Raw genomic sequence first — 288,358 nt, 5'->3', positions numbered from 1 at the left:
AAGGAAATGCTATTCGGAAAGTGTCACTATTTCAACTTTACTAAAGATTTTTGTTTGTCACATGATAGAGTACTATTAGCCCAGTTTACATTAAAATTCATACTATAAAGACTCCAAAAGTATATAAAGGTTTGGTTAAAGCATAATACAGATACAGAAAGAAATACAAATGATACATTTCAACAAATTTTTACAAAGCAAGCACAGCTGAGTAACTGCCAGACAGGTCAAGGAATAGAACTTGACATCTCCCATGTCCCCCTCCTAGTCACTGCCTTCCCAAAGTAATTTCTACTACAACTCTTTTCACCATCAATATTTCATGTGTTTTTGAAATTTTTTAACATAAATTATGCAGTATTTCTTGCCAATGTGTTTCAGCCCTCAGCAAGTTCACTCTTGATTAAGTGAGACCAAAAAATAACAGTGGAACGTTCTTGGGGTGAAAGGGTTTATACCCAGCTTTATTCCCATGGTGGCAGGTCAGTCACTAGTTACTAGAATCCCAACCACTCAGAGCGAGTCTGCATGCAGCAAGCTGGTCGCTGCCTCTGGGCCCCTCTGTCTGCACAGTGGTCTCAGTCTCTGTCCTGGGTGCTGCCACCACTTCAGCCTCTGCTCTCCTGCAGCCATGCAGCCCAGAGCACTGGGCAGAGTTCTTTTATGTGGAGTCAGTAACAGTGTGCAGTAAGCAAGTCAACCATGGTCAGGTGGGAATCCTGGCCACAGGAACTTTCATTTTCTTCTACATGCATTACTAATCTTTACTATTTTGTAACTGTTTTCTCTCAATATTATTTTTGCCTGAATCATCCAATCCATACTGCTACAGGCAGCAGTATTTATTCATTTTCATTGCCTTACAGTACTGTATTGTGTATGTGTGTGCCCCTGTATGTCTATACACATACCATAATTTATTGATTGATCAATTCTGCTGTTAATGAACTTTTGCTCCAGTTTGGAACTATCACATGTAGTGCTACTATGAACACTATTGAATGTGTGTTGTAGTGCACATATGTATAAATTTATATTTAATACTAGGGGAATTTTTTATTCATAGGGAATGCCAAATAATTTGCCGTATATTTGTCAAAATTCAAAATTCTCATTTCAATTCATATTCCCACCAGTAGTCTATGAGAATTCCCTTGCTCCAGTCTCTCCAAACCCTCATAAATAAAACTTTATTGGAACACAGGCACACAAACATTAGTTTGCTATTATCTATGGCTGGTTTCATGCTACAAACACAGAGTTGAATAGTTATGACAGCACCCATAAGGCCCATGTTATGGCTGTCATGAAAAACTACAACTGAATGGCTTAAATGAGCAAATCCATTCTCTCATAGTTCTGGAAGCCAGAAATTTGAAATCAAAATGTTGACACAGCAGAATTCCATCTGAAGGCTGGAGGGGAGAATCTTTCCTTGCCCATTCTAGCTTTAGTGGTCGGTACTCGTTAACTGCCTTGGCTACAACACTCAAACTCTGCCTCAGCCTTGCACGGCCTTCTCCTGGTGTGTCTGTTCTCTTCCGTGTGTTTCTTATAAGGACACTTACTCTATTTAGACTCACCTGGATAATCCAGAGTGATCGCATCTTAAAATTCTTAATTGTATCTGAAAAGACCATTTTTCTACATAAGGTAATATTCATAGATTCCAGAAATTTGACATGGACATCTTTTGATGGGGAACTAAGGGCAGATATTTTTCAACCTAACACAGCCCACAGTACTCACCACCTGGCCGTTTACAGCAGAAAAGTGTCAATCTCTGTGTTAAAGCATCTATTATTATGTTTACTGGCCATTTGGATGGTCTCTACTGCGAATAATCTGTTCAAGCTTTTGCACGTTTTTCTAAACACACACACACGCACAAATTCAGCAAAATTTTGCCTCTCATTTTGTGGCCCAAGGCTTGCCTTTTTAATTCTAATTTGTGTATTTTGGTAAGCAGAACTCCTTCATTTTAATGAAGTCTAATTTGTCATATGTTTTATGATTCGTATTTTTTATGTCTTAAGTTTAAGAAATATTTGCCTACATTGAGGTCATTGTTATTAGGATTAGGATTAGGATTAGGATTAGAGTTAGGGTTACTTTAGGATGTTTCTCTAGAAGCTTTATTGGCTTACCTTTCACATTTAATTATAACATCAAGAATTAATTTTATGTGTGTGATATGATTTAAAAATCATGATTCAATTTTTCACACAGATTTCTAATTAAGCTAGTATCATTTATTTAAAAGAACATCCTTTCCTCATATCACTGGAATTTTTTTATCAAAATCAAGTGACCATGTGGTAAAGATCTATGGGATACTATTCTCTGTCTCATTTGCATATTTGTCTTTGTGCAGTAGCAGACTTTGTAAATTACCATAGCTATATAATATATATATATATATATATAAATTGATGGAAATTAAGAAGAATGATAAACAGGGATGATGTGGGTGCCAATGAAATGGGCCCTCTCACAAACTTTATGGAAAGAAGTACAACATATTTGGAATTGATATAAACAAACAAGCAAACAGAAAAAAAGGAAACCCACTAGCATATATAAACATATGTACTAGAATTACTGCTTGTAATGGGAAAAATAAAAAAACCCCAATTATATATCAATAAGGAAAGAGTTGAGTATATTATGGTTTAACTATATTTATTAACATGACTCCATTTTTGAAAAATGTATGTATACTTACATATTTTTTAAATAAAATTAAGAAAATAATTTAAAGGTAGGCACTAAAATATTAACTGTAGTTACCTCTGGGGATTAGGATTTTTGAAACAAGAGTGAGCAGATGAGGCTATTCTCTTGTGTAACTCTGGGGGGGAAAATCCCAGGGCAAAATACCTTTGAAACCAAAATCAGTCAGAGGAAGAAATAAAGTGGGAGAAACTCATTTATTTCTTACAAGCAGTCCACTTCTGCTCTTCAGTGTCTTGCTACCGGGCTGCAGAAGAAGAGGTCCCACCCAACCTCTCTGGTCCAGATAAGCCCTCACTCACCCTTGTAATTGATGGACTACCTACCACTCTCCACCCCTTGGAACCACCCATTGATATGGAGATACACTAAGGCCAGGCAAGAGATTCTGGAAATATTGCAATTTTACCCATACTTATTACTTTAATTAGTTTTAAGTCTTAGGGTTATGGATATTTTTTAAATAAAATTTTTAAAAAAGAAAATACTTTAGGACAATCAGATATTCCTGTAGTCCACATTGTTATCTTTATAAATCAGTTATTTGGTCAAAAATTTCTAAATAATCACACTGATTAATACTGCCTTTTATAAATGGTAGGGAAAGAAAATCTGATGGTTAATCAATAAATTATGATATGGAAATCTAGAGGCTAGCTGATACTCAGAAGCACCTAAAACTAAAATTTGTAATAATATGGAAAAATAAACCACTAGTCTATTCATTTTATTATAGTATTTCCCACATTAACCACATTTCAAAGGCCCATCCTGGTTTTATTTTAATTTCTCATTTCCCACAGTAATGATTTTTTAGTTGAATTTTAGGGATATGTCAATGTGATGATTCAGTGCCAGGTTACTATGGAGCAAATAGAGCCTGGTGGTCTAACTCGAAAAAGCAGAGAATGTTGACATAATCTTGCTTCTGTGAATTACGTCTATGCAAAATTGAGCTCCAAAACTAAAAGTTGTATATAAAAGTACTTTTTAAAAATGGTTTATTTACTTAATAGTCACATTAAAATTTCTGTCCCTTTAATTTTTCAAATACCAAGTACCTTTTTAAATACCAAAATATCTGACCCACTTAATTTTTCAAACTCCATTATTTGTTTTATAGATAAGTATTTATAAAGTATTGTATTATTAAAGAATTAAAGTATTTAATGTTCATTTGTATATACTACAAACCTAGGAGAGAGAATAAATTTATGGAGCATAGCACATCTGACGTTTGTCAGCTTCCCCTTACTTTGTTTTCCTACCTCTTAAAATATCAAACTGAGTTTTGAGATTTGAAATGTTTTTAATTAAAGAAAAATAATGCATACTCTAAGTTCTCTAAGTTCAATAGCTACTCTTTATTATTAGAGTCAGAGAAATTCCGAAAATTTTCTATAAGTGTGTGAGGATGTACAGATTCCATAACTAGAAAAATAAATCAATAGATATTTTGAAGAAAAAATAATGGAAAGATATGATTTTTCTTTTTTTCATGAAATGTCAGGAGGCTGTGTTTCTGTTAATGAGAAACGTTATCTTACCAAAGAATCCTGGTATCCTCATTTCCATTTATATAGGAAATTGATTAATACTTAACTAATTGGCACATGCAAATGGGGATTAACTGAATTCACTGTTCTTCATAACTCAATGACTGTAATTTAGATCCTTACTTAGATTTAAATCTTTTATTATTTTTGAAGGTAATCATCTTCCTGTTGTTACACATAAAATATCAAAGCACCATGCTAATTATAGCTTATTTGTGTCTCATAAATTAGCTAATTAACATTACTGAAAAGTAAATGTATAGTGAGCAAAGTTTCAACTCCTGGAGTCAAATCTTTCACACAATTTAGTGATGAGATATATGCTGTTGAATGCCACTGGGTCAGATATACTTTGGAGCTAATAACTATACAGTTAGACACACAGTTTTACTTCAAAAGAATAGCTTATTCTGATGTTTCAGTGCAATTACATCTGTGAACTTTTTGCAATTAGCTCTCCTAGACAGATAAGTGACATGAGGAAGTGGGAAAACAGAAAGATATGCATAGCTAGGAAAGCAATCTTTTAAGTAAAATCTCCAAAGGTTTATGACAGGCATTATTTGTTTAGGGAAACTATATAAAATCAGTATATTCATGATTTGGGATTAGCTGAGAAGTAATTTCGAAACCTAAGTTACCCCAGCTTTGCACGAGGCAGCCCTATTACCACATCAGAACTCTTAGATTCCCTAAAGTAGCTCTCTCACAGGCCTAACGTCTTGGTGAATCAGACATGACTCACTCTAGTTACAGAAACCTCAGACAATGTCTCCCTCTAGTCAGAGAACTCCACAGACATGTTATATGAGCAGTTTGTTTTGGGGGTCGTCTCTCGCCTTCCTTATTTTCTCATTTTCAGTCTTCTTCCACTTTATAAGACATCCATTCAGCTGTTTCTAATAAACAGTGTCTTGCTCTTTTCCATTATCCAACTGGATCATACTCCAAACTCCTGATTTGACCTTTCCCATTCCCTACAAAATGTATTCATCTACTGTCCATCTCTTCATAGCCTTTCTACATAATCAAATAAACTAATCTGTGTTGAAGCTAATAATGACTTAAATCAGACAGTTAGTAGCAGCACTCTGGAGAAATCCAATCTAATCTACCCAAGGTATTCAGGACTAATGCTGGAAACAGCAACATCTTGTAGCAGAAAGCAAGCCCTCTACACCCTCAGAATTAGACCAACTAGAGCATTGCCTCCCCCTATTTTACAGTGAACATCAGGACTTGGAAGTTGGCATCCCAAATTATAGAATGCTTGTTCGAAGAAAGAAGGTTTGCCTCAAATAAAGAGAAAGGTTTGAAATCATCATGTGAGTACAGAGAGAAAAAAATTACTGGAAGGGGACCAAAACCTTTTGTCTTTGACCCAATGTCCCACAGAGTGGAAACATTTACTTTGAGATTCCATACACAGGTCAATGTACCACAGAAGCCAAGAGTGGTTTTAAAAAACAATTAACACTAACCATAAGCCACCCAAAAATCAGAGACACTTTTATATAGACAGTTTCTTCCTTCACATGCTCATTTGCAAGGCCACATGGGTTGAGGAAAAATTGTGCATCCTGCTAAAGTGGTTTTCGGTATGTATATGAACATGTTTTAGTCCTGACATATTTTCCTATCAGCAAAGGTAAAAAAAAAAAAAAAAAAAGAATGTCAAGATTTTAAGGAAAAGTTTTAACGAACTTACTGCAAATCTAAATGTATAAAGAAAAGTTTCCACCAGCTTCTAACTTTAGATAGAATGCTACAAGAGCAAGCTTCATTTTGCCTATTTGTACTTTTAATACCATTTCCTAACTGAAAGCTATATTGTTCAAAAAGGACATAAAATTTCCTTGCCAAAAAACATCTCAATATAAAAGATTAAGGATGTACCCACCTTTAATACCTGCCTGCTTCTTAGCCAATGAATAGTGTTCGTTTCTCTCAAACTTTGACTCGGAGAAGACTTCCCTGACCACCACAGGGCATGTGCTCTTGTTGACTGCACCAGTACTGCAGGCTTCTTGCCTAGTTGTTGATTCATTATATCTCTCCCCAAGTCAACTTCTCATCCAAAACCTTACATGTTATAGATTGTAATAGAGTAACATGTAAAAAGCTAATGAATGAATGAATACAGGAGTAAAAGAATGAATAAATAAATGAACCAAGTCCATTTACTTCTATAAATTCAGATAAACAGTTGGTTAAATATTGTCCTTTAAGAACCACCTGATATGAAAATAAAAATAAAAAAACATCATGAGAAAAATGAGTGACAAAGTCAGTTTTTAGTGGGATCATTTGTCAGATAACTCTCTCCTCTAGGTGCACATTAGATCATTTGCAAAGTTTGTTCAGACCAGTAAGGCACCCTTTGGTACACTGAACTAGTAGTTTGTTAATAATACCCTGCATATGTGAAAAAGGCATGTAATATTTGACTCTTATAATCAGATGGCAGTTACAGCTCTGGAGAGAAAAAACTGCCTTTCAGAACTATAGCAATAATCAGCAAGCTACTGCTTTTCTAATTTTTCACATTCATAAGAGTAAAGGATTATCTTTTATAAAAATATTAGTAATGCCAAATAAACCCATGATTGGTGCATTCAGTGAAACTTCCTTATTCATTCTCATTTTAATAAAATGCTATTTTTGAAGGAGATAGTATCAATAACATCCTAATTTAAGTGATATAAACTGTACTTTTATTATTGTTATCCTCTTAATAATTAGACTCTTATTAGTATTATCCTCTTCAAAAATACTATATCATTTAATTGCTACAATAAACCTCATATGAAGGTATTATACTTATCCCCAATTACACATGGGGAGACTGAAGCATAGGAAGGAAAGGTAACTCACCCAAGCTAATTGAAATTAGAGCTAAAACTGACCCCAGTTCTGTTCAGCGTCCAAGCTGAAGCTTTTAATCTTTATAACATGTTCTCCATCATGTATAACCACAAGAATGGAAACTTCATGAGGGCAGGTTACATATACTAATTAGTATACGGGTTAGTATACTGATACCTCACAAATGTTTAGTTCAATGTCTATCTCACACAGTAGGCACTATATAAATATTTGTTGAATGAAAGAATGACAAATAACATTATTTTACATCATCACTATGTCAATCCTCTCAAATCAGTTCTTGACTCAGTAAAGTTAGAAGTAAGATATTAGCATGAATCAAAAGAGTAGTTAAGACACATGGAATTAAAGTAGAATTTCTCACGTAGTCACATGTTTTGATAGATGCCTCATCACCTGTATAAAGTGAAGCCTTTTAGAACATTGAGATTAGGGTTGTATACTTTATGACCTCTTGCCAGTATTTGTGATGAAAGAAAGACTAAGGTTCTTTTTGCTCCTGTTAAACACATAATACTAATTCTTAGGGTAGGCTTCCTAATTTTATATATTTATATTTATATATTTATATAATTAAGTCATCTATTAAACACAAAACTGAATGCAATATCCAAATAACTGGTAAGCAAAGAAGAAATTTAATATACTGAACCATAAAACTCATGTACACATTCAAGCTCTTCAAGCCAAAATAATCTCCTTGCTCACATTTCTCACAGTAGTTTTGGTGAAATGTACTGTGCTATGCATATTTTCTCTGCTATATTTTGATTATTTCATAAAACCAAAGCATATAAGCAAAGGGAGCACCCGTACAATAAAAGGGCAATCAGGTCCCAAGTAGCAAGGAAGCTGGCTTTCAATCATGCAGGTTATATTCAATCAGTCTGCTGTTGTTCATGCAAAGCACCTTGTTCTTTCTTGTCTCCAGAACTTTTCTGATTCTATTTTCCTGCTTAGAATACACTATCTTTTCTTCAGGTATCCAGCTGAACTTTAAGGTTCAGCTAGTTCAAACCTCATTTCTATGAAGACTTTCCCAAGGAAAACTATTGAATTTAAAGCTTGAGAGCAATCTCAGATGGGAAATAACTCATCTCATCAACCTGAATTTATGCATAAATGTCCCCTTTTCTACCAATTGGTATTGAAGCTTAGATATGTATATCTGAAGAGACAAAAAGTGCTAGAATTCTAATCCAGGCAGTTAAACTCCAAAATCTAGGCATTTACCCTCATAGAGAGATGATGGATGGATGGATGGGTAGACAGATAAAGTACCAGAGGTACACAAAAAGCCTTCTAGTTTATCTATGAAAACTTCATTCTGCAGGTCTATTTCAGCAAGGCCTGGAAGAATATGTTAGATCTGAATGGGCAGAAAACAGGAAAAGGCTTTTTAAGATGGGAAGAAAATCATATGAAAAGTTTCAGAAGCGGAAAGTAGATAAAATTGGATAGTATGTCTAGTAAGATAGATTACTGACAGCAGGAGAAAAAAACAATTAGATCCTAAAGTGCCATTGATGCAGGTACTCCAATGCCAAATAGGTGAGTCAGTGCTTTTGGAGATCAGCTTTCAGACACATTAGGTTCTTAATTATGGGAAGAGCAAAATGAAAGTGATCACCATTTGTCAACACTTCACCTCTCATCTTTCCTCTCCATTTAAATTATACCTTTTTTCAATGCATAAACAAGACGACTTGGAGGATATTTGCAGGAATCATTTTGAGGACAAAAATTTCCAAGAAACCAACACTAGTCAATAAAAATCTGAATTTAATTATATGAGGAAAAATCAAAATGTGTGTAAAACAAAAATAAATGTTACAACTGGCACACAGTAATATAGAAAAACACACTAATGAAAAAGCACATTTTTTTTCAGGCAATAAAACTTAACCAATACTTATGTGGTAGTAGAAAATCTCAGCCTACATTTTGCCAGGATTATTAGGTAGTTTTAATTATCAAGACTCCAGAGGCTTCCCTTATGCAAGGAAAACATTAGCGATACAGGATATCAACTCTCACCTTATATATTATCATATATAGATGTTATTTTTGTGGGCTTTCACCATGGGAGAGAATCCTTCCAAACAAATTACTTTCCAGTTGTGGGTATTTTTCTGCACATCGGGGGCCAACTCAATAATTCTGAATGCTTGAGAAGTGAAGCACAGGAAATTCTTTCATCTTTGAGTTGGCATACTTCCTCTTCTGCTCCATAATATTGCACTTCGTATTGGCTGGGTAATAATATTGCACTTCGTATTGGCTGGGTAAGTCCAAAGCTGGCTGTCCCTCTGCTCTCCACAAACCACAACCATGACCATATTTATCTTATTCAGGAGGCCAAGTTCAAGTAAAAGTTTCTCAGATCAGGGTCAAAAGCATTAGCAGGTTGGCAAAATTGATTGTGGTAACACAGAAATGTCCTTTGTGAAATAACATGGAAGCAAAAAATGTCCATTTACTTTGTGTTTTGGTTTAAAAATAATTTCCTATGGTATAACAGTTCCTTACTAAATACCGATAGCACATTGCAACTAAATTCATCAAGTCAAACATTATTTGAATCCCTTGATTGTTTTTCATATTCTATTTCTTTACCACATCAATAACCACTGATTTATTGGGTAGTCTCAGATTTTAAAAAACATTTAATTAAAATGTTTTTATGGACCTGACAATGATTTTTGTCAGCAACTAATATTGAAATGGAATTATTCCTAGACAGAATCTTTTTGTTCTACTAATTAGTGAAACATTACAATCTGTTTAGGGTTGCAAGAGAGTCCACACTAGCTTGTATAAATGGAAAGCTTAGTAATTAAAGTACTAGAATGGCATTATTAAAATATAGTTTTATATTGCATCATAGGGAACTGCACCTTACCTCACAGAATATAATTATTACACAATCATAAGGCTAGCCTGTGAGCAATAAATTCTTATTTATATATGTATTGTTTGATAATGTGCTAAGAGAAAACATAGTAAGGAATTATCAAAGTCAGATTGATATTATTTTCAGGAAGAAATATAAGTATGCATATGAATAGAAATAGGTAAGTCATTGACCATGTTAAATGGACAGATTATAGGTTCAGGACATAGAAACAAAAACATAGATAACTAAACAACTTTGGCCTAGAAGCACTTGAACATTTTGGCTTTTTTTTCTGACCCTAATGGGAATTTATAGTTAATAATCAAAAAAAACTGTGGAATGTATTCTAAAAGCAGACTTTCTGGCCCAAAAATAATGATCTAGAAATAGTCAGAAGTCCTCCTCACTTTACCCTGACAAAAGGATTACACACATTCCTAGCTACCTTTTACATTGAAAGACAAACAAGTCTCACTAATATCCCTTGGGAGAATCTTTAAATAAACAGCTCTCCAGGGCAGCTGCTAAGCCACCTTGGCTGCATCAGAGTCACCCCGAGGAGAAGCAATTAATTTTCAAGTCAATACCTGCAATTCAGGGCATCTATCCTTCAGATTTTCCATGTAAGGTTTTGTTTGCCTTCCATGTCCTATGTCTCAGCACAGGCTTCCACTACGGCCAGTCCTTTAGGGATTTTGTGGTGCATAGACTAGAAGTACCTTACAAACTTCATAGATACATGCACATGAATCTTCTATTACATGCCTTTGAAGAAATCCTGGAAAAATCCTAGTGAAAACCACTACTTCAGCATCTTCAATAAAAACCATTTGAACCAACAGCATGTGGAAATACATGAAAGGATATTATTTTTACAAAAAGATTTCTAAATTGAGCAATATGGGCAAAGGAAATAGAAACATAACTTGTAGTTGTTAAAAACTACCTAATACATTTAAAAATAAGTAGGAAGACAAGGTTTTCAAGAGGATGGGGATTTATAAAATTTTCAACCAACAGGAAAGGTTGAGTTGGACGAAAAGAGTGAAGGAGAAGAATTATATTTGCCAACTGGGACAGCATTAACAACTTAAAAGAGAAACACTAAAGATTTTTAAAAGGTAAAAATCATTAGATCCTTCCTCCTGTATCTACCAGCTACTAGTGAATTTGCCTACTAAGGAAGCATTAGAAATTTGCAATATAGTATAAGTAAAAAATGTTTGGTTAAGGAATCAATAGACTTTCCCCTTGAATTCCTCCTGGGTATTCCTTCACATACCCAGTTATTGAAGCCAGATACCCAGAATTCATCCTAGGCTCTTTAATCTCTCTCTCTCATGGCCTACATTTAATAAATCATCAAATTCTTTTAAACCTCTTGGTCCGATCTCTCATACCCCACACCCCAAAAGAATTCTCTCTGACACTGCCTGTATCATTAGTATTTCTCACTACCCCTCCTTTTCCTCACAGCACCTCCTTGTTTCTCTAGAGTTCAATTTTTTTTTTTTATTTCAAGTACGATCCTGTCCTCTGATGTGTAACATTCCTCAGAAGTCCATATCCTATAGCATTAAGTCGAACCTCTTCACATTGCCCTACAGAGTCGGCCTCCTCACTTAAGTCAGTCTCATCCTCCAGAACCCTTCAAAACACACTGAGTTTAGGACAGTTTCCTAAAGATACTTCTGTGTCTTTGAAAAATGTTTCTGTCTTTGTTTAGTTACTGCCTAGCAAAGCCCTACTAATAACTTTGCAGCTCAGCTGTCATCGCCTCTTTGAAGACTCCTGACCCCACCGCAGGCCAGACATCTCATTCTTTCCTCTATCATAACCCATATCATTTTGTAATGGCCTGTCACGTGTTCCTCCTTCACTGGGGATCTGAGTTCCTCCAGAGCTCATAATTTCCTCAAGAGGAATCATTTCTTAGTTTTGTATGTGAATGCACAATGTCTGCAATAAATAGCCATTAAATAAGGGCACTAGCTTTGAAGGAGTGAAAGCAATGTTGTCTTAGGCCCAGCTGCCTTGAAGCAGAGCCTGGGATTGGTTTCCACAGAAAGGACTCACTGGGAACATGCTCTTGGAAACCTGTAGGACAGTGAGGAAACAGGCCAAGGAAGAAGCTCAGCAAAGGTGAGGGCTCAGTGGACTCCAGGCCTCAGCCTCATCCCACTGAGAGCTCCAGAGAATCACTGGCGTTCCAGATTGTGCCCTTGGAGCCAAGGGGCCAGGCTTTTGGACTTCTGTGTTGGTCATTGCTTCCTCTCTGCCAAGAGCTGGAGGGCAGTGATGGTGGGAATTATAACCTCCCTTTCCAACTCCAGAGCAGCAGCTAATGTCAGGTAAGGGAGTCAAAGGAAATAACTGTGAGCCTTTGCCAGCCATCACTTACTGGGGCTGAACCATGGATGCTGGTACCTGGGAGGAATCTGGGTAAAACACCACCAGCTTCTACTACAAACATCACCACAACCACACATATCAGCACAATCAGCTCTTCAGGAACAGGACATCTAGACACATTTTTCTATTTCATATCTGACTACTCTCCTATTCCAGTAAGTTCACAGCTCCACACTCTAAGACTGGCCTCTTAGCCTGGCATAGTTGGTTGCCTTCCATTACCTGAAATACATGTAACTATTAACTGTGCAAAGACCCCCACAGATAGTTACACAGTGGCAGTGGCGCAAAAATTCTTCCAAAGGAAACCTCTGAGCGATCAAACAGGAGAAAACTGTTTCAATATCTAGTGTTAACTACACGTTAATTTAATTAGAAGGGACACTGAGTCCCCTGCAAATATTAAGAATTTTTCTTTAGAACACTTACTCTACACTATCCCTAAATTACTTTCTCTTTTATTGGGGTGGGGGATCATATGGGGTGTCATATGGGATTTGCTTCTCATGAACTTCACCATACATTAGAATAAATAAACGCTTAGTCACAGAACATACCAATGGCCTAAGAGGATTAAGTCTGTGTGAAGCTTTATAATCTTTCCTGGACACTTGGAACTAAATAAATAGTAGAGCATCATTTTCTAGGTATTTTTCTTAGGATAGAAGCATTTTCAAGGTTTGCAACCCATGAAACATTATTGTGAATAGACATTTATTAATATTCATGCAACATTTATACAGACCAGCCCACACAGATAGACAAACAAAACAACCATATTTTAGTATCTTCTCAGAATTAGTGCATTACAGGAAACAACTTTTCCAAATATTTTCTAAAATGAATAGTATGGGTGTCAGAGGACACTGGAGATAAAATTAAGTCCCTAAAGGAAATTTTTCTTCTAGATTACAAATAAACAGAGGAATTAAGAATGAGACAGAAAATTTCTGCTAATACACATGCCAATTTTAATCACTATGAATGCAGAGATGTGTGTAGTAATAAGAAGCTCCTGACCTTTTAAAATTTGATGCACATTTTCTGTTTATTGTACTGGATTCTAACCATATTCCTATTAAGATCATCACATACTGATGAAAGAGAATTCTACTTGCTTAAAGGTAATTTGGAGAAGTGTTTGTAAAAGTACGACATCATGAGGCACATTAGCAATGAGTATGGAAAGTTATACAACAAATGTCAATGGCAGTAATGTGTAACTGAGGGCAGAGAAGAGTGTTCATTAATTCAGGAAAATCTGGCCCCACTCCAAGGCTTTTTAAAATCCCTAGACTATTTTTAAGGAGTTCTCAAAATTGAATCACACATTTAAAATGGAAGAAACAACTAGCTGCATCTAATTCAGGTATGAAACTAAAGATAAGGAAATTCAGGCAGCCTTTGGCAGTGTGGTTTGAGCAGATAAAAATGGAAAATGTCCAAACCCTCTGAAAAGTCTCAACATTTGCATTTTGTTTCATTTTATTCTTCAGGCAGTGTATTGATGCACAGGGGAATTACTATTATACTTTTCATTAACAGTGAATGCTCCAGATTCCAGCTGAACACATAATGTATTATTGAATCCTTGATTTCTAATTTTTAACGGCTGAGAAAGCAAGTGATTATGTCCTTCTCTAAAACAATTTTTGAATGACCGTCTATTAAACCAGTTATACAGAAAGGAGTAATTTAGAAATAAGAACAAAAATCAGGCTGTTCGTACCCAATGAAATGAGCAGATGGGTAAAATGTAACAATAAAATTAGCTGGATAATTCAGAGAAATAAATTTTTAATTATTGATACTGAGACAAATGCAGTAGTACAGTGGATGGAGCTTAGAAAAGGTTTATTTGGATAAATTAATTTTTAGAAGAATGAAGATTTGCTACCTCAAGTTCTAGAACTTTCATGTAATCAGTTTATGAAAGCATTTCTAAACTATGTTATGCTATTCCTTATTATTGTATTTAAAGAAACCAAGCATACTGATCTTTCCTTAATGAGTCAGGTTTATTTTATAGACGTAAAATATTTTCATGTATCTAGAGAATTTTTAAATTTGGCCCTCGACTGATCAAATACTGCTACAGCATTTAAACGTGGTGAAGAAATCATGCTCAGAATTACTGAAGTATAATTTTTCTCTTTTGCTACCTATCTCCAGAGCTCAGTATTCTTCTGCTCAGTGTTTCTTTCTTCTTCCACACACGGGCAGCTTTTCATCCTTTGATATTTTTCACAGTAGTTATCACTGCTTCTAATTTCAGTTTCCATTTCTTTTTGTCTGCCACTTTCTTCCCTCTGCTACCCACATTTTCTTCTTACTTGCTTAAAAGTTTCTTAAACTTTGTTTCTTAAAAGTTGTCACATCTTCACTTTCATCCAATAAAAACTGACCTTGAAAAATTATACCGCTTATGTGAATGCTGGTTGTTTTTTTTCTTCTGTAATTTTTGCATTGGTGAGTTTTTTGGCAATGTTTCTTGATGTTCATGCTCAGTAGCCTTATTTTCAACTTATGTCTGGTTTTCGATTATTTAAGACAGTTGAGAATGCCAAACACCTGAGGGGCTCTGTCGACAGTGACTAATTTCTTACCTTTTATAATACTGTGAGTGCATACTTTCCTCCAAGGGCTTTCAAGTATTTCCCAACTTTTTCCCTAGATAATTGTTTCCTTTTTTGTTTTGGCCTTTTTTTTTTTTTTGTATATGTTTCCATGATACTGATGTTTCATATCAAAATATAAAAATACGGAAAAATTCCTTTCTTTTCATAATATTGCTTGTATCAGAAGAAAGTTATTCCTAAAGGATTTTTTTTTGCCAAAAATCAGAAATATTCTTTAAATTAACAGAAATTTATTCCATACCAGTCACATCCTCAGAACTTAACTAGATGTCATTTCAAAGCAGGGAAATGATCCAGAGCTGTGTTAGAGATTTTAAGAAATGCCAAGATAAGATCATTTCCTTAGAGGTAGTTTTTGCTTTTAAAAAGTTATGTTCTATTGATTGATATTGGCTGATTAATTTATTGGCTGAATTTTCAAAATGTTGTTAAAGATAGTCATTTGCTATTTAATGAAAACATAGCCCTACATTCATATTACTGAAACTAAAATAGCATGCTTATTTATGAACTGTTACAAGATAAACCAAGGCATATGAAAAATTTTTAAGAGTTTATTTGAGCAAAAATCTATTGGAATTTGGCAGTGCCACACCAGAAGCAGCTATGAGCGCACTGCCAGCAGGAGCCAGGGAAAAGGCTGACAGACAGTATGGAAGAATCACTGGGTTGGCTGTAGCTAAGACCTAGCTGACTATAAGTGCTTTTCCTTAGCGTTTTGACTTCACAGCCTTGAGGCCTCTATAGCCTTAGATTTTGGTTAGTTTATGTAGACCACCAAGGCATGAGAGCCACCTCAGTCTAATGGCCTTCTGTGTAATTAATTTAACAACACCTAAGAATGTTGACAGGTTGTTTCACTTCAGTGGCTCTTTCCATAGAATCCAATCCTATTAGCTAATTTAAAAGGCCCTTTGAAGCTGGTCAACCTGTCCAGGCTGACCTCTACCTGTGCCCCAACCTCATCAAATTACTTTCAGTTATACCACCCTGACATACTTTTTATTGCTTGATTTTTCTCTACAATCTATTCCCTCTCCTTGTCATTATCCTGCCTCCCACATTCTGGCTAACTTTGGTCCTTCAGGTCAGTTCAGAAGTTATTTCTCCAAAAAACTCCCAGCTGCCCCTGACCCAGCCTCAAGTCCAGGCCAGCGTACCTAGCATAACCTGCATTAGGACTGGGCTACTTTCTTGACTTTCTGTGCAGTTTCTTCATGTCACAGCCAGCACAACCAATCAAAACTAAGAACTTTCCTGAAATGCACACTTATGACAATTTACTTAGGATTAGGTTTGGTTTCCTTAAAGAAAAAGTCAGTTACATAAACTTTTATTTATTTTATTGTAAAATTTAATGAAAAAAGTAAAAGATACAATTTTGAGCACAGGGCAGAAGTTAACATCTATCAGAGAGGATTTTGCAAGAATAGATATCAGAAAAAAAGAGCACAGGGATATTAGATGGAGAGGGATGAGAGAGATACAGGGGGAATATTACTAACGAGGTGGCTTGTACCACATCCTGACTAAATGGAGAGGGAATACATTCCATTTTCAACTGAATCATTTATATGTTAATAAGGTATCTAGAGCAGTGATGTGGCTACCAATGGAATTAATCACATGCTTTCTATTTAATCCAAAGACACGATGGGATATGCAAATATTCAAATGTAATATTAGCTGAGGCAAAATAGTATGACTTTGAAAAAGTGGCTAGCCAGAAATGAATGTTTATATATTCTAAAACTCCATTGTTCGGAAATAATACAGCAATGAGAGGAAAGGCAGAGACTTGATTCTACCATACATTTATGGATTAAAATCTGAGATTCTCTGAAAATTACCATAGTGTCAAAAATAAATCAGAAGTTATAGTTTATAAAAGAAGAGTGAATATGGACTATGATTTCTTACTAATGATGTATGGACTATCTAAGTGAGGTTAACATGCAGAATGCATTCCACAGAAATAAATAACGTGACTAAGGAAAGAAAATCTTCAGGGAAAAGGAGTTGCTCATGTCTGTGTGGACAGCAATATAAAAAATGAAGGACAGTTAATAGATATTTTTCTATATAAATATCCCCATCTATTTTTAAACTCTGTATTAGGATCAGTAAAGCTATTTAATGAGGTGTATATATATGTGGGTATATTGGCCTCTGTAATGTATGTGGATAGATGATAGTTAATAGATATAGAAGCATGCATAGATATTTTTATGTATGTATCTATGCATACACACATGCATGTATCTTACACTCTCACAGATAATTTCTCTTAGATACAGTGTAAACCTCTCAAGGGTCAATGAGATAGCAAAATCTACTCATGAAATCACTATTCAGATAAATTTATGGCTGTACCGTGAACTCCTACTCCCAGAGTCATCTGTCTCCTTTGACTTCCACAACTCAGTAGGCGACACTAGTGAGTGTAGCTTCAACTCCTTGGTCTCTATTTCTCATCAATGCACTAAACTAACAGGAGGCACTATTACCCAAAGCTCATATATCCACAGTAGTCCCCTAATAGTCTCCTAAGAGCTGTTTATAACCCCAATCTCTCTTCTAAACTGTTTATCACACCTGCCCTATGAGCCCTTTGAAGGTAGGAATAATGTCTCAGAGTTTATTGTATACCTGCCAATCTAAGGACAGTTTTGAACTCATAACAAGTGACTTATAAATACTTACTGACAGATGAAGATTGAAATTCCTCTTTAAGAATCAAGTCCAAAGATAATCAAAATGATAAATTTAAGCTATGACTTCTAATTTAACAATAAAACTAGTAATCCACAGAATAATATGTTTAGAACTTTATGTAAAACATGAAGCAAATAAAATCTGAGCAGCACGGCAGGAATACCGGGGGTTTAAGAGAAAGGAAGCCATGGCAATGTTTGGCAGTAGGGATGAGGAAAGTGCATAATAATGCATTTTTTTGAGTCTAAATTGAACTGTATCTTTGTGACAGTTATTTAGGAAATTCCAAGTTTTTCATGGTTTCCCTAAGTATGGGATCTGGCAATAAAAAAATAATCTGGCATTTATCTTGTGGAATTCAGGCAGCCACAGAAGCCCAAATAAAGCTAATTTCCATGATTCCCGTGATTTTAATAGCCATTTGCAGCATGGAAACTGTGTGTTTGCTATTAAATTAAAACTATAAATATCATATAATCCATACACTATAAATATGTAATAATTCTGGAATGACCATGTGACTTTAATTGTTTCACATATAATCAAGGCTATGAATTCTTACTGTATTGAGGAATCAATAATTTCAGAGGCCTGAGGTCAAATGAGGGAAAGGTAGTGATTATCATACACCATCCTCCCAGAGCTAATCCACACACTTTTTAAAGTAACATAGAAAAATATAAGAATGTGACAAAATGACACTTTCATTAAAAACTTTGGTACATTCCGATCTACATCTAATTTTTTTAAATTAGTGGACAGAGAAGTGTTCCTCAAGTGGAAACATGGCAAAACTCCTAAGATTCCTCCTCATATAAAACTACAGAACTTCCTTGTGATTCAATATCATTTAAGACTTGCCCAGCAAATTCCTTACATATAATGCAAACACTGAATTCCTCTGTCAGCAAATCTCATGCCCAGAGAAGACTCAGTACTTTTTATAGAGATTCTTGTAACATCCCTGAAGGAAAAAGATGTGATGCAGATAGGATGAGAACTCCCCCCCGTTCACAAATGTTGGGAGTCACACAGAGTTCTGTGCTGATAGGAACTCACCTACAGAAACATGGCATCGATGTTCAGCGTCATGATGTGTAGTATCAAAGGAACTTCAACTCTCCTTATAAGAGGCATTACATCACTTACTTTATTACTTTGTGTTCCCATTCTAGCACAGAAATTTTGACACTAATGATTTTTTTTAGGCATTAATATTTTTAAATCTTCATATTGAATTTTAATAGTTTAGTCTAGAAGCTATTTGGACATTGACTAGTCTGGATCAGCAGATTGGGAGCACATAGTAGGCCTCCTTCAGGGACACTGACTCCCAGTTCCTTTCTCTTCCCAGAACATATGCCAGTTCAATGTGATAAGACTGAGAGGAAGAGAAATGGTATCAAAGAAAAACCCTCATTCTTTCGCTGATAGAAATTCAGGAGTATTAACAAAGGGCTTTACTGAGAGGCCACAAAGTCAAATCTGGGTTAGGAAGGTTAAAACAAAACAAAACAAGCAAAAAAAGTAACTGTTTTTCTATACTCACAAAAATTTCTGCTATGGTCTGAATGTCCATGTCCCCCCAAAACCCATTTATTAAATCTTAACACCCAGTGTAATGGTATCAGGAAGTGGGGCTTTTGGGGGGTGATTAGGTGGTAAGGGAAGAGCCCTCCTGAATGGAATTAGTGCCTTTAGAAAAGAGGCTCCAGAGCCTCTACCTCCCTCCCACCATGTGAGGAAGCAGCAAGTGGTCAGCAGCATGCAGCCTGGAAAAGGGCCTTTAGAGCCACCACACCAATTCTGTCAGTGCCATGACTTCAGCTGTAAGATGTGTGAGAAATAAATTTTTGTTCTTTATAAGCTACCCAGCCTGTGACATTTTGTTACAGCAGTGTGGACAGACTAGACACTTCTAAAACCAAATGTGTGGGTTTTTGACACCAAGCACTTCTTTTGTTCTTTTTGGACACCAACTTGGTGTCCTACAGTTTAACTCAGTTCTGATACTACCTGCAGCTAGCATCAACCTCACAGGGGTAAAGGGTTCAGTTCCACACAACTGCCCCAATTCAGATGCCAGCAACAAGTCCCCAGTTGTGACCTGTACTTCTGGCCAACCTGCTGTAAACTGGGGCTTCCTACAAACCTTCCTCTGTTCAGGTATTTGCTAGAATGGCTCACAGAACTCAAGAGAAGTGCTTTATTAACTATTGCTGGTTTATTATAAAGAATATAACCTAGGAACAGCCAAATGGAAGAAATACATAGAACATGGGGAAAGAGCACAGAGCTTCCATGCCCTCTCTGGGGGTACCACTGCCCCCCCAGCACTTCAATGTGTTCACCCACCTGGAAGCCCTCTGAACCCCATCATTTGAGTTGTTATGGAGGTTTCAGTACATAAACATGATTGACTAAATGATTAGCCATTGGTGACTGAACACAATCTCCAGTCCCCTAAGGTTAGAACTTTCAGCCCCTCCCCTCTAAGCACATGATTGGTTACCCTAGCAACCAGCCCCCATCATCAGGGGCTTTCCAAAAGTCACTCATTAACATAAACTCAGATGTGATTGAAAGGGGCTTGTGATGAATAACAAAAGGCATTCCTTTTGCCTTTACCTAGAGCTGTTTCAGGAGCTGGAGACAAAAACCAAACATTTTAACAAAAGATGCTCCTATCACTCTTATCATTTAAAAAATTACAAGGGTTTTGGAAGCTCTGGCCAGAAGCCAGGGAGGCAGACCAAATACGCATTTATTATTGTCACAACTCACCAAGGGATAAAGCAAGGAGGGCCTGGCATCCACCTTTACACGTTTTTAAGACTAACACCTGTGGTTAAAATTGAAATATTTCCACAATCTCTAGCCTGGCCTTCCGTTGGCATATTAATAGGTGTTTCTTCCCCCAGCCTCTGGGGACCAGGCGTGGTGAGAAGCTGTTCTCTCCTCCCCTCTGTTATGTAATTGGTCTGGCGTCTGTCAGTCTCCGGGCTCCACCTGTGGAGATTCTCCCGGAAGGGGCAAGGAGAGAGGTGAGTGCAGGCCCGGACAGGGAGAAACGGGGGAGCGAGAGTGGCTGCCAGAGAGGGATGAATGGAGCCAGGCCTCTGAGGAGCAAATAAAAGGTTTCTCCCAATCTAGTTTTTCCCTTGACTGATTTCCACTTCACTGGTTTCACTCATTTATTCACCCAGGGGTGGTAACATGCTTCCCCACAGCTGTATCTGATGTAGTCGGCAGGATCTGAAACCCAGTATCTGTCTTCATGGGTGCAGTGCTTGCGTGGGCTGCCCAAGATGGTGGGGACACACCCGGAAAGCACCCTGTGAATGGTGGGGTCCCCTGTGAGTGGGGACTCCCCTATATGCGGTGGAGCTTCACCTGGGAACCCCCGATCTGTGGGGCTTCCACTTGCGGGTAAAGCACCTCCTAGATAAGTGGTCCCCTCCCCAGGATTGGGAGAGGGTGGAGACACTGGAATTAGCCCTCCATGAGATAGGGAACTGCTTAGGAGGCCTGAGCAGCCACATGGCAAGAATTATAAAGTGGCTGTTTCTCAAGGTATTGGAAAGGGCTACAAAGGAGAAAGATGCACTTCGGCATCTCTTGGATGAGCTGGGTGATGAGCTATGAGATGTCCTTAAAAAGAGAGGCAGTTATTGAGAATTGAGGTCACGTTGCTGAAAGACACAATAGTGGCGAAGGAGGAGGTGGCAGGAAAATCCGAACTGTAGGAGGCTGTGGAGAAGGAAGAGGAAGGAGCTGTGCCTTCAGCCCAAGAGGTGGTAGAAGAGATATCAGGGAAGACTGGGGGTGTGTGGTGAAGGGCAAAACTGTTGCTGAGGCCACCACCCAAGTCACAAGTCCCTCCCATATTAAAGGCCACCTGATTGTAACTAAGAAAATAAAAATGCATCAACTGCAGTTTCCTCAGGGGAAGGAGCACCGCCCTCCCCAGGTTATGGAGCACTCCGTGCTCTGTCCCTATACCCAGGATGAGCTGGTAGATGTGAGCATCCAGTTTTGACAGAAGCTGTTGAACCTCCACCTACATGGCTTTTGTATCTTTGAGATTTGGGGGTAGAGACCATTGTTCTGTCTGGGTCCAAAATGGGTAAACTGGCTTCTCTGATGATTCACCCCATCCCCTGACGTCACTGGCAAAATGCCCATCACACCCCAGAGAATCATGCTTTTCTGTATTGGCTGACACCAGCCATCAAGGCAGTTTGACCTAATCAGGATAATTTACTATACTTCCCCACCAGCTAGAAAATGTATGCAGAGCTCTAGCAGGTTTTTACGGGAGCTGAGCATGAAAAATGTCATATATAATATGGACCCCAGGGCCCCGATAAGTTGTTCACCATGGAAGTGAGAAATCTAGTGCTCCATACAGCTCCCCCAATCCCTCTTTGGATCCCTAGTGATTATTCTTGTCCCCCACATAGGGCAACCCATAAGTGAGGCTACTCGTACTTTAGCAGATCTGGGGGAGGTTGAAACAATAAGAGCATGGGAAGTAGTATGGTCTATGCCTGAAAGGAGAGATTCAAAAGGTTCCATGAAGGTCTTGAGGACCCAGATGTGGATTGATTTGTTAAGGCAGGGGCAGTGAAAGAAAAGCTTGATGGGCAGCCCAATAGAATCTTGCTAGATTTTTGGCACCAATTAAAGCCAGAGCAGCGGTTCTAGCCACTCAGGTCCAGGACACAGAAACTGGAGGCAAAGCCCCATATCCAGCCTGTGTCCCTGCAAAACTTCCTGGGGACAGTACTCAGGCTCCACCTGGGCCCTCACTCCTACAAGAGAATGATTGGGCATCGCAGTTTGACTGAAGGGGGTCAAGGCCCCCACCTTAGGGGATGTGGTCGGGACCAGAGACCGCACATAGAATTAGTAATTCATTGGTCCCCCATGAATGTACATGTCCTGGTATTGGTGGACACAGGAGCTGAATGTTCTGATTTATGGCAACCCTGAGCATTTTCCTGGGATCCCTGCTGTGACAAATGGCTATGGGGGTAAGGCAATTAGAGGGAAGAAAACCCAAATCCCACTCGGGGTAGGGTGTTTACCCACAAAGGAGTATACTGTATACATTTCTCCCACCCCTGAATATATTTTGGGGGTAGATATCCTGCAGGGCCTGTGGTTACAGACCACTGCAGGTGAGTTGAGACTGTTTATGTGTGGTAAAGGCAGTTCTGAGGGGACATGCTAAGCACCCACCTATAGCTCTGCCTATACCTCCCTGGCAACAAATACTAAGCAGTATAAATTTCCTGGGGGACACAAGGAAATTGGAGAAACTGTACAAGAGTTAGAGAAGGTGGGCATCATAAAGCTCACTCATAGTCCTTTTAATTTCCATTGTGGCCAATGAAAATGCCAGACAACTCCTGGCGTATGACTGTGGATTACAGGGAATTGAATAAAGTTACACACCCTTATCATGCTGCTGTCCCCTCTATAATAGCCCTTATGGACACCCTCAGTCATGAACTAGGGATGTATCATTATGTTGTGGACCTTGCTAATGCTTTCTTCTCTATTGACATAGCGCAGGAAGGTCAGGAACAGTTTGCCTTCATGTGGGAAGGCCAGCAGTGGACATTCACTGTCCTTCCACAGGGATACCTCCACAGTCCCACCATTTGTCCTGGACTTGTAGCCCAGGATTTGGCCACATGGAAGAAACCACAAACAGTTCAGCTGTATCACTACATTGATGATATTATGCTCATGGTTGATTGTCTTGTAGATTTAGAAGAGGCAGTTCCTAGACTGCTACAGCATCTACAGGAGAAAGGATGGGTTGTGAACAGCACCAAGGTTCAGGAAACTGATTTGTCAATAAAATTCTTGGGGGTTGTCTGGTCAGGCAAGACCAGAGTTATCCCAGAAGCAGTCACAGACAAGGTCCAGGCTTTCCCTACCCCTACCACTGTGGCAGTATTATAAGAAATTTTGGTCTTTTGGGCTACTGGCTAGAAGGAAAGCCTACCTCTGATGTACCCCAATGGTTATATCAGCTGTTGCACATGGGGCAAAAGACAATGCGGGCTGTAGCCCATCATGGGGACTTGCCTTTGACCTTTGAAAAAGTTAGCAGAGCCTGGCAGGAGTGCATTGTATGCTCTAAAAGGGACTCACACCAAGTTCCATGGCAACATGGGACAATAGCTATGGGCCAATATCCCGTGTCAGGTGGCAGACAGACTATATTGGGCCTCTGCCCATGTCAGAAGGGTACTAATATGCCATGACTTGTGTGGGCACAGCTACTGGACTTCTGGTTGCTTTTCCTACCCATTGTGCAGACCAACAAATGACCAAAAGAGGCCTGGGGCATCTCTTTGCAGCCTATGGCCCACAACAGGTAATTGAGAGTGATCAGGGCACCCATTTTACTGGACATACACTGCAAGAATGAGGGCGACAGCTGTGAATCAAATGGAAGTTTCATGTGCCATACAATCCTACCACAGCAGGCATGATAGAGAGGCACAATGGTTTGTTAAAATCTGTGCTGAAGTCAGACACCAATAGTCTGAGGAGATGGTCAGTCCACTTATGGATAGTGCTATGGCATTTGAATGAGAAGCCCTGAAAGGGAACCCTGAGCCCCGTAGACATATTGTTGCCTCCCCCTGTACAACTGCAAGTACAAACCAAGGAGGAATCATTGAAGATGAGGTTCAGCCACCAGAATATCATCTTGCTGCCAGCACCAACTACACTAAACCCTGGAGACTCTGTTGAGTGGACGTGGCCCTGGACATTTCAACAAATGGATCCACAATGGCTGGCCCTTCTGGGACCTTGGGGAAAAGGCCTGCAATCTGGCCTCTTGTGTATTCCTGGAGTAACAGCAGAGTGGCCCCAAAGATCATGGTAGTATACCGAAAATGTCTGGGAGGTAAGAGCATCTTACTGGGGAAGTTTTGTTTTACCTTTATGTCCAGTGCATGTACCTCCCATAGCCCAATATACTGACCCATCTGTAACTCTCACAGCGAGGGTGTGAAAGTCTGGTGTACTAGACCAGGACAAGATCCCATTCCTGCCACTGTCATATCACAGGACCAGTCTCTTGCATGCACCCTACCTGATGGACAAGATTTGCCTATGCTGGTGTCATTAAAACATGTTTCTTAACACCCTTAAGATTATTTTCTTCTACAGTCTCTGTGGCCTGGGCCTGCCCCCTGGCTGCCTCTGCCACAGTGAGATGATTGCTCTGAACTCTTTACCCATTAAGCTACTGACTGCCTGTGGAATGGACAAGCTATGGACTTAATCTGCATAAGACTTTGAACCTAGCTGAATCCTCCGCCTTGAGGATTATCATGATTTTATTACTACCTGTATTCCTGCTGGTTACAGTGCTCCAGTTTTCTCACACAAAGGCCACTGCAGAAGATTGGGAACAGGTAGATTGTATGGCAAGAATTCTGGAGGGCTGGGCTGTGGGTAAAACTGCAATATTTCCAGAATCTCTTTCCTTGCCTTAGTCTGTTTGCATATTAATAGGTGTTTCTTTATGCAGCCTCTGGGGACTAGGGGTGGAAAGAAGCTGTTCTCTCCTCCCCTGTCTTGTGTAATTGGTCTGGCACCTGTCAGTTGCCAGGGTTCTGCCTGTGGAGTTTCTCCCAGAAGGGGTGGGGGGAGAGGTGACTATGGGCCAGGACAGAGAGAAATGGGGGGGAGGGGAAGAGAGTGACTGCCAGAGAAGAACAAACAGAGCCAGACCTCTTGTCAGCAAATAAAAGCTTTCTCCCAATCTAGGTTTTCCCTTGACTGATTTCGGCTTCACCAGTTTCACTGGTTTATTAGCCCTGGGCTGGGAACATGGTTTCCCTCACCTACAATAACATGAAGGGCAAAATAATTATAATTTAATGTATATCGTTTTAATGTAGAATAACCCATAGATAGTAAAATGTGATTTAATATACTCCTATAAAACAACTGTACTGGAGGGGAAGGGGCAATAGGTGGCATATTAGTAGGAAAACACATTAATGAGTGTAGCTCCAGGCTGGAGTGGGTCCCTGGATCCAGGCAAGTTCACTCTGGACTTGGTGAGACTGAATAAAAACAATGAAATGTTGCAGGCTAAAAGCGTTTATACCAAGCTTTATTCTCATGGTGGCAGGTCAAATGCTAGAATCACATCTGCATCCAGCAAGTCTCTCTGTCTCCACCTCCACTCCAGCCTCTGCTTCCACTCCAGGCTTGGCCTCTGCCTCCAGTTTCTGCTATACCTCAAGCACTGGATGGAGCTCTTTATATAGCAACACAAGCAATAGTGGCTTATTGCCAATGGCTGTGGAAGCAGTAGCCTAGCAGTAGGCCAATTATATCATCAAGTAGATTAGGGTCAGGTAAGGATCCTGGCCATAGGAACTTCCATTTTCCATTTGGTTGTCACAGAAAACCAAAGCTGACATCTGAGAAAGGACTAACCCTCACTGGGAAAAAGGTGTGTGTTCAGCATTAGCTAAACTGTGTGGTGCAGGGCATAGTCCTCCAGTCTGCCAAGTCTTCTCAAGATTTCTGGCCCCAATTGTAAGGAGTTAGAGGTTCAACTACAAAGTTGGAGGGAAGAGTCCACATAACACCACCATTATTCTGACACCAACCAAGTGTTCAGAGGTTTCTCAAGACCACCATCATTTTTTATAATTCACTAGAAAGACTCACAGGAATCCCTGAATCCACCATATTCACAATTTTCTTTTATTACAAGGAAAGGATATGAATTAAAAATAGCCAAAGGAAAAGTTTGGGAGGGTTCCAGTTATGAAGTTTCCTTGGCCTCAGGGACATGTGACCTTCTCGTCATTGATACTTAGCAATACACTCAAGTATTGCCAATCCTGGTAGCTTACTTGATCTTCAATACCCAGAATTTTATTGAGGCTTCACTACGTAAGTATAATTGATTGACTGCCTACAGGTTGAACTCACCCTAAGACCATTGGGTATACAACTGGTACCATCCTAAATCACCTCACCAGCATCAACTATCAGGTGTGGTCCACGGGGTCATCCAAGAATAACAAAGACACACTTACCACTCAGGAAACTCCAAGGAGTTACAAGTTGCCTCCAAGGAGTTGAAACAAAAGATAGACCTCTCTTTGGACAAAGGCCAAATTCTTTGCCACACTGTGTATCTGTCACTAGGCTTTACAAATGGATTGCACACCCAAGTTCCAAAACTAGAAACAGGGACTTAGAAAAGATTTTCACAAGAAATGGGGATTTCTTAAGCCAATAACACCCTCATTTCCTTGGAACTGTAGCAAAGACAAACAGTAGGGCAAGAATGGCTCCTGGAAGCACTTGCCTAAACTCAGATGTTATGAACTTCAAAAAAGTTTAGCATTCTAAAAGAAGCCAGACACCTAATAAAGGGAACTGATTTTATCCAGTGTCTGCTTAGGTCCAAATTAAGAAATTAGAGTGACAGTGGAAATTCTAGGGACTAGAACCAAGTATCAGGAAGGGTAACATATTATCAGTACTGAACAGCCTGGAAGTGCGCCTTATCTAAAGAGGTCAGGAGATGGCACTTACATTAGAAAGGGAGAGAGCAGAGGAAATAGTCTGGCTTTAGCCTGATCATCCCACACTGATGATCCATAACTGTCTAAAGAAGGAACAACACAACATTTAGCAGGAGAACAGACCCTGTGGGCAACACAAGCCATGCCCACGGTCATCTGAATACTACCCTGGTCCTTTCCGCAAGTGATTGTGGCAAAAACCCAAAAATGAAAAGCATTTCAGTTTCAGAAAAGCAGGAAATGGAGATCTTGGGGGATTACAACCTATATCATCTCCAGCTTTGAGTCAATATGGAATCTTTTAAGAAGATGGAGAAGGAAACTGAAGTCCTTTCTCCAGAATAAACAAGCCAAAGTTCTGAAAAGCAGGCACAGGACAAAATGGTTGAAGGCCTGTGAGACATTTTGACAACAAATGCCCATTTCCTGCAATTTTCTAGGTTTCCTAGCAAAAAAGAAGTCAATAGTGCCCCTCTTCATTCTGCTCAGGAATTTTATTAATAACAACCACTTCTACCATCTCTTAATTTCATTATTCTCAAATTCTTCTAACTCCAGAGACTTTAACGTGGATCTTTATACTACAAGTTACATTATGAAATTGAGTTACTAACTGTTCTTTGTCAGCCATCTTCAGAATCACAATAGCACTTAGTTTTTTTATCAGACTGCAAGCCTTCAGAGGAGAAGAAAAGTAGATCCTACCCATAGGAAGAGCAGGGACCTCTGAGAAAATCTAGCTCTCAAAATAAGAAATACAAAAAGGGAGTTAGTATCTTGCCCAAGGTCACAGTGCCAGTTAGTAACATTACAAGATCTAGAAACCAGTCTTTCTGAAGTGAGAGCATCTCTTCCTGAACAAACCATCTAAAATTACTGTGTCTATAGTTCAATGATCAATTTCCCAGTTGAAATCCTACAGAAATATACATATGTATAAGAAGCTAATCCAATACTTTTCTTACCTTGCCCATTTGCTCATAAAGCTACAAAAGACAAGGTCTGAATTTTCTTAACCATAGGCTAAAGCAGAGTAATTTGCTGCCTGCTAATATTTATCTCCCATCTCATAACTTATATAAGGAGATTTAAAACTATTATTCATCCAGGTTTCTAGACTTCTTAAAAATTACTTTCTATAGAACATTCCATACACCTTCATTTAATCCACTATCAACTTAACTTGACAGACATAACATTGAAAGTAACTTGCCTGTCTTCTTCATTCACATGTAGCCAAACCTGGAAATCCAGAATGTGAAAGACATGATTTAGAAGCATGCTCCTGGAATCTGCTGTGTTTAGTCAAATGAATGTGGAATCCAATATGTACAGATAAACCATGTTCCTACCTAAGTACATTTCTCTGAGTCCCTACCCATATTTTAAGGTCTAGTTCAAATGAAAACTATTTCATAAAATCTTTTCCAGCAAACCCAACCACAGTGATTTTTTCCTACTAAGACATTCTAGAGTGTTCAGTTTCAGAACTACATGTTCAGCATTTAGCATACCCTATCTTTAGTTCAGGAACACCTCAAGGGTGCTTTTAGCTCCACCACTTCTTCCCCCCACTGGTGTGGGGAGACCACTGGGACCCTCACTCTGACCCTTTTGTTCATATGTGAGTGGGGAGTACAGGAAGAAATTTTTTATCCCACAGCTCAGTTGAGATAAACTGGAATCTTTTAAAGGGGCTCTCCTAAGATCCTAAAGGAAAAGGAGTATTGAAAACAAAAAAACAAAAACAACATAGTAACAAAATCCTAGAAACAGTCCTATTTACAAGTTTTTTAACCATCCCATGAATTTGGTCTAACCATAGACTGGTGTGGCTGGTTTAATTCCTGGCCAGACAGGCCCTGGCTTCCTGTCCTCCCCAGCTCTGTCCATTCCAGATGCTGTCTGCCTCATTTGAACAGTATTCACACTGCAGCCTTCATGCGGGTCAGCCCTCTGGGTACTGGGCCACCTTGACAAGCCCTCTGATTTCAGACGACCTGCCGTCTGTACAGCTACCCTGGAGTAAAACGCAAGTTCTGATTTTCTGTGTCTTGAGAAAAGCCCTTTTTCCCTTTGGCAAGGCATGTGCCTCTGGCGACTCCCCACCAATCTTTCTCCCAAATTTTGAACATATTCTAAGGGAAACCAAACACACAAAGAATTTGCAAGCTCTCCCCAGGCACTCACAGAGCCCTGAAGCATACGCGCAGAGCCAGTGTTTTAGTCTAGTGACCTTGTAGCCTGAGACAGGGAGCACCACTTCCCAGCAATCTCTTTCCTCATGTGAGTCCCCGCCTGCTTCTCTGCACTCCTTGGTTCTTCACCCAACAACAGATTTCTCAAGCCCCCCACCTTCATCTGGTCCTCTCATTGAGCTCCTCTCTGGAAAGAATACTCTTAATTTTCTGTTCATTTATAAAACTAAGAAGACTGACATCTTCTAGCCCTTCTGAGAAGAGGTTGGCATTTCTTCCCCTTTCCTCAGATCCTCCAAGTGGCCTCCTCCAGAGGCCTTGCAGAAATCTACACATACAATCAGGCACTGCACTTATTAAAATATGTGCTTATTTAAAAATTCACATCAAGAAAGAAAAGGTCATTCTCTTAGGCTTTCTATTATTTTTTAGTCATTAATCAAATCACGTTGTTTGAGATATTAACCTTTTTTTCTCCATATATCTCCCCTTTTCCCTCCATTTAAAGAAAGCGGCAGCCTCTGTGGCTCATTCCTTCAGGAGAGGCAGACTGAGAAGTAGCTTGAAAGTCTGTCTTCTTTTGGAATTTCAAAAGCCAAAGCCCAATGGAGAACTTAGGGAGTTCACAAACATAAACAGAGTAGCTTTGAAAAAGCATGGAGGCAAAATGATTCTCCCCAGACTAAGGAAATTCCCAGGCAAGGGAGGCGAAGCAACATCTATAATTTTTCTAAGCACACTGGTCCCTGGAGACCCCTGGCAACAGCTCACAACCCCAGGGCATGTTGCCTGTGTGGCAGGTGTTGCGCACGGGCACAGGCAGCCTTGAAGGTCCCGTGACAATAAAGCAGCACACTGGCACATGATCTAACAAGGCCATGCACAGCGGGACCCTCAAGTTCTCCACATTAACGTATATGAACCGAGTACTGCGTGCCAGAGTCCACCCCAGCTTGGCATGCACAAGCCCCCAGAACTGCATAGGGCACAATGTTGGAGAAGGAAAGGAAACATCCTCCTCCACTCCCACCTCCCGAAGATCAAATTTTTCATACTAAATTAACTCACTTAGCAAACAGAAATTTGCCTAATTTTTTTATACAGTTGGCATTTGTGAAATGGGATTTGTACTTTTTCATTTACTCCTATACCTTGTTTTTCCAACTACTTTTTTGGTACTTGAAAACAAAACTCCTGTATCATGAGAATTTGTCAGAGAGCTTTGAATTTAATTAACACTCAGTGTTAATAAATTCTATTTGATTAACATCATAAAATCCTTGAACTGGAAGTATTAGAAAATCTATTCCAATTTCTTTATTTCACACATAAGGAAACTAAAACCTAGGCTATTAAATTTTATAGGTCATACATAAAACTTCATGTTTGTTTTCTTTCCAGAATAAACTTTTATCGCCTACAGGTTGAGGGTTATTTGTCAGGCATCTTCTTGGGTCTCATTAACTGACACCCCAGTGAAGCTACTTCAGCAGATAACGCACATTTAAATTATCCTCTCAAATCCCTCCATACTGTTCAAACTCCTTTTAGCAATACCAAGGACACTGGGCCAGAGTATCTTCTACACTTCCTACTCCTGGAAGGATGCTCGCTCCCTCTGGACCACTATTTGATGAGCCCAGTGTGTGTGACTGCATCTCTAAGCCTTCCCCTCTATCTTCAGAAAAATGTTAAAAGCATCATTTTGTCAGTGTTTTCCACTCAGGGATGTCCTTAGGGAACAGTAAAACTGGAAGATGAGAAAGGTCCCTGGCCTGAGGGCAGAAGGTGTGGCTTTGCCAGATGGTGCTAAATAAAAGTGTGAATTGTTATACAGCCCCTTGGATAGAGATCAAGTGCACAGACTCACCCATTTTTAAACAGCATCACTTTGTCCTCAAAATGCTTGCTGCTTGCTTGCAACTTTTTTACATTTTTTTCCTTAAGGCTGTTCCTAGCTTCATTTTAAGTTGATTTAACCTAAAAGACTAAATTGGGATCTCTATTGTATCACCTTTTCCTTTCTCCCATCTCCTCTTGGGCTTATCCCTAATCTCATCTACACAAGTTTCCCAAATCTCATCTTCAAGAGTTTTCCTTCCCTTTAGTATCTACAAAATAACAAGAGACCTGGCAGAGAGAAGGAGACATGCGTAGCTTCTGCACAGAAGATTCTCAGATCAGTGAAAATACCCTGGTGAAGTTATAATGATGGATACCTGCCATTATACTTTTGTCCAAACCCACAGGATGTACACCAAGAGCGAACCCCAAGGTAAATTATGGACTTCAGATATATCACCATAGTTCATCCCCGGTAACAAATGCATCACGCTGGTGAGCGATGCTGGTAGTGGGGGTGTGCGTAGGAGCTACATGGGAAACCTCCGTCCCTTCTTTTCAATTTTGTTACAAGCCTAAAACTGTTATTTTTGTAAGTGTTTGAAATAATAATAAATAAAAATTTAAAACCCTAAGCCTGCAAGGGCACACTGCAGTGGGAAATACAGCATCTCTACAATATTCCTTAGACTACTGACCCCAGCTCCAAATTTTTAGGCCATGTTTAGGTCTCAATATCCCACCCCACTGTTTGGCATGCTACAGCTGCTGTCCTGGGTACATAGCCCAAACCAAGATAAAACTTCTCCTCCTGCATTTCCAAGAGCAATATTAACTCAAGGCTACTGTATCTATTTTTACTAAAGGTATGGGAATAATTGAGGGAGATCATGGCACAGGACCAAATAAGAAATAATTGTAAAGTGAGTATTTAGACATCATTTTTCTTCCAAAGTTATCTCCACCACAGGGAATTTATCCGTGGCTGGTCACTTGTCTTTTTGGCCCTAGTCTAGTAAAATTTTCTGGTCCCACTATCGGACTCATCTCTGCCACCCTCTGCTAGACCCATTCAACCTATCACCCTGTCCAGACACCATAATAAAGTCCCGATTAGCCCCTTACTTAATCATGCAGCAACTTCATCTGATATTTATTTTTCACTCCAGACTAAGTACTTAGCCTATTTTTACACAACCAGAAGTTCTTTTAATGAAATTTCTTAAACAAAAAAGCCACATACCTCCAAAATTAAATATCACATTCCTATGCAATGTAGGAGCAACAGCATTCATTTCTTTAATAGTTAGCTATTTTTTCAAAAGGTGAAAACTTTGAGCCTTTGTATGTCTGAGAGAAGCAGAGTCATTCCAGGGGGACTTGCCAGTGGAAGCACCTTATTTGAGCCTTGTATTCTAGCTCATGAAAGATCAAGGACCATTGATCCTTCAGGACCATCCTGATGAACCTCCACTGTGGGCTAGTTACAGCTATTCCTTCTAAATCAGGTCCCACTTGGTGGACCATAGTTCAAAACACACGTCTTAGATAATTTTAAAAGCCATAGTTTTAATTTAAAACTTTCCTCCGTTTTAGAAGTTTTGAGGTGGTTTATCAAAAGTCAATAATATAACCTTTAAAATAAGGTGGCATCTCCTCAAACCAAAGCCTATGGTGGCAGGATAGTGGATAGCTACTGCTATGAGCCAGGCAACGCTAGCTGCCCGTAGGACACAAGGTCCTGACAATAAGGGACCTTGCTGAATGGGTGGAGGCAATCTCTATCAAGAAACTGACCCTCAAAATGGTTTTGTGTGACCAAAGGTGAAGGTATCATCATACCCAAGGGTAGCTCCAGGACAGTTACTTGCAGCAATAATCTAAGGAAATCTTTGCATCATTGATAAGCAGTCCGCTCCCAGACAACTCTGATGCTCTTCTGAGCAAGCACAGCCCTGTGCACTCTGAGTGTGTTTCAGCTCCAGAATTTCTCGTTGCAAAGGAAATTAAAGCCAAATAAGGAAATATTTTGAATGGCATTGTCAAATGAGTTCATTTGATGATGTCTAACAGTGATGTTTCATTGTACATATGCAGTGATATTTGTGTTTCCTTCCCTCATCGTCCCTCAGGTTGTACATGAAAGGTTGTCTTCTCACTGCCTGGCACAAGGCCTGGCACAGAATAAGACTGTGTCTTCATCAACAGAATGACCTACTGGATTGGATTTTCTTATCACAGAATGATCACTGGATGGTAGTTGTAGTTGGCCTAGTTTACAGATTGAGTACATGCTGTTCAGTTCTATAAATCATCTACTTTTCTTCATAGATAAGTTAACTCATAGTTTAATTTTCCAAAAGGCACATTCACCATGAAAGAAAATTTCATTCAAAAGACTAAGTCTGTTATTACCAACTTTCATCTCTGTAACTTCACCCTCTATCTCAGTCAGTCATGAATATCACCAAAATATAGAGTCAGTGTTTTGAAAGAAGCTGGTTTTCTAAATTAAAACTTCCTAGATATCTTTGGTGGAAAAAAAAAAAGATAAAAAAAACTTACTTTTTCTTTCCATTTTAAAAAATTCTATTTTTCCTAAAAGGTGATAGTGACAAAACCAGAAATCAATACCAGGATCTTTGCCATGTTCTGTTGGACACCTTTCATCCATCTGTTTGTTTATCCACACCTTTGGTATTTATTGAGGTACTGCTACAAACAGGATGATTTTACAAAGTGATAAAGACAATTGGGTAGAACAATTTACTTCTGCAGTGATGGTCTTAAGACTGTTTTCTCCAGACTTCAAAGGAACAATTCTCTTGCCCAAATGTGAGTTTGAATGCATGTAATAAGGGTTAGTTATCCAATCATAATGAGGAAAAACTGTTGATTGCACTAACCTTATGGATACAAAGTCAATAATGAAACTTCTATGCATGAAGAAATTTCCTAATATTTTCACCTCATCTCCCACATTGAGACCAGAGAAGCCAACTTTTGGCTGTTGTTTATTTTTGCCTAGGCAAGTGAAAACAAACACGGTGGCAAACTTACAAAGCAACGTATTTGTGCACTGTGGCTCAAGGAATCCAGTGTTGAAGAAACATTACTCTAGAGGGGACACAGGGACCAGGGACAGAAAGGACCCAAAATTAAAGTGATAAAAGTTAATGTTTTCACATGAGAGTTTTTCATTGCTTCAGCTTGAGAAATAGTCACAATTTTTAAACATATCATGCATACCTGATACAAACGAGTAAAATTACACACTATGAAAGCCCACATCACTATAAACTAGAACGCATTGTTCATCCTCTTGTGAGAAAGCATGATCTGGTGCTAGTGCTGCTGAATGGCCTTACCCTCATCTGGAATTCCAGTTAGAGATGGGTATGTGGCGCAGGCAGCACGGTTAAGTCAAGTTCTGCTTGAATTAATACTCAGTACCTCAAGCCTGGATTGTCTTCCAGCCTCTCCACTACAGTGTATCCTCAGGACACTGCCAGACTCATCTACCTAAAACAACGCTTACTCTAAAACAGGCCCATTGACTGGCTCCGCACTGTCTAATAAATAAAGTAAAAAAGTCTTCAGCGTGGCATGGGAGGCTCTCCACAGCAGGGCACCTGTCTGGTATGTCGGCCCTCTCCTCCGGCTGTCCCTGGATAAACCATGTCAATTCCCTTCTGTGTCACCTTGTTTATGCTGTTTCTCCAGAGGCAACCATATTAGAAATTCATGGAAAAACACAGCTCCTTGATGAAACTTTCCTGCTCTTTCCTTCCCACAGTGATTTTTCCTCTAAATTTCTAGAGCAGTTTCTCAACCTCAACACTTGATATTTTAGCACGGTAATTTTTGTGTGGGAAGCTGTCCTGTGCACTGAAGGATATTGGGCACCATTCCTGGCCTCCACTCTTTTGTGACTCTGCCAAAAGGGATCACCACCCCTCCTCACCCTACAAGGAGTGACAAGCAAAAAAGTGTCTCCAGACTTTGTCAAATGTCCCTGGTGAGACAAAATCTTCCTCAGTTGTTCCATATCGTTATTGTCTGCCTCACTCATACTGGCACTTAATAATATTTCATATGTATGTTTCTTGTGTCATAAGCTAGATTGTTTTGGCACAAGTATTGTGCATTATCTTTTGAATCCCTAACAAAGTACTATAGTGAATACTCTATAAATATTTGAAATTAAAATTCTTAGTATCTAAAAGTTAGAAGGAATGTGAAAGATCATTTGGGCTAACCTCATTTTTTTTAAATGTGGAAACTGTAAACCAGAAAGTGAAGCTAGGCATTGCCCAAAATGAATGGATGTTAGTAGAACAGTTCTCTTCACCATCAGGTAGTATTAACACTAGAGTATGTCTCTCTTTATTGAATCTTTAATGAGACTTAGCTCATCTCTCATCAGCATGAGCAAACAATAGTCTATAGTCCTATTGAGAGTTCTTCAAATGACTCTGCTTTAATAATGTGTGTATGATTTATTAATACCCTTATATTTTTATATTTAATGAGAAGAAATTCTGAAGTGTTATGGTACAGGAAAAAGACCCTGGAATTGTGGTTGAAGGATGAGGGTTTAGCATGTGTAGTGATCTTCAGTGAGTCACTTGACTTTGCTGTGTCTCTACAACTCACACTTAAAATTCTTATTCCACTAAAAATAAAATAAAATAAACTCCTTGACAGAGAGGACATTCATTTTTTTATTTTTTTGTACCATATTCGCAGTAACTGCACAAAGTGTGGCATTCACCAGGTATTTGCTGAATGACTGACTGTTCAACTAGAGATATAGTAAGGGCTTGTGTTAACATACTCTGAGAATAAAACAAGGAAAAATATATATTTTTTTAATCCTGGAAGGAATAAAGTGTGAAACAAATCCAAACTGTTACTGTGCTTTAAAATGCATAAAGAATTTAAATGTTTAAAAATAGTGAAGTGAAGGGAATCAAATTAAAATGTGTGAGACATCACTAAGCAGTACTTTGGGGGAAGTCTTCAGCATTAAATGCCCGGATTAGAAAAGAGTGGTCTTGAGTCAGTGGGCTGGGCTTCCACCTTAACCTAGAAAAAGAACAACAAATAAATTCCTGACTAAAAGGAAATAATAAGATCTGAGCAGAAATTAATTTTTAACAAAATCAAGAGAGAAAATGAGTGAAATAAAAAAACTGGTTCTCAAAAGAGGTGTTCCACATAATACGTCATCAAGGAAATGCAAATTAAGCCAACAGTGAGATACCCACCTATTAGAATGGCCAAAATTCAGAACACTGTCAACACCAAATACCACTGAGAACATGAAACAGCAGATTTCTCGTACATTGTTGGAGGGACTGACAAATGGAACAGCCACTTGGACAGAGAGTTTGGTGGTTTCTTATAAAAACTAAGCATATTCTTACCATATGATACAGCAATTGTCATCTTGGTACTTAAGCAAAGTAGGTGGAGATGGATGCCCACACAAAACCTGCACATAGATGTTTACAGCAGCTTTATTCGTAACTGCCAAAACTTGGAAGCAATCAAAATGTCCTTCAGTAGTGAATGGATAAATAAACCATGGTACACCCAGACAATGGAATATTATTCAGTGCTAAAAAGAAATGAGTTATCAAGTCAGACGTGGAGGAAACTTAAATGCATACTACTAAGTGAAAGAAGGCAATCTCAAAGTCTATAATGTGTAATTACAACCATATGACATTCTGGAAAAGGCAAAACGACAGAGACAATAAAAAGAACCATGTTTGCCAGGGGTGGGGTGGGAGAGAGAAATAAGCAGAGCACAGAGTATTTCTTGGGTAGTGAAAATAATCTACATGGTGTTATACTGATGGATATTTGTCATTATACCTTTGTCTAGCCCCATAGAATGCATACCACCAGGAGTGAGCCCTAAGGTAAACTATGGACTTTGGGTGATTATGATGTGTCAATGTAGGTTCATCCATGGTAAAAAAAAATGTACAGGTCTGGTGAGTGATGTTGATAATGAGGGAAGCTATGCATGTATAGGGACAAAGGTACTGGCAATACATGGACAGGCAATCTCTGTACTTCTCTCTCAATTTTATTGTAAAACTAAAACTGCCCTTGGAAGATGTATTTTTTAAAAAGCTGATTCTTTGAGATAATGAATAAAATCAATAAATTTCTAGCTAGACTGGGGGAATGAAGAGAGAATACATGAATTATGAACATCAAAATGAAACAGATGGTATCACTGCAGTTTTTATAGATACTAAAAAGATAATAGAATACTATATTATAAATATATATGAATATATTTATGCCTATATTCAACAACTTAAATGAATAATTTCTTTGATAGGAGAAAACTACAAAAGCTTGCTCAAGAAGAAACAGATACTGGGATAATCCTTCATCTATTAAAGATTACAGTTTAAAAACTTCCTACAAAGAAAACTTCAGGCCCCAGTAGCTTTACTGGTGATAGCTACCAAACACTTAAGAATAAATAATACCAATTCCACACAAATTTTTCCAGAAAACAGAAAAGACAGGAATGCTTCCTAACCCATGCTATAAAGGTCAGTATTACTCTGATATCAAATCAAGACAAACACATTACAAGAAAAGAAAGCTACAGATCCACATCCTTCATGAACATACATGTAAACTTCCTAAATAAAATTTTAGCTAATAGATTGCAAAACTATATAAAAAAGATAATAAATTATACCCAAGTGGGGTTTATCCCCCAAATGCAATGCAGTATTAAAATTTGAAAATCAATTTGCCATACCAGCAAACTAAAACAGAGAAAACAAATGATCAACTTGGTTGCCATAGAAATAACATTGACTAAGTCCAACGTTCATTCAAAATTTTTTAGACTCTTGTAAAACTCATAGTTAAAGGGAATTTCCTCAATCTGACCAAGTACATCTGTGGATAGTCGGCAGCTAACACCACACATAATGGTGAAAGATTGAATGTTTTCCCCTTCAGATCAGGAACAAGACAAGAATGTCCACCCTCCACCTCTATTCAGTGTTGGGGACATTCTCACCAATGTAATAAGGAAAAAAAAAAAAAAGAAATTGTGGGGAAAAAAATAAGTAAACCTGTTTTTATTCACGAACAATATAAACTTTTATACAGAATATTCAGTGGAATCTACAAAAAAGTTATAAGGATCAATAAGTGAATTTAGCAATGTTGCAGGACACACCAAAATTGAAAATCAATTATATTTCTATATACTAGAAATGAACAATAAAGAAATTGAATTTTTTTAAAATACCACTTATAATAATGTAAGTAAATATGATATACTTAGGGATAGATCTGACCCCAAAAAAAAGTGTAAAACCTTTATGCTACAAACTTTGAAACATTACTGAAACTTAAAAAGACCTAAATAAATGGAGATTACACCATGTTCAAGGGTCAGATGACTTAATACCCTTAGAATGTCAATTCTTCCCAACATGATCTCTAGATACAAGGCACTACGGATACAAACAAACATTGGGGTGTGTGGAATATGTTTAGTATTTTAATAGCAATAATAGTTTCATATATTCATATGTCAAAACTAATAAAATTGTTCACTTTATATGCAGCTTGTACATCAATTACACTTCAAGTTTTTAAAAGTAATTTTTTTTTATTTTAAATGTCAGTATGAATCAGCAGTTTTAAATATATTCATGCATTTACCCAAGACTTTATACTTTGGAGATCTATTCCAGTAAAACATGGTTGATTGAGGACACATTTACCTTACTCCCTAACCACACTTTACTGAAAGGACTGTTATGAAATTTTTAGAGCATGGCAGAGGGCAATGATCCCAAGGAAATGAGAAGTGGACAATAGGCAACCAGCAAAACTTTGAAATCTGGAAGTAGGTGAGTTGTGACTGACTTTGCAGACCAGAGAAACCAAGATGCCAGCTGACGGACAACCCCAGGAAGTTCCAGGAACTGGAGGCGCCAGGTAGCTCACAGAGAAGGGAAGGGTGCACTGCGTCCATCAGACTTCCCTGGACCCTGGACCCACTGCATGCAGTGAGCTGACTGCCATTCCTCCATCTCCTTCCACCGTAAAAGTCATGAAGTATTCTATAGAGAAGCTGAAGCAGGCACTCTGGGACTCTGAGCACAGCTGAGAGGGTGCTGTGGCCTGTATGTCTGCATCCCCTCCAAATTCTTATACTGAAGCCCAATCCCTATTGTGATAGCATTTGGGGGTGGGGCCTTTGGGAGGTATCAGATTATGAGGGTGGATTAGTGCCCTTCTAAGAAGAGACTGAGAGAGATGATCTCTTCTTTTCTCTCTCTTTCCCTCTGTTCTCTCTCTCTCTCTCTCTCTCTCTCTCTGTGCTCCATGTGAATACACTGAGAAGGCAGCTATCTACAAGCCAGAAAGTGAATCTACCAGGGCCTTCATCTTGGACTTCCCAGCCTTCAGAACTGTGAAAAATAAACGTTAGCTGTTTAAGACACCAAGTTTATGTTGTTTTGGTTATAGCTGCCTGAACTAAAAAAGGGTGGAATATCAGACTGAAAACAAGATCATTAAGTGAAAGTCTATACATGAAGGGGTGAGCCGCAAACCCCAATCTCGCACTCACACTGAGAACAGTGAAAACCAGGCTTTAGCATCTCACGTATTATACTAGAGGACTCCCATCTGAGGAAACTGATTATCTCAAGAGAAAAACAAAAAGCAAAACTCCTTCTGAAAATGAAATAGTTCAGTGAAGCTGTCCAAGCTCTGCCCACTATACTGAAGCTCACTATTCAATACTCTAAATATACTATCCTGTGGCACACACACACACATTCTCTCTCTCTCTTTCTCTTTCTCTCTCTCTCTCTCTCTCTCTCTCTCTCTCACACACACACACACACACACACACACAGTCACGGCTTCCATCACCTTTTCTCTGCCTTTCTCTCAAACATGAACAGACAGCTAAAGATCACCTGACATTTGAGAAAAGCCTCTAACAAATAAAAGAAAAAATTGGAGATGAGGCAGAGAGTAGAGAGAACTTAAATAAACTACACTGAATATCCCTCAAGAGATAGAAGATTTTTGATAAAAGAAAAAAATTGTTTCAGAGAAAAAAATTAAATACAATTCTTATTTAAAAAATAGGCTGTGAAAAATGAAACATTCAAAAACACACATATCTTTAAGAAATTTCTCAGGAAATGCAAGGAGGAAATGATAGAAATCAGGAAGAAGAGGTATAAATAATAAAATGCCAATACAAGGAATTCAACAAATTGTTAAGAGCTCCAGAAAGAAAAAACAAAAAGCTGGAGAAAATGAGATTCCAAAAAATGATTTAAAAAACTTCCCAGAACTGGGGGGTTGAGTTTGAATTGAAAGGGCCCACTGAGTCAGAAAACCAATGGTGATATAAAAAGCCAAGACCCCATCCTACAAGTGAGGACTGGCAGAATACAAGAACACAGAAATGGAAAGATTAAATTCAATGAATTTGACAAAGAGCTTATAATCCTCAGGCATTACACTAGGTACCATCAGACACAAAAAACAAGCTGAAGGCCATCCCTATCTCTAGAAGTTAAAAAAAAAAACAGTTAAACAGTGAGAGGAGGTGAAAATCTCATTATCATAACTATAATCATAGGACATCAACCACTACATTTTTCTCTTGTCTTGTTTCCTATCTTCAGATTTTTTTTTTTTTTTTTAAACAAGAGCCACCTTGGAGTGTCTCAGTCTAAGTCCCCAGCACTTGTCCTGGGTGAGGAAGGCCAGCCCTTTTTTCTTGTGACCCTCCTTCACTGGTACACATACTCACACTCAGCACATACTCATACACACTTTTACACATACACATGTGCACAAAAACTTACACACACCCACATACGAACGGCCTGGGGCCTTGTGAAAAATCCCATTCTGTTACTCAGGGGAGAGGCTGTTTCTCAGCCTTCCACAGTCGAAGAGGCTCAGTCCACCTGAGATTAGAAATAAGGTCTGTAATTTATACTCTTATTCCCTATCTCTTCCTATATTTTGCTAGACTTTCAATAGTTTACTCGATATTCAGATAAGCCAGTAGTGTCTGTCCTCTAAGGGTTTTGTACCCTGCCTCTTGAAGAATGTGCAAATTTTCCCAGTATGTCCACTGCTAGCTTTTCAGCAGCAAACAAATTCAATTCTTCCCTGCTCTGGGCATTGTCTCCTGTCCCACCAGGCCTCGCACAGCCATCCCACTCACCACTGTTAGAGAGATTCAAAGCCCTTAGGTGTCAGTGCATGTGGCCGGTGCCGCTCCCAGTCCCTCTGGAGGAGGACTTCACAGCTTTTCCACAGAGGAAGCCAATGGGGGAACTAAGATCTCAGCTGACTCTGGTTTCCTTTTCCAGGGGCTGTTTGAAGGATAGGTGCCAACCAGACTTAGGGAAAGTGAGCTAGAACCAACAGAATGTTTGAGAAGCCAGGAGTGCCAGCCGGACACGTAGAATGCTTTACACCTAGAGCCAACATAATTTATATTCGTGTCAAATTGTGTGTCTTTCTTTGCAATCCCACTTTTTGTTATATAAAAGAGAGGGGAAAGAGGTGTTATCTTTATTTTTATTCTTCTTTTTATTATTCTTATTACTATTACTATTCAACCATTATGAAGGAGACAACGCTCAAGATCCTGGGCAGTGGACTATCTTTATTTTTTCAACACCAATTACTCAGTCATTTACCAAGACAGCACACGAAGTGAACTTGACCTTTTTGTACAGCCTTCAATCCATTTCCACAGAGACGCTCCCTCCACTGTAGATAATGTCACACAACCTCTCCAGCCTATGGCAATGCTTTTGGTGTCTTCCACATTTGTTATGACTTTAGATTAAGCTTTTACCCGTAGGTCCTTGTTAAAATGCACATCTGTTAGTCAGGAGGTTAACAGAAGAGGCCATCTGTTTGTCCAGAACGCAGGCCTGGGGATGCCTATCACAGTGTTTATTGAAAAGGCAGCTGAGTGTTGTGAACAGAGGCCCTGACCTGGTTGTGAACAGATCTTGGATGCAGGCCTGTATTTGCTACTCACTTGCTAATTATAAGCCTCAGTTTCCCCAGGTGTGTTTCCCTATCAACAAGAAATTGCACTCACAGAATTGTACTCAATGGAATTGTACTCACTGACCTCTAAGAGTCCATCCCATCTTAAAATTTAGTGATTCTATATTCTGAATATAATATCTACCCTGATACCTCAGCCACCAAGAACAAGGCTGAATTTTTTCTAATGAATAAATATTGCATTTAAAATATCTATACAACATATATACTTTCCAAAACATGCAAACAATTCCAGCTGCTTACCTTTAGGATGTTTCTATTAAAACCAATTCAACAATACTCCCTGGCACTATTCCCAAAACATTTTCATTTGATTGGGAATTGTTTAAATTTTAATCCTTTTTAAGCTCTTCCCTCTCCCAACTGCACTCTTCTTAGAATGTGGCATTTGAAATACTGACTGCAATGCCCTGAACTCCCTTACTGATCATGTATCTCAGCAGTGTTCCTGCTGCCCATTTGGATGATTCTTGGGCCACTGTATAGGATGTGTGGTGGAGTAGAGAGAATGCATTTATAAGATTATGGGTGTATTTCTGTGGATTTCCTTTTCCTCCCAAGAGTGTCTGCCAAGGACCCACTTTTCTCCCTGAACAGCATCAATACTGCATGCGACTGTGCTCTTCGCTTCTCTTTCACTTTTCCTTTTAAAACATTTAAGATCATAGCAAAACCATCCTCCTAAATACTTCTGCTAGCACAAACTCTAGAACAACAACAACAAAAAAAAAAACAAATCCAACTGTGCAGATTCCAAGTAAAACAAGCTCATTTTCTATAAATTCACAGTTGCACTGCTCTCCTAATGACTGCTTCACTGCTATTCCCAAACTCAGACTGGATCCCAGTCTTCACTGGCCATGGGAATGAAAAGGGTAGCAGCAGGGGCTGGGAGAGGGGCTTCCAGCAGGACCCTGCAGAGGGTCGATCCCCAGCTTGAGGACAGAGCCCTCCAGGGCTTCCTCAGGCTTTGACCACACCACACAACAACCCATCCATGCCTTCTCTTTACAACTCTTTCCTCCAACTCCTTCGCTGACCCAAACACTGATGGAGACTGAGATTTATTACATTAGGAGCTACCTTATTTTCAGCAACAACTATGTACCAAGAACTGAGGTACCCATTTCATGTAAGTTGTATTACTGAATCCTTACACAATCTAACAAGTCAGGTATTACCTTGTTTGTTTTAAACCAGGAAATTGAGGCTCAGGGAGGTTAAATAACTTGCTTAAGGTCCACAGACAATAAGAACTTGATCCTAGATGTGTATGCAGGTCTATATCACTGTCTGAATACAGAGTTGCTTAAAAGGAGTAATAACCAGAAGGTAGTACTGGATGAGCACAAAAGTGGTAAAGCCTATACAGGTCCCCCACTCCCCCTCCATCAAAAGATCACATCATGCTACTTCACTTGTACAGAAGACCTGAATCAGTACCTGTTTGCACTAACTGAAAGAAATTAGAAAATGCAAAAAGCAAAAATAATGTACAGTGTTTGTTTTGCCGTGAGCTCTTACAGAGGCAGGGCACACCCCAGCAAGGAGAACGGCACCACCCAGCCCCTACCCCTGGAAATACACACACTCAGCATCTCACAATCAAGCTGCCATAGCTTCAAACTGTGTCTGTGAGGATCTGTGCTTTAATTCGATTTATTTTGTGCATCCATTAGCAAGAGGTGGCCTAACAAAAGCTTAAGAGGAGTTATTTTTGGGGTATGGGAAGGCTCACAAATTTTTCCATATAAATTTATGGTAATTGCTTCTTTGCTTTACTCCATTTCCACTTATGTTAAGTTTTCATAGGAACATTCTCCTTTCAGATAGTGAGGAGAACCTATACTGTGGTTTAATCAAAACTGTCACAACTATATGTGTGTAGGAAAGACTCAACCAACAACTTCCACGGTCGTCTTATTCAGTGATTAGAAATGGCATCTGGTAGCAATAGGGAAAGCTTCCAGGCATAAAGAACAGTCAGCCCAACTTGTATTGGCCTAAATATATCTTTCTCACACACACACAAAAGTCTAGGGCAGTGTTGTCTAAGAGAATATAATGTGAGAAATAAATTCAGGTCACATATGTAATAGCAAAATTTATAGTATCACATTAAAAAAGTAACAGGAAACAGGTAAAGTTAATTTTAATAACTTATTTTATTTAACCCAATATATCCAACAGGCAATCGATATTAAAAATATAAATGGCATACTTTTTTTAAGACTAAGTCTTTAAAATCTGGTGTGCAATCAGAGAAGACAAGTAGTGGCTCTGTGGCATCTTACTACACTGATGGACCGTGACTGCAATGGGGTAGGGGGGGACTCGATAATATGGGTAACCATATGGGGAACGTAGTAACCACATTGTTTTTCATGTGAAACCTTCATAAGAGTGTATATCAATAATACCTTAATTTAAAAAATTGTATAAAATAAAATATAAATAAATAAGAATAAAATAAAATCTAGTGTGCATTTTATACTAACAGTACATCTCAATTCAGACTAGCTATATTTTAAGTGCTCATTAGCTAGATGTGGCTATTGACCACCACACAGGTAAGGAAAGAAACTGCTGGGGTTAGATTCCTAGTTTGCAGGGCTTTTCTCTCACATGTAACACCTCAGTTGCATAAAATGGTTGCGAGAGTACCAGACATTATATTAGTATCAAAAACAAGAACAGGGAAGAGGCACCAGCAGTAAAATCTTTTCCAGAATACTTCTGCATACATCTGAGCAGTGTCCCAAAGTGACTGTTCATCACAAGAGGGACTGGGTAAGTGAGAAATTATATTTTTCTGATTTCCAGTGGAAGTATAAGAGGGTTGGAAATAGAAACATATTTGCTAACCAACTAGGCCAGCCATAGGCATTGACTTAAAAGAATAAAAAGAGTATATTTTAAAACAATAAAAATTCTAGGAATCACAAAAACATGCTCTGCTTCATTTTTTAATATTTATATAACACTCAACTAAATAATAAATAAGTTTTTCTTTCAGAATACTACCTATCTAGCTCACTTATGCCATTTGCCAGCTAACACATTTGAAAGGAGAAGAGCAATGGAGCATCTGTAGGAGGGTATCTACCTCCCTTTACCCACAGACCTTTCCTTGGTGAGTCCTCTGTGACTATATGAGTGCACAAACTGAACACCAAATACAGCACTACTTATTCAAATTCCTATTGAGCAATGTCAATGCTCTTTTTACTACATCACAATGTAAATACGCTTCTCTTAACAGTTTCTTCTAATTCTTCAACAATTCTTCTAGTCTCTTTCCAAAACTCAATTATAGCAATAAACAAATCTAAGGTAATACAATCTCATTTTTAACAAAATTCCATAGTTACCTTAATAAAAAGGAGAAAGATCTTTAGACTCAGAAAAATGAGTGATATGTAGTATTGACATAGTCAACTTTGAAATTTGATTAATAAGAAATGGATGTAAATGATCTAATAATTTATACTGTAGAGATTTTTAATCTCTGTACAATTGTACAGATACTAAATGTTATGGTAAACTTAAGGGTTGTATTTTAAAGCAGTTCTGTGTATTTCCTCTTCTCATAAAAAATCCAAAAAATGTTTTCAATTATTTTACAATGATATGACAGGCATATTTAATCTAATGGTAGAAACCTAAATTATATTTAATGAAGTTACTCCATGTAATGTTAACTAAAGCTGGAAGTTTGTTTATTCAGTTTTAAATTAGTAAGCATACAGGTGTATGCAGGCATTCATATAACTAATGCTCTAATTATTCAAACGGCCCACTAGGTCATCTAATGGAATTGTGTAAAGCAAAGTTGCCATGAACTAGAATATAGGGCACTTTGCATGAGCTTACAACTACAAGCATAAAATTCCTCAGATGAAAACATGAATGAATTCAAACCATCAGAGAAATTAGGTCAATAACATAGTCTTTAACTGTAATCTCCTGAGATTTGCATTTTGAAAAGGAATTGAAATACTTGGATTCTGCATGGGCAAGAGTAATCCCATTATAACTTCACTGCACTGTAGCAATGGAGATGAACTCTGTAGCACATTGTATGAAGGACACAGGTTGACCTCACCACCACTAAGCCCCAGTTTCAAAAGATTTTATGATTGCTGCTTAATACATTAAAAACCAAATAAAAGAACAGTGTGTGCAACCTAGTATTACCACTAATACCATTAATCTCACTTAAAACCCTATTTTCTTTTTAAATGTTTAATGGCATGCAAATGGTTGCATAGCTCTATACACATATGGAGGCCTAACTTCTATAATCTATGACACAGGATAATAATAGTGCACACTATAAATCAGTGACTCAGTGACATAAACTCAGTGCAAGAATTGCCAATGGATTGTGCTTTCCTGTCATCATGGTACTGAGTAAATACGAGCTCAGGGCTGTTAACATCACTCTGGGCTTTGACACGCCACCAAGCAGGGCGCTGACCACCAGCTACATGAACACTGTGTATAGATCTACTGTACTGCTGTTACCAATCATTCCTTGGAGACTTTAAAATTATGCTTGTGTGACCTGAAAATGACATAAAATCACACTGTTCTATTTGGGAATACAAATTGGTGATTATTTTAAATTTAAGAGATAAAAACTGTGAATACTTTAATTCTAATTAAAAAGAATGAGGGAACTCATTTAAATTCAAATAACTATAACTTTACCTCCAGCATCAACCCATGATTTATATACACAAGCAAAAGACCTTTGGTGCTGCAGACTTAGATGAAAGCTTGGAGCAAGGGAGAAATTATACTGTGAAGCACTGAAAATGTGAAATTCAATGTTACATCCTTATTCCTAATGCCCTTCACATACCCTATCATGTGGCTCAGCCCTCCTACTGTCCACCCTCTTCTCTTTCCCTCTCTGCTCTCCTTTGCCCACTTTCTCTGAAGAAATCAAAATTATCCTACCTTCTTACAGAGAAAGTCAGTTATCATCAGCCCCTGTAACCAAACTCAGCAAAGCAATACATTTTTCATATCCAAAGTTATATTAATGAGCTATGCTCACTCTCCACTTCCTATGAATATTTGCTGAAATAAAGGAAAAGTATAGTGATTTTGGATCCTCACTGATAAGACTTAGAACACAATTCCTTAGAAAGCAGGTATCGGCAGGTTTTTTTAAAACATATTTTTCTATTATAAATAGATCAAATGTTTTAAATGACCTAAAACCTAAATGTTTGTAGTTTAGAGTTGTGTTCATGTAAAGCATGCATTGGTCTAAAATGTAAGTCAAAACCTGATGCACTTAAAAACAAATCTAACCAAGTATGAAAAATAAGTAATTTACAATGTCTATAATCTGAGACGTTTTAAAAATCAAAATTAGAATAAAGCAACTGATTTTTACATATCAATCTATAGATAACAATTTACTCAGTCATTTTCCTATATGTGAGATGTCAAACTGAAATAATAATTGGTAACATAACGATGGAGATCTACAGAAACTTCAAAATCTAAACTTATGTGTGACATTTTTTCACTGTCTTCACTGAGTTTATTATATAGAAGTATTTTATAACTATCCCTAAAGCCCAAACCCTGATAGAACTTAAAAATCACTACCCAGATGAATGTTTCAACATTTATTCCTATTCGTTTCTAGCTCTGTCTGTAAATGCCTCGTGCTTTTTGATCTAAGACATGTCTACAGTTTTCATATTGTTTTATGAGAGAAATAAAAATAAATCACCTAATAGAATTTCACTTCCTCTGATTCCTAAGATACTGAAAACTAGATTAATTATTTGGGAAATAAGTCATCTTGGGGTGGGTAGTCCTTAAGGCATCCAATTGTGAATTAGCCACTTTTCTATAAAGGCACAGAGGTATAAATAATACTATTTTATTTAAAATAGTCATATATGTGGCAAACAGAAGAACATTTTGGAATTGAAAGTGGATGCAAACATATATAATAAGTTTGATGATCCACAAGAGATAAAATCAATTTAAATAAAAAATTACTATTTTAAGAGTAGCTAAGTCTTATTTTTTAAAATTATTAATAAGGATTGCATGCATCTTAATTGCATGCATGATAAATTATCTTGAGATTCAGGAAATTATCAGGTCATTATCCACTAATACTTCAACCAGTGTTTAAAGAGCTATAAGAATGAGATTATTCCAGTAATCTAATAATAACACTGACATCTTTTCAAAGTCTTTTAGAAATGTTAAACTATTTGGTTGCATCAAACACTAATGGGCACTACATCTTTTAAAGACCTAAGCAGCAATTCATAAATACACTTATGCATATACTACAGGGAATTTAATAATCATACGAATCAAATCTTTTACACTTCCTTACTCTACAGTGTCTACATGTGAAAGATGTAAGAATTTTACATTTAATTTTATGACTGAAAGGTAAGCTAAAATGTATATACCAACCGATAAAATTAAAACGCATGCATTAAAAAAAAGCTATTAAGTATAATTTCATAATGAAGTAAATACGTGCCCTTTATTAATCACTTATTTTAACTAATTTAGCACTTACCCTGTTATAAGCAAATACATATAATTTTAATTTTTAAAACAGTCCCATACATTAATTACCTAATCTCCATGAGGTTCTTAAGGCTGAGAAAGTTTAAGCAACTTTCCCATATTTATGTAGCCAGCCACAGTAGGAAGTCAGGAGGCTGATTCCAACATTAATGTACTTAGTCACCCTTTCAGAATCCCACATAATAAGATAGGAGAAATTGAAGCTTAAAATAGCTGTTTGAAAGGTAACACTTTCTAAGTATGTCTGTGTAACAAGCAGCAGTTCCACTTCCCAGTAACGCTGTATCACCAAAAGAAATGAATAGTATAACTTACGGATTGATAAACTAAATGTATCAGAGACCCTTAATTCTACAACATATGTTTTTATGTTCCAGCATTTTATGAATTTTGTCTTGTGATCAAAGTCAAAGAATCTTCCCATTTCCAGGCAGTGTATTTCCTGTGCTTTTGAGACATTATCCCACATAAGAGGCATCTATTCATTTGATTATTGTCTTGATAGTATAACATGTGGTTGCACTTTAACTAAAATTTGCATTATTAGTTATAAGATAAAATATCCCAAGAATATTTCATTTTTATTAAAAGGCAGCATTAAAATAAAAATCATCTCAGTATCCTCACCTGCAAAAAAGGTTACAGGGAAGTTTTCATCAGATTGTTGTAAAGAGTAAGCATGTAACAGGCAAAGTGTTTGCTGTTTCATGACAATGCTAATTAAGAGGAGGAGTTGGAGGGTGCAAAAGAGCATGAAAAATAGCTGCAGGATATAAACTTATGAAAGAGAACAAAAGCACAGTTCAACAGAGGAATAACCTATTTAATTTCTTGGATGGCAACAGACCGAGTGCTTCAGAGGACCTAGAAATGGGTGATATGCCATTGGAAATAAAGCTGTTCCATATTATCATTGAAACCTATCTAAAAATGTCACTTCAAACCCATGTAGTTTAAAGTACAACTCAAATTTTCTTCCCCCGAGATCTCCCACTTACCCCCTTTTCTCAAAGAGCTTGGTACCTACATCATTCCCTGCACTGTTACGTTATAGTGGACTGAAGAGTGCTCCAAAAAAATTCATGTCTTAAGAGTGTGGCCTTATTTGAAAGAGGGTCTTTGCAGATATAATCAACGAAGACAAGGCCTTCTGGACTAGCATGGGCCCTTAATCCAGAGACTGGTGTCCTTACAAGAGGGAGGCACACAGAGGCTCAGGGGAGAGGCTGCCCGAAGACAGAGGCAGAGACTGGAGAGACACAGCTCCAAGCCAGGAACATCAGGGAATGGGAGGAGCCGCTAGAGGCTCGGAGGAGGCAAGGAAGGATTCTTCCCCAAAGGCATCAGAGGGAGCTTGGCCCTGCCCACATCTTCATTTCAGACTTCTGACCCCCTCAACTGTGAAAGAATAAATTTCTGTTGTTTTAAGCCACCAAGTTTGTGGAACTTTGTTAGGGCAGCCCTAGAAAGCTAATACAAACTCTTATTCACTCCTTCTGGACCCTGTCTAAATGGTTTTTTCTATCCCAACACACTTATCCAACACCTTAAGGCAGACCCCATTGACTCCTCCTGATCTCATTAATATTCTCTCTTCTCAACAGCCAAAGCCTATGAATCCATCCCGCATAATTTGGCAACAAGTTGTCAGCTCTTTAAGGGTAGAACCCTATCTTCTATTTGGTTAGCCCCACCATGTCCAGCATTTACAAGATGCTCAACACAGTGCCTAAGTGAGTAAGTCCAGAGCAAAGCTAGTCCAGACAACTAGGTTTCAGTTCTTGGCTTTGCCAATTACAAGTCTGTAATGTTGAACAACCAACCCCTTGTGTTCCCGCTCTGTCTCACTTGCCTTATGAGTAAAATGAAGGTAACAATAGTTCTTCTGTTGCAAGATTATTCTAAGACAATGAAGGAGTTAACACCTATACATCACTCAGAACAGTACCTAGCACACAGTAAGTACTTGCAGTTATTTTTATTACTATATCCAGAGAAAATGCGTATTAAAATACATCTATTTGAGACTGGGTGTGGACAGGTGGCTAGAAATGAGCCATAAATGAACAAAGCAAACATAAAGAATTAGTCAAATGTTTTGCTCTCCAAACTCCCCCATCCCCATTATTTTCTGTAATAATCAGAAGAGACATTATTTTTAGAGGAATCAACTAAACATTTTTTCTAGGATGTGATAATTAATGTGTCAATTTGACTAGGCGCTGGTAAAACATTGTTTCTGAGTGTATGTGTGAGGTTTTCTGGAAACGATTAGCATTTAAGTTGGTAAACTGAGTAAAGATTGCCCTCACTCATTCAGCTGAGCTTCATCCAATCCACTGACAGCCTGAACAGAACAAAAAGGCAAAGGAAAGCCAAATTTGCTCCCTCTGCTTGAATGCGATGCCCATCTTCTTCTGCCCCTGTGTATCATCCCTTCTGGGTCCTGGGCCCTCAGACTATGGCCAGAATTCACACCATTGGCCCCTGGTTCTCAGGCCTTTCAGCTTGGACTGAATCATAGCACTAGTTTCCCTGGTTCTTGTCTGCTTGCAGACAGCATACTGTGGCACTCTGACCTCCTAAGTGCAGGAACCATTCCTGTAATAAACGTCCTCATAGACAGATAGATAGATCAGTACTATTAGTTCTGTTTCTCTGGAGAACTCTGATTAGCACAAGGAATATATATGCCCTTCTCAGAAGACATTAGCCAAAATTCCAGAGATCCTCGTATGGTTTGTTAATCTCAAGGCCCCTTGTCTCCTCCACTCAGTCACTTCCCTTCTTTATATCTTCCCTCTTTTCCCCCCACAAATCCTACTCCATTTAAGCACAAACTCCCACCTACAGCATGATTACTTTCCCAATTACTCAAACCCACCCTAATCCTTTCTTCCTGTGAACCTCTAATACACCATGACACAAAATTCAGCACACAGATACTGACAATCTATAATTTTCCATGTACATATATTATCTTCCCACTAGGCTGGAAGTTTAAGAGAAGAATAAGCAAGTTAGCAACAGACTGACTCCAAAATACATTCTCTTAATTATACTTTTGTGTTTAAATCTATATTTCTTACATAACCGCAAATTCTTTAATACAGTTGTAACATCCTATATATTATAATATCCTTCCTAGGGCACTTAAGTTTATTTTTTTTAAATGAGTAAGGGGTAATTCATCTGCTGTATTTGGCCCAAATAAAACATTTGTTTTATAATATTTACCGAGTAACATTTTGCTATTTCATAGTTACATTTTTAGAAAAGTAACAAGATGTGAGAAAAGCCCAAAAGGAAAGTTTCAAAGAAATGGAATCATTTAGAGTAAAGAAACAAGGCAGATGATGAAATAAATGAGGTTCGTGTTATATCTGATGAAAACTTGAGCTTAAATTTCTGCAGAAAAGAGTAAGATATGAGAAAAATTTTTGAAGGTATAAATTTATAAAACATAAAATTGGTAGAGCAAAGATACTCCTCTTTTAAAACTTTTGAGGAGAGTAACTATCTAGTTGAACAAGATAGCTTCCTGTTCTGCGTAAAACCCTGGGGGTGGTCAAGATCCATCTATTCCATAAATCCTTAAATCAGCTTGAAAGAAACATATTAAATGTGTTTGGTTTAAAGAAAAAAAAAAAGCTATGATCCGTAATTTTATTCCTGCTGCTTTTCCTCAGTGAGTGATGATTACAATCAATTCTTTAACCTTTTTAATTACAGGAAAATGGGCAGCTTAATTACACATCACGGGGTGAAGTACAGTGGGGAAACAGCTGCAGCCACTGGAATTCAGGTACACAAGCAATAAAGACATTGTAAAGGGAAACAATACTCATCAAGCCAAATAAATAAGCTTTAAGAAAAGGCAATCTGACAAGTAGAAAGGGAAAATACCCATCTATATTTGTTTAATTTTATACTTAACAAACTCAGGGAAGGGCTCAAAATATCTCAAAACCCTGTCAACAAAATTTTGTACAGAATACTGCTTTACCTCCCTAGCAGACAAACTTCTTGACGAGAGATATTCTCTGTTACCTGTTCTACCTTCACCCCCAGCGCGGCCCTGGGAACTTCTGTTGCAACCAAGGAGAAAACGGGGTTGCGACAACCACCTCCATCCAGCCCGATTCCGGAGAGGAAGCCCGACAGCCTCAGCGTGGCGACAGAGAGGTCACGCAAACGCTCTCAGAACCCAGTCTCTGACTCACCCGACAGCCCTTGAATCCACGTCATTCATTCAGAAGTATTAACTGCAAACCCGTCATGCAGCCAGCACGACCCTAAGCTCAGCAACGCAGGCCGAGGGGAGGGCTGGCGGCACGGAGTGGCCCCGAGCATTCATCCACAGCAACCGGGAGGGCAGCGGTCCCTGGCAGGTCGCAGGCCGGCTGGTGCACTGGTGGTGCAGGGAGGAGGAGGGCCCTTCAGCCTGCCTCTGTTTTCTCTGGGAGGTAGGAGACAGACTCATCAGCTGAGAGGACAAGAAAGAAGTATGAAGATTTGAAGAGAAAGTGTGAAACAGCGTCCAGAGAGTGGGAGAGTCAATAACAAGGAAATGCACTCCACCTGCAGGCAGGGCCGAGGCCCACAGTCATGAACCAATGAAACATCATTCGGCACAGACGAGCACTTTCCTCTGGCTACATTCAGTTGTTCGGGGCCAGAGTGTTGGATTTAATCAGAACTTTGGTTTTACCAGACAAGTACCACAGCTGGAGAGAGGAGTAAACAGCGCATGTGTAACACAAGTGTCCCTTAAATGGCAAGGGCTAGCTCAAACATTGTGTGTAAATCTTAAACATTAAAATCAGGTTATTTCTATTTTTATTTATGTGTATTTATTGGCTTGAATTAATGTAACTTTATATATAGGTGTTCCCTGACACCTTCTAGTATATGAGGGAACTTTGTACAAAAAACAAAAAAAATGTAATAAGCCATTTAAAGCCATTTGAGGAGGAAGGCACGTACAAGAAGAAATAAAGTACTCAGCTTAAAAATCAAATAGGAATTTGGGGACAAAGGAAACAGCAAGGCTGAACTGCTTGGCAGGAGGTTGGAGAAACTTGTGTTTTGTGGAGAAATAAAGAGAAATGATGAAGTCCTGTGTGACCTCTCATCAAAGTTAGCATGGGCAGGAAGTCGAGGCCAGAGGAGAATCTGCAGATTTACAAAAACTTTGGGCACACCAATGTGTTTCTACAAACTGTGAAATGGCAGTTTTGGTTTCTCTTATGCAGGTTACACCCACGATGACATCTTTTTCCCCTGGAGTTAGATGTTTAACATTTACAAAACTGTTTTTTTACCCATCAAATGAAGGTTTTGAAAGTAGATATCTAGGTCCACTTTCAGCTCTACCAGTCTGTGAAACTATGGTTTTCTAGGAAAACGCACAGTAAATTAACCCTTGCCCTCTTCCTTTAACCTAAAAGCCACAATCTGAATATAACCCAACTTGAGTTTATTGCTACACCCTGAGTGGCTCCCTGCCTCCCCTGAGATATACGTCCTAATGGAGAAAGGGCAGCCATCCAGTTGTCCCCGTAAGCTTGTTTAAAATGATTCTCACTGAGTGCGAGGCAATCACATGGATGGCAGCTCTCCAAAAGACAGAGCACCCTGAATAAAGTCACATGGCCATGCGGACAGTACGCCCTGCTGGCCTTAACCAGGTATGTCCAACTTGTAAGTATAATTCTCTTGCCTGGAGTAATTAAATGAATATGAATCCTGTGTTCTAAAAGGTTAATTGTATGGTACAGGAGTAAATGTTATACCACTAGCTCTTTGTTTATCTTGGAATTTTAACACCACTTCTTGAAAATGTAAAGTTGCATATTTTCCATTACTAATTAACAAAGAAATTGATTAAAGTTATGCACTTCATTTACTAGATGCGGCATCTGGGTGAAGGATTTAAGAATTAAGATAGTTTCCAGGTGAAATGAAACAGATTCTTTAAGGGAAGGAATCATATGCAGCTACAATATTTACAACACTTTTATCAAGACATTAAAACAGAAGCAGATGCCTCGCTGTAATTCTAAAATATTAGTTACATATGGTATAATGCATTGCAGAAAGCATAACAATAATGGATGATCATGGTAGGACAGAACAGCTTTCTCCCGGAGCTGGATACAGAACAGATCCCAAATATTTTTGAAGTTAAACTTAATACAGATGGGACAATCCTAAATGTGTTGCAAAGTAAATATCACACTAGAAAGAAAAGAAAAAGCCTCTTTTTTTGTTTTTTTTGTTTGTTTTTACAAATATCAATGTTGGAGGGATAGTACAAACATATGCTCATTTTTAATAAGTATGAATTATTTAAAGTATCAATCAATCAATCATGTAACTATAATTAAAATATTATTGGTGCTGTGCTTATACTACTTACACTTCAAAGCCTAGTCTACATCTACTTTGTGGGTTTTACTATAAGAATAGCCTTGTAACTATGACTAGACTAGGTAAGGGTGGAGTCCATTTCTTAAGCGCTTGACCCCAGTGCTTATTATCCATGCAACAAAAAATTTTTAAGTGTTCTGTTGGAGGCACTGTGTTAAGTCTGAGGACTACAAATACAATCACCTCTTGCTCTGTGCCCTGTGGAATTTGGGAGAGAACATGTGAGAGGGCAAGGTGAGCTCTCACCAAATCAGTATGGGCAAGAAGTCCGGGCCAGAAGTGAATCTGAGAATTCACAGAACCTTTGGGCATCAACAGTCCTTCCATGGAGAATGACATGGCAGTCTGTGGGATCGTCTAGAGGAGAAAACAGCCCTACAAGGAATCAGCACACAATAATGTCATCAGGCATTTATACAAAGCACCATGGGGGCAGCAACAAAGCAGTGAAGAGCTCCTGGAGCTGGATACCGTTTTGCCAAGAAGCAAGTGACATCGAAGTGCATTTGAAAGGATGAGGAAGGAGGACATCCTAGAAAAAGGCGATGGCACCATAAGTAAAAGCACAGCTTGAAAGAAAAAGATATTGTGCACTTCATAAAATCTTCCAAAAGTGTCATGTACGCATCTAAAGTAAGAGCAACCAGAGAAAAGGACAAAAGGCTTGATGCACATATAACATGTCATACACATCAAATACTATGCAGAACTTACAAAGAATGCATAAGGCGATTTCATGATACTGCTTCATTCTTGAACACAATCTGCAAAACTCAACCTCTGCATGATGGAGTTTTGCCCTAGAAGCAAACAAAATTCCTTTTTTTTTCCAAAACATAAATCTTTGTTTTCTGATTCAAAGAGCAAAGGAAAAAAGTGTATTGTAAAAATATTCATAAGACACAGGAAAATATGAAAAAGAACTTTAAATCCAATCTCCCAGAAACAAACGGGCCTATGGGCATACACGGTTTTAATAGTTATGTGTGTATATGAAAGTGTGTGCATGTTGGAGTAGAGCCTCAAAATGTACAAAGAAGTACTCTTTGGAGTAGTCTGTATGTTGGAAATGGCAGTCTCCTGAGTGCAGTCCTTGACCCCCAGCCTAGGATGGCTAAGAATGGACAGGGGGCCCAGAGCATTTCCTTACCAAGTGATGAAGAGCCCTCACAACCTGTGCTGGCTGTGAGGGGATAGCTTACCCTATTGTAAGCTTAATGTCCGCTCCTTTGTCCTGCTTAAGTGTTGCATCATATTGCACATGGTGAACCACACTGCTGTATCTGTCCTCCGCAGGCAGGAGACAGGTCCCTCCACAGGGGCTCAGAAAGAGTGTGGGTAGGTAAATTGCTCTGCATTGACGTCTTGGAGAGACCTGTGAGCCTTGGGGCACTGACACCCACCACTGAAGCCAATCTTGCTCTCTCTCTTCTCTATGTTGGTAAAGTGTTAGTCCATTGGAGCCTGACTGCATCATGTTTTCCTTAGTGACTCCAATACCAAGATGCAATGGGCAGAAGTGTTTGAACTTTCAGCCCTGGTGGTTCGCGTAGTGATGATCTCTGCTATCTTCCATGTATGATAACCAGTGCACAGTGTTCTGCATGATGCTATATGTCACATGTAAGGTAATGTTAGCAAAGGCCTCCTTGCTGCAAATCTCAAATCCATACCCCGTGGATGAACCTTGTGCAGAGCCCTCCCCAGAGTTTCCGGTTGTTCCGAGCACCTCTGCCTCCAGGCTGCAGCCTTTATACATTCTTTTTTCCATGTCTGATATTAAACTCAGACCATCCTTTGATTTCCATAAAAATGCCCCACTTTACACAAGCATCTGGGAATATAGTAGCCTTTAATGAAGATTTAGCAGGAAGATAAAAAAACAAGTTTTTTATAGCAACACCATTTAAATCGAACGTAAGACACCCAAGTTCCCAAGTGGACCTTTGGGGTAAAACCACTACAGGGGAATTGCACTGACCCTGAATTGGAAGCAGACCCTTTCTCAAAACATCTCACTGGCCCTTCCCGCTCTCACACCCCTCACTCCCCCCTGCACCCATTATGTGGGCATGCTGAGCAGTTCAGACAGCCCTTCTGAACCTTCAGTTCTCTCCATTCATGCCACCAGTTCTCACTTTCTACCCTAAGTGCTCTCCAAAGACAAGTTCCCTCTCAAACAGGAAAACTGGTGGAGATTATTACTACATGCTAATTTTATATGTAGGCTGTATTAATATCATGTCATAATTAGAGATCAATAACATCATTTTTAATGACTGAAAAAAATAGTATTCCACACTTATTTAGCTACTTTTTATAGGTATATAACTTTTTTCAATTCATCCCTCTTTCAAGTAACATATTTGCATGAATATTACAAGAATTTTCTTAGGTTATTTGGAAAGCAGATTAAAATTCTCACTTGATAAATCCCTATCTGAAAATGGAGTAGGCAAAGGCTTATTCCTCCAAATGAAATTATCCAACCAGTCACCTCTGCACAGTGATTTTTAAAAGATACACCTCCCTCCTTGTTCTCTCCAATTTAAGTCTGTTTACTGACCCCCACAACCAGGCCCACCACCTATGAAGTGATGATCAAACATTAGGATTCTGTACTATTGATAGTTCCGCTGAAACACTGGTGGTACATATTTATACTTCTCATTTTTTTCTTTGAAAAGGTAAAAGTTTAATAATAGCACAAATATTTATATATTAACCATTGAATCTGTTCAAATGAAATGGAACCACTTCCATTTGGATTGGAAATCGATCTTCTTAAATGTCAATCATTACCAGTCATAATTTAATCTAGGATTGGTTTACCAAGATCCAAGGCTGCAAATTTTCTTTTTTTCCCAAAACACAGAACTTTCAGAACCAACTTTTGCATTTCTATTATATGACCTATATATTAGTCAGGGTTTTCCAGAGACACAGAACCACTAGGAGATTAGATAGATAGATAGATAGATAGATAGATAGATAGATAGATAGATAGATAGATAGATATAGATATAGATATAATCCTATTATATAGATGACCCTGACTTCCTCAGAAGTTGTCTTAGATCCTACCTCCACTTCTCCATACTCAATTTTATTTAAGTGTTCATGTTTCACATTCTTCTTTAAGCAGAATGTGCAAATTTAAAATAGTCAAAACTCATCACACTTAATACTGATTGTATGTTTCTTTAATTCCAGTACAGAAACTTCAGAAAAAATTAAGGTTTGATAGATTTAATAAATTTGTTTTCTTCTTCTTTTGCATTTTAGATGTCAGTTGAGTTTGACATCAATATTATCCCAGCCAGTCTCCCAATCATTTTCTAATTTTGAAACATGTTTATTTCATAATGACGCCTTACAGGAAAATACTGAATCTGTTTTAAATCTGAAAATTTTGTAGACTAAATGTCTCAAATAAGTTTGCTTAAAATTGTTTATATAAATATGATTTTCCTAGTTACCACACCCCAAAAGTCAAAAGAAGCATCTCCTTGCCAATTATTCATAATTAGTTCCAGGATCCACAATCTCAAATCCAACATGGCTGAAATTGAATCACTCTCTCCCCTCCTCATCCTATGTTCCCATGTCAACGAAATGCACAACCACTTACATTTGATCAAGACAGAAAACTGGAAATTACCCTGGATTCTGCCTACCCCTTGCCATTTTATTCAATTATTCACCAAAACATGCTGATTATACCAATCCAAGAATCTAAATCTTGCTTATAATCATCAGGGAAATGCAAATCAAAACCACAATGAGATGTCACCTCACACAAGCTGGAATGGCCCTATCCAAAGACAAGAAATAAAAAGTGTTGGCAAAGAAGTGGAGAGAAAAGGGAACCCTCCCACACAGTGGGTAGGAATGTAAATTCGTACAACCACAGTGGAAAGCAGTATGGAGGTTCTTCAAAAACTAAAAATAGAAATACCATATGACCTGGAAATTCTAATTCCAGGAACTTACCTGAAGAAAACAAAATCCCTGATTCAAAGAAATATATATGTACCCCTATGTTTATCACTGCACTAGTTGCAATAGCCAAGATATGGAAGCAACCAAAGTGTCCATCAGTAGATGAACGGATAAAGATGTGGTGCTTCTACACGATGGAATACTATCTAAAAAAGAAAGAAACCCTTCCATTTACAACATGGATGGACCTAGAGGGTATTATGCTCAGTGAAATAAACCAGGCAGGAAAGGCAAATACCACATGATTTCACTTAAATGTAGAATCTAAAAACAAAGCAAACAAAAAAACAGCAGCAGACTCAGAGACACTGAGTAGTGACTTTTGGTTACCATGCAGGAGGGGTGGGGATGGGTGGGTGAAGAGAAAAACGTGAAGGGGGTGAAGAGGCACAAAATCTCAATCATAATATACATCAGTCACAGAGATGAAAGTGCAGCATTGTTCTGTACTATCTTTCTATATTGACAGTTAACTGCACTAGCTGGGTGGGCATTTAATAATGTATATAACTGTTGAATCACTATGTTGTATACTTGAAATCAATATAATATGTATATCAACTATACTTCAATAAAAAAAGAAAAAACGCTGTTCTCTTTCGCTAATCCCACTGCTGCTATTTTAGTTAGTCTGCTTTCTCTTTTGCCTGTAAATTAACACTAGTCACCTGGCCTCCTTGCCTCTAAAACATGTGCACTTTTTCTACCCCGTCCCCTATCCCTTCCCCACCCAGTAGTGAAGGCAATTTTTCAAAAACTCAACAACAAAAAGAGCAAACAAACAATGCAGACAGATCATGCAATTCTATTCAAAATTCTTGAATTGCTCTCCACTTCCCTCAGAATCAAGTCCAAGCTCCTCACCTTCAAGCTAGTCTCAACATTCATTTTAGCCATTTCTATTCTTGATTCACTATTCCAGAGAAATCTGTAGCCAAAGACCAGGAATGACTTCTTAATCCTTTCATATTTAATCAACTGACCCCATTTATACGCAGAAATTTTAAATGTATTTATTAGTGAAATTTTTGCCAACGAAGCCCCTTTTATTTTACATGCAAGATATCCTTAGGTAATCGTCAGGTTTTGTTACAGCTTTCTCAGACTATTTATTTAGTAATGTTTCTTAAATTATTTCAAAAGTCAAAAGCAATATAATCACCTCTTCTTGCATCATCTTAAAACAGGTGGACTAAACAACGTTCTCTCACAACTGCAGGAGTTTCCCAGGTAAAAGGTAAACCTGGACCCTGTACTCAGAGGGCAGGGAGAAACCCAAGAGTCAGGTCACTCTACATTGGTAGGTGGCAGTTCTAAAAAGCAAGGGAACTTACACCTGAGGCTTGCCTGGAACAACGGCTGGATGAGTAGATCTCCAGAATCGTTCAAATTTGTAGTGAGGCCTTAACTGGGTTCAGCCCTGCGAACCTTTCCAGGTGCATCCTGGAAATGGCCCCCACTGCAGGACTGGTGGGCGGGAAGCGCCTTCCGAGGACAGAGAGCGGGAGGAGCCTCTGACTGCCCAGATCCCGGTCAGGCGGGGCACAGCCTCTTGATGACCTCCTGCAACAAAGAGATCATCTTCGCCTAAGTATTGCCCCTAAAAAGCTCTTAAGTGAATTTTCTCCATGTAATGTTCCGATTCCTCTGAGCAGTACTTAGCCAGGACTAAGGCGTAAAAAAGGATTTTCTTTGAGGTTCTCTCAAGGTAGTATTACCACATGGAATTATTTCATCTTGTTAATGAAAACAGTTAATTTATATCAATTTATATTAACATATTAATTTCAATAAAAAATTTAATTTGAGAATTATATATATATATATATGTGTATATATGTACATACACATGTATATGTATATATACATTTGACATTGAGAAACTTTTATAGCAAGTTGACATCGCATTTTATGTGTTGAATATAATTTTTCCAATGGAGGGTTGTATTTAAATTTTCTAGTAATTAATTTGTACCTTATTTTATAAAAGTATCAGACCAAGAAAGAATGTAAATATGGACACTAAAAAAAAAGCAAAATCTGATCTTCACCAAAGACAGTTTGAGAAACTCTCATCTAGCATACTTTTTAACACACCAAACACCTAAAGTTTGCCTTTGTGTCTGTCCAACTGGCATCAGCATTTGTTTCAGTCTATTGATAAACCTCCAGGATGATCTCTTCCGCAGGTGAGTGCAATCCCATATGCCCAGTGTGTACCACAGGTACTGTCCAAGTGTCTTACTAGGTGTTATGAGTTATTAGAACCCAATCCTGGTCTCAACATACAGCCCATTCTAGAAGGGGTGTCAGTGTTGTGTAGGCTGTCCCTGCAGCTGCAGAAAAGCTTACCAAGCATGGGGTAGGTTGGGTCAGTTCCCACCAAGACGAATGGTATTACGTTCCATGTCCTACATATACCAGCAGGGACAATTTAGTGAAATGAATCTGTAAGTCTAGTCCTGTAAGCAGCAGTTCTCATCACAAAAAAAATAGGAGTGGGGGCCTCTTCTTGAGAAGAAATAGTTAAAGTTCTTTTTAATTCTAAATGACTGTTGAGTGCTTTTTAATTCTCCCTCTGGCTCACTCCAACAATAAAACCAAGCCACCAGCTTCATCCTAGAAGGAAGGAGCTTCTCCACACATCTAGTGCCCCCAAACATTTACAGCTGCTCCTGGAGGGATGGACCCCCACATCACCTAGCTCTGATAGCCACCCGGGCTAGCATTCACAAGTCCCCCGGACCACAGCAAATAAGGAAGTTGTTATATGGACATATGAGCACTCCCCCAGCTTTCTCCCTTGGACTGGGCACAGATGAAACAGGTAAAAACACCCATCTCCCAGGTTTTCCTGGAGGGAGTTTGACTACATGCTCTCCAGGCTGCTGCCTGAGGCTGGTGGGCATTTCCCCTGCTTTCACCATCTGCTGACCCCAACAATAAAACCAGTCTCCACCTTCCCGCCACAAGGAGCTTATCCCATCTCATCTATACACCTAGTACTTTAAGGAACAGCTGCCACCTGAGGCAGGGGCCCTCAAATGACCTAGTTTTGTTATCCAATGGGGCTCAGAATTTGTGAGTTCCACAGAACAATATTTAACAAAAGAAGCAGTTTCCAAATGTGCACACAAGCACTTTCTACTGGTACCTCCCTGGGTTCAGGAGAGAGGAAGCATGCAAAAATGCTCAATTTCCAGTTTTTTCTGGAAGGAATTTGACTGTGTACATTTCCAGCTGCTGCCTGCAGTTCTGGCTTCTCATCAGCCTGAGTGTGGAAGCTGACCAGGATCCTCCACAATAGAGCTAATGGGCCCATCACTGTCTGTCTCCTACTTGCTAGCCTCCAAGAGAAAAATGAAGTCTCAGGCTTCTCCCTGGAAAGAGATTGTCCGTTTAGCACCCCAACTGTTACAGATGCCACCCAAGGAAATGGCTCCAAAATCACTAGCTCTGGGAGCTAATAGGGCTCAACATTCGCAAATCTCCTGGGAGCACGCCAGCAAAGAGGCAGCTCTGCCTGGGTGCACAGGCACTCACAGCCGCAGCTCCCTCTGGCTCAGCACAGAGACAGTGAGCAAAACAGGCAGTTCCCAAGTTCTCCCTTACTGGGACTAGACTGTAGATGCAATGTTCTGAGTTTCCCATCTGCTGCCTGAAGATTAGGCTTCCAATTAGCCTGCATTACAGAGCTGCAGGGACAGGGAGTTAGTCATCATCTGGGAGCAAAATCAATATACAAATATCAGTTGCATTTCTATGCTAACAACTAATTATCAGAAAGTGAAATTAAGAAAAAAATCCTATTTACAATTACAATTGTATCAAAAAACAATAAAATGCTTAGAGATACATTGAACCAAGGAGGTGAAAGATCTGTACACCAAAAACAATAAAACATTGACAGAAAAAATTGAAAATGATACAGATAAATGGAAAGATACCCTGTGCCCGTGGATTAGAAGAATTAGTATTGTTAAAATATCCATACTACCCAAAGTGATCTATAGATTCAGTGCAACCCCTATATAAATTTACAATGACATTTTTCACAGAAATAGAAAAAAATGCTAAAATAGTATGGAACCACAAAAAACAATAAATAATGTAGGGAATTTGTAAGGAAAGGGGAATCCTTGTGTATTGTTGATGGGAATGTAAACTAGTATTACCACTATGGAAAACCATATGGACATTCCTCAAAAAATTAAAATAGAACTATTATATGACCCTATTATATGACCCAGTAGTCCCACTTCTGAGAATAAATCCAAAGGAAACAAAATCACTATCTTGAAGAAATATCTGCAGTCCCATGTTCACTGCAGCATTATTCACAACAGATACAGTATGAAAACAACCTGTGTCTGCTGACAAATGAATGGAATAACAAAATGTATACATTTGTATACAATGTATAAAATGGAATACTATTTAGCTTTGAAAAGGAAACAAATCCTGCAATTTATTTATTTTCAGGATTGAAATAATGGAAGAACTGGGAGGGCATTATGCTTAGTGAAGTAAGAAAAACAAATACCAGATAGTATCACTTATATGTGGAAACCCCCCCAAAAAATAAGCCAAACTCATAGAGTACAAGGGTGGTTGCCAGGGGCTAGAGGGTGGGGGAAACTGGGAAAGATTGATAAAAGGATACAAACTTTCAGTTATAACATGAATAAGGTCTGAAGATCTAATGTATAACCGAGGTGACTACAGTTGATAATACTGTATTATATAATTAAAATTTGCTTGAGGAATAATGGACTCACCCATCCTTCTTAACAGTTTATTTTTAATTGTGTGTGTGTGTGTGTCTGTAAAAAGAAAGTATGACCAAGGAAATAAATAAAATATTCATAAAGGTTTGGGGAAAACCTAGAGGAATTGATATTTTAAAAATTGAAACAATAGAACATTTATAGATGGAAAAAATTGTTACAAAATACATAATCCCCATGCATCCTCCCCATACAACATAACAAAATCAATGTAGTTATGAAAAATCCACTGCTTTTGACTGAAAAGTTAAACAGGCTTTTTAAATGAATAGTAACATCTTGAAGAAGCTCTACATGATCTGTTGCCTGCATTAATTTTAATTAAAAAAACAAATAGCATAATCAAAGAATCAACATTAATCTTTAAATCAAAAGGATTTACAATGAGATTATAATTAATTACATGCCAAAAAATATCTTACTGAATAGGGTGGTGACCTCAGTTACTTTGTTTAATCACTAAAACAATTCAATCTCCAAATAAGAATTTGGATGAATTCCAAATGTATCCAATTAAGATTATCAATTCACTAAGAACAGCGATGATAACCTCAAAAAATAACTCTTTAAAAACTTTTATTTTTGATTAATGTGTCTGCAACAATTTTTATTAGTACTTGGGTCCTTGAGGAAAACAATCTTGGCAGTAGGACCCTGCTATCCCCAGAATGCCTGGGGGCAAACATTTCCATAAATAATGGTGTTGATTTTCTGTTCTATTATTGAGCACATCAGCTGTCACCTATTAGACCCATTTGCAGCAGACCAAAGTCAAAGAATGCTACTGTTATCTTGGATACATTTTGGAAAGTAGCAGATGAACAGATTTTTCTCCTAAGGCTTTGGAAAAAGTCTTTAAAATTTTGACATATTCCTACATCCATGATTATATTTTTCTACATCAAACAACTCTTGTCTCAAGCTCTACAACAATATGAAAAGGGTGTTCTAGACAATACTTTTGTGGCCAAAAGATTATAATCCATTTTCTCTGGATATCTACAAGACATGACTCAAAAGATGTCATAAAGATAGAGATGACTCAAACTGAAAATAAGAATGAATCATTTCTGGCATTTTATAAATGATAATGTATTTTACTAATGCAAAGTAACTTTCCACTTACCATTGAAACTAGAGAAGGCCTTTTATTTTTTTAAATGTCTGGGGTGTTTTTCTTACAAAATAACAAATGTTTTCTTAGTATTCTAATTGCTAAAAAATGCCGAGTTGACTACTGTCTTGTCAATGGATTTCAGCTCCAGGCAAGTTCACTCTTGATTCAATGAGACTGAAAAATGACAGTGGAACATTCTTGGGGTGAACAACTTCATCCCCAAGGTAGCAAGTCAAGCACTAGAATCCTGTGCACCTCAGAGCAAGTCTGCATGCAGCAATCCAGTCTCTGACTCTGGGCCTCTCTACCCCCACAACCATCTTAGTCTCTGTCCTTAGCACTGCCACCACTCTAGTCTCATCTCTGCTCTCCTGCAGCCTTGCAGCCATGCCACCATGTCATCCAGAGCACTGGGCGGAGCTCTTTATAGAGAGTCAATAAAAACGTATTGCCTACACAAGCCAACCAGGGTCAGGTGAGAATCATGGCCATAGGAACTTTCATTTTCTCTGCAATTATGAAAGTTTCCAAACAGCCCCTTCAATGAACTGCAGAAGAAAACTAAAGCAAGCTTTTTCTAAACAAGACCCATTAAGGAAGTCAGCCCACTTAAATTTTCTGCTTGCTAACACAGGTTATATGTCTATCCCACTGCATAATTAATCATTATTAATATCCTCAACTAGTCATAAAGTGAAAATTTCTTGAGTTGCCCACTATGTATAGAATTCAAGTGTTGCACTGACATTCAACTTTTACCCAAAATTCTGCCAAAAGCTTCTCTTTGACTTTTGCATCAGCCTTGGCATTTGGACCATCACCAAACTGAAGAACTATTAGCATTCCTGAAATTGTGCATAATCAATGACAGGTGTTTGATAAGTTACCAACATATCAGTATACCAATGTCAGTAATATAAATAAGATGTGCCATTCAGATTTATCATCATGATCTGAAAGTTTACATCCAAATATAGATAAAAGCATTCTAGATGGAATCTGAAAAAAATCTTATCTACTTCTCTTGCCAATCAATGGGTTTCAGCCCTGGACAAGTTCACTATGGATTCAGTGAGACTGAGGAATGACAATGGAATGTTCTTGGGGTAAAAGAGTTTATTATCAAGCTTTGTTCTCCCTGGGATAGGTCGAGTACTACAACTGTGTCTGCACCCAACAGTCTGTAGGTCTGTAATCCTCCTTCATCTCTGCCTCCACCCAGAGCACTGGGCAGAGCTCTTTACATAGTGACTCTGTCAATAATAGCTTATTGTCTAGGGTATGAAAGCATCAGCCTAGTAACAGGCATTACATCATCAAGTAGTTTAGGTTCAGGTGAGGATCCTGGAGGCCATAGGGACTTCCATTTTCCCCACAATACTTTAGTATGTTGAAATTCTGTTCGTCACCTGAATAACAATTCATTCTTATTGTCAAAATTAATTGCAGATATAAAAATCAATTATAATAGCTGACAAATTCATTAAACAAGGCTAAGAAATTCCCAGTGGTTGAATAGAAAATAGACTGACAGCTAAATTAACATTAGGAGAGAGTATGCTAATTAGAGAAATTTAGGAAAAAAAAATTCTTTTGGAGACAAGAAATGGCTATAAGAATAAAAATAATAATACAAAGTTTATTAGTAGAGCTTAGAAAAAACTGTATCAGTCTGAGTTTGATTATAAAAAGAAAGTCACTATGAAATTATGAAAAAAAGGAATGTGATATAGGAATCATGGCTTATGTGATTGAAATAGGAGTTGGGAAGTAAAGGTCTGCAAGAATGAGGCCAAAAGGTCAGACTCAGTTACTACTGCCGTTCATGTGGATCACAGGTGTATGGAGAAGTGGCAGCTTGCAGGGAGGTGTGAGAACCGCTGCCGCCGTCACCACAGACAGAGAGTTCATAAAGCGGTCTACAAAGCTGCCATGTCTTTATGCCATGACTTCTCAAAAACATGGCTTCCACTTCACTTCCACCTTTACATCTGACACAAATTACTCTCAGCAGGAAACTCTAACCAGACGCTACAGCAAAGGTATCTAAAAAGCTTGGTTATCAGAGTTAGGTGGGAAGGTCTTGGTACCAGACAACCCATCACTACCACACTCTAATCATAGCAGAACTGCTTACTGCATGAGCAGTTTAAACATGAAAGAAAACAACATTTAAGACATATCTACTTGTCAGTTATCTAATTCCATAGAAGCCTTAAAATTTTCCAAAAAAAGACTGTACTGAAGAATGTTCATAGTTTATGATAAGTTAAAACCAGCATGTCAGTTTTGCCATATCAACATTTCAAAAGGAGGAAAGTATTGCAAAATTCTATATAACAACTTGCATGAAAAGTTATATTTGAGCTAAACATAATAAAGAACATAAGTTTAAACAAAAGAAGTGTTAAGGAAAAATAGATTTCCCAAACTACATTTTGTTCTCACTAATAAGACTTCAAAATAATAATTTTGTAAGAATGCTTTAAGATTTGAGTCTCTGGGGTTAAAAATTAAACAAAACTAATTTATTGTTATACACTTATTGAAGACAAAGGCTATTTTAAAATTTGTCTTAAGTTCATTTTATAAAATGTATCTAAAAAACCATTTTCCTGAATTATATTCTGCTGGATACAAAAAGATTAATGATATTATTAAATATGCCAGTTGAAAGCAAGTATGCATTTAGTTAGTGCCTTTGTGAATTTACCAGACGAAAAAAATCACTAATTCAAAAAGATATGTGCACCCATATGTTTATAGCAGCCTCATTTACAAAGCCAGAATATGGTGGCAAGCTAAGTGTCCATCAGTAGATGAATGGATAAAAAAGACGTACATATATCCAATGGAATATTACTTAGCCATAAAAAAGAATGAAATCTTGCCATTTGTAACAACATGGGTGGCCCCTGAGGGCATTATGCTAAGTGGAAAATAAATTAGGCAGAGAAAAATAAATACTGTATGGTTTCACTTAAATGTAGAATCAAAAAACAAAACAAAACAGAAAAAGACTCACATACAGAGAACAATCTAGTGGTTGCTAGAAGGGAGGGGATTGGGGGAAAGGCAAAATAGGGGAAGGGGATTAAAAGGTACAAACTTCCAGATGTAAAATAAATAAGACACAGGGACACAATGTATAGATAGGGAATATACTAATATGTTACCAAAAAAGCTTAATAATAATCAGAATATTAAATAATTTTTAAATAATATCTCAGATCTATTTTTCTACTTCACAAGTTTAGTTTATTATGGTGAAATTGCATCTGGCCTTGCCTTTGGGAAATTATTGACCTTACCACTCCATCACTGAGCAATTAGCAAAACATTGCATTTTAGGGTACATCTCTAAAATCATATAAACACAGTTCAACTGTATTTTTTGGAGCTTTATATGGATATGAATGTCTGACTCTCTTTTTAAAACAGAATTATTTCTTCAAGCCATCATCTTCATGACACTTTTCCTCAGGTCATGTGGTTAGAGCCTCCTACTTTCATAATTCTCTCTTTTGTTATGATTATTTATGTTTATCTTCTTACCTTGCCTACTAATCTGATGGTGATTTAACAGCAAGAACATCTGTTTTTGTCTTTTATCCATCCCCAACAGGAGTCATGAATCAGCAACCTGCATGGCAAATTCAGTCTGCATATACATTTGGTTTGATTTGCATAATGTGCTTGTGTGTGTAGATGTGTTTCCCACGCAGTTGTTTTTTAAACATATTCAAGTCATTGTGTAACCATCATCATAATCTAATTTCAGAACAATTTCACCATGCCAGAAGGAAACCTGCACCCATCAACAGATAATCCCCACTCATCCTCCAGCCCTAGGAAACACTACTCTATTTTTGATCTCTACAGGTTTGACTGCTCTAGCTTTTTCATACAATGGAATGCTACCATATGGATTCATATGTTACTGGCTTCTTTCACTGAGCATAATGTTTTCAAGGTCCTCCCATGTTGTGTCATATTTCAGTACTTTATTACTTTATATTGCAAAATAATATTCTGTTTATTGATAAACCACATTTACTTATCCATTCTCAGTTAATGGGCATTTGGGTTGTTTCCACTTTTTGGCTATTATCAATAATGCTGCTATGAACATCTGTGTACAAATTCTTGTGTGGAGATATATTTTCATTTCTCTCAGGCATATACCTTGTAGTGGAACAGCCAGGTCATATGGTAACTCCATGTTCAACCTTTTGAGAAACTTCCAGACTGTTTTACAAAGTGACAGCACCATTTTACATTCCCAACAGCAGTATATGAGGGCTCCAATTTCTCTAAGTCTTTATCAGCTCTTATTATTATCTGACATTTTTTATTCTAGCTATCCTAGTGGGTGTGAAGGAGTATCTCACTGTGATTTTGATTTTTCATTTCTCTAATAATAATGTTAAGCATCTTTTCTTATGCTTATTGACCATTTAAATATATCTTCTTTGGAAAAATGTCTATTCAGGTTCTTTGACCAATTTTTAATTGAATTGTCTTTCTTTCAATATTGAGTTGTAACAACTCTATATGTATTTTAGATACAAATCCCTTACCAGCTATAAGATTTGCAAGCATTTTCTCCCATTCTGTGGGTCATCCTTGATGTAACACAAATTTTTTAAAAGTTTGTTGAGGTTCCAATGTATCTAAATTTTTTTTTCTTTTATCACTTAGTGTTTTGGGGTCCTACCTAGATAAATATTGCCTAACCCAAAGCCACAAATATTTACTCCTATATTTCCTCCTGAGAGTTTTAACTCTTTCACTTCGGTCTATGATCCATTTAGTTAATTTTTGTGTAGAGTATGAAATAGGAGTCTTACATCATTCCTTTGCATGTCAGTATCTTGTTAGTTGTTCCAATACCATTTGTTGAAAGATTATTCTTTCCCCCATTGAACCGTCTAGGTACTTTTAGGCAATTAATAATCAGTTGACCAAAATGAGAGTGTATGTCCTTCCTTATGCCAGTACCACACTGTCTTGAGTACTGTAGCTCTGAAGTAAGTTTTGAAATCAGAAATGTGAGTCCTCAAATTCTGTCATTCTTTTCCTGTTTGGACTATTCTGTTTGGGCTAATTCTGAGTATCTCACATTTCCAAAGAAATTTTAGCATTACCTCATCAAGTTTGCAAAGAAGCAAGCTGGAATTTTGTAAATTAATGTAGGAAGAATACCATCTTAAGATAATTAAGTCTTCTAGTATGTAAACATGTGATATCTTTCTGTTATTTAGGACTTCCTTAGTTTCTTTCAGCAATGTTTTTTAGTTTTCATGTACAAGTCTTGAGCTTTTTTTGTTGTTAAATTTATTTCAACATATTTTATTCTTTTTGATGGTATTGTAAATAGAATCATTCTATTTTCATTTTCATATTGTCATAAATTACATAAATATAATTGACTTTTGAATATGGATCTGGCACTTTGTAACTTTGCTGGAGACTCATGTATTAGTCCTAACAGGTTGGGTTTTTTTGGTGGATTCCTTAAGATTTTCTATATAAAAGACTGTATTATTTGCAAACAGAAATAGCTTTGCTTCTTTTTTTCCAATCTGGCTGACTTTTCTTTCTCTTCCTGGCCTAATTACTCTGGCTAGACACCAGTGTAATGTTGAATGAAGTAACATACTGCTTTAAAGTCAAGACATTTTATACTCAAAAATTATCTGAAGTTCTATATTCTTTTGAAAAACCAGAAGGTCTGGAAAACTATTGGATTTAACAGGAGCTGAGTAGTGGCTACCTACCTAGGTGGGAAATGTGCTTTCCACTTGATCAAGTTGATGGTCTAACACTTGGCCAATTGTGACCAACTTCACTAACCTGTTCGCTGCTTGATCCTGCAGCCATTTGAGTTTATAAACTCTGCCTTATAAGGATTACACAATTATAACAAATAAAATAAAGATGAACATGGTACATCATTCATATCAGATATTTAGTATGTATTTATTAACTGATGTGCAGAAAGACTGTCATGAATAGATGAATGAATGAACAAGTGGATTTTTTCATCCAAGCATAAGAAGTCCTACTTCCTCTAAATGCAGCATCCCAAGCAAGAAGATCCAATTGTAATTCCCCACTTGTTTTTCTACCATATGTTTTTTATTAGATTCATGGATTATCATCAGTCCATTATGACAGGTTTCATTAGTATCTTCTCTCTGTTTGTATTATTAGCTAACTTAACTGAGACAGCATCTTTTTAAATATAAATGTCCTGGAGCCAACATGGCGGCGTGAGTAGGACAGTGGGAATCTCCTCCCAAAAACACATATACTTTTGAAAATACAACAAACACAACTAGCCCTAAAAGAGAGACCAGAAGACGCAGGACAGTGGCCAGACTGCAGCTACACCAGCGAGAACCCAGCGACTGGTGAAAGGGGTAAGATACAAGCCCCGGCCCTGCGGGACGCGAGCGCCCCTCCCCCCAGCTCCCGGCGGGAGAACAATAGGCAGAGCGGGAGGGAGACGGAGCCCAGGACTGCCGAACACCCAGCCCCAGCCATCCGGGCCAGAGCGCAGACACAGTATATGCCCAGGGGGCCCTGGATACTGGGAGAACAGGGGGTAGACCTCAGAGCGGGTGCTGAAGCTGATGCCCCTGTGACAAAGAAAAGCGGGGGCTTTTTTGAAAGTCTTAAAGGGACAGGGACTTAACAGCTTGACGGAAACAACCCAGGTCACAGTACAGCAGCTGGAAAGTACAGGGAAAACCGGGTGCACTAACCCCCTGGGCAACAGCTCTGAGACCCCTCACGGAGGCAAACAGTCAAGCAGCCCCCCCATCCATCACCCCACCGGGCGCTGCGAAAGCAGAGAAGCAGCCTGAGACAAATTCCGCCCACAGAAAGGGAAATTTCTCCCTTCCGGCCAGGCAAGACACAAAGACCCACTCTACACGCAATTACCCAACACAAGCCACTAGGGGTCGCAGTTGCCCCAGTAAAGAAAGGCCAGTAGTAAGTGAAAATTTTGGCCCTCCCAGCTGACAGTCAATAGCACCTGTCAACATGAAAAGGCAAAAAAATATGATTCAGACAAGACTAACCCAGACAGCTTCGGCATCTGCTACATCTTCCCCTGAGAAGGAATCTGGGGAGATAGATTTAGCCAGTCTACCTGAAAAAGAATTCAAAACAAAAGTCATAACCATGCTGATGGACTTGCAGAGAAATATGCAAGAACTAAGGAAGGAGAATTCAGAAATAAAACAAGCTCTGGAAGGACTTCAAAACAGAATGGACGAGATGCAAGAGACCATTAATGGACTAGAAAACAGAGAACAGGAACGCAGAGAAGCTGATGCAGAGAGAGATAAAAGGATCTCCAGGAATGAAAGAATTTTAAGAGAGCTGAGTGATCAATATAAAAGAAATAATTTAAGAATCATAGGCATTCCAGAAGAAGTAGAGAGAGAAAAGGGGATAGAAAATGTCTTTGAAGAAATAATTGCTGAAAATTTCCCCAAACTAGGGGAAGAAATGGCCTCTCAGACCACAGAGGTACACAGAACTCCCATGACAAGGGATCCAAGGAGGGCAACACCAAGACACATAATAATTAAAATGGCAAAGATCAAAGACAAGGACAAAGTATTACAAGCAGCCAGAGAGAAAAAAAAGGTTACCTACAAAGGAAAACCCATCAGGCTATCATCAGACTTCTCAACAGAAACCCTACAGGCCAGAAGAGAATGGCATGATATACTTAATGCAATGAAACAGAAGGGCCTCGAACCAAGACTACTGTATCCAGCACGAATATCATTTAAATATGAAGGAGGGATTAAACAATTCCCAGACAAGCAAAAGTTGAGGGAATTTGCCTCCCACAAACCACCTCTACAGGGCATCCTACAGGGACTGCTCTAGATGGGAGCACTCCTAAAAAGAGCACACAACAAAACACCCAACATATGAAGAAGGGAGGAGGAGGAATAAGAAGGGAGAGAAATAAAGAATCATCAGATTGTGTTTATAATAGCTCAACAAGCGAGTTAAGTTAGACAGTAAGACAGTAAAGAAGCTAACCCTAAACCTTTGGTAACCACAAACTTAAAGCCTGCAATGGCAATAAATTCATACCTTTCAATAATCACCCTAAATGTAAATGGACTGAATGCACCAATCAAAAGACACAGAGTAATAGAATGGATAAAAAAGCAAGATCCATCCATATGCTGCTTACAAGAGACTCACCTCAAACCCAAAGACGCGCACAGACTTAAAGTCAAGGGATGGAAAAAGATATTTCAAGCAAACAACAGAGAGAAGAAAGCAGGTGTTGCAATTCTGGTATCAGACAAAACAGACTTCAAAATAAAGAAAGTAAAAAAAGACAAAGAAGGACATTACATAATGATAAAGGGCTCAGTCCATCAAGAGGATATAACCATTATAAATATATATGCACCCAATACAGGAGCACCAACATACCTGAAACAAATATTAACAGAACTAAAGGAGGAAATAGAATGCAATGCATTCATTCTAGGAGACTTCAACACACCACTCACTCCAAAGGACAGATCCACCAGACAGAAAATAAGTAAGGACACAGAGGCACTGAACAACACACTAGAACAGATGGACCTAATAGACATCTACAGAACTCTACATCCAAAAGCAACAGGATACACGTTCTTCTCAAGTGCACATGGAACATTCTCCAGAATAGACCACATACTAGGACACAAAAAGAGCCTCAGTAAATTCCAAAAGATTGAAATCCTACCAACCAACTTTTCAGACCACAAAGGCATTAAACTAGAAATAAACTGTTCAAAGAAAGCAAAAAGGCTCACAAACACATGGAGGCTAAACAACACGCTCCTAAATAATCAATGGATCAATGACCAAATCAAAATGGAGATCCAGCAATATATGGAAACAAATGACAACAACAACACTAAGCCCCAACTTCTGTGGGACGCAGCAAAAGCAGTCTTAAGAGGAAAGTATATAGCACTCCAAGCATATTTAAAAAAGGAAGAGCAATCCCAAATGAACGGTCTAATGTCACAACTATCAAAATTGGAAAAAGAAGAAATAATGAGGCCTAAGGTCAGCAGAAGGAGGGACATAATAAAGATCAGAGAAGAAATAAATAAAATTGAGAAGAATAAAACAATAGCAAAAATCAATGAAACCAAGAGCTGGTTCTTTGAGAAAATAAACAAAATAGATAAGCCTCTAGCCAGACTTATTAAGAGGAAAAGAGAGTCAACACAAATCAACAGTATCAGAAATGAGAAAGGAAAAATCACAACAGATCCCGCAGAAATACAAAGAATTATTAGAGACTACTATGAAAACCTATATGCTAACAAGCTGGGAAACCTAGGAGAAATGGACAACTTCCTAGAAAAATACAACCTTCCAAGACTGACCCAAAAAGAAACAGAAAATCTAAACAGACCAATTACCAGCAACGAAATTGAAGCGGTAATCAAAAAACTACCAAAGAACAAAACCCCCGGGCCAGATGGATTTACCTCGGAATTTTATCAGACATACAGGGAAGACATAATACCCATTCTCCTTAAAGTTTTCCAAGAAATAGAAGAGGAGGGGATACTCCCAAACTCATTCTATGAAGCTAACATCACCCTAATACCAAAACCAGGCAAAGACACCACCAAAAAAGAAAACTATAGACCAATATCCCTGATGAACGTAGACGCAAAAATACTCAACAAAATTTTAGCAAACCGAATTCAAAAATACATCAAAACCATCGTACACCATGACCAAGTGGGATTCATCCCAGGGATGCAAGGATGGCACAACATTCGAAAGTCCATCAATATCATCCACCACATCAACAAAAAGAAAGACAAAAACCACATGATCATCTCCATAGATGCTGAAAAAGCATTTGACAAAGTTCAACATCCATTCATGATAAAAACTCTCAGCAAAATGGGAATAGAGGGCAAGTACCTCAACATAATAAAGGCCATCTATGAAAAACCCACAGCCAACATTATATTGAATAGCGAGAAGCTGAAAGCATTTCCGCTGAGATCGGGAACTAGACAGGGATGCCCACTCTCCCCACTGTTATTTAACATTGTACTAGAGGTCCTAGCCACGGCAATCAGACAAAACAAAAAAATACAAGGAATCCAGATTGGCAAAGAAGAAGTCAAACTGTCACTATTTGCAGATGACATGATACTGTACATAAAAAACCCTAAAGACTCCACCCCAGAACTACTAGAACTGATATCGGAATACAGCAAAGTTGCAGGATACAAAATCAACACACAGAAATCTGTGGCTTTCCTATATACCAACAATGAACCAACAGAAAGAGAAATCAGGAAAACAACTCCATTCACAATTGCATCAAAAAAAATAAAATACCTAGGAATAAACCTAACCAAAGAAGTGAAAGACTTATATTCTGAAAACTACAAGTCACTCTTAAAAGAAATTAAAGGGGACACTAACAGATGGAAACGCATCCCATGCTCATGGCTAGGAAGAATTAATATCGTCAAAATGGCCATCCTGCCCAAAGCAATATACAGATTTGATGCAATCCCTATGAAACTACCAGCAACATTCTTCAATGAACTGGATCAAATAATTCAAAAATTCATATGGAACCACCAAAGACCCCGAATAGCCAAAGCAATCCTGAGAAAGAAGAATAAAGTAGGGGGGATCTCACTCCCCAACTTCAAGCTCTATTATAAAGCCATAGTAATCAAGACAATTTGGTACTGGCACAAGAACAGAGCCACAGACCAATGGAACAGACTAGAGAATCCAGACATTAACTCAGACATATATGGTCAATTAATATTTGATAAAGGAGCCATGGACATACAATGGCGAAATGACAGTCTCTTCAACAGATGGTGCTGGCAAAACTGGACAGCTACATGTAGGAGAATGAAACTGGACCATCGTCTAACCCCATATACAAAAGTAAACTCAAAATGGATCAAAGACCTGAATGTAAGTCATGAAACCATTAAACTCTTGGAAGAAAACATAGGCACAAACCTCTTAGACATAAACATGAGTGACCTCTTCTTGAACATATCTCCCCGGGCAAGGAAAACAACAGCAAAAATGAACAAGTGGGACTATATTAAGCTGAAAAGCTTCTGTACAGCAAAAGACACCATCAATAGAACAAAAAGAAACCCTACAGTATGGGAGAATATCTTTGAAAATGACACATCCGATAAAGGCTTGACGTCCAGAATATATAAAGAGCTCACACGCCTCAACAAACAAAAAACAAATAACCCAATTAAAAAATGGGCAAAGGAACTGAACAGACGGTTCTCCAAAAAAGAAATACAGATGGCCAACAGACACATGAAAAGATGCTCCACGTCGCTAATTATCAGAGAAATGCAAATTAAAACTACAATGAGGTATCACCTCACACCAGTAAGGATGGCTGCCATCCAAAAGACAAACAACAACAAATGTTGGCGAGGCTGTGGAGAAAGGGGAACCCTCCTACACTGCTGGTGGGAATGTAAACTTGTTCAACCATTGTGGAAAGCAGTATGGAGGTACATCAAAATGCTCAAAACAGACTTACCATTTGACCCAGGAATTGCACTCCTAGGAATTTACCCTAAGAATGCAGCAATCAAGTATGAGAAAGATCAGTGCACCCCTATGTTTATCGCAGCACTATTTACAATAGCCAAGAATTGGAAGCAACCTAAATGTCCATCGATAGATGAATGGATAAAGAAGATGTGGTACATATACACAATGGAATACTACTCAGCCATAAGAAAAGGGCAAATCCAACCATTTGCAGCAACATGGATGGAGCTGGAGGGTATTTTGCTCAGTGAAACAAGCCAAGCAGAGAAAGAGAAATACCAAATGATTTCACTCATCTGTGGAATATAAGAACAAAGGAAAAACTGAAGGAACAAAACAGCAGCAGAATCACAGAACTCAAGAATGGACTAACAGGTACCAAAGGGAAAGGGACTGGGGAGGATGGGTGGGTAGGGAGGGATAAGGGGGGGAGAAGTAGGGGGGTATTAAGATTAGCATCCATAGCGGGGTGGGAGAAAGGGGAGGGCTGTACAACACAGAGAAGACAAGTAGTGATTCTACAACAGGTTGCTACGCTGATGGACAGTGACTGTAAAGGAGTATATAGGGGGGACCTGGTATAGGGGAGAGCCTAGTAAACAAAGTATTCGTAAGTATTCGTCATGTAAGTGTAGATTAATGATTAAAAAAAAAAAAATGCAGTTCCTATGTGGTGACCTCTAATGAGTTCTACACAATAATATAAAGGACATATAAAAGTGTAGGCAAAGGGTCAGTTTGTGTTTATACAGAGGATCAAAGCCTAATTTGGCTACCCCGAAAATGAACTAAGAAACGATATGAAAGAGAACTTCCAACATCAGCACTCTCGGGAAGACTCATGCCAGAAGATGATCATCAAAAAACCCCAACAAAGATCCACGCACTGCTACAGCTGTAGATGCACTCATCCCACCAGCTCCTGGACTTGCCATGGGAATGAAGGAGATATCTAAGCTGGCCTGTGCATACAGTAAAACAACAAATTTGACTGGATCTATACTGTTGGAACTCAACCAAGAATTAGGAGAAGTGCAAATTGTAGCGCTCCAAAATCTTACAACTACAGACTATTTACTGTTAAAAGAACATATGGGATGTGAACAGTGCCCAGGAATGGGTTGTTTTAATTTGTCTGATTTTTCTCAAACTATTCAAATTCAGTTAGATAATAACCATCATATCATTGATAAGTTTTCACAAATGCCTAGGGTGCCTAACTGGTTTTCTTGGTTTCACTGGAGATGGCTGGTAATTACAGGTATGCTTTGGTTATGTAACTATACTCCTATTATGTTAATGTGTGTGCGCAATTTAAGTAGTAGCTTAAAATATATACATGCTGAAGTTACTCTACAAGAAGATATGTCAAAGAAATAATCAATCTTCCCATGTTTTCTCCCGCCTGCTACTTCTATAGCTTTTCTTCTTCCTTCCTAATTACAACGAATTCTTAAATAGAATTCGTGCCTCATATCAAATTTACCGAGTATCATAACTCCTCCAAGTGGTAAAGATACCTCAAGACAAATACTGGGCATAGAAGCCACAGGGCATAAATATGCAAAGAAATAAAAAGCTAACCATTTCAAACAATAAGGCTTCTCTCTCACTTACCAACTTAACATTTCCCTGTGTGGCCCCGGAAGATGACTGGTTAGCCAGAGACGGGTAAGATTCCTCAAGGGAGGAACAACCTAAGACAGGCACAGTCGCTGGGGGGTCATCAGGTGAGAAATTGGGGATCAACAGAGGTGAGGCTTAGAACCTCACCCCCCCTGTTCTGAGAGAAATCTTCTGCATATGTGGATGTTTTATTGCCCTTGTCTAGCTTGGATTAACACATAGTCTACAGGCACACACCTGATCATATACATTTGCTCTCTTACAACACTAAACTATGTTTTCTACCTTTATGTTGTATCTACCTACCACTTCAGCATCTTATTAAAAATAATAAAGAGAGAAATGTGGTATCCACATATAAATCAAGTATAAAAATCAAATGTGTATTCATATTTGAACTGACTGTTTATAGTTGATAATGCATGAGCAAAACCAAAAGTTTCTGTGATGACTGCCCTTGTACTGTTCACCATGTAACTTATTCACTATGTAAGAATTTGTTCTCCATGTAAGAACTTGTTCGTTATGCTTCAGAAGATTGGAGACTGACGAAAATTAGGCTTGGGGTGGATTAATGATTGTGCATTGAGCATTGACTCCCCTATACAGAATTTTATTGTTGTTAACAACCATTTGATCAATAAAAATGAGAGATGCCCTAACAACAACAACCAAGAAAAAGTACACACTTCCAATTGTAAAATAAATAAGCAACCGGGATGTAATGTATAGCATAAGGAATATAGTCAAAATATTGTAACAACTTGGTATGGTGATAGCTGGTACTTAGAATTATCATGTATATAAATGTTGAATCACTGTGTTGTACACCTGAAACTAATGTAATGTAATACTGTGTGTCAACTACCCTTCAATAAAAAATAATTATCTAAAAAAAAAAAAAAAAAAAAAAAATATAAATGTCCTTTTATTTTGAAATTGAAACAGTGGAATGAAGTGGTTTGTGGCTGAAACAAACTTCATGGGAAAGACAAATAGAGAGCTTATCCAGCAACAGAACAAACTCCAAAAGTCTGAGCCACTTGCCCCATCTTCTTAGGACACAGCAAAGAACAGAGTAAAAGACAGAAGGGAAAATCCAATCTAATCAAGGTGCTAATGACTGGCAGATTTCTAGTAAAGTACAATTTTCGAAGTTGCCACCATTACAGAAGAGTACAGCACTTATTTTTAAAAACAATCACAGGTGGGAGTGCCCCCTCCAGAGACCTCACCCTGATTTCCATTCATAAAAATAGATTTTGCAGTATCCTGAGTAAGTGATGAAGCAGGGCTGGGTGCTAACTCACTTTGCTTCAGCGGATGGGGGTCTTTTAACTTATTGTGGTTCCTGGGATCAGGATCACGATTCTGGAGAATGAGGGCCGTTCAAATGGTTGTATAGGATGTTAATTCACTATGCTAATTCATTACCTACTGAAATTCATTTTGAACATCTTTACATAACAGTGGGTTACATAAAATTTGCACAGAAACATTACAAGGGGTCCCTCAATCCCCTAAGGGGGAAACAGTGAGGCAGTGTTGAAGCATCCCCAACATGCACAAAGCCTGCTTCTTGGTGTGGGTGACCGAAGTCGCCTGGCTGGGAGGTGAAGGGTGTGAAGCACAGCTAGGACCCACGGGAAGGAAAGGGGCGGAGGGAAAGGCCAGCCAGGGGCGGACTCCGGAAGCAGTACCTGTCAGAAGAGGACCTTATCTTAAATAAGTGAAGAAAATTGCCGGTGAGTGAAACCTATTTGCAAGGGGAAAAAAGAAAAATTTGAGAAATGAGAAGAATCCAGCAGTCACTAAAAAATTATCTCCTTTTTTTAAAGGTAACCTCAAATTTTTAAGGTGATATATATTTTTTCCTTTGGAGAAAGAAACCATTCCCCATCCCCCGGCCCTCCAACCTAGGCAAGTACAGTTGGCACTACCCAACTTAGCTCTGCTGTCTTGCTGAGAGTCGATAAAATAAAAGTGAAAGGGGGCGTCTATGAGGAGGTCCCTTAGAGGCTGGGAGGGGCTGGGATCACCCAGGAGAATCCTGACTACAAAGGTATAAAGATGGCCTGAACGAGTCCAGAGCCTGGGCCCTTACACTCCGGGTAAAGGGTCCTGCTCCACCTGCTCCTCCAGAGCCACCATCCTGGAGGCAGAGAAGAGTGAAGGGGGAGCATCTCAGCATTAGCTCTGGCGCCCCAGACTTCCTGCTGTGGTTGAGTCCTCAGTTCCAGGCCTACCCTGGATGTCACCTGCAGCCCCCTGGGGAAGGGAAGAGGAAATCCCCGTCCTCACCCTCCACTCCAACAAAGCCCTAGGAGGTGAGAGAGGGGCAAGCTGGAGGGCAAGGGGTGAAGCATGGAGCCCCAGAGCAGGGAGGGCACCAAGGAAGCATGGGGGACCTCCCAACCCGACCAGTGCAGGGTCTGCCTGTTCCTCAAAAACAATCTTAGTGGCACAAGCCTCAGTCACTTCTCCTGGCTGGAATTCATGCCCCCATGAGTGAGTTCCTGCCCTTGGTTCTAATCTGATTTTAAGGACTCAGGTGGTTAATCCACTTACATTAGTCCCATCCATTACCTGCGGTTACTCAAAAACACATGCTGTCAAGAAGCTTCCAGCTAGGACATGAAAGGAAAAAATAATTCTTTCTGTTCACTTGTGTTTGTCAGTCCCGATTCAACAGGATTAAACTAGCAGTGATGACGCCATCAGACTGTGGCCCCAGGAGCACCGAGGGCCGGGGTCCTCACCCTCCAAACCCACCTTCAGTCATCAGACCTCCTCCCTCTCCTGTACTCCACTGAAGAAGTCTTAGGTATCCAAAAAAAAAAAAAAAAAAGATATTAAAGTTTTCAGCTGATGTTATTCTAAGTCTAAATACAAGAGAAATATTCTGCATCTAAATCATCAAGATATTTGGAAATAGCTTTTATGTCCCCTGGCATTGACGCACTTTTTTTTTTGGCTTCCTGTTACGACTGTGTCAGGCTGTGCTGTTTTCCTGCTACCAGTTTTCAACAAACCTGCAGAGAGTTGCAGGGTTTCAATGTCAAAGCCACTATGGTCTCCCCATAAACACTTCAGGGGAAAGAAAGGAGCTCCCCTACCCCTGGATGAGAGGTGGGGGGGAAAGGGCTGACTCCAGGCCCCAGGTCCTCTTGTGAATCATGCGGCTCAGGCCGTCCTTCCCGGGCTCTGTGAAGTGGTGAGGTTGTGCCTACTGCCTCCCAGATCGGCAGGGGGTAGTTCCGGGGTGGGAGGAGGAGAAGGCACCCTTGGGAACTAACTGATGCCTTTCATCATGGACAGTATCGTTTTTTACTATCTGAGCAGAATCTTGCTGGTGAGGTTCCAAATGAATACAGTTTTCTTCAACAAGCTACTATGACGATCCTCATATCACCTTTACTGTCCAGTTACCTAAACATGTGTTTGAAATTATTGTTTCACTCCTTGGGGATAGGACAAATTGTTCACTGTAGATAAGATACTTAAAACACATTTGTTTTACCTGAGTCACATCTTTATGGAAACTTTCCCAGGACTGAATTTGCAAGAATCCATGACTGGCATTTATCACAGTTATTAAGCATAATGAAATCCAAACCAATACGGGTTCATCGACTATATCAGCCTCAAGGGCTCCATTTCATATTCCGAAAGTCCAGGCTGGGAATACTGCTTGTAGCTGCAACCCAGTTACTGTCAGAGATTCCAGTCAAGGGAAGTCAATTTAGTTTATTTCAAAGCCATTTTTAAGTTCAACTGGTCAGTTTCTGCTTCATTTAAAATAAAATCTCTTCAAGTTAACTTTAAATCTTTAAAGATCCCACTCTCGACAAAAAATGGGCAGTGCTATATTTAATAAAATTACTGTCATTCTAAAACATACTATTAAAGAACTCTATTTTAGGAAGGGGAATTGGATGAAAGTGGTCAAAGAGGACAAGCTTCCAGTTATGAGACACGATGTACAACGATGATTATAGTTAACACTGCCATATGGTATATTTGAAAGTTAAGAGAACTATCCTCACAAGGAACGAAAATTAAACATTTTTTTCTTTTTCTTTTTTTTTGTATGTATAGATGATGGATATTAATGAGACTTACTGTGCTAATCACTTCACGATATGTACAAGCCAAATCGTTATGCTGTACACCTTAAACTTGTGCCCCCATGGGGTCAGATTACCCACAATGGAGAACCCTGTCTAGAGAAAAAATAATGCCAAGATTAACTCAGGGTCAAAGCTAGACTGTATGCACGAACAGTATCTCACTTAAAAGGCTTATCCTGTAGTCAGTCCTGCAGCACACCTCAGCAGGGATGGTCACTTATCTAATCTGAATGGCTCCTCCAAACCCAACTTCATCTTTCACTATGTATTCATTATGTGACCTTAAACTGCATACTACACTATGAATCTTATCACTCACCCCATAGATAGTTATTCACAGGGTTTTTTTTAATGTGTTCTGCACTGTACAATGTGCTAACAACAACAAAATAACAGAACAAGTGCCCAATACTGTCACACCTTCAAGAAGCTGATAAGCAGCTGATGAACTGTTCTAATCTGGTTTCCTTTCAGCACCACTGTAGCTAACCTCCACCCTCTACTGCCGTTCTGTGATAGATCCTGGCCTCATGCAGAGGAACAGACATAGTCCTGTGACAGTTGTCCATGTATTCTGAAAGACAGAGTTCATTTTTCCAACATCGCATCCTGCTGGAATTGACCCCACAGCTCCCTTAATCTCACTGAGCCATCCTGATCATACATTTATTTCAACTCTTCTTACCCCAAAAGAGTGATTTTCTCACTTTGTGCCAATCTTTTGGGTTCATGTTCTGGCATAATAGTCAGCATAGAGAACGTTCCAAAAAGTGTAAAAAAAAAGGAAATGCTCATAATAGTCAGAATCCAACTTTAGATTGTAAGTTCCTGTGTTGAACAGTTAAATGTTAGCAGCTACCTGGAGTACTGTGCTGAAAAGGATTCTCTGACTGAATGAAGTATGGGTTATGTTTCTGGTATGTGCAGAATGCTATGGGAACTTAGAAGAGTGAGTTCTTATCTCTGCAGGAGATGTGAGGGATGGTCTTCTGAAAACATGACATTTCAAAAAGTTCCAGTTCCCTCTTGTGACTAAAGAACATTCCAGGCAGAGGAAATGCATTTGCACAAAATTCCCGCAACTTTAAGCAGTAATTCAAGGCATGTGGGTTGGGTTAAGGTGCAGGCTAAGAATATTGTGGAAAATGAGGCTAAAAAGTAAGAAATTAAAAAGTAGAAAATTCAGACTTTTTTTTCAGAGTTTTTATTAACTAACTAGTGAAATTCTGACCTAGATGCATTAGCTCTTTAAATTACCCCATTAAAGCTTTTTAATACAGTATATGTATTTTTCTTTAAGTAACAGATCATTTTATTTAAGCAAGGGTGATTTAATGAAACTTATTTTTCTTTTTTGAGAGGGCATCTCTCATATTTATTGATCAAATGGTTGTTAACAACAATAAAATTCTGTATAGGGGACTCAATGCACAATCATTAATCCACCCCAAGCCTAATTCTCAACAGTCTCCAATCTTCTGAAGCATAATGAACAAGTTCTTACATGGAGAACAAATTCTTACATAGTGAATAAGTTACATAGTGAACAGTACAAGGGCAGTCATCACAGAAACTTTCGGTTTTGCTCATGCATTATGAACTATAAACAATCAGTTCAAATATGAATATTCATTTGATTTTTATACTTGATTTATATGTGGATACCACATTTCTCTCTTTATTATTATTATTTTTAATAAAATGCTGAAGTGGTAGGTAGATACAAGATAAAGGTAGAAAACATAGTTCAGTGTTGTAAGAGAGCAAATGCAGATGATCAGGTGTGTGCCTGTAGACTATGTGTTAATCCAAGCTAGACAAGGGCAATAAAACATCCACGGATGCAGAAGATTTCTCTCAGAACAGGGGGGTTGAGGTTCTAAGCCTCACCTCTGTTGATCCCCAATTTCTCACCTGATGGGCCCCCTGCGACTGTTAGGTTGTTCCTCCCTTGAGGAATCTTACCTGTCTCTGGCTAACCAGTCATCTTCCGGGGCCATACAGGGAAAGTAAAGTTGGTAAGTGAGAGAGAAGCAATATTCTTTGAAAAGGTTAGCTTTTTACTTCTTTGCACATTTATGTCCTGTGGCTTTTATGCTCAGCATTTGTCTTGAGGTATCTTTACCACTTGGAAGAATTATGATACTCGGTAATTTCGTTATGAGGCACGAATTCTACTTAAGGGTTATAATTAGGAAGGAAGAAGAAAAGCTATAGAAGTAGCAGACGGAAGAAAACATGGGAAGATTGATTATTTCTTTGACATATCTTCTTGTAGAGTAACATAAGCATGTATAGGTTTTAAACTACTAATTAAATTGCACACACACAATAACATAATAGGAATACAGCTACATAACCAGAGCAGACCTACAATTACCAGCCACCTCCAGTGAAACCAAGAAAACCAGTTAGGCACCCTAGGCATTTGTGAAAACTTATCAATGATATGATGGATATTGTCTAACTGAATTTTAATAGTTTGAGAAAAATCAGACAAATTAAAACAACACATTCCTGGGAACTGTTCACATCCCATATGTTCTTTTAACAGTAGGTAGTCTATAGTCACACGATTTTGGAGCACTGCAACTTGCACTTCTCCTAATTCTTGGTTGAGTTCCTACAATATAGATCCAGTCAAATTTGTTGTTTTATGGTATGCACAGGCAAGCTTAGATATCTCCTTCTTCATTCCAATGGCAAGTCCAGGAACTGGTGGGATGACTGCAGCTACAACTGCAGCAGTGCCAGGATCTTTGTTGAAGTTTTTTGATGATCATCTTCTGGAATGACTCTTCCAGAGGATGTTGATGTTGGAAGTTCTTCTTCATATTGTATCTTAATTCATTTCTGGGTAGCCAAATTAGGCTTTGATTCTCTGTATAAACACAAACAAACCCTTTGCCCAAACTTTGATATGACCTTTATACCATTGTGAAGAACCTATTGGAGACCACCCCACAGGAACTGCTTTTAAGAGAAAGAAATATTATCAGGAAAATGTACTTCCATAGCTGATCATCCAACAGTCTTTAAAAGATCAAGAAAATTCAGACTTTTATTTGTCACTGTGGCAGCAGTGTGGAGGATGAGCTGAAGAGAGAAAAAAAATTTTTCTGTAATGACCATGTTATTCACCTAAAGACAGTCCACCTGGAAGGATACTGCAATGCACTCAGAAACTGAACATCAGAATTTCAACAGCATCTAAACTGATAGAATTTCTCAATGACGTATGAACTCAATAACTTCATAAAACCTGCTCTAACGCCAAGAGCTAAGTGTAAAGATAGTGCTACTTATGGACATGATGAAGATCACAGAGAACATTTATTTGAACTCTTACTATATGCCATCACAGAACCTGAGCACTGATTTACAGCACTACTAAGTCATCTCATCCTCATGTGGCAAATGGCAAAAAGACCACAAATTCCACCCATCCTTAATGTATGTTCCCTTGGGATATGAAATTCCACTCCGCCTATCAAGTGGTGGAGTCTGTCTCTCCACCCTTCCAATCCAGGCTTGACCACGTCATTTGCCTTAGTCAAAAGGCATTACAAACATGATGTAAGCAGAGCCTTGAAAATGGACTTGCTCTCCTTTGTTGCCCTGGCAGCACCATGTGAAGAAGCAGGAGTTTGCCAACTGGGTGGTGAGAGACATATTGCCCCCCTGGCAGACAATATCTACCCATCTGGTAGATACGAGGTTCTCTTCCTAGACCAACTAGACTGCCAACCTCCAAAATGTAAATAAAACCATCCTAAACCACTGATCTCCCGCCAACCCTCTCCAGACCAGAAGAACCTCCTGGCCAATCCATAGACTTATAGAAATAACAAGTGTTTCTTGTATTGACCACTAAGTTTGCATAGTTTGGTATAGAGCAGAAGCTTACTGATAAACCCCACCGCAATTCTAGGAGATGGGTCCTGATGTTATTGCCCTTTCAGGGAAAAGTTGAAACTAAAATGACTAAGTAATTTGCCTATGCTTATCAAGTAACAAATAATAAAGACAAGAATTTGATTCTGTACAATCAGGCTGTAGATTAATACATGATTTTTGGTTTTTTATCTTCTTAGCTAGAAGATTCTGCATAGTGTTTTCTCAGTTAAACTAAGATTTTGCTATTACTTTAAAAGAAAATGAGGGTGGGAAGACATATAAGAATAAGAATTCCTGGGGGAAAAACTCACCAAGTTTGTTACTCAGGAATACGTAAGTTAAAGAGAAGAATGACAACTGTATTGCAGTGACTGTCGAAAACCGTAACTCACAGCCTATCAGTCAACTACAAGATGCAATAGTCTACAGGGGCTTCTAGATGGTCCACCTGCCAGTCCATGGACCTATTAAATGTATGATATTACAGTCTGACATGGATGTATTTATTATTTACCTCCTTGGAATGTTATCAAAATGCCTCAAAGTGTTTAATGTTCACTCTTTCTTTCTTACTTGGGGGCGGCAAGTGAGAGGGATTTATTACAATGCCACAGTCCCAAGACCCGAAATGCCTGAGACGTGCTGCAACCAAACACAGAGTGTGAGTTCTCCCACAGCTCCTGACCTGCTGGAACAGGAACTAGAAGTTCCACGATAGTTAAAAAGATAGGAGTAGGAATGTTGTTGTGGATAGGTAGCACATAGATTGCAGTTATACTGTAAAGGTAAAAAGGAGAAGGTTTTGATTTATTGAGCTGTAATTCCACTGAGGGTTTCTGGTGACTCCAGCTTCACACTTGCGGTTGTAGTATTCCCAGAACCCCTCAGTGAAGTGATTGCCTGAAATGCACAGCTGCCTCTTATTTATTTTATTAACTTTACATAAAAACCATGGGAGCACAGCTTTTACGGTATTTGACTATGATTGGCCTTGTCTTTTCAAGTTTGGGATGGAAAGGAAAAAACATAAAATGCAATGGGAGCACCATTTAAAAACCCAAACTTTCAAAGGAGTGATAAGTAGGAAGATTTTTTGCTTGGGGTTATAATTTAGCAATAAAATTTTCTCAGACTAGTACATAATAATTGATTATATTTCAAAACAGATCAAAATCCAGATTTTATACCACAAAAGACAGTTGTGCAATGTGCAAACATGAGTCTAGACAGGAAAATTGCTGAACAACTTGGTTATAACCTTCCTATTAATAAGGAGTAAGGCAATGTAATTCATTATAGAATCTATTATGATCCATTCTTAATTTTTTTCAAGTGTCTAGATTACAACTAAAAAATTCCTTTGAAGAAATCATTATTCAAAATGTCACTGCAAAGACTATTATCTTTAAAATATAAGCTGGGATCAGATTTTAGAGCTAAAACAGGACACTAGAATGGAAAAATTTAAGTTAAAAATATATAACTGTCCACTAGATGAAACTTCTAAAAATAATTTTGGGATAGAGTTGCATCTTTTAATTATTCCTAAAAAGCTCTTTTGGGTGCATTCTTTAACCATTCAGTACAATTATAAAATATTAAGTGCAAATAAACCACAGTATACTGTTAGTGCCAAAGCATTTTCTTACTTAACTGAACAAGGGTATAATCAGAAATTCTTCAGAAAGTTCCACATATGGAGCTTATAGTTCTTCAATTATGTCAACATTTATTAGTTAAATAGAAATCACAAATCTTCTTTAAGGAAGTGAGCCCAGATGCCTGCAATTAATATTTCTCAGCCCCACTGAAGATACTGTAACTTAATTCCCAATGTCTCTACTTTCAAGAACAAAAATACTCACAAATTAAGTCATTAGAAACAGCAATGGCTAACCAGAGGTTTGTTGTAATGTGTTTTCGTTAGCTGAAGCTAATTGGAGCCAAATGAGTAGAGCAATGTTGCAAGGGCACGTAGAGAAATCTGGGTCTTTAGGAATTGAAATAAATGAGGGTAATCAGCAGTGTATGCAGAATACACTGTGTTCAATTAATATAAATAGGATGGCAGTCAGCTGGGAAGTGCCACAGATCATGACGGGTTCTGGTGGGCAGCAGATGTCTTATTATACTGTATAAACACAAACAACATGCCAAACTGAACCAGATCAAATAGGGGGGGGGGGGGATCACAGAACCAGGAGCTCCAATGTAAGTCTTTACAAATTTCTCTGGTGCAATTTTACAGAACATGGTCTCATCTAGATCTCCAATACCTATGTGTTGGATGGAAGAAGGTAGGGTCTCTTTGCAAAGACAAAAAATGCAGCTCAAGCAAGATTAACCTACTACTCTACTTCAACCCTACTAACAATTATTTTCACCCACACACCAATATAATAAACATAATAATTATTTTAAACATATATTTGATTTTTACAGTACACTTTGATCTGAAATATAGCAATTATGGAGAATTTCTTGATATATTGACATTTCATTCTTTTTTTTACTGGGTCAAATGGTACTTTTATTTTTAGTTTTTTGAGGAACCTCCATATTGCTTTCCATAATGGTTGAAACAATTTACATTCCCTCCAACAGTGTAGAAGGGTTCCCCTTTCTCCACATCCTCACTAGCACTTGTTTCTTGTCTTACTGATGTTGGCCATCCTAACTATGTGAAGTGATATCTCATTGTGGTTTTAATTTGCATTTCCCTGATGATTAGCAATATGGAGCATCTTTTCATGAGCCTGTTGGCCATCCAAATTTCTTCTTTGGAGAAGTGTCTGTTCAGATCCTCTGCCCATCCCTTAATAGAGTTATTTGTTTTTTGGGTATTGAAGCATGTGAGTTCTTTATATATTTTGGATGTTAATCTCTTATCAGGTAAGTCACTTAAAAATATATTATCCCACACTTAGGATGCCTTTTTGCTCCACTGTCCTTTGCTGTACAGAAGCTTTTTAGTTTGATGTAGTCTCACTTGCTCATTTTTTATTTAGTATCCCTTACCCAAGGAGATGTGTTCAGGAAAAAGTTGTTCATGTTTATATTCAAGAGATTTTTCTTCTATGAGTTTTATGGTTTCATGGCTTACAAATGTAGGTCTTTTATCCATTTCAAGTTTACTTTTGTATATGGAGTTAGACAATAATCCAATTTCATTCTCTTACATGTAACTGCCCAGTTTTACCAACACCAGTTGTTGAAGAGGCTGTCTTTTCCCCATTGTATATTCATGGCTCCTTTATCATCTATTAATTGGCTGTATATGTGTGGGTTTATATCTCGGCTGTCTATTTTGTTCCATTGATCTATGAATCTGTTCTTGTGCCAGTACCAAATTGTTTTGATTCCTGTAGCTTTGTAATAGAGCTTGAAGTTAAGGAGCTTAATTCCCCCCAGCTTTGTTCTTTCTTCTCAGAATTGCTTTGGCTATTTGGAGTCTTTTGTGGTTTCATATGAATTTTAGAACTATTCACTCTAGTTTGTTGAAGAGTACTGTTGGTATCTTGATAGGGATTACATTGAATTTGTAGATGGCTTTAGGGAGGATGGCCATTTTGACAATATTCTTCTTATTCTTGAGCATGGGATAGATTTCCATTTATTGGTGCCTTCTTTCTCTCATGAGTGTCTTGTAGTTTTCAGGGTATAGGTCTTTCACCTCCTTGTTTAGGTTTATTTCTCAATATTTCATTCTTTTTGATGCAATTGTAAATGGAGCTGTTTTCCTGATTTCTCTTTCTGCTAGTTCATTATTAGTATATAGGAATGCAACCAATTTCTGTGTATTAATTTTATATCCTGCAACTTTGTTGAATTCAGTTATTAGTTCTAATAGTATTTTGGTGGAGGCTTTAGGATTTTCTATGTATAATATCATGTCTTCTGCAAACAGTGACAGTTTAACTTCTTCCTTACTGATCTGTATGCCTTTTATTTCTTTGTGTTGTCTGATTGCCATAGCTAGGGCCTCCAGTACAATGTTGAATAAAAGTGGGGAGAGTGGGTATGCTTGTCTTGTTCCTGATCTTAGAGGGAAAGCTTTCAGCTTTTCACTGTTAAGTATGATGTTGGCTGTGGGTTTGTCATATATGGCCTTTATTATGTTGAGGTACTTGCCCTCTATACCTATTTTGTTGAGAGTTTTAATCACAAATGGATGTTGAATTTTGTCAAATGCTTTTTCAGCATCGATTGAGATGATCATGTGTTTTTTATCCTTCTTTTTGTTGATGTGATTGATGTTGATTGATTTTTGAATATTATACCATCCTTGCATCCCTGGAATAATCCCACTTGTTATGATGGATGATCTTTTTGATGTGTTTTTGAATTTGGTTTGCTAATATTTTGTTGAGGATCTATGTTCATCAGGGATATTGGTCTGTAATTTTCTCTTTTTGTGGTGTCTTTGTCTGGTTTTGGTATTACAGTGATGCTGGCCTCATATAATTAGTTTGGAAGTATTCCCTCATCTTTTACTTTTTCGAATACTTTAATAAGGATGGGTATTAGCTCTTCTTTAAATGCTTCATAGAATTCAGCTGTGAAGCCATCTGGACCAAGATTTTTGTTCTTAGGTAGTTTTTGGATTACCAGTTCTATTTCATTGCTGGTAACTCGTCTGTTCAGAGTTTCTGTTTCTTCCTGGGTCAGGCTTGGAAGGTTGTATTTTTCTGGAAAGTTTTACATTTCTTCTAGGTTCTTCAATTTGTTGGCATATAGTTCTTCATAGTATTCTCTCATAATTCTTTATATTTCTGTGGTGTCCATTGTGATTTTTCCTTTCTCATTTCTGATTCTGTTTATGTGTGTACAGTCTCTCTTTTTCTTGATAAGTCTGGTTAGGGGGTTTTCTATTCTGTTTATTTTAAAGCCTCTCCCATGGCTGGCCCAGTCCCTGACATTTTGTTCTTAAGGAGTAAAGACTATAGCTTGAGTTTTGTTAGCATAGTATCTTCAGGAAGATTCTCTTTTAAAATGGATATTTTTGATGAGTTTCAAATAAAATTTTCAAATGAAGAAATATTAAACTCATAATTTGAAGCTACTTTGAGCACAGTATATTTAAATTTGTCACACTTCCACTGGAATTACGACTCTTTCTTCCAGTTTAAGTATTCTGATTTAGAGAAGGCAGCCCTGTTCTTATTATTAGGCATGCATGTACCAGGCATGAATGTTTTCCAACAGTCACTGAAGTAAAACAATGGAATTTCAAACAAGTTCATATTGTCATCATAAAAGCCACTGTACAGTGAGAACAAAATTGTCTTGCCAATGGGTATCAGCCCCGGGCAAGTTCACTATGGATTCAGTGTGACCAAAGAAATGACAGTAGAATGTTCTTGGGGTGAAAGGGTTATACCCAACTTCATTTCCATGGTGGCAGGTCAATCACTAAAATCCCATTCACTCAGAGCGAGTCTGCACGCAGCAAGCTGGTCTCTGCCTCTGGGAACTCTCGGCCTGCACAGTCATCCTCTGGGCCTTTCTACCTGTACAGCCATCCTCTGAGCGTCTGGCCGTAGCACTGCCACCACTCCAGCCTCTGCTCTGCTCTCCTGCAGCCTTGCAGCTGTGCCACTGTGTTGCTCAGAGCACTGGGTGAAGCTCTTTATGTAGAGTCAATAGCAATGTATTGCCCACACGTGTGTAGTGAGCTAGCCAACCAGGGCCAGGTGAGAATTCAGGCCAGAGGAACTTTCATTTTATCCACAAGGATTCACCACCAACTCTGTGACTTCTTATGTTGCCTTGATTGATTATCAGCCCCTCTCAGTTTCAGTTTACTCTCCTTAAGGTGAGAGACTGGTTTGGATAACCTCTAAGGTTTTTTAGCTCTCAGAGTCTGTGAAAACTGAGAACCAGTCAGACTGTATGAAACTACTAATAATTCAGGCAGAATGACCTTTTTTATTGTAATCTTTATAGCTAAAAATATTTCTGAGTCCTCTGAAGTTCTATTCATGAATCATTATAGGAAGTCATGTAGGAGTCACAGAGCAAGCCAAATTACATACAATTATTCTAGGAACATTACAAAAAACAGGCAAGAAGAAAGAAGAAAATATAAACCAGCAGCAATCTTAATTACAATATAGTAACATTCTTCAGATTTTAGCGGGTAGAAAAGAGGAGGAGGGTTAAAGAGTGGTGGAGGAGATGGGGGTGGGAGGGACAGATGGTGAGGGTGATAAAGCTAATAAATGATGGAGTTGGGATAGATGTAGATACAGATACAGCACATGTAGACACAAACGACTGAGATTTAGCATACAATTCTCATTTTGTGACCTGATTTGACACTTAAAAATAATTGTTTTCTTAGGTTATTAAACATCTTTCTAAAGCAACATGATTAAGGACTGGTAAACATGTGCTCTATATATGCCATCTATATGTGTGAGTATATATATGTGTGTGTGTGTGTGTGTGTGTGTGTGTGTGTGTGTGTGTGTGTATATACATATACAAAGATTTTTGTAATTTTTTAATATATATACATTAAATGTATATACATTAAAAATGTATATATAAGCTTAGTTTTTATATACATCCATAATTTTTAGTTTAAATTCCTAGACATAAAAAATAGTATGAGTATGCTATTCAAATTTTTAAGACTTGACAATAATTCATAAGTCAAACATTACTTAGTATTTTATTAAGAACCTGAGGCACAATTAGAAAAAAGTGATATTGTCCCTAGTACAAAGAAAAGTGGGAAGTAAGGAGGTAGGAGAAAAAACTAGACTTCCTCTTATTGCTCACCATCAGTGTATCTTGTCTTATCTTGACCTTAATGATTTTAAGATTAGAGGTCTGTCTACTGAAGAGAAATTCAGTATTGGCCATGCTGAGGTGTGAGAAGTCAAGACTGCTTGTGAAGTGTCCTGATATAGAGCAAGAGCAGTTGCCTCATTTAATTCATCACCATTGTTATATATGGAAATGAGGCAGGACAAGAAGAACAAGGCCACAGAGACCAGTCTTCAGTATTATTTCACAAGTTTTTCATTTCCCTCCAAAGAAGACTGCAACAAAGATAACAGAAACAAGGACTCTGCAAGAATGCAGACAAGCTTTCAATAAATTCACAAAAGGAAGCTATACTCTCGATTTTAAATTTTCAGGCTTCTTGTCCCATTGTAAAATGAGTAGCTTCTCAAACTCAGCTCTTGAATTATGTGTTTCATCTCTGGAGGCTTTTATGACTTTGAAAGAGATAGATTCACTGACATTTATTTTTCTGATTTTAAAAAATCAAGTATCATGACATTTTCTGATCAGAAAGTCATCAGTTGTGACAATTTTGCACAGCAGAACTGAGAATGAGAATGTAGAGGATACCATTCACCTGAAGGTGGCTTGTTTAGGGTTCCTCATTTCTGGGGTTCACAATGCCATGCTGAGGGACTCCTTCTTACACCCCACTGAATATCCAGGGTCCTACTTTCATTTTCTTGATTAATAGGTGTCCTTGAGCATTCCATGTTAGAGGCATTGCTGGTGAGCACTAAGAGGAAGTCTAATTTTTTCTCTTACTCTTGACCTACCTCTCAAAACCTACTTAAGCCCTAAATCCTATTTATTTTGTGACAAACACCAAACAGTTAATTTTCCACATCAAGATTTTGAGGCTTCCTTTCCTATGAGTGATGTACTTTAGTAGTAGCCAGACTACCTAGATAGCTCCCTAAGAAAGCATGTATGTCATTACTTACTAGAAGATGTGTGCAAGTTGGAAGTATATTTGTGCAGGCCACCAGGTCTGCCTGGGAAGGGATTATCGGACACTGGATCTCCCAGAGCCCAAAACAGAAACTACTTTAAAGGAGTTGGGAGTGGGCCACTTTGTGAAGAAAAAAAGAACTAACTCATGGAGTAGATCTAGGCAATGAGACAGCAGAGCGATAATCAGATACATTATCCTGTGCTTGGCGGGGAGGTTGGGAAGTGGACTGGTGGGGGTGGGACGAGTGAATTATTTTAAAGCCTTTGTTTTATTCACAGAAAGAGTTATAATCACTCATTCCAACTGCGTGGGGCTCGTGATACCTAGAGTGCTGGACATGTTTCTGGAGGAAGCCTCAAAGATGTCAGTAGGCAAAGGAAACTCCAATAACCATACATTGAAAATAAAGAGGACAAGTGATCATATAAGGACAGGATGGTGAGCAGAACACACTTGCAAAATCCATGTGGCCAATTCTTCTCTGCAGCCCACCCCACTCTGGAAAGATTCCTTTTTAATCAAGGATGAAATTTATTAAGTACAGTTGACCCTTGAACAACACAGGGGCTAGGGTCAATGACCCCTGCATGCAGTTGAAAATCCACCTATAACTTTGGACTCCCCCCATATTTAACTACTAATAGCCTACTGTTGACTGGAAGCCTTACAATAACATAAACAGTTGATTAATATAGACAATACTTGTTATGAGACCCAGGCAATATAAGGCAGTGGACTTTAGAGTGCTGTATTTTTTTAATTTTCTGGTATGTGTATATATTAATTCTAAATACAGACCTACACTGAAGCATTATACCCAGCTAGCTGCATGCCTGTAGAGAAGATGGAAATCTGCTGAAGTGTCTGCTTCCCAAGAGACTATTTCTAAGGAAGGACTGACACGTAAGAGATGTTTAGCCTCCAGAAAGATAACATGAAGAACCTTTGTGTCAACTGTTTTTGGCCAAAAAATTAATAGAAATGCAACATAATCAGAAAGAAAACTAAAAAAAAATTTTCAAGTGCCTATATAAGTATATGGCATGGGGACTTGAATATGTGTAGCAGTGAAAGGAAACCAAGGGTGTTAGAGGTTAGGAGGGTGAATTTGTTAAGCAAGATGGGTAATACAGCCTGATGACTCAAAAGAATAACAGTCAATGTCATCACCTAGGATTTCTATGACAATGTACTGCTTTAAAAAATAAAAACCCTTTAGAATCATGATGAATTTAAACAGTTATTACAGATCTTTGTGTACAGTTATGTGCTGCAAGTTATTGAAATCTCAACCAAAAGTAGCTTAAATATGAGAGTATTTTTTTATCCCAGCTTACTTAAGAAGTCTGCAGGTAGGACCATATCAGGTTGATTAACTCAATAGCACGATTATATCATCAAAAAATCTAGGTTCTTTCCATTTGTCTTTCCCAATGGCCAAAAATGACTGCTGAAGTTACAGGTGTTGCATGTATTAACATTCAGAGGGGGAAAATAAAAGCAGCATAAACTCATTCTTTCTTCCTATGAGTGAAGAGACAGTATCCCAGACACCCGCTGTAGCAGTCTGGACCTAATCAGCAGATAGAAATCGCACAGAAGATTAAACACGGCAAGTTTAATAAAATAATTATTAGCTACAATAAAACAGTAAATTCAAGATGTAAGGAACTTCTATACAGGACACTAGGGCTAATAGTGCGCAAGGAAAGAAATCTGGAAGAATTTTGGGCCTGTTGGGATAGGTACGCTTCAGCCGGGGCAGCTGGGAAGCTGGCTAGTTTAACAGTGGGGCTCCTGGGCTGCTGCTAGGCTGACCGACCGCAGGGAGCCCCGCTCAGCTCAGAGCAGGCCGCCCAGCAGGACGTCAGCTGCCCATGGCGCCCGCGGTCAAAGCTCCTTTGGTGGCAGGGGTGTGGGGCTGGCAAAGGCCTTCAAGAGCAGGGAGGCTGGCCAGAGGGCGCTCTCTCTGTGCAGATCCCCACCCCGCCATCCCAAGGCTCCAGGGTCACAGGTAGCGCCGCACGCGCGCGGCCCAGCCAGGTTACCGCCAGGCCACCGCCAGTCCCAGGTTACAAGGTCACAGAGATCGTGTTCGGGGCCTGTGGCTCAAGCAGGTTTCAACTAGTGCCCCATGTGCAAACTGCGGGAACCTGGTCCTCCTGCAGTGTCTCTCTAGCGCCCTCTACTGAGAAAGCTTCGCATCATACTCACTCTAAAGGGAAACGGTTAAAAGGACTTCTGATACTTTGGTGCATATACCGAAGGGTGCTTTCAGAGCTGAGAGGCAATGAATTAAGAACTGACACAACCCCGGATGACTTTCCCTCAGATTTCCTTGACCAGAAGTGCATGCGATGCACACGCCTAATTCAAAAGCTGGATAGAGTCAGTCACCATACTTGGCTTAAACTAATCAAGATTTACCCCTAGGACTGAAAAGGAGCTGGTCAGAAACCTGAGAATGGACATGGGCTGACAACCAACAGTATGTGCTCTCCCATGCCTTCTGTCTCAATGCTTGGGGATACCCCAAAGACGGAAATGAATGGCAGAAAGCTCGAGGCTATTTTCTCCTAAAAAAAAAAAAGAAGAAAATGGCTTCTGAAATAAAGTAACTATAGCGAAAGCATCTGCAAACATATAATACCAGAGAAAATATTACATACTCAAGTCTGAGTTAGAAGACCTGTAGGTTTTTCATGTATGTAACTTATCATTGTCTAGAAACTAAAGTATTTTCTTATAAAAAATGAAAATATTCATCTTTGATAGATATGAAAAGAGAGGGGGAGAAAACCTTAAGTACCCATCAATAAACATTTATCTAACCCTCACTTACAGAAGTCTCCAGAAACTATTTCCTTTCCTAACCACCATAACCCTGGGAGAGAACATGGCTTTTCCCTTCAATCATGCGCATCTCCCCTGCTCTGAGGCACACTCACCTACATGCCTATTTTGCGTGGCCTCATCTTTTTCTTCATTGCTCTGCTTCCTCCATATGATAAATTCATGTTAACCACTCCCCATATTTATATCATATCTTCTGTCCCCTCTCAAAGGGAATTACACCAAAAGTATGCTTGATGGCAAGGGTGTGTTTATCACAAATGCTATTATTCAAGAAATTATATCTGCTTAAACTGAAATATTTTTTGAATATGTTATTTGTTGAATAGAGTTTTCTTACCTGTGAAAATACATAAATGTATGGAAGAAAAGACATTGTATTCTATATATAATTTTATTTTTAAAAAGATATTTGTATTTCATATATTATCACTTTCAATAGTATAAAGTCAACCTTACATAAAAAATTTCAAGTTCCTTTTCCTGCTAAAGAATTGTCTCTTGTCAACTCAATCAGTAGTCATGGCGAACTCATACCACTTCTCCTGTTGGGAATAATCCATTTAGAGGGAAGTACAAGATCTCACCACCAAGAGTCGTATCTCTGGGTAACATGTAACAAAGCTTTGGTAGCAGTCCAATGTCATTTCCTTGAAGGCTGACGTGGGATATTGTTGTGGAGGAATATTTGGAAGCTGCCAAGACCTTTCTGAAGAATAGTATAGCACCTAAATGTCAGTGATTATGCCTACCTGAGGAGCAGGGGTGAATACTGAGTGTACGCAACACTGCAAAGTTTAACAACTAATTTCTATTTGGATGACTGATGTAACATTCAGACTTCATATAGCAAAGTTCAAATGTGTAGGAAGATCTAAGTAAAACTGGCCTCAGATATTTTATATTGGAGCAGCTATGAAATCTTAAATGCATCTTAGAACTGACTCAGGGTCAGCACATCAATCCTCCAGGAAACAGGAGGAGGTGAGTCAGACCTAGGCTGAGATAGGAAAGGGGAAGCTTCCTTGGATCATCCCTCTGAGCAACCACCTCCTTTCCCTTACTCTCTCACTGTCAAAGCCAGTGTGAGAAGAGCTCCCAGTTCTGGAATTTTCCCTCACTTGCCCCCCATCTTCATGGTCAAGCACTCTATTCAATATATACTTTCTTAAACAGATGTTGAGAGGAAAGGACCCAAATGTGTCTGTTGTGGGGCAGGGAGCATGGAGGACTGTCCCAGCTTTGACACAAGCAGGCAGCCTTTGTCAAAGAGTTGAGCAGTTAAAAAAACAAGCTCTGGAATCTGACTGCCTCGTTTTGAATCCCTGTTTGGTCAGGTGTTACTTGTACAACCTTGACAATATTAATTCCTTTGTCCTTCAGTTTGCTCTGTAAAATGCAGGTAAAAATCATACCTACCTGGTGAGGTTGTTCTTAGGTTAAATGGTTTGATACACATGAAGCACTTAGAATAAAGACTGGGAGTAAGTGTATATCAAGCTAATGCAGAACTTCTTTCAAAATTTAGGAATAAAAAATGGTGCTTGACATATACACAAAGTTTAAATAATTTAAGTGTAAATAATTTATAAATATGAAAGTTTTTACTAATTGTGACTAGCAGGGCAAATCAAATGATTGAAATGAATTATAAACTAAGAAATTTTTTATTTGCACATAATTATATGTCCAATTTTAAGCATGTGCTTTTAAATTTGAAATACATTGTTGTGAATTGTACTATTCAATTAAATGATTATTTATTGAAGAAAGACAATGTGTAAGGTTGTTCCAGTTATCTATTATTGTGGATAAGAACCTCCCCAACATTTAGTGACAAAAAACAGTAACTACTTTATTAAGTTCATCATATTGTGGATCAGAAATTCAGACAGCGTGCAGTGGTAACTGTCTCTGCTCCACAGTAAGTGAGGTCTTAGCTGGGTTGAAATGGTAGAGAGAGCTCAATGAGGACATTTGTCTGTAGCCTCTTTTCTAGCTGTCAGCTAGGTTTCTCGATTCTTCTGCACATCACATCTGCTGAGGCTGCAATGTTCAGCATGGCTTTTTCACTCAAGGCCTGTTGCCTGCCCTGGATGGCTCGAAAAGACAAGGCCATCCAGGTATACTTCCCTTCATGTAGTTTTCCCATGTGATGAGCTTGGGCTTCCTTAAAGTATAGCCTACTCAGTTCTCAGACTTTTCACATGATGTTTCATGGCTCCAAGAGCAAGTATCCCATTAGAAGCTGCAAGGCTTTTAATGACATCCTCAGAAGAGCCAGAACATTTTTGCCACATTCTACTGGTCTCTAAGTTAATAAAGTCAGCCCAAAACCAAGGGGAGGAAAATTAGAAACCAATTCTCAACGGGAAAAGTGGCAAATAATTTGTGTCCTTTAATCTCCCTCTTAAGTCAGTAAGTCATTAACTTTATATCCCTTTCTAGCTACTGCCCTTGACAGTCAACTTTCTCAAATGAATTGTATCTTTTGAGGCTGTGTTCACTCTTTAACTGTCTATTAGCTCCCATTATTCCACTGAAATTCTTCTCACAAAAGCCATAAATGATTTCCATGTTAGCAAATATAATGGAAAATTGTCAGTATCCTTTTATTGACATGGCTGAACACTTCTTTAAACACTCTGTCTCCTAGGTTTTTTGACATCATACTGTTCCATTTTCCTTCTCTCTGGCTGTTTCTTCTCGGTCTTCTTTGCTTCCTCTCATTTTCCTACCTGTGTCCCTCTTCCTCATCACCACCCCCACCCCCACACACCCATATCACTTATCTCTGTTTCAACTAGTACAGGATACCTTGGGATATTTCAGGTTCTCTTCCAGAGCACTGTAACGAAGTGAGTATCACAAGCAAGTGAGTCAAATGAATTTTTAGGTTTCCCAGTTTATATAAAAGTTATGTTTACACACCTCTGTAGTTTATTAAGTGCACAGTAGCATTAGGTCTCAAAAAACACAATGTAGATGCCTTAATTAAAAGTTATTAACCATCATCTGAGCTTTCAGTGAATTGTAATTACTTGTAGCAGATCACCATGACAAGCATAATAATAATATAAAAGTTTGAAATATTGTGAAGTACCAAGATGTGACATAGAGACATGAAGAGAGCAAATGCTGTTGGTATAGTGGCACCGACAGACTTTCTCAGTGCAGGGTTGCCACAAACCTTCAATGTGTAAAAAATGCCATATCTGCAAAGGGCAATAAAGCACAGCACAATAAAATGAGGTGTGCCTATACTCGGTTGCATTCATTTATCTTTATTTCTACTGCTACAAATCTAGTACTAAAAAGCCACAACTCTCTTGTACCTGATCTCCTGCAGTACCATCGTAATTGGCCTCTCCCCAGTGCCATCTTTCTCCTCATAATCCCCTCTTCAAATTACCCCTCTGCAAACAATGATTTAAAGATTGAAAACCTTTGGATTCTTTTCGGTGAACTTAAAACAAGATCTTAGAGTCCTGCCTCACTCCATTTCAGGCTCTTCTCCCCTTTGCTCACTTTTATTCAGTTCCTCAACCTACCATGCTTTTTCCACCTTAAGATCTTTCTCCATGCTCATTTCTCCAGATGGAAAAATGCCATTCCTCCCTCCCTCCGATTTGTGTCCTGGCTAACTTCTACTCACCCTACTTAAAGTCTTAGCTTAAACGTATTGCCTCAAAGAAAGCCTCTATCACCTCTCTACCCTAAATTAGGTCTTCCCATAATTCTTTATCATTTTTCTTCATAAAATGTATTATTAATTCTAATTATATATTTGCTTATTTATTTCTCTAATGTTGTCTCTAAGTAGGATGTAGGTTTGAGAGTGGAGACACTAATACTGTTGTTAGCATGATAGTGATAACTTTTTCCTCTGCAGTCAGACTACCTAATGTATATTCTGGGTCTAGAACTAGCTGTGACTTTGGACAAGTTATTTAACCTGTTATGCCTCAGTCCCTTACCACAAAAGTATAGATAATTATAGTACCTATTTAATAAAGGCCTTGGTAAGGACTTTATGTAATAATACATGCTAAGAGCTTAGCAAATGGTCTGGCACATAGCAGCTCTTCAATAAATATTTTCCATTGGTATTTCTACATTGTCATTATTATTATCATTACCTCCTGCAGTGCCTGGAAGATAGCTGGTGCTCAGTAAGTATTTAATGATCAGATGAATGAATGATGAAAATTAAATGTTGCTTTAGAGAAAGATAATATATTTCTGTGGAATGTTCTATATTTTATATGCATTTTATGTATTTTAAATGATATATTTTGAAACGATATATTAAAGAACTAAGGAAAAAATATTCATTTTATATCAGGTTAAATCATTTTCTTCACCTTACTGCCTGCTCCATAAAAAAATAAAATATCTTAACTATCTCTTTACAGGCAATACAAAAGATAATTCCAATTAGTCGAAGTTGAATATTTAAACATTTTGAATTAATTATTGTGGATAAAGTGAAGATCCCTACTGGCAGAATCCTCACCTGAACCTAAACTACTTGATGATGTGACTGGCCTGCTGCTAGGCTGCTGCTGCCACACCCATAGGCAATGAGCTATTATTGACTGAGTCACTGTACAAAGAGCTCTGTGCAGTGCTCTGAACGGAGGCGGAGACGAAGGAGGATTACAGACCTGCAGACTGTTGGATGCAGATGTAATTCTAGTGCTCAACCTATCTCTGGGACAATGAGCCAGATAATAAACCCTTACACCCCAAGAACCTTCCATTGTCATCCCTCCGTCTCACTGAATCCATAGTGAACTTGCCCAGGGCGAAAACCCATTGGCAAGACAATGACATTGTCATTGATGAGGTTTTTTTTTTTTGTAGTTATGGTTTATTCTAAACTGGAAGTAAATTATACATGCTGATAAATGAATGAAACTTATGAATAGAAAAAACTTGATCTGTGAAATTAAAAGAAAAAATGTAATCTTTTCAGGAATGAAAAGGGAAAAAAGGAAAAGGGTTCTGTTCCTCTATGGCATAATTAATGTTACTAACTTATAACATGCTTTGTCTTTAATATCCTAGGAAAAGATTCACAGATAATAATCAGACTGGATTGGTAGGAATCAGTATAAGAACAATGTTAAATTGTTTTTAAAGAGTACTAAAACTTATACAAATATTCTTAAAAATAATAAATTGAAGCTCATTAAAATGAGTTTATTTTATATTACCATCACATGTGATACACATTATAATAAGGCCCTTCCAATAATTCACAATTTTACAACTCTCATAACTTTCTAATAACTTGTCCTTTTCTCTTACTACCAAATTTCCTATGAGAAAATGAAATTTGGAATTAATTCAATTTCAGCACAGTATCTTAAATTTTTCAAATCAATTGTTCATCCATTACTAAGCAGAAAAAAATAAGATTTCTATCTACAGTTAAATCCAGAAACAGTTACTCATTTTTTTTAAGTAAGTCATATTTTCACAGATGAAACATCCATTAATATTCCCAAAGGACATACTCATGGGATCAAATCACTACATATGTGCATCCGAATGTTTTATATGAAATTTTGTTAAATTATAATGGTTTATATAATTAACCACAATCTGCCCAAATATTTTTGCAAAACAATCTTCTTCCCATGAGAGTTTAACAGCATTCATAAAAACACAATATGTATGTGTATGGAAGGGGTGGTTTATATATATACATGTTGCTAAGGAAATCTTAGAAAAGACCCACTAATTTTATTAGGAAATATTTTCTTAAGAAAACATTCTTTCTCTGTTAAGAAAATTCACTGCTTCTCTTTACCTGTAAAAAATTATGGCGATCCACAATTTCATTCTAATGCTTCTCTTTGAAAATGTCTAACAATAGTAAATTATTTTATCTTACCACAGTCTTTCGGTCGACAACTGGCCCCCAACTTATTGTTTGACTTAAAATTTTTTCAAATTTATGATGATGTGAAAGCAATATGCATTCATTAAAAACTATACTTCAAACTTTGAATTTTGATCTCTCCTGGGTTGGTGACATGCTGTATTGCCAATGGGTTTCAGCCCATTGGGGAAGTTCACTATGGATTCAGTGAGACCGAGGAATGACAATGGAAGGTTCTTCAGGTGAAAGGGTTTATTACCTGGCTTGTTCTCCCGGCGATAGGTCGAGCATTACAATTGTGTCTGCATCCAACAGTCTGCAGGTCTGTAATCCTCCTTCACCTCTGCCTCTTCCCAGAGCACTGGGCAGAGTTCTTCATATAGTGACTCAGTTAATAATAGCTTATTGCCTACAGGTTTAGAAGCCTTAGCCTAGCAGCAGGCCAATTACATCATCAAATAGTCTATCTTTAGGTGAGGACCCTGGCCATAGGAACTTTAATTTTCCCCACACATGGGATGTGATCCTCTCTCGTGATGCTGGACAGCAGCAGAGAGCCACAGCTCCCAGTCAGCCATGCAATCAGGAGAGTAAACAGCCAATACACTTAGAATCATCCTATACCCATACAACCATTCTGTTTTTCTTTCAGTACAGTATTCAATAAATTGCATGATATTCAACACTTTATTATAAAATAGGCTTTATGTTAGATGATTTTGCTCAACTCAAGGCCAATGAAAGTGTTTTAAGCACATTTAAGATAGGCTAGCCTAAGCTATGATGTTTGATAGGTTATGTGTATTAAGTGAATTTTCAATTTATGTTATTTTAAATTTACAATGGGCTTATTGGGGCATAACCCATCATATGTAGAGGAAGATTTGTATATAATTATTGGCATCATGAGAACAGTTGCATGAAATGCTGGTGACTTCATTGTCTTTAAATTTACCAAAAATATCTCCATTTTGTTAAATATCATCCCATGTTAAATTCACTCTAATTCTTTGAAAATTATTAATTCCTGCATTATTAATTCATTAGTCAGGGCACTGTAGTCTTGGAAATAGAGTTTACTTTGCCTTTCTCCAGCAATTTTTTCATTTAAATCAATTTAAAATGAGACAGAAGTGTACCTGCAGACCCAATAGGAGAAACAATTCCACTCTGTCTTCTTACAGAACTGCATTGTGACCAATAACCTCACTGTCCCATTGCTGATATCACACAGGTGTGGCAGTCAAGATTTCTAAAATCTTCCCTTCGTTGTGTCTTGCCAATGAGTTTCAGCCCGTTGGCAAGTTCACTATGGATTCAATGTGACCAAAGAAATGACAGTAAAACATTCTTGTGTTGAAAAGGTTATACCCAACTCTATTTCCAGGTGGCAGGTCAATCACTAAAATCCTGTTCACTCAGAGCAAGTCTGCATGCAGCAAGCAGGTCTCTGCCTCTGGGCCTGTGGGCCCGCACAACCGTCCTCTGGGACTCTGCTTGCACAGCTGTCCCCTGGTTCTATCCTTGGCACTGCCACCATTCCAGCCTCTGCTCTGCTCTCCTGTAGCCTTGCAGCGGTGCCACCATGTCACCCAGAGCACTGTGTGGAGCTCTTTACATAGAGCCAATAGCAACATATTACCCACCGGAACTTTCATTTTATCCACACCCTGACTCCCCACAAACATGTCTCCCCCAACCTCCAAAGCCTGTGAATATGATGATATCATTTCTGTGATTATGTTATGCCCTGTGGCACACTTGTCTTTAAAATGGGGAGATTATCCAGGTGGGCCTGATCTGATCACAGAAGCCTTTAAAAGCAGAAATGGCAGAACAGGAAGTCAGAAAGATCTGAAGCACGAGAAGCACTTGCCACTAAGAGGATGGATGGAGTCACTTAAGAAGGGATACAGACAGCTTTCAGGAGATAAGAGCAGCCACCCATTGCTGGTCACCAAGGAAACAGGGACCTCTCTACTACAACTGCAAGGAACTAAATTCTGCCAGTAATCAGAATTACTGGGAGATGCTGAGCTCCAGATGAGAAAAGACCCAGCCAAAACCCTGCGTTCAGACGTGTGAGACTGAACAGACAACCCAGACCCACCATTCTGGACTTCTGACTTACAGAATTGTGAGTAGTAAATGGGTTTGTTTCAAGCTGCCAAGTTTGAAGAAATGTGTTATACAGCAATTGAAAACTAATTCAACAGGAGAAAAAAATCCTGGCATCCATAGAGTGACTCACTGAACTTACATTATGATTCAGATCTCAAAGAAGGTACTTAAATTTGTCATATGCTGGTATCCAAAACACTGAGTCAGCATGCATACTAATATGACTAAAGATTGCATTAGCCTCTTAAGCTTCCTTTTCAGTAACACTAAAAATTTTACCATTTTGAAAAAAATCTTTGAATAAAATCTCCAGCATTATATTCCAATAACTAAACAATTTACTAACACTATGTCTGAAGGTTGAAGAAACATTGATTGAAGCTACTTTCCTAAAAGAGATATTCCTCTTTTAATCTATCCAACCAGAACTCAAGAGATTTCTACCCTCAGATAGACCCATATTTGGCATATTTTTTTGTAGTTTGGTAATACTGCTTGTCAGCAGTTGTTCCAAAATGCACTCTAACATCTAAAATATTATTCATGATTACCCACATGTGCCTGCCACACATCTGTTTTTAGCTTTCCTACCCCTACTCCTGGATTCCACTCTAGTTTTTCAATGCATTGATTTCTTAAAATTTCATCAACCACAAATTAACCACCCTGCCACTCCCTCTTCCCATTTCCAAATGATTATCCACACCTGAAGCCTTTGCAATTTCACAGTATTTCTCTGCTTGCCTGGCATTTCTTTTAAGACTATTTTCAATAATCCCAACATCTTAAAACAATTTAAAAAGTAGAATTGGATTGAATGACCCATTAACAGTAGAGTTGAAAGAAATTAACAATTTATTTAATATGGGAGATGAAATAGAGGGAGAAATAAATAACAACAAAGTTCAAGATTAGATGACCTAAAGTCAGATGACGCCAGTAACAACAAAGAAGGAAAAACAGAAAAAGCAGTTAATCTGGAAGGAAATGATGAGCTGATTTTGTATATATTGGGATGTTTATTCAAATACTAAATTTTGTACAGGATTTAAAATGGAACCTTATTTTACAACTTTATTCTAAATTCTAATCTCTTCCCCAAAATTTTGGATTCTTTAACCCTTCGTTATTAAATAAACTGTATTTTTCTTTACACCCTGACAGTTAATTTCATTTGTACATAATGAACTATTCCTAAACTATTCTAAGTGTAAGTATAAGCCTATATTCCCATTTAAGAAGTCATCTTCTATTATATTTCTCTTTGTAATTCAGGGAGTAACAACATTCTTTAGGGAATATTCTCCCAAACTTTATAGCTAGTTTGCTATTATGACCAAGCAAGGAAATTTCACTTCCAAGTGTAACCACAAACCCAGCTACTTTCCTCTGTAAACTATTGTTCCAACATATTTTAGCCTGAAATTTTCCAGCTGTGCTCAAGGGCTTCTCACAACCACATGGAAACTATTTCTTGGGGCTTATTTTTAATTACAGCCTTTACTCTCCTTTGGTTCTTCAGATATTTCTGCTCCCAAGGTTACATGATGCTCCAGAGACATAACATTTGTGACACCACGACTGTATGACATTCTATAAAAATGAATATCACAGGACAGATGGAAGCATTAGCACAGAATTTGGATTTGTTTTTGTAGTTTATTCAGAAAGATGTTCATACTACCACTAATATGTGTGCTTTGAACACATCAGATGTTATTCATCCACTTAGATGCCTATAAATATACCACACAACTAGGATCCCACAAAATGTCATGCTAAGCAAGATCCATACCCTTAATGACAGAAGTGGTAACATACATTACACATCCTTCCAGTAGGAAAATGTAGTAAAGAACATCGCGTAACATGTCTATCTTAAGAAACAACTTCCTAATGACTGATGTGTCTTGCAAAAGCTTTCAAGCAAACTCTCAAGTGAAGTCGTGTTCTTTTCTTATAAACCACACTGTCCAATAAGGTAGATACAGATGTTTTCAGTTCAGTTTGAAATATTCATGGTAGATATATTCATAATTCTGCCCCAAATTATTAGTATCTCAAAATTCTGGTCAATTCTAAAGTAAACCCAGAATATGTGTAAGGGGTTAAAGAGATATGAGATGTAATCTATCCAGCCACAACTCAGCGCCCACTGTACTTCTTTGGGACTATTCCAGAATTGATCAAGATTTAAAAGATCAGTATGTTCCAGTACCTGGATAAAAGGTCCTCCAGTGACTTTTGCCTTAATTGTTTAGGGCCATTTTAGTCAAGAAGGTTCAGTATACTATTGCCAGTATACTTTTTTTCAATGAAGTGTGTAAGAGGAAAAAGGTGGAATAAAAGCAGTGATATTATTGAATATTAATCATATTACTTATGCAAGACTTTGCTGGACATTATGGAGGAAATTATACCCTCCCACCCCCAGTATTCATATACTGAAGCCCTACCTCTGACTGTATGTGGCATTAAGGAGGTAATTACGGTGAAATGAGGTCATAAGAATAAGGTCCTAATCCAACAAAACTGGTGTCTTTATGTATAAGAAGAGACACCAGAGAGTGAAATAATGCTCAGCTCGTGCACAGAGGAAAGGCCACATGAGGACACAGTGAGAAAGTGCCATCTTCAAGCCAGGAAAAAGCTTCACCAGAAACTAACCCTGCCAGCACCTTGATCTTGGGATTCTGGACCTGAAAACTGTTGAGAAAAAAAATCTCTGTTGTTTAGACCAGCCAGTGTGTGGTATTCTGTTATGGCAACCCAAGCATTGTAAAACACTGGGTGTCTGTAAAGTCCCCAGAAGACTATCCTTTATATTTGGGATGAACTAGTCTTAGAGAAGGGCTGTATTTACTCACCCCAAAATGGCTTCAAAGCAAGTGTTGAATGGACCACACTTACCTGTAAGTAATGTAAATGCCTTCCAGAACAAAATATAGAACTTATTAAAGGAATGCAAAACTATCCAGACTTAGCAATGAGAAATTTACAATGACCATCACCCAATCAAAAATTACTAAATGTGCCAAGAAGCAGGAAAATATAAACCTTTATGTGGGAAAAAAAAATCAGTCAAGATAAACTGACCAAAGAATGAGAGAGATAATGGAACCCATGGACGAAGACTTTAAAATAGCTACAATAAATGCTGTAAACACATTCAGGTTTTAAAGAAAACATGTATAATCGGGTTTTAAAGAAAACATGTATAAATGGAAGATATAAAAAATATATTCAAATGAGACATTCAGAAATGAAAAATACATTATCTGTCATGAAAATTTCACTGGATGAGGCTGCCAGCAGATTAAATACTTCAGTGGGGGGAAAAGAAGTAAACTGGAAGACACAGAAATAGAAACTGTCTAAAATAAACCACAGAGAAAATAGAATGAAAAAAAATCAAAAGAGCCTCACTGTCCTGCAGGACGGTATCAAGCACCCTGACCCATGTGTTAGTGCATTCTGCAAGGGTAAAGCAGAGGAAAGAGCAGAACTTTTTCCCAAATTTGATCAAAACTATAGATCCATAGACTCAAAGAGCTCAATAAATCCCAAGCAAGATAAAAAGAAAGAAAACTACACTGAGAACATCATAATTAAATTGTTAAAAACAAGTGGTAAAGAGACAATCTTAAAAAGAGCCAAAGCGGGACAGGGGGAGATACATTTATGAATAGAAGGCAAAGCTAAGAATGACTTCAGACTTACTGTCAGAAATAAAAGAATAAAGCCACATCTTTAAAATGCAGAAAGAAAACAAAAAGTCAACTTGGAATTATGAATTCGATGTCTTTTAAAACTGAAACTGGAAGTGAAATGATGAACTTTCAAGAAAAAGCTGAGAAAATTCATTGTTTGCAGACCTAAAGGAGAAAAATGAATGACTCTTCTACAGACAGAAGAAAACTGATACCAGATGAAAACTTGAATCTACACTAGGGAAGGAAGAGCATCAAAAATGGTTTGCAGGCAAATATAAAAGACCTTCATATCCAATTTAATTACTTTACAATGTCATTTTTAAAAACATCAATCAGATTAATCCCTCCAAACCTGTGTGTTTTTGGAACAAGTTTCCCATACACCTATTCCTGTAAATATTTCTACCCTAAGGGTGGGCTGCAAATGGAGTCAGTTTAAGAAAATTCCATATCTTAATTTCATCCCTATAATTAATATCCACTCTTCACTCTGTTCATTTTCCCTTTGTGTTTCAATTTTGCATCTGGTGAGTGTGGATGATATTTAACTTAATTTAAAAACTTCTGATATACCTTCAGTCACATAACAATCACTCCCCAAGACACTAAATATAGGTGCAAGAATTCTCAGAGCAGAAGAATGGTAAATAGTTTGCACAGAATGACAGAGCAAGTTAATTTAATATGGAAGAATCTGGGTTTCCTTACTGCTTGCCAAAAGATGCTCAGCTCCACTTAAAGGATCTACATGCCTTCAAATTATATACTGAACACAATCTTTGAGGGTTTTTTCTTTTTTCCATCTGAATATAAATTTAATGGACATTGCTAAAATACAGTTTAGTAGTTTAATTATCAAAAATTTTTCAAATAAAGGTAAACTTTCAACTATCAAATTACACAAACTTAAAGCTGACTGTAGAATTATGTTGTAATATAAAAGTAGAACATTATCAGCAGAATCAAACCTATTTTCAAAGGGATTTTTTTTTACCCAAAAAGTTCTGGCTTACCCCAAAAATTTTAACTTCAAAAGCATCCCCTGTCCGAAGTATTTTCTGGGAAGGGAAATACAAAAAAGGAAAGCTAGGAAAAAATTCTTAAAGTTCTTAATTTTTAGAGTTAGAATTTACATAGTATAGCAGGATGTAAGAAACAAATCTTCCTGCTCTGTTTCTTACACATCCTCCGATGGCTTCCCACAGAACTTGGAAAAAAATCTACAATCCTTGTCATTTCACTTACAGGCCTGAATGTTCTGGCCCCTGCTGACATGTCGGTCATTTCCTGCCACTCTCATCCCACTGCCTCAAAAGGCTCAAGCCTTGTTAACCTAGTAACATAGTTTCAGTTTGTTGACTTTGCCAAACTCCTTCCGCCCTCAGGACCTACTGAAAGGCTTTCTCTTCCCAGGAACACTTTCCAACAGGCTAATTTACCACCTCCCTCCTTCCTCTCTTCCCATGTAACTCAGCTTATTTCATTACATTTACTTCACACAGTAACTTTGTATGTATATCTTTTTAATGTCACTATATTCCACTAGGTAGGTATCAAGTCCATTTTATCTCTGCCTATCCAGAAGGGTACCTGGCACTGAGCAGACACTTCTGTGTGGAATGAATTGCGCATGAATTCATGAACACTTTTTACGGTGAATGCCATTTCATTCTCAGATGATTGGTATTTGGTATTATTTTAAATGCTCTAGTGGGTCTTTCAAGAGCACTCTATATTGAAATTGGTTCATTTAGCATTACCTGGATTCCTAGTTTCAGAATGGAGATCAGTTAAAAGTGTCATATTACATGCGAACATTTAAGAGTAACAGATGTACAGAAATTCCAATGTTCCCTCAAAAAAAAAAAGTGCCACACACTTTTATGAACTTATGTTAGAAAAGGGAAACACTAGTTTATGATAAGATGGAAAGGAAAATCCATGCAGGCTGTGGATTTTCATGTTCTACTATGAGAATTCATTCCCCTGGCATGACAAGAGGAATCTGTGTCACAACATCTCCACACTGTGGCCAGATACAGAATCGTTTACTACTCTGTGAGAACACTACTCAGGTCTTAAAGAGAAATGAATCCAAGCATTTATTCAATACTAAATGAAACTAATTTCAATATTTTACTGAAAATTAATCTTAGTCCTACTCTCTCTTCCTCTATTTTAGCAGTAAGTTCCTTTATCAACCATTATGCTTATCCCTAAAACTTATTTTATATATAACAACCCGAGATGCTAACTTGTGTTAAGCTTAAATTTTCTATTTTTTTTTCAAAATTTTGTGCCATTAGATTAAATATCTAAGATCTACTGTTTTCATATCTACTCACTTCAAAGGGTCTTTGTGCACAACCCTCTTTTTCTAGCATTGGGTGGGGAGTAAAGAGATTTCCTAAGAGAAGGCAAAAAGGGAGAAAAATCTAGCTAAATTCCCCAATCCTTCTTGGTCAAATCTTTTTGATAACAAAGTTTTTTGGTTGAAGTCAACTCCCAAATCATCTGGCACTTAATACTGGGTTTGGCTACTTGGTTTAAAAAACAGTCTATAAAGTCCCTTGATTGGCTTGTCTGTTAGTAATGTTACCATGTAATAGAGGGAAGTCATTTGTTAACTAGAATCATTCATTGTTCTTCCTTTATCCAACACTGATTACTTTCTATATTAAATTCTATAGATGTCACAGCAAAGATTCTCCCCCAGTTTGTATCTCCTAGAGAGAAGGGACAATGCTATCACTTCCTTATGTTTGCTCATCAGCTCCTAAGATATTGTTATATTCAATTTATGTCCATAATATTTATAATGACTGAAATAGGTAATTTTTTAATCATTTTATTATGTGCTGGTCCTTGTAACTGTATAGCTCTGAATCATGTATGATGGATTAACATGCCATGTGACTTACCTAGTCTAATTTTTCTGGGATTTTCATCACTCATGTCAAACACTACAGGCTAATTTGCTCTAAAGCCTCATCTCGATTTAAGATTCTATGATGATTCTACATGTGAAAACAATAATTGAACAAATATAAATTCTCAAAACGAATGTCAAATATTTAGGATTTACTATGACACTTTTAAATAAATATTTTAAGGAGAAAGCAACTGTAGGTCTATTACGATATGAATTAGATCATACAAATGTCCTAGATAAAAGACTTGAGTGAATGAAATACCAATATTACATTGTTATATCTGAGGGACTAGGAATGTCATGTACTGATAGTTTGATTACTCTAGTTAAAAAGAACAAAATAAATTAATTCTATGAATCCAATGGATGTAACTAAAATAGGTGAACATAATAGGCACTATCACTAAAATCTGTGGAGCAAAGTCATTTTTTAAATTTTAGGGTTTGGGAAGATGCTTCTGTCAGTGGAAAATTTGAAGCTAGAATGTTTCACTACACCTCATTTGTCCTGTAACTATTTCTGGAAGGTATTGCTTGGTAAATACCCTGAAGATGAGCAGATCCCTAGAAGAGTGATAAATAGGGAGGGAAGTAAGAAACAAAGAATGGGAATCAAATATCACAATTCATTACAATAGCATTAGAGATTTAATGTGCTTAAAACTAAGTTATAATCAGAACTTCACTAGAGTTCTAAAACAATGCAGTACATTTTTGGCCATTCTCTTAAAACTGCTCTTTCAGTATGTATCAGTGACCTACACATCATTTGGTTCAGTCCTAGTTCCCTCACCTCTTCAGCAGGATGCTGTGACCAGCTACTGAGTGAGTCCCTTAGCACTGGTTATGCAACTCTTCCTGGTTTTCTTCTAAAAATAGTCCTTCCAAGGAGACTCTGTTCCCACCAATATTTTCTTTGCTTGTTTCATTGGCACAGGAGTCATAACTACATGTCCTGCAATATCACCACTAAACAGATACATGGTTCTTAGCTGTCTTACCAATACCTCAATAGAGATTACATGATATTCAGTGTGGTTAAAATTGAACTTTCTTTTCAAAACCAGTGCATTCTCTTGATAGTTGTGCTTCTATTCATGCCATGACAATCCGACCATCAGCCTCAACAGCTTGGGCGTTATCTGTGAATCTCACATTTCCCCCCACCCCGTGCTCAACCAGATTTGGAATCTTTTCATTCTTATCTCTATATTCTCTCTCAAGACCATCTTTTCTTTCCCTCTTACAGTGCCACCCTCCTAGCTTCAGGCACCTCTTTTCATCTCTTGCCTGGAATGTTGCAGTGGCTTAAGTATGCTTCATACATTAGATACATCATTTTATATCCCAAGTCTGATGTATTCTAAAGCACGCTCCAAATCTTATAATTCCTTGCTAAAAGAGCCCTAAATACCTTCCTATTGTATATGAACAAAATAGAAAACCCTAATGGTCAAAGCTTTCCTGAAGCATCCTAAATCACGTTTCCTTTTGTTCTGTCTCCGTGTTTGAGTAGAACTGGGCCATCCCCAGTTCTCTGAGTTTACTTCTTATTTCAGGGCAGAAGTTCATGGTGTTACCTTCCTTTGTAGAGTCCTCTTTACTTCCATCTCTGCCTTTCATCCCTTTGACTCTTTAGCCTGCTTGTTACCTTCTTGATTCCCTCCAGTCAAAGTTGATCTCCCCACCCTCCCCCAACTCTTATAGTCCTTCAAAAACTCCTTATTACAGTCCTTCAAATATATATAGGAAGGTATAGAGAGGAATATAACAAATAAACGTTTAAAAAAAAAGGTTGCAGATCTCAGTCTACCCTTTCCCAAAGGAATTCTCCCTCCCACAGAGGTAACCATGACCATAATTTTGGCATTTTTCATTCATGTGTATTCTTTATAAGTTTGCTATATATGTATGTAATCCTAAATAATTATACATTATTTATATACATATATACATAGTTCTTCATTTTTCAAAATGTATTGAAATGATGTCATGCTGAGTATCTTATCCATGACTTATGGGGATTTGGGGAGGAGATACTCAATATTTAGCCTTGCTGATACATGTAATCTTAACTCATTTATTTTTATTAATACAGAATATCCCATCATCATAATATACAGCATTTTATCCCTTCTCTGTGTTAATAGACATTCTAATTTCTTCTACTTTTTACTATTCTGAGCAATGGTGTTAAAACCATTTCCTTGTACATACATTCCAGAGTTTTCTTCTGAGTTTATACAACTGGAAGTTAAATTATGGAGTTGTAGGATTTCTTCCAATATCCAATTACCAGCATTGTTCCCATTACTCCACATTCTCACCAAAATTTGGTATTTTCAGAGCTTTTTAATTTTTGTTAATCTGACAGATATGACTTGTTTCTTATTGTGGTTTTAATTTGCATTCTCCAGATTATATATGAACTTGAACAAGTTTATTAGTCACTTCTTTCTTCTCCTAAAAATTGGCTATTTATTTCTTTTACCAACTTTTCAATTGAATTGTCTTTTCTTTACATATATTTTAAGATTTTAAAAAATTCTGGATGCTAGCCTTTATCACTTTTATACTTTCAAATATCTTTGCTCAACCTTGGCTTATATTTATAGTTTTTAAGGTTTTTATTAGATAAACAGAATTTTAAAAATAATACTGTTATAGCTTATAGATTGTCTGAAAATGACTCAAATCAAATAATTTTAGGTATATGTACTCAATTTAACCATCTTCCCCCTTGGGTTTGTGCTATTTTATCTTGCCTAAAAAACACTTGATACTGATCATATGTGTTCTCCTTTATTTTCTTCTAAGAGACTAAAAAGTTTGCTTTTCTTGTTTGGTTTATTAAACCATACGGAAATGACTTCCATATGGTTGGAGTCATCCAAGGATTTGGAGTGCTCATATGGATCATTAATGGTACTAACATCTAAGAAAAATTTTATTAAGTCTGACCATATTTTTCTTTGAACTAGCAATTTAATCCATTTACATTTAGTATGGTTATTGATATATTTGTACTTACCACTAACATTTTATTCTGTGCTTTCTAATTGTCCTGCTTTTTTCATGAATTTAAACCTCATTTCCTGTTAATTTCATGTTTCCCCTTCTTTCTATAACTTGTAAATTCAATTTATTTTAGTGGTTGCCTAAATACATGCATGATTACATAAATTTAAAGTTAATCAGTACCTCTGCCCTTCTCCTAAAACACTGAAGGATTTTAAATGTCTTGTTGGTCATATTTCCAGAAAGAAACTCTAAATAGTACTTACTACTTCCTTTATAGCCTGTGCCTTAAAACTCCTAATAATATGGTTATTTGATTACACAGAATCCAATAGATTGTAAATTCCTTTAGAATACACATACATCCTCCTCATTACCCACCCCCGCTCTAAGACAGTACCTTTAATGAATACTTGCATAAAGAAAATGTCCATAACATATTGCTATTGAAGACTTATGGCTGGCTGGCTTAATTTCTCCTAGAGGACACCAAACCTATAATGTGCCAAGCTTTGAGTGATCTAAAAATAAAACAGATTAGGTTGCTGTCATTCCGATATTACTATAATTATGTACAGTAAAAGAAGTAGGAGAGGAGGATATGGTGGATTTCAAGGGAATAAAAAGTTTTGAGGAAATTTGCCAACTCTATTAAGTCAGCAAAAGAATATCTAATAAGAGGAAAAAAATCTCTAAATTCTTTATTAATTTGCAGCTAAAATGGTTACTAATGAGCTGTTGAGAGGAATTTGCAGTAGAATAGTTTAAGCAGAAGACAAACTGCAGTAGGTTGAGAAGTAAATGGGAATTAAGGAAGAAAAGAGACAAATACAGAGTAGTTTCCAGAGGCTTAGGTTTGACAAAAGGAGACAAGGAGGTAGAATTGAGAATATCTAATAGCTTTATTTTCAGATGGTAAGCACATGGTATTTAGTAGCCAGCATCTTTTGTGGAACTCTCTGAACATGGAAAATAATTTGAAGTTATTATATACATACTGTATCTTGCTTACTTGCTGGTACTGTGAAAGCAAGATTAGTGTCTTTTCATCTTTATGTACTCCATATACCTAAAATAGTATCTTATATGTACATAGTATTCAATACATATTGTATGAGAGAAACAGTCTCCTCAAGATGTTCTTATCCTGAAAGATCCCTAAGCTCTTCATTTTATATGCTTTGCCAAATAAGAGTAAACTCACTTCCTTCAGTTTCCTGATCCGAGGCTTCTGTGAGGGAAAACTTCCTTCAACCCTTTGAATAATATGTGAAAATGGCGCATAGCATTTCTAAATTATATTTTCACCTGTATCTTTAAGGCTGAGGAAATGAGTTTCTATGATTAAAAGTGTAAGCAAATATAACAGGCACTGAAATGACTGCTGGGTCTATACAGGTACCAACTTTGTCAATCTAGGAAGATTTATCATCTCACCAATTATTTATCTATCCCAGCTAAATTCAGTATCAGAATAATTGAATTTCTGTACACCAATGAAAGTATTTTAAACTCTTGTTTGCATGGTACAAGTCCCATGTTCACATATGGAACTCATACCTCATCAAAAGCTCCATCCAGATGGGCAGGTTATGTAATGTTCCTGTGTATCTATATTTAGAAATGTAAATGTGAACATGGTATAGATTTGCTGCCCATTTCTTATTTAAATACCTCAAACCCTAACATATCTACTCCTCATGGCACTCAGTAATATGTCTCAGGTACTGGGGCCATAGTATCGGCTCCAATAGAGCTAACATGGGCCAGTGGCTCTCAAAGTGAGCTACCACAGAACTCAGAGATGCAAGTTTTGCGGTGGTTGTGGTAGGGCAGCAATCTGTGTTACTATAAACTCTTCAGGTAATCTAAATGCACACTAAAGTTTGAGAATCACTGCTCTTGTGGATGAAATAGGTTTAATTTACAGAGTGGCAGATTTTCACTCAACATAAGATTGTTTTTATGAAATATATACATTTTAATTTGGTGACTTACAGTAATATTTGTTAAATCATTTCATCAGGAAAATTTCCAAATTGAAAAGTAAAAGCATAATGCTCCTCATTTGCCCTTCACCCACCCAAAACAACAATAATTTTTTCAATAGATATTTGCTCTATTTTCCTTTTAAAATTTTTTCTAGATATAACAATGGTATAATTGTTTTGTTAGCTAATCCCTTCTCTGTTAAAAAATACAAATATATTTTGTAAGTACTTAACGGTGAAATAACATACCTGGGATTTGCTTTAAAAGAAGAAAAAAAATTTTTTAACAATTATAGTTGCCCCCACATTAAATGAATTATCTAGGGAAATGGTGACCTCCCTCTTACCAAATATGTTCTTAGAAATTTGAGTGACTATCTGTAAGACATGCTAAAGAAGGAATTTCTGCATTACTTTTTAAAGTAGAATAGATAATCTCTAAGAGCTCTTCAAACTCTAAACCATATAATTATATGATGAAATGTATTATTCATATTAAATGGGATTTTAATTAAAGATATTTAAATTACCAAGATAAACTTCTCATGAAATCACAGTAGTAAAAAAATATAAATAAATATCTATTATGTAAATGCTGAACAGAAATAATGTCATTAACAAGTTTATTTTATTATTATATTAGAAATACATGTCTCAAATTATTAAATCAAATCTTATATATAATCATTATAATCACCATAGAAGATTTACTGCAGGAATAATCCTTTCTCAATATCAGAGGCACTAAATATATCACATTACAAATTGTTGAAGGATATATTCCATATTCATTGAACACAATATAATTCATAATCAGAATATAAAATAGATGTTATTGAATAAACTGACCATATTTGCAAAAACCAACTTTGTGGTTCAGGGATATGGCTCCCATTGTCCCTTTGAAAAACTGAACAAGGAAGCTGCATTTCCCATGAAGCACAGAAGCTAGACCTGAGATGGTAGTTGGATTGTACCTTTTTTCTAACATCAATTGATTAGGAAAGGTGCCTGGAAAAATGTGCTCAAGAAAGCGTAACCTCCTTTGAGCTTGGTGGGAAAGACTGAGAAGACTGATTATTAGTGTCTGCTATGGTTTAGTGGTGGAGCAGGGAGGAGGAGTCTGGAATCAAGTATTTTCCAACCCTATTTAGACCACTGAACATTACAGTCTGTAGACTTGTTTCACCCTTACCTCCACCACCTTGACTAACTATAAAATCTTTACTCATTCATATTTAAATCACTAGCCATTCTTCCAGAACACATTCTCTTCCAGAATACTCCCTCCTACAGAATACAAATTAGTGGTTATTTTAGTGGGCAAAATCACTTTTTTTTTTTTCAGATCTGCATAAGACAGAATGGCATGCCAGTACTGCATTTCAGCATATGGGCATCATCCATCAGCAGCACAGTATTAATGAAGAAGGAATGTGAAATCAACCCAGAAAACACCAATTTGAGAAAGAGAAATCAGAATGACATGAATAGCAACAGTGCAAAAAGAAGAAAAGAAAAGAAAAAGAAGAAATGCTGATAAAGCTGATGCAGTGTCCTCACCCCTGTCTCGGCGGGAGAGATTACAGCTCTCCCTGCGGCAGCCATCAGCACAGCTGACCCTCACTGCCAGCATCCGCCACAGCACCGCCTGTGGTTCCTGCACAGTCAGCCCCTGCTGCCACAGATGATTCCCTCATCACAGTCAGAGCTGTTCCCTGTGGTGCTCCTGTCAGTCAAAAGAGAACATTGGAAATCTGGCTCCAAAATACAAATGGCACTTCATGGAAAGACTTACCACCTTGCTTTAATAGATTTCCCTACTGCACTTAACATCTTATTTTATTTACTAAAAGTCTAGTTATATGCAACTCATATTGATAAAAGAGAAATCAGAAAATAAGGCAATTCTTAAATAACTGTCAAGTTTAGTGATGACTTCCAGTTGACTGATACCTCAAGGCCACTAAAGCTTTTTGTACTTAGGTAAATAAAGAATCTTTTTTTGTAAATGTCCCATTGAGCCTGTGCTATGAATGTTCTTTCTTAACCTTCTTGTTCAGAGTCTAACTTGAGGATTTTGCTTTCTCTGGAGCCTCCTCAAGTGGAAGTTATTTTCTCTCCCACATTCCTCTTATCAGTCAGCATAAAGGTGACCATTCTTACTCACTCCTTCCTGGTCTCATGCCATCAAACTCTACCAAAAGACCCCTCCTTGTTGCAATTAACTGTACATCCTAGGTTGCTCACTTTCTTTAAGGATTTTAAATCCCAGTTCATTGTTGTTTTATCCAACATTGTTCCTGTGATTTCATAGATGATTACTCCAGTAACCAATAACCATGCAGTTCCTCGCCTTCTCCTCCAATGATCTGGACCCCACCCTCCCTCCCCATCTGCTATGGACTGAATTGTGTCCCCCCCAAAATTCATATGCTCAAGCCCTATCCCTTGGAGCCCTCATGATGGGACTAGTGCCCTTAAAAGAAGACACCAGAAAGCTTGTTTTCTCTACCTACATGCAAGGAAAACCATGTGAGGATACAGGAAGATTTAGCTATCTGCATTGACCCTGCTGGCTCTTTGATCTTCGACTTCCAGTTTCTAGAACTATGAGAAATAAATTCCTGTTGTTTAAGCCACCTAGTACTGTGTTAATGGTAGTCCGGGCTAACTTAAGACATCATCCATTCTCATCAGCACACCTATATTTTATTACCTATGACTACACTCCATTCTTAATATCAATTTTAGGTATCCTACTTTCCAACTACTATGTATTTCACTCCCTTTAATGCTGTGATTCCAAAAATTTTTAGACCTATAGTAGTTCCTGTATCTGGGGTTGATCTATCTCTATGAGATCATTCCCACAAGGGACAAATTTTCTCTCAACTTTAAAAACCCTTCCATAACCCCACATCTCTCTCAAACTACTACTTTCTTCCATTCTCTCTTGAATTCATACAATTCAGGCTTCTACCCTCTGTCATTACACCCAAGTGGTCCTTGTCAAGGTCCCCAATGATTTATCATTTAAAGCAGTTGCTCACTCCTTCCTCTTTGAAACACTTTCTTCAAGGGGCTTCCAGGATAGCATCTTCCTTTGCTTTTCTTTGTATGTAACTGGCCACTCTTTATCTCCCTTACTGACTGTTCATTTCCCTGACCTCTTAACATTGAAGGGACCCAAAAGTCACCCCTCAGACTTTTTTAGTACCTAATTCATATCCTTATGGTCTCAGCCACTCTCAATGTCACTAAAAAAACATCTTTATGCTAATGATTTCCAAATTTATACCATTGGTTGGAGTACTTCAAACACATGCTTTAGGCTTTCTTGACAGTTTTCAGACACTATTTGAGAAATTTAAGAGGTATCATTATTTCATTTCAACTGCAAATTCACTGTCTCCACTTAGTTACCAACAAACATCTCAAATTAGTGCATTCAAAAACAAGCTCATGGCCTTTCCACATCACTCCTACCCCATACTGTTCCTCCTAGTTGCTTCCATCTGTAGTTCATCGCAATTCCACCCTTCCAGGTGCTCAGACCAGAAACTTTGGTGTCTGATGTTTCTTCCTTTCGTCTTGACATCAGAAAATTCTGTCAGCTCTCCCTTCAAAGAATATCTTGAGTCTGACTAGTTCAACAACTAGGTCAGCAACAACCTCCACTGCTACCAGCTTGGTCTCAGCTACCATCATCTCTCACCCGCTTTACAGCCAACAGCTTCCTAACTGGTTCTTCCACCCACCCTTGCCCTTACTCTTTCTCATCACAAGGATCCTCTTAAAAACTCAGATTTAAAAACACACCACTTCTCTCTTCGGGATCCTTCAATGGCTTCACATAGAGAATTCAAAGCTCTCATGACCAGTAAGACCCTGGCTTTGTGTCCCCTTGCTACTTCTCATTTTCTACTCCTCTACCTCCTGCCCGCCGACTGATTCTGGTCACACCCGTCCTCCTCCTTGCTCCTGCTAACTGCACCCCTGCTCAAGACTTTTATACTTGCTGTTCTCTCTATGTGTCCATCCACATGATTCGCTCCTGTACCACTTTCTACTCTGTTTAAATGTTGCCATAGTGAAGTTTTTCCCTCATCAGTCTCTATGAAAAATAACATTTCAAAATTATTTTCTCCCTGTACCACTTATCTTTCTTGCCTGCTATTTTTGCCCAATAGCACTTATCACCATCTAACCTATGATGTAAAAACCTCTATTTCACATGTTTATCTCTCCTTTCCCTACTAAAACATAAGCTCCATGAGGGTTGAATTTTTTTGTCTCTTTTTTCACTGTTCTCTCATTCATCACCAAGAACAGTGCTTAGAACACAGTAGACACAAAATAAATTTTTAGTGAATAAAGGATTTAATAGGTGAGTAAGTTAACAACATTGCATTCAAGAGGGTATTCTGTGTTTGGTTGGTTAATCTCACATTTGGAGTAGTGTCTTACTGTTTAAGGCTCTGTGTAACAGATTTGGGTCTAATTATGTTTACTAACCCTGGGATAAAATTCATATTAAAAAGTCTTTAAATTTATATTGCTATTAATTATTAACCATATTATTAGTTTATGTTTTTTAACCTGTACCTTTCATTCCTAAATTACCACTGCACTCCAGATACATACTGACTCATGTTTAAGCATTGCTATAACCTTTTTAACTTGCTTCTCTACCCCAGTTGTTAATACTGCATTCTAATCTATTTTACACACTGCCACCAAATTAATCTTTCTAAAAGGCACAATCATTCCCTGGCTCAGCAAATTACTGTAGCATCTCAATGCCTAGTGTAAAGTTTCTCAAGCTGGTGCTAACTAACCTCTACCAACTTTTCTTCTACTACTTGTACTTCAACACACTGCTCTCATTACTGAGCCTTTGTGGGTGTCATCAATCTTGCCTGTAAAGTCGCACCTCTAAACGGCAAAGTTTTTGTGTGAAGATCAGGTAACAAATTTATTTTAGGCTTTGAAAATATAGAGGGAGGAAAACTTCTCCCTTCTTTCCTTGAGGTTCTTTGTTTGGTCTATTAATGAAATTGACATAAGAGAGATTAACAAAAGAAAAACAAGTATAATTGGAGACCCGTAAGAGTATGAGACCTAGAGGCAGTAGGCAATTGATGATTATATGCCATCTTGACAAGGGTGGGTATAGGGCAGGTTGAGACTTGAAAAGGGAAGAAGACAATTTACAGCAGGGTGAGAAGAGCAAACGTTCTGTAAACAAATGTTTGCCATGCCATGCAGAGACAAGGGGACACAGAGAGGAATTTGACCTCCAAGCCTTACAGAGCTTTCCCTCAGTTTACTGCATCTAGTTCATAGCCTTTGTAGTTATCTCTGGTGATACTTGTCTCGCTGAGCCAGGCCCTCTATCTAAATTTTTTAGGCAAGTAAGGGAGAGGTAAAAAGGTCTTCCTGAGTTTTTTGGGCCTTGACTGACCTCAGCTCAGAGTATTCCATATGCCAAAGTGGCACATTTTGGGTAGGCTTGTCCTGAACCCTTCACAAGCCATATACATATATATGAACTCTGTCACAACTGCTCAACTCTACCCTATTAGAGCAAAACCAGCTCAACAGTAACTGAATGATATAGATGTGCTCCAATAATATATGAATATCACATAATTTTCATGTGTTATCAAATGTTATTCTTAATTTTTTTCAACCATTTAAAAACATTGAAACTATACTTGGCTCAAGGTATTATACTACAACAACTGTTGGGGGGACTTTGGCTCTTGGGCCATAGTTTTCCACCCTCTGTTCTATATGGATCTAAGTTCTGTTCTTTGTTTACAGTTCAATTTATCCTATGAATATTCCCAAATTGTTAGTAACGACTGTGCTGTCTTCTCCTTATTAAATTTTATTTATATTAAAAAACTGACTAGATTCTATACCTATGTAGTGCCAAGTTCAATGTTCAATGTCATGCCCATAATAGAGATTCAGCATTTGTTGTTTTCTGTCACTAATGATAACATTGATGAACGTTAGTCAACATCACATTAAACCTTGCCACATTAAAAAATAAAAATAAAAACCTGTTATTCCAAAACTTGTTGTGTATATGTTGTTAGTTTTTTTAATCTTAAGACATTTCCTCATACCCCCAATACACTTAATTTAACATTTCTGACACTGAATTTTTTTCATTCTCTATATTCATTGAATGTGATGCTAATTTTTAGCACCAAAAAGTAACTGAATCAATGATGTAGCTTGCAATCAATGGAATCTTGCTGTGACACAAATACAAGGTATAATTCTAATCAGAAAACGAAAAAAATTTCTCCTGAAAATTTTTCTTTTGTCTGTTTTGATTTCTAGCCTATGCTTCCTTGATCTAGGAATATGGTTCTGATTTATTCTACAGAGTACTCAGAGTTTGTCCTAATTTTAGTTGTAGGAAGAGTTACTACATATCTAAATCACAAGTGAAAATGGTTTTCATTCCAAACATCTATCTGAGTCAATGAATGGAAGGCCAAGTTAAATAATATTAAGTCCTGCTCTTAAAACTTGTTAGCTTACATATCCCCTAAAAGAACAATTACAAATTTTATCCCTTCACAAATTTGGAGTCAACATCTGAAATATTTCATTACATTAATAAACAGTTGGAAAAAAGTAAATTTCCATTTTTTGAAATAAAAGGGATGTAAATAACTCTTAAATGTATCCAACTTCATTGAATTCTATACTGATGTGTATCTATTCAAACATTTACAAAGAAGTTCTTTACAATTCTTTACGGTGCTCCTTAATTTGTACTTTTATTCCAATTGCCTCAATGCGATATATTTTGTGCTTAAAAGACTTATTGATCACTGTACAACACTTCTCTGCAACAAAAATATAATTTTAAAAAATTCTCCCTACAATGTTTTAAGGGCTAAACATTTCTTCTGGGTTGAATTATTATAATTTTTAGTATTATATAATTGATCAAAACAACTTAACTAGTTCACACATTTTACTGGGAATCCATAATTTAATGAGATGGTTTTATTGCTCATATAAGTTAGAGTATGTCATCAATTCTGTTTTTCTTTTTTGATATAAGCATAAGAAGTCATACTTACATTAATAAGCAGAGAGGAAATAAATTGTCACCCCAGTTTTTGAACATATTCCTGAATAAGATTAATACATTTTCATGTATATAAATTCTACATCAAAAGGAAAAAATCAGAGCGATTTATTGCCAATATTTATTTTTAGTGAATGATTTATCAACTAAAATTTTTTCTTTAATTTTATTGAAACCAAATAATTTTGTTAGCAGCCACCTGACTTGCAAAACTTTTACTGAACAATCATTGTGATTCCTTTTCTTTACACCAACACCAATAATTCAAAATTCTCTATTTACCACCCAAAGGTTTTGATACCACAGAGCAATGCACTATAGTGAAGTACAGGAGGGGTGAGAAGTAGGTTTTTCTTTTGCCAAGTGGGAGAATGTAACTATAAAAGGAGGTTGGGGAAAAAAAGAAAGGAAATTGTATATAGTGCCTAGACATGGTTAAGTTAGTGTAGAGAGTGGAAACAAAATTGAGGATAGAAGACTGATTGCCTTAAAATTCTATATATGAGCTTAAAATTTCGGAGTCTTCAGGTACTCTCAGAAGTACTTGTTTTCTAGTTGAAAGCCCACTAGCACAAAGCCAATTCCTTGACAAGAGACAGGACGCTCAAAGAAAAGCCTTGGCCACAAGATGTCACTAAAATTCCACATTCTACTCTAAGGTGTTACCGCAAGCTTCTTTCCTTCAAAATAATCAGCAGAGCATTTGGATTCTAAACAAAAGGAGAATTAAAGTCTCCTTGATTCCTTCTTAATTTTGAATGAAAAATATGTGATGGGGGAAAGAACGATGATGAAGAAAGGCAAGGTAGTTTTGTGACATTACCTTACGCGGAGGCCTTTACTGATTTGTTTTTAGCAAAATGTAATGCAATACATTAAAATTTAATAGCTTAAAATAGGTACTCTAAAATGGAACTTATAAAATAAACATTTTACTAGAATCCCCAGAAAATTAATATTTTGTGAATAAAAATAAACCTATCTTTTAAAGCAAATTTACCTTAGAAAATTTAATGTACGAATTCATGCATCTCCGTAGTTCTATGCAGCCCCTAAAACTTTTTATAATTCAAGTTCACTTATTTTTGAAAAAAATTAGCCAATGCTTATTCAAGAATGATGTATACTTACAGCACTCTGTAATTTTAATGTCTTCAGAACAACATTTATTACAGTTAAAAAGTAAACTCATCACTCTGTAAAGTCTAGCAAATGGGAGTAGAAGTATTTTAAAGGCACTTGTCTACAACTCTTGAGACTTCCCCCAATGTGCAAATCCAAGGGCATCACAACTGCCACCTTACAAAGACTAACCTAAAAAATGAAGACATCAGAGCATGCCATCTGAATATAGGAACAAAAATATGATGTATTTACCCACTTACTAATTATGACAATGTAAAAAAGCTTTATTTTGGCTAGGAAAGAACAACAAATACAAAAATAATTTCATGAAAATCCCCCCTCCCTCCAATATATAGTATAAAAACATGTCCTTGCTCTTGTGCTTCTGGAAAGACTTCCTACTGATAAATGATGTCATTCTGAAAATACTAGTACTTGCTATTCATAGAACATGAACACAAGAAAATCATTGCTTTTAAAGTTTTTTCACTCCAGTACTGAAAATGTTCCAAACTTTGGGTGGAAAGTAAAAGATAGCGAAATGATCTCTGACAAATGCCAGAATTCTGGAGTTATGAAAACAGAAAGTGCATTGAATGGTTGCTGAAAAATGCAGGTGATGATTTCAGTTTGTGTGAAAAGGTGATTACTGCTCTTTTTTTCTGTAAGTAAGAACAGTAATATAGAGTCTGGCTAGCATAAGGTTTTAGTATACAACTTGATGAGCCTCTAAAGGAATAAGCAGTTTTCTTTTTTCCCATAATTGTGTTCTGTTACCATCTTCATACAGAAAGAGAAAACTTGTGATTGCTCTGATATTCTAAGAATAGGCATGTGATTTACAAAACTTGTTTTTCTGATTGATCCACCTATACAATTCTTCTTCAGTTATATACTTTCTTTCACAATAATCTTCAACCTAGAGTCACCAAAAGAAAAACCTACATGCAGATGGTGTTAAATGGGTTCCCAATCTGTCCTTTGTTTTCAGCTCAAAGAAGTATTTTTCATGTTTTATTGCAGTATTCGGACATGATTTTAATTAAATACCCTCAATGTATTATGTTTCTGCAGTATACCAAGAAAATGAGATGGGGGATGGGAGTGGGGGTAGGGATGAAGCTCTGTAGAACTGAGCCATCTCTAACAAGAGCTGTGTAATCTTAAAATAATCTGATTAATTTGCCATTACAATTCACGTAACAGACCTGGAGGGATGTAGCTTCAAGATAGTACATAGACTGGTTGATATGCCACTCAAACAAGGCACCTAAATCAAAGAGAAGCCTTTTACTGACATTAACAGTGTTTCAAAAAAATGTTTTTAATCTATGATCTTATCTCAAAACCATGTATGAACACCTTTCTTCTTAATAGACAATATCAGAGAGAAAGTCTTCTAACTTCCTGCCCAGTTTTTCATAATTATAAAAATGGTGTCGACTTTAACTGATAAAATTTAACTGTATTTTCTATTGCCTTAAACACTTGAGTCAGCATCTTAATGGTTTATTATTGATACTTAACTGCTGTCTTTTAAGAAGGGGATGAGTTGATTGACTTTTGTATAACCCTTTTATTTACCTAACAACCACCTTCACTGCTGCCCAAAAAGCTGGTGTTCCATCATTACAGATCACAACACATCCTTTTTAGTCATCACCAAAACTTATTTCCCAGTGTAATCTTCTTTTCTATATTCATGCGTTTTGGGGGATGAACAGAACAAGACATTGTTAAGGACTCTTCACGCATGTATTAATACATATATGCCGAATAATGATTCAGACACTTCACATCAGTGGTTCTGTCTGCTAAACAAAATACCCTCTACACATGTGATAGGAATTGCTCTTCCATGATGCAACTGAATCATGCAATTCTCTTTTTGACAGATCTTTTCTAATAGCTAGTTTTGTAATCCCTCTGATTTTATATTATTAATGCTGTGATTTTAGAAGCTTCTCAGCAACAGTATCTTTTTAAATTATTACTGTTACAGACTTACTGATATTTGAACCAAGTTACAAGTTCAGACTGACATGTAAGGATGCTTCTTGGTTCTGAGGCTAATGTGCATTATTTCTGAAGATTACACCTGAAGATGCAACGCAGACAGAAAATGGACATTATCATTAAGACGAGATGCTCAGTATGCCTAAGTCCAAGTGATGGATCTAAGGCAAGGACCCTTCTGAGGTAGGGTGACTGAACTAAAGTGAGATGGCTTCCTGCCACTATGTGCTTGGTGGGCTGTGTGCCAGGTGTATGGGATAGTAACTGGCAACAGTGTCTTATACTTGGTTTTATTTTAAGGAATGCAACTCTGTATAATGCTTCTGTAATTCTGAACTCTTTCCCACCTTGCATGACATATTCTAAGCTGGGACGTATTGGTTTACAATTATTCAGGAAAAATGAAATTATCTAAATTAATTTACCGGAGAAATCAATGTGCTTTAAAAATAACGGGAAAACTTAGATGGCAACGTGCAAATATTTGACAGGCCACATGTAACTGCCCTGTGGTGAATGAACTGCAGGTATTCATCATTCCCCTTTCTTATGTAGTTCAGCTAACATCACACTCACAAAATCTTTCATAACAGATTCTAATTCTGTATTCACACTGAAGTTTTATTATTCACATTATGGTATTATTATGAATGGCATTATTTGTTACTATTTTCATCCTGTTTCAATGAGTCATATTTGTGAATTGAACCTCATATGTAAGTCAACCATAAAATACAAGCAAAAGTTAAAATTAATTGGAAAGCACACAGTGATGAGAACCATCCTGTTGACTTCATGTTGACTGAGGTAAATTGACCAATACAGTCCTTGTTACATATGCACCTCATGATAGAACATAATACTGTTAAAAACTTAATGAAGTTTTCCTTACACTTAAAACTGGCAAAACATGTGTTCTGTGCATAAAATCTGCAAAACATATATGATGTGGAAAAAAATGTTCCAGTGTATTTTTTCCCTCTGAAACTCCCAAACTATTTACCTAAGATCACCATTCTTTTAGCAGCATTGCTCTCATCCAAAAGTTAGGATTTTATCTAGAATTCAGATTAAGCACCAAAAGATGATACTAGTTACAGCAGTAATAAGGGGATCAATGAGAGATCACAGAGAAACACTTTCTAATAAAATAAACTTTATTAAATAGTAAATATTACTTTATACAAATAAAATGAGAAAAGCTTAAGAAACCAGAAGATATTTTATGTATCATCTTCTGTTAAAATATCTACTACATAGGAAGTGCTCAATAACTCTATCAAGTTGAAAGAAGAGCATTTAAGAGAAAATACTGATATATTATTAAGTTTCTCAGTCCAAAATTCTTGTGCCATCTTAATGTTATCAGAATTTATAGCTTATTTATTCTGCAATTTCACTTAAATTCCTAGAGAGTCTATTGATGTTTAATGATTTTATAATTGTTCTATTACTGGTTCGACAGCATTAAATCCCCTGACATGCTTACTTTCTCTATTGCAATCATTTCTGTACCCTAAGCTCATTCTACCATAAAGCTGTACTTCCAATCAGTGCAGTCAGTACAGGAAACTTTCTTGTCTTTACTAAATAAATGTTTTCCGTTTCAAACTTCCTAAGGTAACTTTCAATGACTTTATGAGCAGTAACCATACAGGGCCATACTTCCTACAGAAAAATCCTGTCCCAAACCTGCCATTTGTCTCCAATGTCACTCTTAAATATTTGCCAATTCCCATTACTCAGTCTTCTTGAAGGAATCAACTATATTTGATTATTCTTTATCATCTTTATTTTTACTGGAGATTACTGCATTTTATAATTTGGCCTTCTGTCAACAACTTTTGACTAAAATGTGCTGCTTAAAATTTAGTTGGGAAGAGTCACAAATTAGTAAACTAACAATAACATGCTAAGCCTAAAAAAAGTGCTCTAACAAATATTAAGAGGAAGGTCCACTTGGTCACAGAGGAGAAAACAAATCATTGAAGCCAAATCATCAGAGATGAAAATGAAGCAGCCACAAAAGAAGCTGGGGAAAGATTTTTATAGACAGATGATATACACAAAACTCCTACTAAAGAGAAAAAAAATGCTTAACCTAGTTGAAGAAATTTCCAGTTTTTAAACTCAATTTCAACCAGTCCTTTTCTACCATATATTAACAAACCATCTGCAACATCAAAAAAATTAAAAGTCTACAATTTTTATAGATTTTCCTTGATTTACAGTGGGATCATGTCACCACAAACCCATTGTATGTTGAAAACATCCTAAATTGAAAACTCATTTAATACAACCTATTGAACATTCTAGCTTAGTGTATCCTACCTTAAAAATGCTCAGAACACTTACACTGGCCTACAGTGGGGCAAAACCATCTAACATAAAGCCAATTTGTAAGTGTTGAATATCTCATGTAATTTACTGAATACTGTACCGAAAGTGAGAAGCAGAATGGTTTTAAGTGTATAGGTTGTTTTCTATCCCGATCATGTGGCTGAATGCGAGCTGCAGATGACTGCCTCTGCTCAGCATCATGGGGGAGTACTGTGCCCCTTATTCCTCGACTGCGAAAAGATCAAAATTCAAAGTATGGTTTTCACTGAATGTGTTGTTTCACTTTTGCATCATTTGTAAAGTTGAAAATCAAACCATCAAATATTGGGAATGTGTGTACTTGCCAAGACAGCAGAGAACTAAGCAAGCACAGGATAAATACAAAGACTACTTAGTAGATGTTGATGGGACCAAACAATAAATGAAAATGAGTGGAATCAAACTTAGATGGTGATGAAAACCAGGGTATGAAGTCTGGACTTTATTTTGGAGGTAATACAACACAAGTGAAAGTTCTGAGCATGGACGATATGATGAAAGCTGTACATTTTAAGGAAATTTTAATCTGTTACAAATAGATAAAAAATAGTAAAGCAAAGAAATAAATTACTAAAATAAGTCAAGGTTTAGGTAAAGAGTCCAATTACAGCAGCAACTGAAACAGAAAACAATACTGATATGCTACATGTGGGTGTGTGGTAAGATATTCAATGTGTGAAACAAAGACTATTATGAGATTGAAGGCACATGGTGTCATAAACAGAAAGAGAAGAGGATTAGAGATCGTGGTAGGAGAGTGAGTTCAAGAAATTTGAGGTTAAGTTTTAAATAATATTTCCTGATTATCTTTATTATTTTTCACAAGTAATACCATAATTGAACATTCTGCATGTTTTCTCCAAGTGGTTTTAAATTACTACATGAATAACTTAAGAGGTGTAATTTTTTTAAGAGTATACAGTGTACATTACATATACATACTGAAGATAATCAGTCAAAAGGATCCATCAAAAACCTACTATATTTAGGAAGCAATACGGTGTGGTTACAAGGTTCTCAGTTTCAATCTAGGCTCTTCCATTAAGTCTGAAAGCTTGGGAAGTTACTCAACCCTTTCTCTTGTAAAAGAGGGATGTTATCAATCTCATTTAGAGGTCCACAGGACTGAATGAGTTAATACATGCACCATACACACAAAAGCAACTGGCATATAATAAGCACTCAAAATTTAGCTATTATTTATCTTGTGCGGGGCATAAGGGGGAAGAAGATTGAAAAAAAATAGAATCACCAGTTCCAGGAATTTATCAATTTAGGGAGGTAAAAGTGACTTACATGTAACAATCTGAGAACTATGATATTAGTAAAGTAAAATATGAAAGATTAATGCAAACTTTCTGGTGTTACTAAAATTTCTTACTGGGACTAGGTATTCAGCCTTCCTTTAGTATAAAAATGTTACTTTGTGAAAACCCAGGAGTATTTTCTTGACTGAGTTTGCCATTTATAAGTTGACTAAACAGAAATGGTATTTTTTTCTGTTACTTGGTATCTTAGTTAATAAAACACATTAAATATTTTTGGCATTCTAGATACTAACAAAATATCCCAATGTAACCATTACTTCAAGATTTTTTATTTTAACAAAAAAGGATACTTGATGTGTACCATTACTAGGCTATGGCAAATCAGCCTAGAGCAAATAAAGCCCAGGTAGCCACCTGGTTTCACTAACCAATTAAAGTTGACCCTAGAACGACACAGGTTTGAACCATGCGGGTCCACTTACATGTGGATTTTTTTCACGACTTCTTGAAAATCTGTGACAATGTGAACATTTTTTCTCTAGCTTGCTTTTTTGTGAGGATACAGTGTATGACACACATGCAAAATGTTAACTGAATGTTTATGTTTATCAGTAAGGCTTCTGGTCAACAGTAGTCTATTAGTAGTTAAGTTTTTGGGGTGTCAAAAATTATATGTGGATTTTCAACAGAGGTCAGTGCCCCTAACTTCTGCATTGTTTAAAGGTATTTGAATTATGTGTAGAGTGTTGTATTCTTTACTACTTGACTCCACATACTTTCCAAATACCAGCTAAATGTAATGAAGCAAAAGAAACATAAAGCTGGGATGTTTGACATTCCTCACATAAACAGAGCAACTGGTGTAGTAAAAATAGAGTTCAATCTGCACTGTGTTTCTGGATCTTCTCAAAGGCCTGACCAACCTTTAAGCTTCCTGAGCAAATTTCACTTCCTTCAGATCTTCTTTCTCTGAAGCAGTAAGTATATACACTTCCCCTATAATGGTTTCTAGTTAGTAATGGGGCCTTCTAGTATATCACACTATGACCTTGGGCTTTTTAAATTAACTAAATTTCAAAGGCAAGTTACAATTTCCCCCAAATGCTCAATTAGTTTGGGGCCTGAAAGTTTGTGGGTGTTCACATGTGAATTCAGACATTTTTTGATAGGATCAAAAAACCACTGATAGAACCAAAGATATAATCTAGATACACAAAATTCTTGTATACAGTATGTAACCTGCTTCTGCTCATTCTTCGACCCATTCAAGATAAATATGAGGTCCTACTGTGTGCCCAAGCTATGGGGATTCACAAGAAATAAAACACAGCTCTAATCTTCAAAAGAGATTAAGTCTATCAGGAAGACTTCAAATTTTTAAAGGTGAGTAAAAGAACATGAGAGCATTTGAGCATTACACAAATTCAAACATCCAGTATTGAAGGTAACCATTGGCAATTTCTACCCATCCTGAGCATCTGTATTAGTATTTCTGCAGTACGTGACACCAACAGCACAAAAAACCAGATGTGAATAGTTTTTAATTTTACCCTTTACTTAGGATATTAATCAAGTACCTGTCATAAGGATACTTGAAACTTAAGAAAAAGATATACTGGCTTTAAGTCTAAACAATACACTATTGTTAAGACAGATAAAAGGGATTTCCCTCCTTTATTAAGTTCTTATTTTAGGACATCAATTTGTACTCCTCATAAGAGGCATGACATTGAAAGAATAAAAAAGATGAATTTTTTTCCTCTTGCTTCCAAACTTCCTATCAGTCACAGTGGACGATCACAAGCAGTGTTAAAGGTAAAAACATAACAGATACAGTGCCTCATCAAAACATTTCCCAACTGAGTTTGTTCCAAACTGCATTTTTATAAATTAAAATTACCACCTAGATCCAGGATCAGCAAGTAGCTGCTGGATGATAAGGAATTTAAACTTTAAGGCAAGTATGTATTATCTGGCAACTTAACTTGGTGTTAATTCAAACCTTGTAAAACAAATTAGAGGTGAAAAATCCTAATAATTTTATGACGTAGGAGTCTGTCTATAAACATGTATATATATGTATGCCCATATTATAATTTGTGGTTATTTTGGTCACCTCTTCCAAGATCAATCAAGAGGAAAAACGGATTCATTTAAGAGCTGGAAACTGGGCACACCTTTTTAAAAATGTCAACAGTATGCTTCCTTTATCTGTTGTTACAATAATTGCTCTATAGAACTGTTAGCTGAACACTTAGGTAAGAATAAGGTCGGAAAACAGCACTTATTGCTCAAAGTAGTCCAGAAAACATTGCAGATTATATAATATTTAGATTGGCCTACAGTAAGTGACTGAAAAAATGCTCCTCAAACTTCAAAAGGCAAAGTAAATTTTTCTCCACCTGCTAAATTACTGGACTTTTTGCATAAGAATGTCATTCAAGTTTCTAAAATAAGAACTTTGAGTTTTCATTAAACACCTCTAAAATATGTTTTTAAACAATATTGTCACGAGACACCTTCGTAAAATTATCCTGATTTAGATAAAAGTAAATGAGAAACTTAAAAGGGGAAAGCCTTGAACACTATTCTTTCCCACATAAAAAGTACAGATATTAGCACACCTTGACTAAGTAAAATGAAAATATTACCTGGTTTCTAAGGCACACTGTTAGTTAGACCACCTAAAGTGGTATTTATTTGATGAACTGTATTAAGCTCTCAGATCATTTGCTGCAACTCAGGTAGAAAGAGGCAAGTATTCATGTAATATGCTAGTCTGTAGTCAGGAAAGATGTTTCAACTAAAATATATCAATCCTTGCATCTGAAATCACTTAGACATTTCTGATGTAGTATTCAGAAGAGTTTCTGTATAGGTTTTTAGACAGACATACAGTGCTCAATGCTTTAGAGGATTAGGTAAAGTCAGTTCTCTCTTGTTCAGCAATGCCTCACTTCCACTACACAAAGTTTGGTCTCCAGTTCCACTATCCAATGCCTGCCTTACACTAAGTTGTACTTCATTGGTACCACATAAGGTGGTAACATTATAAAAGGCCTCTAAATCACTTGGTTCAAATGTAATAGTTGGTTTCATTAATGTTCCAGGAGCAAGGGAACTCTCTCCAATAATTCTCAGGTTGATAAATTTAATTTTCCAAGTATTCTCCACAAAAGGACAGCGGATGAGTCCAAAGATTTGTTCAAAAATGCCAAGACAAGTGTTCCCTCGGTGGACAGTCCCAGCAACTCCAACCATAACTAGACCATGGGGAGAAGCAGCACATTTCAGTCCATGGGAATCTAGATTGGGACTGAGAAAAAGATATTCTTCTTTCACCAGTGACAGCAGACGAAGGCTCACAATTTCTGCTCCATGGTAGTCTATCACATTTTGTTCAGATGTACTGTAATAAAACCTAAGCTTGACATCATGCCAGAAGTGCTGTGGCCCCCATTCATCTTGAGGTGATCCCAGAAAAGGATTCTGGGAATTAAGAAGTTCAAAGAACCAGTGACAAAATTCTTCTCCCAATCGACGAAAATCAACTTTTTCAGCTTTTTTATCTTCTTTCTCATGCTGCTTAAGATAAGTATAAAACCAAGGTTAGTTCTCATATACATGTTTCTATGTAGCCTGTTCCAAAGCTAAGTTTTAATGTACTGATTACAGCAGAAAGTAACTACATATGAACTCACTGAACCCATCACGCACAGCAAAATTTTTTAGAAAGGGGAAAAATCATTTTCGAATTTCCCAGCTTACACACCTGAAAATTCAGCTAAGAAATTAAGATTTAATAAAGCCTCTTAGAATATGAGCATGAACAACCAATAATGATCTACATAAGCATTTTCTCTTGATTGTGGCAGTGGTTTCAAACTGTCAAAACCATCAAGCTGTGTGCTTTAAATGGATGTCCTTTTCTGCATATGAATTATATCACAATAAAGCCAATAATAAATAAGCATTTTCCCTATCTTTAGAGAGAGATTTATAATATGACTGAAATAATTTCCTACATTTGGAATATTATTTTTTTCCAAAGGAAGTATTACTACAAAAACATATCTGATAAGCTAGATTTTATCCATCTATGTATTCCAGAGCATAGTTCCTCATTTAGATGGTAAGAAATCTTGTACTTAGTATCGCTGTTGCTGAATATATTAAGCACTGTGCTCAGCACTTTACTGCTATTTCCTCCTATCTTCACAAGCCTTATGACATAGATCTTATCATTATGCCCACTTTATAGATGAAGTACACAGGGTTGAAAAGGTCAAGTTATACTTCCTCAAGTTCATGAGTTTGATGTCAATGTCTTTTTCATTACATTAAGAAAGCTCTTGGAAGATCCTTTCCTTATTTGAAGGTAAATATCTCTCACCATAAAACATCATTAATTCAAACTATGTGGTACATGGTTAAAAAATCTGCAAATAGCCTACAGGTTTATTCAACCAATATATACTGACACGACACGGTATCTAAAATGTACAGTGAAAATACAAAGTTATAAAACAGCCAAAGTCAACCAGAGGAAATCACTACAACAGGGTATTTCCAGCTAAAAAAAAAGAAGTCAAATACAAAAATTACTTCTTTCATGCAATTTTTGCAAAGAAATCTTCAAAATGAGAAAGGGCTTACAACAGTATTCTTTAAAGTGGAAAAAAATCACAGAAAATTAGAGATTAAATTAAAATTAAATTGATCCTACAATTTATCATTCTCTTTGAAAACCCAATAGTGCTCATCTGATAAGGTGATAAAAACATTTTTCCCCCACACAAATCAATATAACATTTTATAAACATAATTAAATATTAGAAATATATTTTCTTAGGTGCTTTACTGGTCTTCCTTTAGGATGCAAACAATATATAAGTAAAGCTAAAATTGTAAAAAAAAGTATTATTAATCATGTTACCGCTGATTTAGGATCAAAGAGTTTCAGACAGAATTATGCTTCAGGATATAAGATCTACCTTACCTGCTGAAAGACCCTAAGGTCCTGTGTCTTAACTGGCTCTGGTGCTTCCTTCAATTTCAACTGCTTTGTCCAGTATTCCTTTGCATGCTGAATAAGATTGTGTTTTTCAGTATTTGGAGGTATAATAACTCCCTGCGATGCCAAGTACTTAAATATGACTTCTCGGTGGACTTTTTTGCGTCTCAAAAGTTCTTCTACACTTTGGCTGTACACTAATATCGCATGAATGGCATCTAAAAGGAAATTGCAAAGATTAACAGAAAATCATGAGTCACATGCAAATTTGTGCAGGGTCAGCAGAAATTCTAAGAAGTAATATTTATAAATTCTTGTCAAGGCATTATTGCTTTTGCCTAAGATAGCTGTCATCTTTAAATACCAGGAAGAGGGTTGTCAGGTTTTATGTTTTAAAAGTTTCTTTATGCTTTACACTTTCTTACCTAAATTTCTTTTTCCTTTCACTTCTCATAAAAGATGGTGACATTTTAGCATTTTCTTTTAAGAACGGTGTTTTAAGAAAAAATTTGAACCTGAGAAAAAAATCTTTTTTATAATTTATATGGACATCCATATATATTATATGTCCATAATAATGGACATCCAATTGACCTAAAGTCATTTACAACACTTGTAAATTCTTCTTCTAATTTAAGAAATTAAACAGACCAAAGATTATTTTTAACATGCGTGAGGTATACAGAACAGTAAAATGAACTCCCATATACACATCATTAGCTTAAGACATAGGAAATTACTAGTATTTTTGAGGCCCTCATTTTATAGCTCCCTACTCAACACTATTCTCTCTTCCTTCTCACCCATTGCAAAGGGAGCCATTACCTAAATGCTAACCTTTGTAATAACCTTGATTTTTTTATAGCAGTACAGCATAACTATGTATCCCTAAATAATATAGTTTGATATTTTTTGAACATCCTATAAATTTAATCCATGAATATGTAGTTTTCTGTAGCCAGCTTTTCATTTAATGTTTCTGTGATTAGATTAAGCTATGTTATATATGTTGTTCTAAGTCATTTTCAGTGTTGTACCATAGTTAATTGACATCACTGTTAATGATGTTAACAAGGTACCTTTCCGTTTATAGACTTTCATTGTGTGTGTCCAATTATAAACACTATATCTGTCGACACTCTCAAAAATGTCTCCCAGAGCAGAGGGGCAAGCAGCGTGGCATGAACATCAACTGGGAGCTTGTTAGAAATGTGGAATTTCTGGGCTCACCCCCAGCTACTCAATCAAAATCTGTACTTCAACAAGATTCCAGAAGGATTGACTTATAGGCACATTCAAGTTTGAGAAGCTCAGGTCTAGAATATGAGCCTAGGCATATGTAAATCTTCCATTTTAAGAAATAATGCCAAATGTTTTCCCAAGTTCGAATTTACAGTCTTCCAGCAATTATTGTAAGAGTTGCTTAACATGATCACCAACAGTTTACATGTTTAGTTTTTGCCAATCTGGTAGGCAGAAAAAAGTGTTTTTGGTTTCCATTTCACTGCTTTCTACAGAGGTTATTTTTTCATATGCTTACTGATTTTTTTCCCTGTCTGAGAAATGTCTCAACATTTTGTACCGGAAAGTTTGCTTTTCTTACTTGTTTTTAGATCCACCATCAATAAATCCAGCACTTCTATTAAAAATGTTACATTCACATTTATTCAGTTAGAAGGTGATTATCATGTAAAATATATATAAATGCTGAAGAACTACATTAGATCTAATACTATTTTCAGGAGAAATTGTTAGGAATTCCTTTTAATGTTCATGGTTCGAAGTTTCAAAGAAATGATTTTCTTAAATGGGAAAAATGTGAAATCGACTTTTAGTAGGCAAATAGTTTTCAAAAGCTGAATCTTTTGTAGATACTTAAGTCACATACTAATAAAGGAGTATGAAATTTTCACATTTTAAAGTAAAATTCAGCAAATCTAAAATAAAACTACCTAGGTGATACATAAAACGAAATAAAAGCGTAAACTACGCATTACATTTGCACATCGCTAGCTGCAATCAAGTTCACTATTAATAATCCTTTAAATCTACTTTACCGAAACGTTTTTGGTTCTAAAAATAATGTATTTCTACTACATCTCAGAAAAAATTTGTATCCAAAAAGACACATGGATTCAAACTATCTACTCTCATATTACAGCGATTGTTACACCTACGTGACTGAAGTGTTTATGACATAGTCCCTCAAGCGGGAAGAAAAATACCTGAGCTGCAGCTGAGGCTCCTCAGATAGAAACTGAAAACAGAAAGCTCCCCAGAAATGTTTTTAAAGGACTCTTCAGGTACCCTGATCCCTTCGAAACAAGCATTTGCCTATTAACACTCAAAGGCTAAAACCTGGAAGCCGCGCCGCTTCAGGGCCACCACCTCCCCTTGGGGGCCTGGCCCGCAGGGCCGCTCGAGGCTGCGTGGTGGTTCAAAGGCCTCGGAGCGGCGGCGGTGGCCGAGAACGCCGAGGGTTCCGCCTAAACGCGGCGCGATGCCTGCGCCCGGGAAAACCTCAGACCTCGTCTTCTCCTACGCTCCCGCAACCTGGGATCTGCGTGAGGCTCGGGGCGGCCGCCCTGCGGGAGAAGGGTCAACCCTTACCTTGGCGGTCCTCAGGATGCACCAGGCGGTTGGTGACGGTGTCGCATAGGGCCAAGATCTCGTCGTTGTCCAGTAGGTCGAGCACGTTACGACAGCCCTCCATCTCTTGGCAGCTGAGCCCCGACATTTCGACCCCCAGGAGGGGGGAGAGGAGGACGCCAACACCGTCTCCCCTTCAGGCCCACCGAGCCAGCGCTTTAGCAACAAACACCGGAAGTACCTTTCCTGTTCGCCGCCAAAGGGCCTCGGGTATTCCGTACCCTTGGGCGGAAGTGATCGCCGTCGAGGTCAGTCAGAAAATGCGAAGCTCGATTTGTTCCGGGCTGGCCCACAGATCTCAGTTTAGAGAAGCACCACGCGCACACTGAGAACATCGACCTTCCACGAGGGAGCTGGCTGGGGAGGGTGAAGCGCTGAACTCAGGAATCCCTCCTCCAGGAGACGCCCGGGAAAGCAGTGCAGGTGCGTGGAAAACGGATGGTATAGTCCCCGCGCTCGGCGAGCTCCCGTGATGCCGCGGGGCCGGCCAATGGAGGCGCCTTCTGCCCGCTCGCCGGCCCAGCCCCCGGGAGCTCTTGAACGTCCTCTGCGGCCGCTTCTGAGTTGGGTGCACCTGTAGTTTGTTTGATTCTTAAGTTTCATGGTATTGTGTAAAAGTACTTTCGTTAAACATTGTATTCTTAAGAGCTACGGAAAAAATCACCTATCTTACGCCATGCCTGCCTGCTTTTCTCTCAAACAAGCTGGGATTGGCTGCTTCTTCCATTCTGTCCTCTCTGATTTGGTCTTAGTCGAGGAGGTTATCGCGAGCAGCTTAAGGTTGGGAACTCTGGAGGCTAGATTTCCCGGGTTTTACCCCGCCATTTACTACCTTATCTGTGGCGTGGACAAGCTCTATACCTTATCTGTCCCTAAGGGAAACTTAGGTCTGGATATGGGAAGTCGGGGGTTACGAGGAGGGGTGAAGAACAGGTCCTTGGAGCCTAGAAAGAGTTCAATATATGGTTAATATAACAGCAAATCACATTCATGAGAGAGAAACGGGCTTTGCTGGACCGAGCCTGGATAAGGAATCAGACTTTTAAGCACATTGTCACTTGCCTCTTTTTCCATTTTTGAGCATGATTTTAGATTTGTTAACATTTAATTAGAGTATTGTCATTTAGTAGCTGAAATGTACATATCTGCAGACCCATGTGAGCAAATTAACTTTTAAAAAATGTCGCAGCTAAATATCAGTCATAAAATACTGTAATACTGTAAATATAGACTTTAAAACAAGGCATTCAATATATGGCTAATTTGCCAGTGGATTTTTATTTGGGCTACTATTTAATTGTTCATTTTTCATTAAACATTAATGAGTGCCTACTGTGCAGAGAAATGAAAGAGACCCTGCTTCAAGGAGCTTTTGGCAGAGTTGCAAGAGATAAGTGTTCATAATGCTGGTGCAGGACCATCTGGAAGGCATGCCCAACTTTTTCATTCATTCATCCTTTCTTTTAACACGGGTTTATTGAGCATCTGACTACTTTACAGTTATATACTCTGTGTTGGGAACAAATGCAAGTTCTTTGGGGTTTGCATTCTAATGGAAAGAAACATGCTATGCCAGGAAATGCTATGGAGAAAAATTGAAAGTAGGGTGATGGAGAAGATGTTGCTATCTTATACAGGCTGTCAGAAAAGCTTCTCTAAATGACACTGAAGGAAAGACCTGAAAACTGAGAGGGTGAGTCAGAGAAAGAGTGTTCTGGGAAGAGGCAACAATAGAGGTTCTACAGAAGAAACAATGCTTGGCGTGTAGGGAGGAGGCCAGAAGGCTGGAGTAGCTTGTGCAGAGAAGCAGCACTGAGGTTAGAGTTGCAGTCAGGATTGATCTACAGCAGGGTTTCTCAGTCATGCACTATTGACATCTGGGGCAGGGTAGTTTGTCGTGGGGGTGGTCCTCTACATTGTACGATGCTTAAGGGTGTCTCTGGCCTCTACTCATTAGATTCCTCCTTCTCAGCTGTTGCTACCAAAAATACCTCGAATTTGTCAAATGTTCTCTGGGAGGCAAAATCACCCCCATTTAAGAACCACAATATGGAACCACCTGTCCAAAAGTGCTTTCTGAGATAATGAAAATGTTCTATATCTGTGCTGTCCAATACAGTAACTGTAAGCCAGCCACATGTGGCTACTGAGCTATTTTAATACGGCTAGTACAGCTGACGAATTGAATTTTCTATTTAATAACATTTATTTTATTGGCTAGTGGTTATTGTATTGGATAGTACAGATCTAGAATCTTACAGGCCCTTAAAGACTTTGGCTTTTCTTTTACCTCTCTGTCTTTATTTTCTGTTATTCTTTCAGTCTCTCAATTTAGACTCGTCACAGTGGTTCCCTTGCTGTTTGTTCCTTAAACTTGCCATCCAAGTCCCTGCCTCAGTCTTTGCTCTTGCTATTCTGCCTGGCACATCCTTCCCTCAGATACCTGAATGGCTTTCTTTCCCTTAATTAATTCAGGTCCCTAATCAAAATCTGATCAAAGAGGCTTCCCTCATTGTCCTGTTTAAAATCATTACCAGCAATGCCATGCTTACCTTTCTCTACCCACTTAGTTTTTCTCCATAGCATTTATAGTATGTGTTTGTTGTCCTCCAGTAGAATGTGAGTTCTGTGAATCAGGGTTTATCTTTTTTGTTTTTTTCTTGGCTTATTTCAGAGCCTGGCACATAGTAGGCATGCAGTAAATATTCCGTTGAATAAATGAGTAATTTGTGACACCATTGAAGGCTTTTAAACTGAGGAATGGCATGATCTGACTTGTTTTAAACAGTATCATTTTGAATGCTGGTGTGAGGAACAGACAAGGGCATGGTGGAAGCAAGGAACCCAATTAGGAGACTGCTACAGTAGTGCAGGTGAAAGAAGATGGTGGCTTGAGATAGAGTGAAGAATTAATGAGGCAGGAATGATGGCAAGGTTTTGGAGGAGGTAACTGGGGTTGTGTTTACTGAGTGGAGGAAGACTAGGAAAAGTAGGTTTCAGTAGAGAAATCAGGAATTATTAAGAGATCAAGGTTTCTGGAGAAATTGGTGATACCCAAGGATTAAGCAAAGGGGGAAGGATATGGCAGAAAGAGGATGAAGATTTGAGGTAAAAGGGAGCAGCACGGATTAAAACAGCATGGCTCTGTTTGGCTGGAGCCAAAAACAGTACAGGAGCCACAACGTGATGAGAAATAGTAAAATCATTACGGTCAGTGCTTTACAGATCTTTGAGGGTCTTTCTTACAACTTTCCAAGAACCATTCTCTCCCTTTAACACAGTGCCCTTAATACCTTAAGACTCCACAACCATAAAACTGTCATACTCGAATTTGAATACAACTGATCCTCAAACCTCTTTGAGCTGTTCCCGTTAAATTAGGTTCTGGTAGTTTTACTTCCTTCTTGGAAAAAATAAAAAGTTCTCTAGTTAAGAGTGGGGTTTAGTATATTAGATCTTACTATTAAAATATCCATTCACACAACAGTAGTTACCGAAGTACCTATTAATAGAGGACTTCTTTAAATGTCCCGAAAACTGAGGGTTTCTAAGGTGGCTCTAAATTTAAGGGGAAATAGTTAACCTCCTAGGGAAATATGAATAAGCTTGTTGCTTTAGATCTGTCGTTTTCAAACCTTAGCATGTATCAGAATCAGCCAGAAGACTTGGTAAAAGACAGATTGGTCGGTCCCCTATCTGACTTAGCATTTCTAACAAGTTCTCAGGTGATGCTGATTCTGAAACTCCAGGGACCATATTTGTGTAAGAATCACTGCTAATGGAAGAGAATGAAAATGAAACATCAACCAGCTTACTACATCTGCACCACACTTCACCTGTCTCTGGTCATAGATCCTCAAACAAGTCTGGGTCTTTTTGGATATATTAGATGCACTCATGTTCTACACTGATAGGGAAAATTGCATGAAAGAATGGAAACTGAATGGCATTATGGTTTTAGGAGGACACATCTGATTTTTCAATCCCACCCTCCATTTATTAGCTGAGTGACTTTAGTCATGTTATTTAACCTGAGTCTTGCTTTCTAAAAAGCAGTGTTCCTGTCTACCTTTCAGTTGTTTAACATTTATGGGTAACATGAAGTATAACTTAGAAGTCATTTCTTCTCTGGTGTGCAGCACCCATAAGTAAGGAAGGGACCTCCCTCCCATGTTTTAGTTTTTATTTCATGTAATACTGGATTGCCTCCATTTCAAATCTTGATATATAACCAAAACGTCTATCCCTCTTATCAGCTAATTCTTGAATTCACTGTGGATCTTACGCTATGAAAAGCAACGTAGTTTATCTTGGATGTATATTTGGTAATAATTTGCTTGATTCCCAGAATTCATTTCAGAAAAGAAAAATGTAAAGACTAGATAACCCTACTAACTTTATCTAAATACCTCAGTGTGTTTATTTAATAGTCTAGGATCAAAGGACTGTAAATCACAGACTAAGGATTCTAAATCTCAGCCGTAGAACACTCCAGTAATTTGAGTAGTTTTCAAAACAGGCTTGTAGTATGTGCAAATAACTATAACACTGTGTCTATTCTTCCATTTGCAGAGCTATCTCCTGGCATCAAAGACATTGTTTTTCTACTTCAGCCCCCATTTTTTCCAGTTGTCAGTTATAGCAAATAATGTAGATTTTCCTGTTAGTGAACCAAAAAACAAAAAGCAGCTTTTAGACACAGATTAATTGGCTTACACATTTTCCCACTGAAATGCTTCTGTAGGAAGTAATTTTCATCATTTACATCATATTTTTAAGTGACTTCAGTCTTGTTTTTTTAAGTTCCACCAGAGGCTCTTTATTTTTGAAGAGTTACGAACATCGATAAGTCCATCCACTGTCTTGCTTTTGGAGAGCTGTGAAGTTGTATCTTCCACCCACCAAGTTTGCAGGTACAGGAATGACGGTAGTAACCAGCATTTTGTCAACCTCTAATTCCTCCATATGGGCATAAGTTAAAATTATGTCTAAAAATATCTTACTTTATGTAAGCTTTTATATCTATGTTTCTAAAAGTCATTCAATAATCCGAATATGGCAAAACTAACAAATACCTCATTCTCTTATGAAATGTAATAGAAATTTCTTACTTTATATATCTGAAGCCTAATTCCTTTAGAAGGAATGTGCTACATAAAACTGAACACTTCATTACCAACAAGGACAATGTTTTATTGAACAAATCTATGTACAGTACAAAAAAACTTCTTGAAATGAGACACTATTATTGATTTATTGCAGTTCAATGGCTCAGTTTTAATTTGTACTCTTATAAAATGCAAAGTAAAATAATGTTCAACAAGGAAGCACAATTTTCCTTTCTTGCTGAATCTCTAGTATCTTTCACATATTAACAATTCCAAAATGCATATGCAGCATTTAATCATTCTGAAAAGGTGTTTTACAGTACCAAATAAATTAAAAAATAAACACTACCATCCCTTTTACGTTTTTCATCCATGAAAGTTTAAACCAAACATGAAAGGAGTACAGCTGAACCTTCAAGTGTGATTTGCAAAGAATCACAAATTCAGTGTTATAAATTATCTACTCATTATGAAATTGATGGTTTTAAAAGAAAAAGAATATGGCTAAAGCCCAAAGTACCAGTGTCCTTTTCCACGGAGATTCCCCTGTTTTGCCTCCTCTGTATCTGAGCAGCAAAAATTCAGATTTGCTATTTTTTTGACCTTACTGAAACAGCAGAAAGTTAATAGTTAATGTTTTGCAAGAAATTTTTATTTAAAAACAAAGGACTGAAACTTGGTCCATGTAAGATAAACACCCTCAAAATAGAAGGAATAGAAAAGAAAGAAGAATCTGAGGAATAAGAAAGCTTCATTTTCTTCTAAATCCCAAATTAGAACTGTTGGAAGTTTATGCACCCACCCAATAAAGGCAAAATGATTGTTTATTTTTTATAAGACATACATAATAAAATGTACACATTCTTTCAATAGCAATTATATGAGACGTATATAAAGAGGTTAGAACAGTGTGGTCAAATAGAATTTTATAAAACATTCCTTGATCTAGTTATGTATAAATGAATTTGATCTCAGCATTTCAGAAAGTTTTCCCTCAGCAACACAAATGTAGAAATAAAACATCAAAATTAAAAAAAATGAATATGTTTAAAACATCTTGGTATGAACTACAAAAATGAATAAAAATAATCTGCAGATGTGGACTTATGTCAATAGTTACAACTTACAAAAAATAAAAAGTTAAAAATATGATAAAATGTAAAGTTGTAATTTTTAAACTTCTGGAGAAAGTACAGAGCAGAAATTATAATTTAAAAAAATTCATTTTCCAAATGACTAATTTCCAAACAGACTTTTTATTGCATGATGTATTTTAGACTGAACTGAAATAGAACTAAAGTGTTAACAAGTATGTGAAAAAAAACTTTATAAAGTCGACCTTAAAGGATTTTAAGATTGAATTGTGTTTATTTACGTTATTTAAATGTAAATTCCACAGCCTAATGTAGGCTATATAATAACAGAACAAAAACAAACCTAAATTTGATTGGAATGGACTATCAATTGCATAGTAGTGAATGCCCATGATAAATAAATAAAATTGGGAACAATTTTTTTTGGGGGGGAGGTATTATGACCTAGAAATCCTAATTTAACAAAGTCCAGATGCTACCCCAGAAAAAATGTCCCACTTCATTAGTAACTTCATTCAAGCTTTAATATCCAAAAATCTATCATAATATGGTCTGATAAGATTATCTGCTTTGAACAAAAATGTATCAGTTGGGAGTAACTGGAATATCTGGTTGATGTTAGTACATTGGTAGCTCCAGTTCTGAAAAATTTACCTTTGCATTTTTGTTCATATTAGTCCTGGTATAGATTAACACACGATTAGGTAAAAGATGGTATATAAGCTTCCTCTTTTAGAGAATGTACAAGTGGAACAAATCTGAGGTTATTTTTAATAACATTTTTGTTTTAGCAATTTATTGACTACTAGGTTAAAATCCTTCTCAGGGAAATTTCTGGTCATCAAAGAAAATAAATCAGTGTAACTTACTGTGTCTTGTTCTTCTCGTGCAAATTTGTGTAAATATTTTTTATATATAAAAATTACCATTCAGACCAAATTCTTCACCAATAAATAAGAAAGCATGAGTAGTATGGCTTATTTTAGACTCAACTCTCCAAACTGAATAAAATCAATGATTTCTTGACCTGATTCTTAACTGACATTTCTTTTACAGCCAGTTATTTTTATAGGACTATTCTTCGATAACTCACATTAAAGTCTAAAGGACCTTACTATGAATCATCAAGCAATGTCCTAACACTACTCTATGTACAAATAGAAATATCCCAGTGTGCTTATACCATTATTCACATTGAGGAATTGGCAATTCAGTGTTTTCCTTTAACTAGATAGCCTTTAATGGTCTTAGATTCCTCCAATCGTTCTCCAGTTACTGATGGTACTTTTTCTATTTAATTGACACCGTTGCATTTTAAATATAACTCAATTACAAAAAATGGAAAACGGAAGGTTTTTATCAAGAGCTTATTAGCAAATACTGTTTTAAGCATGCTATTCTTTAAACTTTGATCGGTCTAACCAGTCATCTCTAGGAACAAGTTATAATCTTTTATGGATAACATAGTGGTAAATCAAGTTTTATTTTCATGTATCAGTTTCCAAATTATAATAAACCCAGTAGCAATGGTTCCTTAAACCATATTTGAGCAGAAGGGAGGATATAATCTGATTATGCATGACAAGAAAACAAATCCCATTTGTAGAATACTTTGTTTATTGTAAAACAACACCCCCCACCACCCTTTTTTTAAATAATGGGTTAACTTTTCCCTTTCTGTAAGGCCATAGCTGGTTTTTCTATTTGACTAGTTGCCTGAACATGTTTCTCACATAAGAAACTGAGCATGCTGCTATTCATCATCAATTTTTATACAAATATGGTTTTCTGGATAACTGGTACTTTGGGAGTTTTGTAATAATCCTTTTGGAGTCTAAACTAGCACATCTCCTCTGTGAGCTCATTTAGAAAATGTGCTTTGTCTTTATCTTTAGTAATCCAAGACCGCTCTAAAATTAAGGCCATCAGGGAAATAGCAAACTGGTGATGCATTTCTTGTAGTGCTTTTTTCACACTACTGCTTGATCGACAGATCTTTCTGAAACATTTTTTATCAGGCACCTGTAAAACAGAACATGTCTGTTAATTCAAATTTTATAAATATTCAAATGGAATTCTAAGTCAGATTTGTTTAATTATGCCCTTACTCTTCCAAAAAATATTGTTATTTGTAGAAAGGCAACCTCTTTGCTCATTTCTGTGGTTCAGTTATTTTCTAGTTTTTACCTATGTTTTTGTAGTAGAGACTCAACTTACTTGGTTTACATTCTGGCATGCAGATGAAAAACATTTTCATCATCATAACTTTGCTTCCAGAACTTCTGTTACATGAAACTTTGAATGAAGAAAAGCCTCAGATACAGTGAAAGAGTATGGTCAAAGACTGTGTACAAGTTCTGACTCCCACAAGTTCATAAGCCTGTGCCTATGCAAATTACTTAACTTGTGAATTTCAGTTGACCTATAAAAACGGAATAGCACTATCACTTCATAGTGGTCATACAGATTAAAGGAAATAATGTATGGGATAGTGCTTTATATGCTACACAATGTTAACGTTGGTTAACATTAAAAATGTTAATTTTTATAACCTCATAAAGATCTATGGCATTTTCTATTTCTCCAGATATACCTATTGAGAAGATGGAAGACTTACTTTCATCATCTGAATCAAATCCAAAGAGTGCCTGACATTTCTTTTGTGCAAGGTGAGCCTCAAGTGCTTCTGCATTACAGTAGATGGTCAGGCATTTGCCACATCTTAATCTTTTCACTGATTTTTTACAAATGTTTTCTTGATCAGAACAGTCATCTACTCTATCAGTCAGAAATTTTCTGCGTTTTGGCATACTAAGGTACTGTTCATCAAGGTAACTGGGAGGCAATGGTCTGACATAGGGCCTTGTTAAAATTAAGCCATATGAAGTATGTTCACTTGTCAGATTTGGTTTGGAAGGTGCCTGAGATACTGGCAGGGTATTGTGTTCTTGTGGTATAACACTGGGTAAAATAGAACCGTTTTCTGTCCTGATTCTGTTTGTATCAATTTTCAAAGCAGGATCTGATGAAAATACAGGTGTCTGCTCTATTCTGTTGTGTCCATTGACTAAATCACTAATATTACAGTTATTTTCAGAATTTGGCTCTGTGTCAGGCATCTTTTGGTCTATCAAACTTGTATCAGAAACAGTGTCATCAGAATGATCATTACCATTCTGAACTAAATTGTCTGTTTTCTTTTCCATACTTTCTGTACACGTCTTTGGTTCTGTAGAATCTTTCCTTGATTTGCTAGTAGAAACTGGTGGACTAATAGTTTGTTTCTCATTACTAGATGAGTCTTTCTCCTGATGGTTAGGATTTGAGTCTGTAAGAACATCCCAAAGAATTGCTTCATTTGGTTGTGCAGATGATTCTGGTGTTTTACTTAAATAGTGCTGAGCTTCATGTTCATATAGCAGAGGAAGATCTTCGAAAAGTTCATGACATTCTGGAAAACTACACTGAGCTTGAAATATCCTGTGACTTTTTGTGTGCTGAGCAAGCTGGAATGGCAGCTTAAATGACTCGTTGCAATTAAAATGCAAACAAAAATACACATTTGGATAGCTGTGTCTATTAAGATGATCTATAAAATGTTGAGAATCTTCAAATTGCCTTTGACAAAATTTACATTTTCCTTTGCTCCACTTCATTACTGTTTGCCGCACATTTAGGTCAGTTGGATGAACAGTCCTTGCATGTTTATTCAGAAATCCAATTTTTTTAAATATCCTGACACAGCCAAGAGCAGGGCACTTAAAGTTTCCTTCTTGATCTGTAGCATATATGTCTTTTGGATGGCACACAGTTCCATTGATTTTATGAAGTACTGAAGTTTCCTGATTCAGGTCATAATCATCTTCTTCATAATCACCTTCTTCATCCTCTTCCTCCTCATAGTCACCACATACAGGTAAAGGCTCCACTACATTTGAGATATTATTTAAAGAAGTATCAGGACTGCCATTTTCAATGATGTTTTCAATAACATCTTCTGATATGGTTATGGGAATTTTAATGATTTCAGCCACATGTGAAGGGCTGGAAGCAGTAACAGTCTCTACTTCCAAATCTTTATTATCAGAATTCCCATTTTCAAATGAAATTAAAGTATCAGAACAATTTATTTCTTCCAAAGCAGGGATTTCCTGATTCTCCTGTTGAGCTGCAGCAATCTGCTGTCTCTGTATTTTCTTAACATGATTCTTTAAATGCTTCTGCATAAGTCCTCTGTTTCTAAATTTTCTACCACATATTACACATGAAAAACTGCCCTTTTTCTGATGAGCCTGGGCATGCCTTACAATGTGACCCCCTAGGAATTCCTTGTTACATAACATACACCGATGCCTTGGGACACTGTGATCTACTTTGGAAGTATTAAGAGCTGTAAGGTTTTTCTTTGTATTAATATGACCTTTAGGTTGCACTCCAGATATATCATCTGGATCAAGCTCTCCAGTGCTCTGATCTGTAAGAGAATCAAGCCCTTCATCTATACCTTGGTGTTCTACTGCTTTTTTTAGATTACCTGCAGAATTTTCCAGTGTACTTTCATTTAGAAATCTAATTGCTGATTTATCACTCAGTAATGCTACACAGTTTTTCTTAATCATTACGAAGTTCCAGAATTCAGGATCAAAAAACAATCCCTTTTTCAAAATTGGAAGTAATTCAAAACGAACACGATTTTGAACACTACTTGTGCCTTCATTATATTCTTCATCTGGACATTTGTAAAGCTTTTCAACAGTATGATAAGCTTCCAAGGAGCGCTCGAGAAAAAATATTGACAGTGCGCAAATCCTGAGGATCTCTAAATCATTTGGCAAAAAGTGTGCAATTGTTTTATAAATTAAACATTTAGTCTTGGGATCATCATGAAGGTCTAGTTGTAGAGCACAACCACAAATTTCAACACAAATTTGTAAGCCTTCTTCTTCAACCTGTAAAAAGAAAAATGTTACTACTAAATACCTTTAAAATAATTACTACACCAACTACTTTTTAAAATACAACTCAAAAGCTGAATAAACATGTATTCTACATGTACAGTTTTCCTTAATGGGTAGCCTTGTTTAACTTTTAAAAATATATATAAATAAATATTTTTTAACTTGAGAGTAATAATTTGTAAAAGATAGCATTTTAGCTCCCAGTTTAATTTTCAAGTTTGACAAGTCCTACTAACCATTATATAAAATGCTTCATAACCTAATGGTGGATAAATACAAAATTCTTCATAAACTTATGGTGATAAACGGTTCTTACAAATCTGGGCCCCCATTTATTATTTTGGGTACCTATCTCATATTCTGTGGCATAAGGATTAAATTATATGTATTTAGAACATCAACTTTTGATGTTGAAAAATAACTCGATTAAAAAACTGCTTATAGAAACTTTCATAAAGCTGCAGTAAGTAATATTACTTATTTTACTTACTAAAAGTAATTTTATCCAAATAAGGAGAAAACTGTGACCCCCATGAAGGGGGCAGTTTCAGTCTTTACAAATCTAACAAGGTATGAGAATAATATGCCTAACAGAAAATACCTGAAAATTACTCAAGCTTTAAAACTTCTGATGATGACTGAGAAATAACTATCAGCTTTTACTTGGGAATTTGTTGTCCACACACCTTAATTCAAGTTATAAATAATACTTCTAGTGATTTGGAATGATCTAAATGCTAGTTTGAAGAGAAAATGATACAATAATAATTCTTTAAAACTGTGTGCATGTGTGTGTGTATATACATCAGACTGCCTACAGATGACATATTATAGCTGACAGAGAGAAACACTACCTTGCCAGCCTCATCTTCTCCTAGTCCCCTACCTGTTATATAACCCTACTAAACTATTAACTTGCAGAACTCAAGTAGACCTTAACTTTGTACATCATAATCCTACTTTGTCTAGCTGGTAAAGTTCTACCCATCTCCTATTCATTCTTTGAGCATCAGTTCTACTCTAAAGGTTTTTCTCCCCATTCATCTTTTCATTTTGACCTCTGTTCTGTATTAGAGTTAAGCACTATTCTTTCCCCTTGAGAATAATTATACTTATTTCCAAAAAGCATGTACATACTGTTTTATAATTATCTGTGTATGACTATGCCTCTACCCTGTGACTTTGAATTCCTGTATCACAGGGATATTATCTCATTTTTTTGTATCCTGTGGTTTAGCACAGAAGCTGGCATATAGCAATTGTTTGAATAAATGTTTGCAGAATGAATGAGATCAGATCTATTCCACTGACTTTAGTTTTTTCCTATAAATCTCTCACTTCCAGCTTGGTATCCTTTCTTCTTTCTAGTTTGTCTGTTATAACTGGATATTCCCATCTAGATTTTCTAGGCATGGCAACTTCAAAATGCACTGCTTCAAAACAATTCCTTCTGTTTCTCCAAAGTTCTGTCTAATTCCTCTATCTTGAAAGGATGAAATTATAATGTAGTCAGTTGCTCAAGTTAAAAAATTTCCGGACCATCACAAAAGAGAACAGACTACTTCCTTATCTGACATCCTTAATGATTCCAGTATATTTATGGACTGAAGTTCCAACTTTTAGTGTAGCATTTAAGTCCTTTTAGGATCTTGAGCAAACCTTCCTCACCTCAACTTCCTGCAGTCTCTCCCATTACTTTCGTCTCCCACACACTTCCTCACCTTCCTCTGCCCTATTAATGCCACTAGACAGTTGTTGAGAAACAAGGCAAAAAAGTGCTGTGTTAAGTACAAAATCCTCCACAAATGTTAGTATTAATGCAAAGTCCAGCTTAAAGCATCTTCCTCTGTGAAGCCTTTTCAGATATGTCATTGGTAATGTCTTATTTTGAACTCACACAGCATTCTCTGTGCCTCTTTTCCCAGCACTGAGGCACATGAATAATCTATTCAATCAAATGAAAACGTTTTTAGTGTGAGTATAAACAATTAAAAGCACATGTTCCACATTTATTTCATCTTTGAATTTTTCCTCTTATAATGTATTCTTTGATCAGAATCAGAATTGTGAAAAGAAAAAGGCTCTATGATTAACTGGCTGAACTTCATCTATATTGTAAACTTCCCGTAACAGCCTCTCAATTTTTGGTGCAAATGAGAATCATGTGTAAAAAAAAACATATATGGCACCTCTTTATTTTTTAAAAATGGTTTACAGGGGATTCTGATACATTTCAACTATTGAAAAGTATTCTATAACATAGTTTGTTTTCTTTCCCTTTTTTGGTGGGGGCAGAGGTTAATTCTGACAATGCTGGAATGACATTTCATTATTTAAAAATGAAGTATTAATGCAGTCAGCAAAATATGTAGGAAGTTAAAAGAAAAACCATCTGATACAGTGCTACCAACTTTGTATCATGGGAATATGATCACTACATCTAATGAGTGACATGATAATGTGACAAATGCATAAATAAATAAGAAAAATTAAAATATATTATTTAATGGATGCCTCTTTGTATATTTAAAAGTAACCCATATAAAGATTCAGTTAAATGGAGCTACCTAAAATATAGATTGCTTTACCTTTCCTGTCTTTTTGTTCAAAGTTCTGTTAATATTTGAAAGGAAGAGTTAAAAGGATCGGCAGGATCCACTTTCGTGTCTCTAACAGTCATATGTAGAATTGTACTCACTTGCAAGTGGCCCATGAAAAACTTGCTTTAGAACTATTTTTAAAAACAGGTAATGGAGTTTTCTTTTTTACTTCAAATGAACACTTGAAAAATTTGTCCTTAAGTTCCAAAAATGGCTCAGAATTCGTTGTTCCTTTTCACCTAAATACCACTTAAAACTATGAACTATATTGCTCTATGACAATGAACAGCTATTACCTTAGACATGCAAAAATTCACTTTCAAATTAGTTAAGATTCTAAAAACAGGACTTAGGATAGTGTTAAAAGTTTGTCAACTCTCCTTATAAAAATAAGAGCTAACAGCTCCCTATGGAAGGTATTATTCCCATATTAAATCTTAAGTAACACTACACTGGCATTTTTTTCTCATTTTTGAGTTATTTCATATATGTATATATGCTCTTTGTACCACGTTGGAATTTGAAGATGGGGAAAGGGGAGGAAGTAAGATATGGAGAATGTGGCCTTAAAATCCTCCTTCTCTTCCATTTTATAATCAAATAAATTTTATCATAAGAGATTCAAGTTTCAGTGAACTTCATTTAAATTTCATTTAAAATGAAGGGATAAATATATCCTAATTACCTCATCTTTAATGATTTTCATGAAAGGAAATATGACTCTCACATTAGTTGCTGTTCTTAAAAGCTGGTAGCATTGATCTACAAAAACTTGTTTTGAAGGATTAGACTTAAGCTGAAGTTTACTCCATATGAAAATCAACTCCCTGTAAATGAGAAAAAAAAAATCAAAGATACAGTTTATTCAAACACACACACACACACACACACACACACACACACATATATATCTTTTGCTAATTCTATCTATGCTATGGCTAGGATGTATACAAAGTGAGTGTAAATGGATTATTATGTTAACTCTCAAGTTACTTCTGCTACCTATATATGACTAATAGAAGCTGGGGGAAGCACATCAGGGATTTTCATTTTTGCAGTGGTATGGAATGAATTCCAATCCTGCTGACAAACCTAAGGCATCTCTAGTACTTGATGAAAACAAATTCTAACCCAGTATACCATTATTAATGATATTACTTTAAAGAAATAAACTTTGGCTTTTAATTAATGCCCTACTTATAAATTTAGAAATAAATATAAACTTTCTGCAAAGATGAAATGGTTCATATTTTCAATTTTCAATCTATTAAAATAACCAAAAGTACTACAGATTAACAACGTAAGACTATTCTGAAATTTTATATTTTAGATTTTCTCTTCCATTAAAAAAGTGTAGTACTTTTAAACAAAAGTATACTTTTATATACTTAAATACTATAGGAAACTATAGTATTTCACAGGTAGGTTCTTTTCTAAAATGTGGACAGGGTTACTAGATGAACAAGGGAAGAGCACTGGGTTTTGAGGCAAAGAAAATCACTAGATATAATTGATATATTTGGATACCACATTCTAGCAAATTAGAATTCTTTAAATTGTATCATAAAAGCTACATAAAATATCATTTTAAAAGTATTGATGGAAAAAAAATTTTTTTAAGTGATTTGCTGAATATGTACTTTGAGCCCAGCACATACACCTAGTTAAATCTAAGGACAGCTTGACTACTATGGTGAGAGTAAGCTTATTTAGTCCACTTAGGCACAATACGGAAAATGCAAACAAAATGACATCAAGCAACATCCAAGTAAACCCAAAATTCCACCTCCATTTTGTACTTGCTTTGTGGGTGTTCGGAAGTTTCAGTCCATCACCTGCTGTTTTTGCACACATACTCCTTTACAAAGCTCACCAGGTTCACATATTCCCAATTTCCATGCCTGGTATTTTGATTCAGATTGTTTTCTGTCACCCTAACCCACTTAAAACAAAGGATATTCCTGCAAAATTGACCATCTTTTCCAATCAGTTAATGACACTAAAGATTTCTCTACCTATTTGGTTCTGACCTATTTATTTTCCCCAGCCTTATATTTTGATTGTATTTTTGCCCACATCCATACCATTCTTTCTCAATGCTACCACTGTACGCCCTTTAATCTTACATATGTACTTCTGCCAGGGTGGCTAAACTTAGATCTGTTTCCAGCCTATGGGATCATTTCATTCAATGCTTACTGTACATGCTACATAACAATATTAACAGAAACATGGGTTTTAGAGTCAGAAGGATCAGGATTTGAATCCTAAAGTGATAACTACTTCAGAATAGATCTTACTCTTTTTAATGATTGAATGCCTTCCATATACTTCCTTGTTAATATTTTATAGGTTCTGTTTCCCCAACTATTAATACATAGTAAATCTCAATGACACATTTTATAGTGGAGAGAGTGCCAAGAACGTAAGAATGGGAATAAGATAGACCTAAATTTCAATGGGGCATTATACACTAACTGGTATGGTACTACCCAGTTCACAGGCAGCCATTTTAATGGGAATAGTCCTAAACACAGGGTCAGAATCCCAATGGCCATGTCTCCTAAGTGACCCTCCTCACCCTTTAGATTTTAATTCAGGAGTAGAAAACTGACCCCTTTCAGGCTAATCAGAGTCCCTGGAATGTTCTCAACTCTAAACTATGAAGCTGAGGAATAGTTGGCATTCCTTCTGATCTGCAACAGGAAGACTGAAACTAACTGGAAGAAACAAACTTAAAAAAACCTTAGCAATCTCAGTGTCCCTGGCAGCAGTTATCTTTGAAAACCTACTATATATTCCTGCCCTTTAGTTATTACCTTAGTTTATAGTATTCATGAAGGCTTTCACAAGAAGAGGCACTTGATACGGACTTTGAAAGATAAATTAAACTTATTTTATATATGAAAAAGTACTTTCCAAGTAGAATTATCAGCATAAAGAAAAGACAAACTAAATGGAGTAGAGTAACCGGTGATGAGGAGACAAACCTAGAAGAGTACCCAGATTCAAATCCTGATCCTTCTGACTCTGAAACGCATGTTTCTGTTGTTACTAATAGTACATGGCATATTGAATAAGCACTGAATGAAATGATCTGGGGGACTGGGGAACATGAATTTAGCCACCCTGGTAGAAGTACGTATGTAAAATTACATAGCTTAAAGTGGAAGCACTGATAGATAAATAAGAATGCCCAAGTGAAATGTCTATCACATACTGATATTTAATAAATTCCTAGTTTCGTATATTCTGTCCTTACCAGTCTTCACAGTACCAAGCAGTTAGACTTTTTCAATAAATATTTATTAATAATCTGGTAAAAAATTATACTCCTAAATGTTTTCACCTTTTAGAGGAAACCTCTTCAGGAAATACATTAAGGGAAATTGTAAACATGGAATGAGGTAAAAGATGATGGTGGACTTTCTAAATAAGGGGTATGTTATGAACCAAGAGCTATGGAAGAACTCAAACAGTTCATGGTGTATCTCTCCAACAGATTTTTACTCAGTATTACAGTTGAATTCAATGGTACTGTAATTCCATTCAATATTACAGAAATGAATGTCTAACATATTAGAAATGTATATATTTATTCTCTGTTCCCAAAACAACTTGAGACTTCTTACAGACATTCTTCAGTATAATATTATCTTTTTACTTCCTTAAAGAGAGATCTTTTCTATCTTTATTAACTCAGGAGGAAACCTGTCAAACAGTATATAATCCCAAGATCCTAATTATGTGCCAGGAGAAAGCTACCAATATGGATTTTAGCTTTCTAAAAGGCAACACATAAGTCTCAGGATATGGTTATGAAACTCCATTTTTATTGAATCCATATAGGGGTCTCAAGTTTTACTTGTACACTGGACTTTGAAGGAAAACAAAACAAAAACAAAAAACAAAACACCCTGAAAACCACTGATAGTTGACTTTGTGAAGACCCAAAGGAAAGTTTAGTGAAACTTACATTTTCTTTTCAAACAGGGTCCTTTAGAAAACACAGCACCAATCTGGTGCACACACATCTGCCAGGTAGCTAACTACTAATGCAATCAAGTTATCTAATTGAAGAGAATAGTCTATGACAGGGTCTACAGCCACCCTTACAACACAGATTTTCTTTTTCATACTTGATGCATTTATAGTAAGTAATGTTTAATAGTAGAGGCTGTGAATCAGGCTGCCTGGATTTGAATCCTGACTTCATTATTGACTAGCTGAATGGCTTGGCTGTAATACCTGCTCCATAAGATTGTTAGAATAAATGAAAAAATCCATATATAAAGCACACATTATAGGAAGCACTCAGCAAGTATTAGCAGCTGTAATTATTATTACTTTTATTAGTGATGGTCAGAGAAATGGGGTTGTTAGTAGCTTGCTACACTGGCTTGAGATAGAGTAAAACTGCACTGTAAATGAGGTTCTATTCACAGATTGAGAGATGAAGGGTAAGCTGGTTCGTAGGGAAGGCCATGATGAAAAGACAACACAGACCTTGTTGGCTGGAAAGAATCCTGCTTTTCAAGTTGCAATGAAAATCAACTTATTCAGAAATAGGGAAGAGGGGCAGAAAAAGTAAGAGGGCAAGCAATCAGAATTCAGCCTACTAGAAAGAAAGACAAAGAAGCAGGCTAAAGATTCCTTTCCAATAAGGCAGTTGGAAGTTGTATACCCAATTTCTATTCTTGGCAGGTGACAGTGCCAGAAGCAGAAAAGATAGGCATTATTCTATTTTCTATTTGTAGGGTACCTCCATAAAAAGTAGAAATTGGTTAACCAAGAGAAGAAAATATGTTTTTCTAGTCTTCTTGTTTTGTTTATATGTGACTGCAATTTATTTGTGAGTATATTAAAATGAAAAAACTAAAGATATCCTGTTTAAATAGTTTAATACAGCCAAGGACAGAGAACATTCCTATCTCCATAGGAAAAGATCTACTATAACAGTGATGTCTATATTCCATTTCAAAATAACTAAGTATCAGGAAATGACTAATACTTTGTGAAGTATTTAAAAGTGTATGTCTTACCACTGCCTCCTAATCCCCTCACCTCTATTTTAAATTCCAATTTACATAGTAAATATTTGAATAAAAATTGACATAATCTAACTAGAAGTATACTCCCTCAGAAGATAAGTTCACTAATTTTTAGACTCATCTCCATTTGATTAATACTCATTAGCTGTTTGACTCTTTGAGTCTGAAGATTTTAATCTATAAAACAAGACTATTAAATGAGTTTATCTTTAAATCCCCTTTCCAGCTATTGTTTTAAATATTTAAGAATTTAAAATTCAAAAGCATTGATTTAAAAATGTTTATGGTCCATGTCATTGCAGATCATTACGTTAAGCAAATAAAACTTAGTTTTCCCTTAAGAATTAATGAAATGTAAAAGTGGTAGGGTTGTCTATATATGTACTGTATATTCATGTGTATGTGTATTCATAATTTCACCTAATAGCATTTGGAGGGTATGATGTACTAAAAACACTCTCATATCACATCGTAAATTGCATGATTCATGATTGCTAGGTAGACTTGATGTTTCATATATCTGACCAATAACTTTTAAGTAGCTTTTTAAATATTATCAAAAGCTAATACTACACAATATCATTTATATTAGTGCCCCAAAAATGAAATAATTAGGTATAAATATAGCAAAATATGTATGTACAAGTTCTACATGAGGAAAACTAAATAACTCTGATGAATGAAATCAAAGAACTAAATAAATGGCAAGATAATGTGTGTTCCTAAATAGAATCACTATGGTCAAAATGTCTGTTCTTCCAAACTTGAATCTGTAGATTCAGTGAAATCTCAGCTGATTATTTTATGGATATTGACAAACTGATTCTAGAGTTTATAAGGAGAGGCAAAAGACCCAGAATGGCCAATACAGTGTTGAAGAAGAATAAAGTTGGAGGACTTATGCTACCCAACTTCAAGACTTACTATAAAGCTAAAGTAATCAGAACAGTGTTGTACTGGGGGAAGAATAAATAGAGCCATGGAACAGAATAGAGAGCCCAGAAATAGGGCCATATAAATACAGTCAACTGATCTTTGATGAAGGAGCAAAGGCAACACAATATAGCAAAAATAGTGTGTTTCAACAAATGGTGCTGAAACAACTGGAAATCCACATGAGAAACATGAATCTAGACACAGACTTTATACCCTTCACAAAAATTAATTCAAAATGAATCACATATCTAAGCATAAAATGCAAAACTACAAAACTCTTATAAACTAACTTAAGAGAACACCTAGGTGACCTTAGGTATGATGATTCATTTTTAGATACAACACCAAAGATAATCCGTGAAAGAAATAATTGATCAGCTGAGCTTCATTCAAGTTTAAACCTCTGCTCTGTGAAAAAGTATCAAAAGAATTAAAACATAAGCCACTACTAGGAGAAAATATTTGTATAAGACGTATCTGATAAAGGATTATCCACAATATACAACAAACTTTAAACTCAATGAGAAAAAAAAAAAAAAACAATAAAAAATGGGCCAAAAACCTTGACAGACACCTCACCAAAGAAGATCCACAGATAGCAACTAAGCACATGAAAAGATGCTTTACATTGTATCTCATCAGGAAAATGCAAATTAAAACAACAAAGAGATACCACTACACACCTAGTAGAATGACCAGTCTGGAAAACTGACAATAAATGCTGGTGAGGATGAGGAACAGGAATTCTCATGCATTGCTGCTGAAATACAGAATGGTCCAGCTACTTTGGAAGACAGTTTGACAGTTTCTTACAAAACTAATCATACTCTTAGCATACAGTCCAGCAATCACGTTCCTTGGTATTTACCCAAAGGAATTGAAAACGTATGTCTACACAAAAACCTGCACACACATATTTATAGCACCTTTATTCATGTGACTGTCAAAACTTGGAAACAACCAGATGTCTTTCAGTAGGTGAATGGATAAATAAACTGTAGTAAACCCAGATAATGAGATATTATTCAGTGCTAAAAATGAGCTATCAAGCCATGAAAAGACATGGAGAAACTTTTAAGTGAAAATTAGTAAGTGAAAGAAGCCAAACTGAAAAGGCTACGCTGTATAATTCCAACTTTATGATATTCTGGAAAAGGCAAAACTGTGAAGATATTAAAAAGATCAGTGGTTTCCAGAGGTGGAGATAGTGGGGAGAGATAAACAGGCAAAGCACAGAGGATTTTGGGGGCTTTGAAAATGTTCTTGATATTATACTGATGTATTCCATTATCCATTTGTCCATGTTCGTAGTATGACACCAAGAGTGAACCCTAAGGTAAACTGTACACTTTCGGTGATTACAATATGTAGGTTCATCCTTGGTAAAAAGTGAATGATTCTGGTAAGAGATGTTTATAACGTGGAGCCTGGGTAAACAGAAAATGTCTGTATATACCTCTCAATTTGATTGTAAACCTCAAACTACTCTAAAAAATAAAGTCTTAAAAAATTAACACTTCAAGTTTAATTTAAAACACAACTTTCATTGTAACACATACCTTAAACATTTACACTGTCAATTACTGGTACATGATTACTGTCCTTTTTAATATTTAGGTCTTACAACCTACTATTATTTCTTGCATGATAAATTAAAGTGGCTTAACATTTTCACATAACTTTAAAAAAGAGATACAGATGAAGTCCAAACTCCACTAACCAATTTTCCTTCTGTTTCCCATCTTACCATTTTAATTTCTGTATTAGGAACACTTACCAGATATAGTACATAGCACCACTCTGGAGCTGTGAAATAAGAAAGGATTCACAGAGTTGCAAGGCTAACATAGTCTTGCCTTCTTTTTCAGTGTTACAGATGATATCAATTCCATTCTTACAGTCAGTTTTCAATAATTGCTGTAAGAGGAAAAATCAGTTTTATATCATTAAAAATATCTGAAAAGGGGCAATAATTGTTCAAACATTCAGAAGCAGATTCTAGTTTTCTTCTACATACATAATGAATCATACAGAAGTACTTTCATGGTTTCATAGTTTCTACTTTTTATCTCTTTAAGGTCCTCAACTTGTAGGTAACTAGAGTCCACCTTAGGAAAATATTTTCTTTTAATTTCTTCGTATTTTAGGTAAAAGGCAAAACTGTTAATACTTCCCGGTTTTTATTTGATCTCCTCTGTCACACCAGAAGCTCAACATGGAAATGCTTATTAATGAACTCTGTTAATTTCATCATTTGTTAACATCAGATTCTGTCTAAGTCAACATGAGCTTAAAGAATGGCACCAAAGAGAACACATCTAAATAATGTATTCTTGAAGCCTTTGGTATTAATATAAAAGCAATTTAACAAGAACAGGCTACTTTTTTTCTTTAATTGTAAGGTTAAAATGGTAAAAGGCAAACGTCATCTCAGACAGTACCTCCTGGAATAGCTGATCTTCTACAGGTGACATAAACAGACAGGTGAAGAGTGCTTGATGGAAGTACAAGTCTTTACTGATTTTTGGGTGATTTATACAAGATTTAATGAGAGCCATTGCTTCAGGTATGCGTTCACAAGCAATTAGGTATCTGGCACGCAGTTCAAAGAACAGTGGATTTTCAGAACTTAAGTATTTGTTCACTACATTAAAAGGAAAACAGACTCATTATATTCAAAAGATTCAAACTTTGTTGGTGGAAACATTACCACTAATGTTATATAATTAGATTAGCTAGTTATTTAATTAAACATTTTCTTCAAGTTTGTAAAAAGAATACTCAATTATATGACTGGAAAATGGAAATAAGAGTAACACCAAAACAGTGCTCAAGAAACATCTGTTGATTTCTTCTGTCTGAAAAGTAAAAAAATAATATTTTTTAAGGAAAAAACATGAAATAGTCTTATTTTAGTCCACTAGTATATAAAAATATGTTTCAAATAACATGATGTCTGGAATTGCTTTCTAGTCTAAGTATGTACTTTATCTTCTTACTGCCCAATATTTTCCTTATTTTAAGATTAGAAGGCTGAATTACTAAAATCATATTCAGATTAATTATAGAGAAATATAATCTGAATTAATGAAAAGGCTATATCATATAAGAAATATATCTTACTGGTTTTCAACAAAAAAACTAAGCCAAAAGTAGTCCCAAATAGGACTTCTTATTAACATATGGTCATGTCACTAAGGATAATTACTAGTTAATACTTGCTTTTATATAATTTAAAAAAATATTAAACACTTTTATCTATATAAGTTTATTTAGACCTAACAACAACCTTATGACCAGTATCATAATACTTGTTTTACAGATCACAAAAACTGAGTCTCAGAGAGGTCAAATGACTTGCCCAAGGACACAGAATCACTAAGTGGCAGAGCAGGAACGAGAATTCCTATTTCATTACTTCTAATCGAAAAGTGTTTTAATTAGTTGTATATGTTTAATCAGTAGCTTCAAAATGCCTATAAGTAGTGTTTGATTTGGGCTTCAATATTTGCCTTGCAATTGTTTACAAAATATAATAAGCAGACACTGATTTGTGTAGTTAATACAAAGATAAACTTCAGACTGGCCTATACCCTAATAATCACCAACTAAAGGAAAGTCATCCATATTACTGATCAGGTCTCTAGAGCAGCTTTTCCCAAAGTGAGGTATGCTAGTGTAAGTATGAAAGGACTCTCTCCCTCTCTATCTATATAAATAAGCCATTAGCTATTTATCTATCTATCTAAATAAGCCATCCGCCCTGCACCAAACCAACAACAGGTTTTTCTAGCTCCCACTCAGAAGCATAAAAACTCCCCTAAAAGCCCAAACTTTCTTCTTCCCTGTTCTCACTCTTTGAAGCTATGGCTTTGTCTAGCTCCTATCCCCTCTGGCCACAACACCCAGTCTCCTTGGAGTTTCCTTCAATCTGTTACCCTTACCTTCCCTGTATTTGACTCTTCATACTTTTCCTCAATAACCAACTTTTATTCCTCAGTTCCAACTGCTTCCCTCTTCAGTTTTTTTTTTCCTTTCTGAGACCCTCACATCAAGTGCCAGTCTCCTCTGTACCCTGGGGTATATACCACTATACACTATCACATATACCTTAGCTCATTCTCCCTCGTCTTATCCTATTCCCCGTCTCATTCCGTCACTTTGCACACTTTCCTGGTCTTATCTCTTTCTTCACCTCTCAAAACTCTGTTACAGTCCTCCACACTTGTATCTGGGATTGGGCTTGCTCTTAAGCCTGATTAGCATAGCCCCTTACCTGTACTCACAACTCACCCCTACTCCTTAAACTGGGACAAATCAAAAGATCCTAACCTCAGTAAAATCTGTTTGAAGTGTCTTTCTCACTACACCAAGGTCTGAATGGTACCAGAGTTGGGAGGTCTTCTCTTCCCTTTGGCCATCTTAGGCTCTCTCCGTGCTTTCAAATGTTTTCCAAACTTGGACACTTACTCTCTACCACTGAGCTTAAATTCTAAGTTTTGGTGATCCAAAATCTTCTAGGGCTCAGGAATAATAAGGCAATTTTTTTTTCTTTTTTCAAAAAGAATTAACTAGTAGTTGACAGGGCCTCCTGCCTCAAAAGGGAATTCTGGCCTACAGGAACCATTGTGGATCTAGGTTTGGGAGAAGGTAATGTCAAAGAAGTTTGCAGGTGGTTAAGGGGATGAGATAAATCTTATACTAATGGATGATGTTTCGGAAATACTGCTCTACAATATTTGGAATTGATACTTCTATAGTCATTCAATTAGTCACTCATTCACTTAAGCATTCATCATGTGGTCATTCATTCAATCAGCAAAATTCATATTGAGCACCTTAACTCTGTGTCAGGTATTGGGCCAGGTGTAGGATATGTAGTAGTGGTGACAAAAACTGAAAGAATTCCAGGCCTCACAGAGTTTCCTATATAGAGAAATTCCATGTGCTTAAGAAGGATGTTTATTTTTTTTTTTTTAAAGATGTTCCTACTTAGATTTTTAAAATGTAACTGAAGTGACAAAAGCAAACTCTGTAAGAAAGTAACATCTATATAGTAACTGTGTTAATACTCTTAATTCCCACTGGAATAAATGTACCTAATCTAGTGTCAAAAATTGTTCTTGGGCCAGATTAGTATAATAAATAACTTAAACACACTTTTATATGAAAATACATTACTCTTATTCAATATTAAAAAATAAAGAAAAATTACTATTACTGCTCTAGTTAAAAATGAAACTGTATTTGCTTCTCACAAATGTTTTGATTTGAGTCTCCTGAAGTACCTATCTCCTGAGATGCTGGCTGGGCTTTAAGAACAGCTTGCAACACTGGATCTTCCCATGGGCCACCATCTCTAATGATTCGAGTCACCAGTTCCAGATTCACATTTCCATATCTGCGGAGGTGATTCTGGCATTCCTAGGAGAGAAAAATCATTTTGGCTTTGTGAATTTAAAGGGGTTAAAAACTAAACTTGATCATCATTGTCAATAAAATGACTGATGGTCAATGAGGCAGTTACCAAATTATAAAAGAGAAAGAGTTGCATAGTAGCCTAACTAGGGTGTCAAAATCCCAATAGTAGACAAATAGGCTCTAAGGCCAAAGGTTACACAATTTGTACATAACTGGACTTAGAAAATCCCATTATAAATAGGGATGAAGTGTAACCTAAGGGAAAAACTTAGGGATGCATCATTTCTAGGAAAAGAACCAGGTTGCAAAAATATAAAAATTAAAACATTCAGTTAAATTTATGTGAGGGCTCATAGTAATTATTAACAATGGCAGATAAGAGCCTGATAATATAGGGGTTAATGGGCCCTGTCCAGCATAGACTCTGGCTGACACATAGACACAGATCCCCTGCCCTGCTCCCAAGTGTATATATAATCTTAGTTGTGATAGAAGGCTAGAAGATGGAAATTCTATTCCACTTTGTTCTATAAGTAGATTTATAGTTTGAGGATGAAGAAATGACAAGCTAAAGGAATGAATCCAGCCTATATTGTGAAGATTTTGCATTAAGTTTAAGATAAAGATGTATTCATAAGTTGGGCGTTAACTGATAATTTGCATTTTCTGATATATTTTTTTAAAGATACTTGTAATGTTTTTAGAGAATGTACTATCTTAGATTTGTGATTATAATATTAATTATATAACAAGCTAAGTTTGTAAACAATGTTTAATTTAGGACAACTCGGTTTACTAAATTTATAAATTTGATTTATTAGATATAAATTTACAAGATTTAATTGTTTATACTTTTTTGAAGTGTTACATTCTTCGGTGTTGGTTTTAAAAAGTTTCAGGGTATTTAATTTGATAATTTATAAAAATTACCTGAAGGCCTAGTGGAGATATGAATACATTTATTTTTTTAAGTGCAAATTGAGCTTAAAGGCTTAAGGAAAAAAAAAAGATATTGAAATTGGAAATGTTAAAAATTTGAATAAAATGCACATCAATTAAAACATAATTGCCCAGAATTTCTTTCTGAGCTCAAATCCCTCAGATATTAAAAACTACTAACAGTTATAAAGCAAAGCTTCAGGATAAAATAGTATATTCACAAATTTTACTTATCAGATAAATAATCAGACTATATATTCCATGTTGCAATAAACACTTTACTTTTATTAAATTGTCATGGACTTTCATCATTTGAACATTCCAAAGTGATATCTATATGCCAATTTTCATTCCTTGTTAAAACACACTAGAGATTTTGTTTTATAAGAGAACAAAGCAGTAGAAGAAATCAAGTTTCAAGATCAAGAAATCAGTCAAAGAAGTCCAAAGGATCATTAATTCAAAACATGAAACTAAGTATCTTCTAAATGTTATTTAGGACATTCCCAAATTAAAACCTGCAACCAAGCAAACAAAAATCCTACAAACAATGGGCAAGTTACTTCACCTCTCTGTGCTCCTTCAGTTAACTCATCTATAAAATGGATACTAAAAACAGCTTCATAGGATTGTTGTGAGGATTAAATAATACACAATGTTGAAAAGAGTTCTTGGTATAGGACCTAGCACATAGTAAACACTTAATATTAGCTATTGTTTCTTCAAGTATTTTTTTTTACATTTAACATGAATATTTATTTTAGGACACTGAAGCCTTTACATAGAATTTCTGTTTCCGTGTGTCAGCATGAAAATAGCGTTCATAAAAATAAGGTATAAAGTTTTTCATCAGCCATGACTTTTTATTAACACATGGAACACAGCAACAATCTGTGGCAATAGCTTCATGGTTAAAAACAATCATCAATATCAAACCTCAGGGTAAACAAACTCCTAAATTACTCTAAATACACATATTGCTGTACTTAAAATTCCACTACAATAAGCTGGCTTTTGATCCAGTCAAAGCACAAGAAATAAGGTGAGCTGGATGCAAGCCCCTGAATCACTGGCAAGCTTTAGCTCCCCTGATGAGTTCTTGGACAACCCCATCTTTCCAGCTGCCTTAGGGTAAGTGAGGCACCACAGCGATTAGCACTGTGGCATCTAGAAATGGATTGAGGCCTAAATCAAGACAGGGTGAAACAAGTCTACTGCTAATTTCCTAAACTTGGCTGGAAATAAACACTTGGAGGTCTTGTTAAAAAACAGATTCCCAGGCCCCTATTTAAACTTACTAAATCAAAATTCCTAAAGGACAGCCCTAATAATTCATTTAACATTTCCCACCCTACTGCACCTTTGGCATACTTTTTGATACACCTTCTCCAGTTAGTGTGCACTTTCTTAAATGTTAATGCTATCAATTATACACTTGCACTCCTATCAAAAATTAGTAAATTAGCTTAAGCTCAGGTATCTAAGATAAACATTATAAATGAAAGCTTTGTTTTTTGTGAGTGTGCACTTTCAGAGTCAAGTACCCCATATTTTGGAGACCACTTCAATAGGAAATAGCTCAGGATAGAAAAGAGAGATGAATAAATATTTCATTTTCGTCTCTTTGAAAAAACACAGGATGAAAAAAGAACAAAAAAGTCTGTAACTGTCTTTTGGCTCCTCCTTCCTTAAATAATATGGTGGCTTTGGGGGATGGTATTTAATTATTACGAAGTGAAAAGGGAAGCCTTTAATCACTGTAGAATTCACATTTTTTCTATAGTATAAACATACTGTATTTTTTAAGAATGTTTACTGAATTAAAAACTTGGACCTGTATTTTACCCAATACTTTACTGAGTCATCTGTGTACTATTGATATCCACTGGACTGTGCTAAATATAATTCCCTCAGAAACTTCCATTCAACCTTGTGTTGTTGCCAAAGATAGAAAAAACGCAACTCCTTTCCCTCACTCTTTTTTTCAGAATCCATTGTAGGGTGGGCTTCATGTTTTGTTCCAGAAGAATTTTCTTCCCTGAACCCATCACCACTTTAGAGTTGGCTATTACATGTCTGTGACGCTGTTAAATCAGTGTTCTGGCCATTGTACATACTTGCATCTGAATCCTTCAGCAGCTTACCAAAAAATGAAAGCCATAATGCCCCAACTTCGTATTTAAGGACCTCTGGCTTTACCTACCTATTACACATCATCATATCATGAGTCCTTTTATCCAGCCTCATCTCCTCGTGTCTCTCCAACTCATCTTCTACTTTTTGCCTATGTTTTTTCTCTTATCACTGTCTCTCTCCTACAACTTCGTATAAACCTCTAAGCCTTCCTATAAAGTTACCTAAATCTTTTCTTAACTATCTTTCCAAAGTTCTACCTTTCCCTGAGGAGCGTCCACAGGCTACCTCAATCCATAAAAAACTTAATTCCTCTCCTGGTACTGAAAATCTATACCAGTCCACTCTTCTAGTATTTATTATATAAGAGAAGGATGTTGCATTATTAAGTGTTGGTATCTTATTTCCTACATAGTTAAAAGCTTCTTCAAATAGATCAGGAAAGGAAAGGTAGGTGTACCTTCTCTGGTACACAGAGAAGATAGCTCAATAACAAATTTTTTAAATCAAAATACAGTTTTATGGACATCTGTGCAAGTAGAGACACCATGCAGTATGTTGTATTTTGAATGAAATGCAGATTCAAGAGTAAAATTTTATTATACCACATATCAAATTTATCCATTAGCAAGCTATCATAGCAAAATCGAATATATAAAAAGTCTTCAATGTGGTTAATTTTAAAATACTTTGACATGAGATAAGAATGATCACAGTATCTTTTATTATTACAATTTCATTGGTTATCTTATGGCAAACAAAAAAATAGTTTAAACATTATATAATTTTCTTTTACAAAAAGACAGTTATCACAAATTTTCTGTTCATTTCTTTGGTACGTTCCTAAGGAATATTTACCAGACGTTTTTGAGAAAATGAACTTTCTGAGTTTGCCCACATAAAGAGGATATTATAACAGTGAAAACTCACTGCTTTTTAAAAGAAATTTCTTAATGGAGAAAATCATTTAAAATGAATGTTTGAAAGCGTTTACATCATTAAATGATTGTTGCCAAAATTGATATGTCACCTATAATGCTTATATGAATACCATTAAAAACCTTAAGAGTTTTCTGTTGAAAAACCTTTCAAATGGAGCATTTTGACAAATTTTCAATTAATTTGTTAAAAACAGTATTTAAGAAAACACTGATTTCAGGAATACCAGAAATTTAGGAGTCAAATTTCAATGAAAGTCTGTAAACTTGGTGGAAGGAATTTAAAACTGAGTATCATATTTTAGAAAAGAAAAATTTTCCATTTGGATGAAAAGTATCTTTTTCACCTATGACAGCTATTAAAAACACTTATTACAGTAAACTGAACTTACTTACGAAGTAAACTTTACATTACTATGTGACTTAAAATGTTTCAAAAATAAAGCATATTCAAAATCACACTGGTGTCATTGTTTTTGTTTTTTATTTTTTTATTTTTTTTATTTTTTATTGAAGGGTAGTTGACACACAGTATTATATTAGTTCCAGGTGGACAACACAGTGATTCAACATTTATATACATGATAATTCTAGCTACCAGCTATCACCATACAAAGTTGTTACAATATTTTGAGTATATTCCTTATGCTATACATTACATCCCAGTTACTAATTTATTTTACAATTGGAAGTCTGTACTTTTTTTTTTTTTTTTGAGAGAGCATTTCTCATATTTATTGATCAAATGGTTGTTAACAACAATAAAATTCTGTATAGGGGAGTCAATGCTCAATGCACAATCATTAATCCAACTCAAGCCTAATTTTCGTCAGTCTCCAATCTTCTGAAGCATAACGAAAAAGTTCTTACATGGAGAACAAATTCTTACATAGTGAATAAGTCACATGGTGAACAGTACAAGGGCAGTGATCACAGAACGTATGGTTTAGATCATGCATTATGAACTATAAACAATCAGTTCAAATATGAATATTCGTTTGATTTTTATACTTGATTTATATGTAGATACCACATTTCTCTCTTTATTATTATTATTTTTAATAAAATGCTGAAGTGGTAGGTAGATGCAAGATAAAGGTAGAAAACATAGTTTAGTGTTGTAAGAGAGCAAATGTAGATGATCAGGTGTGTGCCTGTAGACTATGTGTTAATCCAAGCTAGACAAGGGCAATAAAACATCCACGGATGCAGAAGATTTCTCTCAGAACAGGGGGGGTGAGGTTCTAAGCCTCACCTCTGTTGATCCCCAATTTCTCACCTGATGACCCCCCTGCGACTGTGCCTGTCTTAGGTTGTTCCTCCCTTGAGGAATCTTACCCGTCTCTGGCTAACCAGTCATCTTCCGGGGCCATACAGGGAAATGTAAAGTTGGTAAGTGAGAGAGAAGCCTTATGGTTTGAAAAGGTTAGCTTTTTACTTCTTTGCATATTTATGCCCTGTGGCTTCAATGCCCAGCATTTGTCTTGAGGTATCTTTACCACTTGGAGGAATTATGATACTCGGTAAATTCGATATGAGGCACGAATTCTATTTAAGGGTTGTAATTAGGAAGGAAGAAGAAGAAGAAAAGCTATAGAAGTAGCAGGCGGAAGAAAACATGGGAAGATTGATTATTTCTTTGACATATCTTCTTGTAGAGTAACTTCAGCATGTATAGGTTTTAAACTACTAATTAAATTGCACACACACATTAACATAATAGGAGTACAGTTACATAACCAAAGCAGACCTATAATTACCAGCCATCTCCAGTGAAACCAAGAAAACCAGTTAGGCACCTTAGGCATTTGTGAAAACTTATCTATGATATGGTGGATATTGTCCAACTGAATTTGGACAGTCTGAGAGAAATCAGACAAATTAAAACAACCCATTCCTGGGGACTGTTCACATCCCATATGTTCTTTTAACAGTAGATAGTCTGTAGTTGTAAGATTTTGGAGCTCTTCAACTTGCACTTCTCCTAATTCTTGGTTGAGTTCCAACAGTATAGATCCAGTCAAATTTGTTGTTTTACTGTATGCACAGGCCAGATTAGATATCTCCTTCATTCCCATGGCAAGTCCAGGAACCGGTGGGATGAGTGCATCTACAGCTGTTAGCAGCGCATGGATCTTTGTTGGGGTTTTTTGATGATCATCTTCTGGTATGAGTCTTCCAGAGAGTGCTGATGTTGGAAGTTCTTTTTCATATCGTATCTTAGTTCATTTTCAGGGTAGCCAAATTGGGCTTTGATCCTCTGTATAAACACAAACAGACCCTTTGCCTACACTTTTATATGCCCTTTATACCATTGTGTAGAACTCACTGGAGGTCACCACACAGGAACTGCTTTTTTTTTGTTAACATTAATCTACACTTACATGACGAATATTATGTTTACTAGGCTCTCCCCTATACCAGATCCCCCCTATAAATCCCTTTACAGTCACTGTCCATCAGCATAGCAAAATGTTGTAGAATCACTACTTGTCTTCTCTATGTTGTACAGCCCTCCCCTTTCTCCCACCCCCCAATGCATGCTAATCTTAATACCCCCCTTCTTCTTCCCCACCCCTTATCCCTCCCTACCCACCCATCCTCCCCAGTCCCTTTCCCTTTGGTACCTGTTAGTCCATTCTTGAGTTCTGTGATTCTGCTTCTGTTTTGTTCCTTCAGCTTTTCCTTTGTTCTTATACTCCACAGATGAGTGAAATCATTTGGTATTTCTCTTTCTCCACTTGGCTTATTTCACTGAGCATAATACCCTACAGCTCAATCCATGTTGCTGCAAATGGTAGGATTTGCCCTTTTCTTATGGCTGAGTAGTATTCCATTGTGTATATGTACCACATCTTCTTTATCCATTCATCTATCGATGGACATTTAGGTTGCTTCCAATTCTTGGCTATTGTAAATAGTGCTGCGATAAACATAGGGGTGCATCTGTCTTTCTCAAACTTGATTGCTGCGTTCTTAGGGTAAATTCCTACGAGTGGAATTCCTGCGTCAAATGGTAAGTCTGTTTTGAGCATTCTGATGTACCTCCATACTGCTTTCCACAATGGTTGAACTAATTTACATTCCCACCAGCAGTGTAGGAGAGTTCCCCTTTCTCCACAGCTTCGACAACATTTGTTGTTTGTCTTTTGGATGGCAGCCAACCTTAGTGCTGTAAGGTGATAATACCTCATTGTAGTTTTAATTTGCATTTCTCTGATAATTAGCAATGTGGAACATCTTTTCATGTGTCTGTTGGCCATCTGTATTTCTTTTTTGGAGAACTGTTCAGTTCCTCTGCCCATTTTTTAATTGGGTTATTTGTTTTTTGTTTGTTGAGGCGTGTGAGCTCTTTATATATTCTGGACGTGAAGCCTTTATCGGATGTGTCATTTTCAAATATATTCTTCCATACTGTAGGGTTCCTTTTTGTTCTATTGATGGTGTCTTTTGCTGTACAGAAGCTTTTCAGCTTAATATAATCCCACTTGTTCATTTTTGCTGTTGTTTTCCTTGCCCGGGGAGATATGTTCAAGAAGAGGTCGCTCATGTTTATGTCTAAGAGGTTTTTGCCTATGTTTTTTCCAAGAGTTTAATGGTTTCATGACTTACATTCAGGTCTTTGATCCATTTTGAGTTTTACTTTTGTATATGGGGTTAGACAATGGTCCAGTTTCATTCTCCTACATGTAGCTGTCCAGTTTTGCCAGCACAATCTGTTGAAGAGACTGTCATTTCCCCATTGTATGTCCATGGCTCCTTTATCAAATATTAATTGACCATATATGTCTGGGTTAATGTCTGGATTCTCTAGTCTGTTCCATTGGTCTGTGGCTCTGTTCTTGTGCCAGTACCAAATTGTCTTGATTACTATGGCTTTATAAATAGAGCTTGAAGTTGGGGAGTGAGATCCCCCCTACTTTATTCTTCTTTCTCAGGATTGCTTTGGCTATTCGGGGTCTTTGGTGTTTCCATATGAGTTTTTGAATTATTTGTTCCAGTTCATTGAAGAATGTTGCTGGTAGTTTCATAGGGATTGCATCAAATCTGTATATTGCTTTGGGCAGGATGGCCATTTTGACGATATTAATTCTTCCTAGCCACGAGCATGGGATGAGTTTCCATTTGTTAGTGTCCCCTTTAATTTCTCTTAAGAGTGACTTGTAGTTTTCAGAGTATAAGTCTTTCACTTCTTTGGTTAGGTTTATTCCTAGGTATTTTTTTTTTTATGCAATTGTGAATAGAGTTGTTTTCCTGATCTTTCTGTTGGTTCATTGTTAGTGTATAGGAAAGCCACAGATTTCTGTGTGTTAATTTTATATCCTGCAACTTTACTGTATTCCGATATCAGTTCTAGTAGTTTGGGGTGGAGTCTTTAGGGTTTTTTATGTACAGTATCATGTCATCTGCAAATAGTGACAGTTTAACTTCTTTTTTACCAATCTGGATTCCTTGTATTTTTTTGTTTTGTCCGATTGCCGTGGCTAGGACCTCCAGTAATATGTTAAATAACAGTGGGGAGAGTGGGCATCCCTGTCTAGTTCCCGATCTCAGAGGAAAAGCTTTCAACTTCTCACTGTTCAATACAATGTTAGCTGTGGGCTTATCATACATGGCCTTTATTATGTTGAGGTACTTGCCCTCTATTCCCATTTTGCTGAGAGTTTTTATCATGAATGGATGTTGAACTTTGTCAAATGCTTTTTCAGCATCTATGGAGATGATCATATGGTTTTTGTCTTTCTTTTTGTTGATGTGGTGGATGATGTTGATGGACTTTCGAATGTTGTACCATCCTTGCATCCCTGGGATGAATCCCACTTGGTCATGGTGTAAGATCCTTTTGATGTATTTTTGAATTCGGTTTGCTAATATTTTGTTGAGTATTTTTGCATCTACGTTCATCAGGGATATTGGTCTGTAGTTTTTTTTTTTGGTGGGATCTTTGCCTGGTTTTGGTATTAGGGTGATGTTAGCTTCATAGAATGAGTTTGGGAGTATCCCCTCCTCTTCTATTTCTTGGAAAACTTTAAGGAGAATGGGTATTATGTCTTCCCTGTATGTCTGATAAAATTCCGAGGTGAATCCATCTGGCCCAGGGGTTTTGTTCTTGGGTAGTTTTTGATTACCGCTTCAATTTTGTTGCTGGTAATGGGTCTGTTTAGATTTTCTGTTTCTTCCTTGGTCAGTCTTGGAAGGTTGTATTTTTCTAGGAAGTTGTCCATTTCTCCTAGGTTTCCCAGCTTGTTAGCATATAGGTTTTCATAGTAGTCTCTAATAATTCTTTATATTTCTGTGGGGTCCGTCGTGATCTTTCCTTTCTCGTTTCTGATACTGTTGATTTGTGTTGACTCTCTTTTCTTCTTAATAAGTCTGGCTAGAGGCTTATCTATTTTGTTTATTTTCTCGAAGAACCAGCTCTTGGTTTCATTGATTTTTGCTATTGTTTTATTCTTCTCAATTTTATTTATTTCTTCTCTGATCTTTATTATGTCCCTCCTTCTGCTGACCTTAGGCCTCCTTTGTTCTTCTTTTTCCAATTTCGATAATTGTGACATTAGACCATTCATTTGGGATTGTTCATCCTTTTTTAAATATGCCTGGATTGCTATATACTTTCCTCTTAAGACTGCTTTTGCTGTGTCCCACAGAAGTTGGGGCTTAGTGTTGTTGTTGTCATTTGTTTCCATATATTGCTGGATCTCCATTTTGATGTGGTCATTGATCCATTGATTATTTAGGAGCGTGTTGTTAAGCTTCCATGTGTTTGTGAGCCTTTTTGCTTTCTTTGTACAGTTTATTTCTAGTTTTATGCCTTTGTGGTCTGAAAAGTAGGTTGGTAGGATTTCAGTCTTTTTGAATTTACTGAGGCTCTTTTTGTGGCCTAGTATGTGGTCTATTCTGGAGAATGTTCCATGTGCACTGGAGAAGAATGTGTATCCTGTTGCTTTTGGATGTAAAGTTCTGTAGATGTCTATTAGGTCCATCTGTTCTAATGTGTTGTTCAGTGCCTCTGTGTCCTTACTTATTTTCTGTCTGTTGGATCTGTCCATTAGAGTGAGTGGTGTGTTGATGTCTCCTAGAATGAATGCATTGCATTCTATTTCCTCCTTTAGTTCTGTTAGTATTTGTTTCAGGTATGTTGGTGCTCCTGTATTGGGTGCATATATATTTATAATGGTTATATCCTCTTGTTGGACTGAGCTCTTTATCATTATGTAATGTCCTTCTTTGTCTTTTGTTACTTTCTTTATTTTGAAGTCTGTTTTGTCTGATACCAGAATTGCAACACCTGCTTTCTTCTCTCTGTTGTTTGCGTGAAGTATCTTTTTCCATCCCTTGACTTTAAGTCTGTGCATGTCTTTGGGTTTGAGGTGAGTCTCTTGTAAGCAGCATATGGATGGATCTTGCTTTTTTATCCATTCTATTAGTCTGTGTCTTTTGATTGGTGCATTCAGTCCATTTACATTTACGGTGATTATTGAAAGGTATGTACTTATTGCCATTGCAGGCTTTAAGTCTGTGGTTACCAAAGGTTCAGGGTTAGCTTCTTTACTATCTTACTGTCTAACTGAACTCGCTTGGTGAGCTATTATAAACGCGGTCTGATGATTCTTTATTTCTCTCCCTTCTTATTCCTCCTCCTCCCTTCTTCATATGTTGGGTGTTTTGTTGTGTGCTCTTTTTAGGAGTGCTCCCATCTAGAGCAGTCCCTGTAGGATGCCCTGTAGAGGTGGTTTGTGGGAGGCAAATTCCCTCAACTTTTGCTTGTCTGGGAATTGTTTAATCCCTCCTTCATATTTAAATGATATTCATGCTGGATACAGTAGTCTTGGTTCGAGGCCCTTCTGTTTCATTGCATTTAGTATATCATGCCATTCTCTTCTGGCCTGTAGGGTTTCTGTTGAGAAGTCTGATGATAGCCTAATGGGTTTTCCTTTGTAGGTAACCGTTTTTTTCTCTCTGGCTGCCTTTAATAGTTTGTCCTTGTCTTTGATCTTTGCCATTTTAATTATTATGTGTCTTGGTGTTGCCCTCCTTGGATCACTTGTCATGGGAGTTCTGTGTACCTCTGTGGTCTGAGAGGCCATTTCTTCCCCTAGTTTGGGGAAGTTCTCGGCAATTATTTCTTCAAAGACACTTTCTATCCCTTTTTCTCTCTCTTCTTCTTTTGGTACCCCTATAATGCGGATATTGTTCCATTTCGATTGGTCACTCAGCTCTCTTAGAATTCTTTCATTCCTGGAGATCCTTTTATCTCTCTCTGCATCAGCTTCTCTGCGTTCCTGCTCTCTGTTTTCTAGTCCATTAATCGTCTCTTGCATCTCGTCCATTCTGTTTTGAAGTCCTTCCAGAACTTGTTTTATTTCTGTATTCTCCTTCCTTAGTTCTTGCATATTTCTCTGCAAGTCCACCAGCATGGTTATGCCTTTTGTTTTGAATTCTTTTTCAGGAAGACTGGTTAAATCTGTCTCCCCAGGTTCCTTCTCAGGGGAAGATGTAGCATATACGGAAGCTGTCTGGGTTAGTCTTGTCTGGATCATATTTTTTTGCCTTTTCATGTTGCCAGGTGCTATTGACTGTCATCTGGGAGGGCCAAACTTTTCACTTGCTACTGGCCTTTCGTTACTGGGACAGCTGCGACCCCTAGTGGCTTGTCTTGGGTAATTGCGTGTAGACTGGGTCTTTGTGTCTTGCCCGGCCGGTATGGAGCAATCTCCCTTTCTGAGGGCCTGGTCTGCCTTAGGCTGCTTCTCTGCTTTCGCAGCGCCTGGAGGGGTAATGGATGGGGGCGCTGTTTGGCTGTTTACCTCCGTGAGGGGTCTCAGAGCTGTTGCCCAGGGGGTTAGTGTGCCCGGTTTTCCCTGTAATTTCCAGCCACTGGGCTGTGAGTGACCTGTGTTGTTTTCATCCAGCTGTTACGTCCCTGTCCCTTTAAGACTTTCAAAAAGCACTCGCTTTTCTTTGTCACAGGGGCATCAGCTTCGGAACCCGCTCAGAGGTTTTGCTGCCCTGTTTCCCTAGTTTCCAGCCCTCCACGCATGCACTGTGTCTGCGCTCTGGTGCGGGTGGCTGGGGCTGGGTGTTTAGCCGTCCTGGGCTCCCTCTCCCTCCCGCCGGGAGCTGGGGGGAGGTGTGCTCAGGTCCCGCCAGGCCAGGGGTTGTATCTTACCCCTTTCACCAGGCGCTGGGCTCTCGCACGTGTGGATGTAGTCTGGCTGTTGTCCTGTGTCTTCTGGTCTCTCTTTTAGGATTAGTTGTATTTGTTGTATTTTCAAAAATATATATGTTTTTGGGAGGAGATTCCCACTGTCCTACTCACACCACCATGTTGGCTCCCCCGCTGGTGTCATTGTTTTATACTGTTAAAACGTTTTAACTTTTATCCATTTCAAATGTATTTTCATGTTTCATAATGTAGTATTAATAAATGTAGATAAATAACAAATATACATATATTATGGACATGAGCTCGAACTTTTGTTTTAGAAACCTGGATGGGTGTGATACCCAGCCGAGACTCCTGGTTTTAGGTATTATTTGTTCTTAACTTGTGTTTGGAATCAAATATAAAGCTTGTCTTCAACTGATCCTAATGTCATGTCAGTTTTCTTTAACATCTCCTGATCTGCTTATTTCTTACCATTTCTACAGTTTACATTCTAGTGTAGGACTTCATCTTCTAGCACTCAAGAAAACCACATTAAAGTTTCTTCTTCTTCCCTGTCCCCAACAAGGCAGTCAAGTCTTTAGAAGATTTTAAAATGTTAAACCATGAGGTCTAAGATAGTAGTATAAATAAAACATTTCTTTGAGCCTCTTATTTTGACATGCATTACTGCAAACACATGGTTACATATTTCATGTAACAGATTGTGGAATAATGGTTGAAAGTAAGACTTAGGCCCTGGTTCTGCCTTTCTAAACCTTAACTCCATTGGAGCTTAATTTCCTGACCTGTAAAATAAGGGCTTTTTGAATTAAACAATTTCTAAGGTGAGTCCAAGTCTCAAAATTATACAAATACATGAATGCCTATAAATTACACACATATTTAATTTTTAAAAATAACTAGAAACTTAGTCAACTAAGCTGTCCCTTTTGGGGCTTTTGAAAAAAAATAAAAATGAGTAATTGTATCTTGTTTAATAAAAATAAAAAAATTACGTTTTTAAACATTTAAAAATTTTTCAGTAATAAATGTAAATGTTAATTAAGTTTATTTCAAGAGGAAGCCAGTGATAGAATAAAACCATTGTAAACAGAACATAATCAAATTTTAAAATTAATCGGTAGTTGCTATGCTAATGAAGGTACAATCCTATCATTAACATTTTTAAATAACTAATGAAATAATATGACCAACAGAAGTGCTACTGTTACAGTTCTAACCTGTAAGACAGACCCCCAAGCAAAATTAAGGTGCATGCAAGATTTGAGCACAGGTTCCCAAATGAACTTTATGTTCATGATTCAGCAGAAATGATTCATGATTCATGCAGAAAGAGCCCTGGAGTCAGTCAAGAGAACATGATTCAGCAGAAAGAGCCCTGGAGTCAGTCAAGAGAACAGGTCACAGTATTGGCTATGCTACAAACTGGGCAAGTTATTTAATCTCCAATAAATATTGCTGAGTGGATGATTGAATGAATTTTTTTAGTCTGAGTTCAGTTTCATCATTTATTAAAAAGTCAGATTGGACTTAATGCCCTCCACAGGTTGTTACAACTGAATTTTCTATGATCTAGTATTTTATGTGGGGAAATAGAAACTACTTCAAGCACTAATATGCTGATAATTCTAGTTATTATTTACTAGGATACTCTCAGAATCACCTTTATGTAAACAATGCCTCATGATCCTGACATGCCTTCAGAACTAGTTTCCAGGTGTTGATCCTATCAATTTTGAGAGCACTTACATGCCTGCTCCTAACAACACAAGATGGCGAGATGCTCAGAATATAAAATCTTTCTCTACCGTTGGATACTATAATGCAATTATCAATGCATAATTTTTAGTACCCTCTTTTGAGATGACTATTGTTCCCTGTATCAGCATACTGGCCCTTCTTGAGATATACAACTTACTGATATTGACAGCTCTATCTTTGGAGGCTTGCTCTTGGTCACTTGAGCTGACCTATCTCAAGTTTATTATATATTTTATGCTTGAAGTAACTCTGGCTCTTTTATCTCTTCAAAATGATAATAACTACAATAATTGAACAAAAGTAAGTAGTTCCTCTCACAACAGATTATTTTTAAAAATATACAGAAAATGAAAATATTTCTCAAGTGGTGATATAAGGAATAACAATTTCAAAAACATAAATGCCAGTGGAAAAATATCAAAGCTTTACCCATTTCAATTCAAGATTTATCTAAGGAATATATCTTTACACAATGATTTCAGAATCTGAAACTTTAATTTTAACATCAGCTTTTTTCACTCTAGTCCTAAATATGTGGCACACTTGTCAAGTACGTTTCAAAGACAGTGAAAAACTTCTCCCTTTTCTCACAATTAAGCATTCTTCAATTTCTTTTTTTCTACACATTGTCAAAGTAGAACCCACAAGTAAATATTTGATGGTTTCATCCCATGAATACATTTATTTATCTCACCCCTCCATTTTATAGTGGTAATCAATGGATCATGAATTTCAGACAATATGCCTCATTGTTTCATTTTTTAGAGTTCAGCAAGTATGATGCATCTCTAAAAGGAATTTTTTTTAAAGAAAGAAATGGCTAGACATCAGATAAGAATGTCTGTGAACTTGTTTATCCTTCATTTGTGTTGGCAAACGTATCAGTACTAAGGGACTGAGACTACTAAGTGTTGGAGACAGGGATGAAAGCAAGCCTCTGCCCACCAGATCTAACAGCAAAGTTGAAGAAACTGTCAAACCACAGATAGGCTATAGAGGTATTAGTGTTTTAGTAGCAGTGGAAAAACTTAGGGTGGAAAAGTGATATACAGCCAAAATGGAGTTGAGCAGAAAGAGAACTTCTATGAGTAGAAAATTTGGGAACACAATTTGGAAACTGCTCCTCTCAAAATGTCTTGCTATTAAGCTGATATGGTTGTAGTCTTCAAAAGCCTTTTAACCAGCACTACAAAGATGGTTTTGAATGCCATAATTAGGACTTTGCCCATTTAAGTCTTTGAGCAACTTAATTCTAAGTAGTCTAGGGAGTGGACATTGTCCAGAAGGTTTTAGTGGAAAGGAAATAGTTCTAAATGTCTTCACATTCGCTAAAAATAATAAAATCTGGGAGGTGTGCTGGTTTATTATGTGGATGAATATACACTGTGACATCTTAGGGGAGACCAACATTTGCCTCAGTGAGACAGGGTGGGCATAACAATTTATTTGAACTCCTCTCTGTCTGGTTCTTTTACTTCTGGTTATTTTTTGCTCTTCTCTTACGATGTTATTGCAGTTAAGATAGCTGTTGGCACCCTCCTGTTTGACAGGTTATTGTCCCAACCTCCTCTTACCTCTTTCCCTGCTTCACCCAAAGAAGGACAAGGAGGTTAAAAAATAGAGTGGAGTCCCAAGATAGAAAGCTTAACTAAGGCCTACTTCTGTTCTGAACAAAAAAGATCTTTGTCACTTATACACTAATCCCAAGGGGTAGGTATAGACTTTTCTATGAGGTCAGGGCAGGCTCACTGAAACATCTGCAGAACCCTGGCAGTAAAACTTCTAGATTACAGGCTGGCATTTTTCTGACTACCAAAGTCTCTTTTATTTCTTTCTAAATTGAAAAACAAAAAAAACCTTTATAACATCTGTTTCTCTCTTGATTTATAAAGTAATACATGTTCTAGGTTAAAAAAAAATAGGGAGATACAAATATAGACTCATGAATCCAACCATCATTGGTCTTTAGTACTTGAATCTTCCAAAGATATTTAAAACTATCACCTAGAATGGAACTTACCTTCTTTCTATATACTGCTTTTCCCTCTATAATCACCATCCACTTAGTGAATGGCACTATTCTATGTGGTTACTTCAGCTTAGATGCCCAAGAGTGTACTTGATTCTTCCATTTTCCTCACTCCCGCCTAATTAGTACCATAATCTGAGATTTTTAGTTCCAGATTAGTATGTGTGCTTTTATTTACAACTCATATTTTCTTTTTCTGGAATCACTTTTGACATTAATAGAATTTCCATAATAGCCAAATTAACAATAGCCTACTAACTTGTTTCCTCAGGTCAGTCCTGTTTTTCTGTAACAACTGCATTTGTAAATTCTTTGTTTTAATCATTTCTAAATCAGCTGGCATATTTCTTCACTTATTTTCCTGATCAAAGACATGTAATTGGATTGTTTTCCAAGTATTTGAACTGTTTATTTCTGTTGCCTTTCTCAGAAACTATAGGGCTTGGCATCTATTTTAATTTATTAATTTATATTTTTATTATTAAATTAATATATTTTATTAATAATAAAAATATTAAGTATTTTTTCCCCTTGAAAAACTCCATAGACATTTATTCTGACATTTGTTATAATGGAGAATATCATTGCCAGCCTGATTTTATTTTTTCCTTTGTGGGAATCCTGTTCTACATGAGTCCTGAATTTGCAGGAACTTCTCTTTATCCTGAAAATTGAAGACTATAGTGGGATATGGCTACAGGTAACTATGAATTAAAAATTAACTTTTAGACATTTCCTTCCCTGATTTGGTTTTTCCGGGAGCTAATCTTCTGCTGACTACCTTCACTACACTTTTAATTTAGTAGCTTCATCGCCATATAATATTTTACCTACATACATTCTTTGGGGTTATTCCTTCTTTACAATTTCACTTCCAGTTTCATGGAAGATACCCTGATGTCAACCACAGCAAGAACATTAACTGTTTTTTTTTTTAACTTAACCTGACCATGTAATTGATGGTAATTGGTGTTACTATATTCATCTTTACCTAGGATATCTAGAACAGTGAGCTGTTTACTAATGGGTAAGTAGGTCTCTGCCAAATCCTTCAACCCCAGACCAAGAGAGAAGGGAGAATTTATAAGTTTAATATGTTAGATCAATGACCCATGAAGCAATAAAGAGACAACCATACCTCTTTACAAAACTTTCTTACTTCTAGGTATTGGGGTAGGCTGCATTTAGTTCAGGTCATACTCTCATTCTCTTAATAGAAGGAGCATTCATATACAGAAGCATACATCCCATTTTTAATGTAGGTAAAAGTCACATCAGGATTCCTGCTCTATGGTCTCTGATGCACACGTGGTGCACTTTCAAGAAGCCCCAAGAAGAATGAGATTGGCCAAATACCTAATGCCCCACTGTCTGCTAGTTCCCTAACTCCTGTTGTTATAAGCTAGAGGGAAGGGAGGAGTCATTATTGGATAGCACTGGAAGGTCTCTCTTCTTTGTCTCCATACCCTTATCTTGCACTTCTCTATTTAATTACCTTCACTTAATCAAGTATTGTTGGGCCCATCCCTCAATCTGGCCTCATCCCTGAGTACTTGGTCTTAATCCAAGTTCCAGCATTCATTTAGAATTTCTTTCTCATTTTATATTATTTTTGTCATTTTATTGGGAATTTAGAAAATCAAATTAATGGGTTTTAGAGACCCAGTGCATGAATTCAATCACGAGCCTACGGAAAGCTCAACAATGAACAGATAAAAAATAATCATCAAATAGGTGCATCATATAAGAAATGTGTCATCTTTTTGTGTTGAGGTAAAGAACATTATTGGAAGCCAAGGGCTAAGAAAGCAAACTTATAGAAACCAGTAAATGGAACATCTAGTTCTAGAAATGAAGTTTCCTCTTATTCCACTTTCAATGGATAAGAAGACTTAAAAATTTGAACAGCTCAGGTTTTAGGAAATCAAAAATTCATGAAAGAATAGAATAAACTTAAGGGCTAGATCTTGGTCTTATTGTGAAAACAGAAATCCAGGTAGTATGATTAAGAGCCCTTTATACATAGACTATAAGCTTACCTTAAGCCAGATCATTGTGCCAAGAATGATGCCAAGCTGATGCCCCTATGCAACAGTACAATCACTGCCCCTGTCTAACAAATGAGGAAGCTTATGCAGAAATTATGTGACTTGTCCAAAGTGACAGAGAGTGAGTGGCATAGCTGGGATACTCACACTTGGAAAACTGGAGATGGAGGGGTGGGGGGTATGTGGAACACAGAAGGAATAATTAACTCAAATCCAGCAAAGAAAGTGTGGTCCAGGGACCAGCACCATAGACATCACCTCAGAGCAGTTAGAAATGCAGACTATCAGGCCCTACCCCAGAACTACTGAATCATAATCTGCATTTTAGTAAGATCCCCAGGTACATTAAAGTATGAACAGTACTGTTTGTCCTACTTATGGTGGAGAAAGAGCATGATCTTAAGTTGATAGGAATCTGTATGAAAGATGGATCAAACTGAACCACTTGGGGAAACAGGTTTATACTAGTAGAAAATGGGTGACAATAGGATTGTCATTGGATTATCAAAGGTCAGTCAAAAACCTGGAGAATTCACAAAACTTAGCAATGCAAGGCTTAGGGGAGTGTATATGATGGACTACATACTGGCCTTTCCTGGGTCCCTGAGGACACAGGCCTGCTTAGAACCAACAACAGCAGCTCGGTTCAGGCAACAAAGGATGATTCTTCAGGAAAAGCTAAACTAGGAGCAAAAGGTGAAATCTCTCCTAGGTGGCAGGAGTTAGAGGATCAAAAATTCAAAGTAAAAAAAAAAAAAAAAAAAAAAGCCACAGCAATAAAAATGGCAGAAAGATTTCAAAACAAAGCAAAAGGAGAAGGGGTGGGCTTTAGAATTTGAGCAGGAGAAAGAAAAGGGCATAAAACCATGAATTCTTTCTTGTGAAATTGGTTGTTTTGATAATGGAACAGAAACCCTGCTCATAATAAAAGGTAAATAAAGGATATATCCCTTCAGAAATGTGATGTCACATATTTAAAACAAAAGTCAGACAATGTCTTTCATCTACTCTTTAAATATATCAGTAGCTCCAATTGTCAATGTTCAGCTGACATCTCCATGAGGCATTTTCTGACCCATCCCATTTAAAACTGAAATTTCCTTCCCCAATACCACCATGCCAGCATTCAGGAGCTCCCTCACCTGCTTCATTTTTCTCTAAGTCATTTGTTGCTCTCTAAAATACTCTTAATTTACAAAGACTTAATTATTGTCTTTTTCTCTACACTAGAATGAAACTTCACAATAGCAGGGTTTTTACTGTTTTTGCTTACTACTGTTTTTCCCAGAGCTTAGTATCTAGCACATAGCAGGGACTTAATAAATATTTGCTGAGTAAAAGTTCAAGAATGGATTGCCAAGAAGAATACATGTGCCAAAGGAAAAATGGATTGGAAAATTGTTTTAAATACATGAATATAGACTAATTAGAATGTAAGTACCATGAGAACAGGTATTTTTTTTACTTCTTTTGCTGATTCTAAGAATGGTTAAAGTAAAATGTTCAATATAGTGTACCTAATTTCACTGATTATAAGATGTACTTTTTTTTCATATTTTTACAACTCTGAAATCAGAATATGTTTTATATTCAGTGCTATCGTAGAATCCATGTCAGCCTGGTAATGGTCATAACACAGTTGTCATTCAGCATGCACAGACATGTAAAAGGATGTATATTGGTGGTTCAGAATGAAATCCAAGAGACTAGCAGAACACTTTTTTAAATCTTGGGAACCAAATGGTGAGGGTAGAGTACAAGGTGATTAATCTAACAACACCCCTCAAGCAGGAGTCAAAGTTGGCTGGTTAAAAAGAACCGTAAAGCCAGATTAAGCTTTAATACCAATGGCTTTTTCTTTCATTAATTATTTTAGGAAATACTACATCACCAACACTTTTGATATACCACTAAGACAAAATGGTGCAGGAAAACTGATACTGACACTGATGACTCAAGTGGAAAAGCAAATCTAGAGTCAGATTGTGAATGTGGAGAAGTTTTAGATATACCTCAGCCAATTAAGTTTGCTTATAATCTTCCTAGTTTGCTTATAATTTTCCTAGTTATGTAGTCCATAAAAAGATTTTATAAAAATCTATTTTAATTCAGTCTAAAAGCTCTCTTTCAATAAATATGAAATAATTTTTTGAGAGAAAGCACTACATGGTTTTTCTGCTGATCTCCTTCCTTAAGGTGGATAGCAGTACTCCTGGTTGACATTTAACAATATTTGTTAACACTATAGGAATGAATATAAATTATGTGGTCAGAACACTCTACCCCTAGGGGGAGCTCAAAGTACATCTTCCTTTATTTCACCCAAGAGCCTTGCTATGAAATAATGCCAAGGACACTTAATAGCCACAGTACTAGGTATTGATTCCCAAACAGTAAGGTCAAATATTCTTGCACCTATAGGATGGATCTTGGATCTTGTGTCACTATTGAAATAGATGAGATAATCAGGGTACAGCCAAGAGAAAAAGTGGCATTGGACACCTAGTCTAGGCAACAAGAGTACTTTTCCCTAGGGCTGAGTTCTACATGGGGCCTTGAAACCAAAGCCTTAGCAATAAAAAGTTATTTAGTTATGTCCAGGATGTGCTTAAGAATCTACAAAGGGTGGTAGCAGCAGGTTCTGGTCTAGGAAATGTGGAATTGGAATTCTATCTATGAACTGTTTAGAAATACAACCAAAAGTTAATTTTAAGAATTTTCTTTATCTCCCAGTGTAACAGGATCCTAAACATTGCAATCTTAGTAAATACAAAAACTTACTAGTCATAAATAACCAATATTTTTTCTTAGGGGAGAATAAAGGCATGTTTTAAATGTAGAAAGAATGAAATAATAAACTGTTTTACCTGGAATGATCCAAGAATATCCTTTAAGGGCTCTTCATAAAACTCATCTCTTCCAAAGAACAGCAGCAACTCAAAGAAACTCCTAGAAGAATAAGTGAATGATGACTTTCATTGCTTTTCGACTTTTTTTTGGCCCCAATTTTAAAGATTCTCAAGAGATAACAGCTATGTAGTATCAGGCATTTAGTTTTAAAGTAGTTGGTTTTGAAAAATTTTATTGATCATTTAGGATTCATGTTATTTTTTCAGTAAAATTTTAATGGAAATGTCTTCAAGGAAAATACAAAGAAATACACTGAAGTTCTAGGATCATACAATGAACAATTACGTTACTCATGCCTGTCAGTGTTCACTGTGCAAAAAAATGCAGTGGAATGCCAGGTGGCAAAAATGTGGCTATGTATGTCAAGATGATCTAAAAGAATAGAAACATACTAAATATTTACCACTGAGAAAAGGGTGAATTAATTACAATATACACATATAACAAAATATAATGCAAGTATTAATGAGAATATTAGAGTATATACATCTATGTGGATAAGGAAAAAGATTCCAAGATCTATTGTTAAGCCAAGATATAGAAATACATTCATTACATTATTATTTGTGTACATAAACACCAATGCATATTGTCAGGGATATATAACAAATTGGTAAAAGCAGTTGGCTCTAATACATAGGGGAAACAGAAACTAGGGGTCAGGGAAGAAAAAGAGGATTAACCCTCTTGCAATTATTTTTTTATCAGTTAAGTATGAAAATAGTCCCATCAGTATACCTCTGGAATCTTCTCTGTCTCTATTAACAAAGCATGACTTATCTTCTGAAGAGACCCACCTCTAATCTCCCTATTCTGCACTTACAAAAATTCCATGTTCAACACAGCTGCCACTGTTATCTTCATAAAACACAATAATCTGACTACTTACAAATTTTACAAACTGCTGTTTAGACTGTACCATCTAAAGCAGAGACTTTCAGCTAACACACTTGTGTATCAACAAAGTATAGTTTTAAAATATTTTCATTCCTACAATAGTCAATACTTATAAACTTGTGATATTTCAAATTAAATCTAAGTTTCTCTGAGCTTTTGAAAAACAGGAACCTCTGTAACACAGGGCTTACATCTCTCCATGGCAAAATAAGCTGAGCAGCTACTGCCATTAGCCAGAGCATGAACCTCCTCTCCAATTTGCCACTCTCCATCTACTGCTCTTATTTCTCCGACATACTGCCTGCTTGACTTACTTATTACTTACATTCTCTTTTTATTCTATTTAAGTATTTGAGATCACTGATCTAAAGTAGTAAATTCAAATTCTTTATCTTAAGAACCTTTATGTCTGATCCAAGACTACTCTTACACACAGCTTTTATTACAAATTACATATTCTCCAATCAAAGCAAACTTCTCCCCATTCCCTAAAAGTCCTATATGCTTACAGTCTTTGGACCTGTTGCTTCCTTAAACCCTATTTTCACAATTTCACCTAGAAACTTTGTTTAAATCTCCCTTCTTTATCTCCAAATCTATAGCTGATTCTTCTGGACTATAATAGTACTATACTTGCATCTATCTCTATTATAATATACTGAAACATGGAGGTATTAGAGTGAAATTGCATCCTTACATTGAGTAAATAATATTGATTGGTAGGGCAATTAGCTGTACTGAAGGAGGGAGAGGTAACAAAGGTTATAAATAAATAGAAATAAATGTGTTATGGTAGTAAATTTAGAGATGAGTATGCAGAGCAACATGACCTTGTATAAAATCCAACAAAGTATGCAGAATTACATAATGTCTGCATTATGTGAACATGAAGGGGAGCCAACATTATGAAAGAAAGATCTGTGCATGCTCCATGATTAACTAACTCAGCAAGGTCCAACTCCATGATAATGATATTAAAATGAGGAAAAAAACATGCAAAATAAAAAGTAATAAAGACAAAAAGAACACAGTCTAGTTAGCTCTGCCTTAGTGTAAGATTCAGAGAAGTTGACAAATTATTTATGTAGTAGTGAAATCACTAGGGGAAAAAACCTAGATTATATGTAGAAGTAGGAATTCCATGTTTCAAGCTGGCTGTATTTCCTATTGACTAGTAAAGGATTAATTAAATATTTAGCGATCAAGTTGTCTAGCTCTCATGGAAGAAAACTCTACAAGATGCAAGGTAAGTCCAAAATAGAACACAATATGGCCCCAAAATATACACAGCAGTCTAAAACAGGGCTAGCAAACTACTGCCCATGAGCCAAATCTGGCCCAAGGATGGCCTTTTTTTGTATAATGCACTCAATAAGACTAGTTAGCCATATTTAAATTATTAAAAAGAGAATAATATTTCCTGACAAAAATTACATGAAACTGAAATATCTGTCAATAAATAAGGTATTGGAAAACAACCACACATACTTACATATTAACTACAGCTGCTTGCACACTACAATGACAGAACTGAGAATTGGCAACAGAGACCTTACAGCCTAGGCCTAGAATACCTACTCTCAGGCCCTTTACTCATCCATTGTCTAAAGCACAGTGGGTTTGAATCAGCTTTACCACTTGATACACAACTCTAGGCAAATCACTTAATATCTCTATGCCTAAAATCCTTTATTTTTAAGAAGAAACAGTAATAGCAGCTACCTCTTATTAAGCACTTAGAACAATCCCCGTAGTGCTATAGGTGTTTGCTAGTACATAGATAGTATTACTATTCTTATAAACATTGTAACATTGTCACCTTTAATAATCTAAGAGGACACATGAGATATTCACAAATTTGTTCTCAGCTGTGTAATGTGTCAATTTTGTTGAACTATAAAACATAAATTTTATTTCAAATTATGAAGATTTTTAATATACCTGACTAAATTAGTTCATTAAATAGTAATTATTCAAAATAGAATTACCTACATATACACAATGGAATACTATTCAGCCATAAGAAAGAAACAAATCCTACCATTTGCAGCAACATGGATGGAGCTGGAGGATATTATGCTCAGTGAAATAAGCCAGGCAGAGAAAGACAAGTGCCAAATAATTTCCCTCATTTGTGGAGTATAAAAACGAAGCAAAACCGAAGGAACAAAATAGCAACAGACTCAGAGACTCCAAGAAGGGACTAGTGATTACCAAAGGGGAGGTGGGTGAGGAGGGAGGGAGAAGGGGATTGAGGGGTATTATGTTTAGTACACATGATGTGGGAGATAACAAGGAAAACAGTGTAGCACAGAGAAGGCAAATAGCGAATCTGTGGCATCTTATTACACTGATAAACAGTGACTGCATTGGGGTATGCGTGGGGATGACCACATTGTTTTTTCATGTGAAACATTCATAAGAGTGTATATCAACAATACCTTAATTAAAAATTTTTAAAAAATAGAATTACCTAGACCAAGTTATTTATACAAATATATAAATTATTTGTAGTGGGACAAGTACATTATAGATGATGTCTTTTGAATTCAAAAAATTGTACCATATATAATCATATTTATTTGACATTCATCTATCAGTATATCCACTCCTATTAGCTACAGAAGCTTAACTAGAGTACTGCTACAATCTATCTATGAAGCAAACTATATTGTCACTGGGCTATTTGGAAGTCAGACCATATTTCCCCATATATTATAAATGGTAATAAGGTAGCAGTCTTCCTTAAAATACACACAGATACACATATGTAGGTTGTTTGGTAGTTATAACCAGAATTACGACCCTTTTTCGGGTCTCTGTAGCATATAAGTAATTTTCACTAAAATACAAGAATGTGGATTTGTGCATTTATCTGCCATAGGAAATTTCAAATTATGATTTTTACCCAAATACAAGAAACCTACTTATTAATATAGAGTGCAATATAGAGATACAAAGAAATGGAAAAATACAAGCAAGAGCAAGAGACAAGGGGAATGTAGTGTACATGTCTAACAAGTTTGATTATACTTTCACAAAAAAAAAAAAGAGAGAGAGAGAATGAGGCAAACACAAAAACTGGCTTAAGAATTTTTCATAACTGATGAAAAAATACCAATCTTCAGGTCTAAAAAGCCCAGGACATCCCCATAAGGATTAATAAAACTAAATTCATACCTAGCTAAATCACAGTAAACCATAAAATATAAAATATGAAGAGCAATGTATAAATGCCAGAGTATAGACTGTTTACAAAGAAATGGTAAATTAAATTAACAAGAATTGCAAATCAGTAAATATACAGGCTATAAAATTTTATAGTGTGAATCAATAATAATAATCCCATCTGGGCTTCAAAAAATACAGCAATAATATATAACATCAATAGCATTTAAGTTAAGAAGGATAAGTTTCAGCATTAGGAGGACTGTAAAGAGCATAGAAAATATATACTTTAGTAAGTTAAGCATTAAATTCTCCTTAACTAATAAAAAAATTCACATACAGTAAAAGGACCTTCAAGTTTTTCTGAAGGTTGACAAGTTGATTACAAAGTTGCATGCCTTTGAAAGCTGTGAAACAGCAAGAGCAATAGAAAGGAACTTGCCAATATTAAAACATTTTGTAAAGCCTCTATAGTTGAAGCAGCACTGTACAGCCATATGGACAAACAGTCTAATGAAATGAAATAGAAAATCCAAAACTAGGCCAATCGCATGAGAAAAGTGAGTATGACAAAAGCAGCATCTCAAATCAGCAGGGAAAAAGTGGGCTTCTTCATACTTGGTAGCCAAATATTAAAAGGTAAATTGACGCATTCCAGCTTCCAAACAAAGGAAAAAAACTAAAATGGATCAAAAACTTAAATATAAAAAAAACTGAACAATACAAATATCAGGGAAAAAATCCCCTGTAAACTGATCAGAAAGAAATATTTCTTATGATTCAAAACTCAGAAACAATAGAGGAATACTAAGTTCTAACTATATTTTAAGTCAAAAAACACCATAAGCAAAGCAAAAGATAAGTGAAAAAATATACACTTGCAACTTGCATTGCAGGAAGAGGTTAATATCCCTAATACCTAAAAAGCTTATAAAAATTGAAAAGAAAAAGTCTAATTTATAGAAAATGGGCTTGAGATATAAAGGTAGCTCATGGAAAATGAAATAAAAATGGTCTTTAAGGACATGCAAAAAGATGTTCAACCTCACAGTAAGAAAAATACAAATTAAACATACAATGAGATACCATTTTCTATTAAATTAGCAAAACATCAAAAGTTGGACAACACAAAACTATGGGAGGTCTGAAGTAAACAAGGCCTCATTTTGTGCATGAGAATGCAAAATGGTACGATCTGTGTACAGGGAACTTAGGGATTACTTAGCAAAATTATGTAACTATTCATACTTTGACACAGATTTTAGGAACCTACCCCAGAAATCTACTGGCAGAAATACAAAAATAGGTTTGCAGAAGGAAATTAATCATAGTCTAAGAGGCTCTAACAAAGCCTAACTCACTCCATTTTGAAATGTTCCAAGGCAAAAAAGTTCCCTCCATGCTGCCCTCTAACTGGACTTTTCTGAGTTTCAGGAGTTTTGCCCAGAGTAACCGCCTGGAGACCACAGATAAGGACCTTCTATTCTTAAGGCAGTTTCAGAGAACACAGCTTCCTTGGTACCAGCAAGTGTGCCTGAGAGCAAATGATTAACTGATGATTCTGCACATAGTCCCCTCCAGTCTCCTTGAAGTTCCCCTTTAAAACACTCTCAATCTGAACAGCACTTTGGAAGTTGTCCCGGGACACTAGGCCACAATCTTCCCAGGTTGCTGGCTTCCTAAATGAAACCTCTCCTTTTCACCAACACTTGTCTCTCAAGTTTTGGCCTTTCTGGCAAGAAGTAGCCAAAGTTGGGTTGGGAACTGGGCTAAGGCCCAGTAACAATAGCACTATTATAATTAGGAAAAGAATGGAAACAATCTAAATACTATCATTATAAGACATAATGAATATATACTATGGTACATCTACACAACAGAATACTGTAAATTGAAAAAAAAAAGCTGGACTATGTCTGTATCACTATGCAGTGATCTCCAAGATACAATATTAAGTAAAAACACAGTAGAGAAAAGTACCTGTTTAGCTTAAAAAGGGCTTAAGTATTAAAGGATATATGTTAGTTGGATCTTGTTTTTCTATCCAACCAAATAATTTTTGTCTTTTTAAGTAGGTTTAGACCATTTACGTGTAATGTAATTTTTGGATGCTTGGATTAAAACCTGTATTTACAGTTGCTTCCTATTTGTTCTATCTGTTCATTGTTGCACATAACCTCTTCTTCCACCTTCTCTTGGATTGAATAATTTTGATTTCATGTTATCTCCACTCTGGTTTATATATCCAGCTCTGTATTCAATTTTTAGTGATTAGACTAGGATTTTCAATATACATTTCTAGTAAGCCTAACCTTACCTTCAAATAATATGCTGCTTTAAGTTTAATGTTTATGCTATTTTTGTCATCACTTTTATTTTAATTACAATATAAACCAACAATACTTCACTATAATTTTTTTTCCTTAATCACAGCATTTAGAAAATATGACCCACAGTCTGGTTACCACTTTTTATAAAAGTTTTAATGGAACATAGATATAGGCATGCATTTATGTACTGTCTATGGCTGCTTTGGTGATATTAAGGGCAGAGTTGTGTTCTTACAACAGACACTCTATGGTCTACAAGGCTAAAATATCAGACATCACCTGTTCTAGAAATTATGTTTCACAGAACAAATAAGAAAAATTCAATTTTACATTTACCTTTACCTTTTACCATTTCCATCTCTCATTTCTTTGGGTAAAATTACTGTCTGGCATCATATTTATGCTACATCTTTTTCATAGTTCAAGTCTTCTAGGAATAATTTTTTTCAGTTTTTGCTTTCCTGAAAACATACTTAATTCTTCTTGAATTTAGAGTTAAAAGATTTATTTTTATTTTTTTTTTATTGCAGCATTTTTAAGGTGTCATTTCATTGTGTTTTGGTGGTGTAGTTTGAGATACCTGCTGTATTTCTTACCTTTAGTCTTCTAAATTAGGTAATGCTGTTTTACTCTGGTAGCCTTCAAGATTTCCTCTGCAAATTTCAGAACCTGAATGTGATACATGTAGGTGATCCAGGTAGTAGGCCAGCATTTGGGGTATGTATTTGAAATTATCCTGCTTGTTGTTGGTTCTCTTGAGTTTCTTGGATTTGTGGTTTTATGTCTTTCATTATAACTGGAAAATTCATGGCCACTATTTTGTCAATAGTTTTTCCACCTCAGTTTTCTTCTCCTGGGATTCTAGCAGATATATGTTAAACAGTTTCATATTTTCCCAAAGCTCCTAGGTGTCCTATTCTGTTTTCTCCTTTTTTCTCTTTGTCTTTTAGTTTGGGTAATTCCCATTCACCTATTTTCAAGTTCATTCATTCTTTCTTCAAGTTTGCACACTCCACTGATGAACCCATCAAAGGCATTCTTCATCTGTTACTGTTTTTTATTTCCAGCATTTCCATTTGAATTTTTCTTAAAAGTGTCCCATCTCTTTGCTAAAAATCCCCAAAATGTTCAACCATATTATCACCTTTACCACCAGAGCTTTCATGTCTGAATTCGGTTCCACTAATTGCTTTCTCTCCTGACAGTGCATTTTTTTTCTTGCTTTTTTTTTATGTGTCTATAACCTTTTGGTTGAAAGCTGGACTTCATGATGTATAAATGTAGACTGAGGTCAGTACTTATGCCTGGAGATAGACATGCCTTATTTTTCTGATAAGCTAATAATGAGTCATTTAAATCTAGTCATGAATTAAGTGGGTTTGTGTTATGTTGTTGCTATGATGACCTTTAGTGTATTACTGGCTTCAAATTCCTGTGTTATATTGTGTTTAAAGTCGGGGCTGGGTTGCCAGATAATATTTTAGGCTATTTGGGCCACATACAGTCTCTGTCACACATAAATATATATATATGTGTATATATATATATATATATATTTTTTTTTTTTAATACCACTGTTTAAAAATATGATTACTATTCTTAGCTTGGAAGCCATATTTACAACAAAAGAACATGCCATAAGCAGCATCTGAATCATGGGGCATAGTCTGCCAACTCCTGAGGTAAAGAATTACCATATTATTAAACAGAAATAAAAGGTATAAAAGTACCAAATAGAAATTTTTTAAATAATATAATATCTGAGATGAAAATACATTGTATGGTATTAGCATCAAATTAGACACTGCAGAAGATATTATCAGTGAACACAAGACACGGCATTATTAAAATAAAACATGCCAGAAAGACTGATGCAAATGAACAGCAAGCTGTGGGTTAATTGTGTATTCTCTTCAAGTAGCATCCCTAAAGAAAAGATGGTAGTTTCTAAAACACACAAACAAAACTATTATGAAGAAGTTTCCCGAATTTGGTGAAATTATAAAACCAAAGACCCAAGAAGCTTTATGACCAAGAAACATGAGGGAGACTACACAAGATAAATTACAATCAGATTTCTTAAAACCAGCAATAACCTTCAAAAGACACCAATAAAAAAATTTAAAGACAAGCCACAGAGTGGGAGAGAGCATATATGAACCTCATATCTGATAAAGAATGTGTAACTAGAAGGTATAGAAAACTTTTACAACTCAGTAAGAAGGCAAACAGTAGAATTTAAAACTGGGCAAGATTTGAATAGACATTTTACCAAAAGATATGCTATAGCAAATAAGTTACATGAAATGATTTTTGCCACCAACAGCACTGAGGAAATGCAAATTAAAATTAAAATGAAATACCACTACATAACTATCAGAATGGCTATTATGAAAAAGGTAAGAAGTATTAGTGAAGATATGGAGAAATTGAAATCCCCATAGATAGCTATTAGAATTTAAAATAGTGTAGTCATTTTGGACACCATTTGGCAGTTCAATGTTAAATAAATGTTAAACATAAATTCATCATAACATGCAGCAGTTCCATTCTTGGATGTGGAGAGGTACTTCTCTCTTCAAGAGAAATAAAAACATTTGTCCATACAAGATTTGTACACACATATTTATAGCCAGAGACTGAGAAGAGTCCAAATATCTGTCAATTGCTGAATGCATAACAAAATATACTATATCCATACAATGGAATATTATTCAACAAAAAAAGTAATGAGCAATGGGTAAGTGAAACATGGATGAACTTTAAAAAACATTATAAATGAATATAGTCATATGTAAAAATCATATGTGTCATACTGTTTATATGAAACATTTAGAAATAGCAACTCTATTGAGATAGAAAACAGATCAGTGGTTACCTTGGGCTGGTGAGGGACTGGGCATTGCCTGCAAATGAGCACGAAGGAGCTTTCTGGTATGAGGAAAATGCAAAACTAGATGTGGTAATAGCTGCACAACTCTATAAATTTACTAAAAGTCATTGGATTATACACTTACAATTTGTGAATTTAATGATATGGAAATTATACCTCAAATTTAGAAATAAATAAAAAAGCAATCAGTAAGTAGTGGGGAGGTATAGATGAAACAAGATTGGTAATATACTGATAATTGTTGAAACTGATGATGGGTAAGACAGTTCATTTTATCATCCCTTCTACTTTGAACAGGTTTGAAACTGGCACAATTAAAAATTCTTTAAAAACAATGTTGACAAAGGTGTGAGATAACAGCTACTCTCTTACACTGCAGTATTATAAATTGATTCAACATCTACAGAGGAAACAGCATTACCTATTAAACCTGACAAATCTCATACTCTTTAATCTAGCAATTCTATTTCTATTCTGAATATAGCTACAATATACAAATATCCTTACACATTCTAAGGACCACTCATAATAAGGTAATGCATTAAAGGATTGTTTATAATAGCAACAGATTGGAACAAAAACAAATACCCATTAGTAGGGTACTAGTTAAGTTTTTATATATCCATGAGAGTGAAATGCTCTGCAGCCATTTTAATGACTGGTGAAGCTTTTCCTATATTGATGGGGAAAGATATCCTAGTGAAAAAAGTATGAAACAGTGTTTACTATACTAGCATTTTTTTTTTAATGGGGGAAAAAGTAAGATTTTTTTTCTTATTATGCATAAAATATCTTAGGAAGGAAACCCAAGCATAGTTACATTGGAAGAAAATAATTACATTGGTTGCCTACAGAAATGGAAACTAGGAGGCAGGGAAACATAAATTGCAGGATATCTCATTGTATATTCACCATACCTTTTGAACTTCGAACCATGAGTTTCAATTATTCAAAACTTAAAAGAAAAGGTGATAAAGAGAAAATCTGAAAAGCAGCCTCCCAAAAGTGTATATTGTATAGTGAAACAAAAATAACAATGACAGCAGAGTATTTGTCTGAAAACAGAAATGCAAGCCAAACACTGTGGATAGATAACTCTGAAGTATTAGGGGGAAAACTGTCAACTTAGAATTCAATAATCAGTGGAAGTATCTTTCAAAAACAAAGGTCTCTGTCAGTTATACAGAAGCTAACTGGCTTCTGGTTAGGTTTGGCCAGAGGGAGGCAACTGTGGAAAATTAAAGTCAAGAGGAAGGGAGGAATAAGGTCTTTTCCCCAGCCGTTCTTCCTCTTAATGTTCTTTAATTATACCTATTCTGAGGTCTCCTCTAAATCAGCTCAGAGCTTCTTCCTCTCATTAGCCATCTCCAGTCACAACTCTAGCAATATTTCCTCCTCCTCCCTCCTTTGTCCTTTCATTTCTAGAGCTAACAGCAACTTAACCTTAGTTGTTAACTCTGGGTTCACCAACCTTTCAATGTCTCTTAGATCTTCTAGCAACACTGAAAGTGATTCTATGAATTGAATTCCCTCTACTGAATTATCTAGCATGACTTATATTTCCCTACCTAGATCTTGATTGAAATAATCACAATATCTTAATAAAAAAGGAAATAAAAAAGCAAACAAAAATAAATTTATTGATTATCCTCTACAAGAGCAGCAAATTATTTTCTACCCAACCCCCACAGTTCTAAAATTAGAATGGAAAACTTTCAAAATAGTGTGGCTTAAGAAAATGTGGCTATAACCAATGGCTACAGCAAACATAAGTCACATATTTATTTTTATTAAATACTAAAAAAATGTCCTGGCGCCTTGATCCTGGTGCAATTTTTTTTCTATTGAGATAATGACACATACAACATTAGATGCATTTCATATGCAAAACATGATTCAATATTTGCATATATTGCAAAATGATCAACAGGTTAAAATCCATCACCATACTTAGATACGCATTTTTCTTTCCTATAACAATTTTTATAATCTATTCTTCATAATTCTCAAATACGCAATACAATATTATTAACTATAGTCACATACTGTACTCTACACCTCCATGACCTATTTATTTCATAACCTGAAGTTTGTTCCTTTTGACCACCTTAACCAATTTGGCTCAACCCCCAACCCCCATCTAATGACAACCATGAACGGGTTCTCTGTATTATGAGTTTAGGGGGCTTTCTGTTTTGGATTCCACATGTGAGATCATATGATATTTTTCTTTTGCTGACTTATTTAACTTAGCATAATGCCCTTAAGGTCCATCCATGTTGACACACATATATGTCATAAAATACCTATTTTTAAAGTATATAAAAATATACATATACATTATATATATATTCCCCACATTTTCTTTATCCATTCATCTATTAATAAACCCTTGGTCACATCCATTATCCATGTCTTGGCTGTTATAAATAATGCTGCAATGAACATAGGGGTGCGGATATCTTTTCATGTGAGTGTTTTCATTTCCTTCAGATAAATACCTCAAGTGGAATTGCTGGATCACATGCTAGTTCTATTTTTAATTCTTTGAGGAACTGTCACACGGTTTTTCATAGTGGTGTACCAAATTAGACTTCCATCAAGAGTGCACAAGGGTACCCTTTTCTCATATCCTTGCCAACACTTGTTATTTCTGTGTTTGATATTTCTGTTATTTGATAACAGCTATCCTAACGGGTGTAAGGTGGTAGCTCGTGGGTTTCATTTGCATTTCTCTGATTATTACAGATGTTGAGGACCTATTCATGAACCTGTTGGACAACTGTATGTCTTCTTTGAGAAAATGTCTACTCAGATCCTCTGGCCGTATTTATTTGGATTTTGTTTTTCTACTACTGAGTTGTATGAATTCTTTATGTATTTTGGATTTTAACCTTTAATCAGAAACATAATTTGTAATATCTTCTCCCATTCAGTGGGTTCCTTTTCACTTTGTTGATAGTTTCCTTTGCTGTGCAGGAGTTTTTTAGTTTGGTGTAGGCCTATAAGTTTTTTTCTTTTGTTGCCTTTGCTTTTGGTGTCAAATCCAAAAAATCATTGCCAAGACCAATATAAAGGAGCTTACTGCCTATGTTTTCCTCTAGGAGTTTTATGGTTTCAGGTCTTATATTCAAGTCTTTAATCCACTTTCAGTTGATTTTGTGTAAAATTTTAAGATATTGGTCCATTTTCATTCTTCTGCATGTAGCTGTATAATTTGCCCAACATTAATTGAAAAGACTGTCCATTCCCCACTGTATATTCCTGGCTCCTTTGATATAAATTAATTGAGCATGTATGTGTGTGGGTTTTCTATTTCTGTTCCATTTATTTATGTGTCTGTTTTTATGCCCATACCACACTGTTTTCATTACTATACTTTTGTGGTGTAGTTTGAGGTCAGGAGCATGATGCTTTGTTCTTCCTTATCAGTATTGCTTTGGCTATTTGGGGTCTTTTGTGTTTACTACACATTTTACCAATTGTTTGTTCTGTGAAAAATGCCACTGGATTTTTGAGAGAGATTGCACTGAATCTGTATATTTCTTTGGGTAGTCTGAACATTTAAACAGTATTAATTCTTCCAATCCATGAACATGGAATATCTTTTGATTTATCTGTATCTTCTTCTATTTCTTTCGTCAGTGTCTACAGTTTTCAGTGTACAGGTCTTTCAACTCCTTGGTGGAATTTATTCATAGATATTTTATTCTTTTTGATGTGATTGTAAATAGGAATGTTTTCTTAATGTCTATTATTAGCTTATACAAACAACAGATTTTTGTACATTGGTTTGGAATCCTAAAATTTTACTGAACCATTTACTAGTTCTAACAGTTCTTTTGGTGGAGTCATAATCATTTTCTATACATAACATCATGTCATCTGCAAAAAAAAAGACAATTTTGGTTCTTTTCTGATCTGGGTAGCTTTTACTTCTTTTTTCTTGCCTAACTGCTCTGGCTAGTACTCTGTTATATAAAGGTTGGCAAGAGTAGGCATCCTTTTCTCGTTCTTGATCTTGGAATACTTTTAGCTTTTCACCATTGAGTATGATATTAGACGTGGGTTTGTTATATATGATGCTGAAGTATGTTCCCACACTTGTTGAGAGTTTTTGTCATAAAAGGATGCTGAATTTTGTTAAATGCTTTTTCTGTGTCCATTAAGATGATAATTTGATTTTTATTCTTCATTTTATTAGTGTAGTATATCAAGTTGATTGATTTTTTTGGGCTATTGAATCATCTTGCATCCCTGGAATTAATCCCACTTTATTAATGTATTATTGCATTTAATTTGAAATATTTTCTTGGGGATTTTTGCATCTGTGTTCATCAGGGATACTGACCTGTCGTTTTTTTCCTTCTTGTGTCCTTGTCTGGTTTGGGTAGGGTGATGGTGGCCTTGTAAAATGAGTTTGGAAGCATCCTGTCTTCAACTTTTATGGAATCTGAGAAGGATTCATATTCATTCTTCTTTGAGAGTTTGGTAGAATTCACCAGTGAAAGTTTCTGGTACTGGAATTTTTTTTCTTGGGAAGTTTTTGATTAAGTCTCCTTACTATTGATTACTCTATTCTGATTTTCTATTTTTTCACAGTTCAGTCTTAGTAGGTTGTATGTTTCTAGGAATTTATCCATTTCTTCTAGGATATCAAATTTGTTGGTGTATACTGTTCACAGTCATCTCTTATCATCCTTGGTATTTCTGTTTATCAGCTGTAACATCTCTTTCATTTCTGATTTTGAGTCCTCTCTTTTTGCCTTGGTGAATCTAGCTATATGTTTGTTGATTCTGTTTACCTTTTCAAAGAACCAGCTCTTAGTTTCTATTGTCTTTTAGTTCAACTTCATTTATTTCCACTCTGATCTTTGTTATTACCCTCCTTCTAATATTAACTTTGGGGTTAATTTTTTCTTCTTCTTCTACGTCCTTGAGGTGTAAAGTTAGGTTGTTTGAGATCTTTCTTGTTTCTTGATGAGGCATTTATCACTATGAACTTTCATCTAACAATTGCTTTTGCTGCATCCCATAAATTTCTGTGTGTCCCATCCACTTTCATTTGTCTCAAGATATTTTTTTATTTATTTTTCATTTCTTCTCCAACCCATTTGTTGTTCAGTAGCATGTTGTTTAATCCGCAAGTAGCTGTAGTTTCCAGTTTCTTCTTGTAATTGATTTCTATTTTCATATCATCATGGGTCAGAAAAGATGCTTAATGATTTCAGTCTTAAACTTATTAAGACTGTTTTGTGACTTACTGAACATATCTATGCACTTGGGAAGAATGTGTATTCTACTGCTTTTGGATGGAACATTCTGTATATGTCTGTTAAGTCCATCTGGTGTAATGTGTTGAAGGTCAGTGTTTCCTTCCTGATTTTGTTTGTATGATCTAACCACTGATGAAAGTGGGCTTTAGTCCCCTACTGTTATTAAATTATTGACTCCCTTCAGATCTCTTAAAATTTGCTTTATGTAAAATTTAGATGCACCTGGGGGAATTTCTTATGAGATTTCTATATAAGGAACAATGAGCAAAATTTTGTTACCTTTGCAGCAATTACAGAGGTATTACGTATTTGTTCTTTGGGTTCTTCTCTCTCTCTCTTTTTTTTTTAAACTTCATTCCACAGTGAAAGCTGATAGTATGATGTTTTGGTCTAGTTCTACTAAACAAAGCTATTAGGGGTGAGGAAGTAGAAGTTAACAGGTTCAGCTCTGTAGTTTTTGAGGAATCTAACTTAGTACAAAATTTAAAAAATTCAAATATGAGTGAAATTCAAACATATATTTACACCTTCCATAGTGACTATATACTTCTTCTTCTAAAGTATAACTGATCTTCCTAACAGTGGAAATTGTAATAGCTTTTAGTCTACTGCTCTTTCACTTTAGGTTTTGTATATCCACAATGACCAAGAGAATGATTAAGCTTTCCTTCCTTTCATTATATTGTAAAAACAATAAATACCATTTTCTAAAAACACACATGTACATCCCTTTAGATTCTGATATATACTAATATAGGTGGGAATAGAGAATTTCATCACCTGATCACTTTTCATCTCTGCCAATACATATATAACAGTTAATAATCCCTCTCTCTCTTTGCTTATAAAATGACTACAGTCTAACCTGCTTCACTGCAAATTAGAAAAATGATCAATGAAAACCAAAATTACAAGAAAAAAAATTCTACTCACAACTAGCTCTAAATGAAATACTGTTTCTAAACACGGTCAATATAAACAAATACAGGTTTATTTATCTCTAATGCTGACTTCAGCTACTACATATCCTGAAAACAATATATTCTAATGTAACAATAAAGAAAAACAAAACAATGTTGAGAAATGGAATTGAATTAAGACCATCAGTTGCCTCAAAAAGGAATATATGTCTTCCTCCAAGAGAGAAAACAAAGAAACAGAAAGCTAGACAGCCTACACTGCTCTATAAAATAAATAAGGTCAACTGCCACAAATGATTAGTAAAGAGAATGGATACAAACTTGGATAATGTGATGAGTAAGTGTTGGTCAAAATAATTAAAGAATCAAAAAGCAGTAAGAGTGCTACATATAAAGGACATATGGATTGGGGCCCTAAGACAAACACCTTTCTGGGGACTGGAGCCCCCAAAAAACAAATGGCCTTTTATAATTAGCCTTTCTTCCTTTGATTTCAAGGCTGTTTCCAAAATTAGTTGAAGCCTAGGCCCAAGTTATAAACAATAGAGACTGAAGTTAAGACACAAATTCTGTTTGAAATACAGTACAATTGAGCAACATAATCAGAAAGGATCACTGATCTATCATTACATATGTAGCCTAGCACGTGAATATCTAGCCACTCTAAATAAGAGGCTGATTATACCCACTTTGTTCCATGAAAGAGAAGGCTCTTTGGTCTTCTGTCTGAGGCAACTTGGCATATTAGAGTATATATTTTTACATTTGCCACTGCACATACAAAATACTATTACCTGAGTTCCTTCCTCCGGTACACCATGTAGATCATTGTGAATCTAGAAGCTTCCAGGTTAATTATCTACATCCATCACTGAACCCTGCCTGGAAGGCTGAAATCTATGAACATCTATTTCCCATTGGGCTACTTCCACTGGGAAGGTAACATTAAAGTTTGCTTTTATTTTATGTAAAAACTGGTAAAGTCTATATTCTCAGACAAAAAAATTCTCTGTCATTTTTTAACATGACAATAGTAAAAAGACTAGCAAGCAATGAAACACAAGTCAATAAATTAGTTAAAAATTTTCAAACTTTCCCTTGAAAGCCTTAAAAGCATTTTCACATTGTAAATGTGTAAATTCTCTTTACTAATCATTTGTGGCACTTAGTTTCAGGGTGTTTGACTTCATTCTACCTGTAAAACATGGGAGTCACTGTTTAATATGACTTGTGAATTATAATGAAATCCAGTAATATCCTGGCATCTAGTCCAGGCACCTGGATGCACTTCAACATTTTGTTTCCCATTCCAGGGAAGCTCTTCTGCAACTTCCAATTTATCACTATTATTTTTTCAGAGCTCAGCTCAAGTGTTAGCTCACCCAGCAAATTTTCCTTGACCTCCCAGACCAAATCGAGTACCCTCTTATACTCTCATTATACCCTATAACTCTTTCATAATTATAATTACATAATAGTGTGACTGCTTATTTAATATCTTTTAGCTCTGTAAGGTCTTTGAGAAAACAAGGACTTGTCTATCTTCCCTATAACCAAGAACAGAGATTTACAGAATGAGTGAACAAATACTATGTAGCAATTGTTAGAAGAATTTTCTGGCTTATGTATTTACTTAAATAACATAGAATACTATTACAAAATTACTACTATTAATAGTACCACCATGTTGTTATTTCCCTATTTTTCTTCTGGTATTAAAAATATAGTTAATTTTTCTATTAAAATAAATTCACATAAGGAAGGAAGTTTTCCTTACAAGAAGCAATACTATTGACAAACCACTAAGATAATTTACTTGGTTTTGCCTAGACTATCTATCTTGGATAATATTTGCTTCTGCCTAACACATTATTCTTTTCATGACAATAGTAAAAAGGCTAGCAAGCAATGAAACACAAGTCAATAAATTAGTTAAAAATTTTCAAACTTTCCCTTGAAAGCCTTAAAAGCATTTTCACATTGTAATGCTAAAGTTAAAGATTATATGGGTGAAAGCAGAAAAAATCCAAATAGGTACTGAAAGAAGAATATGTCTTCTTTATAATCATGTATTTCTTTTGGAAATCAGAGAGAGAATTACTGAAACTCTTGGTAGTCTTCAAAAGAATGTAAAAAATTACTCCTTGTAGTAGACCTATCTTATGTTTGTCAACCTAGCCAGCTCTCTTTCACACTACCTCATTCACTTCTTGAGGGAACTGCTTATTCCTCCAACATTTTCATGGTTTGGGTGGGGCTGCCAATGTAGCACCTTCATTTTCCCTAGCCGTGGGTTGGGGGCCTGTCATCGGACTGACCCCAAAAATCTTACCAGTGACTCCTCAACACAGTGACTAGTCCAAGTAGTGGGCACTAACCTCAGCTGGTCCTGAGTTCCCAAAATACTTTGGGGATTAGAAATGGGGAGAAGGGAGTCTTCTCCCTGAGTCAATAAACTAAGCTTAATCCCATAACTATTAGCAGCCCTGCGACAATGAAACAGAGAAAGGAAAGATGGAAAGGGAGAGAATAGTTCTAGATGATACTTTATTCTCTGAATATAGAAAATCCTGGAACTTGTTCTAGTCCTTGCTTTTCCATGGTTTTAGTCATCTAGTAAATCCATTCCCCTCTTCTTTTTTGGCTTAAAATAGCCTGAGTAAGATTTGTCAATTACAATAAGTCCTAATACGTTTCCCTTATTCACTTAGGAATAATAAAATACAAACAAAACAATATTTTTTTAAATAATGTTTTTTAACGTACTCTTACAAATCTGATATTGTAAACTCTTCTTCCCTCCTATAATTATTTTCAGTGTAATTAACAGAAATTGTATTCAGTGCACATGTAAGCAGTTTGCAACGATTCTGTGCCCTTTCCTGTTCAGATTATTTTTAATTTTCCTGGAGTATTTAATTCCCTTTTTATGTTCTTTGCCTTGTCTACTTTAATCACTACTTAAAATGGTCCCAAATTCTCAAGGTTAGTTTCAAATCTCCATTTTTACTGGAAATTTCCTTCTGGGTGATGACATATCTATAATATCTACTACTCAGCAATGATTCTGGGACTTTCCTTCAGCTTAAGTAAAAGCCAGTTTTAGATCCTTCATCATCTCATCTTTTTACACCCTCATTTTCCTGCCGCATATTCTCTAGTAACTTCCCCAGAAAGGGTGTGTGGACAAGTCAGTCTTCTTGATCCTCACATGCTTGAAAATGTTCTTCCTACTCTCACACTTCACTAACCATTTGGATGAGTATAAAATTCTACAGTAAAAATAATTTCCCATCAAACCTATAGGACACTAATTCATTATACTTCACTACCCACTGTTAGTTATACAAAGACTGATAGTTATTCCTTTGTAGGTAGGTATACTAGTTTTTACTCTCTAGAAGGTATTCAAATCTATGTTTTCATTCTTGGTATTTTCAAATTGCAAAATGATGCATTTAGCTGAGTATCTTTTATATTCACTGTGCTAATCACTTCTTGAGGCCTTTCAGTCTTCAAGTTCACGACTTTTAGTTCTGTTAAATTCTTTTATTATATCTTTGAAATTCCTCCAATGTATTTGTCTCTAAGTTCTTTTTCTGGAACTCCAGCTAGCCAAATAACAAATCTACATTGAGCCACCATTTCATTTGTTTTCTGACACACTGCTTTGGGTTTTGTTTTACATTCTGGATTATCTCTTCAACTTTACCTTCCAAACTTCCTAAAGAACTTCAAATTTCAACCATCACATTTTCTTAATTACCATGAATTCATTTTTGGTATTAATTACTCCTTTCACACATGCTATGTCAATATTGTAATGTTGTACGTATCTTCTCAACTCTCTCTGAAATACTTAAAGGTTTTATAATTTTGTTAAATTTTTTTTTCTGTATTAACACTATTTGTTCCAGATTTTTTTCCAGTTTGTTTTCACTGTATTTTTTCCTGTTGAAGGCATTCCTCAAGTGTCTGATGATTCTTAAACACATATTAATATTTAAGAATAAAGCCATAATTGGGACTCCTATAAGCATATGTCTAGAATTTGATAACTGATGAGTTTTTCTTTAGGTAATTAAGTGATTAACAAAGCATCTCAAAGAGGAACCCTAAATGCCCAGGTCATTGATCCAAACTCATTTAATTTCTTTAGAGAAATAAAAAGCAATACTGTTTCCCTACTCTAACCCTAAGGCCTGATGATTGGCCTAAACAGAAAAATGCAATTAACCCCTTTATCTACATTCTCTCAAAGTATCTCATTTCCTACTCTCTATTTCATACCTTGCCTGTTCAAATTTTACACCTCTCCAGGATTCTAGGGGAAGAGAGGCAAGAGAGACTGTCTTCCTCATATCTTATAAGACAGAGGATAATTGTGTTTTAACTGCTACCCAAAGTTTCAAAAAATGTTTTATAAACTTTATAAATATTCAAATATACACATATATAAAAATACATGAAAGTTTCACAAAATAATACTTATCCCTTGAGATGTACTGTGATATTTTTCTATTGTATTTTGTGATGTTGAGAAATGATTTCACACACCATTTATTGTGATATGAGTGCAGTTTGAGTATACCCCTCCTGACACACAAATGTTGTGACTTGTTCTGCCATGTTTCAATGGCCACACCTGTTTTCTATCCCCCAGAAAACTACTGAAATCTTTCATTCAGTGATGTCTCTTTTCTGTTTTCCTTTCATTGTATTTCTCCCTTTTATTTCTTTACTATAATTTTAATAGGATCTAGGAGAGCAAAAAGGATAAACACAAATGCTCAGTTTGTGATCTTTACCTTGAAGTCCTCTTTAAGTATTTTTAAAAACCAGAAGTGTCCTTACCTCTTTTTGGCCTGATTTAAGATCCCTCTGCTAACTATGATGGCCTCAATTGCTGTATTCTGGGACTTACCATTAGAGTCAAGGTAATCTAGGGAATTAAAAAGTAAAGTGCTCATAGTGACCTTAAGAATCTATACAATAATTCCACTTAACTCTAAACCAAAAGTAAAACTATGGTTAAATGTTCAAAACTATACCTAAATATTTAAATGAAAAAAATGAAAGTTTCTTTTTGAGAAAACACTTTAGGAAAGAGTCCTTTCACAGAGAAAATAATCAAAATCCAGCCCTCGAGTACATCAAGAAAAACAATACTTTTATAACAATTAAAGAATACTTACAAAGCAAGACTACTCAAAACATATTGTACGTGCTCACATTCATCTGGGAATGACACACTGGCTGATGTAAAACAGCAGAGTGCAGTCTGAAGAACCTGAAGCTGTGGCAAAGGGACTTGCCATCTTCCAGCATAATCCTCAACCACCTAGTAGGGAAGCAATTCAAGAAGTACATTATTATAGAAGATGTTCTCAACATCTTAGAGTTTAAAAATCTGGGTAAAACTTACTAGATAAATTAAAACATTAATGAACACAAATGATTTGGGGGGAGATGGTCTTTATTGTTTATTTCTATAGCATACACCTGAAAATAAAATTAACTAGTATCTTTGAAAGTGTGGGAAAAAATATAGCATATGAATGACTTTACTGTCTGAGTGCCAAATCTTTACCAAACTTTACAACAAATGCCCTTCACTTACCATATCTAGCTTCTGTCAAAATACCATTTATCAAATATTAAAATAGCAAGAGAGGTGAATGTAGTCATAAAGAAAAACAGAAATAATCATGTATCATTATCATTATTATGTATAAGACTGAACTCTAAGCATTCTCGCAACAAGTTAGTATTAAAGACACTAATGCTCCATATTATGGAGGAAAGAATCCAGAATATAATCAGTGTTGGCATTGTCACTGAACTAGTTTGATGAATTTGGGTAGGTCATCTCCCTTCTCTAATGTATTAATTTCCTCACCATAAAATAGTAATACTAATGCCTATCTTTCAAGTTTACTCTGAAGCTAAATTGGGATAATAACTTATGAGCAAACACTTTAGAACTATCAATTGCTATAAAATGTTAATTATATTTCTCATATGCAAGACTGCTATATTAAAACAACGTATTTTAAAAATTCATCATATAAAAAAAAACCTTTTGGTGAACTATGGCCTACAGGCCAAATTTGCCATACTGCCTATTTTTGTATGATCCAAACTAAAGAATGGATGTTAGGTTTATAAAAGGTTGAAAAATCTATTTTCCTGTGTGAAAATCATATGAAATTCAAATTTCAATGCCAGAAAGTTTTATTGGAATATAGCTAAATTCATCCATTTACATATTATCTATGGCTGCCTTCCTGCTACAAATGCCAAGTTGAGTAGTCATGACAGGATCACATGGCTCACAAAACATAAAATAGAATTTAACATTTACCCCTTTACAGAAAAAGTTTGCCAACTCCTGATTTAAAAGCTGGGAAAACCAGAGTACAAAAGCTAAGAACACTCAGGGCTCAAGAACTTTTCATATTAAAGCACTTAGAATTAGGAGATAATTTTCCATGAGTCTCTTGTATTTCTACAGTTTCCAAAAAGAGGCTTGACTGTCATCTTTTCAAAGTTACTTCTAGGAAAGAGCCTTGAGAAATAGAGATAACTGTCTCCCTCCAGAGCAGTGAGCCTGTTTACCATCCAGTATATCATGATGTTATATCCCTCTGGAGCAAAGGTCAGGCAGATAGCTTGTAGACTATTATAAAATATTAAGGTACCCTAAGTTTGGGGTTCCTCAGCTGTGATAAAAAACCTACTGTGAGTGCAGATCCACCTGGGCCACTCATATCACCTTAATGAGAATTGTGGGGCTAGGAGAACCATCCTGAACATGAAACTCAAGCAGCTTGCTGTCCCATGAATAATTAAGTCCTTTATCTCTGACCCATGAGTTTCATGTCTTCTGCCAGCATTCGTGAGACTGTGGTTAAATCTCAGACCCTTCACACTTCTCTGACAATTCCAAATTCCAACAGAAGGTAACTAGCAAATGTCTCCAATGTTTCTAAGAACATGTGCAGATAAAAAAACTCAAAGTTTTTATCTCTGTGAACTTGTATCCCTTCCAAATCTTGTAGTAATTACCATCTGGGAAGTAAAACCAGTAACAATGATGACCCCAAGTTAAGACAGACTTTCCTAAACACTGCAAGCCAAATAATAATAATAATAATAATAATAATGTTAGATAAAACAGTGGTTCTCTGGCTTTAAATTTTCTCTTCGCCAGAGTGTTTGACAAGCTTTACTGCCCCTTTTTGGCCATGACACCACCATTTTGGTGCCACATAAAAAAAATAGGTACCTGACAATCTCACATTTGTCCTGTCCTCAGTCCCAATAGTTTTCCCTAATCCATATCTATTTACAGCCTTATTCACTTCCTATTTATGGGCTGGGTTTATCTCTGTAGAAGAGAAGCTTTCTACTTTCTCAGCTTCTATTCTCATTATAGCTTCCCTTATTCACCAAGATGCAACTGCTAATACCCTGCCAGATCTTACTGTGACTAAACCCAACACAAAAGATGTCCTTGTGGGAAAACACCTCCAACAGGTTTGGTGCAATACCCTTGAAGGGACATAAACAAAAATGGCTGAAATTTACCTATCTTCATATACTATTATGTCATGCCAGACATAACTAATTCCCAGTAACATTAACATAACATATACTGTAACACTATTTCTCTTTTAATCATTTTCCTTAAAATATGTAAAACTATAACCATTAACCTTGAAATTTTTCTCCTGTGCTACAACTGCTATCACAAACACTCAGCTAATGAGAGCTGATACCATGACATCGTAATCTGAAGGTGCTCTACCAGGACACAGTGCAGAATGCAACACTTCTTCCATTTTTCTTTTTCTTTCCAAATAAGTAACAGTCTAACAGTGGCCAGAAAAATGCTGAAGTTGCTGCAAACAGAGGAATAGAATTTATCTGGATCTTTATTATCAACTATTACTACAGTTCTAAATTCTTTAAGAAAATGGTCTAAGAAACAGAATAAAAATCAACAGTGCATTGGTGATTACAAGAAATCTTTTTCTTCATTTCCAAGGGTGGAACAACATTACTTCAATGCAATTTACTAGAATTTACAAAAACTATATGAAAACTGCTGCAAGAAGTTATAGTCAAGGCTAAAATAAGGCCATGCTATATGCTACATGCTATATGGAGAGTTGACTAGAAGGCAGAGGACAATGTTAGAATATAGTCCAATGATCCTACAGCACTTTCTCAGTACTCTCCATTTACAAGAGCATATTCCCTGCTCTAAAAGCAACAGTGTATACTAGATATTGTCATATCTCAATTTACCATGGCAAATTATCTTGAGAATGAGTACAGTTTTATCCTCTGTCAAAACAAAGACCTAATTTAAACCTATTAAGTTAAAATATAGGAACACAAAAAATACATCATCCAAATTACTATGGACTAAAGTAAATTCCTCTTAAAATTCATGTGTTAAAGTCTTAACCCCCCAATGGGACTGTATTTGGAGATGGGGCTTTTAGGAGTTAATTAGGGTTAACTGACATCAAAAGGAAGGGGTCCTAAATGGATAGGATTGGTGGCCTTTTAAAAAGAAGAGAGAGATCTCTCTCCACACTTATGCACTGAGGAAAGGCCATAGTGTGACCACAAAGAGAAGGCAGCTGTCCGTAAACCAGGAAGAGTCTGCACCAGAATTTGACCATGCTAGATAGAACCCTATCTCAGACTTGCAGCCTCCAGAACTGTGAGAAAATAAATACCTGTTGCTTAAGCCATCAAGTGTGGTATTCTGTTATGGCAGCTGGAACTAATACACAAACGTATAAAAATAATACACGTTAACTTATATAACAAAAAATAAGCAAAATGATCAACTAAAATATGATTATCTATTTCTTAACTGAGCTCTCCTGTTTTCCTAACAACAATAAAGACAAACACTGAGTAAACAATCCTCTTGATTTCTAAATCTAGGTAATAACAGACTAGATCATAATACATTATCAATCGTGACTTTTTTTCTACTTCTGGCCATTCACAGTCCTGTCCTCTTCCTCCATGAAATCTCCCACTGTCATTAACTTTCATTACTTCAAACACCTCACAGTTCATATGTGTCAAATTGTTCACTGTTAACTTCATCGCTTTTTTAGTTAATCCCTCCACTTTTTAAATGCAATTAACAAACTAGAAGACACATTACAATTACCTTCCATTCTAAGATCTTCAAAAAATAGCCATAATACATGCCTGTATTAATACAATCTATGCATTGAATAAATTTACTAGTTTTATAAATACCTAAAATAAACATTTTAATAAACATTAAGTTAATCTTTAACCTCCCCGTTCAGTATGATTATTATTCATTTGTAATGTAGTTACTATTTATGTAAAAATTTCCACCAAGAGGGCCTAGGAGCAATGACATCTTAGTAACAATATAAACATTTGGGCCCAAATCTTGCTTTCTAACCACTATTCTCTAGTAAAAGGAACTTGGGCTCCTCAAGCCCTCCTCCAGCAGGGCTGTAGTAGTGAAAATACAAGATGCCACAGAACATTTTGTGTTGCCAGAAAGTAATGAAATGCTGAAAAAATGATGGGATATAAGAATACAGGAACCAACCTATAGGAGCACCTAACAACTAAAGCTGGAATAATTTGAGAACAAAATGAACAATGATAAATACTTTTGGACTTTAATCCATGGGACCAGATAAATATTCATGATTTCATACTAATACAAATAATACAAATAAATAAATGTTAGAGATGAGACAGTTCTTCCTCACAGTTTGAATCTCAATTAAATAAACATAAGGAAAGAGAACCGCCATTAGGCAAATACACAATAATGAATGTTGCAGATAAGAGCCATGAATCAATGTTATTAGTGAGCAAAAGTCTGAGGAGATGCAAGATTTGCAGTCTCAAAGTATCTCCCTGAAACATTTATCAACTGCAAATCAAAAGGTAGTAACTTTCATGTGTAGAAACTCCACAGGCACAAACAACCAAGCCACCAAAGTAAATACCACCAGTCAGTTAGTAACACATATCATTATCATAAATCTCCTGATATGCACAAAGAAAAACATAGTGGCATTTTTGTGTTGCTTTGGCCAAAAATATTAAACTCATTCCAATCATGAGAAATCATAAGACAAACCTGAACTAAGGGATATTCAACAAAAAAACTGATCAGTACTCTTCAAATGTGTCAAGGTCATGAAAAGCAAGGAAAAATTGAAGAACTGTTACAGATTGGAAGAGATTAAGGTAAAATAAAAACTAAATGTGAGATCAGAAATAACATCCTGAAACAGAAAATGCATTGGTGGCAAAACTGGTAAATTTCTAATGAAGTCTGTGATTTAGTGAATATTACACCAATGTTACTTTCCTGTTCTTGATAATTGTGCTGTTTTCTATAACTATAAAATTAGTTCGATTTTTTAAAGTTTAAAAGCAAAACTACTTGTTCCAACCTTTCCCCTCAAATGTCAGTGATCTAACTTATTTTCTAAAGATTACTTAATATAAGCACTGATCTAACAGTTAACTTCCCTATTTTGTTACCTAACTACATATAAAGATTTACCCTTGCCTAAAGGTACTTTTTTAGTATTAGATGGAAAAATAAAGCAGGTAGATTGGCAGCAATGGGAAGGAAAGGATTTTGGAATCGGGAAGACCTGGCTTTATCATTTATTAGCTATGTAACCTTAGCGAAGTTATTATACTCCTCAAAGTTTCCTGTCAAATGAATTTAATATCACCTTAATCACACTGCTATTGAAGAACTAAATAACACAATGTATTAAAATCTAGGATAATTCCTGACAGATTACAAACAAGAGCTATTATTACGAGTACACTTTGTTTTAAGAAAATGACATGGTTAAGCTTATATTAGTGACTATTTCATTGCATCTGTGTAAACTGGTTGTTTCCAAATGTGATTAATTACAAGTTTTACTCACTTTTAGCAAGCAGATAGGCCATTTCCAAATAAAATCTATCCAAAAGCTACTGCTGAGTTTCAACTATTTAGTTCAATACTCAGACAAACAAAGCATATCCTAGATAAGCAATACAAATAAATGCTTCATGCCTGAACAGACAACTGAGGATTTTTTTTTTTACAATTTTCCACTGAGAATGAAGGTAAAGAAAAGCTTTGCTCAAAAAAAGAAGAGTTGCTTGTCATTTGACTTTTTCTATCAGGTAATTATGTAAAGAAAACCTAAAATTAAAATCATATTTAAAATCAAAATGGTTTAGAAAGATTCTAGTAAAAATTTTTTTGGAATCTGCAAAGGACAATCTTTAGTAGAAAGCAACATGAACTCCAGTTCTCTCATGGGCTTAATAAAGCATATTGTTTCTTCAGCTCACTACTCCATAAGGCATTGTAACTCTGGAGGGAAAACCCAAGGGCAAAATACCTTTGAAACCGAAATCAGTCAAAGGAGAAACAGAGTGCGAGAAACGGGTTGATTGCTTACAAGTAGTCTACTTCTTCTCCCCTGTGTCTCTCTGAACTGGCTGCAGGAGACCCCCACGCAACCTCTCTAGTCCAAATAAACCCTCTTTCGCCCTTGTAATTACATGTTGATATGGAGATGGACTAATTCTCTCCACCCCTTGGAAACACCTATTGATATGGACATGCACTAAAGGGATGAGGCTAGAGATTGTGGAAATACTGCAGTTTCACCAAAAAGCCCACCCATCCAAAAATCTTGCCTCACAATCTACTCATTCCCCAATTCCACAGTGGCCCTTATGCGAGAAAACTGGAGCATTGTAACCAGGCTAATAACATAAAATAGCAACAACAATAAAGTCATGATAATCCTTAAACTGGAAGATTCAACTAGGTTCAAAGTCCTATGCAGATTAAGTCCATAGCTGGCCCATTCCACAGGCAGTCAGTAAGCTGAACAGGTAGGGAATTCGGAACAATCATCATGCTGTGACAATTGCAGCCAGGGGACAGGTCCAGGCCACAGGGGCAGTAGAAGAAAATAACCTTAAGGGCAACAAGAAACATGTTTTAATGACACCAGCATACGCAAATTTTGTCTATCTGGTAGGATGCCTGCAAGAGAGTGGTCCTGTGATAGGACAGTGGCAGGAATGGAATCTCATCCTGGTCTAGTACACCAGACTTTCACATCCTCCCTGTGAGAGTTACAGATGGATCAGTATATTGGGCTATGGGAGGTACACGCACTGGCCATAAAGATAAAACAAAACTTCCCCAGTAAGATGCTCTTACCTCCCGGACATTTTCAGTATACTACCATGATCTTTGGGGGACACTCTGCTGTTATTCCAGGAATACACAAGAGGCCAGCTTGCAGGCCTTTTCCCCAGCCATCACTAGTCCATTTGTCAAAATTTCCAGGGCCACATCCACTAAACAGTCTCCACGGTTTAATGCAGTTGGGGCTGGCAGCAGGATGTTGCTTGCTGGCCATATCCTGGCTTCAGTGATTCCTCTTTGGTTTGCACATACAGTTGTATAGGAGAAGTAGCAATGTGTGTTAGCATCTCCACAGGGCTCAAGGCTCCTTTTTGGGGCTTCTAATTCAAATGCCGTAGCACAGTCCATAAATGCCCTGACCAACCCCATAGACTATTAGTGCCTGACTTCAGGCCAGATTTCAACAAACCACTGTACTTCTCTATCATGCCTGTCCCAGTAGGGATATATTGTACATGAAATTTCCATTTTATTCCTAACTGCTGCACCCAATGTAATGCATGTCCAGTAATGTGGGTGCCTTGATTGCTCTCAATTACCTGCGGCTGGCCATAGGCCGCAGAGAGATTCTGTAGGCCCCTCTTGGTGGTTTGCTGACCTGCATAACATGCAGGAAAAGCAACCAACAAACAGGCCAGTAGCCATGTCCACACAAATCATGGCATACTGATAGCCCTCTGCTATAGGCAGAGGCCTGATACAGTCTAACTGCCACCTGACTAGGGGTATCGGCCCTTTTACTGTTGCCCCATGTTGTTGCAGGACTTGGTGTTAAGTCCCTCTAAGAGCACACAAGGCACTCCTTCCAGGCTCTGCTGACTTCTTCAAACCCCACCAAAGGGCTACAGCCCACATTCTCTTTTGCTCCAACCCTGATGTAACTACTGGGCCACATCGGAGGCAGGCTTTCCTTCTAGCCAATGCACCTGGGCCAATTTTTCTGCTTCATTATTCCCTGGGGATGCCAAAGGCAAATCGCCAGTCACATGATATACAGTAACTGTCTTAGTCTGACTAGAGGCCCATAGATCTTGCCACAACTCTTGCCACCAAAGAGGCCAGTGACCAACAATCCAGTCGACATGGTACCATGTCGGGAGCCACAAGGTCAAGCCCCGATAGAGGGCCCAGCTGTTAGTGCAGACAACTATCATGGAGGGCTCCTGGGTGATCACAAGCCATACTGACTGCAACTCAGCCCAGTGGCTGTTCTTCCCCTCTCCATCCTCCATCCATACTGTCTCACTCTTAGGACGGAAAGCCACAAGCCTCCACTTCAGGGGCTGCCTATGACTGGAGCCATCTGTATATGAAGCATCTTCAGGTATAGGGGCTTTTTCCTCCTGATAAGTATTCTCGGATACCAATGGCTCAAAAGCAAGTTCTTCCTGCTTTCCACTGGTATGGTCACCTGCCCCAATAAGCGCTGGAGTTCTCCACTTAAGGTGCTAGTAGACAGGACACTATGCTGCTGTAAATATGCACTCCATTTGGCCAGTGTAGGTGTCAGTACCATGCTATTGCGTGGCCTTTGGGTCCAGTCTGACACCCATCCCATGATGGGATAGGTAGTTATTACTTGGTCTGGGCTCTTCCAGTAATGGGCTCCATAGTCAGCAAGATGTGGTACACAGCAACCATTGGCTTCTCTATCAAGGTGTACTGTACCTCTGCTCCTTTCCATAGTTGTAACCAGAATCCAATAGCTTGGCACATCCATTCAAGCCACTGCTGAAGGCCCCCATCCATAACCATCTTTGGCTACATGAACATCTAGCTCACAGGGCCTTGATGAGCCCATTACTCAAGGCCTGTATGGCATTGACTGCTCACTTAACAGCAGTAAAAGCAGCTGCACATGTTTCATCCCAGTCTCACCTGATGCCATTTCATACCAACCAGTATAAGGGCTTCAGAATTTGTTTCAAGTGCAGGATAAATACTCTCCAGTTGCCCAAAAGCCCAAAAACTTTTGTAATACTGTCACAGTGGTAGGGGATGGGAAACCCTGGACCTTGTCTATGACTGTTTCTGGGATAACTTTTGTTTTACCCACCAGACAACCCCCAAGAATTTTACAAACAGATCCCTGAATCTTGGTGCTGTTCACAGCCCATCCTTTCTCCTGTGGATGGTGCAGCAGTCTAGGAACTGCCCCTTCTAAATCTGCAAGAGAATCAGACATGAGCATGATATCATCAATGTAGTGATACAGCCGCACCGTTTGCAGTTTCTTCGATGTGTCCAAGTGCTGAGCTACAAGTCCGTGACAAATGGTGGAACTGTGGAGGGACAGTGATTGTACACTGCTGGCCTTCCCACATGAAGACAAACTGTTGCTGGTGTCTCCTCCCTCGCTGCTAATGTATCTTGCAGGAGCAAAACCTGTCTTCTCGATAACTGTCTCTCTTTCTTAAGGGCATCCCATAGGTCATCACCCAGCTCCGCCAAGCCATGCTGAAGTGTGTCTCTCTCCTGCTGAAGTCTCTCTCTCCTCAATAACACTTTCCACTATCTCGAGAAAAAGATATCCCACAATCCCAGCTGCTACACAGCCACTCAGGGTCTCTAAGCAGTCTTCTGTCTCACGGAGGGCTAATTCCACAGCTTCCAGTGTCTCTACCCTTCCCTAATTCTGGGGAAGGCCCCACCCATCTAGGAGGTGCTTTAGCCTAGATCAATTCCTCACTACAGCTCCCTAATTGATAGTCCCACATATAGGGGGCTCCCAAGTGAAGCTGCACTCTCTACTGCTGCAGCCACTGATGCCTCCCCACCATCCACAAGGGGGTATTCTCATCTCCCCACCACTTCTAGGGGCAGCCCGCCCAGTGGTTGCAGCCATGTAGACAGATTTCAGATTCAGCAGTCCTGCCAACTACCTTACCACCAGATGAACCTCCAGGGGGAAATCCTGGGGCAAAATACCTTTGAAACCTAAATCAGTCCAAGGGAGAAATAAAGTGGGAGAAATCCATTTATTTCTTATAAACAGTCATCCACTTCTGCTCTCCTGTGCCTCCTGCAACCTGGCTACAGAAGAAGGGACCCTGCCCAACCTCTCCAGTCCAGATATGCCCTTCTTGTCCTTGTAATTACCTATTGATATGGATATGGACTACTTCTCTCCACCCTTTGGAAACACCTGCTGATATGGAGATGCACTAAAGCCAGGCAAGAGATTCTGGAAATATTGCAATTTTACAATAGTTTCCAAAACATTCAGTCTCTAATAGGTTTTCTGAATGTATTTAAGACAACCTTTTACAAAGTGGAAAATGGAGTACCTGTAAATTTTTTTTTAGCCTATAAATTAGTTCTTTCCAGTATCTATTTATTTATTTTTTTTTTATTTTTGTAATTTTTAATATTCCATACAATCTTAGTTTTAAAAGGAATTTTCATGTATCTAGTTGAAGCTAATAACCATAGCACAAATATCCACCAGACTGTAACTCATCTCCTCCTTGAATTTTCTGCATCCATGTGGTATGACACAGGCCAAGGTCTTTCATGGGGCTACCTGAGGATCTGCTTAAAGACCCAACTTTCCTCTTAAGTTGGTCCAAAGAAGGTAAGTAGTAAGCTCATTTTAAAGGCTTTGATAAAGTTCGATCCCTTTCAACTTTTCATTTGATTCTAGTCTCACTGGGGAGAGTAGTATATTAAATGTTTCCATCATATATTAATATTGGCACATAGACAAGGGAATCCCAAAATATATATGCACAAGGAAATGTATGTGAAAATGTGGGTGAAGACATTTTTGTGTCCTTTTGTGCCTGCAGCCGGTGGTGTATTTGTATGTATAGACATGGTAATAATGTCTTAACCAGCCCGGGCTAAGCAGAACTCTGCATCTGAGTTTAAGTTAGCATGGCCTGCCCACAGGGTACTGCAGGAATGGCAGAGGCATTCATTAAATTATTGAATTTTTTTAAATGTCTTTTAGTTTTTTCGGTTTTTGTAGACATTAATTAGTAAGGAGAATTTGTGGTGGTTGTTTCTTCTGTCTGGTTTCTCAACAAAGACTGCAAGCCAGAGAATTAAACTGAAAAGTGGTTGAGTTCTGACTAGGTCTTAAAACATTAGTGTGTGCATATCTAGCCATTAAGTTGTTATATCCCTCTTAGATCAACTGACCTAATTCTCTCTCTCCCTTTCAAAGAGCAGCTCTATGAGTCACATGACTTGTTCAAAGGCATCTAGAGTCACAATCATAATATCATCTCAAGCAGCGTCTGGAACTGAGACATACATAAATCTAATCAAAGCTATCTATAGATGTCAAAGTTTTATCTGAGTTCAAAAAAGATGGCCAGTGGATTTTATCAAGTAAACAGATAAAGAACAGTCAGGCTCCTCATTATTTTGGGCATAAATCACTTTTTTAGAATGAGACAGAAGAAAAACTCAATGGGATTATTACAAATCCAAAGGCCTAAAGGGATTTAAAAGGCCTATTCCTCAAACACTTTGTTCATGCTCAAGAAGAACTAAATTGGTTTTAAAAAGATGATATACTTACAAATAACAGTGCGAGAATTAAAAATAAATAAAAAGAGATCATGTAGTGAAGATGGAAGAAGAAAGGGACTTCCTTAGGTTCACTCTTAGAAGCTGGACTAGACAGATATGAAAAAAGAAAAAGGAAATCTAGATACTAGAACTATGTGCTTTGAAAGATGGAATTAACAGGGAAAGGTACTTTAGTTGTTACTCATTAGAAAGGAAGGGTGACTTGTTCCAAACATACCTAACAGAGGGAGGAGGTAAGTGTAGGATGGAAATTTTGGAGTGAACCAAACTGGAGAGCCACCCATGGCAAGATACTCTTTTAAACCAATAGTCTATAATAAGAACATGTGAAAAACACACTTTGAAAATGAGTACTATATACAGTAACATAAAGTCTGTACAGATTTGAAAGGTAAAAAAAATACCTGAAGGATTCAGGTGCATTTCAAATTACTAGTTATTACAAAGGCCAATATATGGTATGGTATGGTACAACAAAGGGAAGTGCCCCAGGAACTCAAAGACAGGACTCAGAGAGTGAAAAAGGAAAAGCAACACTGCCGAAAAACAAAATAAGAGAACAGTACTACATTTGATGTTGAGCTGTTAAGATTTTAAGTCAGGGAAATGAGAGTGGGCAAAATCTGTCTGATGATGCTTTTTGATGAACTAAGAATTCCTTGACTTTCATCTCTGACATCATGGGAGAGCTTACAAGAGACAATCAAAGAATATTGAAACGAGGGCCCAAAAACAGAAAGGAAGAAAGGAGAGGCCAACTCAAGAGTAGGTTAAAATATAAACAAAAACAAAAACTAGCTGTGTTTATCTGAAATAGCATATCCTACTATTGCAGAAAGAAATGTGACAAAAAGGAACGTTTATATTGTCAGTGAAGCAGAACAAATTTCGCAAGGCCTAAAACAGTTAAAAGCAGAGTATTAGAAGAAGTCTAGAGAAGCAAGTGGCAGAAGAGATACTGCATTCACTGGGCTTCTGAGTACAGACGTCAAAAAGATCAAAAGCAGCTTCATTTCAGGTACCCATTTATTTTTATTACCCAAATAACACAAATATGGAGCACAGGAGTGCTTTTATAAAAAATTTTAGTCCAACAGGCCTAAGAATTTCACGGGGAGTGGCAATAGCCAAGGTAGCACAGGACTAAAAATGTCCTGGCACAAGACTGGGGACAGAGAAATCCAGAGGCATGAGCAGAACATTGGGGCTGTGGAGACTGCAAGGTTAGGGCTTCATGGAGATTGCGCTTTGAGCTTTACACAGAACAAATGGTACACTCTTTTACAAGAGGCAGTAAAGATGCTGTGCCACTAAATAGAATCCAATTACTGCAGCAAAGGAATGACCCAGGACAACACAAAGGAAATGGAAATTAAAAGCTTTTAATATGAAAGAAATCTAAAGGAAGAGACATCAAGTACAACCTGGCACCTGGGGCTGCCATCCATGGAAATCTGTAAACATTACAAGGCAGAAATTCAAATACAATTTTCAACAAAGTAGAATGTTCAGGTAAGTGCTCCCAATCCCATCACCCCCACTTCCCCAAATGGTAAATATACAGTGGAACAATTAACCACTTGATGAATTTTCTCAGTAAAACTTAAGTACAAGTTATTGACTGACAGTTTGCACAAATGATTGGCAGTCTGGTGCAGTTGGAACCAGGATTGACTTGGTAACCTGTCTTCTGTGCAGCCACCTTCCCTCTAGTATCACTAAATCCTACTGGCAAAAGTAATGTGACTCAACTGTATACATTATGTTCAAGGAATTATTAGTGATTCTAAATGTAATGAGTGTTGGGCTGGGCAGAGTAATATATGTTTGCCCTTCTGACCTGTATTCTTAAAAAAGGAAGACACAAAAGAGATTTGAGGTTAAATAATTCTCCTCCAAGAGGCTAAAGAAGCCACTCCAAATCAGAGGAAGAGAAACCAAGCTACAGCTCCTGAAAAAAATCCCAGTCTAACCATAGAGGCACAAAAGAAATCCACTGGCTCTGATTAATCAATATCCCCCGGAAGGAAGGAATTTGGGATCTTAATCTCTTTGGGATCTAGACTCTAATTTATCTTTGTGAAACTGATAATGAGAGGCAGTTCATTTGATTACACTTAATATATTATTGTTTTTCTTGACATTTGGTCCCCTGTCCCCAAATTAAAACCTGAAAGGGAATTTGAAACTTAAAAACTATCATAAGTAAATTAACCCTAGGCACAAAAGCAGCCTTTACTTAAAAGCTTCAGACTTTTAAGTGCTGAAGTATTGCTAAAAAAAACAAAAAAGTGGTGGGTTCTTTATTTCAGAACACTTTTATCATCAGCTAACTGAAAAGGCATTGTTCTTAAATGGAGGATGAGTATCCTCAAGACTAATAAAATTGTCCTTATGGCTAATGATTAACAATTTCTGTTCTTATTCTTTTTTGTTTTCTTAAGAATGCACAATTCTTCAAACCCAATAGTCAAACCCTACTGCTAATTTAGATTCCTTAATTTTTCCTTCTACCATGTACTGTTAATACTACCACCATTTACCCATTTAGACTAGAAACCCAATGCAAATTCCTAAAATTCTTTACACCTTGCCTCCACATTCAACTCGATCTTAAATACTTTATTTCCATATTTCTTGAAACTGTTCTTGTCTCTCCATTTTCATTGCTACTACCTAGCTAGGTCCGCAATCACTCCTTTTCTGAAATATGCCAACAGCTTCCCTTTTTGTCTAGGCCCTCATTCATTACTTCCTCTCAGTCTAAAAAAAGTATTTCAAGATTATTGATGACATTGCTTTGCCCATAAATCTACAGATCTTCCTACAAAATTCCAACTCATAAGCCAAGATCTGAACCAATCCATTTTTCAGTCTTAATACTTTCCTTAGTACATGTTCTAGTCCAGTGGTACTCAACTATTAGTAAGTAATCATCTCTAAGGCTTGTAAAACACAAATTGCTGGGCCCCAACCCAAATTTCAGATTCTTGTAGGTCTGGGATGAGGCTGAGAATTTGCATTGCTAATGGTGTTCACACTATGCTCCCACTGCTGGTCTGGGAAATCAAACTTTTAAGAACCACAGCTCTAGAGGAGGAGAACCAAGATGGCAGCGTGAGTAGAGCAGCGGAAATCTCCTCCCAAAACCATATATATTTTTGAAAATACAACAATACAACTAATCCTAAAAGAGAGACCAGAAGACACAGGGTAACAGCCAGACTACATCCACACCCGCAAGAACCCAGCGCCTCATAAAGGGGGTAAGATACAAGCCGCGGCCCAGCGGGACCCGGGCGCCCCTCACCCCAGCTCCCGGCGGGAGGAGAGGAGTCAGAGCGGGGAGGGAGAGGAAGCCCAGGACTGCTAAACACCCAGCCCCAGCCATCCACACCAGAGTGCAGACACAGTGCATGTGTAGGGTGCTGGAAACTAGGGAAACAGGACAGTAAGACCTGTGAGTGGGTTCTGCAGCTGGCACCCCCGGGACAAAGAAAAGCGAGTGCTTTTTGGAAGTCTTAAAGGGACAGGTACCCCACAAATGGATGGAAGCGCCCCAGAGCACACAGCCCAACAGCTGGGAATCACGGGGAACTCTGGGCACCTGAAAGCCCGCAGCACAGCGCAGAGGCCCCTCACCGCGATAACCAGCCTCCCGCCTGTTCCCCCTCCAACGCGGCTCCACCATATTGGAGAAGCAGCCTGAGGCAGGCCACGCTCACAGTAACTGCAACGCTAAACTCCTTTAGCGGCCAGGCAAGATCAGAAGCCCCGTCTGCAGGCAGCTGCCCAGCACAAGCTGCTAGAGGCTGCTGTTCTCCCAGGAGAGGAAGGCCACAAACTGGAAAGAAGGGACTTTCTCTTACCCAACATACACGCCAGCTCCCCACAAATATATCTATCGCCATGAAAAGGCAGAAAAAATTGATACAGACCAAGATCACAGAGGCAAACCCTGAGAAGGAGATAGACCTAACCAGTCTTCCTGAAAAAGAATTAAAAATAAAGCTCATAACCATAATGATGGAGCTGCAGAGAAATATGCAAGAGCTAAGGGATGATGTCCGGAAGGAGATTACAGAAATGAAACAATCTCTGGAAGGATTAATAAACAGAATGGATAAGATGCAAGAGGCCATTGATGGAATAGAAACCAGAGAACAGGAATGCATAGAAGCTGACACAGAGAGAGATAAAATGACCTCCAGGAATGAGACAATATTAAGAGAACTGTGTGACCAATCCAAAAGGAACAATATCTGCATTATAGAGGTACCAGAAGAAGAAGAGAGAGAGAAAGGAATAGAAAGTGCATTTGAAGAAATAATTGCTGAAAACTTCCCCAAACTGGGGGAGGAAATAATCAATCAGACCATGGAAGTGTACAGAACTCCCAACAGAAAGGACCCAAGGAAGACAACACCAAGACACATAATAATTAAAATGGCAAAGATCAAGGACAAGGACAGAGTTTTAAAGGCAGCTAGAGAGAGGAAAAAGGTTACCTACAAAGGAAAACCCATCAGGCTATCATTAGACTTCTCAACAGAAACATTACAGGCCAGAAGAGAATGGCATGATATATTTAATGCAATGAAAGAGAAGGGCCTTGAACCAAGAATACTGTATCCAGCACGACTATCATTTAAATATGAAGGAGGGATTAAACAATTCCCAGACAAGCAAAAGTTGAGGGAATTTGCCTCCCACAAACCACCTCTACAGGGTATTTTAGAGGGACTGCTCTAGATGGGAGCACTCCTAAGACTAAATAGATGTCACCAGAGAAAATAAAATCACAGCAAAGAAAGCAGACCAACCAAATACTAACTAAAGGCAAAAAATAAAATCAACTACCCACAAAAGCAGCTAAAGAAAGCATAAAAGAGCACAGAATTAAACAACCAACATATAAAGAACGGAGGAGGAGGAATAAGAAGGGAGAAAAATAAAGAATGACCAGACAGTGTTTAAAATAGCTCAATAAGCAAGTTAAGTTAGACAGTAAGATACTATAAAAGCTAACCTTGAACCTTTGGCAACCATGTATCTAAAGCCTGCAATGGCAATAAGTACATATCTTTCAATAATCACCCGAGATGTAAATGGACTGAATGCACCAATCCAAAGACAAAGAATAATAGAATGGATAAAAAAGCAAGACTCATCTCTATGCTGCTTACAAGAGACCCACCTCAAACCCAAAGACTATAGGAAAAAAGAAAGACTGAAGGAACAAAACAGCAGCAGAATCATAGAACCTAAGAATGGACTAACGGTTACCAAAGGGAAAGGGACTGGGGAGAAAGGGAGGGAAGGGAGGGATAAGGGTGGGGAAAAAGAAAGGGGGCATTACGATTAGCATGTATAATGTGGGGGAGGGCTGTGCAACACAGAGAAGTAGTGATTCTACAGCATCTTACTACGCTGATGGACAGTACTGTAATGGGGTTTGTGGGGGGGATTTGGTGAAGGGGGGACCCTAGTAAACATAATATTCTTCATGTAACTGTAGATTAATGACAACAAAATAAACTAATTAAAAAAAAAAAAGAACCACAGCTCTAGAGAACTACCTACCCCACTGATAAATAATCCATGTATTCTACCTTTTCACAAATTACCTTCTCTACTTATAATGTGCTCCTACTCATACCACTTCCTTTTTCATGTCTATATTTTAATAGTAACAATTCTTTAAGACTCAATTAAAATGTTACCTCATCCACTATAACTTTCCCAAATTATCTGTTTTATTAAAAGTAGTCTACTACTATTAGAGGTAATCTCTCCATGTGAATTTGCAGAAGACGTAATGTACATTGTATTAGTGGACCTAATCACTGTTTCCTGTTTTAGGGTTTATTTGTATGTATTTACACATTCACTTATTCAAACCTAGTATTTACTACATACCAAGTACCCTGATACTTTCATTTTTAGTGGAAAGAAAATAAATAAGAAAATGTATGTTAGATGGTGCTAAGTACCTTAGAAAACAGTAACACACGAGGTAAAAGAGAATACCAGAGGTGGGATGCTACTTTATACTTTATCTGGGGTGTTCAGGGAAAGCCTACATCTCTCTTATAAAAGGATATCAGAGCAGAGTCCTGGAGCAAACCATACAGATAGCCAAACAAAAAGTGTTTCTGGCAGACAAAACAAAGGTCAAGTGCAAAGGCCAAGAAAAGAGCATATTCAAGTTGAAGGACAGCAAAAGATGGGGGCCTAATGAGCCATCCCTGCAGTTCATTTTAAGGATTTGGCTTTGACTCTGAGAAAAAAGCATGAAAGATTTAGAAGAGATCTCAGAGAGTCACTTCATGTGGTAAATAAACTGAAGAATTGGAAGCAGGAAGGTAAAATAATCCAAGAAAAAGATGACTGTAGTTTCGATCCAAGTCACAACAGTGGAAGCATTATCAGCTATGCATGTTCTTACTGACCATATAGAAAATTCAATTCCTTGAGGTCAGGAGTTATGACCTGTTCCTCTTTAAATCTCCTATAATAACCGTTAGAATTAAGCTTTTCATATGGTACACAGCCAATTTTTTTCTTTCAGGGACACCTTCTACAACACCTTTACTTACAATACTTTATATACCTAGATCTATGCCTAAAAATGAAAGATAATTCAATTAATTGATATTAAGAAAAAGTTAGCTTGGCGGAGCCAACATGGCGGCGTGAGTAGGACAGTGGGAATCTCCTCCCAAAAACATATATACTTTTGAAAATACAACAAACACAACTAGCCCTAAAAGAGAGACCAGAAGATGCAGGACAGTGGCCAGACTGCAGCTACACCAGCGAGAACCCAGCGACTGGTGAAAGGGGTAAGATACAAGCCCCGGCCCTGCGGGACCCGAGCGCCCCTCCCCCCAGCTACCGGCGGGAGAACAATAGGCAGAGCGGGAGGGAGACGGAGCCCAGGACTGCTGAACACCCAGACCCAGCCATCCGGGCCAGAGCGCAGACACAGTACGTGCCCAGGGGGCCCTGGATACTGGGGGAACAGGGAGTAAGACCTCTGAGCGGGTGCTGAAGCTGATGCCCCTGTGACAAAGAAAAGCGGGGGCTTTTTGAAAGTCTTAAAGGGACAGGGACTTAACAGCTTGACGGAAACAACCCAGGTCACAGTACAGCAGCTGGAAATTACAGGGAAAACCGGGTGCACTAACCCCCTGGGCAACAGCTCTGAGACCCCTCACGGAGGCAAACAGTCAAGCAGCCCCCCCATCCATTACCCCACCGGGCGCTACGAAAGCAGAGAAGCAGCCTGAGACAAATTCCGCCCACAGAAAGGGAAATTTCTCCCTTCCGGCCAGGCAAGACACAAAGACCCACTCTACACGCAATTACCCAACACAAGCCACTAGGGGTCGCAGTTGTCCCAGTAAAGAAAGGTCAGTAGCAAGTGAAAATTTTGGCCCTCCCAGCTGACAGTCAATAGCACCTGTCAACATGAAAAGGCAAAAAAATATGATCCAGACAAGACTAACCCAGACAGCTTCAGCATCTGCTACATCTTCCCCTGAGAAGGAATCTGGGGAGATAGATTTAGCTAGTCTACCTGAAAAAGAATTCAAAACAAAAGTCATAACCATGCTGATGGACTTGCAGAGAAATATGCAAGAACTAAGGAAGGAGAATTCAGAAATAAAACAAGCTCTGGAAGGACTTCAAAACAGAATGGACGAGATGCAAGAGACCATTAATGGACTAGAAAACAGAGAACAGGAACGCAGAGAAGCTGATGCAGAGAGAGATAAAAGGATCTCCAGGAATGAAAGAATTTTAAGAGAGCTGAGTGATCAATCTAAAAGGAATAATATAAGAATCATAGGTATTCCAGAAGAAGTAGAGAGAGAAAAGGGGATAGAAAATGTCTTTGAAGAAATAATTGCTGAAAATTTCCCCAAACTAGGGGAAGAAATGGCCTCTCAGACCACAGAGGTACACAGAACTCCCATGACAAGGGATCCAAGGAGGGCAACACCAAGACACATAATAATTAAAATGGCAAAGATCAAAGACAAGGACAAAGTATTACAAGCAGCCAGAGAGAAAAAAAAGGTTACCTACAAAGGAAAACCCATCAGGCTATCATCAGACTTCTCAACAGAAACCCTACAGGCCAGAAGAGAATGGCATGATATACTTAATGCAATGAAACAGAAGGGCCTCGAACCAAGACTACTGTATCCAGCACGAATATCATTTAAATATGAAGGAGGGATTAAACAATTCCCAGACAAGCAAAAGTTGAGGGAATTTGCCTCCCACAAATCACCTATACAGGGCATCCTACAGGGACTGCTCTAGATGGGAGCACTCCTAAAAAGAGCACACAACAAAACACCCAACATATGAAGAAGGGAGGAGGAGGAAGAAGAAGGGAGAGAAATAAAGAATCATCAGATTGTGTTTATAATAGCTCAACAAGCGAGTTAAGTTAGACAGTAAGACAGTAAAGAAGCTAACCCTAAACCTTTGGTAACCACAAACTTAAAGCCTGCAATGGCAATAAATTCATACCTTTCAATAATCACCCTAAATGTAAATGGACTGAATGCACCAATCAAAAGACACAGAGTAATAGAATGGATAAAAAAGCAAGATCCATCCATATGCTGCTTACAAGAGACTCACCTCAAACCCAAAGACGCGCACAGACTTAAAGTCAAGGGATGGAAAAAGATATTTCAAGCAAACAACAGAGAGAAGAAAGCAGGTGTTGCAATTCTGGTATCAGACAAAACAGACTTCAAAATAAAGAAAGTAACAAAAGACAAAGAAGGACATTACATAATGATAAAGGGCTCAGTCCATCAAGAGGATATAACCCTTATAAATATATATGCACCCAATACAGGAGCACCAACATACCTGAAACAAATATTAACAGAACTAAAGGAGGAAATAGAATGCAATGCATTCATTCTAGGAGACTTCAACACACCACTCACTCCAAAGGACAGATCCACCAGACAGAAAATAAGTAAGGACACAGAGGCACTGAACAACACACTAGAACAGATGGACCTAATAGACATCTACAGAACTCTACATCCAAAAGCAACAGGATACACGTTCTTCTCAAGTGCACATGGAACATTCTCCAGAATAGACCACATACTAGGACACAAAAAGAGCCTCAGTAAATTCCAAAAGATTGAAATCCTACCAACCAACTTTTCAGACCACAAAGACATTAAACTAGAAATAAACTGTTCAAAGAAAGCAAAAAGGCTCACAAACACATGGAGGCTAAACAACACGCTCCTAAATAATCAATGGATCAATGACCAAATCAAAATGGAGATCCAGCAATACATGGAAACAAATGACAACAACAACACTAAGCCCCAACTTCTGTGGGACGCAGCAAAAGGAGTCTTAAGAGGAAAGTATATAGCACTCCAAGCATATTTAAAAAAGGAAGAGCAATCCCAAATGAACGGTCTAATGTCACAACTATCAAAATTGGAAAAAGAAGAACAAATGAGGCCTAAGGTCAGCAGAAGGAGGGACATAATAAAGATCAGAGAAGAAATAAATAAAATTGAGAAGAATAAAACAATAGCAAAAATCAATGAAACCAAGAGCTGGTTCTTCGAGAAAATAAACAAAATAGATAAGCCTCTAGCCAGACTTATTAAGAGGAAAAGAGAGTCAACACAAATCAACAGTATCAGAAATGAGAAAGGAAAAATCACAACAGATCCCGCAGAAATACAAAGAATTATTAGAGACTACTATGAAAACCTATATGCTAACAAGCTGGGAAACCTAGGAGAAATGGACAACTTCCTAGAAAAATACAACCTTCCAAGACTGACCCAAAAAGAAACAGAAAATCTAAACAGACCCATTACCAGCAACGAAATTGAAGCGGTAATCAAAAAACTACCAAAGAACAAAACCCCCGGGCCAGATGGATTTACCTCGGAATTTTATCAGACATACAGGGAAGACATAATACCCATTCTCCTTAAAGTTTTCCAAGAAATAGAAGAGGAGGGGATACTCCCAAACTCATTCTATGAAGCTAACATCACCCTAATACCAAAACCAGGCAAAGACACCACCAAAAAAGAAAACTACAGACCAATATCCCTGATGAACGTAGACGCAAAAATACTCAACAAAATTTTAACAAACCGAATTCAAAAATACATCAAAAGGATCTTACACCATGACCAAGTGGGATTCATCCCAGGGATGCAAGGATGGCACAACATTCGAAAGTCCATCAATATCATCCACCACATCAACAAAAAGAAAGACAAAAACCATATGATCATCTCCATAGATGCTGAAAAAGCATTTGACAAAGTTCAACATCCATTCATGATAAAAACTCTCAGCAAAATGGGAATAGAGGGCAAGTACCTCAACATAATAAAGGCCATCTATGAAAAACCCACAGCCAACATTATATTGAATAGCGAGAAGCTGAAAGCATTTCCGCTGAGATCGGGAACTAGACAGGGATGCCCACTCTCCCCACTGTTATTTAACATTGTACTAGAGGTCCTAGCCACGGCAATCAGACAAAACAAAAACATACAAGGAATCCAGATTGGCAAAGAAGAAGTCAAACTGTCACTATTTGCAGATGACATGATACTGTACATAAAAAACCCTAAAGACTCCACCCCAGAACTACTAGAACTGATATCGGAATACAGCAAAGTTGCAGGATACAAAATCAACACACAGAAATCTGTGGCTTTCCTATATACCAACAATGAACCAACAGAAAGAGAAATCAGGAAAACAACTCCATTCACAATTGCATCAAAAAAATAAAATACCTAGGAATAAACCTAACCAAAGAAGTTAAAGACTTATATTCTGAAAACTACAAGTCACTCTTAAAAGAAATTAAAGGGGACACTAACAGATGGAAACGCATCCCATGCTCATGGCTAGGAAGAATTAATATCGTCAAAATGGCCATCCTGCCCAAAGCAATATACAGATTTGATGCAATCCCTATGAAACTACCAGCAACATTCTTCAATGAACTGGAACAAATAATTCAAAAATTCATATGGAACCACCAAAGACCCCGAATAGCCAAAGCAATCCTGAGAAAGAAGAATAAAGTAGGGGGGATCTCACTCCCCAACTTCAAGCTGTATTATAAAGCCATAGTAATCAAGACAATTTGGTACTGGCACAAGAACAGAGCCACAGACCAATGGAACAGACTAGACAATCCAGACATTAACTCAGACATATATGGTTAATTAATATTTGATAAAGGAGCCATGGACATACAATGGCGAAATGACAGTCTCTTCAACAGATGGTGCTGGCAAAACTGGACAGCTACATGTAGGAGAATGAAACTGGACCATCGTCTAACCCCATATACAAAAGTAAACTCCAAATGGATCAAAGACCTGAATGTAAGTCATGAAACCATTAAACTCTTGGAAGAAAACATAGGCACAAACCTCTTAGACATAAACATGAGTGACCTCTTCTTGAACATATCTCCCCGGGCAAGGAAAACAACAGCAAAAATGAACAAGTGGGACTATATTAAGCTGAAAAGCTTCTGTACAGCAAAAGACACCATCAATAGAACAAAAAGGAACCCTACAGTATGGGAGAATATCTTTGAAAATGACACATCCGATAAAGGCTTGACGTCCATAATATATAAAGAGCTCACACGCCTCAACAAACAAAAAACAAATAACCCAATTAAAAAATGGGCAAAGGAACTGAACAGACGGTTCTCCAAAAAAGAAATACAGATGGCCAACAGACACATGAAAAGATGCTCCACATCGCTAATTATCAGAGAAATGCAAATTAAAACTACAATGAGGTATCACCTCACACCAGTAAGGATGGCTGCCATCCAAAAGACAAACAACAACAAATGTTGGCGAGGCTGTGGAGAAAGGGGAACCCTCCTACACTGCTGGTGGGAATGTAAAATTGTTCAACCATTGTGGAAAGCAGTATGGAGGTACATCAAAATGCTCAAAACAGACATACCATTTGACCCAGGAATTGCACTCCTAGGAATTTACCCTAAGAATGCAGCAATCAAGTATGAGAAAGACCAATGTACCCCTATGTTTATCGCAGCACTATTTACAATAGCCAAGAATTGGAAGCAACCTAAATGTCCATCGATAGATGAATGGATAAAGAAGATGTGGTACATATACACAATGGAATACTACTCAGCCATAAGAAAAGGGCAAATCCAACCATTTGCAGCAACATGGATGGAGCTGGAGGGTATTTTGCTCAGTGAAACAAGCCAAGCAGAGAAAGAGAAATACCAAATGATTTCACTCATCTGTGGAATATAAGAACAAAGGAAAAACTGAAGGAACAAAACAGCAGCAGAATCACAGAACTCAAGAATGGACTAACAGGTACCAAAGGGAAAGGGACTGGGGAGGATGGGTGGGTAGGGAGGGATAAGGGGGGGAGAAGTAGGGGGGTATTAAGATTAGCATCCATAGCGGGGTGGGAGAAAGGGGAGGGCTGTACAACACAGAGAAGACAAGTAGTGATTCTACAACAGGTTGCTACGCTGATGGACAGTGACTGTAAAGGAGTATATAGGGGGGACCTGGTATAGGGGAGAGCCTAGTAAACAAAGTATTCGTCATGTAAGTGTAGATTAATGATTAAGAAAAAAAAAAATGCAGTTCCTATGTGGTGACCTCTAATGAGTTCTACACAATGATATAAAGGACATATAAAAGTGTAGGCAAAGGGTCTGTTTGTGCTTATACAGAGGATCAAAGCCTAATTTGGCTACCCTGAAAATGAACTAAGATACGATATGAAAAAGAACTTCCAACATCAGCACTCTCGGGAAGACTCATGACAGAAGATGATCAGAAAAAAAAAAAAAAAAAAAAAACTTCAACAAAGATCCACGCACTGTCACAGGTGTAGATGCACTCATCCCACCAGTTCCTGGACTTGCCATGGGAAAGATGAAGGAGATATCTAAGCTGGCCTGTGCATGCAGTAAAACAAAAATTGAACTGGATCTATACTGTTGGAACTCAACCAAGAATTAGGAGAAGTGCAAATTGTAGCACTCCAAAATCTTACAACCACAGACTATGTATCGTTAAAAGAACATATGGGATATGAACAGTCCCCAGGAATGGGTTGTTCTAGTTTATCTGAATTCTCTCAGACCGTTTAAGTTCAGTTGGACAATATCCACCATATCATAGATAAGTTTTCACAAATGCCTAAGGTGCCTAACTGGTTTTCTTGGTTTCACTGGAGATGGCTGGTAATTACAGGTATGCTTTGGTTAGGTAACTATATTCCTATTATGTTAATGTGTGTGCACAATTTAATTAGTCGTTTAAAACCTATCCATGCTGAAGTTACTCTACAAGAAGATATGTCAAAGAAATAATCAATCTTCCCAGGTTTTCTTCTGCCTGCTACTTCTGTAGCTTTTCTTCTTCCTACCTAATCACAACCTTTAAATAGAACTCGTGCCACATGTCGAATTTACCGAGTATCATAATTCTTCCAAGTGGTAAAGACACCTCAAGACAAATGCTGGGCATAGAAGCCACAGGGCATAAATATGCAAAGAAGTAAAAAGCTAACCTTTTCAAACGATAAGGCTTCTCTCTCACTTACCAACTTCACATTTCCCTGTATGGCCCCGGAAGATGACTGGTTAGCCAGAGACGGGTAAGATTCCTCAAGGGAGGAACAACCTAAGACAGGCACAGTCGCAGGGGGCCATCTGGTGAGAAAATGGGGAGCAGCAGAGGTGAGGCTTAGAACCTCCCCCCTCATGTTCTGAGAGAAATCTTCTGCATACATGGATGTTTATTGCCCTCATCTAGCGCGGATTAACACATAGTCTACAGGCACACACCTGATCATCTACATTTGCTCTCTTACAACACTAAACTCTGTTTTCTACCTTTATCTCGTATCTACCTACCACTTCAGCATTTTATTAAAAATAATAATAATAGAGAAATGTGGTTTCCACATATAAATCAGGTTTAAAAATCAAATGAATATTCATATTTGAACTGACTGTGTATAGTTCATAATGCATTAACAAAACCGAAAGCTTCTGTGATGACTGCCCTTGCACTGTTCACCATGTAACTTATTCACTATGTAAGAATTTGTACTCCATGTAAGAATTTGTTCGTTATGCATCAGAAGATTGGAGACTGACGAAAATTGGGCTTGGGGTGGATTAATGATTGTGCATTGAGTATTGACCCCCCTATACAGAGATTTGTTGTGGTTAACAACTATTTGATCAATAAATATGAGAGATGCCCTCACAATATATATATATATATATATATATATGTGTATATATATATATATATATATATATAAACACACTTCCAATTGTAAAATAAATAAGTAACCGGGATGTAATGTATAGCATAAGGAATATAGTCAAAATATTGTAACAACTTGGTATGGTGATACCTGGTACCTAGAAATATCATGTATATAAATGTTGAGTCGCTGTGTTGTACACCTGAAACTAATGTAATGCAATGCTGTTGTCAACTACCCTTCAATAAAAAATAAATAAATAAATAAATAAATAAATAAATAAAAGTTAGTTATGTACTATTAGACACAACTCTATTCTACACCTGACTTTCTTTTACAATTTTCTCACATACACTCACTGTAGTAAATTCAGATAGTAAATGAAAAAAAATCATCCATCATTGTACTGCCCACCTATAACCACAATTAACATCTTGGTTTTATTTCCCTTTTCCAGCTGTGTGACTTGGGTTAGTTGCTTAACCTCTCTGAGTTTTGCTGCATCATTCATAAAATGAAGATAAAAATAGTACCTATCTCATAGGGTTGTGGCAAAGAAATGAGAATCTAGGGCAGGGGCTGACACATTTTTTCTTAAAGAGCCTGAAAGCAGCTTATGGGCCATACATTCTCTCTCCCAATTACTCAACCCTGCTATTGTACCATTAAAGCAGCTACAGAAAATATAGAAATAAATGGGCATACTCCAATAAAGTTTTCTTCATAAAACAAACATTGGTGCTGTGTTAACAATAGTTTACAGCAAAGATTCATAACCTTTTCATGTGTTTGGATTGTTGTTAAGTTGTGTTCATGTTTTAACAAGTTCTGAAATCCTTCAAAGAGCTGATTAAAACAAAAAAAAAAAACCTTACACCTGCTCACCAAGGAAATGCAAATGCAACTTTTGGCAAATAATTTCAGAGAGTTCACAGATTTCCTAAAGTATACGAATGGCTCCTATTAATTACCATCAAGAAATCCTATTTCCAAGTTAAGTAGCTCATTTGATTTTTCTTTATAGCACTGTCCTCTAAAATCCATGAGTACAGTAAGAATGGATTAGTGTACATTCAAATTATGTAAACGTGCTACAAACAAAGCTTTCTAATTTATCATTTTATTTTCCTAGGCCATTACATAGTCATTGAAAATATTTTTTAAGGCTGTATAATATTTTAGTTTATGAGGATTGAAAAGTTTTCAACTGTTTTAGATTTTCTGGTTGCCTTTCCATTTTTAATTCATTCTTTTCATTAATTAGTGCTATGATGAATAATTTATGCCCAAATTTACATTTCCTCAGAAATTAATGCTATAAGGAAAATTACTAAGTCAAAAGGTGCAAGCTATTTTTAACATTTTTAATATATGTTGACTAACTGTGGCCCAGAAAGGCCATGGTGATCTTTATTCCCACCAGCTAAAGCTGTGATATCCATTTCACCATGAGCATGCAATACAAATTCTAGAATTTATTAATGAGTTCTATCACCTGAGAAATCTTTGGCAAGAGCTATCAAAGCATGGTAAAAAGACAGTCAATAAAGTCTAAAAATGCACATCCATTGCGCTCTGGATTAATAAGACTTCCATATATTCAAGGTCAAATCTAAGTAACAGGAGAGACGAAACTTTAAACTCTAATCATTTAAGATAAATATCTAAAACATATTCCATTCCCTCTTGCCTTCAAAACACAAGACTATAACATAAAATAACTTCTACTGGTTTGTAATCATCATAACTCTTGCATTTTAAGAATAACCACTATAGTAAGCCACTGCTTTTGAGAAAAATATATCCCATTCAGGTGGATTAAAGGGAAAAAAAATGGTTGAAAATCACTTCTTACATGGAACTTCTGATAGTTTAAGCTTGACTTTTTTTCTCTTTTATATTCATAAGCATCTTTAGTTTCTACTGCCTTGAGTCTTTTTAAATCACTTTTTCTACTCAGTCAATCGCTGCCTTACTGTGCTATAGTACGTATCAAATACATACCCCACAGATGCTATAACAAATACCAAATGGGTACTGCTAGATAGAAAAATAACGTATGTATACTCTGGAATGGCTAAGTATCCAGGCTCTTGACAGTCAGATTGGCCAGATTCTAATCTGACTATCAAATACTACCTACAGTGACTTAATCAAGCTATTTAATCTCTCTCTGGGGTCTTAGTTTTCTGATCTGTAAAATGAGAACAATCCCACACAGCCTGTAAGAGTACTGGATTAGTGATAAAGCAGATAAGGACTTATCACAGTACCTGAAACATGGAAAGCTCTCAAAATATGAGTTATATACATACACAGGGCATTCTAATAAAATAAGTAAATCTCCCAGATATTAAAAACATAGCACAGATATACTAATTCATTGGGAACAGTGCTGAGTATTTAAAACATTTCAAATTTAAGGTGACCAAAACAGATACTGGTTAATTTTAGTAAACTCTATTCATACAAATATGTATTAATAACACTGTGTACACATTTTAATGGGAAATTACATACACCCACATATTTTCACAATACATGTTGCAATGTTGGGCACCTAGCTATTAATATCTACAGTAGTGCCCCCTTATCTTCAGTGGATACATTCTGAGACCTGCAGTGGATGCCTGAATCTTCTGATAGTACTGAATCCTATACATTTCATTATTTTTTTCCTATACATAAATACCTGTGATAAAACTTATGCACAGTAAGAGATTAAAAATAACTAATAATAAAACAGAACAATTATAACAATATACTGTAATAGAAGTTACGTGATATGGTCTCTTAAAATATTGTATTGTACTCACCCTTCTTATAATGATGTGAAATGGCAAAATGCTTAGGTGATGAGATGAAATAAGGTGACACAGGCATCATGACATAGCATTAGTCTACTCCTGACCTTCTAACCTTCTGACCAGTGGGAGGACCATCTGCTTCCCACAGTGGTTGACAGCAGCTAACTGAACGATGAATAAGGAGGTACTACTGTATGGCTATATGGCTTCCTTCTCTATTTTTTTCTCCTTTCACTTTTCTGTACTTTGTTTTTACCACAAATAGAGTCAAAAAATGAGCTTGTCACCTTCTTTCTCAAAGTTAATTCACTGATCAATTACAGTATATAACAACCCTGAATGAATATAATTCATTACATTCTCCATACCTTCACCTATACGGATATACACTGCTGTACAAAAGTATAGACTAGTGGCCATTCTACATTCATAATCAGCAAGCTCAAATGGCTCTGTAGATCAGTTCAATCCACTGCTCTAAGAAACCACCATTTTAGACTTCTATTTCCCTTTAAATCTCCAACCAAAGCTCCTTTATTTGTGCTTTGAATCTTGTCCTTCCTTCTCTTCTCAGAATCTTATTTTATAAATTGAACCTTCTTTCTTTTGTAGATTTACCTCTTCCTTTCAAATGAATCATTCTCATCAGATTTTAAACATGTCTAATTTTCATCAATTTTTTTTAAATCCTCACCTTCAATCCACAACCTCTCCAGCTTCTACCTATCTTCCCTTCTCCTTTATAATTTATCTTTAATTATTGTCTATATTTCTTTTCCTCCCACACTGAAACTACTCCAGTCTGACTTCTGCTCCCATCACCAGATCAAAATAGCTCTGCTTAAAGTCACCAAAAACCTCCATTTAATTCCATGGTTGGATTGCAACAGCTTTCAATGCCAGTCACCATTCAATCCATCCTGAAACATTGTCCTCTCATCTTCTATGACATCAGTTTCTTGGTTTTCTCCAACCTCTTTTATCCTACTTAACTTCATTCTCAACCTTTTCCCACCACTATTTAACTGTGAAGTTCCTGAAGCTTCACTTCTAAGTCCTCTTGTTTTCCCACTCTGTATTATAATCTCCCTTATGCAAGCTCATTCACACATATGGCTTTGAAGCATTTGGATGGTATTTAATACCATCCACAGGGCTACAATCAGACCTCACTTCTGAACTCTGGATTCTGTAAATACAGTTATTTTTAAGATCTCTCCTTGGGTAAGAAAAGGCACCTTAAATTCAACATGTTCAAACTAAACCAAAGAATCTCAGCAGAGTTCAACTTGCTCAGGAGTCCAAAAATAGGCAAGCCTCCTATTAGCCCCCATTCTATAGTATTATATTCCTTTTCTTCATACAACTTATCAAAGTTATAACTGTACACACTGTTTAATTACCACTATATGCCCGGTGCCTTATAAAACCAAGCTCCAACACTAACATCAATGACTTTTTTCTACTGCTTAGATGGAAAGACTTTCAACTATTTTCATATTCACTACTGCTTTGGAGAGTGGGGGTACTGAATGCTTGGTACACAGTTAATGTACTGTAGTGCACTGTAGGACCTTAAATAACACGTTATACAGGTCACCTTCTCCTCCTATTTAGTTTGCCACCAGCTCCACTATGGCTCTAACCAGATGATGCTGATGGGGTCTCATACCAGAGAACATATCCATACTGAATGGAGGATACTGCTGAAATGATGAGCTGACCTGTCAGAGAAATAGGTAGCTAAGAAATCAATGTGATATATATTACATGAAAGCTCAAGGTTTCTTTGTGTTATTTTTTCTGGAATTACAAAACTTAAAAATACTCCCCAACTTAAGACTAGGTACTACTCTAACTGATTTACAATAGAACAAAAATTAATATTTAGTTAAATAATTACCTTATATTTTAAATGGGCTGATATCCTTACCACTACATATTAATATACATTTTAAATGATGTATCAATTGGTCATATTTTATTTTCCAAATACCTCACCAGACACATACGTTATCATAGCTTTATTCAATTTAACTTAAAGTTCTCTTTTTTGCTTTTATTTGTAATTGTTAATGTATAGCTTTTTGGCAGGAAAATCAAAGCTTCAGTGCCAATAGTAACAGTACAACTGGTGACTTACTTATGTTTGGCAGGTTGCAAAATGATAGTATCATTAGAACACTTAAAAGCAATTAACCGCATTTAAAAATATTTTCTCCTACCATGTTATCTACAAAATTAAAATTGAGAGAGATTTTTTTTAAGCTAAATGTGATGGATGGTTATTAGAATGCAATAGTGGACATGTATCTGATGCAAGATGGTGTATAAAGAAGTTCCATAAGTTTAGAATTTCATTGGTTGACTTAAAAAGGCCTTTGTTAAGTTCACTTAAGCAATTCATTTTCTTTTTAAAGCATTTCACGTATTTTTGGGGAAACAAGGAGTTAAATGTCATTATACTCAAAATAATCTTGCATTTATTCACAGAAAATAAGCAATCTGAGGTAAAGAGAGAAAAAAATAAAAGGTATTTTTTATACTTCCTTTTCCTATGACTCTAAAGGTAGTAGGGTTAATAAAGAAAATATAATAAAATTTAAAAGTGTAAAAAAATAAATTTCAGCTATAAACATATCACTTAGAAATTACTTACTGTTAATAATTGGTGTACTTTTTTGTCTTTTTTATTTACAAAAGTGAAATCATATGTCTCCTGTGTCTTCTCAGTAGTCATACTATGAACAGCTTCTCATATGAATAAATGTTCTTTAAGAATTTGATTGTTAGGAGGAGAACATAGGATTCCATTATGTGTAGTAATTCCCCGAACTTTGGTCATTAAGGTTATTTTCAATGATTTGCTATTACAAATAACATCAGTATGATCAATTAATACAATTCAATTCTGAAAGTCAACATAAAAAAGCACTAAACAGTAACAACAACAAATTCAGCTCCCTTTCAAATATAGCCATCAAGATACAGGGTTCATTTTGTTGTTTTTCCTGATAAATAAGTTAATACCTTTCCAGAGAATTCACCTTTTATGAACACTGGAAATGTACCAAATGTGTCAAATTTAGAAAACTGTTTTTAAAAAGCTAAAATTTGAATTTGCAATTTAGTACTAAAAATAATTTTTCCAAAAGGAACACATAAATTCATATGATGAAATTAAATCTAGCGCTGTATATTTAGAATACACCAGGAAGTAGGATACTCTTTTTCAAAAGTACATAAATCACTATGACTTAGTTCCAAATACTTTCCTTTCAATCATCTTTCATATTTATTATTCTTTATGAGCTGAAAAACTAATTTGAGACTTCTACTTAAATGTGACAGATTGAACATACATTTAACTTCTGCTCCCATTAGAAAACTCCATTAATGTTAACAGTAAAAATATTTTTTATTTTAAAAAAGCCTAAACCCACAAGTAGGAAAACAGTGAAAGAGGGCAGATGACGACATTTGAATAGCTGTTATTTAGAAAGGAGGAAAGGAGTTCAGGAACAACTGATTTGTGCTCAAAAACCCCGGAAAATCTGAAGAATCTGAAACACCTCATACCTCTAAAAGTGGGGGGTGAAAGCAGAGTCAAACACAGAAAGATCATTAAAACTATCCTCCAGATTCCCTACCCTACTAGATCAATGAAACTCCTAATTCCTGGAGAGGCTGAACTATAAGACTCAGATAGAACAGGGAAGGAAGGGAATATAGGTAAAACACTGGGTAGAATCAAAGTGTACATACTGAAGAGTGAGATGGTAGTTCTGTACCTCCTCCCTCAACTAATGTTGTCTGATCATATTTTCAACTAGGAAAATAAACTTATTATAAACTTATTATTATTATGGAGGTAAATATAAGAGCTAAAATAGTTGCAAATTATTTCCTCTGGGGAATATTCAGGGAAGGAATCGGACAGATTATGATTGTTAATCTTTATTATAAGCTATGGGAAAATTAAGTGGTTGCCTCTATAACATCCATTCTTGTTTTATTCCTTCCTTAGCTAACAGTCAAATGTGTCTATCAGGGAAAAAATAGTTAAAAAAAAAAATTCCCAACATTTGTTTTTCAGATGGGGATAGCTAACAAGATGAAAGTGGAAGTTATCGAGTAGGATTTAGGACAAGATGTTTTTGGCATACCCCAGAGATACCCTGTTCCTGCTACTTGGAACTCAGATGTGGCTGGAACTCCACCAACCATCTTGGACCATGAGGCAACATTGAGATAAGACAGGGATGACTGATAAGAATGAGTAGGCAATGATGGTACAATTATGATAAAGCCATAATATCATCCCTACACTATCCATTCAAGACTTTTCACATAAGAAATAAATGAGTACTACTGTTTAAGCTATTTAAGTCAGGTCTCTATTTAGCAGCAAAATGCAATTACTGATATTTTAAGTCTTATAAGACTTTTTTTAGTTTCACTTTATTTATTTATTTTTAAGGCATTATTGATATATATACTCTTATGAAGGTTTCACATGAAAAACAATGTGGTTACTACATTCACCCATATTATCAAGTCCCCTCCCATACAACATTGCAGTCACTGTCCATCAGTGTAAGACTTTTTAAACTTAAGTGCATGTAAAAATTTATAAAAATTTAAGTAAATTAAAAAATAATTCCAATTAATAGGAGGAATTGTTAGAAATGTATTCTTATACCATAATGAACTACTCAAAGCACCATAAATACTATGTAAATTCTATACCAAGACTAAGTGACAAGGATTATATTTTCCTAAAACAAATTTTTATCTCTCAAAGTAAGAGATATTAAAGCAAACTTGTTTTTCTGTTAGATTGTCTCTTCAGTGCCTATTAAAATGCCTAGTACACAGTAGTTGTTTAAGTATATTTGAGGACCAACAAATACTTTTTTGCCATTTGCATGAGCATTACAAGGTATCCACTACAAGTTCCAAAGTGACAGTATAGTGGAGTGTCTCAAGTTCTGCACTACTAATATTTTGGTCCAGATAATTCTTTGTTGTTGGGGCTGCCCTCTGTACTGTAGGATGTTCAACAGTATCCCTAGCCTCTTTTCACTAGATGCCAGTAGCAGCATCGCCCCCTCCTCCATTAAAATAATCAAAAACAACTCTAGATATCACCAAATGTCCCCTACAGGAAACTAAATCTCTGAGAAAATGTATTTTGGTACATCATTTAGTAATTAATCAAGAGCATTAGACTTCCCTAGTAAAATGACAGAGTTTTAGAACTGTAACATTTCTAAGTTTTCTCTAAAGTTTACTGTGGGATACAAACTGTAAGTGACCTACAGATTAGATTATCTCTAATATCCCCCTTAAACCTACAGAGATTTCACATGAGAGACATATTAATAGCTTCCATTTAAGCCTACCTATATACTAGGTATAGTACTGAGCACTTCATGCTCATTTCCTCATTTTATACTCATGACATCCTCATGGGATGGCTATAAAACCCACTGCAGGGAGAAACCGTTTTATATTTTAATCAACATATCAAAGTGTTTCCAGATATACTTATTTATCTATAGTACTATATTCATTCTGGCACTGAACTAAGAAGAAAATACCTTAACTTGCTTAATTTAATCAATTTATTATCACAACATTTCAATTTATCTAAGAACAAAATAAGTTGAATTATTACAACGTTCAAGATTTGGGGAATGTTTGTAGCAACTAGAAAGTGTAAAAAATAATAATTATCTGCTTCTTCTAATACTTTTTACACTGTGGCATAATGAAAGAGGACTTTTAAAATTTTTCATCCATGATTCCGAGTACTTCCAGTAACTTTGTTTTTCCCTTTCCACAATTTGCCAAAAAACAAAAACCTCACTTTATAATTATTTGAGGATTATTTGTAATTTCAATCTGTCTTTCAGTAGAAATTAGTAGAAAAGGCTGGGTTCAAATCCTAGCTTGTCCACCACCAAAACTGAAGACAATTTAACTTGTTCAGACATCTATTTCAATAATGTAACTTACATAAGACTTATCTGAAGGCCTTAAGAGTTAGTAGACTCTCAATAAAAATTACTTTCCCTTCCTTTTATCCTTAAAGCAAATTAAATATAATTTAAGAGCCAATTCTACTTAAGCATTTGCTGAGTCTACCAATAAGAGCCAATGGAGATGTGAAGGGGCAGTAGACCAATGTTACACCATACAACTGTTTGTAAATCAGCACTTCCAATCTCCCAAATCGATCAACTCAAAAATCAACTGAAGCTTAAGAAACTATTCTCTTAGTTTAAGATTCTATAATTACAGGTATCATTTCTCAAACAGAAAAGTTTGTCATCAAATGTATTGAGTGTATGCATAATTTATCACATTATCTATTATCTTCTGCTTTACTTTTCCTTATGGTTAAAGGACCTCTCTTAAAAAGAAGTATTTCTTCCTCTCCCCCTTCACCCACACAACTAACTGCCAAGAAATTTTGATCATATTTCTCTCTACAAGGAGGAAGATAAATTGGAGTCTTTCTTCTTAATGCCACAAGCCTCTACATATAATTCGTATTATTTAGTTAACTGCCACCCACCCAAGTGCATATTACCCATTTCATGGATTACTCATGATTAAAAAGAAAAAATCTTTGAGAATTAGATTATATAATCCACTGCTTCCCTTGCTGATATATAAAATTGAACTACTATACAGAATTTTATTAGTCAATGAATAAAATTCCACTTAATACAATCTTTTATTCCATCTTAAAAGTTTTAACACAAAAAAAAAGACTTTCAAAGCTCACCTGCAAGGTGGAACCAGGACAGGAACCCTAAGAACAGATCTATTATTCATCTAGAGTATATAAAATATGTAATGAGGTTTCAGGTAAAAGTTGGAAACATGAAAGTATGGTAATGTAACAACTCAATACAGCAATATAAAATATAAGTTCATGAAGTTCTTCCTGTTTCATTTTATCTTGGAGAGTTTGGTAGTAGTTTTACGAAAGTCAACTTCATTTGTTCTTTACATAACTTAGAAGTATTTAACAGACAAAATTTATTCATTTGTTCTTAAAACTGATTTCAAGAAATAGAGTAAGAATAGTTCTCCAAAAATGCTCTGGTCCTCAAATAAAATGTCCAAGTCTACAGCAATTAAGGGTTATCTGATCAAATAAATTGACAAAGCTAAATGTAACCAAAACCAAGTTGCTCATTAATGATATAAAAGCAAAACACACACACAAACTTTCTGCCTATAAACATATTAAAACAACCAACTGTAACCTGATTTTCAGAAGTTTAAAATTCCTGAAGATACAAAGTGCACCAGTAACATAGTTCCTAGAATTCAAGTATATAGTTAGAAGTACTGTAAAGATACTGAACCTCTAAGCAATGAATGCTAATATCCCCAAAATTAAGAAGACATTTTCAATAAAGTCACTAAACAGCAGTGCCAAGGAAAACTGGCACACTTTTTATACCAAGGCAATTTCCAACCTTCCAACCAACTTATCTTTGTGGGTTGGGGGTGGGGTATGAAATCAAAAGACAGTTTAAAGTATTAAAAACTTACCTGAAAATGTCAACACCACCTTTTTTCTCTCAATGTTTGTAAAGGCATAAAATTAAATTTCAGCAAACATGATGCCCACTTTTTGTTAACTTTATATCCTTTTTACCAGAATAAAAGGAACAGCATATTTTAATTAACATGTAAAGGATCCAAGCCCTTTGCATATTCACTCACTTAATTACTATCCCTATTTAACAGAATAGGAAACTAAGGCACAGGGAGATTAACTTGTCCAAATTAACACAATAGGAAGGAGCAGAGCCACGATCTGAACCTTACATATTCAGGATAATAAAGGAATGGGGTGGAAATGAAATAAAAATTTTCTGAAACAGCTTGCAAAACAATGTTATGAATGAGAACAAAATGTTTAAACTATAAATATATGTAGATGTAAAAACAGATTACAGAAATTTTATCCCTAGACAAGTACTTTGGCGCTATAATATTTCATTATGGTCAGACACTAAACTACATCAAATCGTAGTGGCAGTCGACCAAGTAAAGGATTTACTGTTACTATTTGGACACTGTATTTTACAGGCTAAATAAAATACAATGAAATCTAAAAGATGAGTGGGGGGGTGATGTAACCGAAGCAGTAGTTTAAGGAAAACTACTTTCTCTTTTAGCAGTTAATTAGAAAACTGTGTGTGTGTCGAGAAAAGGGGATAAGAAAAGGAAAGATGACAATCACACTGCCTTAACCCCACCTCCCCCAAAAAGTAACTAAATCACCTCGGGCCAACGCCTAAGCCAACCGGAGAACTGACCCAGCGGGATCTCGTAAGGGGATGACAGGAGACCCTAGCAGAGGGGGAGGGGTGGCGATGACAGGAGAGGGGGCGGTAGAGAGATCGCCTGCCTCCCGTACCCGAAAAAGGGGAGAACACAGGGGGCAAGGGGCGGAGAAGAGAAGGCAGGAAATGTTGCCAGAGATTCCAAATGAGGTGAGCAGGGACAGGGTAGGAAACACAAGAAGGCGGGACCCTCTGGCAAAGAAGGGTCTGGTCGGGGCAAGGAAGGCATGTCAGTACAGAGCTTCCCTGCCGGCTGACCTTCCTTCCCTCCACCCCCGACAAACTCTCACTTTCTCAGCAACCCTAAACCCGTGGGTCCCGCTCCCCGCCCCACACCCAAACAGGATGGATGGAGGGGGCAGCTTCACCCTCACTCTCCCTGTGGGGCTGCTGCAGCGAGCAACGGACACAGCCTTGATTCGAGGACCAAAAGGGCAAGAGACGCAGGGAGGCCCAGGTCCAGGGTGACAAGTCCGGGCGGCCGACAGGCGCCTCACCTGACAGAAGCGTCGGCAGTAATCCCGACTGCTGATCCCAAAGCCGCCGATACCGCAGCTGCCACCGCCAGCGCCGCCTCTGCCGTCGTCCGCAGCTCCAAGCCCCGCAGAGCCTGGAGGGGACTCCACAATGGCCCCGAGCTCTTCTCCGAGGCGTTCGGCCTCTTGGTCGCTCTCTTCCTCCGCCATGAGGCTCTCGCCGCCCAGCGCGTACCAGCCCCTGCGCCGCCGCCGCTGTAGCTGCTTCGGCTAACCTCCTCCTCCTCTAGTTCCCTCCCCCTTCCCTCCGCCCCAGCCGGAGAGGGGCCTCTCTGCTGGCTCTACTTCCGGCTCCGCCCACCCACGCCCCCAGTTTTCGTTGGAAAGCTCTAGCCGCCAATCATACACATACCCGCCCTTCCACTTCCATTGGTTAAATTGGCTGTCTCTTTAAGAGACCCGCAGTCTGTTGGCTAAAGCTGCTCGGCGGTTGCTGGGAACCGCCTACGAGCCTTGCCGTAGGCGGTGCAGAAGGACGGGGCGCGGCGGGGGACACGGCGGCCGCCGCGGGGCTCGATCGGGCGGCGACGGCGGCGACGGCGACCGGTTCTCCCACTCCTTCACTCTCTTGCTGCTCCTTTTTTTCCTCCTTTCCTTTCCGGCCGGGTCTCGTCCACTTCCCTAGCTGCGGCCCCGATCCTACGGTACCGAGGAGCTAGGGAAGCCGAGGGTGGGCCCGGCCGTTGGTGTGGGCTGTGGGCCCGGGCCTTCCGTCCCGAAGCGGGCTCCGGGGGCGGGGCCGGGGTGCAGTAGTCTACGGGAGGAAGAGGGAGGAGACGGGAAGCCTGACAGCGGCCGCCTCCTCCCCGGAGACTGCCGCCAACTCGGCTGTCGAGTTCCCGGGCCCGGCAGCGGGTCTCGGCCCTGCCCAGTTAGCGGGGCAGAGGCGGTGGGGCGCCGGCGTGCTGGGCTCAGCGCGGGAGGAGGGAGTCTAGACGCTGGAACGTCCCGCGCCCCGCCTTTCCCTCCTCCTCCCGAACCTTGGGGCCTGGGTCGCGCGTGAAGGTTCAAAGCGGGGCGGACAACTGAGAAGGGACTGGGTTGAGGCGTGTTGGGGTGAAGGTTGGGATACAGATTTTGTGGGTAGTTATCAAAAGAGAGCGGATTTGAAGACACCTGTGTGGTGGCTGTTGATGTTGTGCATTTTTTTACCCACCCTTCTCTCTCTCCCCCTCCCCCATTTTTTCTTTCCATTTGTTTCTCGTGTTTCACAGTAAAGGCATGACTTCCCGGCACCGCAGGGAAAACAGGGTGCAAGCCCAGAAGCTATTTCTCCACCACCACTTGTTGAAAAACTGATTTGAAGGCATCTCAGGGCTTGAACAAACGAAAAGTGCCAACATTTCCTGAGTCTCTGTTTTTGCGCTGGAGACCTTTCTAAGTATCATAACGAAAAAAACTGGAAACTAATCCGGTAAACATTTAAACTTGAAAAATTCTGATGAGTTTTATTTTAATCTAGTAAATGATTTGCTCCTCTTCTGTTGACTAATTCCTGCTCCTAACTTTTGAAGTTCATCCTTTAAAATATCTTTACCCTCTATTGAAAACACTTTTGTTCTTCTGGTCTGTAAATTTGAGCATCCTCTACTGGGGAAATATTTGCCTCTGCTGTAACACAGACTTTTGAAAGTTACAAGACGTAGGGATGTTTAGGCCTTTCACATTACCACAAGTGATCGAGCATTTTGTTTCAAAGAATAACGAACAAGTTTATTATTTTAAAGTTTGAAATCCAGATATTTAAAGAAGAAAACTTTTCACATAGAAATATTTGGGCAGTACTGGACACATATTTAATGTTTTTAATAACTAGCTTAGAACCATTAATCATAACTGGGACCAATAAGCTATAGGAGTATAAAACAGCAGTAAGTTGAAGTACAATCATGTGTAATGGTAATTACTTACTAGTCAAGAATCCTATCTGCTCTGCCATTGAAAACCTATAACCTAACAAAATATTTGACACATGAGAGCCATGCATTAAACAAATTTTTAATGGAAAAGTAATAGTGTTAAACCTAAACTTTATTCTACTTTATAGAATTTCTGTGAAATGTTAAGTCCTTCTCTGAGTTTTTGTCCATAGGTGTCTCAGTGTCTCACACATTGGCAGTTTAAAGTTGTTTTGAGAGAGACTTCATATTATCCAGCTATGAATTCTTTAGTATGGATTAACTCCATTGTTTCTCATTACACTTGAAAAGCATAGTTCTTCTACACTTGGCAATTTTTCTCTAACATATTTATCCAAACAAAATCCCATCTCGAATTCTATCAAATTCAGTTTAATTTCTTATATCTAAGTTAGTGTTAAGAGCTTAGCCCAACGACACGGCCTCAAATTTTCAGTGCACATTACATCATGATTTGGCAGTGATCATTGAAGTTTGTTATGAGGATAAATTGAGAAAATTATTAAGCTGCTTCTGAGTTAACTATTTGGAAAAATAACAAAGACAGTCATTTATATAAACAAATTGTGATTGAGTATCTGTCAAATACTAGCACTGTGATCTTATTTTTCTAACTTACAAGTTAAGTGAAAAATATTAACAAATGTAAGTATGAGTCTTTTAATTGAAAAAAGAAAAGTGTTAGAAAAAAAACACTGAATATCTTGTCACCGTTTGGAAAACTTTAACAGGTATGTGTGCATTAAAAAATGACTAAGTTTGAGCTCTATATTTCGGCTTTAAAATTTAGTGTCATAGCTGCTGTTAATTGCCTTTTGGTCTGTGTTCTTTCTTGATTTTTACTTTTATTCTTCTCAGAACAATTTTGGAAATTATATCTATCTTCATTTAGAATTATGCCAGTTTAGTGGCCCACCTGTTTGAACAAACTTTGCATACAATTCCCTACAATTGTGTTCCTAAAATAAGTTGCCCCAGAAATGTGAATGGAAGGAAACTCTTTTTAAACTTAAATATGTGCCTAAATTAGATGAGATTAAAATAATTAGTACCATAAATATTGGCCTGTGATTAGGTTTTCCTAAAAGATAGTGACATCAGGGATAGTTGGAGTTCTTTTTACCATAGTTATAATTTATTTGAATTTCATCAGTCAAGGAGCAGACCTAGTTACTAGTGAGTTGCTGTGGTTTTGCCTTCCCTTACATATTTCAGGTAAGTTGACTTAATGGACGCACAGTCTATTGATTTGAATTAAGTTTTCAATCTTAAAATGTTTATACCTGCCTTTTATTTTATTTATTTATTTTGAAGAACATTATGTTTACTAGGTTCCCCCCTTCACCAAGCCCCCCCCCACAAACTCCTACAGTCACTGTCCATCAGCGTAGTAAGATGCTGTAGAATCACTACTTGTCTTCTCTGTGTTGCACAGCCCTCCCTGTGCCTTCCCACCCATCCTCCCCAGTCCCTTTCCCTTTGGTAACTGTTGGTCCATTCTTGGGTTCTGTGATTCTGCTGCTGTTTTGTTCCTTCAGTTTTTTTTGTTCTTATATTCCACACATGAGTGAAATCATTTGGTACTTAATCTTTCTCCACCTTGGCTTATTTCACTGAGCATAATACCCTCTAGCTTCGTCCATGTTGCAAATGGTAGGATTTGTTTTCGCCTGCCTTTTTTGTTGTCAATTACTTCCTGATGAACTGTCGTTATAACACTTAACTTTGTTTCTCTTTCTTGAAAGAACCTTATTCAAAGTCAGAATGGAAAGATTTGTAGTGACAGCACCACCTGCTCGAAACCGTTCTAAGACTGCTTTGTATGTGACTCCTCTGGATCGAGTCACTGAGTTTGGAGGTGAGCTGCACGAAGACGGAGGAAAACTCTTCTGCACTTCTTGCAATGTGGTTCTGAATCACGTTCGCAAGTCTGCCATTAGTGACCACCTCAAGTCAAAAACTCATACCAAGAGGAAGGCAGAATTTGAGGAGCAGAATGTGAGAAAGAAGCAGAGGCCTCTAACTGCATCGCTTCAGTGCAACAGTACTGCGCAAACAGAGAAAGTCAGTGTTATCCAGGACTTTGTGAAAATGTGCCTGGAAGCTAACATCCCGCTTGAGAAGGCTGATCATCCAGCAGTCCGTGCTTTCCTGTCTCGTCATGTGAAGAATGGAGGCTCCATACCTAAGTCAGATCAGCTGAGAAGAGCTTATCTGCCTGATGGATATGAGAATGAGAATCAACTCCTCAACTCACAAGATTGTTGACAAGGAGGTCACCACCACTGTGATCAAGATAAATGTGGAGTATTAAAGTTGTGTGTTGATTGTGTGGTTCATTTTTATATTTATTTCATTTAAAATCATGTGATGCAGAATAGTTTTGCAATGTGTATATAGTTGCAGGCAAAACAAAAAAAACCTCACTGCAAAACTAAATAATTTTAGTCACCAGTGGTGTAAAGCAAAACTTAGGGTTTAGAGTGTGCTAGGATACCTGAAACCTGGTGGTTATCTTTAAAATTGATGGTTTTCTCATGAAATGTTTGTGCATGGAAGAACTGCCCTGCTTTTTTACCCTGTTGCCATGTATGATTATTCCTTGTGAGACTACTTAATACTGGATTGAACACTAGCCTAGGAAATTGAAGCTGCTGCCAAGCAACACCACTCACAGTAACTTAAAGGAATTATTTCTGATTAGAAGATCCTCTTCAGAAAGGAAGGGATGGTGGGAAACTGTTCTTATGTCTTTGGATCCCTTGCAGAAAATGACTGGTTATTTCAAACTATGCTTTACTTGTATATGATGTAGTTATCTTAATGATCCCTCAGTTCCTCACTGTCTTTTCCCCTCTTTTTAAAGGCTTATTGTTGTATTTAGTAGCAGCTTCAAGTGACCAGAAGACTCAAATCTTTTTTTTAATGTCAGTGCCAAAGCCATGGGAAGTATTGCAGTGACATGATAATAGTCGCTTATAAATACAAATTTTTGAACTATAGCTTTCATTTCAAGCACTTCGCATTGAATTTGCAAGCTTTTCTTTTATGTCTTGATGTTAAAGCTTTCACGATTGGCATTTTAATTTAAACAGGTATACATTTTATGATTTTTTCTGTTTTTATAAAAAAATTGTAATTACATTTGGGCTGACAGATGAGCTAATAAGTTACTTTCTTTAGTCTTTCCATATGATTTTATGAAATTAGGTAGACTAGAAACAAGTTTACTTTTATGTGCTTTGTCTCTTATGGTACAAGGTTTTTAAATATAGATGGTAAATAATTGTCTAGAATACTGGCACGATGTTTTTAGTAGAGATCTGGCAGTATCCTGCATAACTATTTGGGTGAGGAAATAATCAGTTCTGTTAAAGGTCAGCCATGTTCAGGAAATGATCTCTATCTGAACCTCAGTATCCTATAAGGTCATCAGAGCAGCTTAGCCCAGTTAATGTCCTCTCTGTTGGAGACCCAAGTTATATTTTTTTAAAAGTGAACAGCTGAAAACTTGGACTAGAGCTTAAAAAATCTTAAAGTCCTTGAAAACATTCAAGCTAAAAATAATTATAAAATATATTTCTGTTGCAAAGCACTGACAAATAATGCCCTATGTGACCTGGAGTTTGAGGTCATTTCACCACAAATCTTCGTTTGGAGAAAAAGCCAAAGTGAAAGGAAAAGGTTATATTTTTCAGAAACAGCTTTTAATGTCTGAGTTTCTTTTACAGACTTAAATTCCTAGGTCAGATTGTCAAAGTGCCTGTCTGATTTTAGCTTTTATGTGGGTATTTTGTCTTCATTTTAAAATAAGCCTGCCACCAAAAAAAAAATAACATCAAAATTTGAAGTACAAGTTTTTCTCATGTTCAGTTACATGTTAAAGTAGCAAAACAAATGCCTAGAGTAGTGCTCTCATTGATAAAGCACATACGTGAAGAGTCCAGCAGCAAAATGTGCTTTGCTTTTACTTACTCTAATAAGGAATTTGTAGGCAACCATGTTTAATTTGAATTATCTAAGATCTAAAGAGTTAGAAAATGGGTTTTTACAGCACTATTCAGAATACAAAAATAGGGTTAGATATACAATCACTCTAATTTTTCAAACTTGTACATGATTGAGACCATTCCCTATTGTTTGGATATCAATCTGCACTAACAGCAAATATGTAGTGGCAAAACAGTTTGAGTAGTCCTAAACCATAAAATGGATGACATTGCACTAGAAAAACACCAGTAATTCACATTTGAGTTTCTACTTATTACTGACTTGATCATTTAGGTCCCATATATTTTAATGAATTTATCTTAGGATCCTAAATATCCCCACGTACACTGTAACTAGGGGCATAATCTATCCTCCTGTTAGGATTATACTGATTCCATGTCCTTAGAAATGTTTTCCATCCTGTTGTGGAGGTTTAATATGTTTCTTTATTGATTATGAAACCTGTTACCTGAAACTGGTCAACTTTGTCTCAAAGTTAAATGGATAATGCAGAATTATTGTTTTAGCCTGCTCAAACTGGTACAAATCCGTGAAACCATGGTTGGCATATGTTAGATAATGAGAATGTCGTAGAGGCATATGCTGCTGTGGCAGTGTAGTGGATGTGTGTACAGAAGATTTCAAACTTAACTATATAGTAGTAGTGTGATGCTATACTATTGGAAAAATAGGTTTTTTTCTATTTTATAAGTTGTATGCTTAAACAAGATTTGTAATGTTTCATTTATAAAATGCCTTCTTCAACACATGCTTACCTGTTAATATTGTTTTCTCGAAGTATGATAGTGTGTCTTCCAGAATTTCACTATATGCTTAGAGTAAATAGTTCATAGCTTGTTGAAATGTTAAAATTCTTTGTTGGTTTGTTTTGGTTCTATGGGGCATTTAGCGAGCTTGAAGGACATTATAATCATTTAATTACAGAGTGAAAATTTAGAAAGTTTGTGTATGAGAACCTAGTTATTTTATTCATTATCATCTATGAGTGAGACTTAAAAAAAAAAAAAACAAATGTTACTTCCAGTTAATGCATTTGGCCCTACTGAATTTTAAGGGACCAGAGAACTTTATAAAGAGAAAGTTCTGCATCTTACAATTGTAACCAATTAAGTATCGGCTTGGGCTTGGGATTATTCTGAAGTATTCATTGCATAAAAACTATTGTAACAGTTGGCAAGGTCTCCAAGCAGAAAGTTCTATGTTAAAACTTTTGCCTGAAAGAATTTGTATGTGAATGTTAATGGAAAACACATTTAAACAAAATAAAATTTTAAGGTGGCCCGAAACGAAAGTCACAATTCATTTGGTGCTTAGTCTTTTGAAGGCCTCTGTGTTTTGGCTTGCCCTGACTGCTTTTAAATATAAGTACAAATCACCCTAAAATTCGTTCATCGAATAGAAGGTTTGTTCTATAATTTCATTGAAAATCTTAACCTGAAATAAGTTGCTTTAGCTTCTGGTCAGAACTGATTAAAATGTGAATAGCAAAGTGGCTTTCCTAATCCTTGCTTTATCTGAATCCATCCTATCATAGACTTCTGAGGTAAATACAGTTCTTATCTAGTGGTATTCTACGTGTAACCAGAATACTGTATTCATTAAAATTTTACTATGTTCATTTTTGTATTCCTGTGCTTTTTTTTTTTTTGCTCACACATGTATCTTACTATAAATGTGTCACTTTTAAAAGTTTTGTTTCTGTGACTTTTAGAAATAAATTTCAAAAAGAAATTGTTTCAGTTTTGAAAGCACATTTTGTTTTGTAAGTCAGTAACATAATTCCAAAAGAGCAACAGAATTTTACTATTGTTTTATTTTTCAACTAGTTAATATCTGTAAGATTATTGGTCCTGATGCCCAATGTAAAAGCATATATTTTGTCAAATCAGATTCACATCATATCTACAGGTAGTCCTTTGCCCAAACTATTACATAGGTACTATTTCAATAAGCTTTCTCAGTGCTTTTAATTGGAAGCATCTTGATTTTCCACTTTTAGAAATATTAATTACGAAAGACAATGGCCTAATTTGTATCTCATACATTTTTATTGGGTTTTTGAGAGATTAGCTATATTTTCATTTGCCACTGGGTGCAAAAAAAATAAAAATGCCTAGGAGTTGAAAATTGTCTTTTAGTTGTGCATAGTTTTAAGGACAGTAATTCCTCCTATTCACTAGAATTCTAGTTGGCAAAAAAAAAAAGGATTGGATTTTTTAACTAAATGTTGCCTAGCATCAAAAGGGTAGAAAGGACGTTAAGAAATAAGTACTCCTGCTTCCAGGCTAACGTCTCTAAACTATCAGAGACCTGCCTTCATATTCCTAAAGAATCGCACCATAATGTTTATTAAATGTAAACTAATTTTATGTGACTGGTCTCAATAGTTTTTTTTTCTGTCTGTGTAAATTGGGTTGTATGATGTACCTGTGATAGGGTATATATCATAATGCAAAGATGCTCCTGGGACCAGACTAGCTACCTTAGCCCTGTGAAAGCTAAAAAAGAGGAAGTAGAATAGGACTGACTTGTGATCTGATGCATTTGTTGTAAATGGTATGACTCAGATTGCCCTTCCAGTATGTTATCTTGATTTCAATTGTTTCATGTGCTTATTATCTACAGTGAATGCATTTTAGTTCTCTCGTTTAAATGCTGGAATTAGATTATTTAAAAGTCTATGTCTTTAAGTTCTTGGTTAAATTTGGATAATAATCAGCTAATAGTGTTGAGTTCTTACCGTGCCTGATACTGCTCAAGCCCCTGGGGACACATCAGAGAAAATTGTTTAAATCCCTGCCTTCAAAGAGCATACATTCTAGTGATAATTCATTGTTATAATACAGTGCCGGAGGTGGGGGAGCAGCCGGCACATACTGTCTTTTCTTGGCAACTACTTTAGGGATTCCTCGTAAGTCTAGTTAGTTTCCTGCCAAATAGCACTGGTTTCATCTTGACTCTTAAAGTCTTATTTTACAGGAAGAGCAATAAAAATGGAAATTTGCAGATTAAAGAGTCTGCATATCCTTTGAAAATCTGGTAGTTTATGTAATCCATGAAATAAAAATTGCCAGATTAAAATATATTAAGCAATGGGACTGACCAATTCAAACGATTGTAAAATAAGAACTTGCCACACATTTTAATGCAATGTCCATGGTAAATCAAGAGCTTCACGGAATATTGGGCATCACTGAATACTGGATAGTCACTGTGTACTAAATCATACATTAATTAATGATTATCATAATCTAGCTCCCCGGACGGGTATGTATATTACATGACAGACTCTCCAAACATAAAGGAATCAGTATGTAATGGAAAACATTGTTTTTCTATGCCTTCTTCCCCTTTAATTTTTTTCTTACCATGCTCATGTAGTACCTATTCAATAGTAATAATTTTACATATTCTTTTTAATCTAGTAAATTCCACTTTTATGACTATTTCCTACAGAACAAAATAGCCAATATGTAAAAGTACATGTAAAAGGACATTCATTTTAATAATATAATAGTAAACAACTGCAAATATTATGAACGTTCAACAACAGAGGAAAGGTCCAAATCATATGGGTCTATATTAGGGAGCTATTCAAGTGATCTAGAAGTGAATCAGAAGAGAGGTTGACACTACTGCTAAGTTAAAAACAACACACAGTGCATTTTCTCACTTCTGAGAGAGAACAATGCTGTATGAGTGCACTCTGTTGATAAGAGGTAACTGATGCACACCATATGTTAAGATTAGTGACAAGTGATGATATTAATGGGGCAGGGGAGAATATTTGCCTTTTTTTGACACACCCTTGTATATTGGCATATTTACAACAAGCACATGTTATCTTTGTCACACACAAGATATGAAGTAGACTTTTATTGAAAGCAGCTTGCACAATAGTTATATCCAAACTGTAAAGAATAGCAGTGTCACATAATCCAGCTCCATTATTAATTAGAATATTAAAGAATTTTAATTGAAGAACAAATATTTTAGAACATCTTTTTTAAATTCTTTAGAATTTACTTTTATAAAATTTAGTTGCACATTAAGAAAGCAAAGTCCTCTTTTTCCCAGTCTATTCATTATTAAGTATGTAATAGGGAGCCAATTTCAAAACTATGACTATAATAACCTTGTAGTTTTCTTCTGTAAATAGCCTAAACTTTCTTGTTGTGTGCAGTAGTTGTATACATCACTGTGCTTCAATAATGCATATAATGCACAAGTTTAATCACTACTAAAACCCTGTAAACTTTCAAAATCTGTCAGTTCATGGGAACAAAATGAATGTATTTCGCGAAATATCTGTATTATAACTTTAAAATTGTAATCTCCTATTTCAGAAAACCAGCATTAGATCAAGATTAGAATCCTATGTCTGGTACTCATTTGTCACCTAACTCTTCCTCTCCATGAAGGTTGCTATTTTGGAATTTATAGTTTTCAATACTCTTTCTCTACTAGGGGATCACTTAGTATCTCCTTGCTCACTGACATGACAGTAATTTCTTTACTAAGCATAGTAGCAACATAGAACAATCAAGGTGCAATCTTTCCCTATGCCAATGGTCATCTGTTCTTAAGCTTTCTTTCCTATCTGATTTCCTTCTTTCCCCTATAATGCTTCTTCATCTCTTTGCCTTGTTCTTAATACTGTATCTTTTGCTCACACAAAATATTGTCAACTCACTGTGAGATCACAAGAGCTGTAAGCAAATTCATGTCTAGAATCCATGTAGCCACTAATCCACATTTCTAGGCATATCCATAAAATAGAGCAGATTTTTGTAATTTAAACTTCAAATACTGTCAGAATGCCACATCTAGTATCTCACAAGAGCTGTAAGTAGCAAATTCATGTCTAGAATCCATGTAGTCATTAATCTACATTTCTAGGCATATCCATAAAATAGATTTTTGTAATTCAAACTACAAATACTGTCAGAATGCTGCAGCTTATCTTTACTAAGTTACATATGCACACGACTGGATTCTACATTTGCTTAGAAATAGATTTTATAATACAATTACTTCTCTGCCACAGCAATTATTCAATTAACCTTAAATCATTAGTGTCTGTCACATTCATTTTTGTGTTTGTTAACCAGTATCGGCAATGAAATTAATACTACAAATATCTGATAGACTAATTGTTTTCTTAAGGCTTTATATAGTATCAATCATCATACTACATTTAAGAAAGAAATAACATTTATGGACATGTTTTCAAATTATATTCAGCATATTTTGGTATAATTTTATTTGCTTCTGCATTCTTTTTTAAGTTTGCTAATTTTGTCAAAATAATATATGCACATAGTTTAAAGATCAGATAATGCTAAACGATTCATAATCAATAATCCCTGGTTCATCCTCAACTTTCCCTATTTTCAATTCCCCCATCATCTATTTAAACTCTTTCACCTGTTTCTTTTTCTACTTTCATATTTCTAAATAATATGCTTATACAGTTGATCTTTGAACAATGTGGGGCTGGGGATGCTGACACCATTCCTCCCCCTGCACATTTAAAATCCTCATGTAACTTTTGACTCCCCCAAAACTTAACTACTAATAGCCCACTGTTGACCAGAAGCCTCACAGGTAACATGGACAGCGGATTAACACGTTTTGTATATTACATGTATTACATTCTGTATTTTTACAATAAAGTAAGCTAGAGAAAAGAAAATGTTTTCAAATTTTTGCAAATCTTCAAAAATCTTCTCAATATACTTACTGAAAAATATCTACATATAAGTGGATCCGCACAGTTCAAACCCATGTTATACGAGGGCCAACTAAACTACAATTGTGATTCATCGGTGTTAGACATGAGGCCTAAAAAATGGAAGATTTTGTTTTTTCCTTTCATCATCCCATTCTTTCCTTCACCATACAACTTTTATATCATTAAAATCAATAGAAAATGCTTACATTGTTATGACCGTGTAAATGATTATCCACCACTGAACCAAATATGTACAATGATTATGTCCTTCCTCACACAATTTTTCATTTTTTCTTAAAATTTTATCATTTTTTTCATTTGGTTATGTGCTCTTTATTCCAAATGTACCAAAAGATATGGCAAATACCTAAATACCTATAATGGAAAAAACCATTTACATGCTTAAATGTATCAAATAAACTATCAATTCCATTTATTTTCCCAGAGACCTTGCTTCCCTGCCTTCTTTTCTTCTGCTCAAATCAAATCTGAACCTGTTTTTCTCCAGGTCCAAAACAGCAGTCATCCTGGGATACCTCTTTGCCACTTTTCTGGTTAGATGCGTCCTTTTGTTGTAGTCCACACCCTATGCCCTGCTTAATCCATTATTTGGCTTAAGCACATCCCCCCAAAAACTTCCTAAGAAATTATGTATGGGAGGTTTATCTCTTGACATCTTTCATGACTGAAACTAACTTCATTATTCCCTCATAATTAATTGAAACTTTGGTAAGTATGTTAAAAATAATTTTCTTTGATAATTTGAAGGCATTGCTCCATTGTCTTCTGGTACATAGTATTGTATTAAGAAGCCCAGGGTTTCTCTCAATCTTGTTCCTTAGTCTATAAAGTGGTTTTATATTATTTTTATATTGCATTTATAATATAAGTAATTACTGCAAAAAAAGCAGCAAAGCACATACATCCCAGGATGACCATGGTATTGGACCCAGAGAAAAACAGGTTCAGATTTGAGCAGGAGGAAAGATGTTTGGGAAGGAAGGGCTCCAGGGAAATAAGTAGAATTTATATTATTTTGTATTACATTTTTTATAATACTTTTCTGATAATTGACTTCCCTTCATTTATTCTATCCTGCTTTTGACTTCTAAGAACTCTTTTTTCTTTTCTGAACATTTCCTTTTCATAACATACCATTTTAGGTTTATGATTACAGTGTTTTCTTTTATCTCTCTGTGACTGTTAATTATAATTTTTTTTAAGTTTTCTTCTATTCCTGCATTGTCTCTTGTTTCTTCCAGGCCACTCTATTTCTGCCTGCTTATTTCAGTCGGTCTCTTCCCTACTGGAAACATTATTTAAGTATCTAGTGATTCTTGGATGCTCATTCATATTTGAGAACTAAATAGCTGATTGGGTTCCCTGTGTGCATGGCTGGCACTTGGCAAACGTAGAAGAATCAGAACCAAAACACAATCTCTGATGAGCTCCAAATGTCAGTTTTTGAAAATTTTGTATCTAAGTGCTTTCAGTTTCTTCAAATTCACAGGAAAAGAGGTGACACAGATGTGTATAATATTCCTAGTTATTCTTTGTTCTGAGAACAAAATGAGTAAGAGAGCTGGCTAGTATGGTTAACTTGTGCCCCTCCACAAATTCATATAACGAAGTCCTAACCCCCAGCACCTTAGAATCTTACCTAATTTGGACATAGGGTCATTGCGAATGCTACTAGTTAAGATGAGGTCATACTGCAGTAGGATGTGCCCCTAATCGAATACGACTGGTTCCTTGTGAAAAAGGGAAATTTGGACACAGATACACATACACAGGGAGAATGCCTTATGGAGATAAGGGCTAAGATTGATGTGATGCACCAGAAGCCAACCAATGTCAAGGATGGCCTGCAAAGCACACAGGCTAAGAGAGAAACATGGAACAGACTGCTCTTCACAGCCCTCAGAAGGAACCAGTCCTGCCAGCACCTTGGGCTTAGACTTAGAGCCCCACAGAACAGTGAGACAATGCATGTCTGCTGTTTAAGCCACTGAGTTTGTGGCTTGTAAGTACTCTGTTACAGCAGCATGAGGAAACTAATACAAGAGTTTATGGTTCAATATATAATCTCTCTTTTCACCCCATGTTATTAGCTCCTTTCCTCATTACAACCCTCTTACTCGCTTTCCTGAACCTAGAGCTTCTCTGGTTCAAATTATCCAGAGAATAATATCCAGAATCATCTGGACTTTCTGGTTCCTTGAATGGTGAGGCATTTGGATATATGAGTGGAGAAATAGCACCTACTTGTGTGGCCCCCTTGCAGCCGGCAAGGCTGAACCTCTGAGGGGTTATGCAGGGTGAGCCTACGTGGGGCACTTCCTCCTTTCAGCCAGTTCCTTATTACCCACTCTATCTCTTGACAGTTGAGGAAATTTCTCATACATTATGTGTCCTTTTCCATTTTATTTATCCTTGCATTTTTACACACACACACACACACACACACACACACACACACACACACACAATTTTTAATTCATGTATATTTATTTCAGTGAAGTTTTATGACAGAAAGGAAATACAAATATTTTATCTAGGAGTCCTTTGCTTCTGGCCTCAGGATGTTACATTTGAACATCAAAGCCAAAGAATGGATAGATATAACAGGCCAAACACAGGTATTTGCTTTCCTCTGTGCCTCAAATCTCCTAAAATCTGAGAAGAAATTCATAGTGGCATGATAAAATAAGAAATGAGTCCATGAACAGATAAAACATCTTCAGGGATTTGTGGATGATGGAGAGATTGTCTGAGATGATTAATTGCATGCACAATGGAAAGGAGGTTGTATTAGATTGATTGAAAAGTGAGAGAGTAAGAAAAACCAAAGCCCAAATGCTTTGAACAAAACCACATCCTGAAGAAAACCACTTCCGAATTCAGAGCAGATCCAGAAAAACGGTCAGCTCAAGTGAGCAAATATGAAGGGCAGGAGATGTTGTCCCTGTGTCAGGGTAAATGGCTAATAAGGCTAGGTAGGTGGCAGTACCTTGCAGAGCTGCAGTAAGCTTCTCCAGAAGGCTGTAGATACCCTGAAACAGCACCTAATATATAGTTCTGTTTCTCCTACAGCTAGTGTAGGAACCAAGGTGTAGAAACAGGGTGGCACTATTATCCCTAGTGGCCCACTCGCAAAATGTTTGCTTCTTGTTCTCACAACTTTACACTCTGCTGTCCTAGATGTCTTAGTTCCAATGGGAGGAACACCTCCATCATGAGACATAACCATGATTTTCTATTGAACTGGAAGTTCAGACTGCCACCCAGCCACTTTGGGATCCCCGTGTCTGTGCACCAATAGAAAAAAAGGCAGTTACTGTGCTGGCTGGGGTGACTGATCCTGACTTCCAAGGGGAAACTGGACTATTACTCCACAATGGAGGTAAGGAAGAGTGTGTAAAGTACAGAGATCTTTTAAGGTGCCTGTTGGTATTACCATGCCCTTAGTGAGTCAGGTCAGTGGAAAAGTACACCTTAATTCAGGCAAGACTACTAATGGCCCAGACCCTTCAGGGATGAAGGTTTGGGTCACCCCACTAAGAAAATAATCATGACCAGTTGGGGTACTTGCTTCAGGGAAAGGGAATACAGAGTGGATAGTGGAAAAGGTAGTTATGAATACCATTTATGACCACATGACCAATTACAGAAATGAAGATGTAATTGTCATCGAGTATTTCCTCTTCATTTTGCTCTGAATACATTTGTGTATTTATATAGCTGTATCTATGCCTATTTCTGTCTTTGTCTTCTTTCCTCTCCTAGTCCCTTAGTATGGAATAAAAGTGTATTGACTTCATTTCATAATATTTAAGTATTGTTAATTATACATCATAGTATTTAAATTACATAGTATCAAGGAGAAAAGTGAATATCACTTAAGGACTTTATTCCTCTTCTGGGGAAGGGATTACTGTGTTTTCAGTTGTACAAAGAACAGCTGTATCGTATTAGGTGGAATTTGACCTTATTTTTGCCTTTATTTGAAGGTTTAACATGTATGGTTTAACATGATGTGTATGTGTGCCAAGTGGACACAGGGCAGACTTGTGATGGTCAGTTTTATGTGTCAATTTGACTGACTACAGAATGCCCACATATTTAGTTAAACATTATTCTCTATGTGTTTGTGAGGGTGTTTTTGGAGATTAACTTTTGAATCGGTAGACTGAATAAAACAGATTGTCCTCCCATCCAATCAGCTGAATGCCTGAGTGGAACAAAAAGGCTAACACTCCCTCCAGTGAGAGGGGGATTTCCTCTTGCCTGACTGCCTTGACCTGGAGCATCAGTTTTTCCTGCATCTCAAACCTGCCAATATTCAGACTAGAACTACAACATTGTCTTTGGGTCTCCGTTTGCCGACTACAGTTCTTGGGACTTGTGAGCCTCCATAATGACACACACACACACACACTTTACATAAATATATAATATATATTATAATATATATATTTCCTCCTGGTTCTGTTTCTCTGCATACTCTCATACATCACCCAATAAAGCCATCTGGCAGTTAGGGGGACATACCCTAGTTCTTCTGTTTGTCCTTGGCCCACATCTGCTTTCACATACTGCCTCACTCAGGGAGAGAACCCTGTGAAGAAAAGGATCCTCCAAATGAAACCCAGGAGATCCACACATATCAGTTTCCCAGAGCTGCTGTAAGAGAATCCCACAAACTGGGTGTCGTAAAACAACAGAATGTATTCTCTCATAGTTCTGAAGGCTACACATATGAAATCAAGCTTGTCAGCCAGGCCATATTCCCTCTGAAACCTCTAAATCCTTCCTTTCCTTTGTGTAGCTTCTGGGGCTTGCAGGCATCTCTGATTTGAGGCTGCAGCACTTCAGTCTCTGCCTCTATAGTCACATTCTGGCATTCTCCTGGTGGAATTCTATCCAATTTCCCTCTTATAAGAACACCAGTCATACTGGGTTAGGGTACACCCTAATGGCGGCTTACCTTAACTACATCTGCAAAGATCCCATTTCCAAATAAAGTCACATTCACAGGTTCTGGGGTGAGGACCCTCGTCTTTTTGGAGGATACGATTCAACCCATAATACCATCTTAACTCATCAATTTAATGTATCAGTCAAAAAGTTTACTGGGTTTCTGACAAAACTAAAGATTGAGATGGCCAATCAGGTGACCCAAGGAACCAAAAGAGAACTTTTAAAAAATGAATTAACTATCTTCAGTTTGGATATCATATACAAGACTACCATAACCATAAAACAAGAACAGGCTGTAACTAAAAGATTGTAATCAGAGGAAAATGCAGTTCCTACAAATTAAAAATAATTGAAATTTGATAAATGACAATTAATGCTAAATGATTGATTTGGAAGATAAAGTTACAGAACTCCCCACAATTGAAGAACAAAAAGCAAAGAAATAGTATGTGAGGAAATAAAGTTAAGAAACATGAAGGACTAACTCAGCATGTATGTTGTCTAACAAATAAAAGTTACAGGAAGGCAGAAAAAGAGAAAATGAAGGACAAATAATCAAATATGTAACAGAAGAAAATTTTCTGTAAGGTCCAAAACCACAAATGTTGCAGTTTACAAGAGTACTCCAAATGTCAAGACAATAAAAATCCTTGCCTTAGACAATAGTTTGTGAAATTTCAGAACTCTAAGGGCTCAAAGAAATTGCCAGTTTCCCCAAAGGAAAAAATATCCATACAAGAACTGATGCATAGCAAACTCTAGGGGGCACCGTTCGCATGGCAGTCCCTAGGATTGTATCCCAGTCAGAAAATGCCTCCAGGAGCTGGATAGTGCTGGATGGGTATTAGAAGGCAGGAGATCAATACTCTGGTATACTAAGAAATATGGTTGGTCTTTATCCCTGCTTTATAGCACAGAGCTCCTAAAATTCTTGTCATTTCCTAAGTGATAGGAGTGTCTTTTGTTGTTCTTGACAAGCCCGTTTGAACACACCTGTGGTCTATGTTAATGAAGTGATTTAGGGTGGGGTTCCTATATAGCTTTAGGTTGGGGCTGATCACCAGAAATACCAAGTGATTAGAAGGCTGGAAATTTCAATCACCCACTGCCCTCTGGCTCCTTAAAAACTGAACAAGTAGATTTGGCAAGCTTATCAGGTGGTGAACGCATCCATGTGCCATGTGCACCACCTTTCCATGGGGACAGAAGCTCCAGCCCTTGGCACCCTACCAAACCTTGCTTGTGTACCTCTGCATCTGAATGTTAATCTATATGTTTTATAATATCCCTTATAATAAACTAGTAAATGTAAATATATGTTCCCCCGAGTTTTGTGAGCTCCTCTAGCAAATTAATAGAACCTAGGAGGGGGTTGTGGGAACCTCTGATTTATAGTCAGTTGGTCAGAAGCACAAGTGACAACCTGGAGTTGTGATTGGCATCTGATGTGGGGTCAGCCTTATGGGACTGAACTCTTAACTGGCGGGATCTAATGCTATCTCCAGGTAGATAGTGTAACAGTCAGACACCTGTTGGTGTCCACTGAGAATTGGAGAATTGCTTGGGGTCACTGGAAAATACCCAGAAATGTTTCAAATGCTAAGTATAAATTATGTTGAAGACACAAGTATATATTTATCCAAACTAGAATTTAAATGTGAGATCAAAATAAATAAATGTCCTGACCTGCAAAGGCTCCAAAAGTTATCACTCAGAGAAACTCTCTGATATAATTACAAGAGAATACATAATAGAAAAATTTCAAATGAATACAACAAAGCAGAAGATGTGACATATCAAGAAAGAGCAGCACACAAATGCACAGTTAAGTCTTAATATTGTTAATGCATAATGCTTAAACACATTGAAAAAATATGGTCATAAAATTCCTGACAATAACAATAGAGAGAGGGATGAGGGGGTGGGGGCAAAACCAACGTAAATAAAACCGAAAAATGTGCTAAGATTCATCCTAGATGTTGCTAAAATCATAATGCTAAATGTTGCTATAATTAACTACAGATATTACTAAAAATGTAAATCTGTATATAAATGAAAAGAATAAGCACTGATGTATAATTTCCAATTCCCATTAAGGGAAAATAAACTTGGAAGAGAAAATCAATCAAACAAATTGAGGAAAGAATAGAAGAAGAAGAAAAGAGAACAAAAGACAGAACATGAGATGGCAGGGATAAGTCCAAGCACACCTATATTATCATATATGAAAGTCTTCGATTAAAATATTAGATATTTTTAAAGTGACTATGTATGACTGAAAAGAATTGTATTTACAACAATACTGCACTGAAAGTTTGAAAATGATATATTAATCAAAGGCTAATAAAACAATAATTTTGACAATATTATAATCAAGAACAAATAGAATTCACAATTAAAAAATGAAAAAGACTACTTTTTTGATATTGATAAAATACACTCTGTGACTCTTTCTGTTCCTTGCTAATCTCCTTTTTCAATTAAAAAAAGAGCCAGTCTCAGCTTTAGAGGCTTCTGCAGGCACCAATAAAGCCTTATTATTTATTATATTGTTTTGTTTCTAGCACATTTGTTTTTACAGTTAAGTTCTATTCATGGATATTTAATTTTGGTCTTCCAATTATAGTGTTGATAGTTATATTTTTAAATAAATCTGGAAGTATGAAAAGCAAGTGAGTGTAAAACATTCCAAGTAAATAATAGCATATATGAGAGTTGGTAGAGCAAAATACTCGGAGGCACCAGGTGACACTACAAAGATGTGACAAGTGACAAAAGTGACGAGGCACAGAATGGCTAGCTGCTCACTGAACCTGCACAGCTGAACTGCACTCCCTAGGCTCCTTTCCAGGTGATGGAGTTCTGGCCAGTGGTATGTGAGTGGAAGTCACATGACCTCTTTTATGCAATCTTCATTTTCTTTCCCCTCCACTGGCTGAACCTCTGGCTCTAGTGACAAAGGAAGAATGACAACACAGCAGGAGCTTGGGGGTTGTGTGTGTTCCCACAGAGGTAAGAGCAAATATTGATAATGCTTTGTCATCAAGGAAGATTTCCCTCTGGAAGGGCTTCAGAGCAGTGAACTTTTTCTTGCCTTCAATTGGCTGGTAGCATCATGGAAACACACAGACACTACCCACTCACTCCACATAATTATGCCTGTATTCTGCAAGTTTCAATTATATTCCTTGATCTAATTTTTTATTATATGATACATGATTATATTATATATCATAGATATATAATTACTGTCTTTTTTCTTTTAAAGCATTTTGATGATCAACAGAATTTATCATATTACTTAAGAAAACATACTTTTTTGAGGTTTTAGCAATGAATTTAATAAGGCAAGGGAAAGCTCTAATTTTATAAGCATCTTATCTGTTCATTGCAGCAGGCCCATAAATACACATAGAAAAGATTTGGAAGCTCTTGCTTCAAGTTGTGGGGATATATTCATAAATTAGTAAAACCATTTTTAAAAATTCCAAAGTTAAGAATTCTATGTTAGAATTATCTTTTACCAAATAAAATTCTTATTATTTATGTGTGTATTGTTCTATTGTATATTTTTGTGTGTATATGTGTGTGTAACCAATTATTAATTATGGATGCAATCTTCTATATGCTATCTATTAATTTTCTGGTTTAGTTTCTTCTGATGTGAACTTCATTTATTCAACAAGTGTTACTAATTGCAAACTCTGGACTGAGTGTTGTGACAGACACCCCTTGCTGTATACTAGAGGGACACAAGACTAGGTTCCTGTCCTCAAGAAGCTCTTATAGGGGGAAAAATTGAGAAAAAAAATTAATATAATAACTTTATTCTACTTAAATAAATGAAAACTGAAAAAGCAGTGAGATAACTTATTTTTGGCTAGTAAAGATAACTTATTTTTTAATGTTAGTGTATGGGAAAAATGAATATCACATACAATCCTAAAGGAAAAAAATGGGTCTGAACACAATTTGGGAACATGACGTAAAAGCCTTGAAATGTGTGCAGATCTTTCAGCCCAAAGATTTTACTTCTTTGATTCTGCCATGAAAAAAATAGTCATGAATGTATACAATGAATATGTTTCTAGGATATTCATGGAAGCATTTTTTTTATTAACAGTGAATTGGAATTAAATGGCCAATAAGCAGTATATTTTTATGAGTCAGCCATATGGTAGAATGCAACACAGGTCTTAGAAAAAGATGCTGTAAAGAGGACTTAAGATATAAAAAATTGTTTTCATGTGATATTTTTACATTAAATGAAAAAATTAATTACAAATAAATCCATCCTTACATATTCACTTTTATATCTGATAATAGAATCTCAGGAGTTTTTATATTCCTGTATATACAGATTCACATTTTCTAACCTGGAAATGAGGGAGTTAGTGCCCCTGGACAAACAGATGACAAGTGGAAAATGGGAGCCTATCAAATCCATTCCAAACAGATTCTGTTATGCATGTGATGCTTTTATGAATGTGAGAGGGCCCCAAGATATGTTGGTCACATTAATTTAGAATTAAAATCTTTAGGATTTGTGTAGAAGATGTCAGTTGTTTCAGTGTATGACACTCTGTTAATTTAGGAGTTACTGATAACATTTTGGCATCCTCCTCTTGATTCAGCTGCTACTACGACACATTACCATGTGTATGGTGCTCAACAGCCCTGGCAAGTAAAGTGGTATGTTTGTTGAGGTTAAGAACTTTGTCTATACTTTCACAATTACAACAGCTATAGCTTAAATGATAGTGATCACATAAAGTAGGTGTTATTTCTTCAGTGAGGAGAATGGGCTATCGGAAAAGTAGTACAAAACAATTTTCAACTTGCTTGTGTAGTATGAGAAGGTTGGTTGTCACTTTAACTGAATGAGATTTATATTTTTCTTGGAGTGAGATTTTTTTTCAATGACTGAATTTCTTTCAGCTATTTATAAAATCAACAAAATGAATAAATGAATTCATTACAGATGTTAGCATTATAATTTTATCTACTTAAGTGCTATTTATCACCTGTATCCTTGGTACCAGGCAGGCAGTCTGAGGAAGTTTAGGAAAACTGCTTCCCAAAAGGTGAAGATGGAATCTGAAGGTGATTTGCCTTTTTTTAGGTTTTCTTCTGGATATCTGAGATAGGGACTAATTATGTTAGTTCATTCCTATGAGGGGAAAATGTATTCTGTTTTCTATGAGAAATTATCTTGTAAACAATTAACAGCCAGTGGTCCCATTAGGTTAAAGTGACCAGAACTATCTTGGAGACAGGAAGGACCTAAGAGGGTAAGCAGAGGAAGGACAAAGGACTGGAAAGATGCCTTTGAAGAAGGGGAAGGAGAAGGAGACAAGGCTGAGGAAGGGAAAGTTAGTTTAAAAATATATATAGAGAGAGTGAGAGGAATGAATACCATTTGAACTGAGCCATAGTATACTTATTGACTAATGATGAATAGTTTTAGCTAGTTTTTTTTTTTTAAAAACTGCCTTTAATAAATTCAGTTATTTCTATGATTTGGTATGATTTGGTATTCTTGGTTAATATGGCATATAAAAATATTAGTTCTGGCTGACCTATAAATTATTTGCATGATTTGGACTAGTTAAAATAAACTTTTCTGAACCTCAGCTTTTACCTCTGTGAAATGTCAGGTTTGGTCTATATGGTCCCCAAAATACTTTTTGGCTTTACATGCTATTATTTATGATAGTAGAAACATTCTGTGCACACTCAGATGCTGGTAATGGCAGCCTACTCAACCTGTTCTTGGAAGACCAAAAAGTCTGGAGGTATGCAAACAGCTGGAGGCCAAGAGGTAAAGAGTGGGAACAACAATAAGCATTGTGAAATTTCTGTTTGAACTCTTCATTCATATTAGGATATAAGTAACTTGGGCATAAATGTAAAAATGTCTTAGTGTAAACTTCAGAAGTGATGATAAAATACATACAGCAGCCATAATAAGGTTGAATGTGCTATGGCTAATAGAAGCAGTGATTTGAGAACAGGGAGGGATAAAAAGATTTCTTTCCTTTTGGTTTTGAAAAAAATACATTGAAGGATGTCATTTGTAAGCAAGTACTGCTGAAGGTTAATTGGGTTGTGAGGTGGATTAAAAATGGTCCCTTTTTAAAAATGGTGAGGTTCTATGTCCCCTTCATCCTAAATCTTAATGGGTTTTATGCCTGCTTTGACCTACTTTGAAATTATGGCAGAACCAACAGTGGGCCAGCAGGACCAGACTTAAAGAAACTGGAAGCTTCTACTTCCTGTTTCTTGAAAAACTCTTTCTGGGACCCCTGGACTATCATGTAAGAACTCTGACTACCTTGCAACCATCATTCTAGAAAGGTCATAAATTGGTGTTCTAGTCAATAGTTTCAGCTGAACTCAGCCTTCTAGACTTTCCCACCAAGGTACTAGTCATGTGGGTGAAAGGTCTTAGACCTTTCAGGTTGTCCAATACACCTTTATGCAACCAGATGATCTCAATCCCACATGGGGCAGAAGAGTCCCTCAGATGAGACCTGTTCAACTTCCTTACCCACAAAATTAAAGATACAGTGAAATTGTTGTTTGATACTGCTAAATCTTGGGGTAATTTGTTATGCAGCAATTGGTAACTGAAACAATATGATAAAAGAGTGTTAGAAATAGGTCTTTATCCCTGAAATTTTATTTGGTTTGTGGTAATACTAGGGAGACAGTTTACAAAATCAGGTCTTCTCTCTTGAGTCTTTTTCAATGACTTCTTGAATGTTATATCTAGACAGAGGGTTGCATTATTCATTCACTCCTTTTTTGCTCCTTCTCCTTTCTGTTTTTGGGTGGCTGCATACCAATTAGAGGACCAGAATTCCTTTAGGTCTGTTGAATGGTAACCCAAGCTCCATTAGGTTACCACTCCAAGTAGAAACCAACAACCTCTTGCTCTAAAAAGGCAATTTCCCCAAAAATAGCCCCGACTTCCATGATTAACACCATGTTGGGATTGAGAGAAATTTGTATCTATTTTTTATTACCTGGATTTAGATGAAACAGCTGAGACTTTGAAAAAGAATTTTTTTACCACTTACACTAATCTTGTTTTAACTTAGACAAGTTACTCAAACTCTATGAGCACTAGACTTGCTATTTGTTTTTTAAATAAAATGAGGATAATAATCCCTACTTTGTTGTGAGGTTGGTAGCAAGTATATATATAAATCACTTCCCATAAGATAATTTGGTCATATAATATGATATATATAATGACTTTGATTATTAGAATAAATTTCTCCCAGATTCATATCCTACTTCTCATTCTGTTCACAGTCAGTAATTACTGAGTACCTGCCAGTTCAGTCTCTGTTCCTGACACTGGAGATACAAAGATGGGTAAGTCCCAGCTTCTGGTCTTGAGGAACTCAGAGATCAAGGAAGAATTTGGAAATTAAATCATATATGTAAAACCATATTGCTCACACCTGAAGAAATGTGTTTATTTACATATCACAGCAGCTAAAAGAACAGAACACAAAATGCAGCAATAGAGATTCTCTACAAGTATCAAATGAGGCAGGAGACAAATCATGTTTTCAAAATCACAGAGAAGTTGAGAACAAGAAAAATATTGTTAAATAAAATCTGGGCAACAAAACCCCAATTTTTGTTGAATTAAGTGCACAGAATTATATAAACCTATGAATGCATTCTATAAAAGGTTTGGTATAGAATGCTGTCTTTGTTAAAGAGTTTTAAAGGAAGGTAAGTTTGAACAGTTGGTACCAGTAGTATAACACACATTGCAAAACCAGACCATTACACCTTGAGAAATTGAAAGTGAAATGAACAGGAATAAATTTGCAGTAGCCTACCTACTATCACAAATGCATACAGATGTGTATTTTATACAGCTAGTCTGTACACCGAGGGCAAACAACACCTACTGATACATACTCACCCAGAGGCCTATTATAGTCAACATGAGGAGCAGTACTAGGGAAAATTTAAAAAGTGCAGGCAAAACTCTCTTAACCGGTCCCAACTGCACCATCATCCAGGCCCTGTTTCCTGCCTCCTGAACTTTCCTATTACTTTTCCAGTTAAAAGATTTCAATGGAGAATATTTAATAGGAAATGATAATGCTGTGTTAATATATGTTGGTGCATCATTCATTCAGAAGTATTCACTGAGTACCAGCTATATTCCCACAGTACTAAATCATGCAAATTTTAACACCAATGATTTTGTTAAGCCACAGTTTTCACGAACTATATTAAGTAAGACCCCTTCCAGCCTTAATACTCTTTGATCCTGGAGCCAAGATTTCTTTGGGACAATTATTTTTGCCTAAAGGAAGATTTTATTCTATCTTTACTCCAAAACGTATCACCAAACTTAGTTTTTGTACCATGTTTGGCTTAGGACAAAACTATGGTCAATACTCAGAGCAATGGAAAACACATGAATTTGGCTACTAAGCTCCAAAAGTCTCCAAAACAGAGAGAAATTAATATCTCAGTTAAAGATCCTTAGGTATAAAATGTGTCTTTAAGACATGTAAAATGTATATTTTATAACAAGTAAGTTAATATTCAGATCTGACCTAAAAATGTCATAAGGGTACATTGACTTTAAAAATCATTAAAATGTTTTAAAGTAAAAAAAAAAAGGATAATTAAAACATTAAAAAATATAGATCTAAAACTAGGATTTTAGGATCAGATAATGTAGTTGATTAATGATTTTTAGGAAATTTTGATATTTAGTATGTTTTTATATTTTTCCATGATTTCAACTTTCCTAGTTAACTATGAAATATTTTTTAAAAAGTATAATGATACAATTGATTTCTATTTTATTTAAGGAGTGTTTTATTCAGCTGATTAGACTTTCATTTTGATGTTTACTAGAGAAACATTTCCTCTCAGACTATGTGAACAAATGTTGAAAATTCAGAAATTTAAGAATTTCTGCCTAGAACATTTGATACAATGGAAGAAATATATTTTGTGAGATACCTTTAAGTAGAAGATATTTTCTGAATTCTCTACTTATGAATTCAATGAATATTATTTATCATTTTCATTAACTCACTTAGAATCACAATATTGTATGAACTTTTATGTTGGATAAATACTGAATTCCTCAGAGATTGAGAATCTGATGGCCAGTTCGGCAACAGAAAAAGGTTTCCTGAGGGAAACCTGATTCAGAAATCAAATCTTAAAATCTTTCAAAGAGAGGTACCTATTTACTGTGATCTCTACATTATATATAATACAATTTCCATGTCATGTAATTAGTAGCTATAGTGACACAATTATTTTTAAGCTCAGGTGAAAACAGTTGCCAGTTCCACTTTTTGGTTCATGTTACACTATCATTATTAATACAGCCCTTCTCTTGTTTAACTTTGTCTTATTTCATTGTCTTATTTAATTTTAGTATATTTCCTCTGCAGATCCTATTCCAACTCATATCTGCCCCTCCCCCAGGGTATATGCTAACATGTTTTATGTCCTAGAAAATTTTTCTCTCTCTCAAACACACAGTGTTTCTTTTGTCCTCTTATATTTTTAATTTGTACAAATGATATTGTATTATGTATTTTGTACACTGAGCATATTTTCAAGATCTATCCATGTGGCTTTGATTACATCTAGTTCAATTTATGATCACTTCAGAGCATTCTAACATGCATCACCATATTTTATCTATGGATAACTAAGGTATCTTCGAATGCCCACTTTCATAAATACTGCTAAGATACCGAAGAACCAGATCTTGGTTTTGTTCATCTCTCCCTTTACTTTAGTACTTTTTTTCTCATTCTCTATTTTATTTTATTCTCTATTTTATTGATTCTGCTTCTATCTTTATTACTTCCTTTTTTTTCCCCACCAGCTTTACTCTGTTGTTCCTTTTCTGTCTCCTTGGGTTAAACTCCTAGCTCATTTGTTTTTCATGTTCCCATTTTCTGATAAATGCAGTCAAAACTATGCTTCTGTTAAACATTGTTTTAGTAATGTTCCTTAGACTTGCTTTAGCCAAGTCATTTAGTAGTATGCTATTTAAAATCTACAAACACACATGTTTTTTAAAGACATTCTTTTATGTCTGGTTCTACAGATGAGTTGGTTTAATATGCTGGAGTGAGCTACAAATGACCCACTGCTACACTATGACCCTACTCAGGTATGGCCCTGAAAGACAATGACAAGAGCAAATCCTCCCAGAGGACAGAGCTTCAAATAGCACACTTGTTGGTATGGACAGAAAAGTAGTCTGAAAGAAGACTATACATATGATTCTGAGATGCGCCATCTGGCTTTGCTGATGGGTCAGAAGCTTGGAAGGAATAAGATTGAAAGATCAGATTCAAGGAAGACTGAGAAAGAGATATTTGGATAAATCTTTGGAATGAGCCTAAAATGAACAGGAGAAACTGAACAACCAAGTACACAGGATAACTCATCCATGGAGGTTAGCTACTCTCTGCCCTTGGCCAGAGCTCACAATGGGCCTATAAAGAGCAGTCATGGTGGTAGAGATGGAAATTGTATAAGGACTTAACAGCATAACCTCCTCCTACCAGTGCTAATCTAGGCACAGCTGTTGTTGAATATCACATCTGCCAATTGCATGGACTGACACTGAGCCCCAAAATGGTACTGTTACTCAAGGAACTCAATCAACTACTTTGTGGCAAGTTTATCCCTTTACAGCAAGGAGGCATGACAATAGGCAAATGATCAGGAATCACTGGTCCTACCATATATTACAATACCCACATCTGCCAGTCAGGTAGAATGTTGAAATGGCTTCTGAACAGGTACATGCTAAGGTATCACCTTGTCGATGACATTCTGTGGCACTGGAGTGCTGTCCTTCAGGTTGTGATATATACTTTGAACCATTGTTCACTATATGTGTGGACTGTGACAGGCAGAACATATGGATCCAGGAATCAAAGGATAGAAACAGGAGTAGCTCTCACCATTACTCACAATGTACCACTTTGGATGTTCATACTTTTATGTGCAAAATGTGGGTGGGTTACTCCTACACTGCTGGTGGGAATGTACATTAGTTCAACCATTGTGGAAAGCAGTATGGAGGTTCCTCAAAATGCTCAAAATAGAAATACCATTTGACCCAGGAATTCCACTTCTAGGAGTTTACCCTAAGAATGCAGCAGCCCAGCTTGAAAAAGACAAATGCACCCCTATGTTTATCACAGCACTATTTACAATAGCCAAGAAATGGAAGCAACCTAAGTGTCCATCAGTAGATGAATGGATAAAGAAGATGTGGTACATATACACAATGGAATATTATTCAGCCATAAGAAGAAAACAAATCCTACTATTTGCAACAACATGGATGGAGCTAGAGGGTATTATGCTCAGTGAAATAAGCCAGGTGGAAAGAGACAAGTACCAAATGATTTCACTCAAATGTGGAGTATAAGAACAAAGAAAAACTGAAGGAACAAAACAGCAGCAGAATCACAGAACCCAAGAATGGACTAACAGTTACCAAAGGGAAAGGGACTGGGGAGGATGGGTGGGAAGGGAGGGATAAGGGCAGGGAAAAAGAAAGGGGGCATTACGATTAGTATATATAATGTTGGGGGGGGCACAGGGAGGGCTGTACAACACAGAGAAGACAAGTAGTGATTCTACAACATCTTACTTCGCTGATGGACAGTGACTGTAATGGGGTTTGTGGGGGGGACTTGGTGAAGGGGGGAGCCTAGTAAACATAATGTTCTTCATGTAATTGTAGATTAGTGATACCAAAAAAAAACACATAAAAAAATGTAGGTGGGTTATGTTGGACTATAGGGACTAGTAAGGTTCCACTAAATTTAAAGCTATGGCTGCCATGTGGTCATTTCAGGCCTCTAGGACAGCAGGAAGCTGAACTGACTTATTGTCATGAGGGGTTAAGGGTTACTACTACATAAACAGGGCAAGGAGAAGTATGTCTGGAACTTAGGAGGTTCTCTGTGTTCTTCTTGGTGCTTCTATGTCTAATGATAACAGTGAAAAGGCAATTGCAAGAACCATGAACTGGTTAGACAACAGAAAAAAGGGGATCAGACCTCTCAGAGATGAGGATCTGAGTTTCATTAAAGTGAAGCAACCTAGACTAGCAGAAATGTTAGCCAAGAGTGAGTGGACTATAAAATGGCTGCTAAAGATGTAAGATGTTGGATAGTAGTCAGAGTCTCACGACCAACCGCAGCAGCAGATTGCAGTCTGTCCCATTAGCTTCCTATTGTTAGTATTTCATTTAGTATTTCACAAAACTGGAGAATGTGACTAGACAGTGGGACTTTAATGTGGGGCATCAGTAGATCTGTGCAATGTGAGGGGTGGACTGCAGTAGTCGCTCTTAGTGTCCCAACCATGTCCCCTATGCAGTGTTTCCCATACATGCCCACAGCTTCTTACTCCAAGCACTGTGACTCTCAGCCAGGTGACCCTCAGGAGGGTGCATGACCCTATATGGGTGTGTTGACAATGGGTTTCAGCCTGGGCAATTTCGCCAAGGATTCAGTGTGACCAAAGAAATTGACTGCAAAACGCTCTTTGGTGTGAAAGGGTCTTACAAAACTGCCATCTGGCCCATCTCTCTCTTCTGCTCCAGCAGCAACAACACCAGCCCTCCCCCTCATCTCTCAGGTACAGATAAGCCCTCTGTTGCCCAGGTAATTACCCATTGATATGGAGATGAAAGATGCAAATGCACTAAGGCCTACTTCTTTACACCTCTGAACTCCTGTTGATATGCAGATGTACCAAAGCCAGTCGAGATATTCTGGAAATACTACAATTTTACCCACACTCCACCCCTCCAGGATTCTCGCCTTATAATCTACATGCTTTCAATCTTCCACAATGGTCCCTGTGCAAGAAAGCTGGAGCACTGTAACCACATTGCACCAGTAAGGATCCTGGCCAGAGGAACCCCAACTTCCCCACACTAGTAACATGCAATAACAACAGCAATAAGATCTTGATAATTCTCAATCCATAGGATTCACCCTGTGCAGATTAAGTAAATAAATGTACTTTACAGCACAATCTCTCACTAAGCACAAAATATGTTTCTACACTTGTTTACTCATTCCTAACAAGCATGCTAGATTGCTCACAAAACTTTTACCAAACATTAGATAAAGTTAAGCCTCTCTTTAAACATTATTTTCTTGACAACAGCAACACAATCATAATTCTCAATCCAGATAATTCAGCTAGGTTCAAAGTCCCATGCAGATTAAGTCCAAAGCTCGTCCATTCCAGCCATCACGTGGCAGCTGCAGCCAGGGGGTGCATCCAGGATGCAAAGACTGTAGAAGGAAATAACCATGATTGTCGGGGGCCAATTTGCTGTTATTACAGGAATACACAGGAGGCCAGCTTCCAGGCCTTTTCTCCAATGTTCCAGAAGAGCCAGCCATCACCGGTCCATGTGTTAAAATGTCCAGGGCCACGTCCATTTTACTCCTAATTGCTGCACCCATCCTTGCTGTGTAATGGGTAGGAAAAGCAACCACAAGTCCAGTAGCTGTGTCTGCACAAGTCATCACATCTGACACAGGTAGAAGCCCAGTATAGTCTATCTGCCACCTGATGAGGGGTATAGGTCCCTTAGCTGTTTCAACATGTGGCCTCCAGTCCCCCCTGGTCCCTCAGGGCAGATACCTTGACCTTTCCCTCAGTCAAACAGTGTTCCTCAATCACCTTCCTGTGTGGGCTCAAGTGAGGCTGGCTCGTTTTCCAGCAGGAATTCTTGCAAACACACAGGCCAGTCTCATGGCTCTGTCTCTGACCTTTGCCTCTTTGGTCTTAATGGCTGGAACTGCTGCTCTGGTTTCAGCTGTTGCCATAGCTCTAGTAAGATCCTATTGGACTTTCCATCTAATTTCCTTCCATCTGCTCCTGCCTGTATTAAATCAACCCACATATGGGTCGTCGTAACCTTCATAGGGCCCTGTAAATTCTTCTTGTGAGTAACAGGTCTTATTTCTTTCTGTATTCTCATTGCTTCTGCCTCTCCTAAGTCTGCTACTGTACATGTCACCTCACTTATGGGATGCCCTAAGTGAGGGGAAAGAATGGCCACTAGAGACCCAAAGAGGGATGTAGGAGCCATTTGAAGTACAGTACTTCTCATCCCAGTAGTGAAAATCTCTTCATCTGGGCCATAATTGTCTGGACTATAGATGGCATTTCTTATGCATAGCTCTCATAGCACCTGTTGGAGCTCAGCATATGTCTGCCACCTAACAGGAGAGGATGGCAGATCACCCGGATTGGGCCACACAGCACGAAGTGCAGCCATAAGCCAACCAAGGAGGGGGTGACTCTCTGGGGTCTGATATGCATTTTGTAATCGCTGCCTCAAGGCAGGCTGCACTGTCAGGGAAGCCAGCTTGCCCATCTCTGATTCTGACAGAACAATCCACCCCTAAGTCCCACAGACGCAGGAGCCAAGCTGATATTGACTCTGAGGCCTTCTGCCTAAACCAGGAGCCCAAATCCACCAGCTCAGCCTGAGTATAGGGGCAGAGCATAGAGTGCTCCACAACCTGGGGACGGGGCTGCTCCTTTCCTTGGGGAACTTCCAGCTGCTGGGTCTTTATTTTCTTTACAACTACTGGGTGTGCTTTCAATACAGGACAGGCCAGTGCCTCCGGCACCACCCCTTCATCCTTCTTCAGCTCCTCCATTTCTGGGGCTGATGGCACCTTTCTCTCCCCTCCCCCGAGTGCCTCCTCTGCTACAATCTTTACCTTTTCTTCTGTGCCTCACAGCAATGCTACCTTAGTCTTCAGAAGGTCTCGTACCTTCAGCTCAGTGCTGTGCAGCTGATGTTCTCATGCCACCTCCACCTGTGCTTCCCTCAGGAGTTCGTCTTTTTCCTTGATGGCCTCTTCCTCCTTCAGAACACCTGGCAGCACTGCCGTCTCGTCTCCAATGGCACCTAGCTGTCGGTGCTCTCCTGCCACCTCCTCCCGCATCAATGCCATCTCCATCCTCAGGGCATCCACAGAACTCTGCAGCTCGTGTTTTCATGCCGCCTCCTGCAACAATGCCACTTCCCTCCTCAGGAAATCTACTGAAGTTTTCAGCTCACGTTCTCATGCCACCATTTCTTGGGTCTCCTTTGTAGACCTTTTTAAGACTGTGAGAAGCAGCCAACCCACAGTCCCCGCTGCCTCAAGGGCACTCTGCTTCTCAAAGGCTCTGCTTACTATACCAAGAGCCACCCCTACTGCCTCAGGTGTCACCTCCACTTGCCTCCAGTCCTGGGGTGGGGCCCAGTCCTCTAGAAGGCAAGCCACCTCAGACCACATACCCATTGGGGAACAACCCACTGTCTTCCCATTCACAGGGGCAGCCCGCTGAAGTACACCTCCCATAAGGGCAGCCTGTCTTTTCCCTTGGTCAACAGTGAACCCTGCTGACTTTCGCCAATTTTCTTGACAATGGGTTTTAGCCCAGACAAGTTGGCTATGGATTCAGTGTGACCAAAGAAATTGACTGCAAAATGCTCTTTGGGGTGAAAGGGTCTTACAAAACTGCGAAAATGGCCCATCTCTCAATACTGCTCAAGCAGCAACAACACCAGCCCTCCCCCTCACCTCTCAGGTACAGATAAGCCCTCTGTTGCCCTGGTAATTACCCACTGATATGGAGATGAAAGATGCAAATGCACTAAAGCCTATTTCTTTATGGGTCTGAACGCCTTTGATATGCAGATGTACCAAAGCCAGTCGAGATATTCTGGAAATACTACAATTTTACCCATAATGGGGCAGAGTAGAATCTCCAGAGACCTAATGCTCATGGGAACAGCCCTTATGAATGAGGGACAGGAGTTGGTGTGTAAACACCCAGCTCTCTTGGGATTTCTTTGGGACAAATCTCTCAGAGGACCCCAGAGCAAATTGGTCTCATTGCTCAAAGTGATAACCTGCTCCTTACCATGTTCTATATTGGCTCTCTTCCCTTTCTGTCCTGCTTCTGCATTTCCCTATTGGTGCCTTCTGGGCTCACCACCTAAGTAAAATGTTTGCACTCAAATCCTTGGCTCAGGGTCTGATCCTGGGCAGATCTAGCCTAAAACAAGATTGATATGCTTCCTTCAAAGATCAGTATCTTAGCTCTACTTTCATCAGTCTAGCACCCTCCAATGCATGGACATTATTATTGGTTTATCTCAGAATCCTTATTCATGCAATATTTTCCATTTTTTTCTTTTTTTAAGTGTATTCTCTTTCTCCTCTTTTTTCATGGTGATTGTATAAAAACAGTAAATGTTATTAATTGCTCATTTCTCTTCTTTCTGGAATGCTTCTTCCAAAAGTGTTTTTGATAACAGCTATGCATGATGAAACTTCTGAGACTTTGTATGCTTGAGAACATCTTCATCTTACCTCACCTTTAAACAATTACCTAGATACAAAATTTTAATTCAAAGTTCCTTCAGTGCTTTCAAGAGTACTCTATTGTCCCCTTGTTTCTGCTATTACTGTTGAGAAGCGTGATGTCATTTTTATTCTTGTTCCATTGTGGATGTCTTGTTGCATCTCTTTGAAACTTTTTAGAGTATTTTTTCCTTGTACATATTTCATTTTCACAATAACTGAAAAGAGTTTATTTAATTTCATTAAAGAGAAAGAAAGCTTTATAGATCTCTGTAATTTGAATGGGAAATGTGGCAGTTGTGAAGGTGAGCTTCATAGATCTCCACTCAAGGGAGAGGCTGCCAGGAGGAATGGAATGCCTGCACGATCTGCCCCAGTGTTTAAATGAAGGCCAATTTCTTCCCCAAAATCTCCCTCAAGACTAAGCAGAGTGGAGGTATGCAGAATGGCAATTTCCTCCCAATGTGAAACTCCTCTATGGGCAATCTTTGCACTGGCGCTCCCCACTGAACTGACTGAGCTTTGCTGAGACTGAGTCTCTTCCTCCCCAGTCTGCACCCTTCCCCTTTCACTTTCACAGGTGTCAGACTTGCACTGTGGACCCAAGGCTTCTCTGTCCACTTTTGTTCCCTTGGCTCTTTATCTTGTAGAGGTGTTACCTCCACTATAACTCTTGCATGTCTAACTTCATCTTGGTCTCTGTGTCTGGGATGACCCAGACTGACAGGAAAAATGAGTGTGTGTATGTTATGTCTTCAAGTAGAACGCCCAGCTTAGAAAACTTGAGATCTGATCATTTTCTGTACATTGTCATGGGAGTTGTAGCACTGTTACCCAGCATGCTCTGCTTGTCCCATCAAGGCTGAAATGATTTAAGATTATCAAAAATAGATATATTTTTATTATAGATCAGTAGATCCTTTTTATTATAGCCTTTGCTGGCTTGACATGTCATATTTTAGATATTTAAAGAGATGACCATTATCTCTTTGACACTTTCATCATTTACCAAACAGACTCGTTTTGCCACAGTAGATCACAACTGGAATATTGGTTTGGCAGTACTGACTAGGTCGTTTCTGTTTGTTTCTTTGGCTTTAAGAAATCTGTGAGTGGTTTCTGACTCATTTAGTTAACATTTTCCATCTTCTCTGTGTTGATACTTCATGAAACACTAAAACTTGAGAATTCAGAAACCAATCATTTAGAATATCTTTGTGGCTTGTACAAGTGAGTTCATAAATGGAATCTTTAAAATAAAGATACGAGTTGTTTTTAAAAACCTGATGTACTTTGGGAACACTTTTTACAAATACAATTCCAGTGTTTATTTTTATATTTAAGTATATTGACTTAGTAAAACATAATAAAGGTCCTCCTTAGCTACACTCTTTTAGTTTAGCTGAGGTCATTTGGATTTGTTAATGCCAAAACATTTATAGCTACTCCTCTCTCTCAATCAATTCAAATCATTGAGGTTTACAGAAGAAAGATTATATTTCTTTAGTCTGAAGCCTTTCTCTAATCACAGGTACTCAGCTTGCCAATAAGAAAGCTGGAGACACTTTATAAAAAACATGTGGTTAGTAGTGGTGTGATTAAGACTATCCACATTTCAATTTTTACTATGTATTAATCTGCATACTGACTTTTTCACTCTGTGGTTAACATCAAATGCTTGGCACCAGTATGTTTATATAAAGTAGACTACTGTGGAGATACTTCCCTGAGCTCACTGAGTTTTTGTGTTCACAAAAACCACAAAGCTACTGGGTGTCGTATAACAGCTGTACTGCAGCAAGTTTTGTTCAAAGCCACACTTAATTTTGCCTGAGTGTAGTGGATTCCTACTATATTCTAAGACTTGTCCCTGGAAGGGAAAGGCCAGGCATCACAGGCATTTTTCCAGGCACTTTTATTTTTTGAAATTGTAAATGTTGAATTTAATTTCGATATAATGAAGACAAAAGATCTGCCACTAATTTGTCACATTGCATAGTAATTTTAACATAAAAAGTTTTAAACTTTGCTAACATTTTCTTCATTGCATATAGCCTTAGAAAAAAAAAGACTTTAGAAATCTGTAGAATGTATTTTATAAATAAATAAGGTAAAAACATAAAGTCTTAAATTCCTGGTGGAGGAGTTAAATTGCATTTAAGGGGTTCAAGCTATTAGTAATAAAACAGAAATTGTAAGAAAATAAAATTTTTGGTAGTTGGAAATGTTCCAGGGATACAGTGGTATCCTTGCTTTTAGACTTGTATTCTAAATGAGGTGACAATGAACAAATATATATGATTTAATGTCACATAGTGATGGGAGCTATTATTAATAAATGATATGTTCAGACAGAGAGCAACTACTCCAAGTGACTTAAAAAAACAGGAGGTCCCTGAAGAAATGGCTAGTTCCAGATCTTGTGCAAAAGAACTGTCACAATGATGCTACTCTTAAGGCAGAAGTTGAATTCACTTATTTGAGGTATTTTCTTGTATTAGCACTGAGAGCTATAAATTTCCCTTTAAGCAATGCTTTTGAAGTGTTTCACCAAGTTTGATATGTTGGTTTTTATTTTCTTTCTGTACAAAACACATTTATTTCAGAGATTTTCTTTTCTTTTTTGGTACCTAGTCCTATGAATTTCCTCCTAAATACTACTCTTCTGTTACAATGTGAAAGCAGCCATAGATATCTTCTGTTGTAATGTGAAAGCAACCATGGACAATGTATAAATGAATGAACTTGTCTTTAGCCCAAGAAAGTGTTATTTATAAAAATAGGTGGGACAGGGACAGGGATGGATTTAGCTCTCAGGCTAAATCAGAGGTCATTATTGATTTTCCATCTACTTGTTCCATCAATTATTGAGATAAATGGTATTGGACTCTGAATATAAGTGCATTTGACTATTTGTCCTAACAGTTCTATAAATTTTTGCTTCATGTATTCTGAAGCTCTTGTTAGATGGATAAACATTTAGGAATGTTTTGTCCTTTTAACAGATATTAAATTTTATCATTGTGACATGACATTCTTTACCCTGGTAAAATTCTTTGCTTGTAAATCTACTTTGCATGATATTAATATAGTCATTGGAAATTTCTTTGATTAGTAACAGCATGACATATCTCTTTCCATTCCTTTATTTCCAGCCTATTTGTATCTTTATATTTGAAATATGTTTTTTTATAGAGTTGGGACTTGGTTTTTTAAGACAATCTGACAATGTCCTCCTTTTAATTGGGCTGTTTATACAATTTACATTTAATTTGACTAGTAGTATGGGTAGGTTTAAAGATGTCATCTTGCTGGTTTCCATTTGATTCACGAGGTCTTTGCTCCCTTTTCTATTTTTCTCCCTTCATTTGGCTTAATTAAATATTTTACATGATTTCATTTTATTGCCATTGTTTCCTTATTAGTTATAACTTATTGCTCTGTTATTTTAGTGGTTGTTCTAGGTTTTATAGTATGCACCTTTCCTTTATCACAGCCTATCTGCAAATACAGCATCAGAACTTTACAATAGTGTACTTCCCTTTCTCCCCTCTTGATCTTTGTGCTATTTTGGTCATACATGTTACCTTTATATGTGTCATAAACCTCACACTACATTGTTGGTATTTTTGTTTGAACAACTATCTTCTAAAAGATTTATAGTGAGGAAACACTTATGTATTTAACCATGAATTGAGTATTTTCTGGAGTTTTTTATTCTTTGGTATAGATTGTATTTCCATCATTGTTCTAACCAAACGATTTCCTTTAATATCTCTTATGTATGGGTATGCTGAAGATCTTTCCGCTTTTGTATGTCTGAAGATATCTTCACTTCACCTTCAGTTTTGAAATTTTTTCAATGGATATAGATGAGAAGTTTCTTTTCTTTTAGCACTTTAAAATGGTTGATCCACTCTCTTCTTGCTTCAATTGTTTCAGACAAGAAATCTGCTGTCATCTGAATTTTTTTCTCTCTGGATATATTGGGCCTTTTTTGTCTGATTGCTTTTAAGATTACCCTGGGTTTGAGAAATTTGGTTATGATATGCCTTGGTATAATTTTCTTCATGTTCTCCTGTTTAGGTTTGTTGAGATTTCCAGATTTATAGCTTTTTTGTTTTCATCAGATTTAGAAATGTTTCAGCTATATTTCTTCAAATAATTTTTCTTATCCTTCTCTCTCCTCTGAGAGACTGTGAGTATATATAGAATAGTCTGCTTCAATTATGCCACAGTTCACAGCTTCATTCATTTAAAACAAAATTCCTGTACTCTGTGTGTTTTATTTTGGATAGTTTCATTGCTGTGTCTTCAAATTTATTAATCTAATCTTTTCTTCTAAAACATCTAATCTGCTGTTCATCACATGTAACATTTTTATTTTATACATTGAATAAGTTTAATCTCATTGTAATTTCATGTCTCTACTTAACTTTTTGAATGAATGCAATACAGTCATTAATATCCTTGCTTACTAATTCTAACATATGTGTCCATTCTGGGCAGATTTTAATTAAATAGCTTATTTTTTCATAATGGTCTTATTTTCCTGCTTCTTTCCATGCCCAATAATTTTTTATTGGATGCCAGACTAAATTTTTTACCTTGTTGGGTGTTGGATATTTTTACATTTCTATGAGAATTCTTGAGTGTGGTTCCAAGCTATGGATATTTTTTTTACTTGAATTTGAAATTCATAGTTATCAGCTTAGTTCTTAGTCTAGTACTAGTTAATCCTTACTGTTGAGATAAGACTCCCTCATGTACTGATGCCACCGCTTTACTAATCATGGGATTTTCTAGACTGGCTGGAGGAGACAAGCACTCTCCCTGGCCCTCCCCGCCACCTCGTGTGAGTGACACACACTGTTGACTCCAATCCTTTCATACTAGTTCTTCCTCCAATCTCAGACAGTTTCTTCACATGCATTTGCTGATCAGTTCTCAACTGATACTGGAGAGGTCCCTCTCTATTACCTCCTTGTCTTTTCCTATTGGCAGGGTTCTATAAACAGTTCTCCTCTCTGGTACTCTGTCTTGTGAACTCCAGCTTCTTGGACTCCCTAGAATCTCTACTCCATCTCCTCAACTCTGGGACCTGCCTTAGTTCCCCATCCCTGTGCCATGGCTTATACATTCCCTCAAGTCAGCATGGTGAGACATTCATTGAGCTTACCTGTTTGCTTTCCATCTTTCAGGAATAACTTTTTTGTTGCATAATATCCAGTGTCTTGCAAACTGCTTTTTAATATATTTTTTATATTTGTAAAAATTATTTTAGGCAGGAGGGTAATCTGAGCCTTGTTTCTCCATCTTGGCCAGAAGCACAGTGTTTTATTGTTTTATGGGGTTTTTTAGGAGTGGGAGATGGGGAGTTTTCATGTAATAATGGCTAGCTGAGTGTAACTACAGGGGAAAATCCTGGGGCAAAATACCTCTAAAACTGAAATCAGTCAAAGGGAGAAATAAAGTTAAGAAACCCTTTTATTTCTTACAAGCAGTCATCCTATCTCTCTCTCCTGGTTACAGCAGAAGTTCCACCCAACCTCTCAGTCAGATAAGCCTTGGCATGCCCTTGTAATTACCTCTTGATATGTAGATGAACCCCTTCTCTCCACCTCTTGAAATACCTATTGATATGCAGATGAACTAAAGCCAGGTGAGAGATCCTGGAAATACTACCATTTTACTGAGACAGATAACATTTAACTGGTAACTGTTGCAGGATGTGAGTGAACTCAAACTTAGCATAAAAATGGGGATCCAAACAAGCATTTATCCTCTTTCCTATATTGACTACATTACTGGATAACTAAACAGTTAATGAGCAGGAGTTTCTCTTATGGAAGTAATCCAGTTAATAAATTAAAATGAGACAATATGATAGGAATTTATCATTTTGCAACTCCTGATGCATTGATGGATTTAGGCAATGCCTACCAATATCTGCCCACATCACAAAAGCAAACAGAATACTTTCTTTGGAAGAATATCACATCCCCCTGTGAAGCAGTTTCACCAAGAAAACTTCATATGATCCAACCACCACTGCACAGGAAATATGAAAGACAGGGGAACATAAATTAAACTCATTAGCAAATTCAAACTGTGGGAAATGCTACAGGACAAATGATCAATTTTTTTTCATTAAATAGAATGCAGGGGCAGGGGGAAGAGGGGAAAGCAATGGGGAGGGAACCCATGGATTAAAAGAGGATTAAGAAATTTATCAACCAATCACAGTTCCATTTAAATACAGATTCAAACTGTGGGGAAAAATGACATTCATAAGTAAATTGGTTATCTGAACACTGACTAGATATTTGATATATTGCAGAATTACTGTCTTGTTTTCAGTTGTGATAACTGTACTGTGATTGTTTAACAAAAAGAGTCCTTATCTTGTAGATAAATATGAAATATTTATGGATGAAGAGATATAAGGTCTAGAAATTACTTCAGAATAGTATGGGAGGAGAAAATGGGTGTGGATTGTGATAAAATTGTAAGATAAATTTTAGCCGAAATAAGCAGGCGAAGAGAGGCAACAAAGGGCCAGGTAGTTTATTTGAATGCCACTCCCGGGTGATGTTCCACAGTCTGGGTACTACAGGCTGGGGAAGTCACACCCGGTCAGGGAGGTGGGGGCTTATAAGGGGTTAGGAGGGGGAGGAGTGGGCAAGCTATCCTAGGGGGTGTGGAGAGGTATGATTGGCTAAAGGTGACAGAATAGACAACTAGAAACTTTTTTTCCTTCCAAGAGGGAGGGGGCTGATATCCAGCTCTTAGTTGGCACATCAGAAGGATGGAATTCAGGAAGAGCTATCCCCTTTCCATATAAGGCACGGACTTTGGGGTCTGGTCTGTTCTCCCCCTATGGCATCTCTCTGTTGTTTGCATGTCCTTGTTTTTCCTTCCTCCAGCCTTACAAAAATAAGTCTGCCCATGAGTTTATTAATTCTTGAAGCTGTTCTATTCATATTCTAATGTTTGAAATTTTCTATCAAAAAAGTAAAAAGAGGATAACATTGGGAAAAGCAACAGTATGATAATGAGCACTGTTTTATTAGGTGGATCAGGAATTGGGAGATTTTTGAGAAGATTTTTGGTGTAAATAAAGTAGCAAAATGAGGATTAAAATATGTAATTCTATTGGATTTTTCAGACAGAAAGCCACTGATGACCCTTATTATTTTTAGTGGAGCATGGGAGATGAAGTTTAAGTGTACTTGCTGGAAATGAACAAGAGGAGACAGGTGTTTTTCTTTCTAGTAGTTTTGTGAAGGGAAGGAGAGAGACGGCAGCTTCTCTCCTCCTAGAGCAGAGGAGGACACTGTGCCTATCCGAAACAATACAGGACAAGTCATGTCTCTGCTAAGAATTACCATCTGATTGTTAACTCCCTTTCTGGGGCCACTCTTTCTGATCCTGTTTCCTTTTGGCTTCATATTTTGTTGTTTTTGTTTTTGTTTTTCTATCTGGCTGTCCTCCTCAACCTTGTACAATTCCCTTAAGAAACTACCTTTAAGTCCCATGTAACATACCAGGTACCACATAGAGAGGATGGCCAGAATTCTTGTGTGGTTGGAAGCTCTAATTTTTCAGCTTTCACATAAATTGATTCTTGAATTGCTTCTTCCTTCTGTCTGTTCTCCCCTATCCTAACTTCTGATTCCATCGTCCACTTTTCATTTTCAACTTTACCTTGCCTTTTAGACTAGATTTTCAGCATTGTTTTCTTATCCATAATCTTGTCTACTTATTTACCAAGAATTAGGTCCTTTCTGTACACTGCTTTAGGCTGTTTATCTCAACTGAGCACAAAGACCTCTGCCATTTACTAAAGATATAGCAGTGGAACCACACATTAGGTTGTCAATCTATAGTTCTGGATCACCTGCTTGGTAAAGCCAGGGTAATTTCATGCTCATACTGAAGTCCTCCTTGGCTAGCCATGCTGGATCTAGATGTAGAAGAACATTACTCTTGTAACTGGAATCCCTGAGCTCATTAACCATTAACAGAGATCAGGGGCTGAACTGTTGGTTCTGCATTCAGAGGCCCAACCCCCACAGCTCTGGAAGCCCTCAGAATTCTCTGGTTTACTCTAAAGCACCTTCTGAAGCAATTTCCCAGCAATTTAGACCTGCTCCTTTCTACTGTTCTGTGTGATAACATGGGAAGTGTGCATAAGGCACTTTTTCCTGAACAGTGAAATATAACGGTTATCTGGAGAAGAGCAATTGGGCTCTGGTTTCAGCTGCAACCTGAATTAGCTGCTGCTTTTCATGCAATGCCATTTTTACGTGAAAGAGTGACTGGCTGACAAATCATGGCTATTCAGATGTGGGCATTGGCAAATCTTTTTTCAAAAATGAATGAAATGAGATTGTCACTTCAAGGAACTCAACTGACAATATTTGTTGCCAATGAAAACTTTTAAGTTTATAAGCAAGGGAGAACACCTGAAACATATGGGTTTTGTTTTAGCATTTTTCCAACTCAATTTTCTCTACAGTTATCCAAACTGAAGACCAGAAAACTGCTTTCATTAAGTGACTCTTCCCATATGTTGTTCATTATTTGAGATGATTCACTTGGATAATTTTTGTTGTGGTAAAGCAGCTATTTCCTGTAAAATAGGATCTCAGTGCCAAGAACTACACTTCTAAAATGTGATTTAGCAGTTTTGCTATCTTACCAGTAAGGGGCAGCAAACAACAATGTTTATTTAAAGGAAGAGCTATAACCTTAAGTTAATTTGGAACTTGTCCTCTTTTTTTTTTTTGCTTCATGAATGCATCTCTGACCCCTTTCCCACTCCTAGTGATGCTGAGCTAGAAAGATTAAGATTGAGAGAGACATCCAAAAGGGAAAAGAGTACACTGTAACACTTAGAAGACAATTCTAAAAAAAGGGATAAGTAACACCTGCCAGTCCTTTGTGTTGATAAATGGTGAATCTCTCACAATTTCCAAGCTGGGTCCTAATAACTACCACATACCAAGTTAAACATCCACAAAAGTTGCTCATAGTCCACTGATAAGGAGGAAAGGGTGAAAGTAATATCTTGCCTTATTTCTGCATATCTCACAAAAGACTTGTTCCTTCCTCTGAGCTTTAGTCATCTAGTTTCTAAAGAAACTTGATTTCATTTTAATGAGTATTTACTAAGCATGGACCATAAGCCGGAAGCTATTTTAGGTACTGGAGACAGCGAAAAATAAAACCGATACAATACCTGTATTGGTTGGGGAAAGTTACCCAAACCAATACAGAGTAAGTAGGAGGGGAAGCACCAAGTGTGAACAGAGAGGAAGACTCTAATGAAGGGATGGACAAATGCCAAGTTCTAGCAGTGGTGAGATTTCTTCAGAAACCTCTTTTGAATCTTTCACTGTTTCTCCCCAATCACTAACAATTGTAAGAAAAATGTAATTTTGTTTTTCTTTTATCTGGATGAAATCTTTATCTTAAGACCCTATTCTACCTGAAGGATAAAGCTTAATTATTTCCAAGTAAACTTGATTGTCCCAGGGATATCAGAGTATTTCACACTTTACTCAAATTCAGAATCTGCCCTCCACAGCATTCTTTCTTCCTAGGTTTTGGGAAACCTTCTCTTGTTTGATCTATCTCAATGCTTATTGTAACCTTTGAAATGTAACTCATTTTATACCGTACTCACATGTTCTCTTTCCATGCTGACATCAACATTAAGATGTGATTACAACCATGACGCAGTCTGCTGTATTGTTGGATATTTCTAAGGGCCCCTGCAGGGTACCTATTTCTCTCTCTGTCTCTTTGTCTCTCACTTCTGCGTCCTATCTTCTGTCTTGGACCTTGGGGGAGAACTCCCATGTCACCACTGGCCATAGGATGCTCACTGGGCCTTCACTAGTCCCTTTTCTGCCCCCAAGCCCTATGCAAATATATTTAAGAGTTTGCTACTGCACTCTTCTAGAACAGAAAATGCTGTGGGAACTCTTAGCTGTTCAGAGTCCCAGAAAGAAAGTAGGCTTAAAAACCCTTTACCCTTAGCATCTCCTCAATACATTCTGGGTTTTCTATTATCCACCCCCAATACTTTGCAACTTTATCCCTGACAGGACCAAATGAAACAGGTATCTTTTAAAATTCCTTCTATGTTATACTTACATCAAGGCTTCTGAAATTGAAGGCCAGTATTTAGCATTTATTCCAGAGACACTGCCTCAAATGAGGATCAACTAGTAAAAATAAATTTCAGGAAAAAAATGTATCAAGTAATGCTTTACACATTGACCCATGTTCAACTAACACATAACTTCTACAAAAAGCACATTTGCCCTTTCTTTTACTGCTGAACTCCTCAAAAAAGAAGTCTCCATTTCTCAGTCATGTAATAGTCTATGCAACAGCAATAGACATACTTTGCAATTTCATGAGCATTCTTGTTTCAAGTTCACTAATGCACATCTATATTGGAATATAGGGGTTTCCCCCCACCAAAATTCTACTTTATCTGTGAGTTTTAAATTAGCCTGCAGAGGGCAGCAAATATTAGTGCAAATTCCTGTGTTTTAAACCTTAGGCTTGGAGAGGCAGTTGATTATGAATAAAGCATTAATGTTCACATTATTTGATATCAGCACTGAAAAATTTTCTTGACATGTGGGAGACTTTTATGGCTACTTTAAAAAAAATGATAATAAGAACTGGGCTGGTTGTTAGTGAAAAAGTAGTAGTCAAATTTATTTTTGGTAAATCCTTATTCTTCTGGTACTTTTTAGACCCTTCTTCCAGATATCCAGGACCTGCTCACTACCTCTAAATACTGAGAACCCCAGCTCTCCCAGTGGGCTATTATATAAGTCCAGTACACAGAATTATACCCTCTCCAATAAAAAAGTTTTCTTATATTTCATTCCTATTTGTTTTCTTTTACGTGTAGTGATAACTTATTAAGAATAACTACTCTTGTTATATGCACATTAACCTTCACTGATATATATTACTGAAATTTAATTATGTAAAATGAAACTATTTATAAAAAGAATAACTTTTATGTAGGATGGTATTTTTAAAATAAATTTTACTAAGGACTTCAAACAAAGCAAGATTCCCCAATACCTAAGTTAATGATCAAGAAAATAATTACAAAAACTTACAAAAGTGTGTGTGTGGGGGGAGGCAGGGGAGCATAAAGCTTATCAGCACACACACAAAAATAAAAGGTCACAACCTAATACCACAAGTGAAAAGAAATAGGGTGAAAGCAAGAAACAGCAAATACTGTCACATTGTATTAGACCTCTGAATCTTGCCTTCACCTCCAAATTTTGGGGAAAATGAGTCTAGAATATCCTGAACATTTTTACTGTTATCTAATTTAGTAATATGCAGACTGAAGTTAAGTAAGTTGCCCTGAGAAAAAATGAAGTAGAGACCCACAAAAATTCAACCCTAACCACATCCTTGAAAATTCATCAAAGGTAAGAAGGGCAAATAGGCTTACTATTATTTATGGCAATGCTGGAATGATAGCCAATCAAAGAATCTATTGAATCTCAAGAAACTACTAGGATGTCAAATCTCCAGGAAGGGTAGCACCCCTCAGCAGCAGGCTCAACAGCCACCATCCCTCCATGATCAGCCTCTCCCTCTCTATCCCTGCATACTCAGCCTCTACCCCTACCATCCCTACATGCTTATCAGTTTGAAGGAAAGACCAGCTGGTTATAGATGAGATGAGATATGAAGAGATGATCTACTCTGTTTTGAACTGAACAGTAATACCTGATGACAAATGTGATCAAGGTGAAAATAAATCACATGGCAATTATGAAATTACAGTAGAGTAAAAAAGCAGCAGCAGGAAGGAAGGAAGAAAGGAAGGAGAGAACACTAGAAGGAAGGAAGGAGGGAAGGAAATAAGAAAGAAAGGAAAAGACTTATGGTTCGTAAGATGCAAAAGTCTAGAAGTAAGCATATCTTCAAACTACAGGGACAGAGTTCCAATGAGTGTTTGATGCTGGGCAATAACATAATGACAAAATGATCCAATAAAAAAAGAGCTAGAAAACAAAATAATTAGAGTTAACAGGTTAAAAGGAGATTTCAGAGATAAGAAAACAATCTGAGAACTGACCCATAATTGTAGATCTAACAAGTAAATCATAATTATCAGAAACAGCAAGGGACAAAATAAAATACA

The 288,358-nt window shown here is 36.9% G+C and overlaps 3 protein-coding genes and 1 long non-coding RNA gene across 13 annotated transcripts; 2 read left to right on the top strand and 2 right to left on the bottom strand.

The window, feature by feature from the left end:
• Window positions 1-124,626: 124,626 nt before the first annotated feature.
• C1H3orf38 (chromosome 1 C3orf38 homolog) lies at window positions 124,627-138,905 on the bottom strand. Of its 2 annotated transcripts, none has more exons than XM_036898942.2 (3): window positions 138,593-138,905; window positions 135,968-136,200; window positions 124,627-134,553 (listed from the first exon to the last, which is right to left on the bottom strand). In XM_036898942.2, exons 1-3 carry the CDS (start codon window positions 138,717-138,719, stop codon window positions 133,870-133,872), a joined length of 1,044 nt encoding a protein of 347 aa, XP_036754837.2. In that variant the 5' UTR covers window positions 138,720-138,905; the 3' UTR covers window positions 124,627-133,869. The 2 variants fall into 2 exon arrangements, with proteins under 2 accessions (XP_036754837.2, XP_036754846.2); XM_036898951.2 differs by having other exon boundaries at window positions 124,627-134,550.
• An 8-nt stretch (window positions 138,906-138,913) lies between these two features.
• LOC118919218 (uncharacterized) lies at window positions 138,914-243,030 on the top strand. 5 transcript variants are annotated; one of them, XR_005027417.2, is made up of 7 exons: window positions 138,914-139,054; window positions 147,421-147,502; window positions 215,983-216,056; window positions 218,356-218,533; window positions 235,786-235,907; window positions 236,662-236,701; window positions 238,265-243,030. It is a non-coding gene; the product is annotated as an uncharacterized LOC118919218 (long non-coding RNA). The 5 variants fall into 5 exon arrangements; XR_008997545.1 differs by lacking the exon at window positions 235,786-235,907; XR_008997544.1 differs by lacking the exon at window positions 236,662-236,701.
• ZNF654 (zinc finger protein 654) lies at window positions 143,804-243,368 on the bottom strand. 5 transcript variants are annotated; one of them, XM_036898924.2, is made up of 9 exons: window positions 243,041-243,368; window positions 205,410-205,555; window positions 184,688-184,769; window positions 163,667-163,802; window positions 160,820-161,022; window positions 160,156-160,295; window positions 153,077-153,218; window positions 147,451-149,782; window positions 143,804-146,855 (listed from the first exon to the last, which is right to left on the bottom strand). In XM_036898924.2, exons 1-9 carry the CDS (start codon window positions 243,227-243,229, stop codon window positions 146,848-146,850), a joined length of 3,378 nt encoding a protein of 1,125 aa, XP_036754819.2. In that variant the 5' UTR covers window positions 243,230-243,368; the 3' UTR covers window positions 143,804-146,847. The 5 variants fall into 5 exon arrangements, with proteins under 5 accessions (XP_036754819.2, XP_036754801.2, XP_057357902.1 ...); XM_036898906.2 differs by having other exon boundaries at window positions 143,804-149,782; XM_057501919.1 differs by lacking the exon at window positions 205,410-205,555 and having other exon boundaries at window positions 143,804-149,782; window positions 243,041-243,167.
• Window positions 243,369-243,556: 188 nt separating this feature from the next.
• On the top strand, window positions 243,557-250,627 carry CGGBP1 (CGG triplet repeat binding protein 1). Its single transcript, XM_036898965.2, has 3 exons — window positions 243,557-243,723; window positions 244,294-244,493; window positions 246,744-250,627. The coding sequence occupies exon 3, from the start codon at window positions 246,763-246,765 to the stop codon at window positions 247,264-247,266; it is 504 nt and encodes a 167-aa protein (XP_036754860.1). The 5' UTR covers window positions 243,557-243,723; window positions 244,294-244,493; window positions 246,744-246,762; the 3' UTR covers window positions 247,267-250,627.
• The last annotated feature ends 37,731 nt before the right edge of the window (window positions 250,628-288,358 follow it).

Source organism: Manis pentadactyla, chromosome 1 (genome assembly GCF_030020395.1).
Source record: "Manis pentadactyla isolate mManPen7 chromosome 1, mManPen7.hap1, whole genome shotgun sequence".
NCBI lineage: Eukaryota > Metazoa > Chordata > Mammalia > Pholidota > Manidae > Manis > Manis pentadactyla.
This window is presented reverse-complemented; position numbering and strand designations above follow the sequence as displayed.

Bases quoted from the DNA above. Each gene is read 5' to 3' on its own strand.
- CGGBP1 (XM_036898965.2), top strand. From the start codon at position 246,763: ATGGAAAGATTTGTAGTGACAGCACCACCTGCTCGAAACCGTTCTAAG.
- ZNF654 (XM_036898906.2), bottom strand. From the start codon at position 243,229: ATGGCGGAGGAAGAGAGCGACCAAGAGGCCGAACGCCTCGGAGAAGAG. The intron at 163,803-184,687 runs GTAAAACAGTTT...TTTCTCTCCTAG, and splicing joins ATATTCTTGGATCATTCCAG to GAATGCCAGAATCACCTCCG. The intron at 149,783-153,076 runs GTAATTAGGATA...TTCTTTTTACAG, and splicing joins TGAAAATCATTAAAGATGAG to GTTGAAGAAGAAGGCTTACA.
- C1H3orf38 (XM_036898942.2), bottom strand. From the start codon at position 138,719: ATGTCGGGGCTCAGCTGCCAAGAGATGGAGGGCTGTCGTAACGTGCTC. The intron at 136,201-138,592 runs GTAAGGGTTGAC...ATTTCCTTTTAG, and splicing joins GCATCCTGAGGACCGCCAAG to ATGCCATTCATGCGATATTA. The intron at 134,554-135,967 runs GTAAGGTAGATC...ACTTATCTTAAG, and splicing joins ACCTTAGGGTCTTTCAGCAG to CAGCATGAGAAAGAAGATAA.